Raw genomic sequence first — 288,358 nt, 5'->3', positions numbered from 1 at the left:
ATTCTCGCCAGCTGGGGAAAACCTTGTAAGAAATGAATACATTTGATAATTTATATTTCACAATGCCTATCAAATTTGATCCAGATGAACGGGAGAAGCCCAAGGTTCATTGGATTTAGGGAAGTGGAACTCAGCGTTTAAAGAAATCACCAGACTGTGGCCAATTTTATTGCCAGAACACATTCCCATTACTCCTCTCTGGCAGATTTTGAATAGAAAGAGAGTGTTTCTTGTGATTAATTTGTCAGATAGGTCTCTGTCTGGTAAAAAGTTGCTTATTCACTCTGAAAGGGCTGAGATGGTGAATACAGAAGGGCTGCGGTGCACATTTATGACATAAAAATACCAGTTTCTCCTACCAGCTGAAACACTGTGTCCCAAAACATGCAAATAGAGAATGAATGGAGTGAGGGATATTCAAATATGGTTCACTCAGACACATAACAACTCTAAAATGGTTCTTGATAACGGAGCTGTGTGTTATGCATCGCTTGTCTGCGACTAAGCAATTTTGCCCTCATTTTTGCTCAGTCAACTCCTTTCATGTTTTATATGCTGAATTATGAAAATGTACAGGTATTGGCTGCCAAAACATTTGCTTTCATGAGAGTGTTTTCTTTTTACACTTCACCTGTCACTCATGATGTACATTTAGGGAGCAGGAAATCAGCATCAAGCTGCAGGGCATTTTGAGAGAAAACATGACTGTGGATGGACAGAGACTTTCTGGTCCCGATATCAAACCAATAACCTTTGGCTGCTAGATGACGTCTGCCACAGACACACTGGTCTTTGTGCAACCCTGAGAACAGGGAAAAAGTGATCCTCGAATTTTATCTCAACCTGAAACCACTTTGTAAGATTCAATTTACTCATTATACTTTGCAGACTGCACAACCAAATGTGCTGTAGCAAAGAAATAAATACACATTTGAGATGTAAAGATATGCATCATTTCTCATCACATACATTATTCTGTATGTGATGAGTGATCTAGATAAGCATAATGATAAAAATGCATTTCAAAAAAAAGAAAAAGAAAACAAAGAGAAACATGTTAATTTGTGCAGACTGAATATGTTTTTTTTTTGTTTTTTTTTTTAAACAACCAAGGACAGAGGTAATGAAAGTGAGGATGACATTCAAAGGCACAATTGAATATGATAGGAGAATCTACAAGGTGTCAAATACACACAAAGTAACAGTTGCTTTATTAATGTCTGGCTGCAAGTGGGAGTTAAAATATTGCTGTATAATCCACTCAGGGAGAAGCAATCAATTTTTTATTTCACTGTCTTGGTCTTCAGGGTTTTGGATGTACTTCCTCACTTCTAGGAGCCCATACTGACAGACTGTACTTGAGACATTTTACACAGTAAAATTTGCCATCTGTTGAGTCAATCCATTGCTGCCTGCTGCTGTACAGGGTCAGCTGCAAAACTGCAGCTCGGTAACTTTGTCCTGAATTGGAAGTGTCATTTGATAATCATTCTATATCCTTGAATTGGGCCCAAGAAATTGAATAAAAATAAATAAATGAATAAAAATAAATAAATAAATAAAAATCTGCAATCTGACCTGAGCCATAAGCAAAAGCAAACAGGGGGAAGCAGGAGGTTTTTGCAGGTGCAAGTTTATCCTTCAATATATCACTCAAAGCAAGTGTACAGCATGCATTGTTTTGATTTACCTCAATTATTTTTATTTTTATTTTGACAGCTCTTACCAGTAATCCTTTTTGTGTTTGTGGTTGAACTTCCAGGTATTGGTGTTGCTAGGAATGAAAACATACATCACTCGCATTACTTTTACATAACAAGCTAATACTGTAGCTTATGGCTCGTCGGCCATTACTGAAATCTCTTGACAGGCCTCATTAAGTGGGCTTGAGCATTATAAAGTGGTAGCAGCTAGTGGTGTTGTTTGCTTTGATGGTGCTGGAGCTGGGTTATTACACAGCGAGCAGTTTTGGTAATAGCTTAAATTAGTGAGAGAGAGAGAAGCCCCACACTGGACAGGGATGGCAACCCCTGCTATTTCTGGCCTTTGCTCCCAGTTGCCTTTCAATCAGTGTGCTTCGAAGTCAGACTCACCAAAAGCTTGTCAACATCAAGGTCACATGCAGCGATTTCAAATTCCACAGGCTGAAAGCTACAATTGCAGGCACTTCACACATCTGTGACTTTACCTCACCAGCAAATTCTTGTCATTTTGTTCTGCTCTACACTCAGCAGTTTTTTCAGATTGTGTTAAAACCTTGCTCATAATGGTGACCATCACTATTACTGCATTGCTCTAGAAAATCACTGCTCTATACCAAATCTGCTGTAATGGAACAATTCATTGGCTTGCAATGTATTTATATTAATTTTCATGTCATTTTTGCTGTCATACAGGCCTGTTGATGTTTTGCTATACAATGAGAGTGTCAATCCTGTATTGTCCCTCTGCTTTGTAATGTCACCAGCAATTAACTGTGGCAAATTACAGCTGCACCCGCTTTGTTGGAAGTGTAAAAGTGTTTCTCATTGTTTAGATACCTCTGTGGGAAAATGCATTAACAAGACTGAGGACAAGACTTTCTGGAAATTGATGCTGCGCGAACATTTGCTGTATTCATTGTCTGATTTACTAAGACAAAGCTCATTGCTCAATTAGCTCCTGACCGGAGGGCTTATGGACACAGTTCAGTAGTGGCATATCTATCAGTTCAATAAGCTCAGAAAAGATACAACATATTAGCAGTGTTGGGTGTAATGCATTACAACCCTAACCCTAACCCTAACCCTAACCCTAACTGTTACACAAGCCTTAGAAAAGACCTTGCAGACCATGCATGTAACTCTTTGAGGATGTACTGAGGCACAGGAGCGCTTTGTGTTAACTAACATTTGCAAATTAGCACTGAAAACAAAGTACAACTGAGGATGATGGGAGTGTCATTGGTTTTACAGATGATTACAGAACATTCTGGTGATCATCCTCTGAAGGCAATAAATCATCCAAACAACCAAACAATCCATCCAAATAGCTGAGATATTTTAGTCTGGACCAAAGTGGTGGACAACTGACAAACATTTCCATCCCTAGAGCTATGCCAGGCTAAACAAAATTGAAATGGTTAAAAAGAGGAAGCCTTAGCCCCATTTTAATCCAGAAAGTCTGTTTGAGGGGAGCTTGTAAACCCTGCTGAAGTCTGACCTCCCCTCTCTGTACCAACACTTACTGACTGTGGACAAGCGGCTACTGATCCAATTCAAATCATTTTGCTGAACGGACATACCAACAGTGCAGTGTCAGCTCTAACATCACAGACAATAACTTGCCATGTTAGATCTCAGCTGCACCTCTGACCTAAGACACTATTCTTTCATTCACTCCAAACATGACTCAGCAGAAAAGTAAAACTAACAATATCTTGAAGCACATGTCACCAACTTTGGTAGTAAATTAGCAAAATCCGTAAAATGAAGGGGGGAAAGGGGTACTTAAACCTTTTATAGAAAATTGATTGAATCCAGAAATACTGAATCAAATTTCAAGGTCAAACTCAAACCAAAAAGAAGTACTGTGGACCAAATTAAAATCTTCAAGGTGTGCCGGCTTACTTGAAGAAAACCAGCTACTTTTTTAAAAGACAATTATTATTCCCCAGTTATTCTACAGGCTATAAAAGAGGAACTCAGTTGACATTAAAAACTCAAAGCCAACTATGATTGCTTTAGGTTTGATTAATGGACATTAATATTCTCAGTGGAAAGAGCAGTGGATGAATCGGCCTGATTATACCTTTGTGAATAGGTCCCATATATTAATGTAAATCACAGGGTTTGTGCACATTATTGAACTTTCTAACTCATCTTTGCTCTTTAATTGTGATGACAGAAATGTAGCATTTTTCCAGTGCTACATCAGTCACTGATACAATCACCATTGTGGTGTGAAACGATTTGCAGTATGCTCTCTGATCTTAATACAGATTGGCCTACAATTTTCAGATTCTGCAGATTACTGACTTTATCTGATTTTCTGCTATTAACCATTTCATGCAGTGATAAACACATCAAAGTAATTATACAGCAGAAACAACACAACCAGGACAAGAGTCCATCAATAAAGAGAGACCCTGATCTCAATCTTGTCGATGTAAGGATTAAAAACTTCTATGATACCTGATGATAACTAGGAGCTTGAATCAGACGGATCTACAAAGATTATCAAAAGCAATATACAAAACAATACACTACTAAAAGCATGAAATTGCTTTTATCAGTTAAAAACAAATTATACAAATTTGACCTGTGGCTCACACTTCACTTAAATCACTGCAGGGACACAGTGCGGTTTAAAAAATCAAGTTCTAACAGAGAAACGTATTCCATTGCCACTAATTGAGAGCTCGGCCATTTGTGTAATTTACCCAAAGTCTGCAGGAGAGATATTGAATATGAGTCTTTTTGGTACACAAATAAGTGCTGAAGCCTCCAGGCTAAATACCAACTGCCTCTTAAACAGCAGTGAGTAACTGCTTACAGGTGTTAGATTTTTTGACCCTCACATGTCTCTACTATCCTTTAATATATAACATTTAACAGATTAGTGAGTAAGTAAGGAAACTATAGTGATGTCAGTTTGCATTTATACATTGTGTATTGTATATTGATGTACTGTTTTGAAGACTGGCATAATAAATATCTTTTTGCAGTTCCATAGCATTTATTGATAGTGATAATATTATGTCATTTACCAGTAAACCCCTCTCAGTGATACTTGGAATTTTTGACATAAAGTGATATTATTAGCTAACTCATATTTATGGATATTTGATAGATTCTAGATATTAGCTGAAGCTACCAGCCCCATAATCTGATATCAGCCTGCTTGTGGCTTGCCAGACTAAACTGAGTAGCTGTATTACAATGTGATCATTTTATATTGTGTTAACATCCACAGCAGAGAAAGACACATTTTATATATTTTTGAAGTTTGATTCTAGTCAAAGAACTTTGACAGGCTGGTGTCTAATCACATATCATACTTACCCCCAGATAAGATAAATATAACCTAACAGATGATTTACAGTTATTAAAGGTTCCAGCATCAGCTTTGCTCATTATGATGATAGCCTAATGCAATCTTGAAGTAACTAATTGCCTCAACGTTCAGTTGGGATCCTTTCCATATGTGCACACACCTGGCACAAAGTCCATAAACTAGTTATTTTGTGAAAGCGATGAAACACTAGGCTTTTCTCTGTATATTCAGTATTAACTTTGAACAGCAGCTGCATGTTGGATCTCTAGTGAAACACAGAACACATTACGTGGTATGGTAAGGACCTTGTGAGCCCCGGTGCGCACACAAGTTCCAGTATTACCACCCACCACAAGTTGACACAGTTTAGTGACAAATCAACTACACAACTGATTTTCAAAAGACAAGTGACTGAGTGAAAAGGATCATCCCCGAGCCTGTTACATTTCCAAACATACCAACCAGATGTGTTTTTACCAGATGTGTGTTTGTGTAGACATATGAGTCAGATCTGTGCATGGCGTGGGATGTTACAGAATGGACCAGTACAGCTGTTGTGTTTCTATTATGTTCCTGTTTGACATGTACACCAACGTGAAGCAGGAGGTGTTCAGTGAAGGCTTTGTACTCGGTGTGCTTTGTGAGTTTTACACTGAATATCGAAGAGAATAAATTCCCTTTTCTTTTTTTTAAGTTTGCAGGGATCTGATGACATGTCTTGTTATTTGCACATACTGGGGAGGACCAATTTCCATATTTCATATATTGAGGAGGAAGGGGTTGCCTGTCTCCTGCTGCAATTACACATTTGGCTGCTGCTCATTTTTGTCCACACTCTATGGCTCTAGGGTTTCTCAGTCCAGCACTTTGGTCCAGACTGAGATATCTCAACAACTATTGGACAGATAGCCATGACATTTTGTGGACATTCATGGTCCCCAGAGGATGATGCCTAATTACTTTCGTGACTTTTCCTCTAGTACCATCAGCAAGTTCACATTTGTGGTTTTGAGTGAAATGTCTCAGCAGCTATCCAATGGATTACCATGACATTTGGTAGAGACATCCATGCTGCCCTCAAGATGCATTTTAAAACTTAATGGTGATGATGGTACTTGTGCAGTGCTTATAAGTTATCATGCAGATGTTAGTATCTCAAACCACCTCTGTTCCAAAATACAGCCCCAAAGAGCTGCTTATATGGCTTTAGACTGGGGTGGGCTGGCTATCAGGAGTACTGTGAGTTTTAAGAGTGGGCCACTACACTTACAGGGCCCATGCAACAGGATACAAGAAAACACAACAGAGAGAAAGAGTGTGCTGTACTGTGGTGGAGGATTGGGTCAATGTAGTTCTTGGTGGCCTTCATCTCCTTTACATCTGTCTCCCTTTCATCTGTCTCCCTCACCCTCAACTACCTGGCAGGAAGTATGTGGAAGTTTCTTTCAACCATTATAGAGAAAGCAAACGCCAGTATATTGACTGAGGAGTGGTACTTCATATATGAAATTCAATTCAATTTATTTTAGTTCAATGCCGGTATAAAAAAAGATGCTCTTTGGATCCAAGGACATATCAATAAACCAAAAAAAAAAAGAAGAAAGATTTTAGACTTGTACTTTGCTTTGTGATCAATAAATGAAAAACAAAAAAATGCCAGGGCAAACTGCTTTGCAAAAGTGAAAAAGCCTTTGTGAAAAAGGGTTTAGCGCCTACACGTTTCAACTCACAGTCTTCTTCATGGCATATCAGCTTACAGATATACCAAGACTGGTGTCAGCTGGCAGGCAATCAGAGTAGCACTGGAGAATTGACACAGTTGCAGTCAAGAAAGTGGCTGTACATAATTAGGTGAATACTAACAAGGCATCAATATCTTTAGGGTTAGAAAATCCATCAAAAGCAATCAATATCATAAGAAATAAACATATAATACACACACAAGTTAGTTACCTCCAATGTGGAGATAGATAAGCAGCCTGGAACAGCTGATTGTTGAAAAGAAGAAACTATGTTGGAGCAGTGTTCTTCTCAGCAGCAGAGCAAACTATGCTGATGAGTCCTCACTTAAAAGGGCAATACTGCCAGAATTAACAATGTGTGGGAGATGGCCTGGCAAAAAATTGCTGATACATTAAATGCAAAAATGATACAAGCCTATGTTTGTGGGCATAAAGTACCTAAAGGTTACAGAAGTGAGCTTGTGATCCTCAGTGAAATCCCCTGGAATGGCAAGATATGTTTGTGTGAAAGTGAAAAGCAGCACTTGCCCCCACTTACTTTTTTAAATGTTTATTTGTTAATAAATAAGACATTCAGATCATTTCCTGTGGCTATATTATTAGTAGGCTACATAATGTCAGATGTATGTTTACAATCACGATTCAGGAAACTAAGGAGGACCCATTTACCATTATCAACTACATAATCATCTACTCACAGGACGTCTGTTTGATTTACAAGCATCATTGAAAGTTAAAAATTGAGATAAAGAATGTGGAAAAGGATATAAGCACAGTGGAAAGCACTTATAGTGATAACATCTATCTGAAACATAAGTGAATGCTTTTTATAATCAAATATGTTTTTCTTTTTTTCTCATGCAGATTACCGTCTTGTAGACATTTGTATAGTTATTAGCCTACATGAATGTAAAGTAATTAAATCTACAGCGTCACTATTTACTGAACTTTATTGACTTTCAAAATACAGTACAGTTGTTTCGAATGCAGTGTGCATACATCGTTGAAGCAGCGGGGGCTCTGACCTTTGTCAATGACAAGTTCTTCCTTTTCCCCAGTGGCAGAACAGGCGAATGGAGCAGTGATCCTTTAGACCCCCCCCCCCCCCCCCCCCCCCCCCCCTTTTTTTATTGTCATAAGCTTGGAGGAGCCTACATTTATCATTGAGAAAAACTGTCATGATTTCAATGTGCACTCCACACCAGCCTCAGGTAGGCAATAATGTTGCTGCAGCCACTTATCATGGGAGTAAAGTTTGAAAAAATGTAGTTTTAAACCGCTCTTCCATATGTTGTCATAAAAAGATCCAAAACAAACAGTGTAAGGAGACTTTTGGGTTACTAAAGGCAAATTAATTAAGCAGCATATTTTTGTACAGGAATTCTGTCCCAAGATTTTTTTATCCATATAAACAGTATCCACTGTATGAATTTGAACACAGCAGGTCATGTTTTGGACTTTATTCAATTTTCTTTTTGTTTTCACAGCTTGAATAAAATTAGTGAATTATTAAATGAATAAGATGCACTTTTATTTCTTAAATTATAACTTCTTTTAAATAATAGGGTTTATTCCAAACAAAGATGACCATGAATAAAATGGGTATTAACTGAAATAGATATTTTTTAAAGGTCCCTCACAGTTTTTCCATTTTACGTTCTTGAACACGGACGACTGATATGAGCGCATGTAGACCCTTGACAGAACTGTCTTTTGGGAGTCTGCTTCTGCCCGTCGGACATTCTTTGACACACAGCCTAATTAAGCTTGACGGTTAGCCCGCTACGGAGCAGGCTAGTGCTGCGGTATAAGTTGTCATTGTTACTCAGCAGGCAATCATAAAAGCCACAGTAATGAAACCAATTATCTCTCTCTTGTTATCTCTCTCCTCATTGCAGATAACCAACTTCAATGAAGTACTGGAACCTATACCAAGCAATTATCTATACTGTACCATTATATATTTTTTTTAATAATATGGGTTAATTATTTATGATGGATTTGCTAACCTTAATGATATTGATGCTTTGTTAGAATTTACTTAATAATGTACACACCCGCTTTCTTGACTGCACCTGTGCCAAATCTCCAGTTCTACTCTGCCTGCCAGCTGACACCAGCCTTGGTATATCTGTGAGTTGTCACATATTTGTTCATGCCCTGAGGAAGACTGGGAGTTGAAAAAAAAAATGTAGGTGCTAAACCCATTTATAAAAGGCTTTTTAATTATTGCAAATCAGTGTACCTTGGTATTTTTTGGTTATGATCACACTGCAATGTACAAGTCTAACCTCTCTTTCTCTCTCTCTCTCTCTCTCTCTCTCTCTCTCTCTCTCTCTCTCTCTCTCTCTCTCTCTCTCTCTCTCTCTCTCTCTCTCTCTCTCTCTCCCACCTCTCTGTTTGTCGCATATCTTTTATCCTTGTTATACAGTACATTTATCCAGCAGTGAACTGTTGCTGACTGGCTTTACTATACATTATAAACAAACCACACACACACACACACACACACACACACACACACACACACACACACACACACACACACACACAAACACACACACACACACACAGGTAGTAATGTTAATATTACAAAGTTGAGGTTAGTCATTTTAAAACAGAGGTCATAAAACACTAACAGGGTTAAGATAGCTACATGTCAAGGAGGAAAACAGTTAGTTATTTGGGTTCCCAGCCGGTGAAAGTAGGAAAGGTCATTGTAAACAGAAAAAAAGATGTGTGTTCAGCCTGGATTTGACAGTATCAACAGAGCTTGCCTCCCAAATGTGCAGTGGTAGATAATTCCACTGCACTGAAAAAAGCAGCCAAGGTTTAAAAGCTGAAGGTAGCAGCCAAAAGATATAACAGAGATCAAATAATCTGTGTTTAGTTAGTAGGATATTATTTATCTCTGGTTTCATGATTACCAATGTAGTCAAAGTGTTTTCCCTGTGTGATTAGCTCAGACCTTACAGCACTTTCTTAGAGAAGATTACAACAAAGGAAGTAAACAAACTAAAATTGATTATATTGCTGTACTGTACATTTTTAATTATTATCCCGGACTGCTTGAAGTTAGTACAGAGAGAGTGGAACGTGAAAAATAACAACAACATAATTACAATGCAGATGGAACTGCAATAACAACCAGCTCTTTAGTTAATTTAGTGGACTGTGTGTTGTTGGGAATATACAGTACTTTGTGGTTATAGTGTTATAGAGGCCTGTACTGTACGGAAAAGTATATGTTTTCCACCAGCAGCTACAGTTATGAAATCCCTACATGGTCTGACCCAGGGCAATTATAACATTACAGAATATTATAGATATATTATGATTATTATTATACAACATTGTAGTGTGGTTTCTAATTTAATGTATCATGAGTAAAGAGTCCGGGGCCAATTTCCAGACCACCCTCGGTTGTAAATCTGATATTTAACAAGTAATTTCCTTACAAGTCCTAACAGGTCAGCTCCTCTGACTGTTTTCTCCCTGTGTCAAAAAGTATGCGAACCATTCTGTCACGACTATTATGAGGCAGCATAACTGCTGTGTTGTCATAGTATTCACATATGACCAGGATGGTAAATAAAGATGAGTTAAGGATCAAAGTTATAGTTTTTCTACAATAAACAAGAGAGGAATGTTTTCTGTGCAAGAAAGGGGGCGGAGGGTGGGGGAGGGGGTATTGAGGTGGGGGATGTGATTACAAAGTGAGACTTCACAGCAAACCACGGCTCTTTGTGAGAGACTGCAGTTATAAATATATAGCAGTATGATCCCACTATTCTGAGCTTTAGTGCCTTCCTTTTTCTGAATTGCATCATGTGCATCTTGTACGTGAGACTGTTTCATAACAACATATGAAACCTCAGCGGATCAAGTCATGGATTATGGATGCAGGTGTTCCTGGGAAAAGCTGTGCATGTTCTGTTTATTTCTGCCTTTTCCTTTAAAGTATACCAGAGGTGTTTTTCCATAATAAATGTTGAAGTAGTATTTGTGAGCTCATGATATTTCAAAAAATGTTCAATAGTGTGACACTCTCTGTCTGGAGAGCAAAGGTGTCTTGATTTAGTGTTGGTTTTGGGATTTCATTTAGCAAGGAAAAGAGGCGTGCAGTGTTGATTGTGCTAATATTAAAAATGAAAATTAAATGAACAATACTGGCAAGGGTTATTTTTTATCCTTTCACAGTTAGCTGTCACAGATGAGTTATCGGATACTTTGTAATCCAGCAGATATTATAAAAAATCTGCAAACATGTAGACCATAACAATGTGTTCATCTGCACCACTGCTGAAAACTTCCATAGGGTTAAAAATATATTTTTTAAATGTTTGATGTAATCCATATTGGCTCTCTGAGTAATTGTGTCAAAAAATCCAACCATGATTGTTATTTGTTTTTTCTTGTTTCTTTTTTTTTTCCTGTTAATGGCATCATTGCTGAAGTTTGCCTATAGCTGCAGGTCGCTGTCCAAATGCTTGACTTGATGTGTCAAGGTAGTAAATATCCAGTCACACAAACAAGAAGTGCTTCACACTTAACCGCCAGTGCACTCGTATTCCTTTATAAAACTGACATGTCTCATCATTTTTCCTGATGAAATTCTAAAGAAATAATGATGATTGATTTATTGCATTCTGGACAGCAGTGATGCAAATTCTCCATCATTACTGTAGCTGATTTATGCTGTGAAAGCGCAAATTGGATGCACCATTTTCCCCAGCTTATTAAGTGAAAAGGTTAGTCAATTTCTGCCATTACATCTGTGATTACGTTTGAAAACTACTATAAACCTTTGCTGAAATAAAATAAAGTAATGAGTAAAACAGATCTGCCGTTACAACCATAACACCCTCACACATTACAGTACAGTATTTCTATATAAGTCTGCATGCCAGTCCTGATCCTGGATTCTGTCACATGTTCGCATTTGACAATACACCACAAAATTCAGGTGGAAAGAGGCCTGACCTCAACTATAACAGTGTAATTTCAGCCTCAGTGACTGAACATCTGCCAGTATGTTTGTGGTATGAACTCAGGGTTACTTAATTTCCAGTTTTGTAGAAAACTGTAAAAATGAAATAAAGGGGGAAAAAATGGCTTCACACTTTGAAGCAACAAGACGTGCAAAGAAAGGACGCCGAAATAAACACATCAAGGCTTAACATCTGCTGTCAAACTTTCCACTAAGGGTTTGCAATAATCACCAATGTGTGATGTGATACCTGTCTGCTGTGCTTCAAACTAAATGTCCTTGTCTGATCATCAGGCATGTTGTTTCAAATTTATTTAAAAGGACTGGCTATACTTAAAACATATTTTACTGCCTTGTATCAGTTTAATCTGAGTTACAAAAGGTCATTATCCGGGTATTGAGATCATGATTCTCTTAGTCTTATACTTGCAGAGCCTGGTGTAAACATCTTTTAGGCAGGGTAGACCCAAATTAAACACTCTTTGTCATTTACCTGATCAGGATGCTCTTGATGGGGCAGGAGTATACATTTTTCAGTATTTGAGGAGATATCCAGAATTTCATCAAGCATCTGAGGTGAAACAGTGTCTAAGATTCTCACCACTGAGTCAGAGGGTCATGTCCTGTACTTCCATCGAATAGGCCTTTACATTGTCATCAAACTTGATGATGGTGTTGGAGTCAAAAGATGCTACACAGTCGTGTGTGTACAGTGAGTACAGTAGTGGGCTCATAACTCAGCCCTGGGGAGCCCCAGTGTTAAGGATATGGGTAGAAGAGGTGTATCAGCCTACCCTCATCTGGGGTCTGGCTATCAGGAAGTCATTATCCACATGCACAGTGAGGTGTTTAATCCCAGGTCCTCGCAATACAGTCTGTCTGCAGGGTTTCCTCTATGGGGTTGCTTCTGGTGCAGACTCCGCTCTTTAGTCAGCTTCACTGTCAGGACAGGAAATGCTTTGTCATTTGTCATTGATTTATATTTAATTAATTAATTAAATTAATCAACACTTACAATTAATTTCTTAATTGTAGGATACATTTAGATTTTGCTTGTTCTGTCCATGTAGCATGTGGTGGGTATCTACACCAGTGTAGCAACATATATCAATTCAATAATTCCACTAGTAAAGTAACTTAATTAAAGGCACTATTAATTTATTCTGTAGCCCGGCAACATCAATTCAAAGCAAAACATCAAGCTCCTTAATTGAACAATTAGAGCATAAGCGTATTTCCCATTTTTATTTCCCTTTCTTTAAAAAAAAAAAAAGAAAAAAAACGCAAACTCTTCTCAATCATAATTTCAATTTGAATAATAATATACTACAGCAATTTACTGCAGTAATTAATATGAAATATTAATATGAAAAACTGATAACTGTGGGTATCTGCTTTTCACATGCTATCCTGTTTCAGTAGATGGTTTCACCTAACTTCAACACACACTATATTTTGCTGTTTCTTTTCTCACTATCATTTAACTTTTTGACTATACTGCCCTATTGGCTTAAGTTTATGTATAGTGCTTGACTTCTTTTTTTCATTTTAGCTTTCCTTGTCTATTCTTATTTTCTATTCTTATTATTAGCCACCATTCATTTCATATTTGGTTGTAATTGTCTGTGCTATTTCCATCCTTGTGCTGCTGGAACACTTAAATTTGCCTTTGGGGGTAGTGGGGGTCAATTAAAGGCATATCTTAAAATACACTAACTTAGCTCTGTGTTCTTCATGGTATAATTAAAGTGAATTATTAAGTGCTTCATTAAGAAATAAACACACAAACTGACAAAATGATCAAACACTCTGTTGCCCTTTATTCAGCAAACACAACAAAAAAAAATCTGTTAGTTATTCCTTGACCTGACAGTGGGGCAGACTTGTGAACACACAGAGGATACCTGTAGGCAAACTCCTGTTGGTCCTTGAGCTTTGTGACAAGCCTGAAGGGAACAATGGTGTTCAATGATGGACTGCAGTCAATAAACAGCAATCTCACATAGGTTATTTTCTTTTCCAGGTGAGATAGGATGGTGTGAAGGATATGTGCTATGGTGTCTTACGTTGATTGATTTGATCGGTTGGGACGGTAGAAAAACTGTAGTAGGTCTAGTATGCTGGTTAGTGAACAGCAGATGTAATCCTTGACTTCAAGGCACTTCATGACTACAGAGACCAGCCTCACAGGCACCACAGGCTGGCCTTGTTTTCTTGGGCACACGAATGATGGTCGACTCCTTGAAGTTTCACTGCCATGCTGATACCAGGATTTCCACAGTGCTTATTGTTTATTACTGATATTCACATCAACCTTACCAAGCCCAGTTGCATGACTCCTATTTTAACAGAGGCCACACGTAACCAAAGCGTTACTCTTGAGTTGAGAGGCACAAAATATAACAGGAGCTCAATAATATGCCTCCATTCACAGCACGTGCACCACTCAACTAACTCAAAGAATACAAGGGGCTGTCTGATGATGTTGCTTCTCTCGTATCTAGGCAACATAGTTTGTCTTAAAGGCACATTTCACAATTTCAACTTTTACAACAATCTTTAAAGCCCTCCTGACATCATGTTCAGAAAGGGTGATAGACTGCATCATGTCCTGTAGACTGTAGTGCGGCCTCTGATTGGCCTGACTATTTCCTGATCATGTGGTAAGTTTTTAAGTGTTTTAAGAAGTCAGAGGCTCAAACATGAGCAAGATCGTAGAGCGTATGAAACAAGCAGGCAGGTAACAAAAGCAAGTTTGTGATCAAGAAAGTGCTGGTTTGATTTCCTAAAGCAGCTGGGAAAGTTTGGTAAAAGGAATCTGTAATGCCCTCCAAGTATTCACAAGCCAGCAGTGACAGTGGCTGGGCAGCTCCCAGGTGTGAACATATACTCTGCAGCTCACCTGAATAAATGATGAGGAAGGTTGTGTTGTTAAGTGAGCCTGCAAGCTCACGCAACCTTCACAACTTTGTTTCCATACAATTTATGTTTATATACTACTAATTTGCAGAATTAAATATATTTTGCATTCACCGCAGTTGGTTAAGGTTATGTAAAGATTATGGTTATAGTTAAATATTGAAAAAGTCAGTTGCGTGTCTTGAAGCACCAGACACGGCATGTTTGCTTTATTAGCATTTAACCAAAACTACAATCTTTTCTTAACCTTAACCAAACCTTCTTGACCTTACCACATAAGGGATTAGGGATATGAAGCTGGTGCTTCCATTTAAAGTCCATGAAGTTTATAAATGTTGCACTTCCAAGTAACATAATCCAACATCATACACCTTGATAACTCGCAAATGAATAGTGTGAAAACATAAAATCTAGCAGAGATAATAAAGATGTGAAAATGAAATATGTGGCAGGATGCATTTAGATTAATTAACAAATCAGCTGTAAATAAAAAACCTGCAGTAATAAATATAGGCATGTAAATAAGTGGATAAATATGTTAACTACATCACAGTAAAAGTAAAATGGCAGTGTGGTGTTATTTTGAGTGTAATGACGTTTCTTGGCTTAACATGCGGCTCTGCTGTATCTCCTCTAATACCTGCTCTGATACCAGGCTTAAATTGCCACAGGATATCTGATTAGGAGCTGATTAACAGTAATTGAATGGTAATGTGAATTTTTAATGGCTGTGTTAATGGCTCATTATTTGTGTTAAACAGCACAGAGAAGCGTTACCTTATCACGGTCACTTTAAAGACATCAACACTGAGCTAACATTCAGACACTAATGTTTGAGTCTTTAATGTTAAATATTAATAGCCAGCTTTCATTAAAATTTCATGAAAAGCACTTATGTATGTTGAGGAAATAATATTCCACTGCTTAGTGTGCTAAACAGCAGGTGTATGTTATATCAAGACGCAAGAAATTCATTGCACTGGCCAAGCTCTTGAAGAAACAACTCAACTTCTTCAACTTCAACTTTTTCTCTAAGAAACTGTTTTTCCTAATCTTACTGCCACAGTTCTTTGGCCTGGGTGCCCTTCACTTCAACGCTCATGCAGAAATGGCATGGCAAGGCATGCTTCTTTTCTTAACTTACAAACTAGAGTTTAAGAATTGCCCACAAACACTTCTGTCTCTAGCTGTCAAATGACCTTTTGGACACTGGACAGTGTTGTACAGCAAAAGTGTGGTGGATTTGCACTGATTTTAATGCAAAGAAAATAAAGTTTTAATGTGTTGCATTTATCCTTACGTGACTCCAATTAGTGGTCACTGTTTACATGCTGATTATGAAACAAAACATGCCGTTTTACTAGTTAGACACTTCCCTTAAAGCACTTCAAATCAAGGATACTATTTTTACCAATTAAACCAACCCTGACTCTAAGAGCAAACACATTTTGCAATAAACATAATGCCCGAATTAGTAACATAATGAGAAATTTGCTGACTAGTTGTCTCACAAGGCAAAAAAATCTGATACTGAACATATGAGTAAAATATTCAGTGAGACGTGTTGTTATTACAGCATTACTGAGCATTACTGTACACCCTCCATCCACCATCCAAGATGTTTAAACTAACAGTCACGCTCTTTATGAAGTCAAAGAGGGAGCTGAGAGACCCTATGATGTCACCTTGTGAGTCCTGCTCTCTACAATCACATTGCAGCTGCACTGTAATGAATTGCATGTTCATCCCTTTATTTAAAGCGCTGCGTGACAAGCTTGTTGGTTAAAGCACCTCAAGTATTCAGCAGGTGAATTCTTCTGGTTTCTAACCTTGAGATTCACGTGACTCATCTCTTATACAGAATGTGTTTTGCTCCAAGGAAAGACCATGGCTAATCTGGGGGTCTGTAGCATATACAGCTGAATAAAATGTTTTTTTAATAAAGAACCAGAAAAATGCGTATAATTCAACCTCTGAGCGGTGTGATGTAAAGCACAGTGTTGCACTGATATCCATGGTAGTTGCCTGCCATGCAGTTACTGTGCATCAGTCTGCATTTTACTGTAGGCTATTCTTTCTTACATCTTATGCAGCATCTACAAGTTAAAGCTAGCTGTAACCAAAGACTTCTTTTTCTCTCAGTTGATCTCTTTTTTTCCCCCTTGTGCACACAAGCTGTGAGTATGGCTCAATGAAGCAAAATTAAGAAACTCGCAATTTATCTAATCACCATTTGCCAGCTAACCAGCAGTACAACTGAATGGCAGCAAAATACATAGTATCTTCCATCAAACCTAAGGAGGATATTATCATTCAGTCCAAAACCTAGAGATACTGTAGCTAAAGATATTGGGCTTGCTAAGGGCCAAGCCTCCACTCTGAAACACACCATGTCCAAAATTTGAGGTGAATAATGTTAATGTGAAGTGAGCCAGCAAAAGGTTACAGACCTGTTTTTAAAACCACTTTACCAGATCAATCTACTGCTGTATAAAATGAAAAATAACTAGTTCAGAGCACTCTTTCAGCGTGTGCAAATACGCACTGGTTGTTCACCAGGTGAAATGTAGGAATTGTGACTACTTATGGCCTCATGGGCTTTTGGAAGATCAAAGTGTCTGGCTGGAGTAAGGTAGTCAGCTGGAAGCATCACAGGGGCTTTCAATGCATACCTTGAAACCCTTGCCCCAGTCAATACATACTCATTTCCAAAAAAATCCTTTAATCTTTAGTCACCATATATGTACTGTGTGGCCTTTCTGTGAGCAAGTGATGGGAAACAGACACTGATGTGATTTCCTAGGCAAGGAAATCAGGTAAGTGCACGCATTAGTCATATGAGGCTTCCTGCAGGGTCAAAGAGGGCAGAGATTGTGGGTAATTAAATGTGGCAAATGAAACACTAATTGAATGAGCCACCCACTGCCTCTGGTTCTTGTTTAATCATATGGAGAAGCAGATAACAAAAAATGGGATTCATTTTCTTTCATGAGGAGGAGATGTAATTATGGTGGCGCATCAATTGATCACTTAACAATAAACATTAAATAACAATCAAGGTAGATGTGTTTGTATTGTCTCAATTAAGCAGAAAACTCTGGGATTGAATGATTAACAGTTTGAAGGTAAATTACACTGCATCTAAAGTGATCAAATTCATTTGTAATTAACACCTTTTAATGATTTGTCTAAAATAATGAATCATTAATGACATGTTTTATTTCAATAGCGAATATGGTGAATAATACGCACACTGCTTGTTTTCAATAATTACTAATTGCAGATTTGTGTAAAACACATGCTGTGTCTTTGTATTATTTAAAGCCCAACCTGTAATTCCTGTATGTCAGTCAGTCTTTGTTCAAATCCACAGCTTTGCTCCCTATAGGGATTTATTGGCTTGATGTATTGGTTTGACTCAGTAATTTGTCAAAATGTTCCAGTACTACAAACTTTGACATAAGGACCAAGATTATCTGACAGCTAAATCGGAACGTGTTTTAAGAGGCTTCAAATATGTTTCTCAGTTGATTCGTCTGCTGGAGGACAAAGCCAGCACCTGGTCTGCATTCCTATCACTGCGACATCACACTTAAGTGTACATGATCTACAACTGAAACCTTGTACACAAAACTACACTTTGAATGTGGACTTAAATCTCCTCTATATGTGGCATATAGTTATACAGTACACACACACACACACACACACACACACACACACACACACACACACACACACACACACACACACACGTTATATAAAAACAACAAATTCAGGATTTTCAGAAAAGCTCAGCCCTTACATAAAACTACATTTTGAAATGAAATAAATATGTTCAAGACAATTGAACTAAAATCTGAATATTCACCATAAAACATACCAATTATCACCATTGTTGTAGATTATTACATTTAAAAAGAGCAGTGTAAAGTACATACTGATTAGTTGATTGTTTCTAAATGGTATTTTTCTTGAACACTGTGCCCAGTGGTTGATGAAAGGAATTAATGCATTTCATTAAATCTTTTGTTGCATATACTAATGCGGGGGCAGAACCATATGGTTTATCTACTTTTTATAAACACTTTTGAGTTTTTAAGCTTGAATTTAAGCTTTAACCTCACTCTAACTCAACACTTAAGATGAAATTGAGTTGGACCACAATCTGAAAAATATTTATTATATTAAAAAAGTACCCCACACTTATTTCCTATTTAAGCTGAAGATACTTAGTGTTATTTCGACTAACTGGCATTTATTCTCTAATTGGTGTTTTTGCCTGATTGCTCTATGAGGGAACGATCAAACCATCTGGGCCCACCTACAGTACAAATTAAGACCAAGCTACTGCATCCAAAAAGACCTGAATGTGTTGCCAAGTCTTTACTGACAAGCTTAGACAAAATAAATTACTGTAATTAACTTGGGCAGTAACACTCTGGCCTAATTGATCAACACCCTGGCACCTGGACATGTGTGGGTCCAGAAGAGTCAACGTTTTAAGAACCCCGCAGTGGAGCGAGAGGCTGGCAGCATATATGTGTCCTTGGTACTGGGTCTTTCCGAGCACCATGCTGTCTTTGAACTTAAAGAGCACCTGGCCTGGCAACAACATTGTCACCTTGTCAGCCTGAGAGAAAAGGCCGTTCTGCACCCCTCAGTGTCTTTAGTCCAATCTACATCCTTCACAGTTTTACAGAGACACACTGATGAAACGGTTTCTTTTTTTTTTTTTTTTTTGGGGGGGGGGGGGGTTTAGCACAAAGATAAATGAGCGTTGTCACTGCTCAGCACACAGTACAGTGGCAATAAGGGCTGTGGCTCTGTTTGAAATCGCTTACTAACATACTGCTACTACATAGTCCATCAGTATGTACTGCATACTGCCTACTAAATGAAGAATTAAGTATGCAATTACCAGCAGATTATACACACTGAAGTATACTCAAGCAAGACAGTCATGTGACTGCTACACATGACTGTATAGATTACAAAATTACCTGTCCAAGCTACAGTTGAATTATCTCTTTGCTACAAAGACATTGGAGCCAGCTGTAAACTAATAAAGAGCTGCACAGATCAGTTCACCAGATCATGTCTCCCCTGGATGACAACATGTTGACCGCCCAATCATCTCAGTAGTCTGGCTTCTATAGCAGCCAAGATGGCAGCAGCTTCTCACATCTCCAAAAACATTGCAACAAATTTCCAAACAGACATTTTTTGGATAAACTGACAATATTTTACTAATGTAAATAGTTACTTTCTTGCATGACAAAAATCAAACTAATACAATACAAGTGATGTTTTAGCAATCCTGAGCAAAAATTACAACAGTCTGAAGAGACACAATTCATTCTGAGAGTGGTTGAGTATGTCGGGTAAGCTCACACCACATACCCACTCAGCATTTCTCACGTACACAAAATCTACATACTGTGCAGTTGGAAGATACTACTCAATTTGACATTATAGTGAGTATGAATAGATTAAAAAACATTCTGCTTTCATTCCCCAATTAATCACCCTGTACCTAAACTAAACTGAAAGTTCAGGTAGCAGAAAAAAAGGCACCTATTGAGTTTAAACTCTAATTCAGACTTAGCACACAACACTTTTCACACGCACTCCACAATCATGATTTCTAGCCTGCATGTTTCACAGCTCTAACATATTTTGTTTCACTAAACAGAAAATACTGCAGCAACAACTATACAGTGTGTCAGTATAGAAACTTAGACAAAACCCGGATTTACCGGCAAAGATAGCAATGCATGCTTATTGTCTAGTCAGGCATGGCTAAAATTAGAACTCTACTCTCGCTATTGTGATTTCAATCTTTGCCCAAGGGTCTTTAAAAAGATGTCTTAACTTTGATGACAGCTGTACAAAACCACATCCGATTCAAAGTAAATATCATTTAAAGTAGTTGAAGCTTTATAGAACCTCAATGCATAACTGATTGCTGTATTTTATCTATAATTCCAGAACAATAAGAGTGTTGATGTTTCTTTCTGCCTTTGTTGTTTGCAACATTACAGACAGCAGTAAGATAGAAGATACATACTGTAGGAAGACAGGGTCACTCTGCTGATTGCATTTACAATGACAAACATGCCTCTCATTTGATTTCCACTGGGCTGTTTGCCATCAGTAGCCTGATAGACGTGCATCTATGTATGTGCTTTTGTTATTGTCTCTCTCTCTCTCTCTCTCTCTCTCTCTCTCTCTCTCTCTCTCTCTCTCTATCTCTCTCTCTCTCTCTCTCTCTCTCTCTCTCTCTGTCTCTCTCTCTCACACACACACATAGACACACACACACACACACAGACACACACTTCCTCACTCTCTCCGTCTCATCTGTCCCTCTCTTTTCCTTCTGCCTCTCATGTAACAAGATGAACGTTTTCACTTTCTCTCCCTGCTCTGAATCCTCCCGCTGCAGCCATCCTCCCTCTAATCCTTTCAAGGAAGTGACTCACATTACAGCTTTCTTCAGTTTAATGCACTTTAATAGCATTAATATCTGCGTTTGCCTCTTCAGCTGCAATAAACACCCCTTACATCTTAAGAAAGCCGCTTAAGACCAATTGACATGGCTAGTGTACCAAAACAGAAACATACCTCTGGTAAAAAAAAAACAAACAGAATAAGTCATTGTAAAAGAGTAATCTGCTTCTTTTTTATACACTAGCACCCACCCGGCACAGCATGGCACATAGTGTACTGTAAACAGACACTGGGGGAACTTTGACAAGGAGCAGCCAGCTCCCTGTACTCCTTCCTACTCACTCTGGCTGTGTGGAGGAGGCCTGCAGATACGGGAAGAACACAAGTCTCTGCCACCTTCTGTGCCACCCATGTTGCCGCTGCAGTGACAGCCAAGGTCAGTGGAGGAGTGACAGAGGGCTTCTGTATGGAGATAAGACTCTTGCAAACATCTGAACCACTGCACTGCTTTTCAAAGGAAAGAGAATCCTGCCCCTGAATTATTCAATGGGTCTCCCCCACCCTAAATAACAGCCGGCAAGCATTGTTTGACATCCTGAATGAATAATTAAGGACTGACCTTTTGTTCCCATTAGAGGTGATAGGTTGATAGCGCCATACTTTCTGAATGAGGCTATGAGACGGTGTGAAGGTGCTCTGAGGGGGAACTAGGAATTTGCTGGATTAAAATCAAGCCAAACTCTTTGGCACAAGCAGTGATGCTAAGAAAAGTAACACGCCCTATTCCTGTGGGATGCATTTATATATAAAGACGTATAGCTGCAGTCTCTGTTGATTGTTCCTAAAGCACAGCCTGAAGTCATTCATTGTCACTACCTCCATGTTCTCATAAGAATTGTACTGTAGTTTGTTTCTGACACATCAGAGGCATTTTCAGTATGCCAGTCGAGAGCTTGTAGTCAGCTCTGTGAATCAGACATGATGTATTAACAAAGTCAATCCCAGTACAGCTGGCTAGGTCTGGTTTGGCGGTGCTCCAATGAATTATGGTCTACCTCCCAGTTTTCTATTTTAATCAGGCAATGAATCATAGAACACCAACTTTATAAAATATATATCCAAAATGTTCAACTTTACAACAGAAATAATAAATCGTGCTTTTATAGGCATGTGTTTTATGTTGAGTCATGGCCAATAATGCTCATGTAAGACCTGTGAATTTTTCCTTATTGCCAAAAAATACCACAAATAGACCAAAACCGATGAACTCATCCTATTAACAAGGCCTGTCCATGTTTAATTTTCCCCAACTGTAACTTGTGTGGTGGTTCTTTTTTTGTTTCATTTAAACTGATATTTTACATTTTGTTGTGTTCATGATCAATACATTTGAGATAATTAAAAGTGTACTTGTTTTTCACTCTCACTTTATGCCACTAACAGCTATTCCCTGATTTCACCTTAGAGTCACTGCCTCACCTGCCTTTGTGTGTTTAAACTGTAAGCTGCTGCTACCAAGATTGATAACCCTTTAATTTACAGACCATTAATTATGTAGTAATGTAAAGAAACTGCTAGGAAATAGAGTAAAATCAAGTACAATCAATACAGTGACAAGCTGTAGAAGTAGAATTACAGATAATTATTGTAAAGTATTGGGTAATTACAGATTAACATTGATAGGTAATTATAAAAGAATGAACTATAGTGTTATGGCCCACATACAGGATAAGACAGGTAGGGTTTTCTTGACACTAACTGTAGTAGTTATGTGAACTACATAATTAAGCATCTGTAAATTAAAGAGTTAGCCTTGTATGCCCAGAATATTGAGAATCTTGCTCTCTTCACTCTCCACTTCTTACAAGAAACACACAAATCTGGCAAAGACTTTACCAGTTTCCTCTAAATGGAGCTGAAATGACAAGATTGTTTGAGATTCGCTTGACAAATTTTTGCCAAACATTTCAGTGTCCACATGTTTTAACCTTTTACTAAATATTTGTGTTTTGTTTGTCAGTATAGAAATTGATATACTTGAGGCTGAGTGCCACAGACAGAGATGGTAACAGTTTTGGTCAATTTGTGGGTTTTCTTGTACAAAAGGAAAACTAAAGAAAAACAGCCTCATCCAAACACAAAGCCCTTTTGTGGTTTCTTATATGCAGTTCTTTGCACAAAATAGTGCTATTACCGTATTGAATTGAGTCTATAAATCTGCCTGGTGAGACACAGTCTTCTACAATAAATGTTTCTACTGAGGTGGGGCTTCTGGTTCATTCACAGTGTGAGGAAGAATACCAGAGCTGCAATACGCCCGCTGTGACAGTCTCAGGAGAGAAGCACTCTGAGGCGAGCACAGATTCCCAGTTTAAGGAGAGAGAGGGAGAGAGAGAGAGAGAGAGAGAGAGAGAGAGAGAGAGAGAGAGAGAGAGAGAGAGAGAGAGAGAGAGAGAGAGAGAGAGAGAGAGAGAGAGAGAAAGAGATTGGGTGCTGAAGACAGACCATATTTATAACCAGGGATAGGAATAATTCATTGTGATCAAAGTGCAGATCATGCTCCATTCCATCACAGAGCAGATGTGGCAGAATGAAAAGAGCATGCTTTCTCTCCATCTGTTCTCTAGCGGATTCCCAAATGGAAAGAATGAGGCAAAGTTATCTCTCTGAAGCTGATGTGTGTTTGTTGTCATGTGCTCTGCGCTCCTTCTCAGGTGGCTTCACTTTGAAAGGAGTGAGACATCTCGAAGATGTAACATGCAGTAAAATTAAAATAAAACAAAAACAGGGGGGGTCCCACATGTAATGCGTCTTGTCAATCAGACCGAGGAGTGAATATCAGATTCTGAGCTCACAGCTGGAGGTCACGTGCCCGAAGCTACGCGCCATAATGCACATACACGATGACCGCTGTGCGTCACACGGTTCCTGTACAAGCATGAGAGTGAAGTGGATCACACAGTCAGAGGTCAGATCTGAAGGAAATGCTTAAGGTCATATTTCCTTTTACCTGTCTTCTCTGTGCAGCTTTTGATTGTCAGTATTAATGTGTGTAACTCCCCACCCATCCATCCACCCACACACACACACACACACACACACACCATTACACCTGTCCCCAAAACAGCTTGATCTTGTGTTTTTTCTCTCACCCCTCTTAAGACTGACTTTCCCTGGGACACACACATTCCCTTTTTTCCCCCCTTGTTTCTTGTTTTCGGTCCCTCCTGCCTTTTCTCTCCCCCAGTAATGCGTTCTCCACAATCACACACAAACACGCAGACACACACATGCCTGCTTCTTCCAGTTTCATTTTCTCTCCCTCCCACACACTGACACAGACATGTGCCTGTTTCTTTCTCTCTTTCATTTTCTGCATCTCCAACCCTTTCTGCTTCCCTGTCACTCCTTAAATACACACACACACACACACAAACACACACACACACACACACACACACACACACACACACACACACACAAACACACACACGCCCAAGCTCCTTCATCTTCTCTTTTATTTCTTCTCCCTCCCACACTTTTCCTATCACTACTTCCATGCATGCACACACACAGAGGCGCCTTTTTCATTTGCTCTCATTTTCTCTCCCTCTTTCGCTCTCTCTCACCCACCCTTTCTCTCCCAATCACTCTTTCGAAACGCACACACCCTCATACAAACCTCTTTCTCTCTTGTGTTTTACCGTTTCTCTCATCCCGTCTCCCTCCCACAGTCACACACAGTCCAGCTTCCCTTACTCCCAGCTGGGCTTGGACAGCTCTCTTCCTCTGGCCTCTCTGGGCCATCTGGAGTGCAATGTCCCTGCTCTGCTGGTCCCCTGCCAGTTGCTGAGCCTCCCAGGATGAACACAGCATCTTCAAGCACAATTTGTACGCGACAAAGCTCTGCTGTGTGTCCAGTGACCCAGCTGAGTGAAGTCATTGAGTCTCGCATTTCCCACCTCAAAGGAGCCTCATTCTGCTTTGATGACACCTGCGCTCCCCATCTCTCTTCATGGAGGATGGCGCAGTAATTGATTAAAGCCGCCGAGCAAACTTACTAGCAATTACAGCTCTGTTTATGATCTTGTGGAGGGTTTGTCTTTGCATGAGGAATGAATATCAAAATCTGTCTTCCGCATGGCACACTGGTCAAGTACATCAAACAACCTTTTCAAGTCAAAATACACCTGCCTTCTGCCTTAATTACAACATTGAGCTACATTAAGGAAAAATCTTCTCTAGTAGACATGCAAAACTTAAGTTTAAGTCTCTGTCCATGTGAGGTGTTGAACTTATAAGAACAATACAAAACTAGCTTCTAAACAGAAGTGGGACTTAAGAAAGCTGTATGCAGTAATGTTAGATCTCCTGACTACAGTAGTTTGATGATATTTTAATATAAAGTGTTAAAAACGGATTGGTTTGAGCAATACAAGACTGAGGAAAAGGTGGCTTTGAAATCAAGTGTTAATTGTAATTTAAGTCATTCAGCCACAACTTTCCCAACTCAAAGGAGCCTTGTTCTCCTTTGATGACACCCACGCTCCCTCTCAGCTCGACAGGGTAATTGATTAAAGCAAGTAAGTCCCAGTAATTGCAATTACAACACTGTTTAAGATCATTTAGAGTTTAATCTCTCAAAACAATCTTTTTTAATTGACCACTCGCTCAGTAAAAAACGACAAATCAGAGGAAAGCAAGAAGGAAATGTGTTAATGGCAAATAATGTCGGAATAATCCAAGCCTTCTAATTGGATAATCAGTAAATTGTACGTGATCGATTTTTTTTCCCCTGGCAGATTTTATTTGGATATCTTTAGACAATTGGAAGTAGAGTTTTAAAGTCATTACAAAGCTTAAGGTTGTGTTCAAGATGCTGGAGCAAAATCATTTGCGCTATAAAAGAGGCTTAACCCGAAATACGCCTGAGGCCAGTTGGCGCGTAGTCACTATTTTTAGTGACTAGTGAACACACCAACTCTATGTGACACTCCAGCAACAGCACACACAAACAGTGTCCTAATTATTTATATTAGTAACTCCAGCCACAGGTTTGACATGACAGAATAAATGAAAAATCATTAACAACTGTGTGAATGGATCACTGAGCCTCATCATCAATTACAAAGCTTTTCTTTAAGGGTACAACATGTGAATTGATTTTGGAAGCCAAGGAAACTGCAAGCGAAGCCAAGATAATAAAACAACAACAACAAAGAGCTGCTAGAAGTTATTTTGTGAGAGAGCAACACAAACTACTGGTCCCAACCTCCATCCACTTCTCCAATACAAATACTCTTTACTGCACATTAATATCTCTACACATCACAAGAATATCATACAATGCAGTAAGCTGTCTTAGATCACGCTATATGCAGTGTATGTCTATCTTATTTGGATCACTGATCCTCATCATCAATTACAAAGTTTTTACTTTAACACAAGACACATACATTGATTTTGAAAGCCAAAAAAAAAAATCCCAAGCGGAGCAAAAGAATAACAGTGATGGTGAGTGCAAAGATAGAATTCAACAGGCAATCTGAGACATCTGTAGGTCAATCCTACTCAACAACAATCAACAGTGATGGATAGTGAAACTTTTTCGCTATACCCAATCTGTGAGATCAAACTTTAAAATAAACGCATGCAGACACTCGGGACAACAAATTAAGTCAATTTAAAGCCTGGAGTGGACGCTGGGGCTTTAGAGGCTGAAATGCAGTAAGACATGACTGAAAACAGCTTATCTCCATTTTATTGGACTTACCTTGTCGGGACTCCTAAATACCATAAAGCTCCGCGGCAGGCGGCGAAGTGAGAGTGTCTTCCCTTCCTCACTAGTTGATCAGCCAAGTCTCTGTTTCAGCACATTGGAGAGCGCGTCCGCCTCTTTAGGCAAATGATGCAAGTTTAAGGTTGACGCCGTGAACGCATCGCTTGTGCAGAACAAAAAAACGCCTCCTTCAATTTTGATGCCACCTCGTTGATGCTCTGGCTGGAGCAAACATGACTAGCTGTGCCTGATGCTTTTAGAGAGAGTGCGGCCAATCACAATGCCCCTCGCTCTTTACTCTCACATCTTTGCGCATACCCGGAGAGTCTCCAAGGACCGGTGCCTGTCTGCCTCCAGGCGGGCACGGCTGCAGTAATAGTGACTCTAAGAGCGGCTTCTACTGCTATTGGAGCACGTCTTCATTTGCAGTGCTCTCTTTGTCTTCAAGGCGATGCTGATACTGATAAAGACGGGACTGTGTATTTCCTCCCGTGCCTGGATACGGGAGCGGAGCAGTGAGAGCCGGGAGCGGGGAGCAGGAGGAGTGTCTTTTACGGTCAGAGTTCATTAAAGACTCTTCTAATATGGATGAGCTCTGTATCTCATCGTTATTATAAATAGTCTTTTCTTACCTGTGTCTTACCCGCGCTGCAGGTGTGTAGCATACTGTGTGATGTGCTTCTATAATAAATGCAACTGAGCTGCAGTGGAGGCGGCATAGAGTTTAAACTAGATACATCTCCTTTTATCAGAGATGTGATGTTTCTATAAAATAGTGTCACTGTATGTGTGTGTGTGTGTGTGTGTGTGTGTGTGTGTGTGTGTGTGTGTGTGTGTGTGTGTGTGTGTGTGTGTGTGTGTGTGTGTAGAAGAGGAGGAGGAGGAGGGGGGGGGGGGTATCTGAGAAAGACTTGCAGACTTTTAACAAGTGGACTGGACACAACATCTAAGCTGAAGACTGACTGCTGTGTCCACCTTGTCTCCACTCCAGCTTTATTCAGCATTTAGTGTAAGTAACATCATTTTTCCTTTATTAGGTGGATAGGGTAAGACTGAGAGACAGGAGCCTCCAAAAAAATTAAAATAAGTCAATGCCATGCCTTCCAAAAGTGGCATTGTCCCCAAAGGCATGTTTTTTGATTGAATTGAATTCAAGCTATGTATAGGAATATTCAGTTTCTCATGTCAGGTTGTACTTGCCAGTTTTTTCCCAGTTAAGCTGTTCCAGTGCAAGCTGTCGAGGTTGGAGGCAGAATCAGACAGGTAATATGTGCACAGATGTGGAAGTCTACTTGCTACAAGTTTTATGCCTCCGACAGCTGTTTCACACATTCAGAAACCCTCATTACAGGATCATCAGTTTCAGTGTGTGATTGTGACATTCTTGATTTGCGGTCATTTCAAAATCTTGCTGAGATCAAAGTGCCACTCCAACACTTTGGCCTCACCAAATTAAGCGAAAATGTGAAAAGCACCACGGCAACCGGCCAGTGAACAGCCATCCGCTTCAGAAAAAGCACACACAATAAGCTATTTAATCTTGCACTGATTTGAACTAAAAGATTTTGCCCAGTCATTTTCTCTATAAAAAAAGGGATGCATAGTTGGAAAAAATAGAGCTTTAATGAAAAGAGAAAAAAGCCCTGTGGGATGGATATCAAAAGCCAGTGGATGTGCATAATTCATCTTAGACTATTTCATAAAGCCCTACAGAAGAGCTTCCTTTAACCTGTTTTCTTCATTTTAAGAAACTCTAAATATTAGCGTTCTGCACTGCGCAGAAGGGAGACTGTTCACTGGGATCTTCTGAGGTAGTATGTTTTTTAGTTTTGTTTCCTAAGTGACAGCTAGTACAAGTACAAACCTCAATTTAGAACCCTTGGGAAAATCTATCACAATACAGGCAAGGACTAATTTAAATCTCAAACTGCTAAGTGTGCTCATCTCTATTATCTGGAGTAAACTATTGTTGTCTGTCAGAGTTAATGTGACATTTAATTATCAATATTTTAACCTGTTATGTTCACTAGTAGGAGTACTGTTTCTATTTCCAGAAACAGCCTGTAGGAAGAGGAGTAAGTGGCAATAGCAGCGTCTAGGAAATGACACTTAAAAACATCTTGAAACAACAGATACTATGTTACTGTTCATCATATCAGCTCACTGTATTTAAAAGGAACAGATGGATATGTGAGATGTTCAATGTGTTCCAAGCTGTAAACAATATTTATGTTCAAATAAATATCATATGTCATCGAATGTCACAGTGATTTTCTCAGTAAGGGGTTCTTATTTCAGGGTGTGGCTGGTAAGAAGCATCTGAGACTCCAGCCGGCTCAAAGCTGATACACTCACTTGTTCATCTTGACTTGAGCACACCCCCCTCTGCTGGTGTTAGGCAGCAAAGAAAATTCTTCTCTAGGCTGTGTTTGGCTGCAGGGACTCTGGGTACAAGTCCAAGAACACTAATTCAGACCCACAGGAAGGCTTTGCTATCCACTGCAGCACAAGCAGGGTTTATTGTGGAGCCTTTTTAATGCACAAAGCTGCTGCATGTAAGTGGGGCAAAACATTGCCCAAGTCCTGAAGATCTAAGAGGCACAAGCACAGCAGCTGAAGCATGTCTCTGTTGGGACTGTGAGACGTTCACTGTGTGTGGTATCAGCAGACCTGACAAGAAAATATGCTGAAAACTATCTATGAAAATCAGTGTTGCCTACTTTTGCATCAGGAAATCTGTGTATGCGCTTTTGAATGTGACTTTATCAGGCATCATTTACCAAGGAATACTGACTGATTTCCTCACATATAAGCCAGACTGTGATTTCCTCAGAAAGCATCCTTGTACTCTCAAATATGATGTGCCATTTGTATGTTATTTGTGTATTGACAAATGATCATTAAAGAAATACATGTTCATAATGTTTAATTTTTTTACATATGGGATTTTAAAAAGTGATTTAAGAGATTCTTCGTATGTCTGTTACCATGCTCAAGAAACAAGAGTCTAAAGTTGACGGGGACATACAACAGAATCTTGGAATGGAAGTGTCCACATATCTAATGTGCTTTAATGAACATGTAGTCAGTTGGACAGCTAGCTTCTGATGGATTTTGAGGGTTGTGAGTCTTGACACAATTCCCTGGCCAAAAGACAAACAACCCCCTCATGGCACACTCATCACTTCCATCCTCTCACTGCTCATCGCTCATCCAACTCTGGCATCTGGTGTTACTCATAATCAATAGTGTTGGGATCCAAAGTCTGCCCCGAGCAAGCAGTTGCCAATTATATAGTACCCACAGAATACTGTTACTGTCATGAAAAAACTTATATTATTTTTCTTAGTTGAAGTTAAAGTTTCATATTGTCAATCACGGTATGTGGATGTTGTAGTTTTAAAGAAAGAAAATGGTGCAGCTGAAATGTTCAGTAGTGTGAAACCATTATTCTTGTATGCACTACTTAAAAAAATAAACCATAAACATCCATATGTTCTAAACATCTGGCCTACTTGATCTCTCTTGCTTTAAATTTACTTTTATATTCACACTTAATTCAGATACATCTTTTACCATCAATTCTCTGCATTAACCTGTAGATAGATGTGTAAGCTATGGATCTCAAGTAATGAATGATTCATTACATTCTGACACAAACTGTACCCCATGGTCCAATATTGCTTTACATAATCTTCCTCAAACTTATTACAGACTCAGCAATGGCATAACTCTGCGGTGCTCTAAATTGCTCTTTTGGCCCATCTGCCCCTTGATTGATTATGATAAATGGGCATGCGCAACAGTTTAATGAATTACACTGGCTAGAATAAATCCAAGATTCTCCATCTGAAGAGGTTGTAGTATTGACTGGTACACAGCATACAAACATATTCAATTTCATAAGAGGTCAAAGCCTCAAAGGTTCACTGTTTCCACCGTGGCCCATAAGAATTCTGGCAGAGTGGTGATTTATCAAAGAGATGCAGCAGAAAATAACATGGCAAAAAATTGAGGGCAGATCGTTTTACACAGTTATAATATATTCAAAATGAAAAGTGCACTCACCCGCAAGAGTTCGCAAATGATGGTACTGGAAAAGCTAAGTCTACATGGTTGGCACTGCCCAGAAGCACCCCCATAATTAGATATGAGTGAGAGAAGAAAGCTTCCAATAAAGCTTTTTAATGGACACAGAGCAGACATGTAATAGTGATAGCACTTGAAGCACTACAAATACAGTAAAGGAAACAAAAAAAAAAAAAAGGTTTCAGTGCTTTCTTTGTAACTATTACGGCTGCACAAAAACTCCTAGATACTTTATCCCTTGCTCCTCTGATGAAGATGAATGCATTTGCGCTTCGCCTCATTTGAGGTTTCCACTGAGGGTGCACTAAGCTGGAGTCAGGCCCTGATCAATTGACAGGCAAGGCACTGCGTGGGCAGCCAATCCCCTGGCTGACTACTCCAGTATTAGGGTGTGGACAAAAAGCATCAAGCCAAGCGTGAAGATGTGTAGGATGGGTAAACCATAGGCTATACATTTTACTCTCTGTATGCCAATTATCTTCAAATGCTCAGACAGACAGCTCAGGGTAATGTTTAAAAATGCAGACTGTGTTAATGCAATATCAACTGACTTCACTGTTGGTTATGAATCGTGTTGTTTGTCTGTGAAGTGCGATGTTTTTATGCTGTTTTATCTCTTCTTTTTTGTTGTCGCACAACCTTGTTTCCTGTTAACTTCAGATATTTTCCTGTGGCTTCTTTTGTTGGGGAGGAAAATAAACGGCCTCAGTGGATTTAAGTAGTGGTATCTGTTTCACCTGCCTGCAGACTGGGTGATGTGCTTCGGGATGGCTTTATTTGGGTTAGGAGGATTCATGTTTGTGTCAGGACCACAGGATGACCTGTCTCTTCCAGAGAAGTGTAAAGTGATGAGTTGTGACTTCACTTGTCCGGCAGTCATATATCTGACTCCGGTATCTGCCGGGTTCTGCTTGGCACCCAGCTACCAATTTGCAATAGTTCAGGAGGAGACAGGGTGAAAATGAAAATTAAATATTGATTTCAGGTTGTATCACAGGCTAGGGCAAGCACTTTTTTCGTGACTCCATTTGCTGTTAATTTCTGTTGTTACAGATGTTTATATCATAAAAAATCTAATTATCACTGTGTGTGTTCAAATTATGCTTGAACACAAGCATATAAACACACACACACACACATACAAACAATGCAATCAATTCTGTGCAGAAGTAAGGAATATGCTCCTGTATGCTAAAACTTTGACCTATCTAGCCTTCAGTCTGTGCAACTTAGCAATAATTCAAAAGGGGCATTTAATTTGAAACCTTGGTTTGGCATTCTCTCCTCTGTGTTCGTTTTTTCTGCTTTGTAATGGTAAATTGAGCAGTTAGTTTGCTAAAGGAGTTCCTCTTTTGTATTTTAAATAATCCAGAAAGAGAATGTGGATGAGTTGTGTGTGATTCCTGCATTGAATTATGGGAGTGGTGCACTTCACTGCTTCCATCTCCATTAATGATTGATAATGTGGCTCCAAATTCACAATTTCCTTTGTGGGTTATAAAGATCATGTGTCGGTGTGGGTTAGTGTGTGTATGCTGTGTTTCATTTTTACACACTCAAGTGGTTTATCTGGTAGTACACCATTGTTTCATTGCCCAAAAGTAAACTTTAGAGATTATGACTGAGCTCCTCTCAAATACTCTTCACAGAACATCAAACATCAATTTGTGATGTGCAAAGTTCATATTCTGCACTGCTGGGATATTGTCTCTTAAAATAAAATAAGTCCTATACTGATTTCCTAAAGTGGCTTCACCTAACCAGTGCATAGTGGACCTGACTTATTTATCTATATAATTGACAATATCCTAAGCTATTTACAAAATATCAGACATTGTCAGTCCCAGATGTATCACTGTCCCCAGTGTTTTCACTGCCTATCCCTGCCACTATCCCTCATTAAGAATAAAACAGGAATTCCATGTCTGGGGTAACAAGTATGGAAAACTAAGGTCAATGTTGTGTCTTTTTTAAATTAGAATATCTCACTTAGGATTTAAAAGAGCTATATTTTTTTTCATTCTCATTTCCTTGAGGCTAAGAACTTTTCTCATATTGAACACAAATAATGAACTCTCTGTGGGTGTAGGTTAGTTTCACATATTCTCCACAAAACCTTTTATAGACTTGGTCTTTTTAAAACTTCAAGAATAGCTTCATATTTCAGCCGGATATTGAACAGAGTATAAATATCTAAGGCAGCAAGGTTCTGGCATAAATGCCAGCGGACCTTTTCTATCTCTGGTGAATTCTAAGTTGGAAGCAGCTAAGGAGCAACACGTGCTCACTGCCAAAGGGAGCACTTTCATACCGCACTGCAGCAGCCGTCTGCCAGACGAGGATGGTGCCTCTGCATATCATCACCTTAAATCATACTCTCTCTGATCACTGGAAGATACAGTGTGGGATTTTTGAAAAAAATGGCAGAGCTTTGTTTGAAAGTAGAATCTCTGCTATAATCAAAACTCTGTACGATAACTTACACCAGAAATATAACTTTGCAAAGATGAGCAAGTAGACAAGGTACCTTCGTACCTTCTATTACAGAAGTTCTTTTTTTAAAGTTGAATCATTTTTTGCTACTTGTTCTTACGCTGTTGCATGGAAAATAAAACCTGGCCTAACTGAAAATAAAATATTATGAACTTCTTCAAACCCACATTAACTTACTCTCTAGTTTTTTTTTTTACTATTGGCTTCCAGATAAAGTGCTCTTCAGGGTTTCCTACTGGCCTTACCTGTGGCAATTTCTTTTCTTTTTGTTTGTCAGCCAAGGGCATTTTCCACATGTCACAGCAGGTTGTAGAAAGGCTTCTGACACAAACCCCAAACTCTCTAATGAACCCGAGGGATCCACAGGGCATGTTAAAAGCACTACAGGGCAGCCATGGCACTCAAGTCAGCTTCTTTCCCTGTCTAAGAGCGTTATTTCAGCTTTAAGCTGAGCTTCTAATGTACTCTGGGGCTCAAACTGCACGACTGACCTGACCCAAATGAAGCCATTCTATCCTCTCAACTCTCCCCATGGAACCACAACAGCAAATGGTGCCCAGGAAGTCGTGGCTCTGAGTCTTCCAAGCCTTTTGAGATCACTGACGCTGCAGAAAGTGCAGGTATTTATACTCTCTACTGCAATATTGGTTTTGTTTCTTTGCCATTGGTATATGGTCAATTGCTTTGCTACCACGTTAAACAACTGATGACGCAGTTTCAACTAAAACATAACCAGCTGCTCTGTGTGATAAGTTTATAGCTCCTGCAAGAAAAAATGAATATTGCTTCCGTTGCATCCTACCACACCCAGTGAAGTGCCTGCTGTTATGATCTCGACTGTGAAACCTCAAGGGAGTGTAGATGCATGGCAGATTAAACAAAGAGCTCACTGCAGTATGTATGAGTTTTACAAAGTAACTCACCTATGCGCTAAATGGATTCAGTGCTAATTAGAACTAAGTGTATGGTGACAGTATGAAGGACACAATTAGCAGTTTTCTCACCTACAGTACATGTGCTTTTAACCAGGACATGGTCTCTTTGTGCAGTCATCAGATCATTAAATGGGATTGTTGAATCTTATAGGAAGAAAAGTGGAGAGATTGGCAATACCAGCTACCAGAGCTCATCATTCCTGTACAAACAGTCTAACTTAGATGCATGTTATCATTCATTCTTGTCACACAACTTCTTCTGCCAAGGTTTTCCCCATATGTCAGCTGCAGACCATCATTGGGTGCTACAGAGGAGTGTAAGGTTATGTGATGGTGCAACACGTATGTTCTCCAACACACCACTGTCAGCATTTTCCTCAGTCAACACCTGGAGCCACCCTTGATACGGATCCTATTCTGTGCCGGCTGAGTCCCCAGTACAAGTGGTTGCCCGGGTGATGTTTCTTAACCAAACAGGCTGCTGAATGAGTACAATTTCTTCAGCGATCAGGTGTTAACCATCTATGGTCAGACATACTGTATTTTTTATGACACAATAAACACACAGAAATGTGCTACATTAAGCTCAGCCCTTGTGTTCCACCAGTCAAGTGAAGTGTGACGGCATCTGAGATCAACTCTCTGCTGCAGCCAAATTAAACTGACCATATTAAATGCCAGTTACAAACAGTTACAAAAAACACCACTGTGCTTTTAAAGTTCTCTCTTTCTGACAAAAGCCAATTTTGGGTTTATGATCCTGCCCCCAGCCAAATTGATCCCACTTTAGATTGGTCTATATGGGGAGCTACTGTATGTCTTTGATCCAGATGGGTAACTTCCTGTTAATTTTGAGACTGTGGCTCTCTCAAACCCACTAGTTGACCCCAAAATCTTGCACAATAACATGTGACACCATAGTGCTCAAACCTCATCCACCAACCATAACCAACAATAATGTTCTCAGACTCAGACCTTTTGTTCATGGATCTTTTACTTATGTTTTGATTAAAGTTATTATCCTTAGGGTTGCTTGTTCTGCTAATTACCTTTTTTTAAAGGTAATTAAGCATCATTTACTTTACTAAGAGAGTAAATGAGAAGTAGTTTTATAAGAAATGTTCTACTATAATATTGATGCTGCACTCTTTAGTCGCACAAGTCGGAAATGGAGGAGAAAAGGGTTTAGACAGAGACTTCTGCAACTGCTGTTGTGTTGTGTGTATTGAGGAAAACATTACATTAGGTTACATAAAAGCTTATCATTGAGCTCAGTTGGTATAATTCTGCACAGGTGCCGAACACAAAAGGAATTAACTATGTTGCTGTCATTTCATAACAATTACTGAGCTACCAACATTGCATTGTAATTTGGTTGGTAAACTCGCTGTTTAAACTATTAACTTTAGTATGTGAGGAAGTGGAGCATCCTACTCAGAGGCTGCAGCAAAGTGAGCACATGAGGATGTTTGCTCTTGATTCAAAGAGTGTTTCACAGCATATTTAATTCAGAGCAGGTGATGCTCATTAAATATGCATGATTTGTCTATTATCTTGGAAATCACACGCCTACTGAAAAGAAGAGGCTGTTACAAGAGTGTGTTTCAGTTTTTTTTCCCCTCATTACAGTATGTGATACAGCTGGATATTTTTATGTGACCGTAGGAGAGGGGTAAATATGCTGCATCGTTATGAAGCATGACCACTAAGGTATCATTATCACCTCCCTCATCATCTACTCTGTCTGAAATATTCACAGACAAAGTGGAAGCTTTAAGAAACTATTGGGTGTGACAGTTTCTTTTGCCTACTGATCAGAAATAAAAATCTTCTTTGTACTCGAGGGCGTTCTGTTCAGTTCTGTACTCGCTGCACCGGCCCACTTGCCCCCGTTCTATTAGTTACCCTCCTGAGAGGCAGAGCAGCAGCTGTCCTCAGCCAATCATCCATCACTGTGTCCTCTGGGTGTGGGCGCAGGAAAAGAGCAATGAGCAGCAATCCTATCTATCAGCCTCCAGAAGCAGTGAGGCAGAGTTCAAGTTGGTAATGAATTTAGTCTACGAACAACAGGTTTCTTATAATGGCCTCGCTTTAAATTTTAATGTATTACCTTTGTACTCGTTTTCATTCACCACTTCTTAAAATGTTCTGCACAGTTTTCAAATACCCGATTTCTGTGGAGTAATTTGCAACTCTGGTGTTGTCAGTTTGTCATTACCTTCTTGGATAGCCACTTTGTTGCAGCATTACCGTTGCTGTCAGTTATTAATCAGCTACTGTTTAACATAAACATAAATCATACATGCCGAGTTCTCAGTCACTTGAAAGGCATCAATTAAAAGGCTCCCTCTGGTTTATTAAGTTTGTCTTTTAACTTGATTTTATTCAGAAAAAGGGAAATCTGATTTACTTTGATGCATGACCCTGCATGTTCACTGGTTGCACATGCATCACCCTCCAGGCTGCCTGCCCTCACCAGACATAATCCTGGGAACAATTACAGTCCCCTCAAAATGTAACTTGCAAAGCAAATCAGTAAACATACAGTAACCTCTAAGACTCAGGGTTGCTATTTCTTGAATATTAGCAGGGTCAGAGAAAAAAAACATTTAGATATATGTACTGTACCTAAAGACAAAATCAATAACTAATAAAATGCATCATTACATTTTAAATGTATGTGAAGTGACAATAAATATTCTGATTTATAGTATACATTTAAAAGGGAATTTCATGCTTGAGAGATGTGGGTTGGTCCAGCAACAAAAGACCTGTGTAAAAACAGTGGAGTAAAGAAAAGAGTTGCATAATGGCTAGAATAGCAGGGGATCATCTTCAGTAGCTGCAACAGAGTCAATACTCTGTAACACAAATTTGGGTTTAAATTACTCCAGGCTTGAAAATGCTGCATGGGTTCATTAAAAGAGTTACATTCACAGAAGAATGGATTAGCTTTTGAAGTACATACTTCTGAAGTAAACACATCTGAAGCCGCTAGCGCTACCCAGAGGCTATATATAAAATATAGCCACCACTTACAACAACACTCTATATTCTATGAATTCACTTATAAAATATGTAAAATATATACAGTATGTTATATTTATGTTAACCATGCTCCACCACCTACAGACAATGTCACATGTGTGCCTTATATTGTGGTTCTGTCAATGGAGTGATTCTGTCTTTAAAAACATGTGGAATGTAGCAACTAGTATAGTGATATAGTATACATCAACATTTTTAGATGTAATCCTTTATCAGGCATTTGCTAAAATTTCCTCATTTAAGTTATGTATCAAAGGGACATGGCAGAAAATTTGGGTCAAAGTTTATGTCTGTATCCAGTCTGTTCCTGCCCAAATGTTGTCTATGGTATACACAGTCTACACTGACCAATAAATCTGTTTTCATGTGCAACACAAACTGCTGCCTCCGTACTGAATATTGAATATAGAAGTCAATGGTGTATAGTGTGTTTATATTGTCAGCATATACACAAGAGTTCCTGACATTGGACAATGGCTTTGGTGTGCAGTTGGGGCTGAAGATAAAAGGCATCTGCATACTCTGTGGACTGAGAAAGCAGGTACGCAGGTGATGACTCCTGTGCTTTTATCAGGGTCTTCTGCTGGGCTTTTAGAGTGATGGAGGCAGTGATGGAACAGCCTCTTCTCCTCCAGGCAGCCTGTGAGTAAATCATTCAAGGCGCCTTAGCATCATCACATCAGAAAGGAGCGGCCTCATTTTTAAATGAAAACATTTCCAGTATGGATATGGAATCTTTTTTCTTTTTTTTTTATGCATGTATGCAGCATTCATCCTCTTTGGTGTGTGGAGAAATGGCAGTGTTTTGAAACTGATTCCATAGACTTCAGTCACTTTTATCTTTTCACAGGAGCTCAGCTGTCAGGAGGGCTGCCTGATATGACTTTAATCAGCAAATTGAATAGGTGTATCCACCTTATCAGAAAAAGGCTCTCACACACTGTAGAGCTCCAGTAGAAGAGTGCTTCAGCTTAGGGCTGATCACAATGAAAAGAATATTACCATACTTTTTCTCTATTGTAGATTTATATGTATTTATTCAGCTCCTGGCTCTGATGCAGCCCTTAAAAGTTCCTCAGTTGGACTAATTAGAGCTGTGCAAGCTTATCCCACTGACTATTGTGGTGGTTATGGAAGCTTGCCTACTGGGACACACTATTTCTCACACAGTAAGCATCTTATTTTCCCTAGATATCACTGCTGATATAGCTGTAATGGGAGCAACAGTAAAGTATTAGCTGTTATATTCTTAATTGCCTGCAAACAGCTTGTGAGGCATCTTGCCCAATGACATGCTGAGAGAGAGGCTTGGAAAATAAAAACAAAGTGTGTTACGGCCGCAGCCATTTCTTTTTTTTAATTCCCATTATCTGTGCATCAATGTTGACCCAAAAAATGGAGAGCAAAATCTTTGTCCATGCTTTAAACCTGACCTCACAGTGTTGTACCTGTCTTCTCTTTGACACGGTTCACTGAGTGTCCTCATTATTTAGTCACTTTTTAAAAAATCTGAATGTAGTGTATACAGTCCATTTGTTTTGTGTGCCTTTGGAGCGTGGGAGGGAACTTAAACATCTGAGCGAAGACCATGCCAACAGTGCGAGACTATACAAACTCAACAAAATAGCTAAATGAAACCTGCGTCCTTCTCGCTGTGCCACGGCAGCTCATACAGCTAACCCACAACGGCTCAGTAGCATTATGTCACCACAGTCAAGCTGCATCATGCTGTGACGGATGGAGGACAGTTGCACTCCCTCCCCCTGCTGTGTGCCATCCCCCCCCTGACTCATTTGCTTGACCTTGACAACAAAGTCACTGTGACTCTGAAAGTGTAGATGCAAGCACCCTCGGGAGACAGCCTAACCACCACATTCACTAATCCACTCTGTAAGACTCCTCTACCACAGCTCCCCTACGGCCTGCTCAGGTTCTGCAGCACGTGAGCATAGTTAACAAAAACAAAACACTGTCAGGTGTTGTATAAATGAGCAAAGGCTTTTTTAAAATCTGTGTATTGTCACAGTTATTGTATTCATGTCTGTGCTGCCATTGATCAGAAAAGACAACTTAATTATCAGCATATTATTTGTTATTATTAAGTGCACATTAGGAGTTATTTTTTCATGACAAATAAATTAAATGTCTTCTGTTTGTTCATCTTGATATTATAATACAATGGCAGGTGGACAATTATAAATCTATCACAGAAGAAGAGTCCTCCTAAGCTTCTTTGCTGCATTCATTCCTCCACTATGAGAGAACAAAGCCCTCAGGATGATATGTCCATGGAAACAGTTTCTATCCCTGCAGACCTGCATGGTAATTAGCTTGATGTTAGCTGTCTTTCTCCAGCATATGGCACATTAAGATTAAATATGCATGCCTTGTTTTGACACTAACCCAATGTCTTTTAAGATGAAACACCTGCTCGTTTAGAGAAAATGAGTAAAGAAAGGAAACTGGACAAAGTGACAAAGTGATGACTGACAAGGAGATTTTAAAAAAGGATAAGAAAGTAAATTCTTGAATTATTTTATTGTTATTTTGTGATCTTGGAATAACAGGCGTTTTCTTGGGATCATAATAATGATCTTGTCTTTTTTTTTTTTTTTTTTTTTTTTTTAAGCATCTAAACACAACCCATCATTCTTTCATTTTTTTCCTCTGAATGTTAAACGCCAAGTATAATGTTACCTCTCAATGCAGAAAGGTGTCCGTTTCCCCTTGGGTATTACCTTTAATCAGTGACTGACACATGTATTAATTAGGTCGTGTGACATGAGAGACTGCTGGCTTGCTGACTGAACTCCTCTACATTAAGCTGTTTTGCTGCTTGTCCCGACTGTTTAGATGTTCAGTTCTCTCTGGCTCACTGTCGCTAAGCAACAATGAGTATGTGTATTTATTTGTGTGTGATATCCCAATGTTGTTAGCATTATTTATGTGACTTTTAATTTGAATTTGCATATAAAAGGGACATCACTATCAGGGGGCAAGGGGTGCACAAGGAAAATAATTTGGCAAGCAATGTGAAGCAAAAAGGTGTTTATTAAAGACTCGGATTAGGTCACAAAAGTAGTCAAATTGTTTGATTAGATACTGGAAGATACAAAGTTGGTCCAGTTTACTGTGTGCTGTGTCTAATCAGGAGCATACTTAATAAGGAGGATGTGACTCTGACTCATTAAAGGACCATTGTGTAAGATTTAGTGGCATCTATGATACATCTCCATTACCTTAAACTTCCAAGCGTTGTGAAACTTGAAAATATACACATATCGGTCAATCTGAAAATAGCAAGAATTTACATCATGTTTCCTGTGACTTTTTAGTTTGTAGTTTTGTAGTTCTTTTCAACTTCACCCACCCAAGTCTGAATAATCGGATTGGTTTGTCAATAATTCTGCAGCATTGTGACTCACTGCATGAGGCTGCTGGAAACAATTTAAAGCAGTTTGCTTTATCTTCCAGGGCTGCATGTTGGTAAGGGACTTGTTTGGTTTGTTAAGAGGAGAACACAACCATTAAAGTGTTCAGTTGCAGCATGACACAAATACTCTTGAGGCACAACTAAAGAAGTAGGGCCCATTGGTTGCTTATGAGTATTGTTCAACATCCTGAGCTCCAAGGGGGAGCCCTGTGCTGGTGATGAAAGTGGAGGTGTTGTCTGCTCTGCCCCGAGGGTGAACACTCCTCTCACCACACAGATCCAGGCACGGTTTGATATCTCCCTTCCACAGCTTTTGATCCTGCCATGTAAGCAGTGCTATATGAGGGAAAAAAGCCCTGCTGTGAATATAAAAACACAGCGCTGGTGTTTATTAAACAACTGCAGAATGTGAAGAATTTCCAGTTTGATAATTACCCCATGATTATTCTCATTTGGTGGGGAGAGGGTTGCTGCTTTTGTGCAGTGCATCCTTACAGCAATGCAGACAGTTATATAGTTTTCTTTTTATTTAAATGACACCTGCTTATGCAAAGGTTTTAGTGCAAATCAAGGTCATTTTGAAATGTCTGCAATAGCTCTCCAAAACAGTCTCTAAGTAAAACATTGAATGGTTTGTATTCATAGCAAGAGAATATGATTGTTAGTTGGTGCTGAAAGACAGAAAGATTCTGTTTCTCTTGGGTATAAAATAGTGATTTGATCGCAACTCATAAATGCTACCCGTACACAGGCAAACAGTTGCTAAAGCACTAAGCCTGTTGATCAAGTTCTTTTGTTTGTTTGCTTTGGGTTTTATTGGATCACAAGTTTGTCTAACAGCATAAATATATTAAATAAAAGACACAGAAAACACCACAACATGACTGATTGCATAATAAATATAAGCTGAGAACATGGAAGCAAATAATGGCGATGAAGGTTTGAATATTACTGGCTGTTATGAATGCAGTAAGTTATGTTGTTATAATAATAATGAAGTCATGAGGGACTACTTAGTAAATGCTCAGTATGATGGATAAATTGAGGGTGGACAAAAGGAGTAACTAATGTTTAACCAATGAGTCATTGTTTTGTGTCGCTTGCTGTCTGGTTCAGTGTTAATCAGGAATGCCTCATAAAAAAAATAGATGAGTTTGTCGATTTACAGATGATTAACTACTAATTAACTAATCATTGCCAAATTATCCAATAATATAGTATCTCACGGTCTCTTTTCTAGTAACTAATCATTATCTATTATGTTATCCTCCATTGGGAGTTATTGGAGAAGCATGATTCATCAATTATCAGGTCATTACTGTTTGTTCCTCACTCATTCCTACAACTCATAATTTTGTGTACTGCATTGTAAAGTGTTACCAAAATAATGACAATAAAAATGGATAACTGCCATATTATCACAGCTAATTGTAAGAAAACTACTTCAAATAAGAGCAAAATTAGACACTTCATAGTACTTTTCAACATTGGCAAATCAGCCCAGATGCTTCTTTGACCTAGATGTGATATCCTCTGAAAAAGAATACAGGGGGTGACAGGTGCAACAGATCTGCTAGCTAACAATAGATTGCTGGATGGTTGGGACAGTTGAATGTCATAAAACTAGGCCCTTCGGCTACATATTGGGCAGAAAATCCTTCAAAGATATAGTGGTTAGGATCACCTGCCTCCACTCCAGCATCACGCAGCACATGCGTGTCATCTAACCCATTGTTCAAGCAAAAATCTACAGAGAAAATTTGCAAGAAAACCATGATGCCAGTTTAAATATAACTGAGACAGACCTCAAAACACTGGCATTTAATCTGATCTTGTATTATTCTGTAATGAACACTGACCTTTTTCCAGTGAGTTGGAGTCAACTCTGAAAGCTTGTAACAGAAACACTTTTGGGTTGTAATCCTAGTCCTCTCTGCTTTTTGGGAGCAACTTGTCAAGCTAGTGTCAGAGAGTACGTCTGCAGCACACCTGTCAGTTTGATGAAAAAGAATCACGAGGTAAAATAAAATTTTCCAGTGTGTGTTAAAACCCTCAAGCAAACAGGGCTATGAGTTTTGGGATTATGTTTTTAAAGCAATAAAACAGTTTCAAATCAGTTTGATGCCTGTCTGCCAAATCAACCAGTGGGCCAGTATGTGCTGTGAAATGCGGCAGTAGTATGTTATGTAGTATTAATAGTGTTAGGGATGACATAAATATCTGACATAGCATATTTGTGAAAAATATAAATAAATTAGCAAAATTAATGAATAACACTGTTTAACAGCAGACATTAACACAAACCATATCTGGTGCTTTTGTAAGATGTGTATGCTACATAAGAGGAAACTAAAAGGGAACTGGGCCCTTGACAGTTGTAGCATTAAACCTTGTTTGAATCATCCTCTTCTATTGCATGTAATCTCTGCAGAAAAGCCCCTGTGCCCACTGCTATAATTACAGCTGCTTAACTTATCTACAATATGCAAACAAGCCCATCTTGATTACTTGTAATAATCATCATTTTCCACTTAACTGGTAATCGGCTTTTCAGATGTTTTTCATCCTGTGAAAAAAAACCTGTAGCTTTTGGGTCTCTCCAGACTTCACATCTGCACCAAACAGAAAGTAAACACAGCATGTGAGGAGATGTTGTGATGAAGATCATAGGTCAGATCTGAAGTTGTGGAAATTATTATTTGGTATGAACCCTGTTAAACCATAATAATATAAGACTAATCAAGCAATGCAAACAAATCCACATGGGTGTAACAATACCGAATGGATTCATAATTATGTTCCAGCCCAAAACAGTAAAACAAAGAGAAATTCAGCCTCACTCACAGTAGTGCACTTTCAGACTGATGATGAGAGTGGCCATAACAACATGATGGCCTGCACTTGGATCCCTCTGGATCATTTAAGCAGAATTAAATGACCATCACTGCCCCCGTGCATCAGCTTAATAGCAGGGATTTTCTCATGCACTTAGTCCTCTTGTGAGTTTTAAGTATGTTGATAAATAGGAGTCTATTACAATACCTCTGACGTGAAGGTGATTTGTAGTAAATTACAACATAGCATGCATGTTGATGTGTGTAAGTCTGCTGAGACATACTGGAGCAGGCTCTGCTCCACTATGAAATAAGTATATGTTTAACAGATCTTTTGCAGACTTTCTGAGCCTTTTATGGACACTTTTCATAAGTCTGACTCATAAAGACTTTGTTTGATGGGATTATCAGTGAGAGAGCTACCAAAAGTTTTTACGTGCAGTATACACTGATCAGCCAAGAATTAAATTAAAACCACCAGCCCAATATTGTATAGGTCCCCCCCTCGTGCCATCTGACCTGTTGATGCAAAGACTCCAGAAGACCTCTGAAGTTGTCGTCTGTTATCAAAGACATTAGCAGCAGATCCTTTAAGTCTTGTAAATTGCAGGATGGGGCCTCCATGGATTGGACTTGTTTTTCCAGCACATCCTACAGATGCTCAGTTGAACTGACATCTGGGGAATTCGGAGGCTTAGGCAACACCATGAACTCTTTTTTGGAGTTTAGCAAGGTGCATTATCCTGTTGACAGAGGCCAGTGCCATCAGAGAATACCATTGCCATGAAGGGGTGTACTTGGTCTGCAACAATGTTTAGGTAGGTGATAGCCCTGGGCCCCACTGAGCCTGTTGTAGGTTTATTGGTTGTCCTTCCTTGGACAACTTCTGGTAGGTACTGACCACTGCATACCTGGAATACCCCAGAAGACCTGCCGTTGTGGAGATGCTCTGACCCAGTCGTCTAGCCATCACAATTTGGCCCTTGTCAAAGTCGCTCTTATCCTTGCACTTTTTACTCTTTGTCCTGCTTTCAACACATCAACTGCAAGAACTGCCTGTTCACTTGCTGCCTGATAGATTCCACCCCATGACAGGTGCCATTTAAACCTGATAATCAATGTAATTCACTTCAACTGTCAGTGTTTTTTATGTTTTGACTGATTGGTGTATATGCACACAAACACAAACGATACAAATATGAGATAAGCATTTCACTTGCTACAAAAATGCCTCATCCAAGGTGACATGTAATATCACAAGTTCTGTCTCAACTCTGTCTTCTGTCTCAAAACATTTGAAACCCTTGTATAAAGCTTTTCACTGACACATCTTGTTGAGCACACATATGTATTGGTAATTAAAGTGTGTGAGGGTCCATTGCTTGAGGCTGAGAGTAATATTCCCTAAATAAATAAAGGTTTAAATAAACAAACTGACCCCAAGTTCATAAATTAGTTTAAGAATATGTTGCCCCTTGCGTGCTAAAGCAGGACTAGTCTCAGCTGAAACTCAATTTGCTTGACAAATCACGTTTGAGTCTGAAAGGCGCTGTCCTTGCTGATGCAGGTAAATATGCCCCATATGAAAATACCACAATGAATTATAGGAAAATTATCACTTAAAGCAGACATTTTTGACCTTCAAACCATGGACTGAAGTTAGATTGTTGGCAGTGACCATCATTACCTGCATAATAACACTGGACTGACAACTCAGGTTAGCAAAAGGGAAAACACGGACTTCTGCTTCCTGTTAAGAAACAAAAACTATATTTGCACAAACACTCCTGGAGCTGTGGCTGCTTTGGTTTCTTTATTGCCTGGAGGCAACTTGGACATTCCCTAATCACTCTAACAGCAGCACTGAAATGGATGATTGACAGCAGGACACCCATGGTACATGTACTGTAACACACCTGTCATAACTGTCTATTTTCATCTCCAACATCATTTGTCAAACTCACTTTCATACTTGTATTGTTTATCTTTCCCCAACCAGTTCCAACTGACTTGACCTGGATAGTGTAGCTGGGGGGTGGGTGATTAAGATTATTCTCCAAAGACAAAGTCATAAATATTATCATCTTTCACTCATTTTTTTTCATTGTGAGTTGTAATCTAATAACACTGTAAGTTCATACTTGGCAAGTTCGATTCAGGGGTACAAATGTCCGAGGACGAGAGGACGTATTTTGCAACTGGAACAGCAAACAGTGAACTTGCTGACACCAGCAGCTCAGCTTCAACAAACCTACCTGACTGTATTGTATGACCAAATAATCTCAACTCAACACCTTTTTTGCAACAAAAAATGACCTCTATGACACATTGAGATGCAGTAAATGATGTTATTCAGTCTATAATGTAGCTGTAATAAAAATCCAAATGTATATAGCTCAATAAAATAAAGCTAAATTCAATATAGACTGATCTGTTCTCTTTAATTCATTTATATATATTGAAATGTGGTGATATCTGTACACCCCAGAGGCATTGATTAGATAAACTGACCACACATTGGGAGTCTAAATGGTTACTTTCTTGCCTGAAAAAATACTAAAACTTAAAAGTGGCATATTAGCAGTTCATACAGCAAAAGTTACAACAGCTTGATCTCTGCTGATTGGTACAAAATGCATTCTGGGATATTTAGCTTTGTTGGCCTTCTGCTGACCAATGGTGTAACTTAATCACTCAGCTACTCAGTCAGTCAGTCAGGTACAAACATTCACGTTCATAGGGCTGGTCCCACAGTTACAGTTCAGCCAAAAATACTGCAGTGCAATGCATAATATTGGGCTTTGAGAAATACCAACAGATATAATTTCAGACCTATTATCACAATTCAGGCGCTGTATGTATGAGCATTAAGCCTTGTATTATATGCAGGTTTCACTGTAGGAAAGTGCAGCATTGTTTTAGTCTTTAGTTTGAGTAAGAGCTTTGAATTGTTTGGTTATGTACCACCCATGTGCACTTCTCAGGGCTAATTGCCCTCATCTTTCAGGATGCCTGCCAACATTACCAACCTAAGGATGTGCTGCTTGACACTTAAGCTGTTTGCAGATGGGTAATAAAGTGTGCTAAGCTCATTTGAGCCGTGCCTTTTAAATGTTCCGCTCTGTGCCAGGGGAGCTATAAAAGCGCATCACTGCTCATGTGAGACACGTTCTTGTGTGAAGCCAGAAATCACTGCTTAGTCTTTCCATCAGATTAGTTTGTCCCTGTACGCCTTTAAGATATATTAGAGAGCGGATGGATGGATGGATAGATGGATGGATGGATGGATGGATGCTACGGAGTTTTTACAGCAAAATGTGACAAAACCTTCGGAAAATACCCCCTATGCCCCTTTGTTGCTCTAATAACACACTAAATCAGACTACCAAAATTATTACAAGAGGTAGTATCTGTCATCTAAAAAGAGGAGAAGCAGGGGAGAGATACCACTTCAAAACGGTGCACAAAATCAGCATATAAGGTATAATTTCAGAAGAGAGTGATCCAGACAACAGAGATTTTAATATTAAGATTTTAATATATAACACAGGCACACAGGGCAGCATTAAAGCAGCCTTATATGTCACTGATTGCATGATTAAGAAGAATAATCGTCTTTCTGTTCTATGCTTTACATAAAAAGCTTACAATTAAGTAATCTAACTTGTATTGTTGGTCACTTTTAATGAGGTGCATTCAAGCCTATATCCCTCAGTGCCAGCGTAGAGACTATGTGAACTCGTTACCAGTGTCGGACACAATCTGTAAACCTTACACTGTGTTATAATAGTTGTTTCTAGCCTCACGCTGTGTTTGGCTCCTTATCAATACATCAGACTGCACAGTACAGAATCATGTCACTCTTTCCTTTGATACCTGTAACCTGCACCTGTCACCCACTCACCACTTCTACAGACTAATGATCAGTGTAATGGCAAAAAAAAAGACTTCTAATGATTTTATATTTGAATGATCCTCCAATGAATTATATATTGTGTTTAAATGGAGACATCAAATTTACATCATTTGTTTATTGCAGTGCCAGTCATAGTCAGCAGCTGTTTTTTGCATATGAAGGAAGCTGGCACATCATTCGTGGACACCAACTGCAGATTACAGTCAGCTATTCAGAGTCTTAATGCCACACAGAGATCATTAGTGTAAGTGGACAGTGATCAGAATTCTTTCTCAGGCGGGATAGTTCTATATGACTATATGAACAGCTGGCTGGGACTGTTATGTGTTAATCACTTAATGGATTTTATTAATGGATTCACAATTTTTTGTTGCATTCAAATAAACTTTAATACAAACATTTACTGTTGTCCTTCAGCTACTTATTCAGTTGCATTTCCACAATTTGTTATGACATTTTGGGTGTGTCATCAGAAGTTAGTGATCAATACACAGCTAAAAGTTGCTGTGTATTGACAGGTATATCAGGCAAAGTATTTTTACCAGTAAAAACAAACAGCTACAGCATTGAATGAATGGCACATGTAACAATTCTTCTATAGTTTAGCCACTTCACATCATCACTTAATGTACATTTATAGTCTATATTGCCATTTTGATCTGTGACTAAAACAAAAAGTTGTCACAGCATTAGTCAGTTTCATATATTTCCAACAACAATACCTAAGCAACGAATTAGGTTGTGTGTAAGTGTCTTCCAAAACAACACATTTGGTAATTCCAAAAACAAACCCTCTCCGGTTACAACAAACCCTCTTTGGTTAAGGTTTGTTTAAATGTAATTAAAAGTTCTTGGTTAAGGTTGGGAAATCATGGACATCATCATTAAACATCTGCTGTTGGTGAAAGATGACATGAACAACAGTCTAAAGTTGGAATTATGCTCTTGCAAAGATACGTATAATCACATCTAAAAACTTATGCAGAGAAGGGTGCTATGGGTTAACTGTATGTTGCAGAGCTAGCAGAGGAGTTGACATGCACACCTTCCAATACTGCATAAGGTACTGTATGAACCGGTTGTTCCAACTCTAGTGAGGAGGCAGATTTGAAACCAAGAATAATAAATGTTATTGTTATTCATGTTGTATGTGCAAGTATTAAAGAAACAGCAAAGCAAATGTCACAGAACGACTCCCGTCCAGAGAAGCACATTTCGGCCTGAGGATGCTTTGGTACAGACTACAACGTCAAAGTCAGTTAGCTTCCACCTTTGCTACTTGCAGACAGCAGTAATTACTCTTGAGACGTTTGTCAAGCTACTGTGAACATATGTGATTAATCAACAGACCATGAGTGCTGTTGTTTTTCCAGTGAATATTGTCACATATCCAAACCTGTCTGTTGTTTATTATCTAAGCACTAACAATATTTATAAAGAGCAATATTTCAAATTTTAATCAGAGATCTAAAGCTGTTCAGAAAATATGATTTCTTTATTCCAGCTTTACACTGCTCAGAAAATCCAGAATGCAGGATGTTTTCTAGGACTATTTTAAATTTAAAATTCAATACACACATTATGCTCTTAAAATATTAGTGGCCATTTCATGGACATACCACATTGTGATGCACCTCTTTGTGCACTTCACCATCTTTGACCCTAAACTAAATATAACCATCTCCATCAAAAATCTCCCTCTAACATCTTGTTCACTGCAACCCAAAAAGAAATCTGAACCATGAAACATCAGCTAATGACGTTGGCACAGTAATAGAAAAATAAATGATACTTGGAGGCAAGCCTAATTGTATGCCAGCTTTGATGTTATAACTCTTTTTGAGAGAATTTCATGATCTCAAGCCACTAATTTCATTACACTGAATTACACACACTCTCTGAGCATGCCATTATCTTGAAGTTGTTTAAGAGGGGAAGGTGTTATGTTATAGCAGCTGATTCCCTAGTGCTTCCTTGTGTTTCCCCTTCCCTGTGTTCTCAGTGCTTTCCTGTATGCCTCTCTGTGTGTTTATATTTTGTTTGTGTGTGGGTTGGCGTGGTTTCTCTTCCTCTTTCTCTTGACTCCTGGCTCTGCTCATCCTGCACACCTGTCTGCAAATGGATTATCACCTCCACCTGTCTCCTCGCCTGCCTCTTATCAGTTTTTCACCTTGCAGTATATCTACACCTTGTCTTTACCCACTCTTTGTCAGATTGTTGTTTCAACCACAATGGTAGCTACAATTCAAGGCAAACTTATTTTATATCCCTAGTGATTCAGTTTCTTCATGTTTTGCATGCTAACATGTTTCTCTTGTGTTCCAGGAACATTACCTGCCTCTCGTCCAGATCCTACCCTACAATAAAAACTCTTGTCTTACCACACATCCCTTTCCGTGTCCTGCAATTGGGCCCCTCTTGTGTTCATAACAGGACAATCTGGCTAACATGGATCCAGCAGACATGGAAGCTACCCTGGTGGGCCAACATGATCACGTCCTCTGTAAGGTTGTGGAAATCCTCAGGACCCTTCAGGATTTTCTGAAATTTAAAAAAACAAAACATTTTTGATCACCCTGTTTGGGTGGCTAGTGACAACTCTCACACAACCATTACACTTAATATCGTCATTTAAACCCTAATGCAGGCCAACTTCACTAGAACAAAACTGAACTAAAAAAACTGTTTGACACAATCATTTTGCTAAGGTGTGAAGCAATCAATCTGATTGTTGTAAACATTTAAAACTCTCATGCGTCATGCTGCATCATGGATGTACTGGTACTGCTAAAAGACTACACAAATGGAAGGATTAATAGGGAACAAATTCAGGGACCATGAAGATTTCCTGGCCCGTGATGTTGACTGGCTAATAAGGCGGTTTAGATTCCCTAGAGGCATGTTCTTGGATCTATGTGCTAAACTGAGTCCAGTTTTAGACAAACCAACCTGACAGAACTGCACTATCCAGGTAAGAATACAGGTACTAACCACTCTGAGGTTCCCCTTTTTGGAATAATATAATTCTGTTGAGTTTTATTCTATGATTTTGGATATCGAGGCTCTCCCTGAGTGCAATACTGCCTGCCGTCTTAGATGACATTATTAATGAGTAGTCGATACACCAGGTTTCCTTACACTGAAAGAACAGGCCAACATTAAAATGCAATTTGCAGTATTGTCTAGTTACCCAGTTGTAATCAATGCAACTGACTGCACTCATATTGCTATAAGAGCTCCATATGAAAATGTATTTGTTTATGTTAATCAAAACTATGTGCAGGCGCTGTGCATGATGACTGGTTTCTGGGTAAGCTAATAAACAATGTATTTGTGAGGGGTCAGTTATTTCAAGACTGTTTGTTTATTATTGTTGGTATTTCATATTGTGAATTTAGAGACCCCCCGATTTATTTTTGTGTGTAATTCTGTTCATTTAATGGTTTAATTTGCAATGCATTTGGTTCATTTATGAGTTGAGCGCTATTTGAGTTCCGCCACTAGGTGATGCTGTTGAGGCAACAAGAGACAATTTGTTTAATGCGCTAAGAGAAGAAGAAAACACAGTTCAGAGTTGTTGTTGTTGTAACCATAGACATAATAAAGAGTAGACGCCGCATCAACCGCTACTGCCTATTGGCGCTGACGAGCCGTGGGGCCGCCATCTTGGAACGGTCACCCGCTCCACTCAGTGTAATCTGTTTGGCAGGTGCAATGAAGTGTCAGCACATTTAATCAATCATAACTCACTGAATACTTAACTGATTTTCACGCGGGTTTTTTTGCTGCAAATGTCATACATGTAGCTATGATACAGGACACATGGTTTGGCGTATATTAATATACATAGTGGGCTTAACAGTAATAGAATATTCTGATACGTGCTATATGTGATGTATGATAGGTATTTTGCAAAACACACACACGCATATATATATGTATATATATACATATATATGTGTATATACATATGTATATATATGTATATACATATGTATATGTATATACATATATATATATATATACATATGTATATATATATACACATATACTACACTAATATAGATAGAGATGCAGAAGTAGATAGAGGCAGTAAAAGTACTACTCAGCTTTTTAAAAGTTGAAAAATTAAGAAACAATATATGAATACATTATTTATTGTTATATATATATAGACATAGACAGATAGAGATATATAGATAGATCGATATATATAGATAAAGATAGACATATATATATATATATATATATATATATATATATATATATATATATATATATATAGATTGATATAGATAGATAGATAGATATGAGGCAGTAGAAGTACTACTCAGGTTTTTTAATAAGTTGAAAAATTAAGAAACAATATATGAATACGCCGCACAGTGCTCAGGCATCTCACTTCTTTGGTGGTTGTCTATTGATAGGATGACCGGTTCAAGATGGCGGCCGCATTTCTCGTATCCCAGCAGCCAATGCGGCGTCTACTCTTTATTATGTCTATGGTTGTAACCAGGTGGGGAGTTCCGGTTCTCTGAGCGGAGGCCAACGTGGAAGTAACTTAAAACTGCATTCTATCAAAAGGCCATCAGAGGGCGACCGTTTTGGTGTCAAAAGTACTTCTGTCTCTATACAAGTCAATGGAGAATTCACCAACTTCTCACTCGATTTCCTCAGTAAACGTTTTCAAAATGTGTTTATGGTTTCAATCGCTAGTTTAAAGCCTTCTTCAATACAGTATGATGTTCATTTGTGAAATTTTGCCCTCACTGATTTTATATTTGACGATAAAGCAGGGTATGCATTAGGGCGTGGCTACATCGTGATTGACAGGTTGATTGATTCACAGGTTCAGGAGTGCGGACAGATAGGCAATAGACATAGACTGTATGGAAATAGATAGCCGTGAACTTGTCTCACAATGACAGTTTTCTGAGTTCAGAGTTTTGTGTAACATTGTCTTAACATTTCAGTCGCTGTTGGATGTACTAACAGATACACTAACGATTCGGATATTCAGATGTTTCGGTAAGTAACCCATTCAAAATGACTTGCATCTTATTTTAGCCAAAATTAGAATCTCAATTAATATCATAGTTAACATTAACGTGCATTACTGACAAAGAGCAAAGTTTAAGTTACGAGTCACTGTGTGCTAACAAAGCTAGCGTTAACTTCACCGGTAACGTAACGTAACCCCTGCTCTGCTTCATGCCCCTCCTGATGCCCATATAAGTAGAATCCGTGTTTTTATTTTTCCCGGCATGCACCTGAAATTTTCAAGATGGCACTGCTCAGATCCGAAACTATTGGCCTCCGAGCAGCAGTCCACAAACCAATGGGTGACATCACGGATGTTACGTCCATTTCTTATGTACAGTCTATGGTTGTAACCAGCATGAGGGCTTAAATGCTAGTTGCTTTAGCAGCTAAGGACACACAGGTGGACTGTTAAGTTATTGTTTCCTACTTTATATTGTGGAAAATAAATAAAAGACACTGTGAGAGACAGTCCGGCTTGTGAATTCAACCTGAGCTGCAACATATTGTAGAACCATTCAAGCCTGATGTATAATTACTCCCCACTATTACCTGCAGGTGACAATGGCGGGCTCCTCACCCCATTTCCAAACCTGCAGACCACAGAGGAAATGTGCTATAATGCTTCTCACAATCGTGCAGGCTCAGTTGTGAAGCGTGTCATTGGCCTCCTAAAATTCTGATGGTGATCTTAAATGCTTAGGTGGCAGACTTTTGTATCATCTGACAAAAGTTTGCAAAATCATCAGAGCATGTGGCATTCTGCACATCATAGCAGTCCCTCCTGAGAACTGGCTCATGCTCTTCACTCAGGCGCGGGAAGAAATTTTCGGCAGGGGGTGCTGTGGTGGGGTGGTGGTGTTACACAGGCACGGTATTCTGCAGACGCTGTATTCTCTATCGCTCTGTCTCCGTTTAAAAAATCACTCGTCCCTCCCCTGCATGAAGAACAGCTGAGCTGACAGTGCGCATAAATAAGATAGCCTATCTCAATATCTGTATGAATGCGTGTATACAAACTAAAATGTTATTTACATAGTGCAACCAATGTAAATTGTATGTTATTAGCAATATATCCATAATCAAAATGTCTGTGAAGAGCTCGATGCGCCAGGATCGGTTTTCTAGATGACAATGTCTGTTTATTTTAAAACAACCACAAGTAACCACTATGCCTAACAATAAGCAAAACCAGGTTAAATCACACAACAGAATGACCTGAATGAACTAACGTTGAAAATCCATTTTTGTTTGTTTAAAAACAACTAGGCTATCAAATTAAATGTTTTTACAGACAAAGCATTTTTGACTAGCACATCAAATGCCTGCACGGCGACAGGAGTCACATAAACAATCATAACTTTCGATATAGCCTATTTAAGTCACAAACCATATTAAATAGGCTACCTGCACGGCGGCAATGGGTAACATAAAACATAATGTAAGCAATCATCATACAGCATCATACAGCAATTAGTGCATAAAACGAACATACAGAAATTTAATGGCCTAATCACTTTCGACATCAATCACAAACACATCAAATAAAACTAACTATAGAAAAACGTAATGCAATCATACTTTCGATACATAAAAATCACACTCTGATAAAGTGTTAATAAACCACATGACGGTCAAAATAGGATTTAGTGCCACAAAGTAACAGACTATATGCAAAATCTTTAAAAGTTGCAGATTGTTCGTTTGTTTATAATAATAGGCATACATAAATTACAATCATAATATAAATATAGGCTACCATCTGGGCCTGCACGGTGGCAGGAAAAAGAAGCGGAGATGTAAGACACTGTGTCTACTTACGATGATTTCGGTACACCAAATGTAGATTTGCACTCTGGAGTTCGGCTGATAAACTCTGCCATGAGTCCCTGAATATCCAAATCATCCAAAATGTCTTTGTGGACGTGAAGCAGTGCCATGTGTTTAAGTCTACACTAAGTGACAGTGCTACGGAGCCAGGTTTTCAGGCGGCGAAGAGCTGAGAAAGACCTTTCGGAGCAAGGAGTAGACACTGGTAAACAGAGGCACAAGTGGATCAGCTTTTCCACCTCTGTGAAGAGCCCTCTTGTTTGTGGATGGAGAGCTGACATAAATCGAGCAAGTTCTTTGACTGAGTGGAATGCTTGTTGTTTGGTGACGCCACCCAGCATCCTCAGTTGCAGGCCTAGGGATGCAATGTCCATCTGCGGAAGCTGAAGGTTACTCAAGTCAGCATCTGACACAAGGCCCTCTGCAGAATCCAGCAGCACTTTCTCCCTCTTTGCAGCTTTTGACATGCCAGCTTGATCGAATCTGTGCTCTATTTCCGAATTCATTAAATCCACTGCTTCAAAAAATTCACGTCACCACTTTGATTCGCCACTGTTTGCTAAATCCTCCAACACAGTGGTGTCCTGAAAACGGCATAGTGTTCTGCTGACCCTGGAATCTTTCGGCCACTTCAGGTTGAGAGCTGATGCAGACACTTTTGCTTTCAACAAAATAGTGTCCACAACTCCTCCTCCCCTCAGTGCACCTATAATTATAATAATAATAAATGTTATTCTTTACATTTAAACAATTAAACAATAATGTAAAAAGTACTGATTATTTATCCTGTTTTATTTGGGTTATTTTAAGGGTAATTATATAGCAACTTAAAAAAAAAAAAAAAGCAACTACAGATAACAAAAACAAAGAATAAAGCTTACCTATGCGCTCTTTGAGAACTTTAATGCACTCAATTGCACCAGAAACACTCGCATCAGCCCTCTGCAAACTTCTTGCCACAGCCTTACAAGGCCCAAACATCGACTCACAGCACAACAGCCCAAAGACAGTTCTGCCCTTCATGGCTTGCTTGAGAAGTCCCGATATTTTCTGCCGGGTCTCCCCACGAACACTTCAGTCATTTTGGAGAGCTCGTAGGGTCTCCAACAGCGACCCATATCCTTGCAGAAGTCTGGATATCGCCCTGGTCCTTACGCACCATCTTGTCGGACACAAAGCTGCGACATTGGACACGGGTTCTCTGTCGGGGAAAAGCGACTGATACAAACTCTTGCGTTTTGCTGACTCTCGGATGAGGTTGGAGGCGCTCGGTACAAAGTTGAATACGTCTGCGACGAGAGTCACATCCCGGGCCACCTCTTGTAAAGCTAGATCCAACGAGTGTTTGCAACAATGGACGAACAAGGAGCCAGGGTAGACTTCTGCAAGACGCGCACGTACTCCGGTGAAAAGTCCGGACATATTACTTTCCCCGTCAAAACAGTAGCCTTGAAGGATCTCAACTGGCAAGTGCAAGCGTAAAAATATGTCAGTGATGCACCTGAAGAGACTGTCTGCTTTCGAATCTGGTGCGCTGTAAAATCCCAAAAACACACTCTGTTTATCTAAATCAGCATCCACATAATGTACATGGCAGGAAAACTGCTCGGACGAGCTAATGTCTGTAGTGTCATCAGCCGTCAGTCCAAAGTAATACGAAAGCATTGCCCCAGAAACCAACTTTCGCTGCACAGCATGTGCAAGCAGTTCTACCACCTCGTTCTGGACATTATCCGACAGCCAGTTATCCCTTCGGAGCATCCACTGGTGAGCTGCGGAAAGTGACTCGGTGCGGTCAATCATCATCCACCAGAAATGACCATCACGGTGATCGTGACCTCGGAGAGGTAAGCCCTGTCGGACCAAATAGCTTACTGATTTGAAGGCCTCTTGGAGAACCACTCTGGCAGTATTCTGCTCCTTCGCAAACGCGTCCGAGAGCAGGGCACTGATCAGTGTATTATTCAGTGCAGCGATTTTGTTCACAGCTTCTAGGTGGAAGGATGACTTCTCGTGATCTCTACATTTTTCTGTAGCTTTACGCCAATTCGAAAAGCCCCCTCTGATGAATACGGTGTCAGCTCTCGTTTGCTCCTCGTGTACCAACTTGTTTTGGTCTGACCAGTACCCCCACTGTGTTCCAAGGCCTGGTCATTGATCAATCTTCTATGATTACCACAAATGGTTGAGAGTTGAAAAGTGGGCAAGTGAGGAGAGACCTGAAAGAGATCAAGGTGGTGGCAAACCCACATCAGTTAAGCGCTCCAGCAGTTGCTCAGCTTTGCCAATTTTTACGACTGCTTTATCAGGGACTATGGTCGAGTGGCCACGCTCCTAACCCAACTCATCTCCACTGGATCCCCCATTCTCTTGTCCTGTCTTGATGCATTTTATGTTTTATTTAAAGCACTTTGAATTGCCTTGTTGTGTAAATGTGTTATATGAATAAACTTGCCTTGCTTTCTCCTGGACTGCTGAGGCAGACTTAAAAGATGCTGCACATCCATGCCCAGTCCCCTTAGTCTAAGCCCACTGTTGCTACTCTGCTGACTGCAACTGACACATTGATGATTGTCACTGCTCACCAGCCCTCAACTACCAATCAGGTTAGAAAGTTTGGCTTTCCTCAAGAGATATCCCAATGCAAACTACTTCCAAACTCACAAGGTGTTAGTTTCTTTTAAGTTAAGTAGGTCAATATGAGATTGATTTAATCATTAATCCCACTGTTGTCAGGCTCAAGCTTCCTCCTTACATGAAGATTCATCCCACATTTCATGCCTCACAGTTGAAACCTGTCTCAACTAGCCCACTGCCTCTTTCAGCGGTGGGCCTTCCACCCCCCGCGCATTATCAGCATTCATCCAGCCTATACCGTCCGGCCGTTGCTTGATCTATGTCATCCTAGACACGTCCCTGGTCAGGGACTTCCACAAGTACTATAATAAATAGTAAGATAATGATTATATGTGTGTGTGATGGTAACAGGTTTACAATTACTACAGTGGTTTGGGAAGAATACTGCATAAGTGGTGTTGTAATAAACACAAAAAAATCAACCTCTGCTATTCTGTTCAGCAATTGTCTATCTACCCAGTGCTTTTATATTTCTCCTGTCACAGTAGTTATGCTTAAAGCTGCTGGCAATGGTAGACTGGGATAGCTTTACACCTCTCTGTGTGACTTTCCTTTATGTGGGATTTGCTAGGCAGACATGATTGTATCTTTTACCTTGAGCCACATGGGAGAAGTTTGTGACATTGCTCTACTTAAATCTTCAGGACTGTGAAGTTATGTATGTGTATATATAATATAGTTAACATGCAACCAGTTTTGACTCATTTCAAAAATAATGTGAGATACAGTACAGTGCAACTATGTGTGCTGTCAAAGTCCAAACAAATTAAATGCAGAGTTAATGGAACTTCTTAACAAATCACTGTCTGCAATTTTCCTTTTCAAGCCTCAGTGCCATATCAAATGACTTCCTGCATCTCATTTTGTGCAAATTATTTTGCTCTGTGCTGAAAGATCTCTGTATGACTCTTCACTGAATCTCTTCCCTTGAACAACTAAATAAAAAAAGTTCCAGCAATTAGAAGTTGAGTGCTTTTCATGTTTTTTTGATTTGTCAGCTTAGAAAATGCCTGGCCCCAAGAATGTATGTATTTTCACAAAATGCTATCATTAGAAATTAAATTACATACTATAACTGATTTAATATTAGTTACTGAGGAGCAAGTGCAAAGCATGCATTTAGAGTGCATATACATAACATTTATTATATTTAACATTGCTCAGCAACCTGAGAATGAGGTGAGGAGAAGAGCCACTGCTTCCATGCCCTGTCTCTTTGTGGTCTGTCTGCCCTGTTCTGCTTCTTTTTCCTGTGCTGCTGTCCTGAAGAAATGCTCCCGGGATCACACTCACCTCCTGTTCTTTTAGAGAAGGGGTATTCTTTAAAAAATGAAATTTCTAACGTGTCTTCACCTTTGGCACCAGAAGGAAATATTGGCTGCAACCTCGCACGATAATTGTGTCTGCAGTCAAAAGCAGGTGGAGGCGGAGGCTTTCTCTGAGCTGTTTTTGGCCTCCCAGACAGAGCTGTAAGCCAGCCCGCTCAGCTGTAATGGTCTTCGTGCTTGCCTGGCTGCCCTTGGCATTAGACACAGACCTTTATTACCCTGCAGGAAGCTGGTTCATTACTGCCGTGCTTCTCTCCTCTGCAAACTTTCTATTTCTTTTCTCCCCTTGCTTATTACAAAGATTACCAAAGAGAGTTCAAGGGCTGAACCATTTTGATGATGTAACATTTCTCAAATGAGCCGGGACGCCAGTCAGGCACATCTCCCACAGGAGAAAAAATATTGACTTATATTTCCAGGGTTGGGTGGCAGCAAATGAATTGAAATTGTTTTTTTTTCTTGTTTTATAAATGAAAATGACTTTAGAGACAATAGATCCTGACACAGTGTGTTGTTGCCTTGGATTTATTGGACGTTCGAAATGCAGTCGGGAAGAGATAAATGACACAAGGTGACGTCATCTCTGTAACCATGGGTTACTGCTGCTTTTATTTCTGTGTAACTATTTTTGTAAAAAGCATTAATAATCTCTGGTGTCTGTTGCTCAGTGAGTCATCGGAGGCGGTGTCACTGTTGAAGAATCACCTAGCAGGGATCATAAGAGAATGACTAAAGATAGACCATTAGGAACATCTCGCTAACAAGATAACAACTGATTTGCCTGACATTTTGAAGGAATCAAAGGCTGTCTGGCAGCAAAAAGTAAGACTGCAGTGCAATGCAGATGACAAGTTGATAGCACAACTTCAACACCAGCACACTAGACATATATTCAACGCAAAAACGTTCTCACTGTGAAATTTCACATTGCAGGGAAATACAAATTTTTTTTTTACTCTTACTGTATAACTTTTACTTAGGTGTACATAATGCTGTAATTGGTTTCTTGTAATATTTGTTGATGAGAAATAAAAGGTTAATGTCAAGGAACTATAAGCACCAGTGAAGTATAAAAAAAGTAAACTTAAACGTAATCTAACTGAAATTCAGCTAGAGTGTCCCTCAGCTGTATTCATGCATGGTGAAACAGATATTTGATAAGTAGCTGATGTAATGATCAGAGAGAGGATCTCACACTTGCTCATTGCTGTCTGTTCTAACAGCCTCTGATTAAGACAGATAAGGAGCTTGAGGTCCTGTGCTGCATTAACAGCATTTCCAGTCAAGCCCACTAGATTGTAAGACCTTGTGAGGCTGGGCAGACCTGCCACAGGGGAGAAAAACTCTTCATTCAAACTCATCACATTTTTAAAAAACTCATGATCTGAGCATTTTGGAGATAGATCGGCATCCTCTGCGGCACTGTGTTTAGGCTGTTAGAATTGGTGCTGCAAATGCATAAAATAGATTGGACGTCAAGCCCGCAGGCATACCAACAGAGTTGACAACTATTTAAACGTTTTATTTGAACTGTGTAGTATGGTTAACATGTGTGTTTATGCATGTTTATGAACACTTATCCAAATGTTAGTAAGCTTACAGCCACTAGTCACTTTATTAGGAACACCTGTGCAATCTAATGCAATCCAATACAACAGTTTAGCTGGAGGGCTAAACCGGATGTTGGTAGTATTGGACGGTCTCTAGTAACGATCCTCCATGGGCACATGTGGCCCAAAGAGCATGCACACAATCTTTTCATCCAGGTATTTATTTACAGGTGGAAGTGGCTTTTTTTGGCAATTTCTACTTAAAGTTTGAATGTCTAATTTCTATCCGTTATATTTACATCTCATAAATATAATGTTTTTTTTGCTCTGTATGAAACTAATAATAATGATATTCCAACTGTCCAATTAAATCAAATCTGTTATTTAGCATTCAATGTCATGCCTTCTTCTAATGATATGACACAGAATAATAATCAATATTAATATTCAGGGAAGACAGTTTGTCACAATTATGCAGGCAGGGGAATAAAAATGCAGCAGCAACAGGTAGGCAACAAGAACTGAAGAAATAATAACTATTTGTTTCCAAATTAAGGTTGTAGGCAGACAAAGGCAACATAACTGTCTGGCTTGAAACACAAGAAGCATAGCATAAGTAACAAAAGCAACAAAAGCAACCATCAAAATATATGGACCACAAACTGACAAAGAACTCAAAACCGACAGGTATAAATGAACAAGGAACTAATCATAGAACAAGACACAGCTGAGTGGAGCGTTACTCAAATATAGAGGGAAATACAAGGATTGGTTAAAACTGAAGACAACAAGGATATGGCAGACAATGAACACAGCAAAGCGAACAAGACTAAACACAGCCGGTGTGCAGGGGAAAAAAGTCTGAGCACTACAGCAACTCATGAGGAACACAAGCGGTTACAAACTGACAAGAGTAAAACCAAAGCAAGGCAGAGATAAAACTAAAGAAAATCTTGGATTCAGAGGAAGAAAAATAATACCAAGCTAAAGCACTACTCAAAGAAATGTTTTTTTAAATCACAAACAACTTGTATAAACAGCACATACAAAACACACACAGAAAACCCCAAAACACAAAAAGTCCAGAAACACAGAATCCATAACACAATTAACCTACATTTTAAATGATGGAGGGTGGTAAGGGACCTGGATAACAGATTTTGAGGTGCTAGCCCAAAAAAAGTTTGAGAACCATTGATTAATTTTAATTAGTGTGCTACTTTGTGATATGATGATATTTAATTTTATTATATTTTTCCAAGCAACGTAATCAGCAGCCAAATATATCAGCCAAGCATGTTGCAACTGTATCTGAAATATTTTGAGATAGAATTTAGACATTTTGCTCATGTGACTAAAATGAAACTCCATTGCAGTTAACTGTGCCATTGCATTAATTATAAATGGGAGGTGAACTTTGAAACCTTTGGCTGTTGTATTAAATCTATTTTAAACTTTCTTGTTGAAAAGTTACTCTTCAACTCTGCAACTTCACAACAGTCATGCAGAAGAGGTCAGGTGAAATGTGCATTTAGAAACGAGCATAGGCTAATTGGACAGTCCAGATTGATGGCAAGCACTTTAACCATGAGAAATAATTGCTTGTCGTTTCTAAATTGATTAATGAAAGGCCTCAGAGAATATATGAATGTTTTTTTTCTTTCTTTCTTTACTCATTATGAAGAGAAGACATTATTTAATTGGGCTGTGGCAAGAGAAGAAAAAGTAAATGTCTGAACGCTTTTTACAGCAGATTATGATTGTGCACAATGTCAAGTAATAACCAATTACTGAGTTTGACAATTAATCAATTTTAGACATGATTGTACACAATCAGAGGGAGATCTCTTGATGAGACATTCTGCTAGAGGCATAATGTTTTCTTAAACCTTGAAACATGCAATATGTTAAAGGCTGAGAAAGCTGTAAAGGGAGTGTGTTCCTTTTGTAAATTGTTACTTTTTGAAACAGAATAAAACATTTCTACTTCCCAACGGTTGCCAAGGTGGCCTTGAAAGACAAGGCTGATTTCTCTTCTTGCCTCCTGGTTAGCCCAGCCTTGAGCAGCCTGAGGCGCTGGCTTGTGCTTTCTGCTCCCATTGTCAGCGATAAAGCTGGTGATGTATATTAAATGACATAGGTCTTCATAAGTGTCATTGTCTCACTGGTCTGATGAAGACTAATATCTGCACTCCTCTCACCAGTGGCTTTCTCTTTTATCACTGCAGGGATACTCTGAGAGAAGCAGGGCTGTGGGAGTAGAAATGGAGTTAAAGCCGATGGATTCAATGTGTGTAAGAAAATATATTATATCTGCTGCATTTGAAAGTGTATGGGGCCAAAGTGTATATGGAAAGGTCTGTTATCTGTTAAGATGAGCTGATGAATTAAAAAACATGCACTGGAGGTCCGAGTGGACCTCAGTAGCAGATAGTACACTTTATTAAACACAGCAAGCCGCTGTTATTAATTCATACAGTCATATGATGCTTCTGACATATTACGCTATCTGTGTCTTTCCTTCTCACTTGCTTGGATAAACATGCTGTTATAGCTACATTTCCACATGAACACTTGGGTGCCTTAAGTGGCCTGTTTGTGAAATTGAACATGCAGGGTTTTTCTTTTCTTTTTTGCTGAGAACAGCCTTCTCTGAATTGCGGAGCCTTAAAAATATGTATACTGTATGAAGCTTTTGGAAATTAAATCTTCAATCTATGTTATACAGCTGCTAATGGACACTGCAATACTTAGGCTACAATCCTCTTTACTTAATGTGGTGTTGGGAAATCAAAACAGTTGTTTTTGTTTCACGTTTTTCCCCTGAATATAAAGCATCTCTCCTGTATGTTGAGGTACTCAGTTTATTTTTCTTGATGGCATTAAATCAGGGTCCTTGTATGCTTCCCTCATCTCAACAATAGGATTTGTGGGATTGTGCAACTAATAAATTAAATAGATGCCAAAGGGAAACCCTCTCTTAAATAGTAATTTCTTGCCCCATCTAGTGATTTCTATGAAATGATATTCACACATTTATGGGATACGATTTCTTAAGTATTTTTATATTGCTGACACTGGTGAGCACTATATTAGAAGGAAATACTGTATAATAAAGGCAATAGTCCAGTGAAAATATTTTAAACGCTTTTGTGAAACAGAACTAACACATAGCTTATTTCTTTCATTGTTTGTGTCCTCCAGACACAGGAACAATGCATAAGAGCTTTTTATGTTGTTTTCTAGTTTACTATAGCCAGAAAGATGAAAAGTTTGCATATAAACAAATATATAAATGCACTAAGCATAATTTCCTATATGAAACATGGAGCTCTTTACTGATAGGTGACCCATGTTCTGAGGTAAGTGTCAAGGTAGTGTTTGCTTAAAAACAAAGCTGTTTTTACATCATGTCATGTGACCACATCTGAAGGCAGCTGTGTGAATAGCTGTTCTGAGCAACCACACATGAAAGCAGGGTGAAAAGCCTGCAGTCATGAAGTGGGGCGAGACACGATAATCATTCAACACAGACAACACATTCCGACAATCTTTACAGGAAGACATTAATACTGTGGCACTTGTTTACATACAAACGATAGCTTGAAGGGGAAATCCAACCTCACCTCATCACACCTGATTTTGATAAGTCACAAAAAATTGTCAGGCTCTGAAGCAGGAGTTGGGGGAGGGAGTATCAGATGCTGTTCAACCAATCTCAGAAGCACTTCAGTTGGAGCATACTCTGTTAGATTGTATGACTTGTTTTTGACAAACAGAATTGGCCTGAACAGATGTTAAAACCAACCTTGAACCTTTAACCTTTAACACTGTGCCAGCTGACATCAATACAGCCAAAGCATTGCTTTTGAATATCAGTCAAAGTGTGCTTAATTTCACCTTCACAGCTAATGTTAAACATTCAGGGTGGTGCATATGAAAATACTGCATTGTATATTAGTCACAGTTAAAGGTTACTGCAGTGGGATTGGCTGCACATAATTTCAGGTTGACATAATTTTTTTCTGAGTTTAATTGACACAGTGAAGCAAGGAGCATCCTCAAGGCCAGTAGGGATGATGGAGATTGCGTCTCCCGGGAGAGGCCGTACTCTGTCAGGTGCTTTGTTGAGAAAATGTAAGAATGTGTCTCAAGGCCTCTCATATGTTGTAAATCTGACAAGAGGAGGACTGCACAGCCATTTGACCCTTGGACCTGCTTGGTGAGAGGGTGCTGTGCAGGGTTTGATCTGGGGAATAGAGACACACTCTGATAAAGTTGATGTAGTGCATTGTAAGATAAGCCCAATGTTAAGTTGTCTCAATTGCACTCACACTAAGTCAATATAGATGGAGGCAGGGATGTTCTATGACGTATTGAATGTTGTGTCCTTCACCATTGTTTTCAAGCTGACCACACCATCTGTCACTGTAGAAAAAGCTTGTACAGCTCAATGACAGAAACACTGTTGCATGTCACCAGCATTTCTGCCTATCTTTTACTGAAATCTACTATTTTTGACCCAAAATTTCTGCTCATTTGACACCAAACAACTATGCACATTCATTGCACTTATCCCTAAACTTTGCTAGTTGCAGTAACATTTTAATGAGGTAGATTATTTTTGGTTTGTTTAAATGTCAAAGCATGAAGGAGGACAAGCCCATTTACATGTCACGTGCCCTGGCAAGGTAACTATCCTTGGCTTTGACTTGACAGGGTCAGACTGCTTTGGCTTTGTCTTCTCTTGGGACGTCATTAAATTTCTGTTTCCAGCACCTGAGCCTCTTTTAGTCATCCGATCACGTCCCTCACTATCTCCCTGAGCTATAATGTGATGTCCTCTTTCCATGCCCTGGCTCAAATTTAAAATCTAAAGTTTCTCCCAAGACTGGTCACTTTTTATTCAGATATCTATGGAGATCAGACTGTGTTGGATGGCCAGCTGAGCAGACCTTGTCACATCCTCACAGTGCTTGGCCTAGATTGTGCCACCAAAAGGACAGATGCATTAAAATCCTCATGATGAAGTAGTCTGCTCTACACAGCCAAAAAAACAAAACAAAAAAACCTTAAAAAACAGTGTTTTGTTGGTCAAGGTCAGGACTAGTGTCTGGAATTCATTTGAATGAATCACACCTATTAAATAATGTGTACTTAAAACAGAACAGTAATGGTGCTTTTAAGTAAATGTTGTACTTGCATTATTCGTTTTTCTTTTTTGGGGTTTTTTTTGGTTAATAAAACACAGTGAGGTGTGTTGAACCTCTGTGACTTACATCTTTTTCTAATCTTCTGCTGAGTGTAAACATCTAAATGGTAAATTGCAAAACAATACATCATAAGCAATCAACAGAACCTCTATCCCACAGGTCACAGTTTTAAACAGTGATGTTTTATTGTATTTATGGCACAGTTAAAGTAAAGAGTACACGTACCAATCTGACTGAGTAAACTGATCAGATGTAGATGTGATGAATCAGCACTTCCTGTGTCAATATTACTGGCAGGCATGTTGACCTTGTCCAGAGCAGAGGTGGAAGGCAACAAGATGCATTTTTCATTTGAAGTTTGATCCTACTGATTGGGCTACCCGCAAACCCCAGAGGTGTACTTTTTTCATATCTCACAGGTGTTTTGAGTTTCTGTTTTAATTAGTGTTTTTTTTTTTTTTTTTTTTTTTTTTTTAATACTAATGTATTGGGGCCCTGGAGGACCTCAGTTAAAAACACCCAATTCCACCTATGCAATTTAATAGATGGAACTATTTATTGAATTCATGTTGGCCATAGGTCCTAATTTGAAGTATCACTCACTATCAGAGGGGTAGGGACAAACATGTGAAAAGATTGAAATAAAGACTGCAATTGGTATTAAAGATGTACAGTATATGTTTTACACAATATACAAATTAGCTATACCTTTCTTAAAAATAATAGTAATCTGGGGGGGATTTCAGATGACATTATGTTTAAAGAAAAAAATAAGTCAACATTTTGCTATGATAATTGTTGGTAGTCCTTGTCTGTTAAATATGTTGGTGGGATGAGGGTTAAACATTTAGCTGGAGCAACTTTTTAAAGAACACTAATCCTGAAGACGTGGCTTTTGATGGACGTGGTGTCAAAAGCCTGTAATTTGTGGCAACATCCTGCCTCTGATTTTCAACCGTCAAAATGTAACTCAGGTCTGTAGACTAATAGTCACCTTCACAAGCTTGCAGTGAATTAGAGTACACAACATTGTTTGACTGCTGTAGGTGGGTGTAAAAAGGTGGATATTTAGTTTGATTTAATCACAAGTAAGTTTTACATTCGGCAACATAGCAACATACGTTTTTTTTGGATTGCTTGACAAATTGGAAAGCAAGGAGGACTTCAATTTCACCTGTCAATCTTCATCTGCACTCCCACTGCTACAGGCTCAGAAGGAAGTGAAGTGCATTTTCTTGATGTTTTTCTTTACATTTAGCGAAGACAGCTTTAATAGCCAAAATGTGCACTTGTTAAAAGTTTGTGGTAGAATGGAGAGTTCTCAAGTTCATCTACTAGAGTGAGACTGACTTTTTTTCCCCAAAAAAACAGTTAGAGTATTGTATATGTATTCATCCTTGCCTTTGTTGTTCAGTTCATAGTAGGCTTTACTTTAGCAGAGATACAAGAACATTTGTTATTGTAAGCAAAGGTTTTACCCTTTTTCATTCCGTTTCTTCCATATTGTTGGAGTCACAATGTCTTAATTAATTCTGGCTGATGAGGCCTTTACAAGTCAACTAAACACTAGAAATGTAATAAATGAGCTGTGGATTGTCCCTTTTTTGTCTGAAATGCATGTAGTTGGTTGAAGAGGTGAATACAGCCAGCAACAATAAGTGTTTAGAAAAGAGAGAGGTGAGTGAGTGTTGGGTGACTAGTGCTTGAAAGTAGCTATGGCATAAGCATCTATAACAATCCAGTTAAATGTGTACCACCCTCTCTCTATCGAAAGAACATTATGTTCCTTATCAGTGTCAGCATTTGTTCCAGTGGTTGTATATTTATCCTGACACAGATAAGACAGCCACAGTGCTTCTTTCACAGATTCCCAGAATATCTTTGCTCCTCAAACCCAAGCCAAGATAAGATTTTGTGCTGGATTTTGTCTCCATTGAATGAATGATTCCAAACAAAATGCTACAGGGATGCTTGGGTAATTGTTTTAGCTGATCTGTGCAGTCGTGCTGTATCTAAAGCCATCTGCTGTGCTAAAACTGCAACTAGTGACCATAGATACGGCATAGTGCTGGTATGCCTCATCTCATGATCTAACTGATCTCTTCTGATATCATTGTCACACACTCCAGTATGTGCTTGGCTTGTCCTGTTTGTGTACTGGAGCATGATAAAAGGGGATTGTACCAGCAATCATACCTGTTTCTCTTATTATACTCATGTTCCCGTGTGGGATCAGCATTTGACCTGAGGGCTGATGATTATAAAAGAAAAGGCATGTTGCCAGTAGGGATTTCTTTAGCTCTTATCAGTTCCATTTGGGCAATGAGATATTGTATTGGGCATTTGAGAGATGTAATGACGGAATGCTAATTAGAAAGCAGACAGGATGTGGCAGAGCAGGTACAGTTGAAGGAGAAGTACTGTAGACACGGAGGGACTGCAGGGCTCTGTGAAAAGGTCATGCAAGGATGCTGTGTGCCCACTGTGAAGGATAGTATATGACACATGAGGACAGAGCCAGTGACCCAACACTCTCTGTCCTGACACACCACGCTCCGCTTGGCATACCTTTCATGCGACACACCTGCTTTCTGACCTGCTTTCATCTCAGCACAAAGAGGATGACCACTTCATTTCAAAGCATTCATTGGAGCTGTACACACAGAATTCTCTGACATGATCAGGTCCCTTGATTGCTGTGAGACTTTTTGAAATTTGTTTAACTTCATTACCCAGCATAATGTGATTAAAGTAAACTCCACACAGCATTCTCATGTGGAGGAGTACAGATGAAGAGAGTAGTATGACTCCACAGGCTCTCAGTTGGGGGGGTGGGAGGGTGGGATGCTCCTCTGTTCTGCAGCTCTAATTTGTGATTCCAGTCTGGAGTATTTTTGCATTAAAAATGTGCCGGGTGTAGCTTCAAAGATTAAAGTAATGAAAACTATCCATTGTATGTCGTGAAAAGCGCATTCCATTTCAAAAAGCAACTTACAACTTTGCAATTGCATGAATTTTAAGCACTGATGGGCTCAGTGGTAATCAAACCAATAAATCTGGAAGTGTACCTACTGAGCTATACAAGATGTTGTTTGATTCTATTGTGAGAACGGGGAAAGGACATGGGTGGGATATTTATTATCCATGGGGATTCAATCTGTCAGGATTAGAGAGCGTTTGGTGATTTCTTTAATGAGTTTTGTTGCACTGAGCGATCACAGTCAGAGGGTCTCCGCAGTCAACAATGCTGGAAAATGTAATTACTCTGAAACTAATTATTCATTCAAACTCTGGTTGAGGGCTGACTTTGAAGAGATGGTGGTTGCCTAGTTGATGCCCTTGCCTCAAGTGTTTGACAGTAGTGTTAGCTGATACTAGAAGAGATCACAATCATAGTTTACTACTGTAGAAGTCCATGTTTGTATTGTTGTCATGCATTTATTCTGCATCAGCACAGCAGACACAGCTTCTTTTTTTATTACGTAAGTTTTATAACAGCATATAATTGAAACAACCATTTCCAGACCAGTTTTTATTGCCTCCTGACTGAGAAAGGATGGATTTTAACAGAAATTCCTCTTGGGGCAAGAGCAAAAGTGCAGTCTAGTGTGGTTCAGTAAGCAAACAGTTTGTACTTTAAATGTCTGTTCAGGTTTAGGAGGATCCCTTTCACAACAATAACTGAATGAAGTGTAGAACACTGACACTGTCAATATTGCATGCAAGCAGATTCAAAATGTGAATGAGTAGCAATGACACCATCATATGTCAAAAAGTTTCATCAGCAATGAGTATTTTTATGAAATATTAAGAACAGGAGTCTTTTTGTGATGGTTCAGTTCTTCATTCAAGCAGGGAGTATCTCTGCCTCTAAGTGCATTGAAGCAAGAAAGAAGAAGCGCCCTGTGTGTTTTGACCACACAGCGTCACACAGAGCACTCAGTTGGTGGTTTCTTTCCAGGATGTTAAAGTGACACCAAGTCTCTGCATGTCAGGCCTGCTCAAGGTCCTCAGTTTGTCATCTCTCTCCACCCTGTATCATCCTGCTTGTTGTGCCTTATCAGGGTCGGTGGCAAACATCATCGCATTCAGCACCAAATATCCTCCTCCTCACTCCCTCATCCCAGCCCTTCAATGCCAAACTCTTGCCCTCCATCTTCCCCCGTGTTTTTCCATCGCTGTCTTCATGAAAGGATTACCAGCTGGGTATGTGGAGAAGATGGACTAAAGCCACAGACCAAGCACTGAGGATTCATTTTGGTATTACAGTGCGGATTTGGAATATCTCATCAACTACAGTTGGAATATGAGTCTATGATGGTTGTGTTTCAGTAATATACTGTTGTGTCATGGTGTCATGACTGTATACTCTTAAAATTCCCATTGGCATGATGTTTCTGCCTTCAAATATTAATATTGGTAAGCTATACTGGTTATTTCCCATTGTTTAGATCTCTGGGTTCAAACTGGATGTGATGGATGTATTTATGTTAAGCATTCAGCCTATACCAATAACAAACATTTGTTAATCCTGGAGGAGCTCAGCTGGGTGCTTGTTTTATTTAACTATTTTTGATTAATTTAGTTTATTTATTTTTTTTTTTTTTTACTTTCTAGACTTACTTTTAACTACTAACTATTACTTTGCAGTCCAAATTGATTTAATGTTGTGAAGAATTATAGGTTTCTTGCGGTGGGTCATGTTTTATTGCTGAGATTTGCTTTGAAATACTGAATACCTCAATCAGTGTTTTTCATTCTGTCATCAGTAGCAGTTATAAGGACTGCATGATGTACTTAACACAGGAAAGATGATGTTGATGTACAATAATAATCAAGTGTGCCTTAGGCTATGATAAATATGGAATACCAGAAGATATGAAAGACAAACACATCTATCAGATTTTCAGATCGATTTGTGGATACATCGCCTGTAGAGTCTGCCAAGATTCACTACTAATGCACTTTTATTAAGTTTATTAAAGTGTTGGAGCATTTTAAGACTGCTCCAACTATAAGGGGGTTCACACTACTCAGCCTTCCAGGGAAAGCTTAGGCCAGGGTGCTAGACAGGAGGCTCTGGCTAATTGATCCCCCGATTAAGGAGGAACAATGCAGAACAGTGGACCAGCTCTTCACCCATGCAGGGATACTTAAGGGTCATGGGAGTTTGCACATCCAGTCTATGTGTGCTTCATGGATTTTGAGAAAGCTTGCAACCTTCTCCTTTGGGCGACCTTGTGGAGTATGAGTATGGGTTACTGGGTCCATTTCTGTGAGCCATTTGGTCCTTGCAGATGATATGGTTCTGTTGTTTTCAACACACCATGACCTCCTGCTGCCAAATGTTAAGTAGGGTTAAGGTCAGCTCCTCCAAATCTGAGCCCATGGTGCTCTGCCGGAAAAAAATATGAACTGCTCCCTCTGGGTTGGGTGTGAGTTGCTGCCCACAAGTGGAAGAGTTTGAGTATCTCAGGGTCTTGTTGATAAGTTAGGGAAAGATGGAGTATCAGCAGTAATGCAGGCGTTGTACCGGACCGTTGTGGTTAACAAACAGCTGAGCCAGAAGGCAAGTTCTTAATTTACCGCTTGGTCTATGTTCCAACCCACACCTATAGTAATGAGCTTTGGTTAGTGACTACAAGAATGAGATTGCCAAAATTAGTTTCCTCTAAAGGGTCTCTGGGCTCAGCCTTAGAGATAGGGTGAGGAGCTCGGACATCCAGCGGGAGCTTGGAGTACAGCCACCACTGAAAAAATTAAATTAAAGGGGCAAGCAGCGATGACCGGGCCCTCGCTACCCCGCCCCGCTCCAAAACACCGAAATTCGCCGTAATGCCACGTCCGTCAGGTATAACTCTGATAAGTTTTCATTTCCAGTGTCTTAAGATGACACTGAGTAAATTTGAAGTCGATCAGTGTATATCTTAAAATTGCAGCAAATGGCGCCAAACCTCGAAAAGTAAAATAAATGCAATAATTCAATGCAATAATAATACATCTTCAACAATAATACATCATTAAACAGAGTGCCTTGGTAGTTGAGTGGTTACTGCACATGCCACATAATGGCAGCGTCCCTGGTTCGATTCCAGTAAAGGATCTTTGCTGCACATCATTCCCCTCTCTTTCCCTGTTTCCTATTGGCCTCTATGTCATGTACTTCCACAGGTTCGGTTGGAGGGAGAGTTTGATGGAGTCGAGTTCTAGAGAAAGTCATGAAGTGATTTTGGCCTGCATTGGCGATGCCAAACCCTTTGGCATCAAGCGTCTTTGCTCTCACTTTAGGCTGAAACCTCAAGCTACCATCTGCATGATTTCAGAAACCCAATTTTCAAGAGCTCAGGCTTCCAGAGGGACTACCAAGTGCGCAAAATACATGATAGTGTACCAGGAAAAGAAATTAAAGCTGCAAACATTGATTAATGGGTCCTTGTTCTCCACGCGTGTTGGACTGTGATGCATTCAGAAGGCTCGCACAGCGGGCATGCAGAGGTCACCCACCAATTATATGTTATGTTGTATTGTAAAATGTTGAGAACACACCATGTGAATTACATGTAAATCAGATGATGTTTGTCATACAGTTAGGCTGACTTCCTATGTCCAGTAGGTGGCGCTATGAATATAAACCCTGAACACATTCAAGTGTCAGGGCGGCACCCTCATCATGCGTGAGAAATTTGGGGAAGATTGGACAATGTATGTCGGAGTTCTAAGGACTTCCTGTTTTATGGCGAAACATTGAGATTTGCCGCACTGCCACGCCCACCAAGTATAACAGAAGCGAAAGATTTTGATGACTTTTCATCTTCAGGGTCTGAAAATGATACAGAGTGAATCTGTGGAGTCAAATCTGTAAGAGGAGTTTGTTAAAGTACGAGGTGTGAAATGGGGAAAATGGCGACAAAATTGCAACTTTGAATCAAAATGACCGACTTCCTGTTGGACTGGTTATGATAGATATGCATGCCACATGTCATTTGTCTACATAAATCTTGAAGGCGGGGTTTCAACTTTGAAATTTTGAAGAGGGCGCTGTTGAGTGGTTCTGCCACACCCATGTCAAAGACGTATAGAATTTGAACTGGCTGTCCTCCAGATGTGTGTGTCAAGTTTTATGATTGTAGAAGCATCCTTTGCCTGTCAAAAACAGCATTGTATTTTAATGGCAAAGAAAGTGTTTCCATGGCAATGGCATTTGATTATGGGTGATGAGCTTAAGGAAGTAGCATCATCAAGGTCATAACTTTTAGCTGAGTCAATTTCAGGTGTATTTTCCTGACCTACTAGGAGTAATTAGTAAAAGAATGACGCTTATTACTTCCTGTTGCCAGTAGGTAGTGCTTTTACTGTCACTAAATCTGGGTCTGTACATGTCTTCAGACCGGGACTCTTAACAAGCATATACAATTTGGAAAAGATCAGACAATGTGGAGTGAAGTTATAAGGCTTTGAAATTTCATGGCGAAACATCGGAATTTCCCACACTGCCACGCCCACCATGTATAACACAGGCAAAAGATTTTGACAGCTTTTCATCTCCAAGGTCTTTAGATTGATACAGACCAAGTTTGAAGTCGGTGGGGTCAAATATCTAGGAGGAGTTTATTAAAGTATAAGGGCTGGAAATGGCAAAAAAATAGTACCAAAATCGCAAATTTGAATCAAAATGGCCAACTCTCTTTTGGACGGACAGTGTGCCAACTCTTTTGTGCATCTAGACACATTTTAAGGTGTCCTAGGGGGCGCCATGGAGCCATTTTGCCATGCCCATTTCTGGGACCCATAAGATATCAAATTTTTCAACAGGTCTGATGCATGTCGAAATTTTGATGAGTTTACGTGCATGTTTAGGCCACCAAACATGCATTTGTTTTGGAAGAAAAAAACACAGAGCTTTTCCTACAGATACTGTGAAGTGCTCGGTCCTTAATGATGATAGCATTGGTTCAATGAGGGTATTGCTATGGAAACTGCACTTTCCTTGTTTGTAAAACCCATGACATAAAGGCAGGTATGAAGATATACTGTGAACAGATGTTTGTTGAGGATTTTTCATATGCATTAGTATCCACTTTAACTGACATTTATTTTCTTTATAAAAGTATCCATGGGTTCGACACACTTACCATATGTTACAAAGAGCGATATTTTGGCTGTACAATTGGCACGATGTTTTTGGGTGGCTTTTGTGCAGTATGCATGGCTCACAGGAAATGAATCACGTTTACTGGCTTCTACAACAGTACTGAATTGATTTTCAGCATTCCCACACTAAATAATCCTGTTTGTGTATCCTCCTGTGCTTATTGCTATAGTGATTCTTAGAGCGTCGAGAAGAATGAAACGAAATAAAAAGGAAAAGAAAGATTTTTGAGAGCTGTTCCATTTTAAGCTGATACAATTTAAAGTGGAGATTATTTACCTGGAGGAAACAAACAAAGAGCCTTTAGATAATGGGAGAAAGTAGATGCCTCAATACACTACCACAGCTCAGCTTCTCCAGAAATACATACTGTATGTCCTTGGAAAGCTTAATTAAATGCAAAATTAGTTCTTTTTCAGGTCTCATTAGCCCCACTAAGAACATGTCTGAGTTAATATCACCTATCTTTTTTTACTCTACAAATGTAAACAATGGCGTTACCACCATGCTCTCCCAGAAGATAGTAGCAACACCTTATATGATATGATATGATTGAAGAAGTTGATTGTGTTCACCTGTGTAGAGAACAGATGCTGTAAAATTCCCCTTCTGCTCTGCATGAGACGAAAAGAAAAGAAAAGAAACATACATTTTTCATGTAATGTGTGTTGTTCTTCTTATGGTGCAGATGTTTGTTTTTTTTAAAGAAAAAAAAGAAAATGTTAATATGCTGTGAGTACAATATAGAAGGTTGAGATTTAAATTGTATTCTTAAAATGTCACTTTTATGTCACTTAAAAATGATATAAATAAAGCTAGAAAGTGACTGTGATGGCAGATGTATATGCATACAGTACAACAGTAATGTTGAAATAGTTGTTAGTTTAAGTCCAACTGAATTTTACTTTTACATTTTATAGTAAAAGCAGACATAGAACAAATGCATGAGATTCAATCACTGACAGACACGTTTCTCTTTTGCAGATATTTATCTTTAACTTACTTACTATGATTTACATCAGTTTCTTTGGTATCTGGATGATTTTAGCCAAACGGTTTTTGCTAAACTACAATAACTAAAATCTAAATCAATGTAATCCAATTATACTATCAAGAAAAGTTTAGCATTTTGATATATTTTAATCAGTTAGCATGAAAACCAAGGCTACCTATGTGATGAATTTCCCCTATGGGGATGAATAAAGTCTATCTATCTATCTATCTATCTATCTATCTATCTATCTATCTATCTATCTATCTATCTATCTATCTATCTATCTATCTATCTATCTATCTATCTATCTATCTATCTATCTATCTATCTATCTATCTATCTATCCATTACAGGACATAACATGACTTTTATCTGCTGTCAGGTTTCATCAGAACCATAGTAAAAACTATTTTGTTTTCCACCATGCAACTCCTGTAGTAGGTTTCCTCTAATGACAAGTATACTGGCCCATATTGACCATTTTCATTTAGTATTTCCTAAGTTAAGTAAAAGCTAACCACCTTATTCTAATTCACACAGGTGAGGCTGAGTTTGGACTGCTGCAGAAAGATGTTGAAGTTCTACAGAGCGATTAGTTGAACAGAAAAATGGGATTTTTTTTTTAAATGTTAATGTGAAAGTCATGTCACTAGATTTTACACAATCCAAATTTAAATTCTTATTCCATGCTAAAATATTTTATATTTTGAGAATATTAATGAGATATATGGTTTAATAAAAAATAATATAATTCTATTTTTTTTAGCATAATTTACTGTATGTTCACTGTTAATTGTACGCATGTAATTCTTGAGTGTTATATTTACATTATATAGTGTTAACATAGAGGCAACTCCTGTATAGGTAACAACGATATTGTGAGGGAGTTCATGTCTAAGACCAATCTTAAAGAAAGCAAACACTGGTTAGTGAGGATTGTTAAATTTTGACCACACAGAGTAAATAATTACTCTAATGTAGCATTAAATCCAACACACACAGTTAGATTAACACTCTGTGGTGTGAACCCCTATGGACACTTCTAAAGTGTTGAAATTAACACTGAAAGTTGCGTTTACTGATTTTGCTTGTACAGTACTATTCCCTAATCACAGATCATTTTGCACCATTACCTGTATTTCTTCTTAATAAAAGTTTTTGTTTGCTTGTTTCTTTGTTTGTTGTGATGTTGCTACAATCCATCATCTAAGAGAAAAAAGACAAGAAAAAAATCTGGTTGAATTTAGCTCAGTATTTAAACATTCTGATGTCCTATTAAGTCTGGGATGACAGATTGGCAACTCACTGTTCAACCTTGTACTGGCATTGAAATGGATTGAACGGGTATTTTTGGGTTATTTTTCACATTCACTCTGGCCTCTCTGCAGACCACTCTGTTCCTTAATTTGAGAACTAGAATGTGACTCATCTCATCATAATCTTTTAAGGCGCTCCAAATTACATTACAAACAAGGTCAGAGCACATTCAGAAATAATAAGATTTCGATAATCATTTTTAATCCTTCCCGCTGTTACACCACAAGACAAAATGTGTAGTTTACTTATTTTCCATCAGTGCTGTTGCAAATAAACAGTTTTGGTTTCCACTTTCAGCATGAGGATTAATGTTTCACTCCCCTCCCTGTCCCCCCAACCCCCAAAGCCCATGTTGTTGAGTTGATCTAAGATCTGTGACGAGGACGCCTATGAGGTAACAACGTTAGACAGTGAAGGAGACAATTTCACCCTAACCCCACAATGCACTTGGGTCAGGTTCATTTAGGTGTAACCACGGGATTGGTCCCTCCGGGAGCAATTAGTTCTCACTAAAGGATCTGGAATGGTGGGAGCAGCGAGATGTCAAACAATGGCTTCACCCCTCGTCAGCTAAACGCCTGTTACCCTCGGCTCTTGAGAGGGTGAACTGCCAGAGCTGTGTGCTTCTGCGTGAATACTCCCCAGCTGCATATAGTATGGCTCAGAGAAACTGTTCAGCATAACCTGTTTCACAGTGTCATGTCATAATGGGAGGAGTGTTTATGTGCATGTGTCTGTGTCTATCTACACACTAGTTGACTAGTTGCTTAAATAGAAGCAATCAATCATTGTGTTTAAAACCACAAGGTGCCTATTTGGTAATCAAACTCTCAGAAATGCATCAGACTTGTTTTCTTTTTTTATTCCTATCAAAACCTTGACGAAAAGAGGCATGACAGATCTGAGCCCGAAAACTATCTTCCAGCTCTGCTGTGTCTTAAACTGATGCAAAGTAGATGAAACTTTTCAGAAAACAATGCAGCTGCTCTTCTTCAAAGCCTCAGTCATCTCTGCCAGTCACCCTTCAGCACTTACAATTCACCACGCAGGAAGAAAGAGCTCCAGATTTGTTCCTGGGATTTTACCTGGGCCATGATTTCACTGGGACGCTCTCTCTGTAAGATAATAATGTAAATCCCTGCTAATAGCTACAGTTATCGCCATTAACATATGAGAATCACGTCAGCTTTGAGAACGTTGATGAAAGTTTTGGCGTTCTCGTACTCTGACATTCTTTTTATCTGAAGCACATAGACACCTAGTGACAGGATTTCTATTCGTTTGGCGAAGAGAAAAGACCAGTTGTTATGGTTACAAGTTATAAATAGAGCAGCTAGGAGTGTAGGTGACAAGGGAACTGAGAGTTTCAGGATGAAAGACGCAGATGAAATCCACCCCACAATCCCTTGCTGCAGATCTGCTAACTTACAGGGAGACATCAATGCAGGCAGACTTAGAAACATCAGCCAAAAAAAAAGGAGAAAACTGTGCTGCATCAATTAAAGTATGCATATAAGCTAGACTGAATATCAGATCATTTGTTTTTATCTTTATTTCCCGTTGCTGTTCTGCCAGCCGATATCTCTGTTAAGAACCAGAAGTGTTGTTGACTGTTTTGACACTGCAGTTTCAGTCTTGACATACTGTAGAGCTGCAGTGAGATATGGACAGTTTTTTCTTGTCTGTTGAGGCTTGTCTCCCCAGCCTCCCCTGTGATTTTTGGCATTTGTGTCATGCACATTGTTCTCTGCCCCAGTGCCCAGCACCGAGGGCCTCCTGATACAGCTCGTAATTAGAAGCAGCTCAAGGATTTAATGAAGAGGCGCTCACTTGATGGCAGCAGTGCTTGAGACATTGCCAGTGGCTCCGACTTCAAAGCTGCAGATATGGTTGCACAGTAAAGGCCGGAAAAAGCTGCAACGAGATAACAAGTCATGGTTTCTTTTGATTTGTGGCATGCCAGGGCACTTACTATATAGGTTTGTAGCCAGCAAGGGCATGCAAATGGTTGATCAATGTGGCATTGCACTACTGGGCAATAAGCATAATCAGCAATAGATCCCAGTAATGATGAGAGTGGGAGGCATGATAAGATAAGCTGCATGAATTTCCTCCCCCTGCTGATTCCCAGTCAGTTACTACCAGGATCACTCCCTATCATCTACTTGAGAGTGCGTTGCCTTCCAGAAACAAACTTTAGAGGAGTGTTATGATCACTCCAAAAGCCTTGAAGGAGGAGGGGATGTGTTTCAAAGTCATTTCAAACTCTGTCTGACTGCTGAGAACCCCCCCCCCCCCCCCCCCCCCCCCCCCAAAAAAAAAAAAAACCCACTGCAGTGCCTCAGGAAAAGTTAAATGACATTTGCAATGTATGAATGAATATTAATGGTGGTTGTCAGGCTATACCCTATCACTGTTTGCTTGTAAGGTAGGTACGTTTTGATTAAGTGCAATACTAATCATACAGTCCATGGTGTTGTGTGCTGGTCTGTGAGGCTTAATGAAGCAGATAATGTCCTCTTTTGCTTTGCTGAAGGGTTTCCACTCCCACATTCATTTCATATTAGCTACAGTACATTCTTCTGACCTCTGACATCCCACAGATAAAATACTTTCTTTTTCACTTTGGGATGCCATCAAATTGCATTTAGCTGGTTCATAATTCCCTTATTGAACTGCTACAGAAGATCTTTCCATAGGGTATATACTGTGTACTTTTATGAACAATTATTTCAAAGCATTTGGGGGAAGGATTTATAAGATCAGGTGCCTTTTCTTTTTTTTGTCTCAAAATTATAAATCTCTAGTTTAGGAACAAAAAAGTGAAAAACCATGTATTCAAGATCCTGTACACCAACTTGACTTATCTACTGTTGTCATCTTTGGTTACATTAACAAGAGGGGCAGAATTGCAACTGTGGAACTTCAGTTTATATATCCATAGCAACCAGAAAATAGTGTAGTCTACACACATCAAATACATCAATTAAATGCTGCTTATCATTTTTTATCTTGCATCTTCTTTGTGTGATCCAAAGTTTTGGTTGTTTAAGAACGTCACTTACATAACTAAATTGAGCTGATTCTCCAACACAGACTAAATGAATCCATCCCTGATAATTAGTTCTCACTCTGGAATAACACCTACCACTAGAAATACTGGCATAGAATAAATGAGGCTCTGCAGCTATAAATGCAGCTTCAGTTCTTCTTTTAACACCATGTATTGAAACTACAAGCAATAGCTATTTTTATGTGGACAGAGCAACGTGTCTAACACTCACTGTGTTCTTCATATAAATACATTGTAGTGCGATGTGAGCACTGTAAAGCAAAATGTCCAACTACTCCTCCTTATTAAAAGATAAAATATGTAGCTGGCCCATGCATTCCAAAATGATCTGATGCCCGCAGGTTTTGGAAAAGATCAGGGTTTTGCCCTTAGATAAGTGTTGTGTTACACTTAGGAAAACATCATGCTGGTGGTTAAAATTATTTTAATTAATTAAAATACCTCCTTAGAGGACCTTTGTCATCATAGGTTAAAAAAAATTGATGATTCAAAGTTGGAAATAGAAGGGGGAAAAAAACAGCATCAAACAATATCTGTGCTTGAACACTAAAAGAAAACTTTTGCATGCATTATCTGGCTAAATCACATTAATATTTGAATCTCATATTATCTCTGGCAGGAGAGGCAATTATTTTGTGGTGATGGGGTGTCAGTGGTAAATGAATAACCAGTTGTCACAGCACACTGCTGAGGACAGGGGGTATCACAGTGTGAATATAAAGTCCAATATATCCGCAATTAACTTCTACCCTCCATTTCCCTCCAATGCGTAAATAACATTTATGTCCCACAGTTTCTATCAGTTGAGCTTGTTCTGCAGGGTTAGGCATATTATCAACTCATTACAATGGCACACACACAGGCTCCTTTATTCTCATTAATCTGCCAGTCTCAACACCAACTCTCGCTATCTCCACCTAATGAGTATTTATGACCCAAGACTATCCACCCTGATATAAAAAATAAAAAAATGTTTAAACTGCACACACAATACATTTTACATTTTTGGCATTGTCCTTAATGCTTATGTATAAAATAGTACAGAAATATAAGTATTTGTTTTGGCAAAACAGCACATTCACAGAAAATATTGATAGGTTAATAGACTAATTCTTTATCAGCATATTTCAAAGGTAAAAATAACGCAAAACTTGGCTACCTGCTTACACTCGCAGGATCATTCACTTCTCATTGCCTTGTAACTGTACACACAATGGGTGTCAAAAATGATGATGTATCAGCCTATCACAACTCATTTGTAGCATTTCCCCACCTTGCTATCTCTCACCTTCTTTGTCACTCTGCAAATTACATGCCCTCTGATGAACAAAGCAGCAAGGCGAGTTTCCCTCTTAGCTTTTTCAGTTTCCATTTTAGCTTTGACACTGTGTTCACTATGTGGAGTTAATCGATCTAAATTAGTATAATTTTCTCTGCAGTGTACCACATCAAAATCTCTGATCTTATACAGTCTTACAGCCGCTCAACTTCTCAACAGACAAACTAGGAAGCTAGGAATTAACAATCACCGCTTGTTTCATTTTCATATACTATTTTTTTCCGGACCAAAGACAAAACTGGCCTTCAAATTGCATACAGGCGAAAAAGTGCGGGATAAAGCGCTGGATGGCATCCAATTTCTTATGTTTTAAAATTCAAAACACGAGATAGGGTAAGCAGGAGAGAGAAACAACAGCAAAAGAGAAACATTGCCTTTGTGTGTGTGTGTGTGTGTTTGTGCGTGTGTATTTGTTCAGCTGTTTGCCCATGTTGCTCTCTCAGATGGAACACCTGGCATTTCCAGCCTGATGAAACTCACACAGGAGCAGCAGTTCTCTTTTCAACACTTGTGTTTTTTGAGATCACTTTTTAAGGTCAAATTATACGAGACCATAAGACCAAATAGAGTTCTCTCTATGTATATTTGCCCTACATTTTTACAGTGTTGTGACTTTGGCTCAAGAGGCAACAACAAAGGTGAAACACACCATGTCAAAGTTCTAACAAAAGATTTGTTTATTAAACTAAATAAAACCAAATTAAAGACTTAACTAAATATGGGTGATGTGCATGAGTGGAAGATGTGTGTGTGTGTGTGTATGTGTGAGAGAGAGAATGTTGTGAAGATGCATAAAAGCAAAGTAAATAACAAAAGTAACATAACCAAACCAAAAGAGAGGAGCAATGTTTTAGCAACCACAGCAACAGCTGAATGAAGAGATATAAAAGAACTACACTGCAGCAAGGCTTAAATAACCTGGGAACATCGTGGGCCCTCGGGTGTTTATATAGTTGCGCTAATGACTACCTGTAGAGAGAGGGCAGACAGGCAGGTGAAACACACAGCAAACCCACGATGACAGCAGATGACAGCAGATGACAGCTCCCTCCTCTTATCTCTCTGCATTGCTTGTATGTATTTGTGGCTGGATTGTGTCCAAATATGAGGGAAGTCAGGTTGCAATGTGACCCTCATTAAATCATAAGGAAAATCAAATCAGGGCCCAAATAACAGCACCGAAAGCCCAAACAAAATAACAAAATACTGTAAGTTGTCTGTTCCCATCCAAGTTTAGACACTAAAACAAAACTGATTTGTATACGCATTGGGTAAGATTGTGGTTTGAGTTATAATAACTGCATGGAAATGCCTTCTTGGAGGTGTTTAAAGAAACTGATGTTGACTGTTGTAAGAAACAAGATCTGATACAGGGAACTAGTGCACCAAAAGAAGGTGTTATGGGTATTACAAGATCAATGGGATTCTGACAGAGGCAGGTTGGTGTTGCTACAGTGCTGTGACTGTAAAACAACTGCAGCTTTATGAGGTGCACTGAGGTACTGAATTAACAACCTGGAGCCAGCAGGTTTAATTGAATTAAAATCCAAATTAGATTTGTACATTCTGCTACCTGTGCTTTGTGTTAGGGGATCAGCTTGAAACATTGTGAGTCTACATTCATTCATTCAACTTTTATTTAGATTCTTGAAGGATTCATTGAGGATGACCCTCATGGAACCAGTTAAAAGTGGGCCAGAGTTGCAATGCAACATAGACGTGATGTATGATACTAATTTTCCAACAAGGGTTTTATAGATAAACATTAGGGTTGTCAATCAATTAAATTATTTAAATCACAATTAATCACGACTGTCCATAGGTAATCATAAATGAATCGGACATTTTTTATCTTTTCAGAATTTACCGTAAACGGATATTTTTTAAGTGTTAATACTCTTTTCAACACAGGAGTGTACAAGAAATGCGTATGTTATGCAAATGTAAGCATTTATCACTGGAAATCAATTAATAACACAAAGCAATGACAAAGATTGTCAGAAACCCTCACGGGTACATTTAGGTTTTTAAAATTATGCTCAAATCATAACTTATGGCAAACACAAGCTCAACAGGCAACAGATGGGCATGTTGGCCAGCTAAATGTTCCATTACTTCAGTGCTGATTAAAGATCACTCCCTGGATCCCTCACTTCAAGAGCAAATCACACAATATAATTGCGTTCAACCTCACTTGGGAAAAATAAAAGCTCACAAAAACATTTTGTTGTGGATAAAATTCAGATAATACAAAATAAACCAGACAATTCATAAAGTGAGCAGGAAACAGTGGAAAGGGGGTATAAGAAAGAAAATGTGTTTTGCTCTCTTGGTCATCATACAGCGTATCTTCAATATGGTCCTCACACATTGTCAAGTGTGTCAAGTGGGATGGTTCAGGGCTAATGAGGCTGCCTGCATTAGCATTACTACAGGAGGAGGACTAAAGGTGAGGTAAGTGGTTATCATAACAGAACCTATGTCAAAAATATGAGAGGCACATAAACAAATTTGCACTGACACATTAACCTTGACATCACTAATAAACATACACCAATGGTTATTGCACATCTCAGCCAGAAAAGATTAACCAACCTTATCATAAAGGATACCGAAGTGAGTATTGTAGCTATCACCAGTAATAAATGTCAGGGCAAAGTGGTAAATAGAACCTAAGGGCCTGGAGGCAGCAGCATGTCTGTAAATTGCACCCCAATAATGTTAAACTGATACGAAGGATGAGTCAACAATCCTCTTCCTACAAATCAAAGAGAAGCTGGTTTTATTTCTTTACCAAAAAAAAACAATCTTTTGTCACGTTTTGCATTACTTGTAGGGGAGACCGGGGTTGGTTGTCACAGTGCTTTTTACAGACAAACTAGAGGGCGCTGTGACATGATGTTGATATCAGACAGTTGGCCTAACATCCTGCCCATTTTGCACTGGTCATTTTGTGGAACATGCACAAAACATTGAGGTGGGAAGATATTTTGTCATTTTTAAGGTTCAGAGTAATTTTTCATGTTTCATGTTGGCGTTGTTTTTGTATTAAAAGCTTGTAGGTTATTAGTCATTTAAAAATCAAACACTCATTAAAAAGCCAAAGATAATAGCTTTGATTTGAGTTCATTTTTAGCTAGCAAGCTAAAGCCATGTGGTAGCTAGCTTTAAATCTTTGTCAAGAAGTTGTCTCATTTTTCCATACACTGATATGTTATGAAACAATGGTTTTAATAAAGGCTAGATTTATTCCAGCACTGTAAATTCCTTCATTTAACTTCTCATTACAGAGGCTAATTCAAACAAATAATCACCTCGTTCAAATTCATGGTTTAAACACATGGGGCATTGATGGGTACTATTACAGACTATTACATTATTACATTAATTTCACACACAAAAAAGGTGTTTTTATCTTTAAAAAACTAAAAAATTACACATTTATTAAAATCGCATTATGTTTTACTGAAACCCCATTGATAATTGTAGGGACAACCAATCCCATACCTTATGACAACCAACAGAGTGATGGGGTTGGTTGTCACATGTGTCAGATCTGTCTTTGATGGTTCTTGTAACAATAAGTTGTAAAAGTGAAAGTGATACCCATTTCAAGCCAAGACCTTAAGCTTCCATTTAATGTAGGAATGATTATTGAAAGATGTTTTGATGATCAGTAATTCTCACCAGAGTAAAAAGTGTGACAACCAACCCCGGTCTCCCCTCCTCTGTAACCCGTTTGATATTCAACCCATTGACAGAGGAGATATGCAGATTACTGTAGTCTATAGCTCTGGACCTCAAGAAAATCATGACTTTCCTGTTATTTGCATTAAGTATCAGTTGAAGATGTATAAGAGCATGTTGCAGTGCATAAAAGGAAAGCTGCACTTTCTCAATGGCTAGTTGAAAAGAATCAGCATTACAGTACAAAATAGTATTGTCCACACAAAGATGAACCTAGCAACCTTTCAGGGAGACAATTTCTTTGATATAGATGGTGAACAGGACCTAATGACTTAATTGTAGCTTTTACAAAATTCAACAATGGAGGGCATATCAGAAAACAGTCTCCAGTCCATTAGCTTAAAAGTGATAACAGCAGGAGAGGAAAGAAACTGCCCCTCCTTTCCACCTCACTCTGCATGTACTTACATTGGACATATTACACTGTGCCAAGTGTAGACTGCTTTCTGTAAGGTGCTGTACCTGTTTCAAGCTCACAGTGTCTGCTTTCATTAATGGCAGGGCACCAACTCTGCACCACCTGTGAAGCAGGCAGAGTAAAATTGTACATTGCAAAAGGAAAGGAGCCCAAAAGAAAGAGGGAAATGAGAAAAGAAAACTCCTTTATTTCAATATTCTAATAGATTTTTTTTTTTAAATACAGTTTTCATTTTGAGCTGCCTCATTTTTTGTATTTGGTTTGCAATTTTAGCTTGCATTTTCAAAAAGTCATTTCATGGTGTTTGATTTAATTCTGAATATTTTTTTGGTCTTTGGTTATTGTTTTTTTTTTCTTTTAATATTTGATTATGATTTGATTAACACAAAAAAATCATTTTGGATTAAATGTTCCACCGTGTGATGTTATTGCATGATGAAGGCTGCATTACATAAACCTCATTTCTCTGTGTGTCACTCACAGCTGTGAACAATGAAAGGGTCTTTGCACTGTAAAAAGTCAACAACAGACTCAGGGTCACACAGTGTTTCTATAGTTATCCTGAAAGTCCTTGTATGTTGATTTTGATTGACTGTACTTCCAAGAGAAGCCTTTATGTCAGTTTGAAATGAAAACAGATGCTTTCTATTCTTTCGATTTCTGCACTGTTAAACCTGAAGGACATTTGAGGGTAATAATGACTGATCTGCCAAATGGGACACAGGCACAGCTGACCTAAACGGAAAGAAGTTGCATAATAATTGAAATTATCTAGCAGCTAAACTGAGTGGCTTTAGAGCAATCTGGTTTTAGAATTTGGGGAGGATAAATCCTGATGAAATATGTGTACTGTCCCTAATCCTCTTCAATCATAAACAGCTGTCCTGGGTTATGGATGTGACTGTTGCTTAACCTGCTGAGAGAGCGGCCTTTGATCTGGATTTGGCTCTGCCTTCACTAACCTGATCTCTTTCCCACACCATCTGTCATAGTTTCATTACTCTTGTTTTTTAAAGTAAATTTTGAAAGCTACACAGCATGAGTAAAAGGTTTTATTCCTTTAGGACTCTTTATTTGCTTTTTAACCTTTACCATAGGAACACTTTGCTGAGCATGCACGCATGCAATACTTCCTTATTGAAATCATCACCTGATTACAGAACGGTATAATTTATGCCAATTCCTGCAACCTGCAGGGAAATGGTTTTGGTATTTGAGCTAATTATTTCAGCCTGACACAGTGTTTACATGTGTGAAGGTCAAGGCTGGAATTTACCCTGAAGACCTTCTTGTATGAATTTACATGCAGAAGGTATATGGAATATGAGCATCATCCTGCTTTATTTACACCCTTCTCAAGAAGCAACAAATGTCTCATAATGCATTTGGGAGTCACTTTCCACTATTTTATATTCACCTCAAATAATTCTGCTATTAAACTAAAAGCTTCTCCCTGGAATTATGCAATTTCTCCAACAGACTATCTATTGAGTCCTCATATTGTTTCTTGTGTCATTTCAAGAGGGCACATAAATATAAGTTGCTGTATTCACGTACGGTATGGGTTTCCACTTGCTTTGAGTTATTAACGATAGCTAGCAGATAGAACTGTAAAAGATCAGTAACCAGAGAGTAATAAATATGGTGAGAGATACAGGAGTAATTTCATCATTTTATAAATTCTTGAATAAAATATTGAAGTTACTTACATCAGTTTAATACTTTATACAAGGTTGATACTAAGGTATTTAATGATATAATATAACATTCAGCACTGCAGGAGCCTTGTAGTCAGTGTAGAACTATGACTGGGCGGTGCATTTTATATCCTTTAACCTCCTGCGATTGCTACTTTATCAGTTGCTGTAATACTCTGAAGGCTTTTTCATCAATGAAAAACGACATTTTCTCCCTGAAAAGCTCAATGGAGGTACCTAGTTTTCATGTGATTCACAGTAGCAAGAGTAGACTCTTTGTGGCCATGATAGGAAGACAGGATTGTACAGGTCAGCTAACTGATGTGTAAAAACTAAATATTGTAAAAGAAAAAAACGAATTACAATTTCAATAATATGGTTTGTCAGTCCTGTGTGAAGAGCTTTATATTGTATTTTTTCTAATATGTGTATCCTCCATATATAAATGGTGTGGATGAAATACGCTACACACTACAACCATGAGATGAGTCAACTAATGTAGTAATTTAACTTAAACTGGACATTTTAAGCTAAGGTAGTATTTATTACCACCACTTTACATTGTTAAAGGGAATTGATATTAGTTGTTTTTTTATGATAAACAGCTATTTATCATAATGACTGTCTTGAAAAAGTAAGGTCTCTTTGAACGTATTAAGACAATATCAGAACTTATTAAGACAATATCACATTCTACTTTCTATGAAAAAGAAAAAATTAGACACAATGGTTAAGGACATGACCAATGTTGCATCCACTGTGAGTGTACATGTTCATGAATGAGTGACTGTTAAGAAAGTTTAGGTGAAAGTTAAAAACGCAGCATGAATGTTCCTGCTTTATTTCAGTCTATATTTGTACAGTACATCCTTATTTAGTAATGTATACCTTTTGTGAGTCCAGTTATTCACATAGTAAAAGATCCCAAATGTATCATTTTAAGTAATGTGACTTGCATTAAGATAAACTGAGTTACAACATGATACTAAAATCTAATGAGGACATTAGTCAACATTGCTTTACTTAGGATTCGTCTAATATTATTGAGGCAAATTTTTGACTCTGAAAGCCATCACAGAAAGAGTTTGAGAAAATATTTATTGTATATATTCTTATATATACGACTACTAATATAAGTATATGCAACTACAAAACCACCACACAGGGATCCAAGCTGAGACTGATCAGTCCTATTTGGTCTTAAACAATAGAAGGTTTTTGTGCTGGCTGCCTCAAAGGTATAAAATCAGCCTCCTACTGCAATTCATTTTCCAAAACCTACTGTAGACGTCATAGTTAAATCAGTTTGAATTAAAGATGTATATGCAATATTTGTATTAACATTAACACTCCAACAGCAATGAAACAGCTAGAGAGAGGACCGCTCATACAGTACTGATCTTTTTTTTTATGGATCCTTAAGTTGGCCACCATTTGTAACATGCCTGCCATAAGAATTTGATCGGCTCATATCACACTTCTTGTTGACTTGTAGCATAATGCAGCTCTAATTAGTACCTTCTGTTTAAAAAGAGCACAGGAAAACAACTTGTCCTCTACACTGTACAGGGTTATTTACGCAGCTCTGAAGGTCTCCACTGCCTTCTATAGCCATGTTTATCTTGTTTCCCTCCCTGGAGATCAGCCTATTGTGGGTATCCTAACTATACTGGGCCTCTCAGAGGCATATTAACAAGATGGAAACAAGCAGAGCTGACTTTACTGGACCATTCATCTCTTGCTCTGGCATCTCAGCAGATGGAAAGGAATTGGCACATCATACTTGAGCCACCAGCATTACTCCCATGGGGATGCAAGTGCAGTGACTGTCAAAAATTGAAGGATAAGGTCTTGTAGGGAGGTACAGATGACAGTGAACTGCTTTTGCCAAATTCAAGACTTTTTAAGTATTGATTGCATTTGGGTACATGAACACTATAATACTTCAATGTGTGTGAGTGTGAGTGTTGGTATGTTGGTGTCTTTGTTTATGTGCATGTATTATACCCAAGAGCACCATATAAATAATTATACATTTCTAAATTGATGGTCTTTTATATGATGGAAACATATACATTATGTCCCACAGGCTTATAAAACCTATAAAGCCCAATGTAGTGTAAACAAACAAACAAACAACTTAAGGAAATCAATCAGATGGTGTGTGTGTGTGTGTGTGTGTGTGTGTGTGTGTGTGCGTGTGTGTGTGTGTGTGTGTGTGTGTGTGCATGTGTGCGTGTGTACGTGCGTGCGTGTGTGCGTGCATGCGTGAGTGCGTGCGTGCGTGTGTGTGTGCGTGCGTGTGTGTGTGTGTGTGTGTGTGTGTGTGTGTGTGTGTGTGTCTGAATTGATCACTTCCATCTGCCAAAGCAAGATTGATTCAGGCTGTCACACAAGTATAGTCACAAATAATGTTATCCGTAGACAGGCTGCATCTGTCCGGAGGAAGCAGCCCAAAGTTTTAAATTGAAGTGAAGTGCACAACTCCGAAAGCCTCATTGTTTGGACCTTCAGGACTTTCAAGGCTGACATCAAAGCAAATTAGACTCATCAATAAAAGACCCAATCGGATGTTGGATTTGAATAGAAAAATAGTGGTCCAAGTATTGATCCCAGCAAGATACCACATTAAAAGAGACAGCAAAACTCGATAAGTGCCAGTTCCTTGAGACCAACTAAGTTCTGAAGATAATATTAAAGGACTAGGGTGAAATAAAGAACACAAATAGCAACAGCAAGTTGGTAGATCAGGAATTATGAAAAATGCACTACATCAAATTTACCCCAAAACTACACCCCTCTAATGAAAGGTAAAGTGAGATTTTCCTTGTACTGTTCTCATACTGTATGTCTGAGTTTGTTAAAACAACTTTGGTTTTATTTCTTACTTGAGTGGAGGATGTTCCAACAATTAGACTAATCCTCATCTACTTCAGGAAAAACTAATCAGCATAATTCTACCTCAAGCAGACCCCCTACTGAGGGAGCCTTAGCCAGCCTACAATTTCCATACTTCTGTTAACTCAGCCCTGTGTCCTTGTTCAGATATTACTCAGTGTTTCCATGCAGGTTGAACTATGTATTATATAGCTTATACAACATTCAAATCCACAGTGCTCTTGTTCTTTCTCTGTGGGGCTCTGAAATCAATGAATGATGAAACTGTTAGCTTTGTATCAACAGGCTTATCAGAATACTGAATCTTAATAATTATGTCACCATCTATGGTGCATGTCCTTGTATCTTTAATGTTGTCATCATATGCACAAAGTTTAAAGTGTTTACTTCCTCAGCATAAAAAGAATTATTTATACAATGCAATAATAGAAATAGAAATCATGGCGTCAGATAAAGTTATAGTTTACTCAACAAAAGCAGTATTTAAAAATATGCATTTCACAGAACAATGGTGTAGATTCTATTTTAAATTTCAATTAGATTTGTGTGTATTTTGTTTCTTTTTCACTACTATGTACCTTCATTGACATTCGTATTCCTGATTGCTTTCACACCTGAGCTCTCCAGTAAAGCTTACCCAGTTTGGGAGAAAAAAAGTGCCTTCTGCCTAGCAATTTATATTTCCACTTGGCTGATGGTCATGCACTAACTAAAATTGAGAGATTGGGAGTATGACTAAATTTATGAATGAATAAATGGAACTTGCTCCAGGCAGGTGAGAGCTTAAGTCTTAAGTGAGAAAGATGTATTATTGTAGTATTATTATGAACCATTCTCACCTGTGCTACATTTTAAATTATGTAGCTTAGCTTTAACTTAGTTATGCAGTGCAGTGACTGGTAATCCCACCTCATCTCAGCAAAAAAACATAACCTTTACCTAAAATTTGATTAACTTAATTCATATTATCGTCATTGTATATTGTAATTTTTATAATTCATATATAGAGATTACATAAAGTTTATGATCCTATACAAAATGCGAGATATCATTGGCAAGCCAAGATGAAAAGAAAGTTTGCATTATTTTTTGTAAATTAGATGAAAGAATTAAGCAATGTCAAGAAAAGTGGTTCTGTGTGATCTGTGTTCCTGTGTCTAGACATTGCTGTAAAATTGTATAACAATGATGATGTCAGTGACATAAATTAAGTTGATTTTAAAGGAAATGAATATGGGGCGGCTGTGGCTCAGGAGGTAGAGCGGTTGTCCTCCAATTGGAAGATTGGTGGTTCGATTCCCAGCTCCTCCAGTCTACATGTCGATGTGTCCTTGGGCAGGACACTTAACCCCTAATTGCTCCCGTTGCTGTGCCAACGGTGTATGAATGCAAGTGAATGGTTAGCTCCCTTCTGATGTGCAGGTTGGCACCCTGCGTGGTAGCTGCCTGCCATCAGTGTATGAATGTGTGTGAATGAGTTGTAGTGTAAAGCGCTTTGGGTGGTCGAAAAGACTAGAAAGGTGCTATATAAGTACAGTCCATTTACCATATGTTGTATACTTTGTTTGGTGCCTTTTGGCAGGGTGTGTCTGAGATACACTCCAGAAGGTATTACAGTAAGAACCCACTTAACAGAATATGACTACAGGCAGTTTTTTGTGTTTTAATTAAACCCTCTTCTGGTCATCTGAAGAGAATAAATAATCTGAGTTAATAGTGCTTCTCGCTACAGTTCACTGTCTACCTAATTGCCTGAAGCAGTTTTGTAGGAAGGGGATTGGCTTTCTGAAGGAAACCTAAAGTGATCTGATTTATGTTCTGTGTATGAAACTGTTGCCCCATGTTGGCTTGAAAGGTGGCTGTAAAAAGTCTGTAGTTTGGCAGTGGTCACCTTTGAATTATTCAAGGTAAAATTAAAAACAGATCAGTAATATTAAAATGTCCACAAAAACTCGATTTATAGGAGCAGATCCACAGGGAAGAAGGGAGGCATATTTACAGCATATGTACAGCTTCTTTCCACAATTAGTGCTCAGTCTTGCACTGTTCAGGGTTGCACAGCTTGCTCAAGGAGAGCTAGAACACCTAGCTGCTTTCTGAACCTGCTTGAGTATTCAGAGTAGCAACTTTCTACAACTTTGGTTATTGTTGAAGTCATTTTCTGTAAAACTACTTATTATTCATGTATTTCACCAAAAGTTCAAGTCTAGTGTGTGTCCCCAGCCACAATGCTCTCTCGCTGGCCTACACATGTATTAATTATGGCCCCTTTTGTCCTGAAAGACCAAGTGTCTTTGAAGGCGCCCCTGCTTCTATTGCAAATGCCCAAAGCCCTCAAGGAGTAAAGTTTTGAGTTCAAAGCTGGACGATTCAACTGTATCTGCACAACTTACAGCTGGCAGTAGAGATAAAATTTCGGATGCAGGGGAATTGGCACTCAGTCTACGGTGACAGTGGTGGCTTGATGCCTGGTGCCCCAAAGTCTTCCTTTGTACTACCAGCAGGAAAAGTCCCTCTCTGCCAGGGGGGTACCGAGGGAGAACAACAAATTTATGAGTGTGTAACATGAGGATACGTATATTCTCATGGCGTGTCTGGAAATTGTGTGAATTAAGCCAATGATTGGTCTATGAACTAATCTGACTTTTCCAAGTTTATTGTATTTTGCAAAAAAAGGATGAATATAATTGGATTATACTCTGTGCTTATATGCACATGAATATACATGAGCATAATACAAAACTGCTTCAAGTTTAAATTGGGCACAATTTACTGAGAGCAATGGCCTTGTTTAGTTAAGGCCACACTGGCAGAAAGGGTGGTAGAAAGGTTAGAGTCTGGAAATCTAAATATTAAGTTATAATACCCAGGGCACAGGTTAAAAGTTTAGATATTTAAAATGGCATTTCCAAGTACTTTATACTTTTCTATCTTTCAGTTTAGAAATGTCAACAGTTTGTAGTAAATCCCCCATCCGCCCCCATTAAATAAATGTTTGGATATAACTCATATATCTACCTATCACCGCAGTGAAATCTGAGCATGGATCACCCTCTTGATAGTCTGTCGCCCATGTCTGGATGCTTTCTTTCATCACACATTGTTTAGACTTACCTGCATCATGTATCTACAGTCACTCATAATAATGTATTATTTCCTCCATTGTGTCAAAAGAGAGTTGCATCTCCCCCTACTGTTTTTACTGTAAAAGCACCATTGCAGAATCAAATCAAAAGAAAGGGTATACTCAAATCAAGGAGAAAAGGTAAAATCTCTGTGGGTTCCAGCATATGTAGGAGTGAGGGGGAAATGAGGGGGTGGATGAGATGGCAAATAGGGCTTTAAAGAAAGGAGATATACAAATGCAAATCAGCATCAGTGAAACAGAGGTTAAAAGTTTCAACCAAATGTGGCAAGAAAGGTAGGACTGAGAGGGGAAAGGGAAGCATCTATATCAAATTTAAAAGAGTATGAAGGTTACAAGCAAGAGTAGGAAGTGGACACTGTAGAGAGGAAACAGTGTTGACAAGGTTAAAACTGGTGCACTGTGTATTAAACAAAACACAGAAATTGGTAGGGAAACTCCAGGCTTGTGTGAGGGATGTCAGGAAGAGGAGTCTGTGGAGCATGAATTTTTGAATTGTAGGAGGTATGAGACACTGAGAGAGATGATGAGAAATAATTTCAGGGAATGCAGGGGGGTGCAGGAATTCACACTGAAAGGTGTACTGAACATGGGTGAAAGAGCACAGGTCTAACAGGTAGGCCTACTGTTAGATTTCATGAGGGACACAGGGCTCTGTCATAGGATATGAGGAATAAGCAGAGATAAAAGGTTAAACTGGCTCAGATGCTCGGATAGGGATTTATCAGACTAGTTTGTAAAGCATGGAGAATAAAATGTAGATTAATTTGTGTTTGTGTGTGGATTTTTTCTCTCTTTAGTATAGATTGTTAGTCTATTTTCTGGCTCACACTCCGGAGCAGATGGTGGCGGTAATGCACCAAAAAGCTCCTTCCTCTTTAATGGCGTTTAGCCGTCATAGAAAAAAGAAGAAGAAGAAGAGGAGGACCAGCGCATCTCTATGGCTGTAGCACTACAGTGAGCTGTGTTTTCTTTTTTCTGACAGCATTTTACTGACTAGAATACGTATTTATCCCAGGTCAGATATTCAATAGTCACGTTAGCTTTTTACTGTCGGAGAATCGATATTTATGTATCAGCTCGCAGGCAGGTTTAAAAAGTTGTTGCTAGGCAGATTCACCGTTACTAAGTTACCCTGTCTGTCATCCAACATACCAGTTCACTTTGTAAGGGTGTAACAACTATTGATAATGAATGTCACATGTATTTAAAAATGTAAACTTTCAAAAAGAGAAGCACTTTCTCTCTCACTTTCAGTTTCTAACGAACTAAAAAGAGACACATTTAGTAATTTAGTAAACTCACCTGCTGGTGGCCTGAACTACTAATGAATGACTTCATTAGGTACACCTGGCTGTGCTAAGCTAATTCAATACAACACCTCTGCTATAAATTCTACATTTATGTGTTAGTAAGTTTATACTATATTTATAGTTTGTGTTAACATGGTCAAAAAAAGTTGTTATGCTACTGTATGTTTATTAGAATGTATTATTAGCCTACATATGTTACTGGAATGCATTACATTGGTGTTTATTATTATACATATTTACCCCTCTCATGTATGTTAATGGGGTTGACAAAATATTAGGAGCACCATTCAATATAATGCACCCAAATACACCACCATCATTGACTATGATCTCAATAATAAACATAAAGCAAAATTATCACCATCTTGACAATGTCAACAAAAACTGAAAATGAATCTATAACAAAGCTGGTCTATTGGATTGCATTAGATTGCACAGGTGTACCTAATCAAAAGGCCAGTGAGTGTGTGTTTGTAATATGTAGCTATACATCAGCATAATCATATTTGTGTTTTTTTGTATTTCTTTATTATCATAAAGTGTCTTGGCACTGTGTCTGACAGTGGTAATATTGCCTCACACATCCAGGTAACATGTCATATAACATACAGTAATTGTGTTTCTGACAATATAATAATTTTGTAATCTCAATAAACCAAACTCCATTTTCATCATGACACAATGCAGACTGACTTCTAATGACCATTAGATAAAACCACACAATGAACTACTGATATAATAATCATAAATGTGTCACAAATGTGCAGATTACAGGCTAGAACAAACTAGAGGTACAATGTATGACATGCTGTTAATTCAGAATGCCAGAAACCATGCCCTCAGAAATTAACATTGAATTTTAACACAAATGATGTGTTACTGTCTCCTTCAATAACAACCTCTACCATCTCACTGTGGCTGTATCTTTACAGATACAGATACACCTTTAAACTCAGCCAACAGTGAATAATACAGAAGCCAAATACTGTGAGGGTTGTGGATTAACTTTTTGTAGTCAAGGCCAAATCAGATGTGCTGTGCTTATCTTATCAGCAAAGCCAAGGGCCAGAGAGCAAGATTTATTACCAAGACCCAACACGTTACAAGGTTCTCTATCACTAATTCTGTCTTAATGCTTTCTGAGGACAGCCTGGTAAGGCCAGTTCACACACATCTTCAGACTCAAATCTCATTATGTTTCAGTCATATCTGAAGGATTACTTCAGATATGACTGAAATATCACGGGTCTTAGTTCAAATTAATTGATGATCCTGAACTCACTTACATAATTTCTTATCATAACTTTCAGTGTAGCCTCCATAATTCCAGGTGAAGAGAGATTAAAACGTGTTGATTTGGAAAAACATGCAGTCCTTGACAGAAAGTGATGATACCACATAACAGAAATCCTAATCTAGACACAAAGTCTTCCATTTAATAGCTATTCTTTTCAAACACTAGTCCACCCTGGGACTCCAAATATACGTCTCCTTGTCCTTTCAGACCTGTCTACTGGCTCGGTAAGGAGACCCTGAGGGTGTCTGCTGCCCTCTTTGCTGAGAACCGTGGAAAACTGTGCAACGGGCTGAAAGCCAAAGATGGATTGGTGTCAAAGTCTGTTGTGGTGCTGCAGGGAGGAGAGCAGAAACAGAGGTACTGCACGGACACAGACCTCCTTTTCAGACAGGTTAGTAGTTTTTAGTTCACTCTGGGATTGGTGCAAAACTGAGACTGGGGTGGGGGTAAGGTCTTGCATACATTTATCCATCCATGCAGCCATTATGCTCAGGTGGTCCTCAGCTAACAGTACATTTAGGTTCCCTTCAGAATGCCATGGTTCAGTCTCCTCTCCTTAAAGAAAGGCACCAGGGGCATTCTGTCGAGGTGCCCCAAATCTTCATCTGGTTCCTCTCAAATTTGAGAGGAATTTTTGTTTTTCTGGCACTATTAATCTCCTCACTTCAAATCAAAGGACACATTGAAAGTCTTGTATTTGTCTGTGTGGACTTATGTGGCCTAATCAAAACACAACATGTTATATTATCATGTGATCATCTCTAACTTTGCTTTCTTCAAGCTAACTATTATAATCTCCCTCACTATTGGCCTGACTGACTGTCTGACTTTTGTAGGAGTCTTTCTTCCACTGGGCTTTTGGAGTAACCGAACCCGACTGCTACGGAGCCATTGATGTGGACTCAGGGAAATCCATCCTTTTTGTTCCCAAACTGCCTGAAAGCTATGGCACTTGGATGGGAGAGTGAGTCACAGTAATCTTCAAAGAGTTGTGTATATAGCCAACAATCATCACATGCTGGCCTTTTGCTGTTAGCTGCAACTTGAAGAAAGGGTCATGTGCTACACAGTAATATACACATGTTTACACTGTGTGTAAGAGGGTTTATGATTATTGAATTCATTGTAAATGCAGCCAAGAACCCTTAAAGACTTTATATTTTTGTTGTCACACAAACTTCTGGTGACATTTGACTAAACCGAGACCGTAGTCATCCAGTCCACATGCTACATGTGAGAGAAGAGAACAAATAAGCTCAAATAAGTAGATTGTTTTGAATATCATGTATCCTCCTGCAAAAGGCCTAAAATTCCACTTCAAACTTAATTGGCACTTTTATGCAAGTTCCAGGTACCAGGTTCTCATTAATTATTCTTCCTTCCTCCGATCTTTGTTGAGAGTACTTCAGGTCTGCCCTTTAACTCATCTGATATGTTTTTAGAGACCACATCTTAAAATGCCTGTGTCTGACTGTATGTGTCTTTTTTTTAGTGTCTGGACTGTACTTGACCTTTGTGTGTTTTGCATCTGTTGACAAGATCTATCCTAAAGAGCACTTCAAGAAGAAGTATGCTGTTGATGAGGTGCAATACGCCTGTGATGTAAGTCTACCTTTGTTGTTGCTCATCTATTCAACCTGTGTGAGTGTGTGTGTGTGACCTTTTCACTGTGCAGTATCTGAACTTTGACTATAAGTCACTGAGCCATGAAGTTACAGGAGAAGACAGTAGTGCATCCATAGACTTTTTAAAGGTGAAAGCCATCATTCTTTTATTTGAACCTGTAAAAAACCTGCAAAAAATGATACAGTTGGCATCAGATAGTAGGAGTGATACAAGGTTTATACTGGGACCTTGAGCAGTAGAAGGTGACATTGCATCTTCTCAAATAAACATGTCAAGAAAATTCAATTATGAAGCACTGCCAGCCAAATTTGTCACAATTTGTTATTCAAAGGGATACTAATAGAAATGAAGTGTGGAAATTTCAAAGATACTGTATGAGGCCTGTGTGTTTGCATGTAACTGGATGTTAAGTGCCTGTGTGCACATTTGTGTGAAAGAATGTCAAATGGCTAAATGTGGTCTCTAGTTGGACACACACACATGTATATATAGATATACATATATATATATAGATATATAGATAATTAATCTGATAGAACAAGTCACCACTAAACATCCCTCTGACTGACTTCAGCCATCAATGTTCATCCACTTAAATTCTCTGGGGATCTTATTTTGAATTGTAATTTATATCTGTAACCAGCAGCTTCATTCTCTTCATTTTAACAGGCTTGTCTAAGAACTACGCTTCTGTTCAGGCTGGCTGTGATTACTTATTTTGAGAATTTTGGAAAACAGTCATTTACATCAGTGTTGACAGCAGATTCCCAGGGGAGCGATGTTGGAGGGATGACAGCTCCCAAGCTATTCTGGAGAAGTGCCAGTTGACAAATCAAAATAACATATTCAGACTGTAATAGAACAGCTTTCATGGCCAACAAATCACCAAGTTTTCAGTGAAATGATCACATATAATTTTACTTTAATTTCTATATTTAAACTGTGACCTTTTAATGACGCACCCTGCAGAGGACACATTTTCACATCTCTAGACTCACCTAGAGTTGGTAGATTTCCTTATTAGTTACAGGTTACGATGCAGATCATCACTTTAATCAACACCCAGTTCTTTCGCAAAGCAATAGCAGGTCAATGCTGCAGTATAATATTAGAAAACAACTGGCATAATAACATCCTCCTCCTTGGTGTCACTATAACTGTTATCTAGTCAGACAAAGACATTACTGGCTGGTGTTCACTATTCTTTGGGCAGTGCTGCCTACAGAAGGACTTATAAGAGAACAATCTTTCTTTTTGTTAAGAACCGGGTCATGAATATTTGAGCAGTTGTCTATTTTTCAAACACTCAGACATGACACACACACTTTCTCAGCACGGGCCTGTTTAATATGCAAACAGTTCACCTTCACAGCAGTTTGTCGAGACTTGAAATGTGAAAACTATGTTCTTAATAACTTCAAAGGCTTCAGGTTATCTTCATGTTGTTCTGGTTCAAGTATGTGCAATGACCTACAGTTAGGTTCATATATTTTTGGACATTGACAGAATTTTTGTTATTCTACCTGTTTACCTAAACATATTCAAGTTAGTTATAATGAATATGGGTTTAAACGAGACTATCAGCTTTAATTTGAGGGTGTGTAACCCTCTCTTTTTAAAATAATTGGACAATTGATTCAAAATGTACAATTAGCACGCTCTTTCTACTTTTGCTATCTACTTTGCTGCTATAATGCTGTTAATTTCCCTGTCGTGGGACTTATAAAGGATTATCTTATTTTAAAGCTGTTTCATGGACAGGTGTGGGCAGTTCTTTTGTTATTTCATCATCACTTCAGCAGGTAAAAGGTCTGGAGTTGATTCCATGTGTGGTGTTTGAAATGTGTTCCTTTTAATCTACAACATGTGGACAAAGCTCTCAATACATGCTATCCTAAGTCTGCAAAAACAGGGGGAAAACATCAGAGATCAAAAGAACAGTAGGAGTTGCCAGATAAACAGTTTGGTACATTCTAAGAAAAAAAGAACACACTGGTGAACTTGGTCTGCTGTCCAGAGAAGACAACTGTGGTAGATGACCTCAGGATCCTTGTCATGGTAAAGAAAAACCCTTCACAACATCCAGCCAAGTGAAGAACTCTCTCCAGGAGGTGAGCTGTAAAACAAGGTGGAGGCAGTATGACGGCATGGGTATACATGGCTTCTAATGGCAGTGGGTCAATAGTTTGTATTGAGGATGTTACAGAGGACAGAAAAAGCCACATTAATTCTAGAGGGTATAGAGATGTACTGTCTGCTAAGATTCAGCCAAATTCAGTACATCTGGACCATATGCCATATGGACCTGAAACATACTGAAACAAAGCAGCTCAGAAGTGGAATATTCTGCAATGGCTGAGTCAATCACCTGATCTCAACCCAAATGAAGGATGCATTTCTCTTGCTGACAAGACAAAACTTAAGGCAGGCAGACCCTCAAACAACAACTGATGACAGCTCCAGTAAAGCCCTGGCAAAACATCACAAAGAAGGAAACCCAGTGTTTGGTTATGTCCATGGGTTCCAGACTTCAGGCAGTCATTGCATCCAAAGGATTCTCAAAAAAGGATTAAAAATGAACATTTTATTTATGATTTTAGTTTGTCCAGTCACATTTGAAGCTGAAAGTCTTCACTTCAATTGCATCTTGATTGTTTAATTTCAAATCCATTGTTGTGTTGTACAGAGCCAAAATTGTGAAAACTCACTGTCCAAATATTTATGGACCTAACTGTATGTTGTTAGGCTGTAAATAAGTCAAGTTTTGTATATTTCTATTTGCTCTGCAAACTTTAATCTTCTGCTTGGCTTTACATGACTGACAAGTGTGTTTTACTCCAGTGGGTTACACAAATGTTTTTCATACTGCAAAAATGAACAAATATTATTCAACCATTAAAAACTTGTACCATATGCTGTCAAAAACTTTCAGCTATGTGTGAAAATGAGAAAATGTCAGATTTGTGACTAATTAAGTTAGTTGAGACAAACCTGACAGGTTGAAGTTATTGTTGCAGCTAATCATTGATGTATTGAATCATTATTGCACTTGTCTATTAAGCTTCAACTTGGATTTTTTTGGGTAATAATAGCAATCCTCAAATATCAACAGTATCTGTGAACATTGAGCCAGGGATATTTTACCTGACATTTATGCTGTTAGCAGAGGAGTAATAAAGTTGCTTGAGGTTTGTCATTTAGTGTGCTGCTGAGGACCAGAGAGGCCACAGAGCCACAACGGTGCCTGACAGAGTGACCTTTATTCTGCAGCCTGAAAGCAGATTAATCTGCTGCTCTACTGTGTGTTTCAGTCTTCTAATTACTCCCTGTCTGCTTCCTTACAGATTGCTGATGTCCTCACCAACCTGAGTCCAGCAGTTCTCCTAACACTGGTATGCAGTTTATTTCCACACATTTAAGTTACTACTTATTGAATCCATTTCTAGTTTTCCACATTCAGAGTGTAGTTAGGACAGTGCATCACAGTAAGCTGGATGCCCCACAGTTGGCCCTTCGGAGGCTACGTCTGGATGAGGAAGAATGGGCATCGCCGTAGAACATGGTTATGGTTATTGAAGTCATGTAGCACAAAGCTGTTTGTCACATTGCCACAAATCAAAATCCTCTCAATTTGTTTGAATTTAAGCTGTTAAATATCAGCACAGAATACCTATTGAATAGCTATTGAAAGTCTGAAATATTAAGATTGTCAAAATATGTTATTGTACTGAGTGCTAAAATGTGCAGTTTAAGAATGAATGTAAACTCCTTTCAATAATTCCAGAGTTGCCAAAAACCTTTTGTCTTTCTCTGACAATGGAATAGATAATTAGCCTGGTCACAGACCAATTTATGTACAGCATTAGACCATTTCACGTGTTTTTTTCCCCAATGCAGCGAGGACAGAACACAGATAGTGGGAGCATCTGCCGTGAAGCTTCCTTTGAAGGAATTAGCCGGTATGTTTAATTGGAGTCAATTTGCATTAGCATAATTATACTTTGTTCTGGGAGGTTATTGTTGTGTTTTTCTTTTCTTTTATAACCAAGGATGCACCAGTCTCTCATGCATACCAATTGTTACTGATTAACCTAATTCTGATTATAGTTTAATTAAGTAAACAATCTTGCTTTTGCTCATAGGTTATCATTTAACGTTAATGTTGTTGTCCTGTTGTACTTACTACTGGTCTTTGTTCTTTTTTTAAACATGCATATATAACAGCCTTTTATCTTTACTACACTCTGAACCTGACAACTTTTGAAAAAGAAATCTCATTTATTTCAATGGTTGTATAAGCATTTGCATAAATTTGCATTTATGTTCATAATTTTGCTGTTTTTGTTTTGTTTTGACATTAGCTTCCAAGTGAACAACACTCTTTTACACCCAGTCATTGTGGAGTGGTAAGTACTTAAAATGTTCAGTAATATTATTGAGAAGATTCTGCTGCATGTAACTAGCAAACCTTTGCAATTGCAGCTGCCCAGTCAGGTAATTGTGTGTCTGCCATCAGAAGCAGGGGCTTTTCTGTGGGTTGTTTTTTTCCCCTTAGTGTTAGAAGCCAGCCTACACAGATGTAATGGACTTCGTGCTTGCCTGGTTGTCCTTGGCATTAGAGTTGGCACCCTCCAGACGAATTGACATTTCGTGAAATAAGGAGGAATGCTTTTCAGGCTCACCTCCTGGGGAGAAAGACTTGATTGAACCCCTGTGCCCCTTCAAATGGCTCTTTATTAATGGTCTTTTTGTATTTGTTTTGGGGGTTTTTAACTTTGATTTGTGTTATTAACTGCACTGTGTGCTGTATTTGGTTCTATCATTGAAGGAATCCTGAATACTCTCCAGTATGCATTTAATTTTTTACTATCTAAAGTGAAACATTCACATTCATACTGTAAGTAATTAGAAATGGCCTCAGTTTAGTTCTTATGCTGTCTGAAGCTCAGATTTAAATCAGTGAAATTGGTGGAAACTCTGTAATTGTAGATAATGACAAAGTTTCCCTCTGGAATTTCAAGAAACAACAGGTGTTATGTACAGTATGTACAACCTTCCTGTGAATGATGGAGGACAGTTATTAGCAGTGTAGATACATTTCAAAAATGTCTCCTTTCCACATCACATGATACTGCATTCTTAATATGATGGTGGTATGAATTCTGTGTTGTTTGGTTGTAAATGCTACTAGTGATTTCTGTGCATGTATGAACAGCAGAGCTGGTCCTTCACTTCTTGTTTCTGTGTGATCCTGCAGCCGCCTCACAAAGACAGATATGGAGCTGGAAGTCCTGCGCTACACCAACAGGATTTCCAGTGAAGCCCACAAAATGGTAAGATTGATATATAAGATTGATAATATATATTCATCTGCAAGGATTCTCACATTGATATATTTGAATTTTCCAAACAATTTAAGAAAGGAATCGAAAGAAATGGAAAGTTTAGAGCCTGAAATTAAACACCCAAAGTATCAAAGCACTGAACAGAGTTTAAAACTTGCCCAGAGGATTCGAGAAGTCAGAATCTTCTAAGGCTATAAAGTGTTTAAATGTTATAGATTTTAACTTCATCCAGTAGCTTGGAGGGAAGCAGTTAACTGTGATAGCCTTTGACCAACAATCTGTAACATTAAAGCAATATTTTACTTGTGGAGAGAAATTTCACTTCTCACAATGAATAACCTCTTCAGGGGCTGTGGAGCAGTTAACCTCTTAATGTGATCTGCCCTGGGAATTCACTGTCACATCAGCATTCAACATTTTTCCCCCTGCTGTTTCCCTATTGTTAATAGTGAGATCATTAGACACAGTTTTCTGAGGTGTGGAACCAGGTGTTTTGTGACACCCTTTTTGGAATAAAAATAGAAAATGTTCTTCTCTATCAGCAGTTGCGTGAGGGCACTTATGAACTCTATGTCCACGGGGCCATAATGACACTGATTGACCGGAAATTACTGTATATTGTAGGTACAGTACCAGTCAAACGTTTGGACGCACTCTCATTAATTGAATGGGAAGGTTTGTCCAAAAAAATTAAATATAAGATTAATTAAGAGGCCGATACATTATTAAAGAAAAGGGGCATAATCAAATTGAAGATCAATATAGATTCAGAACGAAGCTTTTGGCCATGTTGTGGATAATATTTTGATTCATGGGCTTGTCACCCTACACAGCGTTGCAATGCTGTCGAGACAGAGTGTTTGATGTGCTCAGCCGTGTGATGATTAAAGAATGAGTGTTGAATGAATTCTTTAAAAGCATGGAGTCAGGAAGAGGGCAGTGAAAGTCCTTCAGCTAATTGGTGTTTTCTCTGATCTCTGCTGTGCTGAAATGTTTTAGTTTCCTTTCTGTTACAGAGATTTGTCTTTGAAGGAGTGCTTTTTTCCTCCCCTTGCAGCCTGTTCCAGCACTACTGCTACACCAAAGGAGGAATGCGTCACACCTCATACACCTGTATCTGTGGAACGTGAGATTTTGTCGATAAATTCCCTACCGGTTTTATTTCTGATGTGCTAAATTACTTACTTACTGGTTTTCTTAATGTCGCATTTACTTAAGGATGCTTTGAAATCAGAGGGTTAGGGTTAAGTTGCCCCTTCAAAGATTCAGATCAGATTCTGTATTCACATGTTAACCTGAACATCAATGAGCAAACAGAAATATCTGAAACACATCATAATATGGTTCAAACCAATACAACAACAACAACAACAAAAATGTCAATCAAGACCCTACTATCAATAAAAGTTAAAAGGGTTAATGTGTAACTGGACAGACATGCTACTTGTGATGACCTCTTCATATAAAATACTATCCCTCAAGTGGCTGTGGCACTCGACCACCCTCAGGGGTTTGAACATAAAGTATCATCAGGATGCGTAGCTGGTTGTAGAGACATTGGCACTCACTAAGTATCCCAGGGGTCTTGTTGGCCAAACCAAACTATGCTCTGGAAAATGGAGCAAAGCATCATTCTCTGTTGCCAGCTAGCAGCATCATTATGGATGAAGAATTTTGAAACGCTATTGCTAATCATGCTCTGACCTTTTGTATTAAAGGCCATGTGTAATGTGCATTTCCTGGGGATTAGTGGTCAGTGATTGCAAGCTGTTTTCCTGTTCAAATGAAGATCTTGAAAAATAAGGACCAGGCCATCACAATTATTCTTCAAAGAGACAACATGTCTAAGCTTTCTTGTCAATGGTAAAGGGAGATTAATGAGAACTGAAAAGGCTGCCATTGATGCTTTGCTGAAATACATTATTTAATTTAAAATTGTTTTAGCAGTAGCTTTATGTGTCATATATAATGCAGTTACCACCATGTAGTGTAGAGCTTATTCATATGTAGTTAGTACTGTCTTTTTAATTAATGTAATCATGTCACTGTTCATCACCAGGGGCAATAATTCCTCTATCATTTACTATGGTCACCCTGGAGCTCCCAATGATGATACAATTGCAGAAGGAGACATGTGGTGAGTAAATCTCAGTAGGTTTTTTTGTTTGTTTGTTTTTTAAACTCTAAGCAATTTGTAATGTGAGGCCTGTGACTTACTCACAAACTCAACAGATTCTTCAAAAGAGGATTGTCATTATCATAGACGCAGGCATTATCATTGGCATAGATTTCATTATGTTGCTGTTCTGTTGAAGTTGTCATCTTAGTTATTCATCCGGCTGTTTGTTGTTGCTGTCAATAACACAAAGCTCTTCTAAACAGTTGAGATGATTTGTCCCCTGCAGTCTCCTCGACATGGGTGTAGAGTACTATTGCTACACCTCAGACATCACATGCTCCTTCCCAGCCAATGGGAAGTTCCCTCCAGACCAGAGAGCCATCTATGAGGCAGTCCTCAAGTCCTCCCGAGCCGTCATGGCTGCCATCAAACCAGGTTATCATCTTTTAATCAGTTTTTAACTATTGAGGCCACAGTACTGACCTATAAAGTAAACTGAGAAAGGGTATTTAAATTTGATCTTTGATTGGAAGTACCACCAGCACAGAGGTGAATCGCACTTCACTTTTGTTGCAATTTATTGGTACCTTTATTGTGTACCTATAATTAAGACCATTGGAGCCGGGCTGCTATGAGGCAATATTAGCTTACTGCAGATATATCAGTATTACCAATAAATAAAAATAAGTTACAGTACAGAAATGCTAAGAGCTCATTCAGACACGGTGTCTCCATTATACAGATTGTCTACCAGAGTTCCAAGTTTAAAGTTAATTTTTCCACTGTAAATGATCCCACTGGGTACATACCTTTGTTACAATTCTTTTAATAAAGACATTTTACGAATCTGTATCAAAAAATTTAGTTTTTGTTATGCCTTTTATGCAAAAAACCCATATGCTTCATAATTATTGGATTTTTTAAAATATTGACATCAGCCTTAAAATCAGGTATGGGTTGGGCTATAATTACCGTAATTACAGGAATGCTTTTCCATGTTTTTCAGTTAAGCTAAACAATGATTTTTAATTACAGTTGCTGGTGTTTTGCCAATTCTGTTCTTTGAAAACTACACCTCCAAGCAAAATTTAAACCTGATCTCATACCTATATTTTGATGGGCTTTGAGGTCACCACTTAAATGATTTATTATAAGATAATTACAATCATTGGGATAAATAAGATTATTGTGATCAAAAGTTCGGGATAAAAAATGGTTTTGTTCTGTTGTGTTTCTGCTGTAGGTGTGAAGTGGACTGACATGCACCGCCTGGCTGACCAGGTTCACCTGGAGGAGCTGGTGAAGATCGGCATCCTGAATGGCAACTTGGAGGACATGATGAAGGTCCACATGGGCTCCGTCTTCATGCCTCACAGCCTGGGACACCTGCTGGGCATCGACATGTACGATGTGGGAGGCTACCCTGTGGTGAGAACAAAATTACATCAAGCTACTGGAAGTTCAGAATAAGGCCAGTGGAGAGGGGAAGGTCAAATATTGCCTGAACTCATAAAACCTACTGGATCTGGCATAATAATAAAGTTTCAAATAAAGTTACACCTCATCAGTTTTTCAGTCACATCTCAGTTCATACTTAAGTGTTATAACCTTCCAGTATATTTAATCCAAAATGATAAAAAAAAATATATAATCTCAATGCTATTATCAGGAAACTTTAAACAAAGTTTTATTTTTTAACTGCAGTTTTAAACGGTCTTGTTGTCCAGGGGGTGGAGCGTTTAGACGAGCCTGGATTGATTAATCTTCTAATGGGCCGCCTGGTGCAGGAGCGGATGGTCCTCACCGTAGAGCCTGGTATATACTTCATCAACCACCTGCTGGCCAACCCTGCACAGAGCTGCTTCATCAACAACCCATCGCTGGCTCGTTTCCGTGGCTTCGGAGGGGTCAGTCTGCCTGCACACTGTTATTTGTTTGTTTCACAGTTTGGTTTCACCAGAGGGGTAGTAAAGATGAGTCGAGTTGTCACAGGATTAGTGCTACAAAGCCCACTAATACTACAATTCACCACAAAAGGTTGCAAGGCAAAATGTCCCAAAATGTCTTACAATCCCTTTAGCAGTCTCTGTCATATCTATCTAGTGTTGTTGTCCTTGTCTCACTGTCTGCACTCTGCTGCTTTAGACATGGATTTGAAGATGTTAAAGTCACAGACTGCAGGGTTTAGGTAGTAATATGGAAATGTTTAAGGTAGATTTAGACACAAAATATCAGGGAACCTGATGAATTGTAACGATAATTCATTAAAAAGACCTGATGAGTAATAGGCATCCAGCCATTATTGAACAGAAACTCATAAAAACCTTTCTGAACTGACATCTTAGCATTATTAACCCTAATTAATCTCTTAAAACCTTATGTAACGAAAACTCAGTAATTAAATCTTTAATTACTCAATTCATTTCTAGGATTTGACATGGTTGAAAACAGTCTGGTTGTAAACAAATCCCCAGTTTAGCGTGGTAGTTTCAATAATCCTGATAAAAATGACTTTTTTACAGGTTGACTCAGTTTAACTCCATTTAACTTCCATGTTATTACAGCTCACATTCAAAATATGAAGGAATTGTCTGTTCACATGATTACATTTGATGATGCGTTGGCCTTTGAATGTCTTGATTCTACCATGTTGAACTGATCATTGTATCTCTATGTGCAGGTTCGCATTAAAGATGACATTGCAGTAACAGCGACTGGTATGGAGCTGCTGACCTGCGTCCCTCGTACTGTGGAGGAGATTGAGGCGTTCATGAGCGACTCTGCAAAAGACTTCAGCCCCGTCGTCAGCAGTGAGAAATGACAACTCTCAGTAGAGTCCAAGCTGTTAGCTGTGATGTCAGCAAATACATAATCAAGACTATTAATCAGCCAAAGTGTAACCGGCGCGAAACCCCCGTTTAAATTCTCACTCTGTCTTACTGAGGAGCACTCTGTCATTCAGCACACCAGGCAAAAAATATTCAAAAAATACAATTTATTCGTTAAAAAAATAATAATAAAAAATCCTTAAAAGATTCCAAACCTGGAGTCCTTAAAAATAGTGCTACCAGCACAACAAGATGGTACAGTCAAGATTTCAGTTAAAGGCAGCTCCTCCTCCTGTACGTGGAGCCAGATGCAGTGTGGCCAGAGGATAGGTGAGAGCCTAAGTATGAAAAAGCAACATTGTTCTAGTAGGCTGACTCCTGTCTCTTATACGTGTGTCCGCTCAGTCTAAAGTCACAGCCAGAATATCCTCCCATATGGATATTACACACACACCACTGCAAATAAGAGAATAAATCATATGTCCATAAGCAAAGCAAACTAAAGAAGCAAAACAAAGTTTTACCATAGCATAGGGGAACTTTAAGTGGCTGTGCAAGTTCCCTTAGGAACAAACTGACACATTTTACAGCTGTGAAGGATTTATGAGAGGTACTAGGCTAGATGGAAAGGTGAAGTGTGCTCCACCCCTCCACGAGTCCGACAGCGCCTCCCCTCTCGTCTCCCTCTCTATCGAGTCACTCTGATGCCAGCCTGCCACTCGGCCTTCGTTGTTGTGGCATGCAAGCCCTTTCCCGTTGTGTTGTGTGTGTTCGGTACTGCCGCGCTCAGTCACTGGCCTGCTTGGCTTCTTGGCACCATCAGCCCCGCACACCTCCTTAAATACTACTTGAAAAGTGTTCATTTCTGTGCCACCTGGTAAAATATATTTTAAAATATTTTTTTATTCTTATATTCCTCTTTGTAGATTGAAATTGAAATAAATTGAAAAAAACATTTTAATTAGTATCAGGTTTTTATTTGCTGATTGAATCAGTATTTTGTATGTAACCTTCTACTTAAGGATATACTGATCAGTCCATTGACAGCTGGTGACAGTTTTAATAGAAGACTGCTCAATGTTTGAGAGGTATGGTGTACAGGTTTTGTATATGACAAAACATGACAACAATTTGCAGTAACTCTTAAGGTTCAGTCAATAAAATGTGTTCTGGCTACATTTACTAGGGAAACAAAGGGAATGCAAGGCTTTTTCCTGGATTGGGAAATGAGGGGTAACAATTTGGGGTTACTTGAAGATTTAAAATGAACTACACTATATACCTCCTTAACAATTATAGGGTATGATAATATTGTGAAAAGCTAAAAGTGGAAAAATAGAACATTCCCCCTTCTCTGTATTGCAACGAATCAATCCTTTGTCTTTGTAAAACGTTGTATTCTGTGATGTATACATTATAGGAAAAAAAATTGAAAAAAAAGTTTTCTGATATGTTAAGTTGTCACAAGACCTGAATGTTAAAATAAACTTGATACAGAAAAATGTTCAGGTGTGGAAAATGGCCATTATCTAGCAGATACACTTGCAAGTATTGGCCACCAGAGGCCACTGTAATTCTTCACTGGAACAGACAGTCATTTAGATTTATCTGCCTTCTTCTAAGAGGCCATCATAATTCTATTATTTACTGTCTTCTTCTTTCTGAAAACTAACAAGCATATAAATTATAAAAAAGTTGAAGGTCGTTGACTTAAGACTTGCCCCTATAAAGATTTTTATTTAATTTAAAGGCCTACAATATTAAGAAACTTCCAAGTCTTGACATGCAGGCAGTCACACTGTTTCTGAAGGTTTCACCAAGTTAAAATTGAGACCACACAGAATGCAATTTAATACTTCCTTCCCGACCATCCTGATGTTTCACTAAACATTAGGTCACTGCAAATATTTTGCAAACTTAGAAAATCCATCTTAGCCCAGGTACCACTAACAGGCTCTTTGTTTGGTACCCGAATATGTACCAACAGCACTCTAGCTTCCACAGCAATCTACAGGGGCCATAGAGAGTCAATCAAATATTATTTATATCATTATTTAATAATTTGCCTTATTTGTTGGCTCTACTTATTATCCCATAGCATCTTCACTTCATTGTGAATATGTGTTTTGTCTGTTCAATGAATACATCTCTGGAAAAAAGGAAAGCTATTCAAATTTTTGACATTGCTTTTGTGTATCTATATTGAGAGTCTTGAATCCTGGCTAACTTCCTGAGAAGAAATATTGGAAAGTATGTTCTTTTAATACAGTATGTATCTGAGAAATTCCCACAGCATGCACCAAGTACATCACTCAGAAAACTTCAGCAAGGTTTACCTCAGAAACTGTTCTTGAAGGTAGTTTTACTAGTGAAGTTGCTTTTCCCTGAAGATATGAAAGCAGCACAATGCCTATCAGCTGAAAGTGGGGCATGACTCCAGTCAGCAACATCTTGTCTGCACTACTTTATACCATGGCTGCTTCACCACTGCAAGTTGAGGTTTCTGTATTCTGACAACACTTTTTCTAACCAGAATATGCTTTTACTGTAAGTCAGTGGAAGTATGTAATGTTTAAAGTTGAGGTTTGAATCAAGCCCTTGTTTTGCTACAGAGACCTTTTACTTAGTTACTTTGTCAACCAATACATTTGAAAGAAGAATCCTCACAAAAAAAAAATTCAATTTCGGTTTCTTAAAATTTACAACCGGAACAAGCACACTGTTCTTGAGACTTCTAGTTTTTGTTTTATTTTTGCAGTAAGCTCATTAATTCTGTAATGCATACACATGCTGGTGAACTATTATTCAAGTTTATGTCACAGAAAATCCAGCCACACAAATAGTATTGGAATCTCAATCAATATGGATCAAGACAATTATTTTTTAAAAGTAAAAAAATACCAACATGAATATCAGAAGCAACAACACCAATGATTATATTAATCACACCAATATAAATAACCAGTGTTATTATACACCAATGGAGAAACAGGCCATTTTCAGTAGAAGATAAGTGCAGGCATACAACAAAAAGCATGCAACGAAAATGTAAGATTTATATTGGGGTCTGGGTAAATAAATGGGTAATGGTAAAAAACAGAAAACAACAACAAAAACTCCCTCCTGATGGCATGTTCTTGATGTTGCCATGGTTGTTGGCTACCATTTCTGTAACTTGGTGCCTAAACCTTACCACCCCTTAACCACAGCAGTGTCACACCACAACACATCATTTTTTGACAGTGATTTGTAAAGATTTCCCAATCTCGACTTGCAGAAAAAACATAGTTCAGGCATGAAAGATATTTACAGTTCGAACACATTCGTTTTAAAGTCATGCTGAGTGTAACTAAACATGGCAAATTTGTGTCCTTGTACACATATCTATAGATAAAATGTGACTATTTCACAAACTACCATGAGACTAAATAAGTGTGTAAAGTCATGTTTGTCACTGCTCTGATGATCCCAGACCCAAATGCTTGTAGTTGCATGGTTGTTGAAACTTGTTCAGATCATTTTCGATCACCCTTATCCCATTTACAGACTTCATTTTTAAAATATGACAACAGTTAATATAATCAATTGTTTACATTTGTAAAAAAGGAAAAATCATAGAAAAGTCAGACATTTAGTGTACAGTTTAAACAAATGTGGTACTGTTTTTAAATACAATGTAATTATCACTTACTGTTATTGCACCATATGTTTTAGCTTTGGTGCCCTACATTTTGGCCAGGTTGCCCTAATTCATTTGTATTTACCAAAGACCAAAGTAGCCTTGCTCACACTAGTTCTCCAGTTGTTAATGCAGTTCAGTGGAGTTTGCATTTTTTTTAGCATGCATCTGTCATTATCTAAGATATTATATGTCTGGTCTGCAAAATGTGCACTATTACAACTTTTCTCCCTGTCTTCAACTCTGCAGGATAGTAAGGATGGAAATAGTGATGATAGTTTCCTCCTGACACTTTTTAAAATTTGATTTATTTTTTTTGTACAAAAACCTCTTGTCCCACAGTGGTCTATGTAGTTGTGCTCTGACAGGCAGTGAAGTGAGTGTGAACATCCGAAAAGAGCAGCACTTACTCAACCCCTCTATAGCTCTGTGCTAATAAGAGTAGAGTGTGAGTGTGTGTGTGTGTGTGTGTGTGTTGCAAAGGGTTGTCGCACTGACTGACACTCCCTTATGCCTGAAATAACTCTTACACACGTCAGGTGGCTGTTGCCCCAAGGTCCCCAGAGCTGAGGTGTCATTTAAGAAACACAGCTTGTTTTTGCTGCAGCTTACATGCTGCTGACTGCCAGCCCTCTGCTCTGCTTATTGCAGAGAAAACAAAACAAGTAATGAATAAGAACAGCAATGTTGTCTAAAATCTGTAGCAAAATTGTGTAATTTCAAACTCTTAATGATTGTAATAAACTAAATGATTTTATTTTGTTTTATGTAGCATAGGTACTTGGTTTTTCTAAGAAGTGTTAACAAACTGCTGACCAACAAATACACACACACACACACACACACACTAGGCACAATAAATATGGCACTACTGTTGCATTGTAAGATCTATATTTATCTATCTGTTATATATATCTAAATATCTATACACACACACAAACATATAATTTATTTTAATGTATGTTGCTGAGATGGGAATGCTAAACCAAGTTTCATTGTATCATATGTGCAATGACAATAAAAGATCTATCTATCTTAAACAAGCTTAATAAAGGCCTGATTCTATTGATTGGTACATAACTGCTGGAAGTTATGTTATGCACAGAAACACTGCAAGAGTTTCTCATGTCCACTCTAACTATATATGTATAATATATGTGGGACCCACATGATGTAGGACACTGGGCACCCCCTTCACTCTCATTAATTATTTTTTATTATTATCATGGTTTATTTAATAGGGACGGATACAATATGAATAGGCAGGCTAAAACAACTCTCCGATGCAAGTATCAGTGTTTATAGTGAATGCTAATCTGCAACACCTGTCCTTAGAAAGGCTTTTGTGAAAGTAATATTTTAGTACGTTAATTCAGGGTTACTATGAGTAAAGCCCACACAGGCATTTTGCAGGTTAGGGGTCCTTTGGGGCAAGATGTGAGGGGGGCCTCTCATTCAGTAAACAGAGACAGCCTGCTGTATGTAGCAGAACAAAACTATGTGCATGTGTTTCTTTATTTCCAGGTGAATATAAGTAATGAAAATATGTATAATAGTAGCAACACAGATGTATAATGAATGTGTTTGAGTAAGGGACTATCTGCTCCAGTCTGCATGTTGAAGTATCCCATGGCAAGATACTGAACCCCAAATTGATCCCGCAGAATATAATTGGAATAGCATTTATGTGTCAATGTGACACTGACAAAGAGAGCTCAATATTTAATGTGTCAGAGTGGAATGGGAGGGGGGATAAAATGCAGATTCCTGGAATAGATTTCACGAGTCGTCTAGCTAAAGAAGTACTGAGTTAATCATACAAACTAGACATCTGGCCTTTTGGCAGAGTTGTTTGTGTCTGAGACTATGAATACAAATTATTTATTTTGGCTAAACTGTGAACAACAAACCAATGCTGGCCAGAGCTGATGGTTGCTGATGATTTTACTTGGACCTAATCCTGTAGGACAGATGCATCCTAGGACAATAGGATGATATGAGAGCAAATCTTCCTGTTATCAACTGATGCAATAAGTGCAACAGTGAGGTTCAGTCAGAAAATGCACCTGTCAAGTAACACTAACCAATATGAAAAAGTGAGATGTTTAACAGAACTTTTTAATTGGTTCCTTACCCCAGCAGACAACTACTGGTTACAACCTCTATGGCAGTGCTGTCTGGCCAGTGAATTTGTATCCCTCCTGTTCTCCTCTCATACTGGCTGCTGCTGCTAATCTTAGAGCAGAGGGACAGCACAGTGTAATGAACAGGATTACCAAGGGAGACTGGCAGGAATAGTATGGTATCAAAGGAAATCCAATCAATGACGGGTATTCAGACAGCACTCTTTTTCTTGTATTCGTTACCTTCATGCCCAGAGTGACTAAGCTCACTCTCCTGTTGGCAAAACTGTCATTGTTCATTACTGTGTTTCTGCTTCACTGGGGCCTGCCCACTAGCTGCTACTGACATTTGTAGTAGGTGCATTTGTGTTTGTGTGTATGTGTGTGTACTTTATGACCAGGTGCATGTGTATGACGTGCGTATATGCGTGCATACGCACAGTAGGTATCTGTCTGTGTGTGTTCACATAACACTCTCTTGTTACATTAATTGCATAAACACTGGTGGAGGTGGAGGAAGTTCTTCTTTTCTTTGTTTTTTCTCTTTGTCCTGCTACTTCGTGTTTTTTCTCTTCTACCTTAGATTTATCTGAAACCAGCTCTTCCCTGATCCTGTCCATAGGATCTCATGACTACCAGAAACTCCCACTCAGGCACAGTTAACCTCATAGCCTGCACATACAACCTATATAAGGATTGCCAATGAGTTAGCTGCAGTTAGCTTAAGCCATTTGGCTGTAGAGGTTATGTCCTCATTCTCACCTAGTAAATGCTGTTAGAAAAATGCCTCAGAGAAGGTGCTAACCTGGTTTCCAGTATATGGCAATGACCACCTCAACTTCAACTTCTGGACATATACTTACATCTCTCTTTCATGTGTAAGAGTCTGGGAGTCTAGTCTCACCTCAGATTGCCTGGCTATCAGCAACTGAGGAAGCTTGTTTCCCTGAGACGATGCTTCATGGGCAGAGGACTGACCTACTTGTTGGCATGCTCTGCACTCCCTGCCAATGTGTCCTACTCCCTTTCATTAGAAATAGATATACCTTCTACCCTCTGCAAACTGAAACTTTGGTTTAGGTTTCCCACCTTTGTATGACTTTTTTTTTTAAAGCGACTCCTTCCCTCACGACATTAACTCCCCAATAGCCGTGCTTTGTTCAGAAACCACTTTAAGAATCTCTTTTAGTGTAGCAGATTACTGCCCCTGTACACTAACTGTACCGTGATCTTCATTACCTACACTGTCACATAATGTTCCTACTCCTCAAAACTTCAGTGTCATTAGCCTCCTGACGCACACCACAAGCTAAGGACTCTAGTCTCTCCCTCACCATTTTGTGAAGCTCCTCTCTTTGTGAAGCTCCTCTCTGAGAGCAGCATCTTTCACTCCTGGCCATTTTTGCATGATACCACTTCTGTCTTTTGCTTAAGGACAGAGCAAAGGATCTGGGACAGTGCATGTGAGTATTCAAAGAAATCAAACAAATACAGGCACATTAGCGTACACCAATTTACAAACTGTATCCATTAACTTTAAATGAGTACCACTAGATATTCTGTACCAACAGCCACATTTCATTTCACTTCAAAAACAGTCCATAATTTCCAGCTAACATAGTGTGGCCATGTCACGGCGAAACAGGATGTCATCTCACTTCCAGCTCCCGTTCTAAGCCATTCTCCAAAACCTTTTGCACTCACAGGGGGTCCTCCCAATCGAGGCAGTGCCATCTGGTGGCATTAATACAGTCACACAACAACTTGTTATCTACCCTGTACAGGGTTATTTACACAGCTCTGAAGGTCTCCAATGCCCTCTATAGCCATGTCGTCTTGTTCCATTCAGTGGACATCTGCCTCTAGTGGGTATCCTGATTACACTGGGCCTCTAAGAGGCATATTAATAAGATGGAAACAAGCTGATCCATTCATCTCTTGCTCTGGCATGTCTGCAGATGGAAAGGAATTGGCACATCATACTTGAGCCACCAGCATTACTCCCATGGGGATGCAAGTGACTGTCAAAGAGTGAAGGATAAGGTCTTGCAGGAAGGTAGTATTGATTACATTTGGGTACATGAATACTATACTACTTCATTGTGTTTGAGTGGTATGCTGGTGTCTTTGTTTATGTCTATGTATTATAGCCAAGGGCATCACATAAATAATTATACACTTCTAAAGTGATGGTCTTATGTATGATAAAAATATATACAGAATGTCCCACATGTTTATTAAAACCCTTCAAGCCCAAAGTGCTATGTTAACAAACAAACATACAACAACATAAGACAATAATTCAGATGACTTCCTTTTGTGTTGTTTAATAATATCTAGACATACGATAGATAAGCCTGTGCAGGTGCATTAAGATGAATATATTCTGTGCTTGGCCCATTGTATACTGCATGTGTGCTTGAATAGATGATCTCCACCTGCCAAAGCAAGATTGATTCAGGCTGTCACACAAGTAGCCACAGAAACAGCCCAAATTGGGCAATTTGGAATCATTAATAAAAGACCCAATCTGAAGTTGGATTTGAATAGAAAAATAGTGGTCCAAGTATTGATCCCAGCAGGATACCACAAGCAGCAAGTTGGTAAGTCAGGAATCATGAGAAATACACTACATCAAATTTATTACTAACCTATAAGCCTACTAATGGAATGAATAGTGAGTTAAGAGGAAAAGTTAAAACAACTTGCCCTCTCACTGTATGGATTTAATGCTATGTGCAAAGAAATATTTTTGATGCTTTATTTAACAGGACATGTTGTCTGGAAGGATTTATGGGTAAAACTGGTCTACAGAAGCAGATGCAAAGTAAAGAAATAAGGCATATTTACAGCGTCCTTCCACAATTAGTGGTCAGTCTTGCACTGTTCAGGGTTGTGTAGCTTGCTCAAAGAGAGGTAGAACACCTAGTTGCTTTCTGAACCTGCTTAAGTATTCACACCAGCAAATTTGTGGAACTTTTGTTATTGTTGAAGTCATTTTCTGTAAAACTACATATTTTCATGTATTTACCAGAAATGATATGCTAGTGTGTATCCCAAGCCACCATGTTCTCTCGCTGGCCTACACATGTATTAATTATGGCCCCTTTTGTCCTGAAAGAACAAGTGTGCAAGAAGTAAAGTTTGGAGTTCAAAGCTGGATAATTCAACTGTATCTATAAAAACTTACAGCTGGCAGTAGAGATACAATTTTGGATGCAGGGGAATTAGCACTCAGACTACAGTGACAGCTGTGGCTTGATGCCTGGTGCCCCAAAGTCTTCCTTTGTACTAACTACCAGCAGGAACACTCCCTCTCTGCTAGGGGGGTACCGAGGGAGAACAACAAATTCATGAGTGTGTAACATGAGGATACGTATATTCTCATGGTGTGTCCGGAAAGAGTGTGAATCAATCCAGGGATTGGTTTATGAACTAGTCTGACTTTTCCAAGTGTATTGTATTTTGCATGAAAAAGGATTAATATACTCTGGCCTTTCAAAAGTGGGAAATATACATATATATACATGAGTATAATACAATACTGTCTCGAGTTTAAATTGGGCACAACTTACTGAGAGCAATGGCCTTGTGTAGTTTAGGTCACAAAGGGTGGTCAAAAGGTAAGTCTTATTAATAAAATCTGGTAATGTAAATAAGTGTTAATTTTTTTTTAGCAAACATTAAGTCACTTTGCTATCTTTCAGTTTAGAAATGTCAACAGTTTACAATAAATCCCCCATCCACCCCCATTAAATTAACTAGTTTATTGATTTCACAGTATGGGTTAGAAACAAAGAGGTTCGAGGCTCAGCTCAGTCTAGACAGATTTCTAGGTGGTTGATCAGTTCTTGGTGGTGACTGGCAGGATACTTGGCCCAGCAGTTGAGACACTCCAAGAAGCTTTTGTTCAGCAAACTGCTGTGAGGGGAGGATGTCATGTTCTCTCTAGTGGTCTGCTGGGGTGGTTTTGTTGTGGGGTGGTGGGTATGTTTTTATAACGCAGCTGATGTCATCCATCAGTTGCGCTATAAAAACTCTGGGTGATTAAATCACCATCATTCCTAACCACTAAAACTTAAATCTGTACAAATCAATAATTATATAAACACAGCTTCATCAACCATTTGAATAAAACCAATACAAGTGATGCAGCTGAAAACCCCCACACTGCAATTGGGAACACTATCCTTTCATACAACCCACTAACTTTTACATCAATTATTGGCGAGATAAGAAAAGACGAAGCAGAACAGGTCATCACATAGTTAAATATTGATTAAAGCAATGGTTCCGCGTAATTTCGACCTAGCGTCATATGCACCATGAGAACTATCTAATCACCACCTCAGCCTTTTTTTTTCATTTGGTCGCAAAATAGTGGCGTTAGAGCCATCAGCCGAATGGCTTAGTACAGGCGCTAACGGTACCACCAGTGTATCTCGTAAATTACTCCACTGATAATGCTTGGATTGTTATCAAACTTCTACAGTAGTACAAATAGGGTCTTCACTCATAAATCGTTGCATTGGAAAGTTTGTAAGTACACCAGGAGTTTATTAAAATAAACACTTACCTGATGGCTTTTACTCTGCTGTTACTGCTAAAGCTGTAAACATTGTCAAAATCTCGTGCGACCACTGAAATAATGTGTGGTCGTGCAAGATCCCACACAGCACATCTAGAGATCTATGCGGCATCTCACACGACCACACGGTATTTCAGTTATCGCGCGAGATGTTTACAGCTTTAGCATAAATATATAAATGAAATATATGCATAGGAATGAAAGGGTTAATCAAAAAGTATGAGTACCTGTAGCCTCAGGTGGTTCCCATGACCTCTGCTGTCTCATTCTCTGGCAATTGTCCTCACAGCGCACTGCTGAAAAGTCAAGACAGTTTTTTAAAATGAGATAATGCATGATAACCAGGCGGGGAGGACCGCCTTTTTGAAGTCATTTTGAGGCAGAAAAACTCTTTCAGAATCAAATTAAGGGCAGGTATCAATTTTTGGCAAGTAAAAAAATGCTATTTATGCCATGCATTGGCCCTTTACAAGATTTCCAGAGGGTACAGAGTACTGGTTAAGGTATAATCAGGTAAATATAACTCTGAAGAGTTACATGAAGACATATCGTGGCAGAAAAACCCTTTCAGTATCAGATCTGGACCGTTATCAATTTTTGGCAAGTAAAAAAATGCATTTTATGCGTAGCATTGGCCCTTTACACCATTTCCAGAGGGTACAGAGTACAGGTTAATCTATAATGAGCTAAATATTGCTCTGTTGAGTAATAGGACGTAATTTTGAGCAAGAAAACACTTTTCAGTATCAAATTAATGGCCGTAATCAATTTTTGGCAGGTGGAAAAGCCCATTTTGTGTTGTAATGGTCCTTTAAAAGAATTCCAAGCTGTCCTGTGAGCTCAGATCTTTATATTATGAAGCTTATGAATGAGATCAAGTCCTATTTAGGCAGAAATAACCATTCAGTAACTGTATGTGGCCTACAATCAATTTTTGGCAGTTGAAAATGCCTTATTTTGTGTTGTAATGGTCCTTTAAAAGAGTTCCAAACTGTCCTGTGAGCTCTAGTGTTTGTATTATGAAGCTTATGAATGAGATCAAGTCATATTTAGGCAGAAATAACCATTCAGTAAATGCATTTGGCCTCCAATCAATTTTTGGCAGGTGAAAACTGTTTGTTATTTTAATAGTAGGCATAAACAATAATATTAGATATACAAAACACATCCAAACATGGGAAGCAAATACTACGTAGGGCCCAGATCAGATAAAAAACAATGCAGAGTCACGAGGATCATTGCAAAAGTGATCATTTCTTTATTGAAAACACACCCATAAATCAAACATACTGTAGAGACATGTCTATCACGTATTTGCCATGCCTTATTTCGCTACAAACTACACTTCTTTTGGCCACAGTTGTGATAATGTGTGATAATTGTTTGTATATGCATATTATGACCGTTTAATCAAAAGAAAATTAGACGTTTTATAGCGCTACCGCTCAACGGGCTGCTGTGCGCGCTCCCGCGGCCACAAATCAGATTCTGGCAGACGATCACTTTTTGGCACGACACCTGTCCTCTGAAATGATGCGAACGCGGAAGTAACTTAAAACTGCATTATATCAAAAGGCCACCAGGGGGTGACCGTTTTGGTGTCAAAAGGACTTCCTTCTCTATACAAGTCAATGGAGAATTCACCAACTTCTCACTTGATTTCTAACCTCAGTAAACGTTTTCAAAATGTGTTTATGGTCTCAATCGCTAGTTTAAAGCCTTCTTCAATGCAGTATGATGTTCATTTGTGAAATGTTGGCCTCCCTGATTTTATATGTGACGATAAAGCAGGGTATGCATTAGGGCGTGGCTACGTCGTGATTGACAGGTTGATTGGTTCACAGGTTCAGGAGGGCCATTTTATATACAGTCTATGATGATAACACACCACTGGTTAACAAAATCAATATATATTGATAATGGGATTTCTGAAAAATGTTTATATAGGCTATGACACACAAACTAAATTGAAATATAGTGGACACAATGCATGAAAAGGTTAGGCTTTATATGCATAATCACAGTATGATCCAGTTGCTAATGAAAACAGTCATGTTAAAAACTCAAATCTAAGTAATAATTTCTATATCTTGGTATGGATGGGTAATGATACAGGAAAATGTGAATACTCATTACCTCAGAAAAATGTAATATTTTATGCAAGTATTGTCTGAAAAAATATATTTCCCTTGTTTTAACCGGTGTTACACCACAATCTGTGACCGTCAGAAATGGTGACCTGTGTTGCTGGCTCTCTGCTGAAGAAGTTGTTTATAAACCTAAACTTCACCTTAACCTCAGTGAAGACCTCACGTCCCACCCTATTGAGTGTGAGTGTGAGTGTGTGTGTGTGTGTGTGTGTGTGTGTGTGTGTGTGTGTGTGTGTGTGTGTGTGTGTGTGTGTGTGTGTGTGTCCACAGCGCGTTTCTGTGTGCTAACCTCCCTGATTTTATATTTGACGATAAAGCAGGGTATGCATTAGGGCGTGGCTACGTCGTGATTGACAGGTTGATTAGTTCACAGGTTTTTATTTTTCCCGGCATCCACCGGAAATTTTCAAGATGGCGCTGCTCAGAACCGATACTATTGGCTTCCGAGCAGCACTCAATACACCAATGGGTGACGTCACGGATGTTACGTCCATTTCTTATATACAGTCTAACTAATGCTAACAACATAATTCATAAATTCACGAATCTAAGTTTTTAGGGCGAGTTATTATTTAACTCTGGAACAAAACGGATCTTAACCCTGAGACAAAGAGGAACATAATGCGTGAATTCATGTTGCGGAAGGATAATTACATGGAAGGCTGTATGGGTGAGTAGTTAACAAACTGTAGCATTAGCATTAGCATTAGCTACTGTGTGGATTGTGTTTTGTGGTTTCTTACCTGACTTCTCTGGAGTTTCGTCACCTTGCGTAATGTCATGCTGCGTTTGGCGGCATCGCAAGTATTTTCCAACAGTGATTTGCTCTTGTTAGGCATGTTGAAAATGTTCGTGACCATGGATAAATCTCGCTTTTCGTCTCTTCTCCTGTCGTTCACGCCCCTGCGTACGGCGGCTCTATGCAAATACGTCACAGGCTGAAAAAATAGTCCCAGGCGGCTGTAGCTCCGGAGTAAATAAAAAGTTTGACTACAGACTATTTATTTACCATTGAAATAGAAATTGAAGTTGACATGAAATGACATTCGAGAAAAAAAATGCCATATGCAATGGCTGGCTCCTTGGAGGGGATGCAGGGGGTTGGAGAAAGGTGGACGGACAGACGGACTCCAATTATAGTAGTAGGATAGGATGTTTGGATATAACTCCCATCAAGTCTAAACCTGGATTGGGAGTTTTAATGAAAAAGCAAGAGGTGTCAGAATGTTGTATATCTACCTATCACCGCAGTGTAATCTGAGCATGGATCACCCTCTTGATAGTCTGTCACCCATGTCTGGATGCTTTCTTTCATCACACATTGTTTAGACTTACCTGCATCATGTATATGCAGTCACTCATAATAATATATTATTTCCAGCATTGTGCCAAAAGAGAGTTGCATCTCCCCCTACTGTTTTTACTGTAAAAGTACCATTGCAGAATCAAAGCAAAAGAGAGGATGTACTCTATATAAAAATGTATGTGTGGTTTTGAAGGTCTCATCATTAATGTTTTAATATGGACAAGATCTACTGTAGAAACTGAGCTTCCTTGCCCCGTTGTTTGGAATCGAAATGTCTAGTAAATACCCCAATGTTCACCAAATGCTATTCTGAACTTGCACCATTGTCTGGAAAAACAGAGATCCATGCTTCGTAGTTGACTTGAATGCTGGCTTGTGGGATTTGGTTAGTTTGCTAACACCAGAGAGAGAGAGAACAAATAACTTTGTATCAAAGTAACAAAGTCCGTGGATAAACTTTTCCCTCATAAAAACTCGTTTAACATCATGCAATCTTCATATAATTGTGGTCATAAATGAAGAGACTACTGGTGTCAGGTGCTAGGTTTATAGTACTGTCAGACACAGCAATACTTGCAATGATGTTACATCTATTATTTGTGGTAGAAGTTAACTGGCCTGACATTTTTGAACCCTTTCTCCTCTTCTTAGCTTTTTGTTTAACATGTTCTTGTTTAATGCTACTGTTTGCTCCAACTGGCCACTGCACTTTAAAAAAAGCTGATAAAGATAGAAAAATACCCTCAGAATAGCGTCTCAACGCAACTTTACCGAGACTCTGGTAATTCCTGAAGTCTTGAACGCAGCTCTGGGCACGTCATGCTAATGAGACGTACAAAACTCACGTGATAGTTTGGACCAGCACATCATCATGGCTGCATCACCAAAGTGAGTTGTGTTTTCTTCTTTCTGACAACACTTTACTGACTAGAATAACGTATTTATGCAAGGATAGATATTCAATAGTCTTGTTAGCTCCGGACCACCGGAACATTTATGTCTCTGCTCGCAGGCAGGTTTATAAAGTTGTTGCCAGGCAGAGCCACCGTTACTACCCTATCTGTCAAACCAGCATACCAGTTCAGTTTGTAAGGGTATATTTATATCAATGTAACATATGTTTAAACATTTAAAACAACGAATTTTCCCCCTCACTTTCAAAAAAGGGAAGCACGTAAACTCACTTTCAGTTTCGATCTAAAGAACGGAGCTCGCACACCATAGCTGCTTTTAGTCAAATATTGTAACTCCTCATAAATGTAATGTTTTGCTTCCAATGTCTTAATTTATAAACCAACCTCGAGACACATTTAGTAATTTAGTAAATTCACCTGCTGGTGGCCTGAACTACTAATGAATGACTGACTTAACACATATATATATATATATATATATATATATATATATATATATATATATATATATATATATATATATATATATATATATATATATATACACAAAAATATGGCCAAAATCGTGTTATTTATATTTGTCTTGCAACTGTCTGAAAGTGGTAATATTGCCTCCCACTGTCCCTTTGTTACTGTAATAATTTTCACTTTTGTATTGGATTCATGTTTTTGTCTTTATGAAGTCTGGTATCCAATTCTGAAAATAAGTATGTACTATCATAGGATGTGGATACAGTAAGAAGATTTGCAGAAATCAAAATTGCATATGGTACTGTACCAGATTACATTTGTATTTGCTAAAACTGTTAAATGAATATTGTAACCTATGAATTTAAACAGTACGGAAAACCAGGGGTGTAATTATGTTCTGTTTTCTCATCCAGGTAACATGCCATGTATCATAAAATAATTATGTTTCAATGATTATATGATTATCCTGTGATCTCAAAAGTACAAACTCCATTATCACCATGTCACAATGCAGACCCACTTCTGATTATCATTAGATAAAACCACACAAGGATCTGCTGAGATAATCACAAATGTGTCATAAACTTGCAAATTGCAGGCTAGAACAAACGATAGGTACACTGTATGACAGGCTGTTAATTCAGAATGCCAGAAACCATGCCCTCAGTAATTAACATTGAATTTGAACACAAATTAAAAAGTTGGATATTATAAAGAATCATGAGGTCTTGGCAAGGTGTTGGATTGCAATATAGTACTTTATTGTGACTCCTCTCCTTCAATAACAACATCTACCATCTCACTGTGGCTGTATCTTTACAGATACAGATACACCTTTAAACTCAGCCAACAGTGAATAATACAGGAGCCATAAAAAATACTGTGAAGGTTGTGGATTAACTTTTTTGTAGTGAAGGCCAATCAGATGTGCTGTGTTTATCTTATCAGCAAAGCCACGGGCCAGAGAGCAAGATTTATTACCAAGACCCAACACGTTACAAGGTTCTCTATCATGAATTCTGTCTTAATGCTTTCTGAGGACAGCCTGGTAAGGCTAGTTCACACACATCTTCATACTCAAATCTCATCATGTTTCAGTCATATCTGAAGTATTACTTCAGATATGACTGAAATATCATGGGTCTTAATTAAAATCAATTGATGATTCTCCTGAATTCACTCACAACATGAAAAAACATGCAGTCCTTGACAGAAAGTGATGATACCACATAACAGAAATCCTAATCTAGACACAAAGTCTTCCAATTAATAGCTATTCGCTTCAAACACTAGTCCACCCTGGGACTCCAAATATACGTCTCCTTGTCCTTTCAGACCTGTCTACTGGCTCGGTAAGGAGACCCTGAGGGTGTCTGCTGCCCTCTTTGCTGAGAACCGTGGAAAACTGTGCAACGGGCTGAAAGCCAAAGATGGATTGGTGTCAAAGTCTGTTGTGGTGCTGCAGGGAGGAGAGCAGAAACAGAGGTACTGCACGGACACAGACCTCCTTTTCAGACAGGTTAGTCGTTTTTAGTTCACTCTGGGATTGGTGCAAAACTGAGACTGGGGTGGGGGTAAGGTCTTGCATACATTTATCCATCCATGCAGCCATTATGCTCAGGTGGTCCTCAGCTAACAGTACATTTAGGTTCCCTTCAGAATGCCATGGTTCAGTCTCTTCTCCTTAAAGAAAGGCACCAGGGGGCATTCTGTCGAGCTGCCCCGAATCTTCATTTGGTTCCTCTCAAATTTGAGGACCAGAGTTTTTCTGGCACTATTAATCTCCTCACTCTGTGTTAATTAACACTGTCCGTTTTCTGACACTAGCCTCTATTCTTGTAACTGTAGTTGTTTTTTTAACAAAAATCAAAGGACACATTGAAAGTCTTGTATTTGTCTGTGTGGACTTATGTGGCCTAATCAAAACACAACATGTTATATTATCATGTGATCATCTCTAACTTTGTTTTCTTCAAGCTAAATATTATAATCTCCCTCACTATTGGCCTGACTGACTGTCTGACTTTTGTAGGAGTCTTTCTTCCACTGGGCTTTTGGAGTAACCGAACCCGACTGCTACGGAGCCATTGATGTGGACTCAGGGAAATCCATCCTTTTTGTTCCCAAACTGCCTGAAAGCTATGGCACTTGGATGGGAGAGTGAGTCACAGTAATCTTCAAAGAGTTGTGTACTGTATATAGCCAACAATCATCACACGCTGGCCTTTTGCTGTTAGCTGTAACTTGAAGAAAGGGTCATGTGCTACACAGTAATATACACATGTTTACACTGTGTGTAAGAGGGTTTATGATTATTGAATTCATTGTAAATGCAGCCAAGAACCCTTAAAGACTTTATATTTTTGTCGTCACACAAACTACTGGTGACATTTGACTAAACTGAGACTGTAGTCATCCAGTCCACATGCTACATGTGAGAAGAGAACAAATAGGCTCAAATAAGTAGATTGTTTTTAATATAATGAATCCTCCTGCAAAAGGCCTAAAAAGGCCCCACTTAAAAAGACATGAACTTGCAGATGAATAGAAATAAATTGGACATTTGGCTAGAGCCGCAACGATTATTTGATTAATCAATTAGTCAATCAACGGATAATTACTGGGAAACTGGGAAGTAACCTGCAGACTTTTGACCAGGAGTTTCACTCAAGAGTTACTTGATTGGTACTTTTATGCAAGTTCCAGGTACCAGGTTCTTCATTAATTATGCTTCAGTACTTCAGTTCTGAACTCATCTGATATGTTTTTAGAGACCGAATCTTAAAATGCTGACTGTATGTGTCTTTTTTTTAGTGTCTGGACTGTACTTGACCTTTGTGTGTTTTGCATCTGTTGACAGGATCTATCCTAAAGAGCACTTCAAGAAGAAGTATGCTGTTGATGAGGTGCAATACGCCTGTGATGTAAGTCTGCCTTTGTTGATGCTCATCTATTCTGTGTGTGTGTGTGTGTGTGTGTGTGTCCTTTTCGCTGTGCAGTATCTGAACTTTGACTATAAGTCACTGAGCCATGAAGTTACAGGAGAGGACAGTAGTGCATCCATAGACTTTTTAAATGTGAAAGCCATCATTCGTTTATTTGAACCTGTTTGCAAAAAATGATACAGTCGGCACCAGATAGTAGTACTGGGACCTTGAGCAGTAGAAGGTGACATTGCATCCATTTTTACTGCAGATAATTAATCTGATAGAACAAGTCACCACTAAACATCCCTCTGACTGACTTCAGCCATCAATGTTCAACCACTTAAATTCTCTGGGGATCTTATTTTGAATTTTAATTTATATCTGTAACCAGCAGCTTCATTTTCTTCATTTTAACAGGCTTGTCTAAGAACTACGCTTCTGTTCAGGCTGGCTGTGATTAGTTATTTTGACAATTTTGGAAAACAGTCATTTACATCAGTGTTGACAGCAGATTCCCAGGGGAGCGATGTTGGAGGGATGACAGCTCCCGAGCTATTCTGAGAAGTGCCAGTTGACAAATCAAAATAACATATTCAGACTGTAATAGAACAGCTTTCATGGCCAACAAATCACCAAGTTTTCAGTGAAATGATCACATATAATATTACTTTAATTTCTATATTTACGCAGAGGACAACAGTTTGTCAAGACTTTAAATGTGAATACTATGTTCTTAATAACTTCAAAGGCTTCAGGTTATCTTTGTTGTTCAGGTTCAAGAATGTGACATGATCTATGTTGTTAGGCTGTAAATTGCACATTTTTGCAAATACCCGTTAGTGTCAACGTGGTTTAGTGTTTACCCTTGTTTTTCCCAAGTTTTGTATATTTCTGTTTGCTCTGCAAATTTCAATCTTCTGATTGGCTTTACTTGACTGACAAGTGTGTTTTACTCCAGTGGGTTACACAAATGGCTTTTAAAATGAACAAATATTATTCAGCCATTAAAAACTTGTACCATATACTTTCAGCCAAAAACTTTCAGCTATGTGTGAAAATGAGAAAATGTCAGATTTATGACTAATTAAGTTAGTTGAGACAAACCTGACAGGTTGAAGTTATTGTTGCAGCTAATCATTGATGTATTGAATCATTATTGCACTTGTCTATTAAGCTTCAACTTGGATTTTGTTGGGTAATAATAGCAATCCTCAAATATCAACAGTGTCTGTGAACATTGAGCCAGGGATATTTTACCTGACATTTATGCTGTTAGCAGAGGAGTAATAAAGTTGCTTGAGGTTTGTCATTTAGTGTGCTGCTGAGGACCAGAGAGGCCACAGAGCCACAACGGTGCCTGCCAGAGTGACCTTTATTCTGCAGCCTGAAAGCAGATTAATCTGCTGCTCTACTGTGTGTTTCAGTCTTCTAATTACTCCCTGTCTGCTTCCTTACAGATTGCTGATGTCCTCACCAACCTGAGTCCAGCAGTTCTCCTAACACTGGTATGCAGTTTATTTCCACACATTTAAGTTACTACTTATTGAATCCATTTCTACTTTTCCACATTCAGAGTGTAGTTAGGACAGTGCATCACAGTAAGCTGGATGCCCCACAGTCGGCCCTTCGGAGGCTACATCTGGATGAGGAAGAATGGGCATCGCCGTAGAACATGGTTATGGTTATTGAAGTCATGTAGCACAAAGCTGTTTGTCGCATTGCCACAAATCAAAATCCTCTGAATCCTTTCAATTTGTTTGAATTTAAGCTGTTAAATATCAGCACAGAATACCTATTGAATAGCTATTGAAAGTCTGAAATATTAAGATTGTCAAATATCTTATTGTACTGAGTGCTAAAATGTGCAGTTTAAGAATGAATGTAAACTCCTTTCAATAATTCCAGAGCTGCCAAAAACATTTTGTCTTTTTCTGACAATGGAATAGATAATTAGCCTGGTCACAGACCAATTTATGTACAGCATTGGACCCATGTGTCATTTCACGTGTTTGTTTTTTTTCTATGCAGCGAGGACAGAACACAGATAGTGGGAGCATCTGCCGTGAAGCTTCCTTTGAAGGAATTAGCCGGTATGTTTAATTGGAGTCAATTTGCATTATCATAATTATACTTTGTTCTGGGAGGTTATTGTTGTGTTTTTCTTTTCTTGTATAACCAAGGATGCACCAGTCTCTCATGCATACCAATTGTTACTGATTAACCTAATTCTGATTATAGTTTAATTAAGTAAACAATCTTGCTTTTGCTCATAGGTTATCATTTAACGTTAATGTTGTTGTCCTGTTGTACTTACTACTGGTCTTTGTTCTTTTTTTAAACATGCATATATAACAGCCTTTTATCTTTACTACACTCTGAACCTGACAACTTTTGAAAAATAAATCTCATTTATTTCAATGGTTGTATAAGCATTTGCATAAATTTGTATTTATGTTCATAATTTTGCTGTTTTTGTTTTGTTTTGACATTAGCTTCCAAGTGAACAACACTCTTTTACACCCAGTCATTGTGGAGTGGTAAGTACTTAAAATGTTCAGTAATATTATTGAGAAGATTCTGCTGCATGTAACTAGCAAACCTTTGCAATTGCAGCTGCCCAGTCAGGTAATTGTGTGTCTGCCATCAGAAGCAGGGGCTTTTCTGTGGGTTGTTTTTTTTCCCCTTAAGAAGCCAGCCTACACAGATGTAATGGACTTCGTGCTTGCCTGGTTGTCCTTGGCATTAGAGTTGGCACCCTCCAGACGAATTGACATTTCGTGAAATAAGGAGGAATGCTTTTCAGGCTCACCTCCTGGGGAGAAAGACTTGATTGAACCCCTGTGCCCCTTCAAATGGCTCTTTATTAATGGTCTTTTTTGATTTGTTTTGGGGGTTTTTAACTTTGATTCGTGTTATTAACATTCACATTCATACTGTAAGTAATTAGAAATGGCCTCAGTTTAGTTCTTATGCTGTCTGAAGCTCAGATTTAAATCAGTGAAATTGGTGGAAACTCTGTAATTGTAGATAATGACAAGTTTAAGATAAAGATAAGTTTCCCTCTGGAATTTCAAGAAATAACAGGTGTTATGTACAGTATGTACAACATTCCTGTGAATGATGGAGGACAGTTATTAGCAGTGTAGATACATTTCAAAAATGTCTCCTTTCCACATCACATGATACTGCATTGATGTGGTGATGTGAATTCTGTGTTGTTTGGTTGTAAATGCTGCTAGTGATTTCTGTGCATGTATGAACAGCAGAGCTGGTCCGTCACTTCTTGTTTCTGTGTGATCCTACAGCCGCCTGACTAAGACAGATATGGAGCTGGAAGTCCTGCGCTACACCAACAGGATTTCCAGTGAAGCCCACAAAATGGTAAGATTGATATATACGATTGATAATATATATTCATCTGCAAGGATTCTCACATTGATATATTTGAATTTTCCAAACAATTTAAGAAAAGAATCGAAAGAAATGGAAAGTTTAGAGCTTGAAATTAAACACCCAAAGTATCAAAGCACTGAACAGAGTTTAAAACTTGCCCAGATGATTCGAGAAGTCAGAATCTTCTAAGGCTATAAAGTGTTTAAATGTTATAGATTTTAACTTCATCCAGTAGCTTGGAGGGAAGCAGTTAACTGTGATAGCCTTTGACCAACAATCTGTAACATTAAAGCAATATTTTACTTGTGGAGAGAAATTTCACTCCTCACAATGAATAACCTCTTCAGGGGCTGTGGAGCAGTTAACCTCTTAATGTGATCTGCCCTGGGAATTCACTGTCACATCAACATTCAACATTTTTCCCCCTGCTGTTTCCCTATTGTTAATAGTGTGATCATTAGACACAGTTTTCTGAGGTGTGGAACCAGGTGTTTTGTGACACCCTTTTTGGAATAAAAATAGAAAATGTTCTTCTCTATCAGCAGTTGCGTGAGGGCACTTTTGAACTCTTTATGTCCACTTTGCTTAAATCCTGTAGACTATCCTTAAGGGAATAATCCACAATTCATAGTATTATGTTAAAAGTGCATCCAATAAACTAAGTGGGGGAAAAAGAAACTTTGAGGAAAAGCTCATAATTGCCATTTTGCATGTAAACTCTGTGTGAACATAAAATAATAAATGACACTACACCAAACATGGCCCACATTTTCTGCCTGTATCTCTGAAGCAGATTACATATAAGCACTTAACTCACCTTTTTTTTGTAGATCATGAAGCATGTGAAACCTGGACAGAAAGAATATGAAATGGAGAGGTAAGTGGTGCATTTTATCAGCTTTTATAGGCCCATGTTTGGAGTCAAGAAATAGAACGCCGTTTATACTTATATGTTGGGACTGAATCAATCAATAAATAAAAATTTCTGTAGTCGATGAGTAAAGTACTTAAATCTTACTCATGAATGTGATGAACCAGCAATTTGAACCAAAAGAAATGTCATGCCTCAGTACATGTTGACAGTTCAGTAACTGTATGATTATTGAGTTATGAAATCAGTACTGTAGAGTTTTTGCTTGTTGTGAGTGCGCTAGATTATGTCACATGCTTCACGGGGCCATAATGACACTGATTGACTTGAAATTACTGTATATTGTAGGTACAGTACCAGTCAAACGTTTGGACACACATTCTAATTAATTGTATTAGGGATGTGCATGGGCCCATTCTTTCAGGGTCGACTAATCGGTGGGTATAACCGACGACTAATCCAATATTCGCTGCATGCCAACATTCACAGGGGCTAAATATATAATGCGTCAAATAGAACTTAATAACAAACAGCAAGCTTTAACTACGCGAACTTGTATTAATTTAAATGATAAATAGCCTTTAATTCTTTACAGAAACACATTGATTAAAAGAAAAAAATCTTAGTCTTACAGATCCCTAAAAATATAACAGCGTGGATTTTTTTTTCCCCGCCATAAACAACACTGAGCATATCCTTTACAGTCATGTTAGTAATGACAGACATAACGTTAGTTTTCTCTGTGACTTTTGTCACACTTTCGAAGAGCCGTCACAAATGTTTACGTACTAGTAACCGTCAGCAGGTTTTTAAGATTAGTGAGTCGTTTTTCCACACTGGACTTTTGTGTGGTTTCGTCTGCATCATGTTCCCTCCAGTCAGCTAGCTAGCAGGCTAACTTATTACCAAGTCAAAGTAGACGAGGGCAGGAGTAAAAATTCACTCTGTGTTAGACACTACTTCAAAATAAGGTAGAGGTGGTTTACAAAAACTTAGACATCCCCCTAGTGGCGGAAAGTGAGAATTGCTCTGCAGTAGTTGTTAATGAACCTTTCATAGTAGACTACACAGCTCAACTCTTGACTGAGGTTTTTCAATAAATACATAAAAAACGACCACAGTACAAAGGTCGACTTTAGACCCCGCAAACGACAATTCGATTATTCGGTCTTAATGACACATCCCTAAATTGAATGGGAAGGTTTGTCCAAAAAAATTAAATAAGAGGCCGATACATTATTAAAGGAACAGGGTCATAATCAAATGGAAGATCAATATAGATTCAGAACCAGGCGGGGAGTTCCAGTCCTCTGAAATGATGCCAACGCGGAAGTAACTTAAAACTGCATTCTATCAAAAGGCCACCAGGGGGCGACCGTTTTGGTGTCAAAAGGACTTCCGTCTCTATACAAGTCAATGGAGAATTCACCAACTTTTCACTTGATTTCTAACCTCAGTAAACGTTTTCAAAATGTGTTTATGGTCTCAATCGCTAGTTTAAAGCCTTCTTCAATGCAGTATGATATTCATTTGTGAAATTTTGGACTCCCTGATTTTATATTTGACAATAAAGCAGGGTATGCATTGGGGCGTGGCTACGTCGTGTTTGACAGGTTGATTGGTTCACAGGTTCAGGAGGGCGCCTCTTGCTCCTCCGATGCCCATATAAGTAGAATCCGTGTTTTTTTTTTTACCCGGCATGCACCTGAAATTTTCAAGATGGCGCTGCCCAGATCCGAAACTATTCGCTTCCAAGCAGCAGTCCACAAACCAATGGGTGACGTCACGGATGTTACGTCCATTTTTATATACAGTCTATGTTCAGAACAAAGCTTTTGGCCATGTTGTGGATAATATTTTGATTCATGGGCTTGTCACCCTACACAGCGTTGCAATGCTGTCGAGACGAGGTGTTTGATGTGCTCAGCCGTGTGATGATTAAAGAATGAGTGCTGAATGAATTCTTTAAAAGCATGGAGTCAGGAAGAGGGCAGTGAAAGTCCTTCAGCTAATTGGTGTTTTCTCTGATCTTTGCTGTGCTGACATTTTTTAGTTTCCGTTCTTGTTGAGTTTCCGTGCTTAGTTTCTTTTTTTCCTCCCCTTGCAGCCTGTTCCAGCACTACTGCTACACCAAAGGAGGAATGCGTCACACCTCGTACACCTGTATCTGTGGAACGTGAGAGTTTTACAATAAATTCCTTGCCTGTTTTATTTCTGATGTGCTAAATTACTTACATACTGGTTTTCTTAATGTCATAATTGAATAATTGCACACCGTCTAGGATAAGAATATTGCCATCAATGTATTTCAGGGATGCTTTGATGTTCGAGAAATTGCCACTTGAAATCTTGAGATCAAATTCTGTATGCATATGTTAACCTGAACATCAATGTACAAACAGAAATGTCTGAAATAATAATATGGTTCAAACCAATACAACAACAACAACAACAACAACAACAACAAAAAATGTTCAATCAAGACCCTACTGTCAATGAAAGTTAAAAGGGTTCATGTGTAACTGGACAGACATGCTTCTTGTGATGACCTCTTCATATAAAATACTATCCCTCAAGTGTCTGTGGCACTCTATGTTCAAACCCCTGAGGGTGGTAAAGTATAATCAGGATGCATAGCTGGTGGAAGAGATATTGGCACTCACTAAGTATCCCAGGGGTCTTGTTGGCCAAACCAAACTATGCTCTGGAAAATGGAGCAAAGCATCATTCTCTGTTGCCAGCTAGCAGCATCATTATGGATGAAGAATTTTGAAACGCTATTGCTAATCATGCTCTGACCTTTTGTATTAAAGGCCATGTGTAATGTGCATTTCCTGGGGATTAGTGGTCAGTGATTGCAAGCCGTTTTCCTGTTCAAATGAAGATCTTGTAAAATAAGGACCAGGCCATCACAATTATTCTTCAAAGAGACAGCATGTCTAAGCTTTCTTGTCAATGGTAAAGGGAGATTGATGAGAACCGAAAAGGCTGCAATGCCATTGATGCTTTGCTGAAATACTTTATTTTAAATTGTTTTAGCAGTAGCTTTATGTGTCATATATAATGCAGTTACCACCATGTAGTGTAGAGCTTATTCATATGTAGTTAGTACTGTCTTTTTAATTAATGTAATCATGTCACTGTTCATCACCAGGGGCAATAATTCCTCTGTTCTCCACTATGGTCATGCTGGAGCTCCCAATGACAAGACAATTGCAGATGGAGACATGTGGTGAGTAAATTTCTTTTAACTCTTAACACAAAGCACTTTGAAATCAAAGTTGATCTAAACAGTTGAGATGATTTGTCCCCTGCAGTCTTTTCGACATGGGTGGAGAGTACTATTGCTACTCCTCAGACATCACCTGCTCCTTCCCAGCCAATGGGAAGTTCACTGCAGACCAGAGAGCCATCTATGAGGCAGTCCTCAAGTCCTCCCTAGCCGTCATGGCTGCCATCAAACCAGGTTATCATCTTTTAATCAGTTTTTAATTTTTGAGGCCACAATACTGACCTATAAAGTAAACTGAGGAAGGGTATTTAAATTTGACCTTTTATCCTCAGTAGCACCACCAGCACAGAGGTGAATCACACTTCATTTTGTTGCAATTTATGGGTACCTTTATTGTTGTATCTAAGTCCAAACCTTACTTAAGATCTAACTACAGATTTATCAGTATCACCAATAAGTGGAAATAAATACCATTCACTATGTGCCTTGGTTCTTCAATAAACAACAGATCTTTTATTAAGAATGTTAGTTTTTGTGATGCCTTTTTGGGTTGAGCTATAATTACTTTAATACTTTCCATGTTTTCAGTTAAGCTAAACAATGATTTTTAACAACAATTCATTTTTGTTCTGTTGTGTTTCTACTGTAGGTGTGAAGTGGACTGAAATGCACCGCCTGGCTGACCGGGTTCACCTGGAGGAGCTGGTGAAGATCGGCATCCTGAATGGCAACTTGGAGGACATGATGAAGGTCCACATGGGCTCCGTCTTCATGCCTCACGGCCTGGGACACCTGCTGGGCATTGACGTGCACGATGTGGGAGGCTACCCTGAGGTGAGAACAATTGACTTAAATTCTGAAGTTTCCTGCAACACCAAACTAACAGTAGTCAGGTTTGTATCAAAGTCTCCAAACCAAAACTTTTATCAGGAAACTTAAAACAAAGTTGTTTTTTTTAACTGCAGTTTTAAACTGTCTTGTTGTACAGGGGGTGGAGCGTATAGACGAGCCTGGACTAAGGAGTCTTCGAATGGGCCGCCTGGTGCAGGAGCGGATGGTCCTCACCGTGGAGCCTGGTATATACTTTATCAACCACCTGCTGGATCAGGCCCTGGCCAACCCTGCACAGAGCTGCTTCATCAACAATCAAGTGCTGGCTCGTTTCCGTGGCTTCGGAGGGGTCAGTCTGCCTGCACACTTTTATTTAGTTTCACCAGAGGGGTAGCAAAGATGAGTCGAGTTGTCTACAGGATTAGTGCTACAAAGCCCACTAATACTGCAATTCACCACACAAGGTTGCAAGGCAAAATGACCCAAAATGTCTTACAATCCCTTTAGCAGTCTCTGTCATATTTATCTAGTGTTGTTGTCCTTGTCTCACTGTCTGCACTCTGCTGCTTTAGACATGGATTTGAAGATGTTAAAGTCACAGACTGCCGGGTTTAGGGAGTAATATGGAAATGTTTAAGGTAGATTTAGACACAAAATATCAGGGAACCTGATGAATTGTAACGATAATTCATTAAAAAGACCTGATGAGTAATAGGCATCCAGCCATTATTGAACAGAAACTCATAAAAACCTTTCTGACAACTTGCATTATTAACCCTAATGAAGGTTAACTAATTAATCTCTTAAAACCTTATGTAACGAAAACTCAGTAATTAAATCTTTAATTACTCAATTCGTTTCTAGAATTTGACATGGCAAATAGCACAAATATCAGGTTGGAAACAAATCCCAAGTTTAGAGGTCCTGATCAAATAATCCTGATCAAATGAGTCATGATTTCAATGTTAACTTTTTCAATTTTAAATACAATATATTTAGAGGTTTTTTGTTATCTAACTACTTGAGTTTTTTACCATGTTGGTTTCACTGTGTATTATCTCAGCTATTATGTACAGTAAGTGAATTAGTCAATTATCATAAATTATAGGAATGATGACCAAGATTATGACATTGTCCAAAAAACATAACTATTCCTATAAATGCTTAAGTAGGTTCACATTTAACTCCATTTAACTTCCATGTTATTACATATCAAATTCAAAATATGAGAAATTGTCTGCTCACATGATTACATTTGATGATGAGTTGGCCTTTGACTGTCTTGATTCTACCATGTTGAACTGATCACTGTATCTCTGTGTGCAGGTTCGCATTGAAGATGACATTGCAGTAACAGCGAATGGTATGGAGCTGCTGACCTGCGTCCCTCGTACTGTGGAGGAGATTGAGGCTTTCATGAGCGACTCTGCAAAAGACTTCAGCCCCGTCGTCAGCAGTGAGAAATGACAACTCTCAGTAGAGTCCAAGCTGTTAGCTGTGATGTCAGCAAATACATAATCAAGACTATTAATCAACCAAAGCAGCAGAATTAACAAAACTGTCATAAGCAAGCGACATAAAATACTCATGCAGTATCTCATCTAAGCTTTCATAATGGCTTTAACATAGTGTTAAATATTAGCAACACAACACTTAAAGGGAAGACTCAACTTTTTATACTTCAAAAGTATTAAGTATTCATTTCTGTGCCTCCTGGTAAATACATTTAAAAATGTTTTTTAAATGATTCTTATTCTTATATTCCTCTTTGTAAACATTGATTCAAATATGCTGTGAAATTGAAATAAATAAACATTTTAATTTACTAATGTTTGTAGCAGGTTTTTATTAGCTAATTCAATTTGTATTTTGTTTGAAACACTCTTCTTAAAGGGTTAGGGTTAGGTTCATTGGGCCATAAGGTTTCTGCAAACCACACAATTCCCAGATTAGTCCTCTTATCGTCATAATGTTATGAAGATTTGGCAGCATTAAACATATATTATCATTTGTCTTTGTACATCATCCACTATTTGATATAAAAACAGAAGCAATTTAAGAATCCCACTAGGAAAGTATACTGTCAAGCGTACCTATTAATAATTCTGTTTATTTCAGAACATTCTTGGAAAAATCATGTCAAGTTGTCATGTTGGCACATTAAGAATAGTTATTTCTGTCTTGGATTGAATCCATTGCATACTTGAGTCAGCCTGAATATAAACATGCATTCAGTATATAAACGTACTTATGGACCCATGAAGCAGGGTTAATGGGGTGGTCTGCTATCTTTGAGCTTCTTTCCAGTATCACGAAGCTGCCTCACTTTTAACAAGGATAAATCACTGTTGTAACCGATTAGCTAACCTGCTGTGGAGAAGTGACATAAGTATGTGACAAGTGTTTGAAGGGACCTGGTGACAGCTATAATAGAAGAGCTCAATGTTTGAGAGGTATGGCGTACATGTTTTGTATGTGACTAATGAAAAGAATGTTGTGGCAGAGAAAGCTGGTTTATAAACGATGTACTGTAACGTTTAAGGTTCAAAAATTAACTACACTATGTACCTATTTAACAATTATAGGGTATGATAATATTGTCAAAAGCTAAAAGTGGAAACTAAGTAAGTAAAGTATTTCACCCTGTGTACACAACCATAAATTGGTTCCTTGGTCTCTGAAGCCATAAGCAAACAGAACCACCCTTTTCCCAACGGATACAGACTCACCACCAGTCTTGATTAACCGAAATAAGCCTCTTTCAGTGTAACTCAGAACGTCTTCCCACGGGTTTAACCTCACCGTGGGTCTTATATGTGTCGGGTGCAACACAGAGCTTCCCTGGGGGGAAAAACACACTCTTAAATGGTGCTGTGGGGCTAAAAAGAACACACACCACAGTCGTGTACTGTCTGTCACAGTCTAATTCTTACAAGTGTTGGCCACTAGGGGCCACTGTAATTCTTCACTGGAACAGACAGCAGCTCACAGCAGAAATACACAACCATTTAGAGTCACCCTTCTTCTTCTAAGAGGCCATCATAATTATATTATTTACTTTCTTCTTCTTTCTGGAAACTAACAAGCATTAAAATTCTGAAAAGTTGAAGGTCACTGACTTTTTATTTAATTTAAAAAGTTTAAATTTTGTTTTTCAAAAACACGCTATTCCAACTAGAAACACATGTTTTGGAAACCTTCAAATGAGACATCAGTTTAAGAAAGGCCAAAGGCTTGACATAACTCGCCTATGCATAAACAACAGGTTGCAGTGCATCCCTCTGTTGGTCCTGGCATGTAATAACATCCTACCCACTACCCTGTAGTTTACTGTGACTCTGGAATTAAGTACTATGTCAGATTTTCTTTCAACTTTGAGAACACTTGTCACATGTAATGAACCGAACAAGATAGCAGGAACACTGTCTTGAAATGCCTTTTTCCCTGCTGAAATTTCTTTTCAATCTTACACTCAGTGAGAAATTAGGTCTCATAGTGGAAGACCTAGATGGTACCTAATCAAATGTGATAGGTAACAGATCAATCTCATGACAGCCAGAGGTCATGCCAGATGCATTTTACCCTCCACAGCAATCTATAGGGACATTAAAAAGTCTATACTCATAAAATATTATTGATATTATTTAATCATTGCCTTATTTATTGGCTCTGCTTATTATTCCACAGCATCTTAACTTCACTCTTATTCTGAATCTGTGTTTTGTCTGCTCAATGAATATATCTCCGGAGAAAAAGAAAGCTATTCAAATATTTTGACATTGCTTTTGTGTATCTATATTGAATGAGTCTTTAATCCTGACTTGCTTCCTGAGAAGAAATATTGGAAAGTATGTTCTTTTAATACAGTCTATATCTGAGAAATTCCCACAGCATGCCCCAAGTACATCACTTGGAAAACTTCAGGAAGGTTTACCTCAGAAACTGTTCTTGAAGGTAGTTTTACTTATGAAGTTGTTATTCCCTGAAGATATGAAAGCAGCACAATGCCTATCAGCTGAAAGTGTGGCATGACTCCAGTCAGCAACATCTTGTTTGCACTACTTTATACCATGGCTGCTTCACCACTGCAAGTTGAGTTTTCCATATTCTGACAGCACTTTCTCTAACCAGAATATGCTTTTACTGTAAGTCAGTGGAACTATGTAATGTTTAAAGTTGAGGTTGGAATCGAGCTATTGTTTCGATAGCTATAGAGATTGGTTACATTTGAAAGAAGAATGCTCACTAAAAGAATTCTCTTAAAATTTACAACTGGAACAAGCAAACTGCTATTGAGACTTAGTATATAAGTATAAGTTATAAGTATATACTTATAATGCATACAGATAATGAGCCCTCTCCCCACCTAAACACATCACAAAGGTAATTTATAAGAGTTTGCCACATTATAACAAACACACATCCTTTTTTTAAAAACTATTATTCATGACGTTTAGGTCACAGAAAATCCAGCCACAAATAATGTGGGAATATCAATCAAAATGGATGAAGTAAAAAAAAATACAAAATTAATGGCAGAAGCAACAACACCAAGTATAATAATACCGATAAAAATTCTAGTCTACATTCGAGAAGCAGACCATTTTTCAATAGAAGATGATATATATATATATATATATATATATATATATATATATATATATATATATAGCACAGGCTAGGGATGTCCCGATCCGATATTTGGATCGGATCGGCCGCCGATATTAGCAGAAAATGCATATCAATATCGGATCGGCCTGCACGGGAAAATCCCGATCCGGACTCCCGATCCAGTTTGTTTTCAAAGTAAATATCTTTAATCTTTAATACATGCTTGGCCGATGCTAAAAGCTACAATATCGGTATCGGATCGGAAGTGCAAAAAGCTGGATCGGGACATCCCTAGCACAGGCAGATGAATACTACAACTATATGTCAGAGTTACATGCAACAAGAATTTAAGATTTATATTTAGTTGAGAATTAGGCAACACTGGACCAAATAAATAAATAATTAATCATTAATCTTGTGTAGTAGAAATAGCAGTAAATCATAGTTGGGTTGGAATCAACTCTTCAGAATTATCATTTTATAACCATTTGGGTGGGCTGGAGATGAGGGAAAACATTCTAGGGAACATCAAATATCTTTAGGGCACTGCCATGCCAGGTTTAAATTAAAAGAACCAGGTGGAACCTGGGAGTGAAGAATCTTTTCTTCAGGCCTTAAAAGTCAGAGGACTTTATCAATGTAGATATCATTTAATGTGGGTATACCTCAAGAACCCCACAGAGGCTATACAAAGACAAGTATAAATAGAATAAATATTTTTTTTTTCAAACAAGAACACCTCACAGTATTACATAATCCAATACAATACCACAGTACTGTATAATACCTCTTAAAACCAATGGATATTATAAATCTCACAAGGCTTTCAAGAAAATCGTCAAGCCATAAAATATTGTTAGTTTGTGGATTAACTTTTTGTTCTGTCCAGTCTGAATCAGATGTGTTGTGATTATCTTATCAGTAAAGCCATGGGCCAGAGAGCAAGATTTATAACCAGGAAAGCTTTGACAGTATCAGAGTACTGTCGTAATTCTTTCTGTGAACAGGCTGCACTGTGGTTAGACTTGTTCACACACATCTTCAGGCTCATATCTACTGACTGAATCCAATGGATTGCCTCCAGATATGGCTGGAATATAATGGGTGTGCTCAGTAGATTAAACAATTTTTACTGCAGCCTTCATAGGGCCTTTGTGAAGAGTAATAGAAAAGTTTTGAAAAAATATAAACATGCTCCCCAAAGAGAGAAAGAGAGAGAAATAAAATAACTATGAATTATTGAGCTGCCAATTTACAGGGAAACAGATAACTTACAGTATGTGTATGGTGTAGGTAATATGCGGTGGAATTATGGACAACTTAAGGACATGTGAATCCGCTATGTACTGCCACAGTGGCACAGTGTGGTTTCTTTTGGCAATGTAATTATCCATCATGAGCTGAAATCACAACAAGTCCAGCTCCACAAGTAAGAAAAAATACAACTTCCTTCCTCCCACTGTGGCTGCTATATATTTTTGTGGGTATCCGCTTTATTTTCATTGTCATTAATCATAATGTTTTTCGCAGTGTGAATACACCAGGATTTTAAGAAAATGGTTGAATGATAGTAGGGAAATTGGGGAGAAAATTATGCCAGGTAGGCTTTTGCACATATGCTACAACAAGCCTAATATAAACCCTCATATAAAGTCCTCCGGTTAATGACCAATCTCTCCAATCACTATTTCACTCTGGTTTACCCTGACACTCTTTTCTGTTTTTACAGATCTGTCTACTGGCTTGGTAATGACACCTTGAGGGTGTCTGCATCCCTGTCTGCAGAGAACTGTTTGAGACTGTGCAAGGGGGTGAAAACCAAAGACAGAGTGATGCTGCAAGGAGGAGAGCAGCAGCAGAGGTACTGCACAGCCACAGACCTCCTATTCAAACAGGTAGGACTTCAGTTGATTTTGGAAGCAAGTGCAGTTGTGAGTCTGCTGTGGGAGAAGCAACACATTTAGCAAGAATATGCTTTTATTCATCCATGTATCTATTAGTAACCCTGAAGTGGTGTCAGGCCAGCAGCGACTTTAAGATCCTTCAGATTAAATAAAAGTAGAGACAGTAAAATAACTATTAAGACAGAACTGCACTAAGGTAAATCAAGAATAAATAAAAACAGATAAAGGCAAATATGTGCACACATGAATACAAATCTATACAAAAACATAAATATACATGTAGAAGCATAAACACACATACAAAACATTGGTACATTGTTACCGATCTCTAAAGGAATTGCATTCCAGCGTTTGAGAGCCCTGACAGCAAAAGCTCAAAGTTGAGGATAATTTTAATGCATCCAATCTTTGATCTCAGTTTTGGTCATCTAGGGTGCTTGATGTATATCTGGGTATCATCTGCATAGCAGTGATAAGACACATTATGTCTTAGCATATAGTGATAAAGGACAGGACCCTGAATGGAACCTTGTGGCACCCCTGAAGTAATATAAGCAGAGGAAGATGAGGAACTACCAAGCAGTACTGCGAATATTCTTTTAGAAAGACCGCATTTAAACCAGTAGTCAAGCAGGACCTGATATACCAACCCAATCAAACTAATGTTTTAAATGAAGTTCATGATCTATTATATCAAAAGCGGTGCTGAATTCAAGAACAACTAAAATTGAGCAGAGCTCTTAATCTCCTCACTCTGTCACAGCTCCTTCCTGCTTCATACTTTCTTCTAGCTAACTATTATAATATCCCTCACTAATGCCCTGGTTGATTATTTCACTTCTGTAGGAGTCTTTTTTCTACCGATTTTTAATTTTTCTGGGGGTTCTTTCTGTTTGCTTCATCAGCTTCCAGATGAACAAAACTCTTTTACAACCAGTCATTTTGGAATGGTAATTGATTAAATAAATGCATAATAAATATAATTGGGAAAGCCCACTTAAGACTAGAATAAAGATTGCAGTGACCTCCGTAGTGGCCTTAACATTTCTTCAGTCAAATTCTCACAAGCCTTGGCATTCACAGCTGCCCAGTCAGGTAATTGTGTGTCTGCAATCAGAAGCAGGGATTTTAATTTGGATTTTTTTCCTCTAAGTGTTGGAAGCCACTGTACACAGATGTAATGGACTTCATGCATGCCAGGTTGTCCTTGGCATTACAATTGGCACCCTCCAGATGAATTGACATTTTGTGAAATAAGGAAGAAATCTTTTCAGGCAGGCACACCTCCTGGGAAGAAAGACTTGGTCTCTAGGCTTCCTTGCATGGCTCTTTATTAATGGTCTGTTTATTTTGTTATAGATTTGGGTCTATTATTATAGAAATCCTGAATACTATCGGCAATTTAGGGTGCAACATCTGCTACTCCAAAAAACATAAGAGTGATGACAAAGATCAATAAGTAAAAGTGAATGTATGGTAGTGTAATGACAGAGCTGGTGTCTCACTTCTTGTTTCTATCTGTTCCTGTAGCTGCCTCCTGGAGACAGATATGGAGTTGGAGGTCCTGCACTACATCTGCCAGGGTAACAATTGAGGAAGGTATTAGAGAAACAAAAAAACAGTTAGAGCATTAAATCAGTCACCCAAAATACCCATCACTGAGTTCATAACTCACATAAATAATTCAACATATTAAGATTAAAGCTGTATGAATGATATCAATTATAACTTAATACAGGATCTTTCTACCAATTAACAAAGATCAACAATCAACAAAATCAACAAAAAGCTGTACCAATAAAGTATTGATTTATATTTTCAAAAAATTTCACATTTTGGTCTTTTTCCACTCATTACGCGTCCTAGAGGTGTACAGTAGAAACAGACAATCAGTCTTTCCAATGTTTTTAACCCTTTGTGCGCCATTGTGATAAGTCCTCCAGTTTTGTAATATAAAAGGGTAAGATAGGGGAGGTTGAGAAGCTTAAAAAACAGCAAGAAAGTTTTCCATCTCCATGGTCCAATAATTTCTCAAACTGCTTTCTAGTTAATTGATACTATACAGACTACTGTACATATAAAATATGGGCCTTACTTTAAATGCCTGTGTCCCATGTGGCATTTGATTTCACAAACTGTTATATGTCTTGTGTCTGACAGGAGCCTCATGTGTAACATGTACAGCGGGTCAAGTATTTCGAGCTGTTGCACCATCCTCAAAAAAAAAAAAGAAAAAAAAAAAGAGTATGATTTTAAATGTTCCAACTTTGGCGCCATCTGGTGGTAATTTAACCACATGAATATCCCATGAAAAGTATCATACTTTGAGTATATAGTGAACATTCTTTCAAATGACTACGTTTGGATGTTGTTTTCTGTTGATAGATCCCATTCTAAACATGTATTGCATAATAAATACTCGATATCCCTTTTCTATGTAGGTCATAAAGCATGTGAAACCTGTACAGAAAGAAGTATAGTCCACGTGCTTTGCCTCCGCTGCGTGAGAGGAACCGGGAAACATGGGCTTGTCACCCCACACAGCACCGTGATGCTATTGAGATCTATAGAAGTGTTTGATAACTGAGTAGAGAATTAATTCTTTAAAAGCATTCAGGAAGAAGGCAGTGAAAGCCCTTCAGCTATTAAGTGTTTTCTCTGATCTCTGCTGAGCTGAAATTGTTTAGTTTCCTTTCTCTTACTAGGGTTTTTCTTTGAAGGAGTGCTTTTCCCCTCCTTGCAGCCTGTTCCAGCACTACTGCAAAACTAATTTCACACTATCTGTGAAACGCAGTAGCGTGTGGTGGTGTTTCAGTTAGGGCCAGCACCAAAATCCAACCCCCCCCCCCCCCCCCCCCCCCAAAAAAAAGAAAGTAGTGTATGCCGATACATCCAACAGAGCAGCCGCACACATTCAGGCCTATGTCCTACAATACATACACATTGCGAAACCAATGTAACCCACTAATATGCAACAGTAATCGACACCAACATGACAGCTGATCAACATCCGCAACGCATCAAGACACCACTGTGCAGCATCGCCATCAGATCATCTTCCCTTAGGTCACTGCCCACTTTACAATGCACATACCATGTGACACAACATCAAAAACAGCACATACTGCCCGACTGCTCTGCACCCTTAGAGGAAACTTCTAATTTTTCAAAAATAAAATCAATTTCTATAACAGACACAAACATGCTCCAAAAACGGTTCTAAATTTACTTCACAAAAAGGGAGAGAGAGAGAGAGAGAGAGAGAGAGAGAGAGAGAGAGAGAGAGAGAGAGAGAGAGAGAGAGAGAGAGAGAGAGAGAGAGAGAGAGAGAGAGATATTAGCCCAACAGCACCGCCAATCTGGTCCAGAGAATTTTTTTTTTTTTTAAATAGCACTCACCGATTACTTGTAGATGAAATCCACCCTGCGATCCTTCATGATGAAAAAGGCACCCGAAGCAGGTCCGCAATCATATCTTTATCTACCGATCTTGCTGTTAAATCAACCACCATCACCTTTCCAGAATAACAGACAGTGCATCATCACGCACCTGCCCATGGGCCAATCAGCCAAGCTCATTTGAATGACGACGCCCAGGCCATCACTAGAAACTTTGCTTGACTTAGGGCGTTCTGTCAATAACACATCAACATTTGATTGGCTTATGATACGGTCACTCAACGTTACGCACCCAATAGCAGCGTCCAGTTCGATCAGAGGCTAGCAATGCAACTACTGCTGGCCCCAGCAGAGGAAAGGAGCTGTGATGCGTTTATAGGATATAGGAGATTTGAGCTCCACAAAATATAACCATTCGTTTTCTGGATAAAGTTGCATACTGAACAAGTAATTGACTCCAGATACATTTCAGAATGACCTTTTAATTATGGAAAAAACTGAAAAAATACATTTTTGACAGGGCTTGGTGAAACGCAAGGGTTTTAGCTGTCAGCCAACAGCATCATTATGGATGAAGATTTTTGAGACATTTTTATCAATCATGCTTGCCTTTTGTGTCGAAGCCAGGTAATGTGTAATGATAGTTATCAGTAGACACTTGTATCTAAAGCTGTCACCAGATGTTGCACCAGATGTTCAGTATTCTCCTCCTTAGGCAGGTGTTAATTAATGTTTGCAATCTGTTTATTTGAAATGAAATTCAGGCACTGTGCATTTAATGACCTATAAGAAGAGCAAGGCAGTACACTGTCTTTGAATGTATCCTGCTGAATTTTTTTAATTTTTTTACATGCAACAAAAACTGCAACAAGTGAGAGCAGTTTGTAGCAACCCAGGGATAGAGACCAGAGCAGAGAATTAACATGCAAAGCAAACACAAATCCAAAACAATATTCTGCCATGTGACATAGACATTGAAACTATAGTGAAAGGTGTAATATTTCAACAGATCATTTCACTGTCTATTTGTACTGAGAACTGTGCCAACATGCAGACAAAATGGGCGAGAACCAGACTCTAGATGATGTGCCACAGCATCCATGCATGAGACATGCGGGCAGGCTGTGTGGCTGCTCTGTTAACGTGGGTGCCGAAATATTCACATAGCCTCCTACTTTGTATAACTGTATATTACACAGTTTATGTGCAAGTACATTAAACTACATATATAGGTCAGTATGACAGTTGTAGATTACTTTTTTTTTTTTTTTTAAATAAATACGTGATGATGGAAATTAGTTCAACCCCACTGTATAACTAAACTGTACTTCAAATTCTTCTGCCCTCATAAATTTATTATCAGCACAGAGGTGTTTTGCATCTTTTAAAAAAAAATTCTTATTGTTATTGCTGATATAAAATCCAAACTGGAATAAAGAGTTTGACCTTTTCAAAAGCCTTAAAACAATCAACATGTATTAAATTCTCAACTTTGGCAGTACCGGTACATGCTTTTTTTTCTTTTCTTTTTTGAATTACTATTGCTTGGATCTTGTATCATGTTTTCTTTGTATGCACCTCTTCAAAAGCTCCCACTTTGTATTGTTTCCTGTCCGTACAAACTAATTGCCAGAAAACATCTGTACATTCTGTTTAAGCTGTACAAAGGTTTAGCCTTTGAACAAAATATGTTAGTTATTTGATTTAATAATACTTTTCATAATCATGGTAGTATTGATTAACTTCTGTTTGTCATGAACAAGTATTTTTCAGTTGAAAGTGTAAAGTGGACTGACATGTACCACCTGACTGACTGGGTTCACCTTGAGGAGCTGGTGATAATCTGCATCCTGAATGACAGTTTGGAGGACATGTCGAAGGTCAACAAGGCTCCTTCATGCCTCACGACCTGGGACACCTGCTGGGCAGAGATGTGCACAATGTGGTAGACTACCTTATGGTGAGAACAATGTACTTAAATTCTGAAGTTTCCTGCAAGAACAAAACAAGTTCCTGTTTCTGTTATCAATGATAAAGAGATATTTGGTGCAGAAGCCAAACAAAAAGAAGCCAAGCTACACAAAGTTCAGGATGAGGACAGTGGAGAGGGGAAGGTGAAATGTTGCCTGAACTCTAACCACAGATGATTTCAGGTTGTGGGGGGGGATGATGAAAAGCACAGTCAACTCACAGTAGCTCCAGCTGAGGTGCTGGCTGCTCGTCAGCAGAAGGTGTCAGTATATGAAGTATGTCACTGAATATGATTAAGATGCTTAGTCACTTCTCTGTGGATATACATGTAAATTTTAAAAATCGTTGTTTCTGGCTGGTGCCACTAACAATAAGATCTACAGGAGATGGCAAAATGTATTTTATCAGTTTAAACATTTCAGTCACATCTTAACATTTCACTTAACCCAGTTAAGAAGTAAGAACAGTTCAAATCTATTACTTTTGGAGGATGGTGAGTTCGCACCATGGAGGAGATCAAAGCATTCATATACGACTCTGTAAAATCATTGAGACCTGTCACCAGCAGTAAGAAAAGCCGAATGACTACCCTCAGACAGACACTTGTAGGCAACCTTGCTATTTCACTTGACTAACTTTACACAAGGTTCATTTACCAGCTTCCTCTGGAGCTTTCAACCACTTATCCAAAAGTGTTAATTTTGACCCTCCGTATCACATGAATTAAAGACATCACTATTTACCCACAATATGATGTGAAACTGCATCAGTTTAGGAATGAGACAAGAAAAATATTCTGTAATGTATACAAATAATTCTCAAAAACAGTCCTCACAAAGATAAATTGTTTAACACTTAAACATCTAAAATACAGATAACAGATGTTTTATTAGTTGCAGCTGTATGTTGAATACTGATGGATTCTAGTATTTTTACTCAATTCTTTATCTTGTTTGGTTTTGTTTTGGACATTCAAGAGTCAAGCCATCATGCTGGAACAATCAAAAATGGATGTAAACTTGAGTCATCTTGAACTTTTCTTCCAGCTGTGCTTCTTGCAATTTCAAATAGAGTCAGTTTTTCCAATATATAGATGTCTTTCTTTCCATTAAGTAGATACCTTTTCCACCAGTTATGAACAATATTTTGACCAGATACCGATCCCTTATTTATACATTTACTTCATCAAAATTACACAAATAGAGTACCATCTAGGTCATAGGGATATCATATCCTAGTATCTTTTGCAAAATGTTTCTAAAACTCCAAAATATACAAGTGGTCTCCATTTAATACTCCACATTCTCTCCAGCATGGTAGATTTATGTTTAAATGTTTGCTCTTGACCTTGGACGTGATACATTTTTTTTAAAAGGATCATACTTTTCCAAGAGAATTCCCTCCATATCCATGAATTGGTGGATGTTGGATGTATTTTCCACATGTTTTACCAATCATCACCTGAAATTTTTTTGTCAAAGGCTGATTCCCATTTGTCTTTTATATAGTTAGTTAAATACTTATTTGTCGTCAATTTCTGATATAGTGTGGATATAATCCTTTTTTTTTCTTTGTAAAAACTGGTTAAAATTTGGATGGCGCTATTCACTTCCACAGAGGTTTATTCTTATTTCCTTCTTAAAATAGTCCCTTAGTTGCAGGTACCTATAGAATTCATGCTTACCCAAATCATATTTATCTTGTGTATTCTGGAAACTCTCCAGCTCTCTGTCCTTCTCTAAAGTGCAACATGCTGTGAATCCCATGGTTACCCATAGTCTGAACCATTTATCATACCCTGTCGGTTTAAAATTACTATCAAATGATACCCATTTAGCAAATTTGTATCTTCATTTATCCTGTAATTTTTTTTATTATTCTGACTCACAATTCCAGAGTAAACCGTGTAATTGAGTCCATATTATTCTTAGTTTTCTTGTATGCTCTTCATCTCCAGTACTATTCTGGATCGGATATTCTCCTCATATAACTCTTTTTCCATTTCCTTCCACTTTGCTGTGTAATCTAGTTTCCACCAACATACAGTATATCTTAAATGGACAGCATAAAAGTATTCTTTCAGTTTTGGGACACTCATACCTCATATCTTTTGTTAGCTGGAGAGGTTCATACCTAACTATACTTTTTGTCTCCCCAGATAAACCTTAGTCTTATCCTGTCCCTTGTCACTAGTTGAGTTTGAGGGACTTCTATAGATAGGGACTGGAATAAATAAAGAAGCATAGGTAGCACATTTATTTCAATGGTCTCAATTCTGGAGTTAAAATCTAGCGGTAGAGTAGACCATCTGTCAGTGTCTTTTTTTATCTCTTGATTTATCTTGTTATAGTTTGTTTTGTATAGTTTAGATAGTGATGGTAACCACCAGACATGGTTGTGTATTTAATTCCTTGTAGAATCCCTGAAAGATTTTCTGTGTATCCTCTGGTAAATATATTAACTCACTTGTGAAAGGGTCTCTGATTTTATGTATATTATTGATTACTTGTTTTTTATGTATACATTTTGCTAGCAGTTTAATGGCCCTTGAGCCTGGTTTATAGTAGGTCTGTTTCTTTTTACACTTCTTCTATTTGTATCATTTGTTTTTGTTTTTGCACCCTGATTTGTCACTATACCTTTGGATCATCTATTCTGATAACCCTGCTTCAGTTCCCTTAATATTTCAGTACATTTTCTGTATGTCTCTAATTTAACACTTTTTACATGTACATTCTCTGCTATGAATTTTCCCCTAATGGTGTCCTTAATTTTGTCAGGTTTACTGCTCCATTGTTATTTTCCTCTATGTAGCCTTTCTTTTTTTATTCCTGCTTATACCTTCACCTTTCTTTATTCATTATTCAGTAGTTCCACAGTGAATCTCAATACTATATGTCATATTCTGATGTTTAGGCATATTTGCTAACAGAGTAGAATTTGGTCCAATATATCTGCCTCTCCAAACGTACATTCTTTCATTCTGTGGCTAACACTTACATTCATTAAAAAAAAAAGTATCCTTGAATGGACTTTACGAGCAGCTGAATAATGTGTGAAATCTTTTCTTTTTCGAAAGGGTGTAGGTTTATCCATATATCTATCATCCCCATCTCATCCAGTGACATATTTATGAATCTTGTTAACTGCATTTTGGTTCTTTTGAGACTCATTGTGACCACAATGTGATTCATAATAATGTTTAGTCCCTCCCAACTCCCCCCACCCACAAAATTAAGGTTCCCTCTGTTTTTACAGCTGTGACATCAAAATATATGTATTGCTTCCTGGGGATGCATATATATTTATCAGCGTTATTGGCTCATTTTCTAATCATCCCTTTACTATACCTTTCTTCTTTATCTTTAAATTCCTTTTCATAATTGAATTGGGTCCTATTTGACATTAAAGTTACAACTCCTCTTCTGCGTCCCTCTTTATGTGAACAGTAATATAAATTCCTCTAGCCATACCTCTTTAGTTTTCCATGTTCTAACTGGGATAAATGGGTCCCTTGGAAGAATATGATTTGTGCTTTTTCCTTTTTCAATTTTGTCATAACCCTTTTTTTCTTTTCATTGGCGTGGTTAAGACCATTCACACTCGGCAACATTATCTTTATTGTTAGTCATTTATAATGAAAAGTTATTAACACAACTCAAACCAGATATATAGAGGACTTCCAAATATGGTGTGATCATTAATCCCTACCCAAATCCCTACTAGTGGGTGCAGGGGAAATCCTCGTCTCTGAAGAAAGTCCCTCCCTAGTTTTACAACTACACCCAACTTGTGGGGTTCCTCAAGGTCTAGACTTAATAGCTTGACCCCTCTCAGTCGGTTCTCAATTTATTATATAAACTAAAGAAATATAATATTCTCAATCCATTTTTCTGCATCATAGTTATTTTAATCCAGTTTGTGGGCAAAGTCCCATTTAATGCTTGGCAAATATTCTTTGTTGAAAGGTCTGCCCACTTAAATCTTTTTATCCTATCTTCTCTACCTAATCATGTTGTCTTGGTCTTTAACCATAACCTCTATATTTCCTGATCCACAGTTTTAATGTTTTCCTTAAGCAAAACGTCTTTCCACTGAAAGTCTTTTAGCTTTTCCCTTGCTCTGTGCACTGTATCCCGTCTTCATTCTTTCTCCCTTACTCGCTGCCATTCCTCGCATCCTCCCTTCTGCCACAGGTATGTCCCTATCTGGAAACCTAACGCGCCAGGTAGTTTGTTACACAGAACCATTTGAGAAGTCGTCTTTGGAAACTGGAAAAAGGCAGGCACTTTCAAAAATATGTATATTTTGTGGGTTTATTTTACTAGACTATGCCTTTACTCAGTCCACCATCTACCTGGAAGTCAGTCAATCTTGAACTTTAACAATGATACATATACAGTACTTATGGACCAAAGGTAATTTTATAGTGCTTGAAGGGAATTGATAACAGCCATCACACAAAAACAGTTGAACATTTGAGAGGTACGGTGTGCAGGATGTGTTTTTAGCTGAAAAAACGAGTCTCCGGAAAATGCTGGTTCATAAACAAAGATTTACTTTTAAAATAAACCTGATGCATACCGTACCAGATCAATAGTTTTAAATACTGTGATGATTTTTCTTTACAATCACATATTGATATTTCATGGATAAGCCAATTATTGATGATTGGTGATTTTATCTGGAGCAGGAATTATACAATTGTGGAATGATCATCTCCCACAGAAAAAAAGAAGAAAATATATATACAGTTTATATATATATATGCAGATTGTTTTCAACTCAACAAAAATATGTTAGGGTTTTTCACCATCTGCTTCTACCATCCAGCAGGCTATGGAATGCCTACATTCAGTTTTGAGACTGTGATTGGTGGAGAGGCAGCAAAGGTTTTATCCCCGCAGCCAAAAAGGGGCCACCGGTGGCCGATAAACCAGTGTCCTCCATGGGGAGCTACACAAATAAATAAAGAGGGCTTTTTTTCTCTTCAGTTGCTGGAGGGACTGTCTGAGAACCTTTTAAAAAAACTCAATCATTCATTCTGTCATACATACATATGTACATACATATCACACAGGTTGCATTTACACCTCATGGCTGTGAAGGCAGGAAAAAGGTGGTTTGCCACTGCTCAGGCCATCAAAAAGATCCTATCTGGGCCACAAAGATATTTTCTTTGCGAGTTCATTCATTGCAATGCTGCATAAAGGATACACCATCTGCAACATGGTGGGTTTGATTCAGGTTTTTTTCTAAGGAAAAAAAAAGTTATCTATCACTGTCTTCAGTATGATGAGGTTACATATCTTTGGTCAACAAAGTGGGTGTTAAATAGTTGATAATAGATGAGACAGTATCAACTTCATATGACAGCATGTAAAAATCTGGAGATTGTAGTGTAAAGAACCATATTAGCACATTAGCACGGTCTATACACTGTCCATGTTTAACAATTACAGGAGCTCTCCTCTTCTTATGTAATCCACAAGAGCCATTATATTGTACAGTAGGTGAAAGATGGCTGCAAACTGCTTCCAATGAAAAAAAAAAGAAGTTTTTAAAATCCATTAATTGTTTTGTAGGCTCCTCGGTTTGCTACTGATGTCTCTCACCCTGCCAGGGCTCTGTTAATCCAATGAGTGGATTCCTCCACTATTCTAAGGTATTTCTTTCTCCCAGCGGGTGACTCCAAATGAACCAACAGAAATGTTTCCTCTTTCTTTCCCACCCCAGGCAAACACAACAATTGTCCATTTTAGGTAAGGTCCAGTCTCTCCACTCCTCTGGTTTGTCCAGGAGCCTACAATGGTTACTGAGTCTGGCCCTGCATGGAGCTGAGCAACCCTAGCAGAGAGTGTTAGCTGCGGGCCCGATGGATCGGCTGTCTGTGGGCCACTCGCGAACATGAAGCGCAGCATGTAGTCTTGTAGTAATCGTACACACAGAGGCGAGCCTGGACCACTACATTGCAGTTGAAGTACTTGTCTCTGCAGTTCTCATCTGAAACAAAAACAATGGTCAATTTCATATTTCTAATTCCCCACAAATACTAGATGATCATTAATTTAACCTGACAGCAAACTAATGATAATAGAACCTGGCTAAAAGCATTGCCAACATTCTTGGCTGTACAATGCTGCATGAATTTCTACTCTTGACCAAACTTTGGGGTTCAGGCATTCAGGAATGAGACACAACACTATCCATTTACTCTTCACAATAACAATCCTTATTTTAACCAGTGATACAGGTCAATAATATATAACTTTAGGTTAACACTTTAGGAGATGACTGACCTATGTGAGGTATGCAAGGTTCTGGGTTGCAGTCTTCCTTCTCTGTTAGTTTCATCTTCTCGTCGCAGTCCTCACTGGAAAGCATGTCATCAGACAGGCAGCGCACCTCCCGTATGCGGAAACCTCCTTCACATGTTTTTGAACACTGGAGGAAGGACAGGAGTAAGTGACAGCTATGAACCACAGGTTAATAAAAACTACACCCTCCACTCTTTACTATTTGTCACCTTTTTCTGTCTCTTATCAAATAATTTAAATCCTGGAATGGTCTGTGTTGTTTGCAAATATCTACATAATAACTATTATCACACAGCCATCCACACTACTGCTTCAGCCTTGTTGTGCACAATGCTTGTGGGATGAGTAAGAAGTAGATGCCTTGCTCACGTGCATCTAAACAGAAAGAGGGGAGGGGTTTACATATCTTACTCACAGCACTCCAGTCAGTGTGGTACCACTTTGCTCCACAGGCCTTAAGGTTGCAGCTCTGCTGATTGAGGGGCCGTTCCAGGGAGGAACACTCATATGGTGGCATGACTGTGAATCCTTCCTCTGATTTCATCAGACACACCACCGACCTCTGCTGGCTGCCTGCGCCGCACTCTGCAGAACACTGGCTCACATACAAAAATAGCATAAACCATATGGATTTAATTACACACTGAAAAATATAAAGAGTGAAAAAACTGTCATGTGACATATCAATTTAAAGTCACTGTCAAACCCCTGGTACTCAGCTGCTCCAGACAACTTCCCCTTAAGCCCACTGTGACCTTCTGTCATCCTCATACCTGGTTCCAGGGGCCTGTGTACCACTCAATGCGATTCTCACAGGGGCCGTTGTTGCAGACCTGAGAGTCTGCAGGCCGCTCGCTGCCACACCCCTCCAGAGGAAGGCTACCGATGTGGTTGGTCAGGCAGAGGATTCCTCGGGTCCGTACACCCATCCCACACTCAGCAGAGCACTATGGAGTAAACACTCATTTAAAAAATACTTAAATACTGGTACCTGATTCAATTAGGATGTATAAAAGAAACTGATTCCACATCCTCTCTGAGTCACTCTCTTATTTATGTTACCTTCTGTATCTAACCATTCTAATATTCTCTATCTTAAACTTCTTATTTGATCTTATTCTAATTTACTCATTTCATTCACTCAGATGATGTTTCTAGATGATCATTCAACAGTACAAATAAGGGCATCAAGATTACTGGCTAGATTATGCATATGCATGCACATACACATATGCATACAGTATGTGTATGCAGGAATTACCAATCTTTGCTGTCTTTCTAGCAGTCAAAATCTCAAAAGATCTATATATTATCTGGTTATCAATTACAGCTGATTGATACATGAGGATATACCTATACAATGATCATCAGTGGAAGTTACTATGTCTCCCATTGACTGTGGCTGTAACACCTACCCTATTGCCCCACTCAGTGTAGAACCAGCTCTTCGCACAGGGTCCCATGTCACAGTTCTCTATGTCGATGGGCCGCAGATTCATGTTGCACTCCTCATCAAGAACAACGTCACCCACATTGCTGACACAGTGAACATCCCGTGACCTTTGACCCAGCCCACATGGCACCGTGCACTACAGGGACACAGACCACATGGTTAAAATTGAACTGTGAATGAAGCTAGAAAGACTGGATTGCTTGTTTATGCTTTATATATGTGTGACTTTATTTAGTGCACCAGTGTATCTCTATAAGAACTGGACTTTCCCTTTGTGTTCTGCTTCCTGCCATGTGCATTGTACTGTACGTCATTTTTATGTTCCCATGTACCTTCCAAAAGGAAATAACATGTGCACTCCCCCACAGTAGTATTCCTGAATGCTCACTCTGTTAACCAATTTCATACTTCAAATATGAATCATGAAAGTAAAATCAAGCCAAAAAATACTCAAGCAACCTCCACCAAATGCTAGAATCACAAATACTGAAATAATAAACATTTTGGGAAATAAGTTTGTTTGCTTTTCTGCCAAGAATTAGATGAGAAGATTAATATGGTGAATATGAAACTACCATAAGCAGCCAGTTAGCTTAGTTTAGCATAAAAACTGAAAACAGCTTCTCAACAACCAGCACCTGTTAAGCTCATTAACAGGTAAGCAAGCAATTTAACACAGATTTACAAGTAATTTGCGGTATTGGGCTGGAATATTTCTTGGCTGGGACCAGTATCTTCCTTGAGTTTCTGCTGGTTGCCTGGCAACTGGTTCCTGCCACAGAGTAGTTTAGCACATAACCCTCTGTGAAAAAAGTTTTGTTTTTACACTTCATTTTTTCTCCGGATTAAACCCATGAGGCATAAAGTGTTAATTAGTGAGACTAAAGGTGCTGGTATGTGGGTTTTGTTACCTCTGGACAGAGCAAGGCTTGTTGTTTCCCCTGATTCCAGTCCTTATACAAAGCTAAGCATCCAGCTGTTGGCTCTGACTACACCATACAGATGTGAGAGTGCGTCTTCTCATCTAACTCTCTGATAAAAAGCAAATAAGCGCTTTTACCCTAAATGTTGAGCTTTAACAAAATGAAAACATTATGGTACTGAAGTCAGGAATTAATACATGTTTTATCTCGTTAAAGGAGATGTTGTACACTAACTGCAGGGACAGATCAGATAAGTGATTAAGTCATATTGTGACTGACAGCTGCCACTCACTGCGGTCCACTCGGAGCGGATCTGCCACTCACTGCAGATCTTCAGCTGGCAGGTACTGGCGGTTTCGGGCCGCTCCAGGTGTTGGCAGCGACTTGTGTGAACATTGAGGGTGCGGTTAGCATAAACCTGGCGACACAGTACCTGCCGGTGCTGCATCCCCAGGCCACAGGTCTTACTGCATTCTGACCACTCTCCAATATCCCAGCTGCGCAGGAGGAAATCACAAGAGCATGTTATTAGGAAGATATAGTATACTAGACACACGCTGTTGTTTATGACCCTTCAACAGCATTGCTGCTGTTTTTGAAACTGAAGCCAGATGCTGTCATTTGACACTGATGTTAAAATGTACATAGCATGAGAATCAACTTCTCAGTGGCATCACATTTGTCATCTCATTATCAAATATGATGCACATTCACAACTTTGTAAAACTGTATAATCATCATAAAATTAGTGTGCCCTCTATTGGTTCAACACTGAACAGAACGTTTTTTTAAATTCAGAAGTGTGCACTAGTGTGAGAACAGAGTGTTGTCTCTCACAATGCCGGGCAGGGCTGCAGGTTGCAGGGCTCTTCCTGTGGAGTTGGTCTGCTGCTGCTGTCACACAAAGTGTCTGAAACCTGGACATGGTTCAGGCGGTGGACGCAATGAAAGATGGAGTGTCTGAAACCTAAAAAGCACACAGAGAAGTAAGGTACTGCAAGCATTTCAAGCTTACTTCCCTTTTATATTAATTGTCTGCAGTTTGAAAAATAAAACATAAATTCATAACATAAACTGCGTTGTCTAACCTTTACCACAGGAGGCGCTGCACTCTGTAGCACCAGCCAGTTTCCAGTTGTACTCTCTCTCACGTCTGGGTGGCTCTACGACAGGTACCTGGTTGTCGGGGAGAGGAGGAGGGTACCTCCCCTCACCTGCTGGGTTGTAGTTTTCCTGGTGAGGATTGCTGTGATGGTCGGACCCACTCTGTCCATTCACAGCATTCCCTAAGATACGGACATGAGAGTTTAAGACAGACTAATAAGCATACTAATAGATTGGTGTCACAGTGATGTCAGATATTTCATGCACATGGACGTTTCGAGGAGAATATATGGATGTATCAAGCGATCAGACAAAGTTATGGAAATGAACTGCGAGGGTAGAAAGTGGGTCTTATGTACCTTCTGGTCTGTGGTTTGGTTGCTGAGGGTTGACTGGTTTCTCAGAAGGCAGAATGTACTCATAGTGAACACCAGGGTTTGGCTGCTGGAAGATCATCTGAGGTAAAGTAGACGAGACTCAGTCAATAAATCCTAAAATAACAATCTTCACATTGAAATATTTGAAGAGTGCTCTTCCAAAATGGAAAACATCTACTTTGAAAATTGAGATACCATGACAAGTCCATTTTTCTCAGGTTGAACTTGTGTTTTTCATTATGAATTAAAGAGGAGTAACTATTGTATTAATCTGGAGGTCTGAGCTGATTGGTTACTTACAAAAACATCCAGGATCTCATTGGTGGGCCCATCAGCATGTAAGGATTCCCCGGCTGTACTACGGATTTCATTGGGCCTGCGGTAGGTGAACATGGTCCCCCCTCCCTCATACTTCCCTGGCCGGTCAATAGCCCAGTTTCCATTAATGATGGATCGCCCCGATCGGCTTCGGAGAGCTGGAAGGGACAGAGAGAATAACCACAAAATCACCACTGACAGCCCTGAATTCTAACAAAAAGGAAAATTCTTCCACAATCTCCTCCACATAATTATTGTTTAATGTAAAAAACATTTAGTTTTAATGAGAATTGTAGTGTAAAACAGAGCTCTGACTAACTTTCTCCACCCAACAACATAGTAATAGCTAACTGAATAAATGCCATCGCGAGCAGTTTTAAAGCAGTTTTTTATAAACGTGACAATCTGTTAGTGCTGGCAAATCTTTCATGCAAATCCTGTAACAAAATCTTGCAAGATGTTTTCCACTGATTTCATGGATTAAGTACAAAAAGGCATTAGAAAAGCATTAGAAGTGTAACATAAGACAGGCTTGTAAAGGAGTGTTTGGACAACTAAAAGCACATTAGAGATGCACAACACAGAACAGAGGCCAACTGAGGGAAATCAAGGACGTGGTGAGGATACAGTTGGCGGATCTAGACACATTCCTGCTCTTGTGTCCTGTTCTTACTTGAATTTCAAAACCTATAAATCCATTTTGGGAAGAAAAAAAAATATTGGCACCTGGAATTTGTCAATGTCAATTCAAAAATTATATTTGATGATGACTCCTGTTTTCAAAAGCAAACAAATGGTCGCTTTACTTCCAGGCTGTGAAGTATATTTATACATTGTTTGAATTACTCTTATTTTGGAACAAACTGTTTATTTTTTTATGTGAAAAAAATGTCTGTTGCTATTAAAGTGTTGTCCAACACTGGTAACATTACAAAACTTGAGAGAGAGTGTTGTGTGTGTGTGTGTGTGTGTGTGTGTGTGTGTGTGTGTGTGTGTGTGTGTGTGTGTGTGTGTGTGTGTGTGTGTGTGTGTGTGTGTGTATGTGTGTGTTTGGATGTGTGAGAGCAAGCAAGGGAATGTTGTTTATTTAAATGTAAATGTGTATGTGAAAGCATGTGTGTGGCTGTACATAACCCTCAGTTCAAATCTAAGAAAGCAGAGCATACCGAGTAGTTGGGATTTGAAAGGTAGCAGCTGAATTCCTAGTTTTTTTATGGAGTGGTGAAATTCCTCACCTTAATTAAAAAGAATGGTGAGGCTTGAGGGGTAAGATCCTCTAATGAAAGCATGTTTATGCACTTCAGGGGAAGCGGCTGCGGGGGCAATCAAGTCGTTCCCCTTCTTTCTCCGAACCTACTGCTGAGTTGGGGCATGGCTCTCATTAAACAATGTCTGACATTCCAACAGTCATTTTGAAAATAGCCCACTTCTATGTCCCATTGCTCAAGCTCTATCAAGACATCATTTATCTATGTAGTGAATTTTACTCAATGGCTCCAGTGAAAGGCTGCGAGCTGGAGAAATCTGAAAAAGTGATGCTGCTGCTACCAGGTTAAATTGCCTTTTAATCATACAATTCTAATTAATCATACAAGCAGCTGCTGCCTACATCTGGGTAGACAGCTGAAACAAGTAGAATCAATGTGTCAAATGTCATCGTATCAAATGACAAATATTTTTTTACATTCCTGTCATGACCTTCCATAAACTTTTTTTCATTGGTATTGTGCATTTAATCTGAAACATGATACTATGTGTGGTGAGATTCCCATTTCTTGTGCGTGTTTTGCTAGCTGGAAAGATGGCAGATCTTAAATGGGGATTAAACAGATTGAAACTGAAGAAACTATAAAACCTGGACGGAAACTGAAACAGCTTCAATAAGAAGCAAGTACTCCAATCAACAAACACTAAAAGGTCTTTTATTTTATGGGCTAACCAAGAAAAGTAACCACAATTTTCCGCCCCAGAGCACCAAATAGAAGGAGGATACTGATCAATACCAGTGCCTTCTGGACTGTATTCTGTTATGCAATAAAAACTCTCACTTTTAAGAGCCTCTGGATCTCCTTCCATTTTCAAGCCCGTCTAACTGCCAAGACTCTTTCGCAACACAGGCTTAAAAATCATATTCTCAAGCAAGCAGACACCAAATTAGTAGTACAACACGTTTTTGATATACTGAAATGCTTATCTACTTTATTAACTGTTAAGAAACCATTTCTAGTCTTTCCCAAAGTGTAGTTCAGTCAGCCAGCTCAAATGAAATGGATTATTATGTGAATGCAGAATATGTACATTAATATTTGGTGTGTAGGTTCTGACCTCATCGCTCCACAGAAGAAAACGCTCAGTACAGCAGGGATTGGGAGTGACAGTAATAACTTTCCATACAGGGAGAATGTGGGATTTTTTTGAACAGCAGAAGGTGAAGCAGCGAGTGACGGCATATCTTTCAGATAAGTGGTGTGGAAGCAGGCATGACCGAGAGAGTACAACACTGAGAGCATAGTACACCTGCATAAGACTTTGTTGGATATACTGTATGTTGCAGTGAGAATGGTATGCCGTGTGAGTGTAGCGGCAGGCTCGAGTCGACTGACTAGCTTTCAGTTTTCAGTCCCAGTCAAATGGTGAACCTGCTTTTGTGTTTTTGTCAAATTCATTCATATGTAAAATAGAAGCTAGAATAAAAACATCAGATCAGTTGTGAGCAAGAAGGATGAAGACTTCTGCTATAATTAACTACGGTTTCTCTGTTGTGAAACTAGAAACATGTCTGCACACTTTGTAAAATGCTGCTGTACAGTATCAGTATCAGTGATTACAATGTTGTATTTTCTTTCCCCACCTAGGTAGTTTCGGCTCTTCACCATCTCTGTGACGTTGATCATGGTGGCTCCCTCTGGGATCTCCACTATCTTGTGGTAGCCGATCATGGACAGACTGTGTTTGAAGACTCCGGAGACCATCCTGCAGGTTGTGTTGTCGCCTCCACACACGCCACACTTGTCCATCACCTTTCCTGATCCAAGATACTCATCGCAGCCTAGACTCTGTGAGACAGTAGACACCACAGAGTTTCAATGAGGAAGCGTGGAGTGACAAGCATTACAAAACGAAACAGCTGTAGCTTAAGTATCAAAGTGTGTAATAAAAGTCTTTAAAATGTGAAATAGTCGTTTAAAGTTTACTGGTGTGGAAGCACATGGACCACGCTTAGACAAAGTAACATATTAGCTATAAAAAAGAGTTTACAAAGCTGGTCCAAGTTGCTCACATTATTAACTACAATAATAGAATAACTAATTAGCGGGGATATTGTTACTTTCCAGAGGGCATCATTTTGGTGTGACTGTCTTTGAACCGAGCCCAGAATTTCCTTCTTAATTCCCCAGGGTGTGAGTTTTCTGTGTCACATTGGTGGTAATAAATTACAGGAAACCTGGGCACGGTAAATATAGAACAGTTAACATCAGCAGTCCATAAATTCACTCAAACCAGCAGTAAAAGCAACTCGCTGTGCAAACAGGTGGCGCAGGAGCCAAAAGTGGTCCCAGTGAGCTGCCGTACACTCCAAAACACCAGGTTGTGGATACTGTAGTGCCAAATGGACCAAATCAACAGAATGGTCATCACTGGGAGGGAAGGACACAACCCACAAATCTTTCTGTGACTGGACAGCAGCCAATCGACAGGCCTTCTAGACAGTTTGTAACTCTCACAAGACTTCTATGTGGATTCCCTGGTTGCAAACATTTTTCCCTTTATTAATGTGTGCACTGGGTCCTCACATTAATAAAAAGCATGTTCAATATGGTAACTCCCTTAACAACACTGGGCTTTACATGTGGTTGTGAGGTGCCAAATCGAAGTCTGAAGACGTATGAAGAAAACAAATTTACAAGAAGTGTCTAATAAGTCATAAAAAGTGTGGTCCTCTCCAGGGGTTTAGCTGAGCTAGAGCAGCAGTAAGTCAGCTGCAAGCCAATGGAGTCAGATGGGGAGAGGAATAAGAGGATAAAGAAGTGTACAAGGTAAAGAGAAAAGGGGGGTAGAGAGATGTATAGCAGGGGAGATGGTGGTCAGGGGTGGACTGAGGCAGTTGGGGTGAAATCAAGAGTCTGGCTCTCTCCCATCCGTAGCAGTTTAATCTGTTCAGGGCCAAAACACCACGTGGGCCAAAACAAACATGAAGTGCCTCCTTCCATACAGGAAATAAGCCATGAGAGGAAAAAGACAGCGAACTGAGAAAAAAAAAAAGTTACTGCCAAACGCTTCTGTGGTCAGTGTGGAATTATGCCACAGTACAGCATGGAGCTGGACGAAGCCGGGATAAAACATAATACGATAACATTCAGGGAAGCACTGCTGCGCTTCATGATCTCACTTTACAGATGAGTGAATATGAAGCAGCTCAGAATGCTACAGAGATAAGAGTTAAGTAATTCATAGTAAAACACATTGAAAGACATTTTGATGGTGGAAAATAACTAAAAATGTAGTCAGGGAGGGCTGTCAGTGACACGACTATCAATGAATATGTCCTCCACATCTCCATTTTCACCATAAATCCTTTTAACCTAAAACAACACAATTATAGCAGCTAGGCAGCATTTGCCTGAAAAAGGGAAAAATGTTCCTCTCATAAAACAGAGGCTGACATGGTGAGAGGTTATCTGTGGCCATTTGGATGGGAAAATGTCTGAACCAAAATATATTAATAGAGCGGAGACTATGAGGCAATGTAATTTATTGATCCAAAATCTAAACTGTCAATGTAATATCATATGACTGTTGACCAAAAAGCACACAGGGTTTTCAGTCTTTTGATATAGGAAGAGCCGAGAGATTTCACGCCTACAAATCAGGAAGCATTAGAGAGTTAAGGGACTGCTTGATATCTAGTGATTTAGACAGCTGCACCATTAAAATCACTAAACTGTCAAGACAAACTTTTCAGCTTTGCAGTAGCATGCTGGAGAAAACACTAACATCCTAATCTGTCCCTGAATAATCCCCCCAAACTGTCACATCTGCCCCCGAGGCTGTCTGTGACAAACATGACCTTAACTGTGAACCCATCAAAATGAAGTGTCGCTGGTGTCAGGACACATGAACACAGCCTCGGCTTAGCGAGAGCACCACGAAATCTTCCCAGCAGAACTCAAACAGAAAGCGGTTGATGAATGAGGAGGCAGCTTTGGAGGCTAAGTCTAGTTTCTTTTTTTTCTCCTTTTTTTTTTTTTTTGGAGCAGTGAAGCGTATCACAGAGCAGATATAGTACTGGACATTTACACAGAAAAGAAGACTTTGTTAATATAAAATAAAACCATAGGCTTGAAAAATGCATTTACATTCTATTATTAATTCAGTTTAACATTGAAAAATTTGTTTTTTAACCCATATCTATTATTTCTTTCCCAATATTCCTACCATAATTCTTCCCAACATGTGCTCATATGATGAAATCTTAATCATTTCATCAATCCATTCCATCACAGTGGGACACCTAGAGATCTTCCAATTTTGCATTTTAAGCCTCGCAGCTGCAATAAAAACACCTTTTAAAATATTGAGTTTGCCAAGGAGACAAAAACCGTGGGTGTAGAGGCAGAGCAGAACCCAACCATGGTCTAGTTTTTTCACTCAGAGACCACGTCAATGCTTTTTTCACCTTCACCCTGTGGGTGGCTTGTGCCATCTGGTGAGGGAAATCACCCTATTTTCAGTGGAACTATAACAGGATTTTTAAAATGTCGCTGGATCCCACCTTCATCTGGAAATGGTTACATGCGTCAGGACGGTGGAGTCAACTCCAAGTCAACCCCACGAACACTGAAAACAACATAATCTTAAAGTAAATCCTGATGGTATTTTCCCACACAATGCAGCTGGGTTAAACTCATCATATTGCAGAATTTTTGTAACAAACTGGACTCACACACAGTTTTGCCAAAGGCACTTGTCACTGGAGATTTGTTCTACTTCCAGAAAACACAACAAGACATTTAGAATTAGACACAGACATCCTGAGAGGTGAGTTTCAGACTCTCACTTACCGAACAGACTCTAAAGAGCAGACAGAGACTTTAAACCTTGGGTTATGAACCCCTAGGTTTAGCCTGCGAAGTGAACTGTGAACTTTGCGTTGCAGGGCTAAATGTTAATCTTAACACATTAAATTAGTGTGTTGGGTCCTAAGATTAATAACAAACCTTTAATCCTGGGGTCATGTGAATTTGGATATAATAAAGGAAAGGGGCTTCATCTTGTATTTCATTTAACCTCTTGAACCCAAAGCTTTCTTTCACTTCCTTTATTTCAAGGCTGCAACGTATCTCAAGAAATGTAGAACAGGTTAGGCCACTCAGAAATGCCATCTGAGTGTTACTATTACTTTTAAACATAAAATAGTATTTTAAAGCAGTAATGGGTCCCTTTGCAGCAATGCAACAAGCTGCAAACACAGTTGTGACATAATACATAATGTTCAAATGGCGAACATGTTAAAAAACAACTGCCTGTGTACGCAGACACAGAGAAACATTAGCATTCATTTGGAGTAATGTTTCTTGACATCCGACGAATGTAAGTAAAATATCCACTCTCTTTTTATCTCCATTCTGGTCTCCGCCAACTTCTGAGAATAACATCTGGCTCTTTAGCAGCAGTGCTCCACTATGTTTTCCAGCTGGTCTCCAACTCTGTCTGCTGTTTGGTGCAGTGCAGGTAAGGTGCAGTGGGTTTATCAGAACTTGTTACTGCTGGAAGTGAGGTTGATGAGAGTGAACCAAAGTGAAGTGAAGTGAACCAAAACAGTAAAGTAAGGGGCTGGAAAACCAAAACAATGAGCTGAAAGATGCTATAAAAAAAAGCTCAGTAAAGCAGAGGAGAACTACAGAGTTGCTAATGTGTACATAAAACCTTCAATGAAACATTCAAACATTACATACTACACTGAAAACACATTGCAACTAACATCTCTAACAACTAGTGTAAGTATACACCACATGATACACGTTCGAGTACAGAAATACGTAATGGTTTGCACAGGCCCCTTGATCTGTCTGTTAAAGTGTAATTGTAAAAATGATTCCCAGTTTGCTGTTTCACTTGCATGTGTGCAGAGAAGACTCTTCTCTGAAATAAAGATTTAGAGACAGTGGATAACCAACATAAGTCAGAACCAATATCAAAGAACTGGAGGGGGGAAGAAAAAGCAAATATCAGACATTTGTAACATTCCTTAATACTAAACATGCACAATGTCAAGATATATCATTGCACAGGCACTAAATCTCTGCCTGACTGCTCTGGTGTAATGTTACAATTTCCTTGAAATAATAGTGCTTTTATCTGAGTGGGGGGGCCTGTTTTGTGGTTCAACATGAGGAATGCAAATATGAATAAAAAGTTGAAGCCTAGAATGATATCATGCTTAAATTAACAGCAGCGGTGGATGAAAAATGCAGGCTTTTTTAACCGGTTCAGCTGTAGTAAATTAAGGTTGAGATGTGGTGGAAAACAGGCTCTACACGGGGCTGGAAGAGAGTGTGAATGTGTATACAGGTATGTTCCTTAAATTAACTCCATTAGTTACACAGCAGCTCAGTTAATTCTATCTGCATCTCATCTGTGTCTTTACACGGTGAACCAAATGTTCGGGCGCCACAGTTGTGTCATACATGTATATTAACTTATACTGCCTTACTTACATTATTTTGTCAGCTTAAATGACATTTGTGCTCCACAGTTACTTAGACAGGCTGAGTGGCAGTGGTTGGGTGTCTGTAAACCATCTATAAACTACAAAGCTTTTGAGTTAGTTTGGAAAGTGAAGGCACCAGTTTCTGTGGCTAGCATGTGTGCGTCGTCTGCCAATGTTTGGGGTACTGAGACAGAATAATCTTACACCGACAGACACGTGAAGCCCAAGGCCAACGTTAAACTAACTAAAAGCAACAGACGTTTCAGTCTGGACCGCAGAGCTACATGCATCAGCTGCATCCAGATGTGGGCAGCTGTTTAAAGACACTATATGCACAAGGTACAACATTTATATCTCTGCCTCCTACTTTGTTGAGCTCTGTAATTTATCTTACTGTATAATTGATGTATTTTATGACACAGCATATGACATTAGTATCTTATAGCCTGTTGTGTAAAAGAGCTTTATAACAGACAAAGCTCAACCCGAATACAAAGCTTCCATGATAAGTTAGCACAGTAACCCAATCATGGAAACAGTACAAAGGCTACACAATAAAAGATGTTGACATCAACAACATGTAAGGAGCCAATGTCATGCAGTCTGTATCACAGCAGCTTTTGATAGCAGTTTCTATTAAAATGAAAATTCTCAGGCCTGACAGTCCTGCCCAGAAATACTTGCATGCTGCTGATCCAAATGCTACATAAAAAACAATAAAGTAGAGGAGGTTACTGCATGAATAAAAGGATGTTTTCTTAGTCTGGGGATGGTGCAGTGGTTAAGCCCCCCCAAGTCTCAATCCACATGAATCCATCCTGGCAGACGCTCAGATCCCACCAGAACCTTCTAACCTGTGTCTTGGCTTTTTCTCTCTCAGCTTTCCTAATGACCGCAAAAAGCTAAACAAAAAGCAATACTGTAAGACATGGAATACGCTTTCTTTCCAAACACGTTGTCACTACTGTATCTCCAAATGTACCACACCAATTATACTGAAACTGGAAAAAAAATGAATAAAAGCTCCATTAGAGCATTACAGAGCAGACTTCCTACCGGACAAAGCTTGTACTCCTCACTGTAAACTTCAGGGAATAAAGGCACGCTATGATCTGTGCTCCTACTGTAAAAATGCATCCCAGGATGGAAGTAGTGCAGTATTTTAAAACATATTTATGAGCGTAGGGTTAAAGAGGGTTGTTTGGTGAACACGTTTGGGATTTCTACAGCTATTCACACATAGGAAGGTTATAATGTTCACTGGCAAACGTCCAGTGAAGTTATCATGACTTGGTCAGCTGTGACACACCGGCACACCGGCACACCGGCTCATCTGGAAATGCAATATAGTCCTAACTTGGCTTCTACATTGAGAATACTGAGGCAACATCATCCCGACGACAAAGAATTTATAGTGGAGGTGACCTCAAGACATGATGCTGCGTCTGGAAACAATATTAGGAAGATTTTACACACATAGACAAAAAATCTGATAAGACTGTGATTAAATAAGATTAGGATTAAGCAAGATTACAGTATGTTACAATGATATACCCCTTCTCAATTACTGAAAGTTTAGTGTGGTTGTGACGGCTACCAGCATCTGTCTCCCACATGCTGGGATGTTGTGGATCTTTAACTGCTTTTAATGAGCTAGGGGCAGGCAACACTGCCTTTACTTGATTCAGCACATGAAACACATCTGTATGTGAGGAAGCAACACTTCCATCGAGTTCACATGTGACATTCTCACTAATAAAGTGATATTAAACTAGCCCTGATTTACTGTTACATCCTGTATGAAATATACACGCTGTAAGTGGAAAATGTTTGAGAAATTCTGTTTTTTCAAGGCTTGCACTGAGGAGGTGAATTTGGGTCACATCCATTTATCTGTGTTGATTACAAAATAATATCGGGGGTTGGAGTATATTATATATAAAGAGTATTATCAGCAAAATGTACTAGAAATATTAAAGTACAAGTACTCGTTTGATGCTTCTGACTGATTAATTATTATAAATTACATCATTAGATTACATTATTAGGTAGTTTGAACTACTTCATATACAGTTAGCTAGTTGAATCCAGTGGTTCCCAAACTTAGGGTCAGGCCCCTCCAAAGGGTCACCAGATAAATCGGACTTGTTGTGAGATGATTAATGGGAGAGGAAAGACGAAAAAAAAAGTTCTCATACAAAAATACATTTTTGGTAAATGTATTGAAATGAACCCATGTGAGAAGTTTGGAGGGAAAATCAATATTTGGTGGATCTGTTAACCCATAGACATCTGAAATGTGACCACGACTACACACTGCTTTTTGTATTTTAAAAGCTTGTTATGTTATTTGCATTGCCATCTGCAATTTTACATTGTGTCAAATCTTCATCTGAAAAGTAACTAAAGCTGTCAAATAAATGTAGCGGAGAAGAAAGTATAAAGTACAGTAGTACAGTACAGTACTCGAGTTACCACCCCTGAAATCAAAATACCGTAATAAATAAATAAAAATCTGACTAAGAAGAAGAAAAAGCTTAAACTGACTGTCATACATTTAAAATAACTTTTTTTAAAACCCAGGCCGCCTCATAAGAAATCAATCTCCAGCTCTGATTCTGGCCCTGTTATCCATGTACTATATGAAAGATGTGACTTCATGAATAGCTCAGAACTAGCAGATTTATTCAATTTGATTCTTCCCCCTCAGCCTTCACTTCTGGCTCTGCTACAATGGGAACGCTAACTAGAAGACTAACTGTGGTTCGTAACCGCAAATAGAAACCAAGTGCTGGTGTTTTGGATAGTAATCACTCAGCTTTTGACTCTCCACAACATAGCATTTCATGAAATCAATAGCAACATGTGTCAAACCAAAATGGGAATACAGACAAAATGAGATTATTTACAGTAATGAGGAAGAGATGAGCTGAGGACAAGACAAGTGGTGGCTGTAGTTCCATCAAATTTACAAGCTGCTTTCACTGAAATGGACAGAAGCAAACAATGACATCAACAAGTATACCCACATAATATTGTAAAATTGTTGGTAAATAGCAAGACCGCAGGACTAAAAGTCAAAAAGTGGACATCCTCATTCTGCAACAGGATATCTTACAAGCTGCAAGCTCATGAGCACTTGTAGCCAAGCAGAGAAGAGAGACGTAGGCCTGAGTGGGGGAGACCTTTGATCCCGACAGTAAAAAGAGGCCTCATCCACACCACAAACTGCCCTCACAGCTCAGGGCGAAGGCCACGGCGTCTACGTAAAAGCCCCTTGCTTGTAAAACACACAGAAATAGCAGTGTGGTGAATCTATAGCCATTAAAACGCATTGGGTTTCTCCTGACATCACTGGTCTGATTTGGATGGACTGTTTTGGGAACAGAATGATTGAAGACTCCGCTGAGGATTAACATTGCGAGGTAATGGGTTTGATTCCCGGTGGGGCCTGCCTAGGCTAGTGCTTAAGTGCTTTTGATTAAAACATCCACCAGAGACGTAGAATGATGGCTTTCAATATGTTATTCGTGTAGTTAACTTTAGTGTCAAAGTATCTAAACGAACAGTTAGATGAGCACTGGTACTTTGACAGGAGCTGCTCTAACTCTGGCTCTGTAAAATAAAATAAAAAACTTAGTAAGATGTAACGGTGTCCCACACTTAACAAAAATACCTGAGAGACATCAGATAAAGATAACCCAAAGATATTTATATACATGACATTCTTATTTAGCAGGTGATGTCAGCTGTCCTGTTGATGGTGATGTTAGAGGACGGAGGCTGTGAAACTCAAATCCCATCTCATGCATTGGCAGATTCCAACATTTATATAAAACTGATCGTAATGTAGTCAAGAGTCATATAAATCTGGCAAAGACATCCACATCAAGACCCCGCCACTTCACAGGCTTTCATTAACGACCTCAGGCATCTCACACACTCGCCTCATTAATCATCAGCATACAGGTGAACTACAACTAGTTGAGCTGAGCTGTAGGCGGCGACGGGCTAATTCAAGCTTGTGGTCCATCCCTAATAGAGTTCCAAGTACATCTTTATAGTCCCAGGACAGGCCTGGCTCACCGAGTCTTCCACTGGGAGGGAAATCTAATCCCACAAGCAGCCCGCGAATGCGCTATGGAAAAATAAACAGCTCAGAGAGCAAGGAGAGCCACAGTGAAAACAGCCATACTGTAAATACTTCCACTCAGTAGATGGACCACAGGATCATGGGGCCACTCTGACAGCCCAAGTTATGGAGTGCCACTTACCAGTGCTACTTACAACCACTAGAAACTGGTTGGACTCGTATCTACATCCGTGGATTTAGACATCTTAATCAGAGCTACAGGATTTCTTTTGATGGCAAGCATATTGGCATACTGACCATTTACTGCGAAGAGAGAGAGCCCAAAACAAACTTACACATAGTGCAATGCAACTTTTACAGGCAGAGCGCCTGGATCAATGGGAATCCCCACTTTCCCCCAGGTTCCTCCAGGGCCCATCAGAAGTGAAGCGGGTCCTACCTGTGACCGCGGCTTCCCCTGCACACGCATGTGGAGGCAGACGAGCAGCAGCAGAGCCAGTCCTGACAGCATTCTCTCATGTGGCCACAGAAATGTTAGACCAGTCACTCAGGCTTCCACACGGGTCCAGTGGCTGCTCCTGTCAGCCTCTTCCTCGCCTCTGTAGCTCTGAGAATGCCAGAGAAACCCCTCTCACTACAGAGCTGATCTCTAAGAGCTCCCCTTGTAAACTGAGCTGGGGGAGGTGGGGGGTGGACCAGGGCTTTTTTAGAGGAGGGAGAGTAAGAGGTAGAAAATGAATAGGAGGGAGAGAGAGGGGCGGGAGAGGGAAAGGAGGCAGAGGGAAGAGTGTGGCAGCCACTGCTGACAGTAAATTGGAAGTCAGAGAGGAAGTTTTGGGGAATATTTTCAATGTGACAGAAAAAATAAGAGAGGAAGGAAATACTTGCGGGGCTGAAATGTATTATAAGCAAAACCACTGCGGTTAAAACTGTGAGGAAATAATTGGCAGGTGGGCATGCCATCTTCCAAGGATGTCAACAAAATGAGTTTTGAAAGAGCATTAACAGAAACGTGGGCGATCACCTTCAAGCTTGTACATAATACTTCCCTTAGCAACAAAACTCAGAAAAGGAGTAAAATAATATGGTTGTGTGGTGTCATGAAAATTCTGAACTTAAAGAGCCAAATATAAAAAATGTTTTTATGTTGTTTCTGCACAGTATCAATATACAGAAAACAATAACTTAAAAACAATAAGATACTTTTGCGCTCTTTCTTCCATGAGCCCCCTAAAGTACTTAATTGCAAGCCACGTTGCAACGCCGGAGGCACGGCTGCTGCAGCCAAAAAGACCCGACCATCATATGGTTTTCCTATTGCACCACCATTGTTTCCACGACATTAAACCCTAATTCACCAGGACACACTGAGGTGGTTTCCTCATAACATTATATCGACAGTCCGAGCGCAGTGGGGACATTGTGGCTAGACCTGTTTCTGCACAAAGAGACTTGTGCAAGCATGAGGCTAGAATATGCATGAGTTAAATGAAAACTTTACTGTTTTGAAGTGGCACACAGAGACCACAACAGGCTGCAGCAAAGCCTACTGCATGTACTGAAAGGCTGCGTCTCAGATGGGCCGAGAACCAGAACACACATGGTGGGGGTATGGGGAGGGGGGAGGCAAATGGACTGACATGATACAATAGGAAAAAAGAAGGAAGCAATAAAACTGCTCAAGGTCCTCTTGCAACCAATCAACATGAGCCTTGACTTTTACAAACTTGGCGTGTGAAAAGTAATTTAAAGCATACATTGTATTTTTTAGTAGATCTCAACTAGATAACACTTCATGTTATAGAGGTGTGTGTAAAAAACACTCTGATACTTCATAAACGTGATTCACTCTTATTAAAATGAGCAAAAATAAAAACATGGCTACTTACTTTTCCTAAAAATGACTGTATTCATCTATTCTATTTAATATGACACATTCAAATTTATACATTGATTTAAAATGAGGTTTGGAAGGTATTCTAACAATTTGTACTGTGTAGCTTGCTCATAAATTCTCAAATTTGAAAAAAAACCCGGTAAGCATGTTGCAATGATCTCTTTTTGACATTGATTCATTATTTTGTGGTTGTGCAAGCACTTATGTATATTTGGCTTTAACTGATGTTAATGGCAGAATGCATTAAATTGTTAAAGGTGGAACGGATTTGATATCAAGACGGGCATAAATGGGATATAATGGGTGATTAACAAATGTTACATATGGCAGTGAATAATAATAACAATAACAAACATTCACCTGTCCCTACAAAACAGGTAAAAAATATACTGAATTATTAGATACAGGTTTCCTATGGCACTAAATCTGCAATGTTTTAAACACCATGCTCACAGTAAAATGAACAGCTACTTTAATAATATCTGTGTGCACTCACACCTGTAACAAATCAGCTAAACAGACTGAAAAATATTTGCCTGGTAGCATGTTGGCACCATACTCAATACATCACACCCTACTCCCATTATATTATATTTTCCAATATGATATAAAGCAGTTTTCAAGGAGCAAGCAACGGCACTGAGTGCTCTAGAGTGGAAAGAAACAAGTATCTGCACACCTGCAACTGGCTCTGGTTTTGCTGGAACAGTGTGAGCTGCGACTCACACACACACACAAATCTTCCTGGCCTAGTTCATCCTGCCAGTAGCATGTGTCTTTCTCCAAAACAAAACAGCATTGCAATGAATTTCATGAATGGCTCTCTGAATCATAGTTAAATCCCTTCCGCATCACGGACACACAGACACCATGAAGCAGCATGTACAGTGTGCACAGTGAGCAGCTAAATGATAACAATCTGCAGCAGTGAACACATCACAGCTGCAGACGTGTAGGAGGGAAACAGCTCTTTTCAGCAGCTCATCCGTCACGTTAAACGTACAGGCATCGTCTCCTGCTACGCTGATCCGCCTCTGATCTGGACAGATCTCATTATGGCGGCACAGCGCCCAGAGGTCGGGTGGGGCCAGACTGACTCTCCAGTACACCCTGGGGTCTTTGTTTCCTTCAACAAGTGGGTCAGCCCTTAAGCAACCTTGGCTCCAGCCGCCTGATTCCTACAGTCTCCAACCCACACACGTCAGAGTCATGCTCTACAGCAGGTGGGCTCGACATGACTGTACACTGTCAGGGTCTGGCAGACATACGCTCATACAATAGCATTATTCAACTCCTGTACTAATTCTCTGTCATGTTTCCAGCCTTTCTTGGCATTTGCTGCTTGGTGGACATTTTAATATGAAGCTCATTAGCAGAACTGCAAACATTTTTAGCAGGTGTGGCCTCAGCGGGAAACAATCTACCTGGCAGCAGGAACGCCTCTGTCATTAAGCGACCTTACATCACGCTCCATACATGCTTTCACTCAAGGCTTAAAAATAAATTGCAGGAGGATTTTTATCTACCTCTTCCAAATGGTCTACACTTTTAACCTGTAGAAAAGGCAGAAAAGAGGAAGAAAGAAAACACATGATTTTTGTGCATCTGGGATACATATTAGTCAGCAAGGCCAAGCATGTAGGTCCCATGATTGTTTCCTTCGAGCAATGTATTTGACTGAGGAGGACAGGAGCGAAAGTGGAGGAGGGCAGGTTGATGTATATAGCAGGTCGAGAGGGGATTTGGTCTGGGAAGGGCAAGGTGTGGCTGAGGAAAGCTGCTGTTTCTATTTGTCTGCTTCATTCAAAAGTGGACTCCATAACTTGGGCTGACAGTGGATGACAGACTCATCCTGCTGAGGAGATATAAAATAGTCACGGTACATGAGAAGTCTCCTACCATGTGCCATCCTGATCCAAGAACACAGCTATTACATGTCAGCAGATTTCCACCGATCATTAATGTCAAACAGTAGTTCCCCATCCCTGCCTGTAGTCTTTGGATAAACATCATGGCTATCCATTGCACATACAGCACTGTGACTTCTCTATCAGCAGTGAGGCCTGAATTGAACAGTTAGCTTAGCAAATAGCAGCCAGCCTGACCATCTGTGAGAAATGAGAGAGGCTCTAATTGGTTAAGAACAAGAAAAACATGTATTTTTATTTTTAATCCTATAGCGAATAACTAGCTTTAATTGAAATTTAAAAGTAAGAGAAGAAAGGGGGAAAAGGCATACAATAAATTAAATTACAATATGTGTCTCCAGCACTTTCCAGTAGAGAGCTGGAAAACTACTGTATGAATAACCATTTGTGAAACGAATGTGTCACTGATTTAGTCTTGCACTTCCGTAAAGCTGTGGCTTTAAACAAAAATGGTCAAAATCAAGACAGCAGAGGCTGAAATATCCTTCACATAATGCAGTTCATGTATTATATTAGACCCTGTCTGTTTATAACGAAGGCTTTGTATTATAAATTTGTATTCTCTAAAATGAAAAATGATGACATCACTTCTGTCAGACATTAAAAAAGGCTCCCTGCTGAGCCACAAAAACAAAATACAACTGTGTTCAGAAGACTGGTGCTCCCCCACTTGAGTAAGCTGATCTTTATGTGTGGAGTGCATCTTTAATTTTGCACATATGTAGTATTACTCACAGAACAATGTCACATCAGTGGGGTAAGAAGAAAGCATGTAAATGTGATTTTCTGTTCATAGCCTGTGACAAACTTGTCCTTTAAAACAATGATCACATTGCGAGTAGAGGAATTTTTAAAGTTATTGGATGTTTGTTAAAGCTGGGGTTTTGATGATTCAAGCCTGAAGTGGGAACGAATCCAAAGCACATAGTTGTATCTTTCACAGTGTCATTTTCTTTCATCTTAAAATATGATTTCAACCTTGGTGGGATAAAGGTCCTGAACAGTGACAACCTCTGTGTTCATTGTGTAGAGGCTACAGGCTGTTCCTTACTTAACAGTCTTGACCTCATCCAGTGGCATTTTAACTGTGACTGACTGACAAGACAAGGGACAAACAGACAAGATAAGTTCTGTTAACTCTTTTATGTCTGTGTTTAGTGTCGTTATACACCTGCTGGAGGTCTTTTGTTAATAAAGCTGTTAGACACCATCAGATAAGAGTCTAATTTAGAGAAGTGAAGTGGTTTGACCCTGAACAGCAGGAATCCTATAGCACAAACACTCTCACTTTGTCACAGATTCACACACGGACAAGCACACACTTACACACATTTATAAAAGAATATTTGATTTTGCTCATAAACCCAGATATGTTCTCACACACGTTCTCAAACATCTATAATTCTAAACACACATGTGACATACGCACACACTCACACTTCCGTTTCTTATCTTATTCTCAAATGACCCTAAATTCCAGGCGCCCAGCAAGCGCTGACCACACATTGAGCCCCCCAGATCTCTGACATTCCAAACAAACCGATGAGGCATAAAATGTGCTCAACTGTCTCTTCAATTGACAGCCACCCAGATAGCAGCCAATCACTGTCAACAGCCGTCTGGCTGAGGAAGACCTGTGTGATCGCAGAGTGCTAAAAATACAGCCTCGTATCCATATATTATACCCCCATAAATCTGTCTCAGAGACTGGACTGGGACCCTCTGCTCTCTGCCCTTGAAACACACGTATGTCAGCTACCTAGCTCGCTAACCATCAGCTGTCCTGAATCGCATCATCCATCTATGTAGAAAATTTCAGACTCCCAGTTTAGTCCACACAAAACAACAAAACTACTGCTGTTCCAATCTCCTGCATGATCACACGTTAGGCCAACCAGATCACTGTGACAACACAGCTCTGTTAATCATGATCATGATATCATGAGTCAACATGCTGTGAGGGGAAATACTTATGATAGTGACATAGTAGGGCTAAAGAGTGCCACACTGGAAAAATGGAAATGCATTAAAAAACACCAGCAGCCTGTCAATTTCTAACAAGATGATGAAACGAAACAAAACTCTAATAACTCCAAATGACTCCACTATAACTACAATCTAACTAAATTAAAGATTAATATTACAAATATTCAGAAATATTAACACACCACAATCAATTTGCAATTTTCCTTTTTTGCTGTGCATTTTTTTAGTGGAGGTATTTTTAAATGTTTAAACCAAGAAGAAGAATAAATAGGAAAGGTGCAAGGATCTGATTGCAGAAATACTTTCCTTATTTCTGCTGACACCAATATTTGAAGCCACTGGCGCAGCTGTTGTTGTGCTGAACTGCCAGAATACAATCAGGAAATGGAAATCCAACACAGAGTTGAACACTTACTCTTCCCGTGGTCTCGTCGTCCCATGTGATACAACGCAAAGATTACTTGGAAAATGTATGAAAAAAGCCAGAGTGTAGTAATGAATACCCCTCATAGAAAAATGTATTTATACGTGTTCACTATTTTTGCATATGGGCAAACAATTTTTACAGTAAAGCAAGGCATGTCTGAGGAAAAAATACAACAAAAAAGAAGTATTATTCAGACCCTGGCAATTAACAGGCCAAATGCGAAATACAGGATATGAACAGAGGAACCACCAGTGTGTTGGAAACCCATCATATGCAGACACTTTGCTTTCTCACAGCTTGAACGAGGCCCCCACTCAGAAGGTTAAACACCCTGCCTTTCCCCTGAAGAAAGCTTTTATGAGCTGTAGCAGAACCCAGCAGAGGTGTGGAGGTGGAGAATGGCCCCCACATCCAGTGTGCTCAAGCCTACCGGAGTTACACAGGTCGTCCGGAGCCAGCAAGGGCCGATGTGGGCCAGTGAAAGCTAGTAGGGGGATAACAGGGACCATCAAGATCCAGGAAGTTGAGTCCAAACTAAGACATCAATCTGTCATCTCCTTCAAATCTTAACATCACAGCTACCATTTGTTTTAACTGTCCTCCAACTGGAAATCTCATATTCGAGTCCTCTTGACAGCGAGTCAAGAGCAAGCAGCCTAACAAGTGTCATTAGGCAGGATACTGTATCTCTGTAACTTCAGGGCTGCTGCTCTACAGCTGAACCTGAACTCTGACCTCCCTGGGGATGGGAGCAAGAGAAAATCTCAGGGATTAACTGAGTATCGCAAAAAAAAAAGTTGATATTTTTGTTCATTTATGCTTTGTTTTCCTAACATTACAGACAAAGCCACTGTAACGCTCCACTTTAAAATAAGCACTAGCTAAACCACTAAATTGCACAATTGTAGTCCAAGAAGAACAGCTTGCACTAAAATGTTTTTTAAAAAAGTGCCTTCAGTAAGTCAGTTTGTATGTTTGCAGACAATCTGTTAAAGTGTAGGTTTGACAATTTAACAAGAGTTTACAGTCATGCTTAGCTAGCAGCTCTGTGAGATTGCACAGTGGTGTTTGGAGCTAAATGCTAACACCAGCATGCTAAAGGCGTCCACTATGGCAAAATGTTTATGTTTAGCAGGTACAATGGTTACTGCGTTCAACATCTCAGTTTAGCATGTGCATGCTCACATCTGCTAATTAGCAATAAATAGGAATTTCACCTGAGGCTAATAGGAGTATCATTCATTTTAGAAATGTACTGGGCAAATAAAATGTTTGAGTTAACCGGGTCAGAGGAACACCGGAGCCACTACAGTTTATCCTGAGGAGAACATGAAATATCTGGTAGTTGTTGAGTCATTTAACTCAAAGCCACAAATGTGAACCTCGTTGCACTACACGAGACCTTAAGGGACAGAAGTCCGTAGCATTCATCATTTGGGAACCATGAATGTCTCTACAACATTTTATGGTAATCCATTCAATAGCTGTTGAGATATTTCAAAGTGGTGGATAAAACTTCATCACATGAGCATGGCTCTAAAAAAGTCATAAGTTTAGAAGAATTACACAATATAAATTATACTCTGCAGACTGATATTACAAGTGCTAATTGTAAACAAGTGTCTTTCCGGCTCTGCTGACATGAATCCATAACCATCTGCAGTGGGTAATGGTGGGGAACACACTGAGCGTGCAGCTGTGGCTTGTCGTGACAGAGATGGGATTGAGGTATCTCAAGTCTGTGCCAGGCAGGCTGTATATCAGAGCACTCATCCCCCTTTTAACAAGTCTGCCTGTCCACCACAGCGGGGAATGCATAAAACAGATGCAGCTGTCAGACAGGAGAGAAGTGAGGAGTGGCCTGGCTGTTGTTTGATGAGTTTAAGCCTGAGCTACACTCTGGGTGCTGGGAAATGTGCCAGTCAGGGAGGAAGACTGTGGCTGTGATCGAGTTGGAGGTAGCCGCATTTTATCTGTCATCTTTATTTGGAGAGAGAAAACCATCACAATGCATGCCGAAATCTATCTGTTCAGCATTGCATTTGTTATCAGCAAGCAATTACTCCCAGTAAAACCTGAATTTAAACATTTTAGAGGCTAACTTCTGCACATTTTTAATCTGAAAAGAACAACAAAACTGCAGCTTCATCTTCTTTCATAACTGTTTTTTATTATTTCATCATTATCTCCTACCTAACTGTGCAGAGCAATAGGAAGTTGTGTCAATAAACTACTGTGTCTACAATAGTCCAGTCTGGATGGATATTTATCCTCAGCTGGGCCCACCACCGCCAGCAGAGAAGTGTGTGGTCAGTGATCGCCCTTTAAAAATACACACACCCTTCTCAAATGCACTTCCTTGGTATAAAGGAGAGAGAAGTTGCAGCTGAATGGAATTCCCACCATAAAGGGATCTTTCTTTCACTGTTCATGTGAAATGAGTGACCACATTCAAGGGTGTTTCAGTCACTCAAAGCTGGCTTTTTCAACATGTTTGTGTACACATGTGATCCATACAAAATGTTGAAGTGTTTACATGTCTAAAAGTTATTTTCTTAGTTCTTAGTTTACATGCAACAAGTGGCATAATGCAGATATTATAATTAGGTAGTGACACTGTAGTTGTTTGAACCTGGATGAGTCCAGTTGGATATAAATATATTTTTGAGGCATATTAAATCTTTGTAGGGTTTGTCTTATCTGTCCAAACTGCTAGCATTTACATCACCAAACCCATCTCAGAGACTTTGGGACAATCACCCAGGTGTTAAAACACAAGACAATCTCTGTTGGTCAACAATCCATGCAGTGGGATGAGGATAAGATCCCACAAGTCCCTCCCATAAGACTAAAGCTAAAGTGCTGCTGAAGAACGAAATTATACGACATGATGAGGACCTCAATTAGTGTTGGTTGTAAAACCTGATAGAGTCGTGTCCCTCTAACCATTTTGAGGTGGTCACTATGCCAGATTCAGAAATATGGAGACCTGCAGTGGCACCAAGGGCCGAAGGTCAAATGGATAGGGCTAGGTTGTTATTCATACAGCATGAAGGTGTCAGGAAGAAGTATCAAGGACCACACAAACTGTAGGCAGTGTCAGTGTTTCCTCTGTAATCAGCATTGGTGTGTCCCCACTGCAGGCACACATCCTGTATGGCTTGAATATGGGAAGTTAAAACAACAGTTTAATTGAGCCACATTTCTCTATAAGGCAAAAGTACAGTCCAAATGTTTTCAGTTCATTTTTCATTATTATTTAAAGTCTCTGAAAATCTGTGCATTGCCACAACTTGCAGCCGAGAAACTGCAATGGGTCTGATATGAGAGCCAAAACTCAAATTACATCCAGACACCACTGCTGAGTCAAATAACTCGCAGAGGAAATACCGAAGAGTTGTGAGCTGGTTTTTGTGTGTGTAACATCGATTCAAACTTCCACGTCTGTCAGTCTTCAAAAGTTGTTAATTAAGAAGTCACGTCATGAAAATAAACAATGGTAATATAGGCCATGGTAAAACTCCAGTAGCATGTTACATGTCAGTGTGCAGTACAGGCTCAATTTGCATAAGGTTATAGCTATGTTTATTCAGACTATATATTAAACACATCACTAAACATTTATTCCCTGTAGAGTGAGTCTACATGACAAAAATAAGTGAGTCTGGTCAAAAACAAACCAAAGCAATGATGTATACTGTACACATTCACAAAATATAGTACATAGTCATCATCAGGGGCATTAGAGTCCCTGGTAGTACATCATTAATACTTCTCAGCACCTTGGGGACAGTGCACCAGTTTGTAAAGTAGGTGCAACTGTATGTGAGATACCAGCTGGTCCAGTTAGTGTAACAGTGCTTTATTTCATAAGACTATAATTAACAAGTGTTAGGTTTATTGCACTTCAGAGTAATTTGGTCTAGAAAATATCCCATAAAAATAGCAAATACACACATAAAACACACACAGTCTTTAGACAAAAAAAGTGACTTATGAAAACTCAACGAAGACCAGAGCTGCACAGGAGGGTAATGACCTAAAACACATTATCCATCTTGGTTTGTCATTATTGTTTTTTAAGGCCAGAAAGGGGGTAAATTACAGATGGCCTTACCATCAAGAAACAACTGAAAGCCACAATCATATATAATGAATGTGTGAAACATGTTGTAAAACACAATCTGGAGTACTCTTGTAAAGTGACCCAGTTGAAAAATTCACTCATGCAGCTTGACTTTCCCAAAGAATTCAGCCAATTCACTCTGCATGGCCAAGCTAAGCTGTCAAAATACTAATGATATGAATAAAAATTCCAGCACTTGAAACCATGAAACTGTTCAAGTGGACTGTGCTTCACTCCTTCCTCATCCACTGTCCTCAACAGCTGGTTAGATGCTGGCCAGAGCTGGAGGACTACAAGGCCACATCTTAACAGTGCACTTTATTCCACGTGCAGCCTGAGGAATAACAGCCTAAAGCTCAGAGAGGCTAGCGTGTGATCTCAGAATGTGTTTAAAATGCGATTTACACCGATGATCAGCCATAACATTAAAACCACCTGCCTAATATTGTGTAGGCCTCCCTTATTCCACCAAAAGATATACACCCCTTCATGGTGCTATGAAGGGGTGCACTTGGTCTGCAACAATAATTTGGTGGTTCATGTCAAAGTAACACCCACATGAATGCCCAGACCCAAGGTTTGTCACAGGGTCATCAATTGTCCTTCCTTGGACTACACTTGGTAGGTACTGACCACTGCGTACCAGGAAGACCCCACACCACCTGCTGTGTTGGAGATGCTCTGACACAGTCATCCTGCCATCACAATTTGGCTCTTGTCAAAGTCCCAAATTTACTCAGGTCTTTTCACTCTCCCTTTAACATTTCTCCTGCTTTCAACTCATCAATTTTAAGAACCGACTATTCACGGGCTGCCTTTTATATCCCACCTCTTGACAGGTGCCATTGTAACGAGATAATTAATGTTATTCACTTCGCCCGTCAGTAGTTTTAATGTTCTGGCTGATAGGTGTATGTTCATATCCAATATGCCCAAACAATTCACATGAAATTACACATTTCTATGAAGTAACTACTTTATTATATTCATAGTCTATATTATGTCATCTTTTAAAAGTGTTTCAATGTAAAAAAAATAAAAAAAGAAAAAGAAAAAAGAAAAAGAAAAGAAAAAATCTGAAAACTGATTAAATTTACACCACTTGTTAAAATTGGATCCATTCCTTAGTATAGTATTTTGACAACTTATGAAGTATCATGTTAAGTCAAGCAAACTGCACCAAACCAGCTGACCATCAGCTGATCCAAAACAGGCACCAATGATGACTGACACTTCAAACAATTAGTTTGAGCTTCCAACTCCTCGTTCTTCCCCGTGTTTCCTTCCTGCTCCGTGCTGTACCTCTACCACACCAGCCTCCTTCTGTCACTGTCTTTTTATTAATACACAATACATTCAAAACGTATTCAGATCCCTTCTCTTTTTTCAGATTTTGTTATACTGCAGCCTTATGCTAAAATCATTTCAATCCATTTTCCCTCATCAATCTTCACTCAGTACCCCATAATAACAAAGGGAAAACTGGATGTTAGACATTTTTGAGAATTAATAAAGGAAAAACTGAAATATCTCACTGACAGTGTTTAGCTGAAGCACCTTGGCAGCAATTACAGTTTAAAGCTTCTTGGGTGTGACACAACAAGCTTTGCACCCATGGATTTGGGGATTTTCTGCCATTATTCTCTGCAGATCCTCTCAAAAATGATAGGATGGTATTGGGCAGGTGATGAGTGATGCCTGGTTTCTTCCAGACATGACACTTGAGGCCAAACAGTTTAATCTTGGTTCCCTCAGACCAGAGAAAGCTCCTTCTGGAAGTTTCTACCATCTCCACACAGGATCTCTGAAGCTCAGCCAGAGTGACTATTGGGTTCTTGGTCACCTGTCATACCAAGGCCCTTCTCCCCCGATTGCTCAGTTTGGCCGGGAAGAGTCCTGGTTGTTCCAAATGTATTCCATATAAGAATTATGGGGGCCACTGTGCTCTAGGGAACCTTCAACGCAACAGAAATGTTTTTGTAGCCTTTCCCAGATCTGTCCCTCGACACAGTCCTGTCTCTGAGCTCTGCAGGCAGTTCCTTCGATCTCATGACTTGGTTTCTGTTCTGATTTGCATGGTCAGCTTTGAGACTTTATAGACAGGTGTGTAACTTTCCAAATCATGTCCAATTAATTGAATTTACCACAGGTGGCCTCCAATCAAGGTGTAGAAACATCTCAAAGATGAACAAGATAAATGGAGGGAACCTGAGCCAAATTTCAAGTGTCATAGCAATGGCTCCGAATACAATATGATGTTTAATTTTTACCTCTTAAATACATTTGCAAAAATGTCTAAAATTATGTTTTCGCTTTGTCATTATGAGGCATTGAGTGGAGATTGATGAGGGAAAAATTAATTTAAATGATTTCAGCATAAGGCTGCAACATAAAGAAATGTGAAAAAATGAAGGGGTCTGAATACCTTCTGAATGCACTGTACTTGCAAAAACATCTCTTGCTTTGATCATTATGTATATTCCATATGTTATGGTATGTATCTGCCGCGTCTTCTTACCTCTGGAGGGCAGAGAAGTACCTGTGGTGCTGACTTCAAGAGTTTATCAATTCCCACAATATTATTTCATTTCAGTGATGAGAGCAGCCCTGATTTGTACAAAATTATCCAGATGTTTTTACATTATCTCTTGGCTTGTAGCTTGGGGGGATCTCCAGTTTGAATGGCTGGACCAGCTGAGAAAATCTCAGTGGGGAGAGTGATGAGAGAAAAATCTCTCTTCCCTGAAAAACTGCTAATGTGTTTGAATCCTAAAAGGATCAGTTGAAAAAGTCTGGCACAGGAAAATAAATTCTTAACACTTGCAGATCAATATTTTCTCACTATTTCTAAATGTATGCAACTGCATGATTTCCACTCATAGATCACAGTTCAGTTCCCAACATTAATTATCATGATTCAACACGTGATAGATCACCACGTCATGTGTGTTAACAGTGGAAATGTGATCAAGGCCAAAATGAGAGATCACAGGGCTTTCTATCTTGATTAAATCTTAATGTTGCAAAGATTGTCGCTGGATTACAGTGCATGGGAAATACACAGTGAGGTCAGCATGGCCGACTGGAACAAGCTCCTACTTCAACATATTTCTCAGAGTTAAACCCTGATCAAAAGAGCGCTAAAGTGAATCCAGCACGTTGAATACATAGCCAGCCGTTCGTTACAGGCCCACACAGCGTCTTATGCCTCTCCAACTCTGCACTCACAGGTGTGTTTTCATGGTGTGTATTAAATATGGGGTCAGAAGTACAAATATGTCCTGCATTGAGATCCCAGATCTCTTGCTTTGGCCCAAGGGGATAAAAACTTCCTCCTGACCTCCACTTCACTCCTCCACATCACATAGGAAAAGCTTACTGTGATGCTGTGCTGCCCTCTCCTGGTCACAGCTGTGAACACGTCAGGTGTGCCGTCTGAGGTGTACAATATATGGTCATACTAGAAATGTATTGCCCAAATTCTTTTACACCACTTTGTACTTTAAAATAGTTCACAGTGATCCACACAATCAGTTCAGGTTCAGGTTGGATCAGAGTTTGGTCAGAGTTTACTTACTGTGTACAGATATACCGAAAACAGAAGTTACACTTTGTCATAGAATATCTATATATAATGTATATTTACAGCAAAACATGTGGCTGTATTATTTTCAGGTGTACATTCATTGTCACAAATCCCATACTTTTGGTATGGACAGCAATAGCCTAAAGGAAGCAAAGAGGTTACCTTATAAATGAAAGGCTAGTGACTCAAATCCCAAAATGAATAGAGCTTGTACATTAACAAGTGCTCAGCAGCTAACAGCTTTAGTAAAGCTCTGTAAAGAAAGCTAGTGGTAGAAAACTAGAACTAGAACTATGGTGGAAAAGCACTTACAATAAACACACAGAATGGCATTAATATGAAGCATGATGAAAGAAAACCATTTCCTGGATATTTTATTTTTCTGAAAATTAAAAAAATTAAGCCTACCGTACACTTTCCCGCCACACAGAGAGAGGTATCGTTCTGTCCGCAGGGCGTCCCATCGATCACCTTTTCTGACTGTCGCACGTAGAACCTGAAGCCTATGGCCCGGCAGTTGAGTTCACAGTGCTGATCTTCACTAACTATAAGGAGATTGAGAAGACTGTGAGAAGTATCCAGAAACTTAACATATTATTGACACATATAACATTGTAGTTTTACACAGAGGCAAAACATAGTACTAAAACAGCACAATGAAAGACTTATATTATATTTCTCAATAAATGTAACTTCACATAAACATGCAATATTTAGTAATGTGAACGATGGGGAATAGCTAAATGTGTAGAGCATAGGCAAAGGAGAACTGTATATGCGGAAAGGCCTGTTTTGTAGCAGAAGAATACCGAGGCATTGGCACTAAAATATGTCATTTATGGAGTATAATGATTTCAAACATTGTGGCAGTAATAAAAGGTCAGAGGCCAGTGCAAAAACTACATCATGCAGGGCACAGGGCAACATTATGACTAATTATAACCAACATAATCAATACACAAAGCAGGTAGTATCTTAGCCCAACAAAGCGCTAAAAACATTTGAGTGGTTGAAAAATTGCATTTTTCACTCCATTGTGACAAGACTACTGCTTTAAAACTGGCATCTTGACAATAACTTTGAAATAATGTAAGTATGTTTAACTACCCAAAAGTTACATAAAGCTACAGTTTCAGCAATGAAAAATGTATTAAATACTAGCACAAAATTTGGATAAAACAATATAAAGTATCTCATGCTAAAATCAATTTGAAACCAGCTCTTTCATTTTGACATGTTTAATTTTGTGCCACAAAGTCGACAGTAAGCGATCAAAAAATATCTTGATCCCTGTTCTTTCCATTTTGTTCAAGTGCTTTATTAATTTGATATACTGTGAGCCCAAAAGCCAGACATTTCTTAAACAGATGTACAAGTGCACGATTAAGCCCTGTTCAAGACGAGTGTCGAGTAATCCACTTTCAACCTTGTACATTTACCAGAGGTTATTTAATCTTTAAGTCTGCATAACCCGCCAGTCATGGGTGCAGAGCAAAGACGACATCTCAGATACACATCTGTTTGACAGGATATTAATTTGGAGCCTGTTGTTTCCATTAGTGTTCTCAGAGAGAACACCTCCTGAAATGGCATTTCGGGAGGTGTTTTGACTGTTGCCAGGATACTTAAGGTGTGGGAGGTCGGTGGGTTTTGTATGAATGAACATTAATCAGGGAGCCTACAGACAAGGGACATACTGCAGAACTGACATCACACCATTACTTAGATTATATAGGTCATAGGTCAAACGTGACAGTGAAATTGTGATTAATTGTGAAATGTTCATGACCTTAAGACCTTAAGGTTAAGATCCTGACAGACAGTATTTTCACTCGTATATTATAATCTGTTACTGTTTTCATTCATTCTTTGAGTCTCTTTAATTCATGTTCGATTTTTATTATTTTATAATGGATATACAGATATAATCACTTTGTTAGAATTTAGATGTTTTTTTTTAATGAACTGTGTATGTCTTACCCTCATTGAAAGGCTCCCACTCGTACAGTCTGCCCATGAAAGGCTGGTTGTTGTATGAAGAACATTGAACAGCCCTGATGTGTCTGCTGAATGGAGGACAGGCCTGAGGATGGATCACACACACACACACACACACACACACACACACACACACACACACACACACACACACACACACACACACACACACACACACACACACACACACACACACACACACACACACACACACACACACACACACACACACACACACACACACACACACACACATTTATTTTCCATGAAGGCACAGAGTAGAACAGGTAAGTCTTTTTGTGACTGCAGCGAGCTCACATTTTTCATTGTCATGCTCTGTAGCGGTTGATTGACTGCTGGAGTCAGCCTCTTCTGTTTTAACTGTTTTAACCTCATGCTTATAGCTCATGCACTTTCACCAGAAGTAGTTAGATTCCAGCATTTCTGAAAGCTCCACAGTGAAACTCAACCTCCCTGACATCTCTCTGTACCTCCTTTGTCTAAACAAGCCCCTGCTCTGCTTTACTTTGCTTGAACGCCTGCGTCATTGCACACCAGAGACAATATACAGAAGAAGACAGTTTGAATTTATTTTAATGCACAGGATAGATTCCATAGCCTTGGCACAGATAAGCAAAGCCCATCCTCACCCTCGCACATTATAGCTGGAGTTTAACTCCTGAGGTTTTTAAAGCCAATAGCTTTACTGATATTTTTGTGCTGAAGCTACCAGCGGACAATATTTAATATCAATATTCAACAGCTGTAACTTCTGAGAAATATTAAATCTAAAATAATTCAAAAGGGTTTGCTGTTTCCACCAGATTTTTATTCTTATGAGGGTTGAAAAGCCTCAACTTGAAGACTGTAATGGAGGGCAATAATCCTCCGCCAAAAGAGTCAGCTTTCTTTCTAAGCTTTACAAATTGCCACACATGAAGTTGAGTCCATCACACTATAATAAACAACACACACTGTTTATGTTCAGTTCTATACTGTCCTCCAAAACTAATATTTTAACATCACAAAGTTAAGGGTTCCTATTTAACTCATATCTAATTCTTAGTCTTGATGACTTAAGGTTATCCAGAGTCCACTATAGAGTATCTCAGTATCTCACGCACTGGTTAGACAACTATATGTGTAAATCAGGAACCACCTCTATTTTGTCCAAGCTTAATTGTTGTACAACTCTGCCTGCATTTTATTAATAATAACTGAACACTCCATGTGGGACTTAGTGGCTCCTAGCCTGGCAAACTGTGTGAGACAGAAGTCACCTCATGAAGCTGTAAAACATATGACAATTATCACCCTCAGATATCAACATGAAAACTTGCTATACCTGTGCTGAGCATATATAATATTTGTTAATACATATTCAAACGTTTTGAAGAGGAAGGGACTTGTCTGAAATGGTTTCATCAGCCTACAATTCATTCAGGAGTAATCTTTTCCAGATTTAAATCTTGTAGAAAAACTAATTTTGCAACATGTTGGTTGACCAACTGATCAAAAAAGATGATAAAGAAATCGATAAGAAATCAGAGCAATAAGCAAAATCACAGACGTATGTGGACATCATAAAATGCTTTAACAGCTGATCTCCAGCCAGCATGCTGAGATTAACAAGAAGTGCGTACATTACTGTTGCAGAGTTGGTAGTGAGCCTGCTCTCCTGTACAGTGGGAAGTAGGCAGGGGGTTGTACGGTCTCTCTTGGTGCTGCTGAGTTCCAGAGGTCTGGCCACCTGATGGTACCTCCTGCTGCACCTCAGTCTGGTGGGCTGAGCCAGGCTGGTAGAGGGGGGCCCAGATTTGGTTATTTATGGGCTGCATGTAGGGTCTGCTGTAGTGGCGGAGGTTGTTGGAGGGGTCCAGGTTGTTTGACCTGTGGCCGCCGTGGCCTCCAGCAGTGAGGTGATGGGCATCTGCCGCAGCAGAGCGCCTCTGTCTGTGGGGGCGAGTCATCCCAGAGCTCTGGTCCGCCTCCGTCTGCAACGGAGCAACATAAGGTGCTCTCCCATAGCCGTACCTCCCCGGACTGATGTGGCTGACCCTCCTGAAGAAAAAAACAAGAAGAGATCAACATTTGAAGTAAAGATGGTGTACTAGATCACCTCCATCTCTGGACCCACACATACAGTACCAGTCAAAAGTTTGGACACATTTTCCTATTTATTTGGATGAGAAAGTGTGTCCAAAACTTTGACTGGTACTGTATGTCTACTGGCTTGAACTGAGTCCAGCTACAGCATGCCTCAGCTGCTCATTTCTACAACCTACGCTTCAAAAACCACAATTTAACAACAAAGGTCATCCGGAACATTTGGATTAATTTCTTCTTTTATTGTGTATGTTTTAGCTAAATGTTGCCTTTCATTAAGGAACCATTAAGGCACTCCAACTGAAACTAGGACTTCTGAGAAGCAATAGTAGCAGACTTCTGGGAGCTTTTGTCGTTATTTGGCTCCTCTAGATTCCAACTCAAACAACCCCCCATTACTCAGCTGTCAGCACTATTTGTTTAAAGGCAAGCACAACAGGAAGAAGGTCACAAAGCTGCCAAGCACAAGCCGAGCCTTTGACTTCATCCATAAAAGACTGTCTTTTCTCTGGTGGGCAGTCGGATGGCCCACGGTGATGGCTCCAAAGAGTAACTCAGCATGCAGCACAGACATACAGGCTCTTTAAAGATTTACAGATCTCAACAAAGACAAGAGCTACGATACGGAAAAAATACAAAATTTTTCTTCACTGAACATAATTGCAGTTAATTATTTCCAATAGACCTAGACATCTTTTTTTGACAGTATTTCTTTAGTTCTTAAAAATGTAGCACTCAGGTTAAATAAGTAATTATGAATTATGATAAAAGTTGATTTTTTTAACGTTTTTCTTTTGCACACTTTTTGTAGTAAGCAACATATTGGAGCGGCAACTATTTTGATGATCAATTGATTTTTTGAGTCATTTTTTTAGGGAAAAATTCCCTGCTACCAGCTTTTCAAATGGAAATATTTTGTCTTTGAGAGTATTCTGAAAAAAGAAGACATTTGAGGATGTCACCCTGGGCTTTAGGAAACAGTGATCGAGGGATTCATCAATAATGAAAACAAACGTTAGTTAGAGTCCTACTACAGATGGGTGACAAATGAAAGGAAAACATATAAAGTCTCTTAATTATGTATTCAACAAGCAGAGCAGCTGCTCCAACTCTCCTAAAGGGATGAACACCATTCTTCCAAAGATTTTCACTCATTTGGTGTTTTGATGATGGTGGTAAAGGTCAGTCCAACATCTCCTGCATATGGAAGGCCACAGCATACGATTCATGTCATTTTAATATTCATCAAACCAGTCAGAGAGATATTATGCCCTATATTCAAGCATCTGCATTCTTTTTCCTCACTCATTTACTGAAGTTTTTCCTGGTTTTTTTTTACATACAGTATATACAGTATCTTAATACTATCTAAACATACAGCCTTGTAATGTTTGGAAATTCCAAATTTTAAACATTTAAACATTTCAGTTGTCGTACCTGCGTCCACCAGGCCTGGTCCTCCCCAGCTCTCCACGGCTGCTGCTGTTGGAGGACCTGACTGTGTCACGGTGCAGAGGAACTGTGGGCCGCAGGGCTGAAATGACATGGCCTGGCTGGTGGTGGTGAATGTCTGCTCTTACAGAAGGGTATTGGGATGGAGTGTAAACAGGTAGGCAGGGCCTGCTCTGCTCTTGTACTCCTCCTCCACAGGTCCGAGAACAGGTTGACCAGGGACCCCAGGAGCCCCAGGAGCCCTGAATTTCTCCATGCTCTGCCCTGAACTCCTGTTGGGGCTCTGCCCTCTGAGGAACCTGTATGGAGACACAACAACCTCAATTAGAGACACCACAGAGTGCAAAGACGCAGGGTTGTGCCACAAAAAGTGATTGCCAAGGATTGGTGGAAAACCTCCATCAGCAAGACATTAATCTCCCCAGATCATGGCCTTGTACAAAAGCTCAAGTCGGTGACCTCATCCCATCAACATGACTATCCTGCCCCACCGCCTCCCTCCACTGTTCATGAAATAGACCTTCTGTTCACATTTAAAAGCCTTGATTTGGCTGATTAGTGGGTGTCTGTTAGTGGCCTATCCCCTATTGGCTACCTGCGTTTCTCACTGTTGACTCTATCCCTGTGTGCAACTTTGCCAGGGACGTATTAGCAACGATCACTGCACTCTCTGTTTGAGGAACCTGCCAGGAGGAGCCCTGTGCCAAGCCGGCTTTATCCGTGGAGCCGCGTGGAAATCCTGCTCTTTAAGGAGCACTTTGTCTCCATTCACAGCAACTTCTTTGGGCAAACACATGGCTGTAGTAAAAGCTCAGCTGCCTTTGACTTTTAGCGGATGGAAAGAGAATACAGAAGCAGTAGGGAGAGTTGGCAGGCAACTCTTTCCTTGTCAATCAGCCTGTGCAGCTATTCAGAGAGAACTCAGACCTCCCCCCACCCCCTTCACCCTGCTTCAGCCTTTGTAACTGAACGCCACTGTCATGTCTCGGGTCAGCCATAGGTCACACAGCAGGACTCCCGGTGGAAACACATGGAGCCGACTCGCACCGACTCCCTCCAAACCAACTGGAGAGTTGATCTGTCAGTCAGCGTCATCCACTAGGTGCATCCGCTACTTTCTTCCACTCGGCTCCTGCGGCTCCAGAGTTCAAAAGGTGGTTTGCTGACAGCTGACACTGGCCGTCTCTGTTTCACTGCAATCAACAGAACTTTTCACTCTCGCTCTCATTACAAGTTAACAGATTAGCACCTGGGTCAGGTTCCCTTTGGGAGTATTGCCATTGGCAGAAGGAGCAGGAATAAAAGTCAGTATAATTTATCGTGGCCTTCGACTATGCTAACAAGATACCATCATGCATGCCATCTTTGAAAACAAACACTCCCCTAACCTATGCCAACCATGTGATTAAACTGATAGATAAAACAAAGACAAAGAAAGAAATTCCTGGAAATATTCAAGAGAAGTCTGCCATCATGAGAGCGGCGATGTCAGACAGATGTTGGAAGGTTTGTTCTTTTCCAGTCACACCACCTGCTACACAACTGCTGCTCACCTACCTTCCTGTGGTCTGTTGTGTGTTGGAAGTCTAGGGGGTCCGGCCAAAGCAACAGCAGCAGCACAGAAACTCTACAGACAACAGATTGATTACTGGTTATACTGGCAGTTTTAATCAAATTACATGATTAGTTCATGACAAAGAATGTATGTAATTATATTAAAATACTGCTATTGTTAAATTAGTAAATCCATCATTGAAACAACCCATCTGAAATTACCTGATAGTCCAGACACAGTCTTGCTGCATAGCTCCTGGACTCTTCGGGTTGGACACTGAAGTGAAAATAGAGAAGTTCACATTAGCATACACCTGAGGGCTCGTGACATTTTCAACACAACGGCCGTCTGTGTGGCCAAACTCCCAAGGCAGCGGAGAGTAAAACCCACATAAACTCCCATCTACAGAATAAAGTCTCACCTTTGTAGTCTGGCACAAATTCTCTACACAACAAATAGTGTTAGAATATAAACTATACCACTGGAGGCTATCTCTTGAATGTCAAAAATCCTGAGATTTTTTACTTTACCACTACATTCAACTGCCTGACAATCCCTGAAGACAGCGACTCAGGGAAAAAAACAAACGACTTCTTGCCACTTGACCATGTGTGTTGACCTCTGACCTCTACTCTCCTAATGAGGGAGCCCCCCTGCTGAAATATTGCACCCCCCCTAGACAGTAGCCCTAAGGTCCATTTGGAGGAGATACTTTCACCCCTCACCTCATACCATATAACTCTGCCCTACTTTGCACCTTGCTCACTGAACCAAACAAGATCAAAAAGTCAAAAAGTCCTGCACACTTTAGGTATAATGTCCAAATCAAGACAAAAACAAGCTTGAGCTGCACAGTAAACACAAATTGATTATTAACAAAACTCTCCATTAATTTCAAATCAGGCTTTTTAGTGTAAATTACAGTGATTAATAATAAGAATAAGAATAATACGTGTTAATATTTATCAACGTAAACAGCCCACATATCATCATACCTGTAGATCACTGATGCGGGTATGGTGAAGTAGAGGGTACTTCACTGTAGTTTCTAACCAATGTATCCTACTCTGCAAAATTCCTTTCCAAGCGCAGGTATCCTCATGCTCGAAATTTTAATCCAGGTGGAAATGCAGGGTTTCCCTCCAGAGACTTGGTGCTCAGCCATGAAAATCGGTAATATCGCACCCAGAGCTGTGAATCAAATCCTGGCGCAGTAGAAACTCCGGACCCTCATCATGGTGATTCCGGCGGTTCTGTTTTTACGCACAAAGACACAATGACAGAAAGCTGGAAAACGACACCCTCTGGTGCGCCCCCTGCCGCAACTACTGCTCTCTCTCTCTCTCTCTCTCTCTCTCTCTCTCTCTCTCTCTCTCTCTATGTGTGTGTGTGGCATGTAAATATGTAGGTGCGACTCTCCTCGTTTTCCCAACCCTTGTGTGGCGCGCTTGGCTGTGTGTGCGGAAGAGAGAGAGAGAAAGTTTTATTTTCCCCAATACTCAGTCCCACTGACTCTGAAGTTCATCTGTCTCATATTGAATGTCCAAATTGGAGCCACAGGCAGCTATTGTGATCTCATTTATCAGCTGCAGTTCAAGCTCAAAGCTGCACCTGGCAGCTCAACTTTTGTTGGATTTCAGAAAGTTAAAAAAAAATCCTCTGTAAGGATCGGTTATCTGCCTTTATTTACAGTCTACCACACGACAGCAAAGGGGCCAATAATCGTATTTGTCTGCTGTATAACATTAGAAGATATTAAGGTTTGCATTGTAACTTTTGTTTCATTATGCAAAATTCAGCAGGATTAAAGTGTCAGTTTACTAAAATAAAATTCCCACTTACCTCGATGGTGCCTTGCTAAGATTCTGCACAAGTGCAGGCAGAACACCTCACACTTTTCAATAGGACACTGGCATTGAGACCAGATTGAAGGAAAACATTTCCAAGAAGTGTTGAATCTAGGTTAATACATCTGTATATTTGTGTGCCCCTAAAAGGATGATGATCTCAGAAGTAAAATAAAAAACGACTGAAGGGGAACGAGGAACTTCCATATTGGTCTATAATTTACTGCAGGCTACCACCATACGTTTGGTAAATTGCCTGAGGTTAGAAACCTTTCCTGAGCCTCTCAGTGCTGGCCTGATGTATCTGGTACCACAGCAGGGAGAAAAGGCCATTATCCAGGTGTTGGGATTCTTAATGATTCTGTTAGCCTTATTCTTTCTGCGCCTGGTGTAAATATCTTTTAGGCAGGGTGTTCAGCCAATTGAACCATTCTTTGCAGGGCCTTGAAGTCCTGCTTGGTGCTGTTTCAGTACCATGCAGTAATGTTCCCCGTCAAGAGCCTCTCATTGGTGCAGGAGTAGAAATTCCTCAGTATTTGAGGGGAATTTGAATTTGGATTTTTATTGTATTTGATAGGGATGCAATTTGACATAGTTCCAATACCAAGCATAGAACTGATGTGCTGCACAGAAAGTTTTTGGCTATTGCTAATTTTCAACTATTGGTCAGGTCTACTTCCTTCAGGTAGACCTTTCATTGTTATCTGTGATCAGGCCCATCATAGCTGTGTCGTCAAACTTGATGATAGTGTTGGAGTCAAAAGTGGCTACACAATCGTGTGTGTACAGGGAGTATAGCAGGGGGCCTGTCAGGAAGCCAAGGATCCACATGCACAGTGAGGTGTTTATTTCCAGGTCCTTGAGCTTTGTGACAAGCCAAGAGGGAACTACAGTGTTGAAATGTAGTCAATGAACAATAATCTGTAAAGAATATGTACTTTGGCATCTTGCGTTGATCAGTTAGGACAGTAAGCAAACTGTAGTGGGTCCAGTGTGCATGGTAGTTAGTAACAGATTTAATCCTTAACCAGCAATTCAAAGCACTTCATTACTACAGATTTGAGTGATGCTTGACAGCAGCCATACAGGCTGGTCTTGTTTTCTTGGGCACCGGAATGATGGTTGACTTCTTAGTGGAAGCATGACAGCAAGGGATATGTTCAATATCATTGTGAACACTGACACTAGTTGGTCAGCACCTGGTTGAGGACCCGCCCACTGATACTGTCTTTCTACTGCCTTCTGTCTTTGGCCTCCAATTAAAGCATTATTAATCCACTACTGTTACATATGACCCATTGGAGGCCTCTCCAGACATTATTTGGAGAGGGGAGTCACTGTTGTCTGTCACTGGACAAAAATGTGCACTGATGTGCCATTAGACATACACTACACTGGTAAAAATGCAAAGTTGCCTGTGTGTCCCTGCATTTATAACTTAAACTTGTTTGCAATTGCTATTTAATTGTTTTAAATAATACTTTAACAAACCATATAGATTACTGTACTGATAACTATGATTATGTTATCTGATTCACAGTAAATTTGTCTAATTCAGTGGCTAACAAAAATTAAAACTTGATTTTAAGCCTCCAACCAAAATTAAAGCAGTTATTCTTTTGCAGTGCATGGCTCACAATAAACAATGCACTTGGTTTGTTCCAAGAAAAACTAATAGTTGGTCCTGTGAGGTGGAACAAATTGGCAGCCCTGTCTCCAGACTACACAAAAGTCTATCAGATGGTCCAGCACATCAACAGTGCAGCCTCAAAACCAGTGCTTTGGTTTGGTTTATTGCTTGTTATTCACCCAAACACGAAATTGTATGCATAATATTGCATGGATTAAGTTTCTTACTAAGTCCATCTTAGTACAATAAGTAATGTGCACTCACTCCAATCAATCACTCCACTGTTCTTACCCTATGAAGGTATACGTATGTGTACAAAATGATGAGGCCAACCTAATGCTACTGTAAATCTCATGGAACAAGTTTAGACATGTATCTGGCGGTTATTGCTAAGTGTTCTGTTAAATGTGTATAACTAATTTAAAGGTAGTAAAAGCAGACTGAGGGAAAGTGGGTGAACTGAAAATGTAATTATGTTAGATAATGAACTAAGCACTACAGATGTTGAGTGTAAAGGCACTTTGGGGTGAAGCTGCACTACCTCAGTGGGACTGCTCTGTGTTGAAGTGTACGTTCAAGCAGATCATCACTGAAAAAGTGAGTATGTATGGAAAAAAAGGGACAATTTTCACACAAACACAATTACACTGTTTTGCTTTTCAATACCTGAGCCCCTCTTACTGTAGCTCATCTCCACAGTGTGTTGGCAATGCCGAAGCCGAAAATGACATAAAATGACATAAATAACTTCCAAAATATGTCAGCATCAATACTAAATTGACTTGAAAGTAGTGTCAATCAACACGTAATAAGCAATGCAAGAAATGGAGAAACTAACAGCTAAAGATAAACAGTGGTGCTTTGGGCAACAGATCGTAAAAAGACTAGAAAACAAAAAAAGCTGTAAACAACTTTAGGATGTGGTGCACACACAATAGTGTTAGTATTAGAACACATTACTAGGATAAAGTATATCACTATATATCAGCATCAAGTGCAAAAGCTGACACTTTGGCTTTAGGGCTAGCACTAAAAGGAAGTTCATAGTGTCTGAAATAGAAATCATGAATGTATGTGAGGTATATGTAATGGCAATCTAACTATTATGGTTTGAGATTTTTACAGCTGGAAATGTTGGCCTGATGGTTGTTGTGTGGCCTGGAGAAAGGCAAATGTGAAAATTAAAAAGCAAGTTCAATAGAAATCTAGCCTTTTTTCCCCAGAATCCTGTCAGGGATAAAAGGCAAGACGACCTAAAATAATATTAATGTTTCTCTGATGACCAACATACCATGATTCATACCTAATTTCAAAGGAAACTGGCTATAACTTGTCAGTATCTTATCTTGCTGCTAATATGATAAGAATGAGGCTGTTGCTCATGTGGTGTCTTTTCTCTGCCAAAAAAATGAAAAAAAGATGTTTATTCATGATGTCAGTGTCAGGCTCTATAAAGAACAAACACTATTTTCAATTCAAGCAACAGATTGATTTTGGGTAATTACTCACCAACACATGTGGACTTCATGTGTTCAGCCTTCTTGACTATGTGGGCTTCAGGAAGCACTGCATTGTCTGGGCTCTCACTGTCACTCTGTCTCTACATCTCCCAGGCATGCTGTCACTAGTTGTGGAGTTCTATCAGTCATTTGGGACTAGACTCCTTTCACAATGGTGACAGCCATCCCGTTGTTACAAAAAATGTCAGGGAGTGTCGGCACAAAGCAATGTTTTCATGAGTGCTGCTCAAAATAAACTCGCTGCAGCTTTTTGATAGTAAACATATGCATCTTGTGGACCAAAGGATGGATGAGTAAGATTAAAGCAGTAGTTTCTCTGCTCAAGAATACTCTTACTCTATATTAAAACAATATATCATTAACTATTGGTCTTAATGCCATTGAAAACCTGGAGAAAAACAACCCGGCTCTGAGAAGGGACAAACTAATTTAATGTTCAACTTTACATTGAGTGCTCAAAACCATTGAACAATGCACTAATCTCCAGTGGATGACATTGGACAGCAGTACCTACCAGCTTCTGCATGTGTGTGTGGAGCTTTTGGACACTCCATCCCTGCAGTTACTCCTCCAGGTTGCTGCTCTGTTCTTAACTGACATGCCAGATTAAATAAGGGTTAAAAACATATTTTGCAGGATGGTTTGAGCGAGCAGAGCAAGAACAGGTGATGAGGACTCGCCGAAGCATCTACGCCTTCAGGGACATTCCTGAGTTCACGCTACCCAGAGAAACCTCTATGAGTTCTGGACCTCCTCATACCTAGCAGGGAATTGTACACACACATACACACAGATAGCCTCGTGCCTTGTGGGAGATCAGTGGTCTGTGAGGTGTTGATAATTCTGCCCATCAATGTGACTGTCAAGTGTAAAGTGCACCTAGAACAAAACAACTGATTTGACTGCACAGTTTCATTTTTGAAAGCTGTATTTGAAGGTCCAGTCAATCACACAGTGGCCTGATTAAATAAAACATCTGTCTTCTTCACTCCTGCTGTAGACACATTTCTATTGAACACAACCATGTAAACCATGTACACCAACTGAGTGTTAATACAGAATCTTTTAATACTAAGTACAATACAGAAAAATCAGTGGTAAACAAAGAAAAGTCCATGTCCTTGTGTGCCCTTCTTTTTATGTCAGGCAGGAGAAAGAACGATGCATGAAACAAGATTTAAGACACAGATAAATCATCAGTCTCCAGAAAAGAGACACTGGTCATTTCCAGCTGATGATGGTGAAGAGGGGTCATTCAGAAGGCTTTTAAAGTGCAGAGGATGCTCAGTAGGGACCACAATGCACTGCAAGTCCCTTTAACTTTCTTCAAGTACAATACAGCTCCAAGCATTGACGAATCAGACAGCGTGTTTTCAGTGAAAATCTACATTCAATCAAGACGCCTTTGTCATCAGAATTTCTTTAAAATAAGTCTACATCCATCTTTAGAGAGAACTTCCCAGTCAGGAATATACCCTTCTGTTCCAAAGATGTTAATAACTAATAAAGTTACTAAGTGATGATGTGTTACAGATGAAGTTTAAGATGGAGCACTAGGGGCGCCCCGGGGAAAGTCATGTCCATCTGTGTGTGCATGAGTGTGTTTAAGAGTGAACCTTGGTCTCGGAGAGCTTTGCAAGGCTGGCTTGGCGGAAGGCCGCTCGGTCCCTCATCTCAAACACACAGTCCCTCACCATCTCTGCAAACATGGAGGGCCAGAGCTTGTGAAGAGCCTCGCCCTTCAGATTGGTGTCTGAGGCCCTTTGGACCAAGTCCTGGAGGTACTGCTGTATCATGGCAGCACGCTCCGATGACTCCACAGTGCCCTCCTGTGAGGAAAAGAAGAGAATATAATTTATGTTGATTTGGTTTAACTGACTGTAATAATTACTTTAAGATGATGTGCAATGGTAGGAAAATCACAGAAGGACACAGTAAAGTATGCTCACTACATTTTTAGCAACATTTTGAACCAATATAGAGCTAGATAATTGGATTTGGGAATTATGGAGGTAGGGTATTAGAGAGTGCACTCAGCAGATGTATCATAATGTGAAATGAATGTTTATGTGTGGTTTTTGATCCAGGATATTTAGACTGTTAAATCACAGGTGCACTAGTGCTGTCAACAGAAAATATATTATTTTGGAACCAAACCATTTGATTCGATACAGGTATAAAAGTAAGAAAGGAAAAAAAGCCAACCTATTTCTTTGATCACATTTAAAATGGTACCATGATGCACATTTATATCTGAACAAGATGAAGTGCAAGAATTATGAGTGCAATTCTATGGAAGCCTGCCATATTAAAATTGTATCTGCATTCGTGCAGCTGCAGGCTTTCCACCACTAACATGACAGATGCCATATGGTGCCTAAAATAATGTAATGCACTGCTTTAAATTATTGGTATTGTTTGTTGACAGAATTAAGCTTCACAACTGCTGAATGGGCTGTACCCTACCATGTACCATTAATTTAGTGTTGAGAATACTGAGAGTGAGTTCTGACTTAACTAAGTAATGTTTGGGACAAGGAGTAAGTGTGGGTCACGTTAGCTGTATTTGGTTTTGAGATCCCAGAACTAGTATTGAGCCAGTTGTAAGGGATGTAGGGTTAATATGCCATGTCAGCCTAGGCAATGAATGTTGTCGAAGAAGAGTTTTTTTTAACATAAATTCAAACGTTTCAGTTACTTCAAACACGTTCTGAAACCACTAGGCTGTAAATTTAGCAAGCTGTCTTGAAAAAAACTACAGAGAACTGACTTCGGGGCTCTCTGCACTGCAGTCTCGGCTTGGGTAGTTGAACAACGCTCTGCTCAGGCCTTCTCCCAGGAGCTTCCCGTTGTCTCGCAGCTCCTCCGGACTCAGCCCTGCCCGCCGGCCACGCCCATCCAATAGGAATTGCAGCTGACGCTTCCTTCAGGGTGAAGAGAGAGAACAGTTAGTCACAGACCAACACAGGAGGTGGGGAGGGGGGCACAATGGGGGCAAGTGAATGACATCAGGGTAATAAACGTGTGTTCCTGTGTCCATCAAATAACACTTTTCCTTTTCACCATTAAGAAATCCATCTAAACGGAAAGCAGATACAGCACAGGCAGCTCAGAGGACTGGCTGCCATGAAATTCTTTAACTATAATTCATGATATGACAGCTACCAAACTGGCAATTTCAATAAATTTCACTAAAGGTCAATGTTTTAATTTCACTTCAAAATTCAAGTTTAAAAAAACTTTAACGTCCCTAAAGGGCAAGTTGCCCAAACACAAACACGTACATCATACACAACAAGATCCATTTCTCCTACACTGTCTCCATGAACCATGAGAAGAAGAAAGAAAGATACTTTTTTTAAGTTCACCCATATCGCTCAGCAGCAGGATGTTTACACTTATAAAACAGATAAATGGAACTACATCAAATGTTGCTACTGATCAGTATGAAATCTGATTTGATACCCTACTGCACCAACATGTTCCGCAGGCCAGTGCCAGGACGCTGACACAGTCTCTGCAGAGGAGGCTGGAGGCAAACATTCCATATAGGATAAGCCTGCTTTTGTGTGTGTGTGTGTGTGTGTGTGTGTGTGTGTGTGTGTGTGTGTGTGTGTGTGTGTGTGTGTGTGTGTGTGTGTGTGTGTGTGTGTGTGTGTGTGTGTGTGTGTGTGTGTGTGTGTGCGTGCGTCTGTGTGTGTTTGTCTGTGCCGAAAGGCATTGCCTTGTGTAAGTCACACATTGTGCTGACTATCAAGGAACTGTAAAAACACGTTTAAGTAAAATAAAAGTGTATGTGTGTGTGTTTTGCAGAAAACAGTATTTGTGTGCATGTTGAGTTAGTGAGAATCTTGTGGGGGATCAGAAAAAGTATCCTTTTGTTGGATCTTATGTATCCATCAAAGAATTTACTTTTTTTTTTTTAAAAAGGACCAGTGTGTAAGATTTAGAGGCATCTATTAGCAAAAATGGAATATAATATTCAAGTAGGCTATGTTTTGATTCGTGTATAATCACTTGAAAACAAGAATTGTGTTTTCGTTAACTTAGAATGAGACCTTTATAACAACAAGCTTGGTGGGGGAGGTGAAGTGGAGGGGTATTCGGTTGGTTGCAACCTGCAACCTCACCACTAGATGCCACTTAATAAAGTAATTATTGCAACAGAAGTTATGATTATAATGTGGTTTGATTGTCGCAAAATCTACAATTGACAGTCTTCTATAATAAATTCAATTAAGCGTAATGAAATCATGAAGGCCAGGGCTTTCTTCTACACACTGACCTAAGAAAATACAATTTATAGGATATAAAGTCTACAGGAGGAAGGTTTTGAGAAATTAGAGGTCAAATCTGACAGCATTTTGTGTAACAAATGGATACAATTGACAATGATTCTGTTGTGTATTATCTATCCGTAACAGGATATGTATGAATCAGGATGAGATGCAGCCAAGAGCCAGTTAACCAGTTCATTTTCAACATGATTCTGAAGGAGCAACTGAGGACACTGAAGCAGGTCAACTTTATTACTAGACTCATATGATGTTAAACTGCTGCTACCCTACTACTAGCAATTCAGTTCTATAATTTTCTCCATCATAACAGCGGTTGTTATGGGAGCTAAAGTGCACTTACAGTAATACAGCTCTCTTAGCCAGTCATCTGATTCAGCCTCTGCCAGTTTTCCAATCTTTCGAGAAGCTTTACTTTTCACAATTTACAGTCTAGCCAGTGCCCATAACCAACCACAGCATTATAACCATTCTAGAAAAAAAAGCTTCTTATGCATGACAAATTCAGCAGATTTTTGATTTGGAAGGATGTTTTTCATTGACCCAGAGTGACAGATCTGAGGAGATTTGGCTGGGGAGAGTGAGGAATGTTGGTGTCCAAGTGCCAAGTACCCACCCTTACCCTGAGAGACACAGTCTAATTCCACTGGCTCCTTGGTGCCAGGCTCTGTCTCGCTGTCTCACACAAACATGCACTGCCACATACAAATGTACACACACAATGTTCCAGACAGGCATGCATGTACATGTAGCCTACACACTCATCATGAGCTATAACTCAAACATATACACATTTGGTAATCCATACATTAAAACATACACAACCCAGGACACACTCAAGAAGTGGAAGTTCCTGATAAATTTCAGTAGATTGTGTCTGAGATCAAGTTCTCACCTGGACTCCTCTAGCAGCAGAAGGAGCCGGCAACGTGGAGTTTCAGTGGCTGCTATATGACCCAATGTCCCAAACACACGCTCTGCAGCAATCACATCATTCATGGTTACCTAGCGTGAATATAGAAACACACACGTCACATATACATATAGATAGTAATCAATGTGTATCTCACGTCCAGTCACAAATGAGTTCTAATTAATGGACGTATCCTCAGGTAGGTCAATACAGGAGTTATGGTCTTACAGAGGCAGCAGGAGATGCCCCCTTTATAAAGCAGGAGGAACCCATGAAGAAACTGATCTGGTTCTTCTCACCTCCTGGCCATTGATCCTCTGCAGGTTGAGGTGGTGGAGGCGGTAGATGACGAAGGAGCGCCACAGAGCCAAGCTGACCACTAGGTTACCTTCGGGGTGGATGGTCAGCTGATCCAGACGCCTCACCTGAGCCAGGGCCGCAAGCTGGGGCAGACGGCTGATGTTGGTTTCCAAGAAGATTAGGTGCTGTAAAAGAAGCCAAAAGTTGGTTTCGGAGAGGTACAACTAGCTAAAAAAGTCTATCAATAAAAACATGTATTCCTCCAAGCAACTGTGATTTGCTTTAAAATATCCACCTAATTATATATTACATGTGCAAAGTTATTCATTTATAATGTTAAATAAAAAGAATATTACTTGTTGAACGTATGTATTAATTCATTTATTCATACACAATTAAAGGCTGACCAGTAATATTTTCATTACAATCACAAAATTTGAAGCTCAATTTATAGCCAATTCGAACTCTTTCTGTTCCATGGCTCATTAGGGCATGTGGCTGTTGCCCTCACCGATAGATTGGGGAACTTGACCCTTATTCGTGGCAGCGTTGGTACAATGGCGTCAAAGTTGATGTAGCGGAAGGTTATTACAGTGACAGCACCAGCAGTCTGAACTCCCCAGCCCCTCTCCAGGGCCTCCAGGGCTCCCAGGCCAAATAAACGCAGGGTGTCTCCATCTAGCTCTGCCAGGTGATTGTCAGAGAGCGACAAACTCTGAACACTGCCGCTCCCTGCCTCCACAAGCCTGCAAAGAGCACACATACACACAAACACCCTTTGTAAGTCCTTATATATTGTCTTTAATGATTGCCCTGATTGTGTGGCCTTGTGATACTTCAGACCTAACTAAAATACAAATGTGGATGTAATAGTTTCTTGGGTCTTTACATGTGTAGACACACTTACATTGACAGGGTAGAATTAGAGATACAATGATGCTAACCCCCTCTCTGGAGGACAGCACTGCCACTTAGTTATCAAGAATATCTTTCATCTAAAAATGTTTTGGTTACATTTGTTCTAAAAAAGCTGACATTGTGTAGAGAGAAGAAAAAAGCATCATCGCTACAGAGCCCTCAGTGGTCTAGTCAATGTCCTACTTGTAGTACCTAATTGCTTTCTGTTCTCCTGTACAACAGCTGAAGTGCCTTTCCCTGATAAGAGAGTCGTGAGAGTGGAAAATCTGGGCAAGTCTCAAGGAGACCTAATCTCCCTGCCCATGTGCTCAGCCTTTTGGGTCTGCTGACACTCAGGGGACTTTTCAGCATAGCAGGGCATCAGATGGCTACTGGCTGCACGCTACTCAACACTGATCATTTGGGTTCAGCCCGCCAACAAACTAATTACCCCTATTCATATTTCACACCCTCCCAATCTCACAGCAAGAGTAAGCCACAGTGGTTAGAGGACTAATCCTTTGATTACAGAACTCTAATCCAAGATTCTTGTTGAGACTGATTTTTTAGAAAGTGTGTCTTAGTAGTGATGTGAGATAAAGAGAGAAAGAGCATCAGGGACAGAGAGAGGAAAAGAAAAGGACAGCAGACATACTGTAGACAAAGAGGTACATACATAGGGAAACAGTGAAGCTGTAGAGTACTGTAACTCAAGCTTCTATGAAAAGGCTACCTTCGCTGCAAGTACAGTAAGCCTGATCCCCAGAGAAGACTCCTCTCTGTACCTGAGAAAAGGAGCAGTCTCCTCCCCTACCTAAGCAGCAACAAGGGGATCAAAGACGAATAATTAAACTTGAGAATTAAAGGCTATCTTCCAAACCAGAGGTATAATAGGTTGACCTGACCGGATAAATGAGGAGGTTTAGGTCAATTTTTTTTAAACTGCATGATGAGATCCATTTTTCAGTGTTTACTGTATGTAAACAGTTGTCCTATAGATAGACACATAGTTGTTTCTTTCACAAATCCTTTCCCAGTGTGATTCAGTATGAGAAGAGAGAGTCAAGTACTCTGGATTCAAGTGATAGCTGTAAGCATGGCCAATATGTATAATTGCTAACCAGTACCAGGGAGCCCACATCCTTCACTTCTGTAATATTTAAGCTGCTGGAGGAGGAATGTGACATGATGTTGACATCAGGTTCTCAGTGGGTGATACTTTGGCCTCAAGTTACTTTCACTGATTCTTTCCTTTGTAAAAGACAGGTGAATGATGCCTCAGGACATAGCAACGCACAGGAGCAGGTCAGACTATGACTGTGAGGCCTTTGGGAAACTTTTTGTGTCTGTGTGGTCTGCCTGTGTGAGTCTATTAACGCTGCATGTATACAGTGTGTATACACACACACAGAAACACATGCACAGAGTTCATTTTTGCTTTGAGGCAGTAGTCTGCCTCGTAGTTCAGTTTTAATTAGTTCAGTTACTTTTAAATAAGCTCTGAGAAAGCTACAACCTGACAGAAAAACGCACAAATTATATTTGCCAGTAAGCCTGATACCCAGATAAATCATTTAATACAGTCTGAGCCTCTTCCAACAGACCAGTGAGTGGCAGGGAATGTCCCACTCAATGATCGCATTTGTATCCAGACATATTACTCTTACATGTTGCAGAGGATAATCCATTATGCACTGAGTATGACAGCCATTCGGATGGCCATGGTAGAGAGTAGATGGGATCCCATGAATATATTAAGAGAAGTGGAAACTCTGCTGCCAATAATTCCCAGTGACCAGTCACCAAACTGCAACTAAAAAAATCCCCTGAAATCATAGAAAGCCTCAAGCAGGTGTGACTATAATATCAATTTATAAGTGTACCATGCCAGAAAATAAGGCATATATTCAATTGGAAACCACGTTGACTGACAGCAGGTGTGATATGAAAATATCAAAACCTGTAGCCATCACACAGAAGGACACAAACATGGGACTTGGCCAGCAATAGACGGGAGGCGCCAGACACTGAAAGGCAGTTTAATCATCAGTACATGCCACGCCTCCAAGATTTAAGATTGCCAAAGGCAGCAAATCAGGAGGAGCTGGAGAGTGGTTCAAGAGATGGAGCGAAACACGTAGATAAGTCACATAAAGAACAAGAGTAACCTCTGTGAGCCTGGAAGTGTGCCATCAACACACTCTGCACTGTGTCATATATTGTTCTCCCATAATCACAGCTGAAAGGCTGCCAGGTGGCCCTAAATCTTTTCCAAACATGAACTCAACGCTGAGACAAGAGGTGAAAAAGGCAGAGAAGATACACTAAAGAATATATCACAATTACATAGATCCTGCTCTGGCCTATTAGTCTCAGAACTTAATTTGATTAAGGCTATCTGACTTAATCCTACAGGAGTTATAAAAAGGACATCCATCATCTTTCAACAACTTAATCCCCACAGAGACATGGCTGGTAGCATGCACATGTCTCCAATTGCCTAAGCACTGTGTGGTAGTGTCAAATATGAAACATTATTATCTGAGCTGTCATTACAAAACAGTGTTTCATCATTTCTCTCTGTTACAAAGTGAAAACAAATGGTTCTGTGTTACAGATGTTGGTCTTATTGGGTGCTGAGTCTTGCAGTGTGTTGTGTGTGATTGTTGTGCTGCGCGATTCTAGTGATGGTTTGTGATGTATGATGGTTTTAGAATTTCGTTTTTCGTTCGAGAGGCCTGTTAAACTTCTCTATCTCCCTTATGGATGTAGCTGATTTATGTGCCTGACAAACCACCTGTTCAGGATCTCAGCACAACTTTTTATTAAATGAATGTATGAATAGTACAAATGTCTTTCCATCTGGCCATATAGTGACCAACTCCACTATAGGATTTCTGAGTAATAACTCTTCCACTACCATGCTCCCCAACTCCCATCTCTCTGGAGAAATGAGGTCAGAAAAATCTTAAATTTTTAAACTTGGGCCTGCATCAAAGTCATACTGTGGCACAGACACAAACTATAGCATATGGATAATATCAAACTGGATCTGCTGTCAACATTCACTTCACACTCATTCTAATTTGTCACTAAACTTTAGCTGCCAATGCCGACCAGAAATGACATCACGCGTTTTACTTAATATACGGCCAGCCAATATACCGCATCTACCACTCTAGAAATGAATGCTGATTAACAGAAAACCAGAAAGTGTCATTGTGCACATCTCATTCACTTTTATTATACATCAACTGTGAAGGTTTTAAAGTCTTGATGTAAGAAAAGTTAGCCAAGGTTTATCCTGCTCTGACAAGGACTGTGAAATAGTGAGGAACATGAATTCAAATGGCCACATTTCAGAGAGACTGGTGAACTTCCAAGCTTTTTTGGAAATTAACTGATTCAATTAATACACGGATTGGTGCAGATTCATCCTTTTCCTTATCCTTCATTTCATATAGTTATTCTGAGGCAGTGTATTTGGGCTTTAACTGTTTTTAAATCCTTGCGGTCTTGTCTATAACAAAAGATTTAGTTTAACTGTTATGATTGATTTTCTTTTTTTTTGTAATTTAAGTATTACTATTTCTCTTGCAAAGTGTTTAAATACTGGAAGTTTTTAAAGGTGGAATTTTAAGAATACCAACTATGTTCATAAAAGAATTATAGAAACAACATTTCTGTATTTAGACATTTTAAATTAAAGTTATTACTGTGTGTCACATGCAATTGGAAAGGTTATATCAGAATTTGACAAGCTTTCCATCTTTACACAATTCCTTAATTTCATGCTTTGTTAAACCTTCCTACAAACCTTATTTAAAAGTCTAACCTTGTGTTGTATAATGTAGCCTCACAACAACTTTTTCTCCATTTCCAGATTTTTCTGAACTTGAGAATAATCACATTGTTCTGACAACCATAAACTTAATCAACTGCAGTCGTGTTTTACTCTTCCGTCTTCTCTGATTGAACAACAACAACAGGATTATTGTTACAGATGTGGAGGGCAGTCCCCAGTTTGTGTTCTGGGAGAAAACACACACACACACATACACACATACAGATGTTACCCTGCTTCCCTGGCTCCCATACATCAGATCCAGATGTATGGACCGGCCAGGTTTAGCCTGTGACCTGGCTGGGAAACCAAGAATCTGTTGAGATTCTGCAGTAACAGGATTATGGATGACCTATAACAAACCATACACTGTTTCTTCAGGGTGAAAAAGAAGAAACCTCCACCTGCTGTCAGTATTTCCTGGGAATTCACACCCCAAGGACCTGATGTGTGATGCCAAGCAATAGTGAGGCAAGAGTGTTGATTCCCAGGCCTCAAAAAAGAGAGACAAGTTCATCCATCATCCGCCCCCTTACGCTCACCATGGGGGAGGATGGTGTAATTTTCTTCAGCATGTAGCACTTCAGCACCTATGTGAGGTTATCTGGGCTACACTGTGTAGGAATTATAAGCCTTCTATAAACCCACACACTGATGAACGATACACTCTAAAAGAATATATAGTATAGATGAAGGGAAGGTGACAGACAGACACACTCACGCACATACCTAGGTTGTGCCAGTTCAGCTGGAGCAACTGAAGACTTTAAAGTTCTGCTCAAAAACAGCTTTAATTTTCCCACTTGCATATTCCAAGGTATTTTTGAGTATTTTACCCTTTGACCTTTTAATCACAAACCTTGCTTCTCTAACTTTCAAGTTACTGGTGCTGTCTGCACAATCTGAAAATGTTTTTGAGTGAAACATCAAGTGATACATGGGTATCACTGGGTTTTATCAATTTACAAATGAATATATAGAGAAAAGAGAGGAAAAAGGAGAGACTGGTGGGGAAAAAACAGAAAGAACCGGTTCTTGGTGTTCCTGGTGTGCTCTGAGTTCAGTCAGAGGCTGAACTTAACACAAATACATGGGCACACACCCACAGACATGTCCGTTGCTAGGTAGTTTACAGCTAATGAACAGTAATGTATTTGAGCTATTTGGGGTAAGTAAACATGAAGTTAAAATGTGCCTAGCCTTTTATCTGAACACATTTTAAGAGTCTTGGAGATTGAATCGCGTGAGTCCTGTTCATCAGCATTACCTGTTAAGCCACATAGCTGAAGTTATAATAGACCCTGTAAAGGAAAGCCATAGCCATTGAAGGATTGCGCTTCGGGGCCATTTTCATATCCTGATGCAGGAAGGAAAGGCCGTCTTTGAAACATGTAATAATAGTCCTTGACATAGCCTCCCCGCGCTTTCATCTTGCACACCTCCTCATAACTCATCCAGACCTGCTTCACATGCTGTCTAGGAGAATATATCAGAGTCACATTAGACTCTGCACAGACTGCTGATTTAGAGCACTTCCAATGTCATATCATAAACAGTGGAAGAAGAAAGTTGTGTCTTCAAGACATCTTAGACATACTGATTTAGCAGAGAGCTCAGGAGAAGTCAAGACTCACGCCCCTAGAGTAAGTAAGGGGGTCACTCTCTTGTTCAAGGATATTTTAAGATTGGGTTGATGCACTAGTTGCTGCAGGGATCAAATCTGTAACCTCGATGATCTCACGTGTCGTCGTGATCTCGCGTGTTCAATCTAGGCCACTCTGCCAACCAATAAATAAAGAAATAGGGTAGTGCAGCTTAAACGACAAATAGGTCAGGTAGCCAACTGACAGCCTGGATGAATGTTCTTTTCGAGCAGGTGGGGGTGAAACTGTGAGTGCAATGTATGATAAATAGTTAGAGACTGATGACCACAAACCTCAAAAAATGACACTGGAAAATTCAGCAGCAGGCCTGTGCGACAGCAGTGTCAGACATGTGTGAAAGACCTTTCAGATTCCTATCTGATGCAGTGAGAAGCTGCTAACCTCTGATCTAACAGACAGATATGGATGACTTGGGAAGATGAAAGAGTCTATTTTGTGCTCAGTCTTGAATCAAGGTTCAACTGAAACTAATTTTTTCTTGGGAAAGGTGTCAGAATGATAGAGGGCCAGTTTGCATGCCTCGTTTGTCAATGAAAGAAGTTGATTTTTAAACATAATGAACATCATCAATAACTTGTTGAACTTCAAACTATAAGAATTTTAGTGGGTTGCTTTTTCAATGTTACTTCATGCAACATTTAAAGGAGCAAAATTATGATTAAATAATGAAGTGGAGATGGCTCAGCTCAGTCTCTAAATCATCATCAGCAAAGCAATCGCATGTGTCTCATAAAGTTACTATAAGTTCTATATAGACAATGTTACAAATTCATCAAGTTGATGGTGTATGCTGGTCTTACTTGGGATCTCGTGGGCTGTTTGGACGGCTGTTGGTGCGGAGTCTGTTCTCTGTTCCCACTGATGGTCGTTCTGGTCCAGAACCTGGGCTTACCCGTCTGATAAAAAACATAAAACAACAGAGCACTTCAAAACTCTCTCAGATTATGACCAAACAACCCTTCAAAGCTGGCGCCTGAATGCTTTCTAAATACAAACATACTCCTACTCAAGGATTAGAAATAACTCCATCATCAGACACTAAAAACATAAAGATTATCTTACGAGAAAAGTACACACTCATGTCACCCTTATATGCTTCTCTATCTCTCACTCCCACTTCACTGTCTCTCTCTCACAAACACAAAATAGCTCTCTCTCCATTAGTTGGTATGGATTTTCCACCAGATCTTCCTTTTATGCGTACAATTATGGTATACATTCACCAAGCACTTTATCAGAAACAGTACTCCTTTGCTATCCAATGTAATCCAATACAACAGCTCAGGCACAAATTCTACTTTTACAAAGTTTATATATTTTCTATATATATATTTTTTGTTAAAATTGTCAGGGGATGGTTCTTCCTCATGTACAGTACCAGTCAAAAGTCTGAACACACGTTCTCTTTCAAGTGAATGGAAAGGTGTGTCCAAACATTTGACTGTTACTGTATGTTAATGTGGTGGGCAAACACTTTTCAATATAATGCACTGCCGTACACCACCACAACCGACAATGACCTCACTAATAAACATAAAGTAGAATTATCACCTTTCTGACAATGTCAACAAAAATGTGAACATGTAGAAGCTTCGTAAAAGAGGAATATATGGCGGAGCTGTTGTATTGGATTTCATTAGATTGCACAGGTGTTCCCAATAAAGCGTTTGGTGTGTACATTGAAAGACATATTTCCTTCTCTCCATCTCATCTGACTCGTCATGGTTGTCAATCTAAACGTTATATCCCTTGACTTTATAGCCTTGTATTTCATTGGCTACTGTGCATTCATTTGCAAAGCCCTGAAATAATTGTCAATATTTTCGTAAATTTGGAATTATCAGGGTGCCTCAAATTAATCTGTCAACAGCTCTGAAGGGTTACAATTTTATTTACTCTTCTTCAACAGAGTCAGGAGCATACCAAATCAAATCCCCTGTAATCTGAATCCAGTTTAAAATACAGTAATCCCTCATGTTTTCAGATTCGCATCTGAGCTACATCAGACCAAGTGAGACCTATTGATTTACTGTATTCATTCAATGTGTACAGCAGATGTAGACCCACAGGAACATCCCAAATAAGGCAGGTAACATACCAGTTGGTGACATATTTACTAAAATTGTGACTTAACCATCGGCTGATGTGGTGTGTACCTAGGCTCATCTGGAGAAGGCTCCTGTACAAGGCCGTTGGTCTGGGCAGGGGTGTGGGCAGGGCTGTTATCTGGACTAACATTGTCTTTAGCTCCATTTGTTGGTGGCAGTCCCAGGCAGGCCCTGACGCCCTCCCACTGCTGTGCTGCATTACGGATTGCCAGACGCCGTTTCTCCTTGATGATCGCAAGACACACACACACACACACACACACACACACACACACACACACACACACACACACACACACACACACACACACACACACACACACACACACACACACACACACACACACACACACACACACACACACACACACACACACACACACACACACACACACACACAGAGGACAGAGAAGGTTTCAAGTGACAATTCTCCTGAGCAAAACGCAGGGGGCATATAAGCTAATGGGACCTTTCTGTCTATCTTAACCTAATCAGAGGCAAACTGATACCTCCTGCCTTGCTGCGATTTTATGTTGAATAGTATATGAAAACTACTTACTGGCATTAGTACCAGATGCCCCAGCTGACTTAAGCTAGATCTGAAATTGCATATGAATTTGTAGGCCCAATATATTTACATCTGGTACCTCAGATTTAAATCTGGGCTCTTACAGCAGTACACGTGACACTCAAACTCCTTCAAGGGAGCAGAGTTCTGCTGTCTTTCACTTGTCAAGTTGTAGTTTCAATATGCTTGGTTATGGAATGTGCCACTCCTCAATGCAGGAGTGAGTCATTATCGATTCATGGTGAATCCTACGCCCTTGTGAACCCTTGGCTGAGGCATTCAATATAACATTTTCTCAACACCAGCGATTAGCAGGAGTTGGGTTACTGAGAGAGAATGAGTTCTGCACAGAGACAAATCTCTCAGCAAAAGACACCACTGCAGCGCAGAGACCGCAGGAGCACATCCACACAAACACATTTACTGCAAAACAGATGAATTGCTTGTGTGGGAGAGAACATCTTACACCATTTAAAGAAATAAAATATAATTTACAGATATAGAGCTGCTGAGGGTAGTGTATCCCTCACTGATACATTAAAAATGTTTCCAAAAGGCACTTGTGTTGCGCAGCACTGATGTTGACACAGGTAGAAAGCTGAAAAATCAGCCAACATCCCAACAGTCACAACAATCAGTCAGAAGAAAAATAAGAAGTTCTTTCTAATAACATGTTTTAATGAGTAAGCTGTGCAAAAGATAAAGTAAGTATATAAATCATATGTCACAGAGGTTAGTTTCATCATTAATATGTGAAGATTTTACAATGCTACACTGTGAAGTTTTCAAACGTCCAATCCAACATTAAATCTTTACAACTTAAACTTAATTATCTTCCTACCAAGAATAATGATTATACAACAACCAATTTATGAAAAAGAACACCAGTGGCTTCAGAGGACACTTGTTCATCTACTGTCTGCTATATAGGCCGTCATTGTTTGTTAGCTGCATATTTAAAGTCTAAATCCAGGCAGACGAAGACAACAAAAGTAAATCAGATCAGAGTGGTACCTTATGAATGGTCTGCTTGTGACTCTCCCTCTTCTTCTCCTCCTCTTTTCGAGCTTGCACACCAGCCATGCGCCGATCCTCGTCCTGAAAAAGATAGCTAGGGCAATCAGAGTGGCGCTCCATTCATGAGTTCTGAATTATTCAAGAGAGCAGGGAACCACAAAAGACGTCGTCAGTGAGACCGTTCTGTACATCAGAACTGGACCAGTGTTGAGGCTGGGGGAGATTCTCACACCAGCCGGCTGCATCACAGGATTATCTGTCTGATTTTCATACTCGGATCAACTGAGCCCAGCTGTTGGGGACAGCCAAAACTCCCAGAATGCAATGCTGCCAGCACAATCTGAGTGTGCCAGCTGAGAGCTGGGGGATATTCAGCTGTCGGTCAATAGAGGAAAAATACAAACCTCACTACAATACAATCAAGGACTGATGTCAGCTAGTAAGGAGCAATTAAGATACTGTATGTATTGTATCAGTAACACATTTCTAAAAACATGACAGTCTTCTTCAATAAAAAAAAGCTGTTTGCTATATTTTTTTAATATGCTATGCTAATAAAACATAGAGATTATAAACTAACTATTATTATCTCCAGTATATGGGTTGTTTTAACATTTTTCACTTAGCTTTTTAAATAATCTAAACAGTTCTGGCACAAATATCCCCACAGGAGACAGAGAAGCAGCATTTATTTATTTACCTCAAAGCAGAACAGTCATACTATAACTCCTCATTTGCAGTGTTGACTCTCACTTCATTCATAAATAATGGACAATCTTCAGCAGTCAGAGATTTTATCTCAGATAATCTGATCTCACCTCTAGTGACAGCACGGAGCAAGTTAGAGGGGAAAAATCTCACTTCAGTGACTACTAGGAATTTCCCCCACAGCAATATTAGTATAACACAGTTTGATAAGATGGAAACTTCGTTGTCAAATCAGAACTTTGCATTTCCAAAAAGTAAACTTTCAGGAAATTTTATAAAAAGCGCTGTTGTCAGATTGACAGCTACAAGACAGGAGTTTGTTAGAGGGGTTTAATGGGTCATGAGGTCATGAAACTGGGAAAACCTGTTAAAGACTACTGCATATGTGCCTTAACATTCAAGTAAATACATGAAAATAGTTGGAATTGGAGTTACAAGGCTTTTTTTCCCAGTATATGAGCAGTATGTTCTGAGGGCAAGGTGTGTGGTACTTAAAGATACCTTTAAAGTACAAGCTCAGACCTGGGTGCTCCTCGCTTGAAAGCCTCTAAAAGCATGCTGACATTTCACTGTAGCACCTCTCTGGCAAACTGTATAAATACAATGGTCTCATGTTTACATTTGAGAATAATCATTGTTTTGTTAGATTAACTATACATATATTATAATCCCTTACGTTTTTGCTTCCAATACACGACCATGAACATGATGAATGCTGCCAATACTGGTTCCAGCAACAGAGACTAATGGCTATTGAATCACTGAGAGGTACAAGAGCTTGGAGATGCTCCACTGGTAGGTGAATGCAACACTGTCTATGTATATAGGCTCATCTAAGGTTTGTTTTGAAATCAAAATAAAGTGTGCATTAATGATAACACAGAGTCACTCTCATGAATCAACATGTACAGTACCAATATACTGTATTTTAGGACAGTAACAAACTTTTGGGTCATTTGCTGAGCGTGAATAACTGATCAAGGTTTGCCATGGTAACACAGGCTTTTGTAAATACAAAGTGCAGTGCAGACAAGGATTGTAAGGGATTAAATGTGTCCACGAGTGATTTCCTGCATAGAAAAATATCCGAAAGGAAGATAACTAAATTCTGAAAATATGGCTATAATTAGCAGAATTTAGCCAGTGGCCAGTTTTCCTCTTGTAAACACACACAGACACAGTTAAAGAGTTCAGCCTTACTGTGATGCGCTTCATGTCCAGCTGTCTCAGATGAAGCACACAGCGCAGGACGGCCTGCTTGTACCATGTCTCCAGGGCTACAGGATTCCCATCCAGGGTGAGCTCAGAAAGGGAGCACGACTCTCCAAGGCAGGCTAGCTGATTAAAACTAGACACAAAGAAAGAACACTTTGAATGAGATCAAGAGTTAAAGCAACACACACATAATTACAGGTTGACAGAATGGATCCAAGCTAAAACAAGACACAAAAAACATGACAATTTAGCAGGCACACTGGCAGTGTGACATTCCTCGGGGCAATGAAAACTGAGAAATCTGCTACACTCTTGAAATCACCCTGTGGCAAAAGGAGACATGAAAAAGCACAGTCATGCTCTATAAGGTAGTTGAGATTCTATCATTGCTAATTTGAGATAATAATGTGGATGAGTCATTTGCCTGGAACTATTTGGGAACCTACCACAGTGCACTGTTACTTTGGCTGTAAAACAGGGTCAGATAATAACCTCAGATCAACTATTAATGTAAATATACCCATTCGGGAACAAACATTAGCATTGCAGAGCTAATTGAGAGACGCCACACAAGAAAGGCTAATTAGATTGGAAGTCTAACAAAGGCAATGCAACATTACACGAGTCACATCCTCAACTCATACAACTCATCACCAATTTTAAAAATGGATACAAGGGAGAGTATTTACTTCTCTCTCTTATCTCAGAATGACTCACTCTTCTGTACTGGACCTTTCTGTACTGGAATGTTGTCTGCTGTAGGTCTGGCAATCTGAGACTATTATCAGTCTAATACATGCAGGAACCAGTAACCTGGGCCATTTATATATGTTATTAATTCCCATATATGTCTAGTACATTCTGTCATTCCATATAATAACTTATAATAGAGACAAATGTATTATAGTAATAATGGAGAGGGTGTTTTTCACAGTGATTATGAGAGACTACATGAAAGATCCTATGGTGCTTTGACTGCATGTTATACATTTTGCATATTTATTGCATTCATAATTACAGTGACTAGTGTCCTGTTGGGTAGTGGTGAAAAGTCTATATACAAGGTTCCTGGAAGCCAATAAAGGTCCAATAGGAGGTGAATATCAAAAATATGTGTGCTATGTGCAGAATGTGGACTGTGGAGCTTCCAACTTAAATCCCTACACCATTTCTTTACTGATTTCTCATTATTTGTTCTGCCTCCTTCCTGCTGCCTGAATGTATTTCAGGCAGAAAAATAATCTAAAATATAAAACGGAAATCATTTTTGCTGTCATATCCTCTACTGGACAAACTGGCTGCCTCAAGTGGATGAGTGTGTTCTGTCCCTCTACCTAGCAACAGACCACAGCTGTTCTCCTATCAGCATTGTACGGCTACAAAAAGGTACACACACCAGGTTTCACACTGCCATTATGAGCATACATTCAAAGGAGTGGTTTAGAGTGGTTTTAAGAATGCAAACATATTATTTGCCCATTTCTCTGTCATGACTCTTTCTGTGATAAGTGTGTCAGGTACTGAATCATACAGACATTTGAACAGGGGGATTGTCTTGAAACGTCAGGTCTGATTTATCACAGCACAAGGTGACTACAGTACCGTCAAGGAGGCTAATGAAAACTGTCCCACCCTGTATCCCACATGCAGGCCCCTCCTCCAGGCAAAGAAAGAAGGCTATGCTGCTTTAACAAGTTAACTCTTGATTAAATACTTGACAACTTGATTAAGTGCTTGGCTCAGAAAGTGAGAAGCAAAAAAGAAATACAAAAAAAAACAAAAAAAACACAGATAATGGAAACAGTGTGTAAAGTAGGTTGACATTCGTACTAAGCAACGAAACACAACCCTCGCTCATTTTACACACCCTTACAATAATGCTCGTGAATTCACTCAACCTGCAAATCTGTCATTAATTTCCCATGGAAGGGAGCTACCAGCTCTCACCCTGCTTCTCTGTTGTCTGAATAACTTTAGATAATTGGCACACCCATTTTTTTAGGTAAAAGTATTCTAATTACTAACTGTAAAGAACACATCCAGGTTATTTTCTAGGTTACAGAAAGTGCAGGCTACAGTGTGTGTTTGTGTGGATGTGCATGATGTGTGTGCTCTGCCTGCGGCTTGTTGGCCAGGCCCTGCCAAGAGCCAAGGGAGGGGACGTGGCACTGTCCAGCCACTATCTCTGTCCCTGCCCTGCGGGGAGGAGGGAGTTAAGCGGTTTGAGCTCTTACCTGGTGATGTTGTTGCAGCTGAGAAAGAGGCGCTGCAAGCAGGGCAGGCGTTCCACCTCAGTCTAGAAGGAGAAAGAGAAAGAGGGAGAGGAAAGAGAGAGAGATAGAGGGATGTGAAGAAGAGAAGGTGCTCGGGAAGAGGGCACTGCATCGTCACTATCGTCAGAGCTCTTTATGCCTCTCCATTCCCTCAGTCACCTTGCAGCTCTCAGCTCCAGCACACAGCATCCCCATCCATCCTGCGCATGCACACACACACATACAGCACGCTGCCTTGACTGCACATGGAGAGGAGGGGCAGGAGAGAGAGAGAGATTGAGAGAGAGAGCATGAGGAGGAATGGGGGAGGGGTGGGAGAGAGGAGTGTGTGCTGCGCTAATGCAGAGATCCCCTGCTGCAGGAGGCTAGCTCAGATTGCTCACTGGTACACATATACATCCAGGCTAATGCACACACACATCAAGCAGCAAGCTACTGTGCCTCATCATCACGCTAGAACAATGGCTGGAATAAATTCAATAGAAACTGACTGGGATTGGGGGGGGGGGGTTGTGTATTCATCATCAAAATCAATGCAGAATGTAGTGAGGGGGTGGAGAGAAGAGCAGCAGCTGGCCGGTTGGCAAGCTGGAGAGGACAAACAGGGATGTAGGCAATGTCACAACCACAACAGCTTCCGCTAATCAGATGGCAACGCGTGGAGGAGACGAATAGTGTCAACGTCTGTTCGTGTGTATGTGTGTATGCGTGCGGATGGCCGGTGTTGCACATGCTGCAAGCAAAGCAGAGAGGACACTCCCAGCAGCAGTATGAATGAGCTGCGTCAGCGTCCGCCCATATTGCAGCCACTGCCTCACAGCCTCCTCCAGCACTGTTGCCAGTCTCCATTCAAATGGTATTTTAGCCTAGACTGAAGGCTACGCTAGCATGTCTGCAGAGAACAGTACACTACTGCAGCACAGGCTCATCTGTTAGAAAATCCCCACAATCATATAAATATAGTACACAATAAGCCTTGTTTCATCCTTTCCAGTACCCAAAGTGATGACTACAGTAAAGAATGTGACGTCAGGAGCAATGCGTTACCAACCAAAATCAATCAAGTTTTGGTTGGTACTCACCTGGACTTCCTACACTCCAGAAGTCTTGAATTATTACACATGAATGTGAGAAGCTTGGTACCATAACTAGACTCCATTAGAATCTGGGGCCAATAAATCAACCCAGATATTTTAATTCTGACAAAATTAAGAATGATTGTTGCACTTGATTGTTAGAATATATATAGGGTGGACTGAACCATAAAGGGGGGAGATGGTTGTTATTTTTCTGAGAAACTATTTTGCTGTCTATGTGTTGTGCTCAGTGTCAGCTAATCTCTTTAACTACTCGGCCAGACACCAGAAATCCAGAAAAGTTAACCCTGATAGATATAATCTGAACAAACAAACCCGGAAAATTCACAGCCAATGGTGTGTTTGCATTAAATGTAAGTGATTATTGTCCAATTTTCTGCATTAGAGATTCCATACAAAAAAGATTTCATCACATATTATTGTAAAGAGATACTTTTGCTTTTGCTGAGAGGCCTTTTATTTGTGATTTATTTCTCAGTGATATGAAAAGGTTACGCATTATTCCTGATTCAGAATATGCCCTAAGCCATTTCACAGATGTTTTTAACTCCTTTGCAAATAAGCATGCTCCCTTTAAGAATTACAGAGTAAAAATAAATCAAATCCTTGGCTAACACCTGAAATCTCAGAGGTGTTACGGTAAAGGGATACAGCATGGGCAAATTACAAATCTCAAAGTCCTCTATGGATTGGTGGATCTTTAAGCAGATGAGTAGCAAACGTTTCAGGGCAGTTAGAAGTGATAAGTCATGATATTTTATTGATACCCTGTCCGATTATAATGGAAATCCAGCCAAACTTTGGAAAACAATTAAGTCACTAAATAATGGTCATGCTTACTCCCTATCCAAACATCTTTCTCTAGATAATGTCTTTGTCTCAGAGAAAGAGCAAATCTGTGATCATTTTAATAGTCATTTTATTTCTGTTTGAAAATCAACATCTATCTACACTTACCTCAGTTGAAGATGGGCACAATTGTAATAATAATAGCCCCTTTGGGGAAAGATTTTCCCTGGGACAATTCTTTTGTTGAAGAGGTTTTTGATACCCTGGGCTCAATTGACCCAAAAAAGGGCTACTGGAATAGCCCTCTTGAAAACAAGATTCTTACTACCGGCTGCACCTATAAAAGCTTATCCCTTAACACATATTTTGAATCTAAGTCTTAAACCCCCATCAGTCTGGTTTCAGAGCTGGACAGAGCACTTTGACAGCAACCTGCAAGATGGTAAATGATACAATCTGATGGATTAAAAAGGTGTTATATTGCCTTGTCCATTGATTTCTCCATTTTACCTAGTGGATCATATTCTTCTTAATCTGGTTTCCTTGAAATTAGAAAAGGGGAGCCACAGGGCTCAATACTAGGTCCTATTCTGTTCACATTATGACCTAGGATCATTAATTATTGACAACTCTATTCATCTATCTACTAAATGAAGGAATATCTGCTTGTGTGTCTGCAGGAGCAGAGCTTTGCTTCTGGACTCTTTGACTGCGTGTACTGCCATGAGAGAGACCAGCAGATGACATCTCTCTTTGTTCGATAACTTTGTTATGGGTTTCCCATTTCCCAACTAATTTTTAAAAAGAAAAGAGAAAAATATATAGAGAGAGGGCAAGCGAACTGAGTGCACAAGCAAGCAACAGAAAGACAGCACTGGAAAGCTTTCTCTGAGAGAGAGAAAGCCTGTGAATGACAGAAATATAACATATTATATATTTATATATATTCTGATAGTTTCATGGCAGTTACATCCTAAAGCATAAATAAACAACCATCCAACACTCAACAGGTGATTTACTGTGGAGACAGACGCTATTTTGGTGCAATTGGGACATGCGACATGTTTAATATTAATAAGCTTTGAATAAATAAACAAACAGCAAGCCGCTCAGCTCTGAGTGCAGTGGGGGCTGTTTAATATGAAGACCATCACATCAGAGCAGGGTGGGGCTTCTGGGCTCTGACTTGACTTCACACTTGACGGGTGTACTGCTGAGGATCTAATGAAGTGCAGTGTCAAGTGTGAAGTTATTTGGACACACAGAACGTTTAGTACATTTTGAATAAACAAGCAACCAGCGAGCCACTCAGCTCCATGTCTGAGTGTATTGGGGGCTGTTTCATATAAACACTGTCACATCCAGATAAGAATAATGACATCCTCTTCACCAGATCCCAAATGAAAACCCCTTTTATATTTGACTATAAGTACAATGTCTGGGGCTCATCTTAAAATAGTCTTAGTATAAAATAGTATTATAAGTACCTGGGTATCTGGTTAGATGAAAAATAATCTTTTAAAAACTCATGCTGAGGATTTAAATTGGATTTCTTTTCTAGAAATAAGTGGTGCCTCTCTTTAAGCATTAGACTGCAAATTGTAAAGACATTTTTATCAGTGCTTGACTAATATAGTTGTAATGTACATGCATACCTTTGCCAATACCCTCAAACCTTTTGATGCTGTATATAAGTTCTCCTAAAGCAATGCTAATTAAGCTACCTTTTTAATTATCATCACTTTTTAAACTTAAGGAATGCCACATTCACAAGAATGCAATACCCTGGATACCCCATATATGAACACAGAACTGGGAAAAACTGCATTCACTTACTATGTTCCTCATAGGTGGAATACATTTCATGACTCCCTTAAATACATTTTCTTTTATCCCTAGAACATTTTAAGATTCTGTTGAATTATGTTTTATATAATGAATGCTCTTGTTTTTGACTGATTTGTGTAATGTACTCATTTTACTGTCCATTTCTTAGTGTTTTTTTATTTTGTAAGTCATTTGTCTTTTGTTGTGTTTATGTTTTGTATAGGATTGTTGATTTTACACTTTTTGTTATATGGTTATTTTGGTTGTGTATTTGCAGGGCATCAATGGAAATGAGAGCTTTGCTCTCAACCGGTTTCCCCTGCTATTTAAAGACTATCTATTTACTGGATCTGGGCTGCCGCTGACTAGGAATGATTCATCAGGGTAATGTTGTTATGAGTTTCCTTGATTAGTTGTTTATTTTATGAGACAGTCCAGGCACATCTCTGGCATCACACGCAACACTGAATGAGATTTATGCAAACTTTTTTGTGGTGTATAATGTTTTGAGCAACTTTTGCCCCTCTGATATTTTTTTGTAAGCATATAGAATAAAGAAGTCACACACAAAAAAATGTAGGTTAACTTTTTAGTGGTGCAGCTCAGTCATTAGTAAAATGAGCATCTTCAAAGTGAGTCAGTAGACAGGTAGCCAGGCAAATTAGCAGAATTTAGTAAGAAAGTAATTTAAGTAAGAAAGACACAGTTGATATCCTACTAAGCATTTCTTTCTCTATCTTTCTCCTACACTGTTTAAGAGATTAGTTTTGATGAAAGGTGTTTTCAGTACATTTAATCCACTGCTTCTCAGTTCTCTGCAGTATCGGACAAGAAAAAAACGCTGAGTACTACTCTCATGGAGTAACTAATAAATCTGACAGGGATACTTTGCAATATGCTAATGTGTGTCAATAAAATAATTGGCTATTTTCCATCTATTTAATGCCATTAAGCTATATTTTTGACACTAACTACCTATGCAGCACAAAGTGGTGGTAATACAAAGTGGAAGAGGAATAACATTTTTCTCAGGAGTCGTGGAGATCAATCGAACCTGAGATTAATGTCAAGTAAATGGAATATTTTTGAAATGGCTTGAAACACAAATAAAATGTGGTGCTAATGTTTTTCTGTGTCTGCTGAACGTAATATACAACTGTATGTCAATATGTTTGCCATGAGCACTTGATTTGCCAATAACATATCAGGGATCTGCTGTTATGATTTTGGAGTCTTTTTGCTCCTTAGAGGAAAACAAAATGACTTTAGAAGTAATTTCTGATGTCTGGAGAAGCACATTACAATTCTTATGATGGCAACATATTGATATATTGAATAAATAGTTATGTTATGTTATTGTTATTTTGTTCTGTTTCGTTTTATGATCAAAACTGCAAGTCATGCTATCCAGTGCTAGCTAATACTGATCATCCACCACACTACCAGAGCCTCTGTCTCTGCCAGTCCCTGCATGGATGATGGTGAAGCAGCAGCCACTGCACGCTGTCTGAAGCTAAATATAGCCCTGTCTCAGACAGAATGATGTCATCACTGAGCTGATGTGCTGCATAACAACTGCCCACCAATGTGGTCTCTTTTTCAAAAGAAAAAAACAAAAAAAATTGATCAGAGCCAATAGGCTGACAGGATCTGATGTGAGGTTGTCTGCCTGTATGCTTCTGGAGGTGTATTTATTTGTGTCTGTTGGTGCCCGTGCCTCGCCCCTCCCTTCACCTCTTTATCCTGGATCCACCCTCCCCTCCCTGACAGCTTGCGTGTCTTCATTTTTCACACTCTGAGCTCTGGCGGAGGCATTTCTCAACAAACACAGAATTACCTCTCATCACCACTGTTTCTGTTGCATGCACCAACACACGCCACAAAAGAGCTTGACAGCTGCTCGATCAAAACACAGGTACATGTGGATGCTGAGTTTTCAGAGAGTTTAAACTGTTGGATTTTGTGGCTGTTCTTTCAATAGCATGGACATGGAGATGTGAGCTTGGCACACATCTAGCTTGAGAATAAAATCTGGTGTTAAGTGGTCATTGCTGTGTTGTGTTTTCACTGCACTTCATATAAATCACTTGTCAATGAATAGTTTGTATAGTTTTATCAAATGACAAAGTTTCTCTGCTTTCTGGACATAAACCTCACATTGTGGATATTTATTAGATCCACTGAGTCTCAAATTTCAAATATAGAAAAGATAGAACAGACCTACGTAATGTTAGTACATAGAGATATTATGGATTCAGGTGAAATTTAAGACCCTATCACACACATACACATACTACAAAGCTGATTAATCTACAGCAGAGCTACCAAACAGCATTGTATTTTTTTTTAAATTTTCAACTGTAGTGAGGCTTGACTCATTACAGGCCTCACATGAAGACAAATCCATTGGAAAAATTCTTGCTAATCCATAAAGCCAGCCTGCCTCTGGGTGATGCCTTTTTGCTTTGTCTGTTTTATCCTTGCTCATCTCTTCCAAACAAACCACTGTTGCTGCTGCCAAAAATGTAAAATGCATCACTTACAGACTGCCACAGGATTTCTCCAAAGGAAAGACCAACCTGGGAGTAAGTGTAAACTGCAAAGGTTTTCAGAAGTCACTTTAGGATGAATCACCGTTGGGTTGTCAACATTAGAGAGTGACAAAACTGTATTTTTTGTGAAAATGTAATGGATGTGAGAGATGTATGATTACAACTGTGAATTGTGGATGTGGATTACTGAAAATAACACATACACAGGTTTTAAACTTACTTTTAAATTCACTCACAGCCTATTTTTTCTGGTCCAGAATTCCACTTTTCATCTGCCTTGAATCAAAGGGAGACTTGGACACCTGGAAGATGGTTATTTACTTTGTGCCTGTTATAACCACTTGGCAGCAAACACTGCTAATGACAGAGACTGGAGAATCTGCTGAGAGGACACATATTTCCTCTCCTGTGTATCAAATAAAAAATCTCATCTGATAATTAGCACTGGAAGTGGTTCTTGATCAGAGCTTGCAGCCAGAGAACGGAGTGAGTGATGGGAAGGGGTTTCATACAACACAATGTTGGATTCCGTTCGTATTTTCTACCCAAAAAAGCAGGAAAGGGCTTAGGGGATTTGCATACAAATGAAGGGGCCTGTTTTGGCATGCACTGTTCTGTTTATCAGATTAAAACTATAGAAACCAAGGGGAGTGAATTTCCGTGTTTAGAATATCCAGTTTCTCTTTCACTGAGCCAGAAAGACGGTGGGAGGTTGTGGGTAATGAGCTACGTCTCCCTAGGTAACGCCAACAAGATATATTTCACCACAGACTTTCTAACAAAGATTCTATTGATGTAATTTCTGTTTGTTATTTTATGACAGTAAAAATTGCTACATGTGGTTTCATAACAGAGGAAACTGATTCAAAGGGATCATATGATGATGAAAGATAAAGCATGGTACTAGCTTCAAGTGAGGAATAGTTATCAATGTGTGTGCGTGTGTTCATCAGTATGCAGAAAAATATTCATACTGCATATTATCATTGGCAGCTGTAACTTGAGCAGTGCAGGTGACATTAAACACCTGAGCTGAACTCCGTTCTCAACTCTTACAAACCACAAGGCAGCTCAGTGTTTACACTATGTTTGGAGGTTTTGATAATTACAAGCCTGAGGAGATACATCTGCATGATGCAGTAAAATGTCTACAGATGAAACACAGCACAGATGCCTCAATCTGTTAGACCATGGAGTGCGTACACTAGGGGCACAATGCAACGGCAGCCGCATAAACTAAAATTATTACATCCTGCCACTATTATTTCAATCACTTTTCAAGTATAAAAAAATCTTCTAGCATATTTTAACAGTATTTCTTACTCCCACTTGCACATTCAAACTGATGAAAACAGGGGAGCGCTAATTGTGCACAAACTGAAAAGGCTTCAGAAACTTAAGCCTAGGTTGACAAAGAGATATTGTTCAATGTGAACAGTTAGTGCCTTTTTCTTTAGGTGACTGAAGCATGCAGTGAATACAATGTTTAAGTCGTCGCTAATTGAAAAGGGGCCCCTTACCACAATAGAGATGCAATTGTGTCGTAGGTTGAGCTCATTTAAACAGTCCAGGTCCTGTAGGTTTTCCACTCTTGAGATCCTGTTTCCTGCCAGGTTCAACACCCGCAGCTCGCTCAGATGTGACACGTTTTCTATTCTGCAGATCTGGATGAAAGCACAGTAGGACAAAGATGAATTATGTAAAACAGCAGTCTAGATAATCCTATTCTGCATATGGAGAAAATACAGAGGAAGGAGAGGCATTCAATGCCCATTCTGCCATTCAACCCTGTATTTTAAAATCATCAATGCTTCACCTACTCAGAATTCCTTACCCTGCACACAGCTATTTTTTTGGGGGTGCAAGTAAGCAAAAAAAGCAGTGGGTTCAAATTTCTTTGCAATGCCTGACGCTACACATTTTGTTAATAGACTCTAAAACTGAAAAATGGCATTTCCATTAATCTCATGTACCCCAGAGTGTACTATTTCACAGCAACAATCTGTATCACTTGTGAGCATCTTGAATGACAATATGCAGTCGGCCACATGAAGCTGCAACTCCTTTTTGACCTCTGATATCATGATGTCAAACAAGTAGTTGAGGGTCAGTCAATGGTGAAATCTTACCCTTCTTTCTGTGAAAGAGTATTTAGGGGCCCATGTCAAAGTGACACTTTAAATACATCAGGAGAATGATGTGTTTCCCCCTTTAGTACACACTGTACATGTGAATAAAAAGTTAATAGGGCATCAGGGGTTCAAGGATTTCATCAAATACAATACCCATGAAATGCACAAATAGGTCAATTGGAAATAAAGCAGGCGTAAGAGGTAGATATGGAAAAAAGTACATTTTAAGTCTACACTGTGCAGCACTAACCATTCAAATGTTGAGTTAAAATGTAAGCCACATTGAACTACACGTTCAGGTACATTTCCATTATCTATAGAAAATAAGCAGGCTTAGTGGTCTCCCTAAAAAGAAAAGACTTTACATTACAGATGCCAGCTTTAACTAAAGAAGTGTCTGAGGTCACTGTCCAAGTGTACTGACAGTGTGTGGGTGGAGAGGTGGCAGCAAAGTAAAAAGAAAATGACAATAAACACAGTTCATCAGGTCCGCTCGAAACACGTCTGTTGATGGATATGAGAGAGTGAGGTCATCGTGCTGCATTCAAAAGCCTTCACAATAAATGTGTTGTGGTCTCACCAATGGAGTGAATACCCTCAGTCAACAGATAATCATAACACATTTTCACACTGACAATGGTAGCTCAAAGGTTATAGGTGCAGGTTTGTGAGAGGAAGGTTCAAGTATACAAAATGAAGTGAATGAATGTAATGTGGATGGAAAAAGGTTTGAAAAAACAAAAGAAAAAAAAAAACATCCATTGCCCAAATATGAAATACTATTTCCTCACTAGGTTAACATTATCCCAGGCCCAGACTTGGGAATCTGTGACCTAAGCAAGAGAGGCGTCTCTATATCAGACACCTGTCAACACAAAGACACAGTATCTCTACACCATGGATGACTTAATTTGTATGTAACATTTGGGATCTTGTGTTACACACCATAAATGAGGTGTTTTCTGTTGATGCAGGTCAAGCACCCAGAACATGGTATGGTGGTTTTACTATGCTACATTAATAATATTTCATTTTAACACTTGAGATATGTGATAAGTAGGACATTGTTAAGAGGGACATGCCAAGATGAGGAGATAATAACATCAGCTCTTGGTATGTTCCCTGTAAACAATACAGTAATCATATTTTAATAATTCATACAATGGCCTGCATTGTCAAAGAAGAGGACACAAGCACATATAACCTTGCGTTAGCAGTGGCATTAATGACAGTGAAGCCTAGAGCATCCTTGTGGGGAGTCCTCCGTCCCAGCTTAACCCTAACCCCGCTTACCATGTATGACAGATTCAGTCAAATTTGATTAAAAACATCATCTCCAATTATAGACGGGGTACGATTTCCACCATGGATGTGAACTTCACCAACTTCTCTAACTGGGTGATACTTTTCCTTTATTTTATAGACCCTGTAAGGCATTCTCCACCGTCTCCTGTAAATGGTCAAGTCAGACTGCCCAAGTGGAAAGCATCCTCGCCTGACTAACTAACCGCTTATTCAACAGTGTCAGGTCACATTTTAGACATTTTTTACACACTTTGTCACTGAGACCGAGTGTGGGTTGGATGTTACACTCCCAATGAGAATATCTCCTTTTGAATAGTTCCAGCTATCTGGAAATGAAACAACATCCTGCTACAGAAACAAATGGGTAAAAAGATAGGTTGGGAGTGAAGGGGCAGTAAAAAAGAAATGATGACAGTGATTTACTGATCGTGGTTAAAGCATGCACATACAAAAAAGAAAAAGGACAAGCATCTGCTGTTCTGTGATTAGTGGTGAGTAAACAACAACTTGCCAGAGTAAAATAACCATGGCTGTATAGTTTCATGGTTAATTAATTCCCATTAAATCGCTTGCTTCATTCATTAACTTTGTCATCTTATTTTATCATTGGGAAGCAATTTACATTACATCTGGGTGGTCAGGTCTCTGGTGAGTTTGGAAAACGTTGAAGAAAGGTTAACAGTCATTTAAGCTCACAAAACAGAAGGTTTTAAGGTCAGTGATTGAAAAAGAATCTGTCCCGGTAGGAATAATAGATTTATCATCTGCTCTCCAATAGCTGCCTGCCAACAAACAGCTACCGCAAAATGAAATGTACTTTTTACCAACAAGGATAGTACAACATTTTCTTTTTTTCTTTTTTTTTTAAATGAATTCATTTCTTTGTCACATTATTAGAATTGTTTAGAATTAGAGTACATTGAGAGACCTGGTAAGAAAACACAACAAATGGATAGTAGTTTGTACAACAAAGCAACCTCTATCAGAAAAAATGACATAACACTGTAGCTGTAATTGAATAGTAATTTGGACTCCAGCTCATGTAAAGAGCAGCCAACATCAGAGAGGGAGGGAGTCCTTCCAGGGCTCTAGAGTAGCTCTCCGAGGAGCGGTGTGGGCGGCATGCTGGCAAAACACTAATTTGACCAAAGGAAGCTGTTCTATTTTATCTTCTGTTTCTAGGATCTGTGAAAATCCTCATCTTACATCATTGAATTTCTCAGCCAAGCACTGTTGTGGAGGCTGACTAAACAGTCCCCAATAATAGATTTAGACTTAAATTAATCGAAGAACTGCATTTATCTGCTACAGCACAAACCCTTTCCCAAAGCTGAAAACATAGACACTGTTGTGTCTGCTGAACAAATTATGCTAGGGTCACTGAGGAGATGGATGTGGGAGTGGACCCTAGACAAGAGCTTGTGGGTTTTGATGATTTTCAGTCCTTTGTTCTCTAACGGTGGTGGGAACTAAAACAAACTCTGAAGTAAGGTCACTACAAACTGAGGAAAGAAAAATCAGGATCATAACATCCATCAGGATTCTGGGTTAATTTCTTAATATTACCTGTTTGTTCCTGACACTGTTTAGGACAGTCAAGCAACAGCATTAACGAGGATATTAGACAGTAACAACAGTATAATTTGGCCACAATGAGTGCTTTGAGTAGGCATCCATTTTTAGGCCAGTGAATTAAGATAGAATGAGCATGAGTACATGAATGCTCATGCCTGGCCTCCTGCTGTCATGTCTGTTTGACTCAAGCTTTTAGAGTGCAGCATCTCACAGAGAAAACCACTAGTTATCAACAGTGTGGAGGAGGTAGAAGTCACTCCTGCTGCTGAACTACAGCTGAATCATGATCTTCGTTTGGTTTCAGTTTGGGCGGCCAAATTAACACAACTAAACATTTAGACGCTGCAAGTGGGAGGATAGTGAGAGATGGATTATTAGAGAGAAGCGGTACCTGATTGTCATGCAAATCCAGGATATTCAGTTTGGACAGGCCTCCAAGGCAGCATATGTTATGGATTCTATGAAGAAAAAAGAAGAAATAATTAGAAATAAAAAAATATGATAAAAAAAATGTAAATTACGACTGTCACAAACTATGTCAACCCTTAACAACACATTTGCCCATTACTGAAAGTACCAATTGCAACTATACCCAGAAAAATGGGTAATATTGTATATTCATTGTATAACTCGTCTTTTTTACCAAGCAGAGTGATAGCCAAGTGACCAACAAGTATATTCAAGATTATATTCCTCACCTAAGGACAGTGAACATACAGTAGTGTACAGTGACTTACTGTCCAGGACTGTCCATATGGAGTTAGATCAAATTACACTTCAGGATGAAAGGCTGCAGCTTCTTGACAATACTAATGGAAACCTAAATCATTAGTAACCTTTACTCTTTAGAAACCACACATGGTCCTGGAAATGGGTCTAAAAAGACATCAATCATGTTTAACAAAGCATGAAACAAATGCCAGATTTTGCCTATAAAATCTTAATGTCATTCAGTAATTTGTAACTTTAAGCTTCTTCTGGCTGACTCTTTGAAACAAAAACAGCTAACACCAAGATGAATAGCTTTCATATTAAAGTAGAGACCTAGTCGAAGACACACATCTCTGCAACCTGCCATTTAGCAGCAGGCTGGTGTAGAAAATCTATAAAATGCTACATGCAAATAGCAGGATTCTTGAATATACTTTCAATCAATATTTGCTCTACAAATGTGGCCTGAGCCGCTTGTATGTAACACAGCATTCAGAGAAATGTGACAAATTCATGCGTTTGTTTGCTTGTGAATTCGGTGATAACTACTAACCTGTTCTTCCCCAGCATAAGGATCCTGAGAGAGCTTAGAGCTTCAATGCCAGTCATTTCAGAGATGTTATTGTCATACAAGTTCAGGAAAACGAGCTGTTGCAAATGTGACAGATGCTGGATCCTTGTGATCAGATTGTGTTGGAGGTTGAGAAGTTGCAGTTCATCCATAAAGCCAAGCTGGGGGCATTCTTCCAGACTGTGCCTGGATAATTAAAAAAACCTTTTAAAAGATTTGGGCTTAATATGAATTATAAAGTTCTACACTTAAATAATTCATTACATAACAAGTGTATTTAATCTTAAATCCATGCAAATTTTATTGTAAAAGACTGATTTAGTTCTTCAATATAAATATTGATTGCTCTGCCACTGTTAAGTAAGCACTTATCTCTGGAGGAAGGGGTGGGTATTTTAAGGGACTTTACTGCTCCCTGGTGGTAATCTGAAGCACTTACCATTTTAAATGAAAGTTTTATTATGTCTACTGCAAATACTGTGAAGGTCAGGCAGAGTTCGTGAAACCAACAACACTTAATGACATACGGATGACATAAGAATAAGAAAGAAATTGCAAGCAAGCTTACATAGACCTGCCATGACACACCTCATGTCTATCATACAATTTATATTGACATTCAGCTGAACCAACATGCTCTATACTAATACAGATACAGTTCTTAAAATCACAGTCAATGACCTGAATGTATAAGAGGGAAAGGGTACCTGTCCAAGTCTATTCGTTGAAAATTGGATGGAAAACTGTCACATGGCAACCGAGTGAGGAGAGAACCAGGAACTGCATTGTACTTATGTACTCCAGAGCCACCTGACATGGACATAACACACTGAACTCAGTATACATGAAATATCATAGTGTATTGCATAAAAAGCAATGCTTTATATTTGTGAGCAAGAAAACCAACTAAACATCAATCAAGTGATATTTCTATATTTACCTGCTGGCTTATGAAGGTTTAAGGAATTACGGTAGCAAGAGCCCCCTGCACTGTGGGTTGGTCTCCTGGATTTGTCTCTAGCTTCATGCGCAGAAAGACTTGGAGCACCACCTGCCAGTGATGATCAGTAATTAAACACATTCTTTCTGGTCATGCGGTAGAGAAAGAAAAGCATCTTTCATTGTTTTGCTGAGGCTTTTGGGAAGCTGATCCTCTTAAAGCCATCCTTGGCACAACAAGCTTCTTATGTTTGGCCAATAAGTATGAAAATATGGTTGTTTGGTTTTGAGTGGTAATTGCTCAAAAGTTAATCTTGCAAGTGTGGAAAATGAACTCTGTACCCATGTATAATTTGTGGTTGAGAGAGATGGCAAACACATTACACCTGGAGAGACTGAGATTTTATAATGAAGAAAGAGATGAGTTTGCCTTTAAGGGCCCTCATACTGATTTTTTTTTTTCAGGGTGTGGACAAATGTGTTGTGTCCAATGTAAAGCACCTTGCTGTGTATATTCCTTTTTTTAAACTATGTATAATCACTTTTGCACTCTTTAAAAAAAAACTATTTTGTATTTAATTTAAGTGATTTAATTTAACTGTGATTATTATTAAAATCATGCAGGTGCCATGTGTGTTTGTTTGTTCATATTCTCTCTGTGTTCCCCAAAAATAATGAACATCTATATCTATAGTCACATTCTTTGAGGTTTGTGGATCTAGTACAATTTAAGTCTGCACAAATGATGTCTTAAGCATTAAATAATTAACTTCCGAGCAATATACAAAACATTTTCTGTGACAGAAAGAGGGAGGGGGCTATAATTTAAGATAGCCTAAGTCGTTAAATAAATTAAAAAAACATTGTGTTTGTACAACAATGAAAGGTATTTCAATCTGTGAGGTAAATTTGTGAGATGGTCTGGATGAGGAGCTAAAACAAAGTATAAATATATATCAGTTCAAAAATGTATACAAAATATTTTAATAGGTGTATAGATAGAGAGTAGGCATATGTAGGCTATATCATAGTGATTGAGTGAGGGTCAAACTTACCTGGGTGAGAAGGATTTATTGTTTGGGTTGAACACGCATTTTTTTCTTTTACAAAATCATGAGAGTCCGTCTGTAAAACGGTGAACATGATAAACTGTGAATCACGCATTTGAAAACTGTAAGCAATCAGCGTTAACTAGCTTTTCTCCCACTGTGTTCCTGGTCATGACTCACCATCCTCTGGCCTTTCTCTGGTGCTAATGATTTGACAGTTGTAAGGTGCAACTTGCAGCTGTTAACCTGCAAAAATATTTTACTAATTGGTCAACTGTGTTGAAATAAACAAGGCACAAACATCCTGCTCAAACATTAAAACACAGCTAGGCTACAAACTTCAACTAACATTAACGTAAACTTTTCCCCCCACTACATTTTTCAAGTTACTGTAGATACGTTAGCCCATTATACTGAAGCAATGATAAAAGACTATTACAAGTGGTATTTACCATGGGGGTGAGAAACAGCCATTTATGGTTCCCACTGGTGTTGTTGTGTTTATGCATTGTTCTGCCTTCACCCTGCTCCAACTCCATTTAGCTAATGTTAGCAGAACAGCTGAGAGCGACGTCGGACGCTGAAAAGAAACAGCACATGAAAACAGTCTTGAACCTAACTTCAATTCCGCTGTTTAAAAAAAGATGCTAACTGATTCACTACAGTAGTATCGCTAGAGTTCAGCTATATTTATTGTTCCAAACACAGATGCTCATCTTTACTCTAACTTCAAACTTGCTTGGAGACAAGAGCTGTTGCCCTGGCAACGGTGGCGTTGCTTGGTAACATACTCACTTCCCGTGTAACTAAAAAGCACTCCGTTGGGAAACTAGTCCGAAAATGGTTTATTTAGATAAATAGGGTGTTTTTATGGTTTGGTTTATAGACTTTTTATAAAGTCGTGTTATTGTTTTCCAATATAGTGGCGCAGCATGTACAACAGCTCTGTGTCGAGTTTGTTCTTTCTGTGGGCCTGTTAACAACAAAATGTGCAATACATTTCACTCACTACTCTTGTATCTCAACAAGCAGTATCTGCAAATAACCACCTACTATTTACAACTCTTTGCACTATTTGTATCCTGTTTTCAGTGCACAGAAACACTTTCACTTGTGTATAGCCATTCCATAAGAACATCGAGAGCCACTAAACATTTCTTTGCATCTGTAAACATGCACAAAGATGATTCTGACTCCGACAAAATGACAGCAAAAATAATGACAGGCAGCAATGAATGAAACCAGGTGGTGTCCAAGAATAGGAGCTCTGGTTGGTATGTTTCTGCTGTATGGACTGCACTTGACAGGTTCATATATAATGTAGAGAAAGTGGGCAGAACAGTCAGTCAGTAAGGGCCTACAGCTCATGCGCAACACCAGGGCCCCCCTGTCAGGTTAACGCTGGCATGTTTATAAAGCCTTGTTGTCATTTTACATAACACTGGTGATCTTTCTTAGTTAAACAGGGCAAGGGTAAATATCAGCCAATCATGCTCATCCTGACAGAATACACCTACAACGTAAAACGTAAATTCAGTAGAAAAACAAATGGTCTGATAACTTCAGTAAACACTAGGAGCCTGTGCTATGGACATTTACATAGACCTTTGAAATGTGGGTGCACTCAGCCTTTCCAGCATGTCACAACTTGTAGAGAGACCCTAGACAGGTTGTCTAGTATACTGTATGAGTCACATGTAAGTATGCCATTCAAACTATTGGTCAAAATCCTAATCCTAGTGATATCAGTATGGTATATAGTCATAATGTGACAATCGAACAGCAAGTATGACAAATACCAGAAAACATTAACATACACTTTATGATAGATTATTGTCTTTGTTGAGATGCAAATTACACCAAACAGCATGCACCTTTTTTCATCATACTTACAGCAACATAATTAAAACAAAACACTTCAAAAAGCAAGTAATTACTTCTACCTACGCCTGTGAACATTTAATTTGGACATTTTCTCTGCTCCTATTTTGTACTCCAGATAAAATGGATGTTATGCTAAGGAAAGAGATTGCTATGATAATGACCACAGCAACACTGTTAAGAGACATTTCTTGGACATTTTGCACGGATGCAACAAATAGCACTAATGATGGCTCTGTTGGAATCAGTAAGCCATGGCAGTGAGTCACTTGTGTCTCTCAGATATCTTTGATTTTTTTTTTTTTTTTAAATACTGATTAATCTCTGCCACTAGCCTACTGTTCACTACTGTATATCTCAAAATGTAACCTTACTGATCTTGGTGCATTTGCAAAAGAGAGATTTCTCTTGTTCAACATTTGAACTTGTCATAGCAAGAGAGGTACAGGTGTCAGTAATTAGATTAACAACAACTCAAAATGTCCACAGTTAGAAAGTCTGATTTTAAAGTGGTCAAGAGGTTGATGTATATGCGAGGTTGTTATATATTATAACATATTAATTCTTTGTTATATCATACATGGATAAGTATTTATCTACAGGCTCTATTTGTTTGTCAATATAACTCAGATGACTACCAATTCAGTCAAAAACACTGCAGATAACCCAAATGTGATAAAATAGAAACCGTAATGTATTTTCACCCTTTTTACTCTGGCAGTAATAAGCGGTTGCTGAGAGAACACAAGTCCAGATTCATCAAAGGGACATCCCACACACTGCCTGTCACAATCTATTCATGAAGCACAGGCTGACAAATATTATGGGAGGTGATCATCAACAGTTTGTGTGACAGGCCATATTGAAATGAGTACAATGTGAACTCCAGTTGGGTATAGATAGATCTATGCAGCTTTTCTTCATATAGAAGAAACACAGATAAATAAAAGGTGTTTTTCATGTATTTTTCACATTTTATCTGGAACTCGTGTATCCTTGTCCTAGTCTATGATGTGTATTGAATGTAAGTGAATGTAACTCAGCATGGCAATGCCAATGACATCCAGGAAAAGGCTGGGTGACAACCGCAAACCATGTGGTGATGACTGGAGAGACAGCATCCAGGTTAGGGAGGGTAAGCAACCCATGTGCAAGCTGCAGCTCTTGAGAGAAATACCACCTAGGATGCCTGATAAGAGGAGAGGATTAACACCCCAAACAGACAGCTATACCTGTAACAACTCAAGCTAATGAGCAAATGACTACGAGTGCAGATGCAGCAAGGTTGGCAAAAACCCAAGAGGTCTTAAAGATCCATCAGACCGAGATGGGCTGCTTGAGGAAGGACCAAATGGTGCAATGCACAGTGTCCGTATCTGATACAGCACCTGGTGAAACGGAGGAGGAGCTAGGCCCAGAACTTCCAAGAACCAGCAGACTATTAGAACATTAACAGATTTTTTGGTCTGCTGCCTACATAGAGTTGTGTTCAGGTTCCTTCATAGGAGACCAGTCTCTAAACTGGATCCCGGAATTCTTTGGGACGTGAAGGCTGCAAAGAAAAAGGTCATTGGGAACATCTTGGAAGTCACTCAAAAGGCTTTCCTGTTGTTTCTGGTGCATGACGTAATGCACTACCTGGACACAAGTTGTGGTTTGATTATATGAGGGTGTCTGATGTTAAGACCCAAATCATCTGATGACCACAGGTTCTTCATGATGTGTCAATGTGTCTAAATTGCACCACAAGATGTATCAAATAACTTCTCTACCTCTGCTATGACAAAAAACCTTTTTTCTTGTTTATCCATTGTACGTTTTCTACTGGACCAAGGTGTAAGTGTGGCATTTACTGCATGTGTATTTACATATTTGGTGTAAATATGTATGTAGGATCTCTGTTTGCAGTGTGTTGGATACATGATGTAGTGGGAATGATATATGAAATATGCTGCCTGTTAGAACAGGAAATAAACAAGTGTGGCTTTTTTATCATAAGCAATGCAAAAATAAACATGGTGTAATTGTACCATGGAGTGCTGATTTGTTGACAGCAGCACAGCACGACCCCTGCTTTGACTGGCAGATATGCAAATGAAGAAACAGGAAATCATTTGTAAACATATTGTCACTTTAAAAATATGGAGGTGGAATTACAGTAAAGGGTCAAATACATACCACCATACATCTGCCCTGTGTGTGTGTGTGTGTGTGTAGGTGTGTGTGTGTGTGTGTGTGTGTGTGTGTGTGTGTGTGTGTGTGTGTGTGTGTGTGTGTGTGTGTGTGTGTGTGTGTGTGTGTGTGTGTGTGTGTGTGTGTGCGTGCTTGACTGAGAGTGACAGTCAGTCAATCCATTTCTTAAGCATTTATGTTTTTGTTTATCCACAGGAGCTGAAAAGATGCATGTAATGTCACAGTTGAAGGGGAAAGGAGATTACTTGAAAACTCTGAGTTCATGATTTCAAGCTTTCATTCAGTATTTATTCAACAACCTCTATGTAACCTCTGCCTAACCAGGGTGAATGTAGCACTATTACATTCAGTATGACATAACCAAAGCTAAGAATACAAAGCATAACCAGGTTAAGGTAATAGTTTGATTGAAACATTCAATAGGCTCAAAGTAACCCACTTCTCCAGTAACCTTATTTTAAGTGGTTGGTTTAATAACCATGTCAGTGTCTAAAAGGGTGCGTGATAAGAAGAAAACATGTACTGTAATTGGCAGTACAAAATAAAAAAGGAAGAATGAAGGGATTCTGTTTTATTCTTCACTTTAATCAATTGATTTAATGCAAGATATCTCTAAGGTTGAAATTGATTAGTTTACATGCCAAAACAGCTTTCAATTCAATAAAGCTGCAATAGAATTGGGGGGGGGGGGGGGGTGCAAACATTTCCTCGTTGGGTTATTCAACCATCCCCCATTTTTTGCAGAATTGCTCGAACATGGATGGAGAAAACACACATGGAGGGGGGGAAACAGATTGGTTACCATGGCCCCTTCCATCTGCCATGTTCTCGTACCAATAATGTCAAGCTGTGCAAAGACAAAGACAGGAGGGCCTCTGAGAGTAAAAAAAACAACTTTTGTTTTCAGTTCCCTACAGTGTTCAAAAATTCTTTATTAAAATTTTATTTCTAAGGAATTTCAAAAAATACATTTCTCTCTGGGGCCCTCATAATAACGCTATTAGCCTCCAGCTACTGTACCCATTGCTAACAGCAATAAGTACTGCAACTAAGTGGCATAGCAGGTTTTAACACAATGGATCTCCTGCTATCTTACATCGATAATTACTACCTCAAAAAGAACTGAATGTGCCGTTCATCCAAGTGTCTTTATTGGCTCTTAAAGAGTTCACATGAAGTTCTTTTCGCAGTGACAAAACTAAATTAGTAGTACATGAAAGTCAGTTGGACCTTCTGTTTTTATCTTGAAGATCTTTACTCATCCAAGAGGGTTCATCTGTTTTACCGACTGATTACAACAATTATTAAGATTACATTAAGATCACAACATTCATCACATAACTTAAAGGAAATTGAGTTGATTTGTATAATGCCATATCACTATATCTCAATGGGATTTAAAGATTCCAAACTGCAGCCCGAAGCTGTTTCGGAAAAACTCCCCAAGTGTACATAAACTGGATGGAAGAAAAAAATTAATGAAAACTGAAAACAATGTCTAAATACAATTTCCAACATAAATTCAGTAGTCAATCGTCAATACTCAATATTCACCAGAGAAGAAAACTATCGGAAAAACGCCTCCAGAAAAATGGGAATCCCAAAGATGAAAAGTAGACAGTTGGAAAATGATATTAGAGATATTAAATGGGACAATATGCTGCAAATGGATGATGTTAACATGTGTTGCAACTCACTGACTGATGACCTAACCAGGATAGTTGAGAAATACACCATGAAAATTCAGCATTTTTAACCACAGTTAAATAGCAGGATCCTCTCACTAATACAAAAAATGAGATTTTGCTCTTAAAACAGCATTGTCAAGTGGATTGTCCACTGATTTTATTTACAAAGGACTCGCAAATAAAGTGACAATGGTTTTAAGAAAGGCAAAAGTTTTATATTTCTCTCAACTAATAGAGGAGGCCAAAGGTAGATCCATACCCCTTTGGAAACCTTTAAATAAACTGACAAAGAAACTAAGCATTATATCAGTGGAAAACCTACCACAGATAGAACAAGTATAACAACTGAGATCAACATTTTTTTATTCAGTAATTATTCATTTTACAGTATTTTATGTATTTATTATAATCTCTGTATGCAGAACATCACATCTTCAATGTGTTTGTAATGAGTGGAAGTGATACTACATTAACTTGCATTGTCCCTATCAAATAAACAAAAGGGAAAGTAATAAGAAGAACAAGAATAAATTAAAACTGCAAGCAGTGTCGAAGGGCCCTCGCACCCCCCCGTTTTCCCCCCAACTGTAACGCCGTACGTGCACGTCGGTGCGTGCGGCAGTCGCAGGGCTGTCAAAACTGGCATGTAGATGTCTTTGCTCCTGTGCCTTTAATTGAACATTGTGTGCAGCAGTTAATGTCTCCACTAGATGGCAAACTAAGACCAGAAATGAGTCTGGGTGACTTCTCAGCACAAAGGAATGTGGGTGAAGGGCCAAAAAAGCGTCAAGATTGAGCATTTTAGCCTGGATGGCCGACTTCCTGTTGGACTTAGGCTATGGGTCCAAGAGGCTTTTTAGTGTGTCTGGACATGATACATGTGTTCACCGAATTTCGTTTGTCTACGTCAATCTGAGTGGAGGGGCTTGATTTTTTAAATTTTCTAGGGGGCGCTATTAATCAATTTTTGCGTCGGCCATTTCCCCGCTCCTTAAAATATCAAAGTTTTCTCCGGATCGGACATGATTGCAAGTTTTGGTGAGTTTTGGGGCATGTTTAGGCTGTCAAAAAGGCGTACAACTATAATAATAATAAAAATGATCCAGATTGAACATTTTAGCCTGGATGGCCGACTTCCTGTTGGACTTAGGGTATGGGTCCAAGAGGCTTTTTTGTGCATCTGGACATAATACATAGGCCTTGTCGATTTCATTTTTCTATGTCAATGTGGAAGGCGGGGCTTAAACTTTGAAATCTTCCAGGGGGCGCTGTGGAGTCATCTTCTCACTTAAAAATCCCAAACTTTGTCAGTAGTCAATATGTGTGACTGTTGACGTATGTGTACAATTTGGTGAGTGTAGGAGTTTGTGAAAATGTACAAAATGGATAAAGGCATTAGGGGGCGCTATTGAGCTGTTGTGCCACGCCCAGAGGCAGTTATGGTCTCAAATTAAAGTGCGCCTGAGTGTGAACCTATGTGGGCAATTTGGTGATTCTGTGAAGACGGGAAAGTCCTCTAAACGCAGAGGGAAAAACGGAAAATTGACGCAGGAAATGCACAATAACTCACTTCCTGTTAGAGCGAAAAATTTGAAAAAAATAATTTGAGGGTTTACCCATGAGTGCTATGAGACCTGTAAATTTCACGAAGATCAGACAAAGTTTGTGGTCACATGACCTGCTGTTAGGGGGCGCTATGGAGACCCCTTGCCACATCCACCCCCAATGATGTTGAAATTGAAACGGCGTCACCAGGTGTGACATTTTACGCAGTGCATGTATAAACATCCGACAATGTATGGAGGAGTTACAAGGAGTTGTTTGTTTATACAAACAAACGACTGCCACGCCCACCTGGTATAACGTAGGAAAAATCTGTCGTCAAGTTTACATCATCAAGGTCTGATGATGATACAATGCGAATCTTAAGTCTGTGGAGTCAAAACTGCAGGAGGAGTTCGTTAAAGTACGAGGGCTGGAAATGGGGAAAATGGCGGCAAAAATGCACCTGTGATCCAAGATGGCCGACTTCCTGTTGGACTTAGGGTATGTGTCCAAGAGGCTTTTTTGTGCGTCTGGTCATGATATATATGAATCCTAAATTTCGTTCATGTACGTGCATGTAGAAGGCGGGGCTTCAACTTTTAATGCTCTAGGGGGCGCTGTAGAGTCATATTGCCACTTAAAAGGCTGCGGTTATACAAAAAAATAATATTTGTGAGTCCTGATGAGTGTGTCCAATTTGGTGAGTTTTAGAGCTTGTCAGTACATGCTAAGTGGGAAAAGGCATTAGGGGGCGCTACTGAGCTGTTGGGGCAAAATATTGGGCAAATGTGGTATCAGATGAAAGAGCTTATGATTTGAAACCTACGTGGCAGGTTTCATGATTCTGTGAACATCATAAAGTCCTCAAAGCGGTGTTCGAAAAATGAAAATCGGTGAACGCCACGCCGCGTGGGCGACTTCCTGTTAGGTAAAAAAATTCCACAAAATTAATTTTCCAATGATCCAATGAGACCTATGACATATGTAAATTTCATGCAGATCCGAGAAGATTTGTGGTCACATGACCCGACGTGTGGGGGCGCTAGCGAGTCCCCTTACCACGCTTGCGTCCAATCACGTTAAATTAAATAAATTTTCACCAGCTGCGACGTATGTGCAGAATTTCATGAGTTTTCATGCATGTTCAGGCCACCAAAAATGCGATTCATTACACGGCATAAGAACGTGAAAAATAGGAATAATAAGAATCCTGGCAAAAGCAATAGGTCCCTCACTGACTTGTCAGTGCTCGGGCCCTAAAAAGGGGAAAGAAAAAGGAAAAGGAAAAGTATTTCAGTGATAAAATTTAAAGAGAGACTTTGGTTTGTAGGGCTGGGGGTGCAAAGGGAGCCAGAGGTGAGAAAAAGGAAATTATGCAAAATGAAGAAGCCGTGTTAGGGTGTGAATTGAAGGAAAATGCCTTGAGAAGGATTTTTAGAATGGCACCATAAAGCTTGACTGAATCTCCAGTTCATTAGTGCAACTAGATCAACCTTAAACAGTAAACGAACCCTATAATACATCTTATCTAAATGAAACTATTGTCTTATTTAATTTTTATCAAGAATGTTTTAGAGAGGTGGTGATTTATGGACATGTTGAAGGCTACTTTGTAGTACTGTGGTATCAAATTACACCAAAAGGTGTCTCTATTTGTACACTCCCAGTGACGTACGTAAATGTGGACAAAATCCCCTTTTTGTACATTTTTGCTGATTATTCTGTACACGTTTTGGGCACAGAGAATTGAAAGTGGACCTTCGAAGAGCCTCTACATCAAACCGGGGCAACAATCCTTAAAAAGAGGAAGTGGGTAACAACTCCACTTGCCGGTGCTTTCCATCCTCATGTTGCCTCTAATGCAGATTACAGTGTACATTGATTCATACCTTCATTCTACTGGTTCAAGTCATTTTTCTAGAAATTAGTGCATATTAAATTAAACAAGACAGAATATGTCTGAACACAAATGAGATGTGATTCTGAAAAGTCTTCAGACAAGTTTGAAACTGTTGAAATGATCCAAGAAAATAAGATTTTAGTCCCCAATAAGAAACTAAATCCTTTACATTATTCACTTATCCCCCTCTTTCTCACTCACACATTGTCTCTCTCGCTCTCTCTCCCCCACGTTGCATTGTGCACAAACTTGAGCACTGTATGGCATGTGGTGCAGAGAATGAGTCAGTCTGCCCACCAGCTGTGAGCCTCGCTTGCCAAAGCGTGGAGTAAAGACATTTCATGCGGAGCTGGCAACAGCCAACAAAATTGGTATGGGTGATTTACCGAGTTATTAGGATGGAGGCCAACAACAAGTGACTAAAATGAACTTGAGGTGTAGCCTACAGACAAGTATTCAAATGACTGCTTAATGCTCTCCGCTGATTACCTGCTATCAGACACAAATCTCTGATTCTAAATGAACTCCTGATCCACACACCTTCTCTTGGAGGTGCTAGTGGATTTGTCGGACAAGAAAAAAACATCACAGTTTATTATTTACTGCAGGAGGACATGTCATCAGTATTGTTTCTGGGAATCTGCACGTTTTACAGACCTGATGGAGAGTTTACATAATACAATTACATACAAATGAGGTTTTGGGGTTGATTCTAATATTTCTTTCAATGATGTTAAATAGAAAATTGTTTTATGGGTTGTTGTTGTTATTGTGAAGAAAATCCATAAGCCTATTTCTCTACCACCAGAAATATGTTCCAAGCTGTGGAGAAGGCTTTGAAACAGTATTTATGATAAATGCATATATAAAATAAATGAACATAAAGTTTGGAGACAAATTAATAGACTGTTTTGGTGGCGGTTCTGGTGGAAGCTCTGGGTAAGAGGTTTGTACCAAACCACCAAACAAAAATCCTCATAATTTCATCTATAGTCTACAGATTATGTCTAATCTGGGGTTTTGGTAAACTACTAGCCTTGCATTCAATGATATCTACCGACTACCAATTCATGTTTCTTTATTCCTTTAGGCAAATGCACTTCTTACTTCCTGGGTGCAACCAGACGCTAAAAAGCCTATTATCCAATTAGGGACCTTAAAGAAGGGGTAGTCCTTGGCACGGCAATTTCCTAATTAGAGCGGAACCCGCAAATTTGCTTCCCTACTTAGTCACATGTAAACGAGGCATTGGTGTCCTCACAGAAAGAGACAACATTGTGTACAAAAATCTGTGTGTGGAGAAAAAAAAATAGAAAGAGAAATATGCACGCTTTGGTGAACGCCTTCATGCGCTGCCTCTCCTTCCTCTTGCCTCCCTCTTGGCTTTGTGTCAGCTTTTGCTTGCGGATTGGGAATGAATGCGAAGAGACGCTGCCGCGGCCCAATCCCAGAGCTCGTTTCAAAAGCAGAAAGCCTCTTACATATGAGGAAGTAGCAGGGGCAGCAGTAGCAGCAGTAGAAGCACAAGGAGGCTCCAGCCCGTCGGTCTCACCAGGTCCAGGCTGCGTCTCGCTGGCTGCTACAAGCCCCGCTGCTCCTCAGGGCCCTCCGTCGGGTCGGATCTGGATCGGGGGTCTCTGGCGAGCCGTGGAGCGCGTCTTCGGAGCCCCCTGGGTGCTTCTCCGCCATCACTGGTGCCCGTGGAAGCGTCGAGCAGCTTTACGCACCCCGTATCCTGTCTGTGCCTTCGAGTCGAGCGAGATAACAAGCTTCCAGGGAGGCTCTGCTGCTGCCGCTGCTGCTACAACCGACCGAGGGAAGGCAGCGGGTGGAAGCACCTTGACTTATCCGAGCAACATGAGTGGGTCCGCAGGGATCCCCGAACCGAACCCAGCGGAGCGCGCCTCGGATGCGTCAGCTGAGCAGGGCATAGATGAGGTAATCACCGTGGATCAGCACTCGCAGGAGATGGGCACGGTGACGATAACAGTGGCTATTCAAGCGGCAGAGGACGAGGAACCCGAAGAATTGTCATCCAACAATATTGACTTCCTCGGAGGCAGTTGTAGCGAGGACGAAATCGGAAGACACGACAAATCGAGGTTTGAGTCATTTGCCACTTTTAAGTTAATTGGCTTAACATTAAATGATGTGGTAACAAGGGTAAACAAAACTGCTTTCTGGCCCGTGAACGACTTTTACTTTCATGAATGTGTCAAATGTGTTTTAGTTCCATACATTCAGATCAACCGTTGCCCCCAAAACACGAGGGTACTAAGTGGGATCAGTGAGGCTGGAGGGTGAATGACACGTTTTTTCTCTCGCTGTCAAGGTTATTGGAAGCCTACCAGACTATTTCTGCGTCGGATTTTTATTGCTTCAGTATTGGCCGGTTACCTCAATTGGTACAGCCAGCACGCGAGCAGAGCAGCTTTGGTTATTGTTAGATTGTTGCCTTTTTTTTTTCTTTTTTTTTTTTTGTTTCACTGAAAGAATGTCAGTGGTGTAGAAAGAAGCTGCACAAATAAACCCTCATATCAACAGGTGTATCACAAACGGAACAACGTGCGAGGAAGGACAATAGATGAGAGTAAATCCTCACAGTCATACTTGAGGGATATTATTATCTCTTGGGTGGGACGGCGATAACGTTTTTTACCACCTGTAGGCAGCATCAGTGGTGGAAAAGCAGACACCTGAGGATAAAGGATGCCACCTTCACTTTAATCTAATTCCCCTGCGTCATGGCTTTCTATTTTTATCCTCTAGCCTATAAGTTCCCTACTCGGACTGCGTGCGCAAAGAGTGAGTCAGTGATAGAAAGGCCAAAGGGGAAAATAAATCGCTCTCTCCAGACCAAGCGTTTCAGTTTATTTGTAGGTCACACCTTAATGGCCCCTTGCATAAAGAGCTAATGTAAAATCCGTGCACACCTGTTTCTTTGCAACACGTTTCTCTCACAGGATGTATGTTAAACTCACGCAATCACTGATAGGAAGCATGCCCGGAACTTAGAGGGAGAGGAAGTGCAGATTGTCATTTCTTTACATGTGGCTGTTTCACCTCCAGTAACATTCCTTCAGAGAGTGACAGTGTGACTTAAGAGTCGACTTCATCACAGCAAGGCACATTTTCACTATCCCCAGCATTCATGCTGTGTTTTCTTTATTCTATGTGTTTAGATGCTCTCTCAAGTGGCTGACAGTATTCTCTTTTATTGCATGCGGTTGTCTTCATCAGAAGTCCCGGGGAAGCTGTTGGCTCTTGCCAGCTGTGTGGTCAGCATGCTGGAAAGCTGTTGACTGAGGGTGTGCGAGGGAGGAAAGGAGGGAGGATGCTGGAGGAGTTGATGAGTCATCCCACAAAATTTCATTCAGACCCTCACTCCTCACTCTAATCTGCACGGCCAATTTACTGCGCAGCTTCAGTGTCAGCCAGGTGTCTGACTGAGATCAAATTGTGCCATAACTCTCAGCTCTGCAGTGTTTCTCTACCAGTTTTTGTAAATTGTGTTAAGTGGATTTGATAAGCCACCATATTCTGTGTGGGAGGGCGAGCCTGTGACTCTGCTCCCTTCAGATGGAGAGGTCTTGGCAGTTTCAAGATTGATGGGGCGCTGTCGTGTCGAGGTCTGGCACTGAGGTATGGTGACTGTGGCTAGAGATCCAGCTTGTCACTGCTGTAAGGAAAATGTGAAAGGGGGGAAGCAAACAGCAGCAGAGTCAATCTCATTTCACTCAAGCATGTTGCAGAGGGAAATGCCAGGACGAGGATGAATTCATGCCAACATCTTACAAGCCTGGGGCTTATGGTATTAATGAAAGTGAAATGTGTAACAGTTGTAATACTGGCAGTTGAGTATATGAAGCATTCTACTGTTTTCAGTGATTGTACTAGAGAATAATCCGCTGACCATTATGCATGTTGTCTTTCCTACACACAGTGGTGCGGGGACCAGTGGAGGGGAGTTGGAGGAGGAGAGCTGGCAGCCCCCAGATCCAGAGCTCATTCAAAAGTTGGTTGCTCAGATCGAGTACTACCTGTCCGATGAGAACCTGGAGCATGATGCCTTTCTGCTCAAACACGTCAGACGCAACAAGCTTGGGTTTGTCAGTGTCAAGTTGCTCACCTCATTCAAAAAGGTAACTATGTACAAAGCAAGCAAGCGTACTCTGAAAGCACATTAGAAATCAATTTAAGTTCCCTGTCCTGATAAGGCTAGAAACTGCACACAAAGCCTTTGCTATGACAGGTTAAGCATATAGTGTACACTCCATGTGCTTAATAGTCCACTGGTAGATTATATGTTTAGTTTTTTTTTTTTTTGTATTTATATTTTGATATTTCTTAGGTGATAGTCAGCTGGGTATAGTTTCCAGTCAAAATCAGCATAAGGGATACATGACTAAAATCGATAAAAAATGTACAAATTAAATTAAAGGCTTGGCGAAAAGCATGTTTAAAATGGAAACCAAATGGAGACCTTGATACAGCTCCAAGCTTGCCATTTATAATTCTGAATGACGCAGAGGCTCATAAGAATATCAATGACTGGCTGTTTCTACTGTCAACCCGACTATCTGCTGAGGACAGAATGAGATTCTCACATTGATTCACAACAGCTGGTGCTACTTTAGGCTCATGCAGTCAGATTTGTCAGTTGTTTGGTTTTTTTTATCTGTTTATGCCACAAGTGATTCTCTACACACATCTTTGTAATAAACAAGAATTCAAATATGAGGTGACTCATAATATAGTGAATTGAGTGATGAATTGAGTAATGCCATGAAGCCAGGATGTTTGCTTCTTTGGAATTGGTTATGTCATCAGTGCAGTTATTGATTCAGGAAGTATGACTAAAAGGAAGGCAATACACACTACTGACAAATTCTGCTGATGACTTAAATGTATGTTTTATAGCTGACGCTTTAAACTCACAAAGAGAATGTGTCGCAGAGATCAAATTAGTGACCTAGTGTTTATAAGTCGGCCCTCTTAAACCACTCAGCGTCTCACCCATGTAACACACGCATTGTCTCTTTGCAGGTGAAGCACTTGACTCGTGACTGGAGAACAACTGCTTATGCTCTGAGACACTCAAAGATACTTGAGCTGAACGACGAGGGGCGGAAGGTGCGACGCAAGTCCGCAGTGCCAGTCTTTGCCAGCGAGTCATTGCCTAGTCGCATGCTTCTGTTAAGTGATTTGCACAGGTGGCCAGAGCTGGCTGCTCTCGCAGGAGTCACTAAGGATAATGGAAGCAGTGAGGGAGGAGCCACTCAGCAGGAGCAGCTGATGAAGCTGTTGCTTAAAGCGTTCGGAACATACGGCACCATCGCTTCTGTCAGAGTCCTGAAGCCTGGTAAGGACCTGCCGGCTGACCTAAAGAGGCTGAGTGGCCGCTATGCCCAGCTAGGTGCAGAGGAATGTGCCATTGTTGAGTTTGAGGAGGTGGAGGCTGCTGTGAAAGCCAATGAAGCTGTGGGGTGTGAGGACGGAGGGGCCAGTTTGCTGGGTTTGAAGGTGGTCCTGATTGGCACCAAGCCGCCCAAGAAGAAAGTACCTAAAGAACGGCCGCGCGAGGAGGGAGGGATGCGCAAAAGTCGCTCGCTCAACAGCAGAGTACGAGAGCTTCAGTACCACGGGGATGACTCGGCCTGCAGCTCCTCAGATACAGAGAGCACTCCCACATCACCCAGGCTAGCCAGAAAGTCCCAGTCCTGCAACAAGCTCAGCCCCACCACTGCAGGCATCAGCTTCCAGAACAATCACCTGAGTCCTGGGTCCCCACGTAACAGCCCCTGGTCAAGTCCTCGTGCCAGCCCGTGTTCTCAGCGTAAATCTCCTCATTCCCACAAGTCTCCATTAGTCATTGAGGGCAGACTGAGCCCTGAGCCCGGGCGTCGCTGGGCTGATTACTCTTCGGACAGTAGCCTTACCCCTTCAGGGAGCCCGTGGGTTCAGCGCCGCAAGCAGGTGGCGTCTCAGGAGAGCAGTCCAGTAGGCAGTCCGATGCTGGGTAGGAAGATCCAGAACGCAGACGGCCTGCCACCGGGTGTAATGAGGCTGCCAAGGGGTCCTGACGGAACCCGTGGCTTTCACTGTGTCACTGTTGGTGAGAGGGGAAAGACTGCAGCCACTCAGACTTGATCTGCGGAGGATCCTTATGCATTCCTTATCCCCCAGAGATAAAACGATGTTGGACATTTGAGCTGTTCTTGGCCATGTCACTCAGCCCCCACCCCATATTTTGAGACTGTGTAGATATATTTTTGTTGAGTGCATCGGTTTTCAGTATTTGTTATATTTTTATACGACGTTTTGAGTTGACATGGTAACATTAGAGATTTACTAATGGGAAATTTGAGTGAATATGAATTGATATTGGTTTGAGAGGAAACTTCACAGACACCATTGAAATGGAACATTTCACCTCCATCGCTGTCTGAACTTGTTCTACATGGAGCGGGTTGGGGAAAGAATCTCACTTTCTTTTCTTTTGTTTTTTTTCTTTTTAAATTGAAGTGTCCTCTGTCTTGACGTATGCGTGTAAAAGCTCACAACATTGTCTGTGGATGCTGTGTAAATGTGTAAGTGGTGTACCTGGCATAGGCACATGGATTTGATAGAGATATCACCATATGCCTTTTTTCTCTGTATTTGTCTACTGTGAGTTCCATTTTTACATGCTATTTAAACTGAGGCCATAATCGCTCCACTGCCATAAAGGTTGGACAGTTGAAATTTTATTTTATTTTTGCCTTTTTAATTTCAATCTTTTGAGTATGCTTTGGCACTTAGTTGGGAAGAGTCTCTTCTAGCCTTGTAAATGTTTATTTGTTGGGCAGGTAGCTGCTTTATTTATTTTTTTAGCTTTTATTTTTATTTTCCCTTGTCATATCTGTTTTCATCAGTCTAAGCTCACAGTGAGGTTTGAGGGATGTTCAGGTCAGGCAGGTCTTATGTTCTTGCCTTTACATCTGAGCTGGGGTATTTGTACAGTGCGATTCCTATTGTACAAATAAATCACTAAAATTGCATTTGGCCTGCCTTCTTCTTTTGTTTGTGACACATTTCAAGGTGTTCATGATGGTCTGAAACAACAATGACCCACGCTTTTTCTTTTTTTTTTTATTTCAACATGTAAAGTGAGATACTGCTGCTGCTACGCCAAGAGTGTAGGAGTGATTCCAGACTCGGAAAGCAGAATTGGCACACTGGTGTGTTTTAAAATGGACTGCACAGATGGGAGGATGAAAAGAGAATTAATGGGTTATAAGCAAATTCAGCGTTCTGAGGAGCAGAAAACATTCACAAAATGGAAGAACAGACTAGTCACAAAGGTGATTTATTCAAGCTCCCAGTATCTTAGTAGGTGCAGTGTTGATAAATGCTATCACTCCCACTGGACTTTTTCATGTTTTAGTTATACAGTGGTGAATTTAGTGGGTGTAAGTTTTGGATACAGGATGGTGTAATGTCAAACGAAGAAGGGGAAAAAAAAGGCTGCAGTTGACACACATCTAAATACAATATAGGCTTAGTGGTTGCATTAGCATTCACACGGACATGTCCGTATGCAGCAGAGGCACCTTGTCAGGCACTGCCTGAGCCTGTGGATGCATTTATGAGGTTTGTGCACCCGGATTTTCCCCTTTCTTTTTCGCTCAATCTTTGTCAAGTTGTGTAGCGACTGACCGAGCAGCTATTCTTTTATGTCTCACCACAAATTCATGATTGCATTGAGGTTTTTATTCAGAATTGGCCACGAGACAGTTTCATTGTTTGGAATACAGTAAATTCCTGCATTGCGTTGGCTTTATGTTTGGGGTTTGCTGTCCTGCTGGAAAATAAATCATCTCCCACAGTTCTCTGGAACACTGCAGCAGGTTTTCCTGTCAATGTTTTGCTGCATTTATGTTAACCTTTCACAAGCCTCTCCGGGCCTGCTGCACAGGAGCATCCCCGCAGCATGATGCTGCCATCGTCGTCAGGCTACGTGACAGGGATGGTGTGTTTCCACTAATGTGTGGTGTTTGACTCACATCACACATATGATTGTGTTTGACTGCATCACTTTCCTCCATTTTTGTGTTAGTCTTCCAGCCCAGATGTTAGCCAGTGACAGTCATAAAGGTACGAGTGGAGGAGCAGCAGCTGTTTTCACTGTGTCCCCTCTCATTCATGGAACCCTGCAGCTTCTTCACTTATCCTCTCACAAAAACATTGTTATTGGAGATATATTTATATATATGTTCAGTTTTGGAAGTTGCATAAAATTAGTCTGGAATGTTCCTCTCTATTTTTGTCATGAAAATAACTACCCAGCTGTTGGACCTCTCAAATATGTTGAAAGCACATGTCACTCGCTGATTAACAACAGGTGATCTCCATTCAACTAATTACATGTTGTTTTTTTACAAAACAAAAGGCAGCACTGCTGATGCTTTGTGTGTCCTAGCAAAGAGGACATTCAATCATTTATATTGGTTTGAATATTTTTTTTTATTTAAATGCTATTGTTGAGATTTGTGTTTATTTCTCTCAAATTGTCCTCTCTGTTGATTAGTATAAAAAAAAAACTAATTACACCATTGTGATTCAGTGTTGTGTTGCAACATGAAATGAGAAAGTCTAAGGGTGGAGATGAATTTTTATAGGCAGTGTAATTTGTGCCACATCCTCGGGTGATTTCAAATGCTCCTGAGTGTGAGAGAAAAGGAGTAAACAGTGGCTTTCTGAATTAATCTGGTGCCAGCATTCTGTTAATCCACTCTCTGTTATTGATGCTACCTCTCCTGCAGGGGTGAACATAATGTGAGGACATTCTGCTGGGTATAGAGAGGGTCACAACCCATGCTTGAAAATTCAGAGCTGCGATGAGACTAAGTGGGATTGCGTAAGAGACGGATGAATAAACTTTTGTTCTCCTATTTGCATGATTAGCAATTCAAAACTAGGAAGTCGTGATACTGTCTGTCTTTGACAGACAATATTTTGGCTCAACTCCCGATGTTTGTTCATTCTAACCATGTGCATAATTACTGTTTGAAATAAGTAGCACAACATCAAACTATTACTCTCATAACACCAAGTTCTGTATAATTACCATTAAGAATGGTTTCATACGCACAGCAAATGACAATGCCATAAAGAGAAATAATAGCAAAAGTAGCAGGGTACCACTCTGGTCATTATTTGTAATTGGGCAGTATCCATTGATGTATGAATATTGTGTTATTAAGTGCAGTCATTTAGTTTAGTTTAGACTTGATTATTCCCAGACATAATTGGTAAGATGTGGTGATCAGATCACATCTGTGATCTGAAATAGTACCTTCCAGCTTAGTATTTGTGCTCAGTATTGTAGAGTATGTCACTAAACGTTATGTTCAACCATATACTTTTACCTTCATCTTACTCATCATACTCAGTTTTAAATGTATATACTCATTCATACATATACAGACATACAAACATATATTAAGTTTGCACTCTATGTTATACACATTGAGAGCTCACACAAGTTCACAAATGCATGTAAACTGTGTCACTTTGGGGCTTCGGTGGCAGAAATCCTGAGTACTACATTGTGGATGCAGGGTTACAAAGCCTTTCATCAACATTTCATCATAACATAAGATACTAAATGATGTCCCTATAAATATAGGTGAGCATTTCAAATCTCTTTCTCAACTCAGAGTATATGACTAACACTTGCATCAGTCTGTGGGAGGGAGTGGGAGGGAGAATAGGTCGTGTGTGAGCGTGGTGTCAAGTTTGAGGAACTAGAATTAGGGTGGAGTAAATTTACAACAGCATGAGCAAAGCAGCCAATTGGAAAAGTTGACACAAAACCCACAAACCTACTAGCAAGGGATTTTTTTTCCTGTTTTTTTTTTTCCTGCCTCTCATTATGTAACATGAACACAGACATGAATAGTGGAATTAAATAGTGCTGTTGTAAAAACATAACTGATTTACTGGAATGACTGTACTGCCATACTCTACCATCCTCTGCTAAACATGGTTCACCACCAGCTGTAGTTCACTGCCTCGCTCAAATGCTCCCACACAATCATAGTTTAAGCAGGGAGTGTTTTTCAACCACCACATTACACTCCTGACCCTCTATCTCTGACACACACCTGTGGGTTACATAGGCTTCTGGCACCAGTCAGTGTGTTTAATGTGAGAAAAACATCAGACATCTGTGAAAATGACCTCAGCTAATAATAGAGCTCTGTATTCCTATCAGAGGCTACAGGGAGAACAGTATTCACCCAGAAGAAACATGCTCATTGTCCCTTCAATCAAATCATCTGTCCTGCTCAAGTTCAATATCCTGGAATGATGTGGACCTCTGACCTCGCTGGTGAGGAGAAAAGAGAATAACGTGTCTCTTAAAGGAATCAATAGATCAGAAAGAAAATCAAAAGGTTTTTTTTATTCATTGACTGATGTGGAAACAGTAAACTACTGACCCAGACTGCTTGCTTCATGAAAATGAAAAGAAAGGCGTCTTTTCAGTACACTTGTGTTTATGTCTTCAGTAAATACTTGGTCAGCTTTTCGTTTTTCCTTCAAAATTCACTGGTTTTAATGTAAAGCGTGATCATGTTGTGTGCAAGATCAGCGTGATTCACCATAGTAAATGAAAACATTAGTCACAGTTTTCATACACTGACTGACAGTTACTACTAGAAACACAATCAGATAAACAGAATATTTCACAATTTTTATTTACATAACTTAAAAAAACATGTCATTTACAGTGTTACAACAGAACCTGGCATCAACCACAGAATTGACATGAACTGAGAGGTGAACCATTTATGCCACACGGTCTTAAGAAAAGATCCTACAGTGTTAGTACACAGATAGTCATTTGTTGCAATGTGAAGAATGATATGTGTTTGGTGGGGAAAAATGCCATTTGAATGCACTGGATATCTCTAATATATCCAACACAGAAAAACCTTAACTGACTGTGGTCTGCTAGTGCAACATATTTGTGTCAGAACATGTACAAAAACACACACACTTAAAGATTGTTATCTAAAGGTTGCAGTAAATGATGACAGCAATTATAGTTTTTGCACCTGTGCCCGCTTCAGGTTGTTTACCAGTTCCAGTTCGCTATTTAAACCTGTAGTGCGTCTCGTGCATTTACTTATACACCATATGAACTTTAACAATAACCTCAAACTTGTCAACATTTGATATGAGCTTTTGAAAGGCCATGGTATTATTATATCTTGCCTTTGGGGCAATGCTCTTACAGTTGTAGCCTCACAATGTAAGGAAAACATGTACATGCAAAGTAACTGTTGTATTCATCTACAGGTACACTTATCTGCTGCCTGTTAAAACACCTGAACATATATTTTCCTTCTGTATATTCTCACTTTCTATCAGCAAATAAATATCTTACAGCTTGTCTTTTGTGTCTGGTTCTACCATAAAAGCTCTGTAGCCATGGTTACCATTTGACGCCCATCAATGCATTTACATTGCCAAAAGGGAGGTCAACACATGGCTCTTAGGTGACAGGATGTCTGTGAAACACAGCTCCACAGGAAACCAAACATATCTATATATCAGCATGACACAGCCTATCCATCAGTTAAGTCAAACCGAACACATAGACATAATTACTGGCTTTTCATCCCCCTGCACAGCTCCATCTGCAGAATCTCAACAGGAGACGGACACAGAATGATTGGGATTGATCTGATGGTTGTGTGGGTAGAGTCATCCTTGGTGTGATGAGGAAAACACTTCCTGCTTGTTAGCAGATGGGATGGGGATGTGTTGCACAGCAAGCTTGGGCGGGCGAACGTGCTAAGAACACGGCATCTCGGATCTTCAGTCCTCGACAGTGAAGCGGAACAGGGTGCAAACAGTCCAGCCATGTCTCCAGAGCTTTGTTTCAGATGTAAAGCGAACCGTCAGCAGGTCCCACATAACCAACGCCTATCAAAAGCACATCTATCAAAGTCCAAATGCCCAGTCCTCCAAAACTGAACAGCTTGCCCAGACCTTCTCTCCACTGGCCCAGATAAAAGCGATCTGCCCCAAAACCACCGAGCGTAATGCTACAGAAAGAGATGAGAGAAAAAAAGAGAAAGAAAATCAGAGATGCTTTTAGAGCATACACATCCTGATTCAACAAGGATTCTTTTAAGACTTGACAACATCAAAGCCGGTCATAACTCGCAAGCTTACCTGAGTGCTAGTGCTGTTGACCATTTGTATCCTCCAGTCCAGTTGCAAAATAAACGTTTCTGAAAACGTCTTCTACCTGCAGGAGGAAAAAAAGACATTTAGTGGACTCAGTAGAGTGGCCCCGCTTTCACAGCAAAACTAAAGCCTTAAATTTCAGGAAACAAATTAGCATGATTGAAAACACATTTCCAATGTAAAAACATTTCTAATAAAGATAAGTGACGACATATCAACAGAATGTGTTCCATTTAAAAAAAAAACATTGTGTGGTGCTCAGTCTGGCTCTTGACTGTGCAACAGTCTATCTAAGGACATCATGGGGCATGTGCAATAAACATTTTCAAACCAGGTGTTTTCCAAATGGTACAGATGCCTAGGACCACGCTGTTGAGAGCAACTTTCATTTAAAAAGGTGAAAATAACTCTTAATAAGCACAGCTCAGTGTGTGACCGACCTTGTTTGTCATAAATGACCTAATTTACTACATACACAGTGACTGGCTGATAGAGGATTGGTCGGATGCTGGTAAACACATTGTAAAAATAATTCTGAAGCTATAAATACTGCTATCGTATGGACAGTTAAGATGTAAAGTGTGATAAATATAATATAGCTAAACTGATTTTAAATTACTCTTCTTTTTTTTTTATTGGTACAACAGAAAGCTAAAAGTCATCCGAGTCCTGATGTGTGAAACTACAACTACATATGCAGTTACTATAAATGTGTAACAGCAGAAAACTGACTTTCTATTTTCTTTCCCATACATGTTCTGCATTTCCCATTTAAAACCTGGAAATTATCACCAGAAAGACTGTGGAACCGTGCACACTCATCTTTAAAGTAACCACAAATAGCTAACAATTTAAGTTCAGTTTGTAAACAAGAAAATCTGTAAAACCCACACTTCCCTCAGGCACTACACACAAACACACAGACTTACTCCACTGATGATCATCTAAAGAGTCATCTCTTCTACTCTAAAGACACCAAGTAGGTTATAAAGCAGATCATTTTCCATACCTAAACAATGTACATGATCTAAGACGTCACAGGTGGCGTTGTAGCGCTTGCGTGGGCAGGACACTGTCATACAGTTCGTAGAGTTTGAGCAGCGGTACTGCGAAGGATCCAGCTGCCAGCAGAACTGACATATGACAGACAAAGAGAAGTTGGTTTGCTGCTGTCCCGACTCTCCCTGCAAACACACAACAAAACATGATGTCATCACTACAAAGCAATCTCTAAAATTAAAGCACTAGAGCTTTTCATTACAATTTCTACCATTGTGCGCAACAATTTGTCTGGGTGACTTTCATCAAGAAAACACTTAGATGACTTCACACGTCACAGCTGACATAAATGATACAAGCATGATAGGACCATATGTGCCATTTCTCTTTTTTACCAATGAGCTAGTAATGGTACCAATATCACAGCATCAACGGATACTTACTATACAGTGAACTCCTTTTTTGGGTTTACAGGTGAAAGATGCTGGTGTCCCGTATGTGCAGTTGTGTTGGTAATTGCAGTAAATGCAATCAGCTGGCAAGCGGCTGCACAAACCCCCACTTGGACACCTGGAAGTGTAGCTCTCTTCATCTGCAGGAGAGGCTGAAAAACAGCAAACATAAGGACTTCTATTTTTAACTAGAATAATCAATGCGATGTAACCACACATTTTCTGCAAGTTTGATATCTGAGTTAATTTATTGGATCATTAATGTGAACATATTGGGAGACTCGTGACTGAATCCCTTTGAATCTCTTTCCAACTTGGGAAAATAAGGCTGTGGGACTCTGCCCTCATCAAAAAGACCATCAGAGAGTCCTTGTGGAAGGCCATTTACCCCTGATTGCTCTATTCTGAGTAACTACTAGCCAGCAAAAGACATGCATTGTGTCATGTTCTCTTTGATGTAACAAAGGGTGAAAAAGTCAAATACATCCTTTTAGTTCAAAACATAAACATAAAAACATTTTAAAAAGCATCTGACCAATTATTTCAAGAATAGCTGTTGTTTCTCTATTCGTGCCTCTATGCTTTAAGTTTAAGAATACAAATATTACATTACAAATACCCAGTGTACCCGTGTATTATGTATTATGGATATGAACAGATGTGCAGTTAATTCCTGTCTGATGAAACTATTTTTGAGTAGGAGAGTGCTTTGAGTGTCATAAGCCAGTATATGATTTCAGAAAATGCAATCTGTGAAATAATTGCATGTCATCAACCCCAGACTTAGGTTAGTTAATACTTTAAACACTGTGTTATATTTCTCTGTACGTTTTTGTTCTACAAAAAATGTAAGGGTGGGTCTCTAAAATGTATAGGTCATCCTAAAAACACACTGTGGCTGAGTGTTTACCTGAGGCTGCAGCAGGGACCACTGGGCTAGTGATTACAGGGCCATGCTGGGCATCTCTGGCGTAGGGGAGAACCTGACCAGTATGAGGAGAGCTCAGATATCCTAACAGGAAAAAAGACCACGAAGAGAATATACGATGAGTCCAAATCTGCGATGACTGCAGTTACCATCCCTAATATATAAAAAACTATTGTGACATTTGTCTGATTGGGCACCGTTTGCAGTCATTGTAACAAAAAGATGACAAACCAAACGTATAGTTAAATATAGATTAGTCGTATATTGAGGTGTAGTTCAGGTACTTCACGTTAATAACACTGAAAAGCTTATTTTATGAAGTACGTAACATTTCTGCTTCACAATAACTTTAACCTATAGTACAGCGAGGTTTGCTGGCAACAACGCGTTACTCTCTGCTTACACACTCAATCAGAAATCATCCATGTCTGTCTTTAATAAGTCTTTTCACTTATTAAAAGTTATTTAAGTAACGTTACACCAAAAAATATGACGCGATTCGACGTGACGCCCTCTGCACACTAGCTAAAGACATTAACTTACCCGTAACTAACCCATTGTAACTGTTATCCAGGGCTTGTAGAGTATTAACACAGTCAGTAAAATACTATTCAAATATTTAGAGATGCCTGTTGTGGTTGACAGACATCTGTTCAATCAGTGATGCTCACTGCTTCACGTTTTCACTGCTAGCTGTGAGCTAGCTGGCTAGCCAGTTGATGCTAACTGTGAGAGGAAGCTGGCGGACGTTAGTACGGTAACGATCGTTTACCCAAATGTAAACTGGCCATACACACATGTCGAGGTGGTGTAAGTCTGTAACATACCGTGGACACACTGTAAGACCAGATCCATAAACAATACGAGAACAATTGCGTTCGTTTTGATGCACCGTCCTCGGTCCGGTCTCCATATCTGACAGATTGTAGCCATTGTTGCTGCAGAGCGAGGCGAAGCTGCATTCAAGTCCTGTAGGAGAAAACGCGACCCTTTGGTAGTCTGACGCAAGAGGAGTTTTATACATGAATCAGTTTCTCGTATTACTGCTGTAAAGATGCCAGGGTGCTGACATTGTATAGATAATGCGATTCTTACATTCAACTATTCAAATACGCCTCGGATTAGGTCTAAGCACACTAAATATTGCAAAAAACATCAACGTAAAAACCTCCACATTCTTGAGAGTATTGGAATGGCCGTTATTAATTCAAATTTGAATATTTGTTTAGAACTGCATTTGTTGAAAATTAAAGATACCGTTAAAGTGTAATGTCAGTTAGGTTGTAATATGAATTTTATGTACGCATTGCATATTTCCTATGGTGTATATGAATACAGCATTACAAGTAACAACTTCCTGGTCCTCATCTTGCCACGCCCACTGCAAATTAATGTTGTATTTGAACTCAAACTCAAAATGTAATTTTAGTTTCTGAATTTCTGAAGACTTTATGAACCCTCAACGATTAATTTGTTCCTAGTAGCACCGGAGCAGTCATATGGAAAGAGGAACCAAGGGTGAACAATTACTGCCACTGTTGAGAGGCTGAAATCCTTTGGCGGGCAACTATAAACCAAGACATTACACTGAGAACTGCTAGCTGAAAGCATCTGATCATGTCATGATATTACTTCGGAATAAGTTAACAATAAAACAATTCCTGGAAGGCTGCATGTCATTACAAAATAAACCTACTTCTGCTTATCATAACATCTAATTCTTGTAAAAACATAAACCTCTTCAGTTGTCTAAGTGCAAAAAGAACAAGACACTCGCGTTCAACTGTTTTATTTTGTTTCTGGGCATTCACTGTTCCCCACAGAGACAGACCTTTATGAAACAAGTCAGTGCTAAATTCACACAGCCTTCATTGTGACCACCATTGCATTGTTATCCTTAAATTAAATTACTTCAATATTAAGTCACTTCCCCTCAGACAGATTTTAATCACTTTCAAAGGTTTGATACCAATACCACATACAAAAGTTTTGTCCTTTAAAATGACTGAAAGCACCACAGTTATCCTGCACATTTAACCTTCTGGGCATATTGCAGCCCCGTTCATTTACTTACAGATCTACCCATCTGTTCACCAGTTTCTCTTTCTGACTTCTGTCCTGTGTACAACACTTTCCCTGAACCATTCTTATGTGGCATATGTAATTTGTCCCTTTCTTGCTCATCTGACTGTAGTTCTAAGAGAAGACTGAGGTATTCAAATGTCCGGTTCGTTCTTTGTCTTGATCAGAACTCCTCCTCTGCGTTCTTGCAGCGGGACTGTTTGAGCAGGGTCAGGCGAGCCAGCACCTCGGCCACCGACAGTTCTCCGTGGACCTTGTTGTCCCTCGTGCGCACATTGACGCCGTTGGTCATCTTCTCCTTTTCTCCGACAACTGCCAAGATATGAAAAGACACGACAGCTTGACATGGCACACCACACATACGCACAGCTACCCTAACACATTCTCCACTATGTGCCACTGAATTCAACAACTGTGGGTGTTAGCCAGCTTGGAGGTCCATTTGCTTTACATTCAACATTCAACCAAGAGTCTGATGGTGAGTCTGCTGACAACACTGCAGTTAAAAAAGGACTAAAACAGTTCCAACTAATCCTTTTTGAAAAACACAACATTATGTTTTACAAGTTTTAATGCTTTTCTCTATGTACAGATGTAACTGTAGATGGCTCTGAAAGTCTACGCCGCTTCTAATGAAAACCAATGTTTGAATTGGAAAACATGATAAAAAGTATTACGAAAAAAGGAAAAAAAAACCATTATGCAACCATAACTCTCATGGTCATCAAAAATAGAACACTTAGACAAGTGGATTGCTCAATCAGAGATTGTAAGGGAAAAATCAATAATATTCTCTATAAAGTAGACCTTGAATATTGCAGCAGTAACAAATGAAATGTACTTTTGAATAGACTGCAGGCAACCTTGTCAGGAACAAACATGAACAGTGCTTACATACTGCAGGGCAGTACGTGTCCTTACCGAGAATGAAGTTGTATTGGGCCAACTGAGCGTTGCGGATTTTTTTGTTTAGAAGACAGCTAGAGTCCAGGTCAGCATCTGCCATGATACCAGCTTCGGTAAACTGCTTACAAACCTGACGGGCAGAAGTACTTTTCATTAATATATGGTTAAAGAGCATTTGAAGATTCTGAATCCAGCAATTTACCGTCTACATTCATACGATTGTACTTAAATGTGGTTGAGTTAGGAGAGGTTGAAGATTTACCCTCTTGGCATATTCCTCACAGGAGGGATTGACAGGCACTAACATCACCTGACATGGAGAGAGCCACAGAGGCCTGGTGGAAGGACAGACAGGCTAAACTGAAACAACCTTTACAATGATATACTGCTGTAAAGAAAGAAACATTACCGTCTATATATCTACTGTTAAAAAAGGAACTTCAAATCTTTATGGTGTGGGAATATTTAAACTGTTCTAGAGAGACATCACGGTTAAAATACTCCCAACATGACTGTGCTTTTTTTTTGACATTCAAGATTTTATTTAACATCTGTAACAAGCAACATTTTCTAAATGACTCTCAAAAGCAAGAGTGACCAGAGTGACCTCACCATTTTCCTGCGTAGTTCTCTGTGAGAATGGCAATCATCCTCTCAACTGAGCCCAAGATGGCACGATGGATGATTACTGGCCGGGCTTTGTCATCCCCATCCTTCCTGTAAGAGATGATGTGATAAAGAATATTAGGGTTTCCTGTAAGATGTGTCAGTGTGCATGTAAACTGGACTTTTTCTCAGCCTATTGGTCAATTTATCTTTACAACAAAGTTTCACCATTAACATCATGATCACTGCATCCGCCTACTGGCTGTGCAGTCATATGCTGAAATAACCTGCTTCTACACATCCATCCCCTTCCCTTTCCATATGTACTACTGGGCTGATTGAACTAATTCATGCAACTGTGAATACCATTAACTAATATACCTCCTGCTGTCTATAGCATTGTTTCCCCATGCTGGTTTACAGATAGAAGCTCCTGCTGAGATGACAAATCAACCCCTCACCTGCTCATTGAGTTCTAATTTACATACAACTTCTCATTTTATTAAATACACGTCTCTAAGGAACACAATGCACAATCTGAGATGTCTGATTCAGGAGAGGATTAAGATATAATCCTCGGTGCAGAAAAGCACACAGACTCGGCATTGTGCCAATGTTTTGATTAGGTGACTCACCCCACAAAGGTCAGGTTGAAGCGGATCGGCAGCTGGAAGTCCAGCTGAATGGTTGCACACTGGTGGTAACGTCCAATTGCATCTTTGATCTTGATGTCGATCTGTGACGGCACAGAAAGCGTTGGAGTACTTTTTTCAGACTTTAAAGAATTTAATTGATTTTGCGGTTGGCAGGAAATATCAGAAATGTACTGACCTTAGGTCCGTAAAAAGCACCGTCTCCAGGGTTGAGTTTCCATGGCTCCCCAAACTCATTCAGGCTGTTCTCCAATTGCTGTCGGACATGAGGCATGGGTTAAAATATCATTTGAATCTAAAAAACACCAAAAAGCAATTTCTGAGAAGCAGGCTAATCATCAAAAGTGTGATTTTCTGGAGACTTGAAGTACACAATCAAGTATAGGACACACAGTCCAGACTTTTCACTGCCTAAAGCACTTCTACATTTACATTTTAAGTGATTATGCAACTTACAATAGGATCAAATAATAGAGCTCAAGGCAAACCAAACTTTTTCCTGACAGCACACCTACAGCTTCAAGACTTCACAATGACTCACAGCTCTGATACTATAATCACACAGCAGGAAACCAGTGCTTTCATTAACAGTGTCATCATGAGCATGCTGACAAGAAAAGGTGTGGCAAAAACCCTAAATTTCACCACCAAAACAGTGATTCATAAGTGGAAGATAGTCAGCTCAAATGCTGAAAATGTACCTAAATTTCAGTGACAGCTATTTTTCTACCTTATATTGTAACTATGATGCCTGATACAGTTTACCTTCTCCGCCTGGTTCCACACAGCGATGTCACCCAGGTACTTCTCTGGACGAGTGGAGAGGTGGAGCTGGAAGGAGAAGCCGAACACATCGTAAACACAGCGGAGGAAGTCAAGACAGCCCTTCATTTCTGTCTCGATCTGTAGAAGGAAAAAAAAAAAAAAAGGATTCAGAATTGAGGAGATGACTCATAATAAGTATATGGGTCAATGACGTATAAGGATTTATTCAAAAATAATAAATATGGGAATATCTATTACAGTAATTCAAACATTAAGAAAGATTGAGTACACATAAATACATATTAAAATAGTAAATTAGGTGTTTTATGTGTTTTACCATCTCGATGAATTAGAACTGACCTTAAAAAAGTCATGTGGTGCGACCGTGATCTATCTTAAAATAAATGAATTTAAGTGTTTCGAAACAAATTATTTGCATGTCATTTAAGTTTTTGTAAATAATAATCTCATATTTATGTTCTATTATGTCACAGTTGCCTTCTTAAATGTATGTAAGACTCATTTTTCCTGTAAATTGCTTAAAAATGATTGAAAAAATTTAAAAATACAATTCAGTTAAGCATACTGTATCAGTGATTAATATTAAAAGTGATATTTTACTCTGAATTTAATACAGTTATTGGTTTTATTGGTCGCACCACATGATGTTTTGTCACTTTAAATAACAGAAAAATTACTAATAACTTGTGGTTTTTGAAAAGTTAAAGTGATTTCATATAAAGGAAAGGTACTACATATATATGGTATTTTTAAAAATCAATTTAAACCTTTTTCTAACTGAAAAAAATGCAGTTAGACTGAACATGTCATAGGCACGTCATTGACCCATATACAGTTAAACATTTAGAAAATGACTGCTTTGGTCACCTGATCCATCGTGCAGAAAATGTGAGCGTCATCCTGCTGGAAACGGCGCACTCTGGTCAGCCCGGTCAGCGTTCCTGACAGCTCATTCCTGTGGAGGACCCCGAAATCCGCCAACCGCAGGGGAAGCTCCCTCCATGAGCGAGGCCGGTGGCTGAACATCAAACTTAGAGGACAACGAGAGGGTTAGGGTTAGGGCACCTGATAGTGATGTAGCATAAAAAACTGAATACAATTTTGAAATTGGACTGTTTTCCACTCTGAGCGCATTAAATGTACCAGTGTCCGGGGCAGTTCATGGGCTTCAGTGCAAAGATATCATCCTCCACAGGGAAAGAAAACATGTTTTCGCTGTAGTGTTGCCAGTGGCCAGATGTCTCCCACAGTTTGCTGTTATAGATGTTGGGAGAGGCCACTTCCTGAAAACCTCTTCTCCAGTACTCATCCTACAACAACAACAAAACCACATAAATAACCACATATAATAAATATAAACAGTATGTCCAGTAGAGAGTTACAGAAGTCAACAGTAAGAGAGTGGTGGTTAAAACTAGGCTGATGTCAACTGTGAGTATGAAACAGGAAGGCGCTGAAAGAGATCATGCACGCTCAGCTTTTTCCTGACTAAACACAGTTTAGCAGAAGAGGACGACTGCAAAACCTGAATGTCATGTGACTCCATTTACTGCAAATATCACATCCTTTGCAGTTACAAGGAGGCAGTCTGAATTTGAGCATGGGGTTGCTTGCATAGTGGTAAGTGACATGGAAGGAAACACACAACACACCAGTCTGTTACCAAGTGAAACAGACTGAAGTGAAGCGATAATGATCTTGCACCGTTTCTGTGTAATGTATGCAAGGCCTTCTTGGCTTGGTCTGGTGTGTTAGTGGGTGCTGTGAAACTCTTCAAGTTGCTAACATGCAAATACGCCTCAGGGATAAGTTCCTGTAAAGTCATTGAAATTGGCAAAGATGTTCAAGTTACTCTGAAATTTAAAGCTTGCTCAACTCTGGACTGTATTCTGCTCTAGCCATGACTCATCCTAATTATGTAGAGCTTCCCAAACAGAATGAGTTCATCTTTAAATCAATAGGCTGCTTTTAAAATGATCACCCCATGAGGCCATGTGGACAAATGAAACACCAAACAAGCCATTAGGACTTCAATCTGCCAATCTTGACCTTTTTGGGATTGACACTTTTGACTTTTTTTTAAATGTTCAGTTTATAACATTAAGTTATGTCTAAAGTGACTGGAAAAAACCCCTTCAGGCCATAGTTCAGACACGGCTGGTTCACGCTGTTCTGAAGCAGAATTTAAACTGACAGAGCAGAACTAAACTATTCAGGTCACTGTTGCACTCACAGCTTATCTCTGAGCACCTTGGTGATTGCATGTTCCGCAAAAGTCACTGGGTGGTTATTTGCATGTCAATGAGTCAGTAATCACGACAAGTACACTGAAAATGGATCACATGCCCATAGGTTAAAAGCAGTTAAATATTTCTATTCAGGCATCAGTGCAGCTTTTCACTTTTTAAAACCACAAATACAGTATAGACGCAGATGAAAACTTATTTCTGTTCCAAGTAAGATACATTTGTGTTCTCTCTGGCTATGACAAAATGACAATGAAACAGTTACAAAACTTACTGTGATAGCAAAATAATGTATCACTATAAAGGCTTGCTCTTCATCTTTTACAACTGTGTCCTCATAAGAATGTGAAAACAGATGTTATTCATGATTAAAAATAAACAAAGAATGCAAATATTTCAGGTTCAAGTTAGGTTACTCCAAAAACAACTGAAACAGCTCCTACCCTGATGAACTCGGTGAGTGTGTTGTAGATGTAGGCTCCCCGCGGCATGAAGAAACAACTGCCGGGGCTCAGATCGTGGAAGAAGAACAGCTCCTGGTCCTGTGAAGCAGAGCAATAACTTTTTAATGACTTCACATATCCTTATTATCTGCAGGTACAACCAGCACGAAACTCCTCTATACACAGCGGGGAGTTATCCAATTATCACACAGGAGACTTTTTGTCAGTGACTGTCGGAAAAAAGCTCAATGGGCTCGGAATTGGGGTGGGGGAAAGAGAGAGACACAGGTATTTCCGAGTGTTTCCTCATTTTCTCCCATAGACCTAAAATACAAATCAAGTAATCCATGATTTCTGTAGCGGCCTTTAACAGTATAGCTTCCGTACTGGTAAATCAAAGTAAAAGATTTGAGGTTTTCTGGTGTTTTTATATTCTGTATCTACATGTCACTTGACCGCATGTAGAGGTTTTGAAAATGTGCTTTCACGATGCACTGTGCTAATGAGTGGGGTCAGCTTGGGATCACACCACAGAGCACCATATTTACAGCAACACGCCACTTTGTCACCTCGCTGTCTTCGACAGCAATATCTTGACACTTGCGTGTAATATGGAAGTATGTTGTAATCAGCGCGGATGGAGGTGCCGTCGCCTCCGTTTCCCTTGCTGGGAGACCAACTGGGGTTCTCAGATGAATCACAGTTGTCCCAAATGTGACAGTAAGAAGAGGCACAGTGCCCTCAGCTGGTGTAAAGCAACAACTGATTGCAAAACAACTATGGTTTCCAAGTTGAAAAGCTGCAAGAAAAAATACTCAGAGTGAAATTGTAAAATGATCTGCAGCTGGTGAAGGTATCTGAATCTAACATTAAAGTCAAGAAGGATATGAATATGAAGACGGTAAGTTCAATACAGGGTGTTCATAATTTTTTTTTAAATGGATAAAACTTTGTTTCAATTTTGCAGTTGCCTGGAGACTGCTCCTGATCCAGTTTCATTTCAGGGTTCACCACATGTATTACAACAACCACAAACCTAGACGCTCACCAGGAAAAACTCCCACCAGAACCTCAAAGGATGAGTCAGTCATCACATTACACAATTATGAATCAAAATTCACTTTGGACCGAGCTTCTCTTTCCAGGTTTTTTAGCTAGCTGGGTGGGCTCGAACATGAACAGTGACTCACTTTGCCAATTTTGCGATGGTCTCTATTCTTGGCCTCCTCCTGGAAACGTTCCCACTCTTTCAGCATCTTTGAGTCAGGGAAGGAAATCCCGTAGATCCTCTGTAGTGTTTCCATGTCCGAGCGGCCCTCCCAGTAGGTGGAAGAGTTCTGAGTACAGAGGTGGAAGAATATATATAGATTAGTAGTTATAGATAGTATACAGACTATTAAGTCATTTTACACAAACAACAAAAAAATCAAGAGCTGTAAACAGGGAAAACAACTTTGGGATATAACTGGTTAACACGGTAAAAATTCCTTGTTAAAAAATTACAATATGTGAAGAAAAAACACATTATTTGAAGACAGAATAAATTGATTTGGAGCTTGTGGACTTCGGACATTAAAAAAAAGATTAACTTTGTACCCGGCGTCTCTCTTCCACATACCTTATAGATCTTCATGGCTTTGATCTTGCCAGTGTGTCTTACATGGGGACCTCTGCACAGGTCAATCAAGGGCCCGCATCTACCAAGAATCATAAGTTACGCAACAGTTACATTTAAAGGTTTTTTTTAAAAGAACATATGTCATAAAGTAAAAAGAACCAGTTGTTTTTTCTTGTCATTAAACATAATTACATTAATATAACCAACTAACCTGTAGACTGTAGTAGTGGGGGTGGTGACTTTTTCATTCAGAATGCGGCACTTGAATTTGTTGTACTGGAAGGTACAAATAGCTTGGGTTAATATATTTTGTCTTGATTGAAAGATTTCAATGTTTATTTGCCAGGTTACATAATAATAGGGCCAGAAAAATAGGCAAGGCCTGTTTTTCACATTTTGAGTAAAGACAATCTTTGAAACTGTAGTGGGACACTGATGTACGCATTTCCAACATAAAAAAAAAAAATGGACAGCTAATATGCCACGGTTCATTTTTTAAGACAAGCAAATGATCCCAAGCTGACAGCGGAAGGATTCAACTTTCTTTTACCTTGAACATCTTCAGCAGTGTCTCCTTGCTGACCTCCAGCCTCTCAAAGGGCTGTTTTTCTTTCACCACATTCTTACACAAAGTCTCCAGGTCCCCGAACTCAGTGCTGGATACTCCCCTGGAAAACATCAACCATGTTCAATTTATTAAAAATGATCACGGTCAGCGCTGTTCTGACAAGTGTCATTAAGGTATCTGTAATGACTTAATCATGTTCTGTTGGACACGGTCCTGTGTTTCAACATAGTAGGTTTTAAAAGGAGACGACTGTTTTCTTTCTGTTATAAAACACTTTTTGGGCCAATATAGCAAAGCAATTAATAACTGATTCAAAAGACTGAAACTGGAATGTATAAACTTCAGCAAACTTATGAAATCAGCTGACATGTTTAGACTAAAATCCATTTCTGATCATTATAACCCATCCCAGAAAAATCCATTTAGGAGTTGGAAAGCTGAGCTAAACCGAGAAGATGTTGGCAGAGGCAATACTTGCTCACTTTTGTCCATCCAGGAACATGTCGTAGTAGAAGCCATTCTCTATGGGGGGTCCATAACATAAACAGCCTCCATAAAAGCACTCCATTGCTTCCCCTAAGATGTGAGCACTGGAGTGCCAGTACACCTAGAATGATATGACATGAAGATGTGTTATGAAAGAGTAGCTTTATTTAAAAGGCAGTTTGTTGTTGGGGTGCTGTGGCTTTAACATTTGTATTATTTATTCTTTACACACTTATAATTTGGAGCTAATGCCTGAATTGTAATCTGGCACATCCAAATGTAGAATTGAATGATAAAGAAGATGTTAAAATGGGGGGACAATTTTATGAATGAATTTGCCAAAGCAAAAGATAATTTGTAGCCACTACCAACATGAGAATGACAGTAGAAAAGTGGTTTTGACTATTTCATTAGTAAATAACTGACAGTCCTGTTAACTCACAGCCTGGGCGTCCTCATTGTCAAAGCGCAAGATCTCAAGAGAGCAGTCCTGCTCGAGAGGTCTGTCCAAGTCCCACAGCTCCCTATTGACTCGAGAAATCACTGCATTGTCAGCCAGGCCTTGGCTGAAAGATCAAGCACAATATGGATAGTGTGATGTTATTCATTATAATGAAAAGCAAACATTAGGACCAATATTAGGGACTTTCCTAGTTCTCCAAAAACTGTTTATCTACATGACTCACACCATGTCAACACAATTTCCAGTGCAGGTGACTGACCTGATGTTGCAGGCCAGTTGGTAGGGTGTGGTGAACCAAGCCTTGCCTGCCACCTTACTTCCGTCTGGCAGCTCCACAGTAATGGGCTTGCTGTTTGTAGCTCTTTTGGCCAGGAGGGCGTCATTCTCCTTCTTCAGCTCTTCGTAGAGGCTGAGGCGCTCTGGGATGTATCCAGGCAAAGGCTTCAGCTACACATGGGAACGAACATACAGTCAAAGTCAAGAAATCACCATCAAAGCATCACCAGTGTTAATGTCACAACATGAACACTTCTATCCCAAAATGCTGTAAAAGGCAAGGATTATAGAGAATATATTTAAGATGAATTGTGAGAAACTGAAATATAAGAGGTGAAGTTCATTTTGGAAGAATGTGTGAACAGTGGAGCAGGTTAAAAGATTTTAATTATCACCTCTTTCACACCACCAGCTCCTTGTCCCTTCTCCTGCTTCTTATCCTTGTTCTTGTTCTTGTCACCTGGTTTAGTAGCAGGAGCTGTCACCTGTAACAAGCAGAGAGGGTCGTGTCTGTCAGTACACTCACAATAATCCCCTCTTACTCACAATACCAGCCTGTTATTAATGTCAGTGAACATGCTCTGGCTATTTCTGGAAATGAGGCGCGTTAGTTTGTCATCTGGCCGGCTACATAGTTACTCCTCACCCAGGTATCATGTTACAAATGTGTCCATTCACGCTGGTTGTCATGGTCCAGTGTTCACCACTAGCTTTTACCTTTTTATCCACTCGGTTGTTCGTCTGCTGTTGTTTGCTGGTGTTAACCTCCGGAGCTCTGCCACACTTGACTCCATTCTGTCTCCCGCCCTTCGCCTTCTTAGCCTCCTCCTCCAGCTGCAACTCCGCCTGGAGACCACGGCGGAGGTGAAGCAGGCGGTACTTGAGCTTGTCATTCTCCGTCCTCAGGGTCTCCAGCTCCGGGGTGATCACTGCAGCAGCACCGCAGGCGTCCAGACTACCTCGGCTTAGTCCATCTCGAAGAGAGGAGATCTCCCCGGCGAGAAGTCGGATTTGCTCCTCCTGAGCTGCCAAACGTGCAGCCAGGCACTCCGCCATCTTTAAATGACCACCGTAGCCACTTAAACAGCTGACTTCCGGTGAGGCTTTACTACAAATATAAGCCTCATTGATACATTATCTTAAAAAATAGAGTTGAAAAAATAAACATAAAAAATCAAATTAATCTACCAATATGAATTCATATGAATGCAACATAAATATATGTATTTATTTTTTTAAATGTAATATAAATATGTTGTGTTTGTCATTATTTTAAAAATCAGACCAGCATAAATGACCAATCATTTTTTGGACAACTGCAAAAATATCTTACATTTGACAACATTATTGTTTCGTCAAAATAATGAATTATTGTCTCGATAAAACTGAACTGAGGTCGACGTCGTTTCCTGCATGTATATTATGATTTATATAATTAATACATCTTTCAAGTGTTTCAGATTCTGCAGACGACACCCCTGCAGTACTACAGCACGGTCACTAGGTGGCAGTAACATGTTTTCTTATACATTTTTTACATCAGCTGGTCACAGCGGTGTTTGACGCCACTTTATTTTCCTAGTATGGCGAAGTCATGACCCGCCCTACCATGCCTCTGATTGGCTGGTACTCGTTGCCTTCATTGGTTGGGTTGGTCAGGTTCAGGCATGTGGAGTGGGAGTGGTTAGGGATTGGGTAAGAATATCAGGGTAAGCCAATCAGAGACAGAGTAGGACAGGTTATGATTTTGCCATCCTAGGAAAACAATATCTCGTGTGTGGGACCTGAAGGGAAGACTGGGAGCAGAAGAGGAAGGATAGGGGCAATAATCACCAGGAAGACACTCTTTACTTTGCTAAGTGACACAGAGTTAGTGGGTTAAACTGAAGAAAAAAATTACATGATGTTACACAGTCTTGTACAGTAGGTGGCGGTATGGACCTTTAAGTTATTTGCGTTTCTTCAGCAATCTGAGAGTAGAAGAAGAACATGATCACCTGCAGTGAGGCGTATACAAGCAATACCAAAGTAACTCTTAAACAATCACGTCATTCATGTGAAGGGTGGATTTGTTAGCCCTCAGGTAAGTCAGCAGTTTTCACATCTCTATTTATTTAATGAACACAGAACAGTCTAACTACTTTAGCTTTATTCCTGGCTAACACAGACAGTCATGTTTACATTGGAGCTAACTCTCTACTTTAACTTACTACAATTCGAGTGGCTATACCCCCTGAAGCTGTGTTCAACCAAATCCAGGTCCATAAACTGGCAGTTTACAGTTCATGTGCTTATTAAGGAAGACAAACACGCTTCAAAACCTTTTCCGAGCCTGTATGAAATGTGGTGTTTATTCAGGGCACACCAAGCGACACAAACAATAAAACATTTTAGACAGCTTGTTGATTTTATTCACCTTTTATTCGAACTTTTTCTCCTCATCAAAAGCTGTCGTTGTAGTAAAATACACCATTAAGATCCTGAAATTTGACAAGGTGTGTAGCTAAGCTTGTGTGTTGTTTATCAGAATGTATAATACAGTAAAACTGTAAGTTACAGACTGACACTCTGGTGTAATTGAAAATAAATGGAAATAACTGGTGTGTTTGTAAATTGGACTGTGTAATAATAGAGGAATGATCTGACAGAAGACCATCTCTTTTAAAGTGTTCCTATGCACGATCATAAATCTTTACTATACCTGCCAGGACCAAAGTTAACATTATTGTTCTGCAGCTGGACCTGACCTCTAACCTCACTGTGGGAAGCTGAAGATATGGCCATTTACTTTAAATGAATTGCATATTGTTAATACATTGCAGCCCAGACCTGCTTGGGAAACGTTGATGCTGTTGTCAGCATGGCTTCGTCCTCCAGCTTTGCCCCCCCAAAACTGGCTGACTTCATCCTCACAGAGCGGCTGGGCAGTGGCACCTACGCTACAGTTTTCAAAGCCTACAGGAAGGTGAGCTTGTGGAGGTGTCAAAACATCAAGGAAGTCAAAAAATACCTACAACATTCATGTTTCTAGTCAGACCAATGAATGTGAAACTTATTAGCCAACAATAATAGTGCTTTCTGCTCTCACAATTTTGTCTGTTGCTTTGCTAGATTGAATATATTTGCAGTAACCATCGACAGCTCATCATGGTTTTCAGTCAAAAGTGAAAGCAAAAGAGAAAGTCAAGTTCTTCACTGTCACGTTACAGGGAGACAGTCGAGAGGTGGTGGCAGTGAAGGTGGTTAACAAGAAGACTCTAAATAAGGCTTCTACAGAGAACCTGCTCACAGAGATTGAAATCCTCAAGACTGTGCGTCACCCTCATATAGTCCAGCTCAAAGACTTTCTGGTAAGCTCATCTATAGCTTTTAAATCAGATGTAGCTTATAAAAGGGATGTGAAGTCATCTTTTCTCCCTTTGTCATCTCCTTCTTCAGTGGGATGCTGAAAACATTTATCTGATCTTGGAATGGTGTTCTGGAGGAGATCTTTCCCGCTTCATCCGCAGTCGCAGGATCTTACCTGAGAGAGTCGCTCACCGTTTCCTGCAGCAGATAAGTGAGTCATTGCCAGACCTGGTTAAAACATGGTTTCAAATATCTTGCTGACTTTCACGTTGATAAGCAGGCCATACTTTTAAAAACAAAACATGGGTTTGACTAGCAGTGACTACCAGTTTTGGTTACATGTCAACAGCTACTTTGTATACTTTTCCATCTTTATTTAGTATTTATTTTGTGAATTGTGACACTTTTTTCAGCTATGTACACCTGTGAATTATTTGGAAAATTGGTACAAACCCACCGTTTGAGGAAATTACAGTCAAGGTAGCTACGTATGTCTGGGAAAAGTGTAGAACATGTATTAGGTTATTATCATGATTATTTGTAATGGTTTTTTTTCTCATTTTGTATGTGTATACTGGTTTGTGTGTGCACAAACAGCCTGCGCCCTCCAGTTTCTTCATGAGCGAAACATTTCACACCTGGACTTGAAACCGCAGAATATCCTGCTCAGCGGTTCTGTCCTCAAACTGGCAGGTAATCTCATGCCCCCTCACACACTCACACCAGCATGTAAGCACGCATTGATTCAGATATGATTGAGATCTTTTTATAACTATGAGTCAGAAACTAGGAGCACTGAGTCACTGTTACACTATTGTGCTGCTATGTCTGCAGGGCAAGAAAGTGAATGTTTTTGTTGCATAGGCCACATTTGCTCATTCATGTTATTTTAACATTATTTTAAAGGGTTCTTAAACTGTATGGAGACAACACCTGCTTGTGCACTCTTCACTAAAAAGAACAGTTAATAGAGCTGAGCAGGGGTTTAGGTTGTTACAGGAGGAATATATTTTCTGGGACTTTTCTGGGATCTATAGTTTACATTTTTTTTATTTCTGGTCAGATTTTGGCTTTGCCCAGTACATGTCACCATGGGATGAGCAGAGCGTCCTGAGAGGCTCTCCTCTCTACATGGCTCCTGAGATGGTCTGCAGGCGGCAGTACGACTCCAGGGTGGATCTCTGGTCAGTAGGAGTCATTCTCTATGGTGAGTACTTGATGTTAATTTTTCTTTTGAATGTGGTATATCGTCAACATGAATTACAGAGTGCTTCAGGTGATCTGATAGGCTGGATCCAAATGTCTGGACTTCCCCTGACTCATGGACCTAACAGGTGTTTTCTCCTGAAATCCACCTGAGAGCTGTCCAAATCCACAGTTTATCAAGTCTGCAAGAGGGTTCGCTTGTGATGCAGACTTCACTTATAAGCTCCTCTAGTTTATGCCAATATGGATATGATCAGTGTTAAATAAATTAATAATAATAATAATGATACTACCAATTATTACAAGAATGATAAAGTAACAAACAATTCATAAACCACAATAGGTCTATTTATTTGTGAAGACACCTGCTTTTGATTTTTGATATGTTAGTTCCTTGCTGTAGTGAGGTTTATCTTGTACAAATGTCAGTAGTGTGAATTTATGTCGCGTCTAATAGCACATCTTAGACTTAGTTTTCATTATTAAGCACTCTGTTATGACTGCAGATGATCCCTTTGTAATAATCTACTCAACATTGTTTGTATGCATACAGAGGCTCTGTTTGGGCGGGCACCGTTCGCATCGAGGTCATACGCTGAATTAGAGGAGAAGATCCGGAGTAGCCAACGTATCGAGGTAAGTGCCGAGCGACAAATGAGCTCCTCATTAGAGAAGGTGCTGGACTGAGACACACAGCTATGACTGCTTGCACTGGTGCTCTAAAACAGAGCTACATTGTGCTACATACTTTGATTGCACACACAAACCAGTATACACATACAAAATGAGAAAAAAAACCATTACAAATAATCATGATAATAACCTAATACATGTTCTACACTTTTCCCAGACATACGTAGCTACCTTGACTGTAATTTCCTCAAACGGTGGGTTTGTACCAATTTTCCAAATAATTCACAGGTGTACATAGCTGAAAAAAGTGTCACAATTCACAAAATAAATACTAAATAAAGATGGAAAAGTATACAAAGTAGCTGTTGACATGTAACCAAAACTGGTAGTCACTGCTAGTCAAACCCATGTTTTGTTTTTAAAAGTATGGCCTGCTTATCAGACTCTGACTGATAAATCGGTCAGCTGACATTATCAGCAGATATTGGCCTATCATAAATGTATTCTTATTGGCGAATATACTGTCCAATATATGCCGACATTATCTCAGTGAAGTTTACTGTTTACTGTTTCATTACACTGTTTGATAACCACATTTGAGGGATTACTGTGTATTATCAGCTGAAATATCAATATCAGATTTATTTTACTGCCTAATATCAGTATTTGCATTGGCAACAAAAATCCAGTATGGGTCGGGCCCTAATTTTGATGCATGCATGTGTTGTGCAGATGACAAGTATCATTTCTAATATGAATAGTGAAAACCTGTAGAAGATTATAATGACTCACGCATTAATTCTCCCAGAAAGTATCAGTACAGCACTGTTATCAAGGTATGAACTGGAGGCTTTTCACACTGTATTTGTGAATGTTAACTATTGAAACACTAGGTGGCATACTTTCCCAATATACCCAGTATACTGTACTCTTTGTCTACTCAAGGACTGTGAATGGGGCTGAAACAAGGCTTGTTAAATAATGATTTATTTGGAAACACAATATGCAAATGTTTTTATAATTGTATGTTTAAATATGTCAAAGAGTTTTTGTCTTCCTTGTTTTTTAATATGTCAGCTGATACAACTGATGTTAGTAATTAAAATAACTGTCCTGATTTGCCTGCTGAATACACAAACCACATTTTTATTACTGTTGTATCCACTAAAGAGACTAACTGTACTTAAAATGATGAAAGGCTTTCAAAACACTTGCATTCTTGTTTCAAAATTAATGGACTGCATTAGCATATGGTCAATTACCCAGGGATTCACGTACAGAGTTTTAAGGTCATCTTTTGATAAAAAGTAGTGATGTGAGACTAGATGGTCTTTGGCAACAATCTGCTGTCCTTTCAACTGGATTGTCCTGTGGATTGAGTGCAACATAATAAGGCCGTGTTTTGTGCATCAGCTCCCTCCAGGGGCCAGGGTATCCAAGGACTGCAGGGACCTTCTGTTGCGGCTGCTGGAGAGAAATCCAGATGCCCGGATCACCTTTGCAGAGTTTTTCACCCACCCCTTTGTGGATATGGAGCACATGCCAAGTGCAGAGAGCCTAGGGAAAGCGGTAAGAGAATAAGAAGAAAGAGAAATATGTTTTGGCATGTGTGTTTCTACTCTAGATGTCCATGAATAATGTTTGATTGACTGAGCATATGTACACATGTGCTTGTCGGTTTGCGTTCATGCCTGCCTCACATGTGCGTTCACATATGACTCTGCATGCATGCAGAAGCAGTGGAGAGTTGCAGTAGGTCAGCATTCAGTGATGCCAGTTCTTGTTTCTTTTTTTGCAGAAAGCGCTGGTCCTGCAGGCTGTTCAGAAGGACCAGAATGGGGAGAGAACCGCTGCCCTGTCTTTTTACTGCAGCGCCCTTGAGCACTTTGTTCCCGCTATTCACTGTAAGAGCAACAACCTCTCATATAGCGTCTGTGCCTTAAGCCCCTCAACAGCGTACTGCATTTGTTCCACCAGGACAAACCGGCAAAGTAAACTCACTTAATGTAAAACCAAAACATGTGTTCTCTCTGCCCACCCCAGACGAGACAGACCGACAACGTAAAGATGCCCTCAGGCAGAAGGTAGGCCTCAAAACACTCCCTTCATTCACACTTGGATTGCTTTCTATTTTCAATTTTTTTTCTTTTTCACTTGGTATGAATTCTCTATTAATACCATATGGTGTGCATGGAGAGCATATGGTGTGGTTGACATGATTAAGTTGAGTCAATCTAAGAGGACTTCCTGCAGGTCAGCCAGTATGTGTCCAGAGCGGAGGAGCTCAAAGCCCTGGTGGCCTCAGACAACAGACTGAGCTTTGAGGAGGCCCGAACCTCCAGGGATATCCTCCGAGGTAAAAAACACAGCTCAGTGTAGAGGTGGGGCCACTGCATGCAGGCATCAGGAGCTGCATGACAGGATATATTCACATTTTGTCCTCAAAAAATAAAAATTCATGCCATAGAGGGTTAATAAAACCCTTTTTTAAAATTCCTTCTCCAGAGGTAAGGGTCGAAATGGCCATGCAATCTTAAAGAAATCAATATATCTGAGGGTCCACAATGCTTGAAATTTAAGATACTGCTAGGGAGATGCCTATTACACAGTTCTGCGTATTTCCATTATTTATTGTGCATTTAAATTGATATAGTAGCACTTAAAGTAGTCTTTTCCCTTTCCTTCTACTACAGAAATGTCTCGGGACCAACCGCGGCTGCTGACTGCTCTGGATATAGCCTCTACCGCCATTGCTAAGGTTAGATTGGGCTACTGGTGGAAGCGAGACACACAAAGTCTGGTTGAAAAAAAAACCCCAAAAAACTAGCAGGATACAAACCCACTCCTCTCACATAGATTACTTTCCAAACCACATCTGTGAAGATCACTGGTGAACCAAAAACATCTACTTTGCGGTTTCGCTCGTCTGACGTCACGTTAGTCATGCAAACTTTCACATATTTGTGGGTCTCTGCTGTTGACAGTCCCAAAAAAAAAAAAATTAAGAGTGAACAAGAAGGAATTAACAAACATTGCAGTGCTAACAGATTTAGTATAATAAATGAGTATAATTATGCTAGTCCCAAAATGGCCTGAGTGTTGCTGTGGTCAGATGTAAAACAATGTGTTGCCTTTCATTATAGGAGGAGAGCGGAGTGGTTGATCATGAGGCTCTGGATGTGTACCAGCAGTGCTTAGGAGAACTCCTGTTGGTGCTTGCAGGTAGACAAGCTCATTTCTTCCCATAAAAATCACTTTATACAATAATCCTGTTTTGTCCTTTGCTCAAGGGTACCTTGGCAGTATAGTTTGTTATTAAGGAAGAAATTCAAACCATATTGTAGTCTCTCATACTTCAGACGGTAGCTGCTGAGTGTGTGTGCACATTTGTTATTAAAGAAACAGAATAAGAGATACTTTGAGGAAACAGATGGGCATGAAGCCACATAACGTGATGTAGAGAGTGCGTACAATGAACTGACTAGGAGAGAAATTTATTTAGAGTTGAGAGCGGAACCAGACACTGAGACATGTGAAGAGATGGCTGGATAGAGAAAATGAAAAAAACCCCAGGAGAGAGAGAGAGAGACAGTAGAGATACAACTTCACTTTAAGAGACTTGACCAGAAAGAGAGAGACAGACTCTTAATATTCAGAGAGCGCCACGGACGGAGATGGATATCAAAGCGCTCTCCCAAAGTCTCAGTGAGATGGAAAATAACTTTGGAGAAAGTGATCTCGAAAAAGAGCGAAAGTCAAACTGACAGAGAGAGGGGACACTTAATAAGCGTCAGACAAACAGACGGAGGAACTACAGAGGAGACTCCAGTAACTCTGTCTGTGGCCTGGTGTTCCATTAGGCCGGGCTCATGAGCTCATCTGGGAGATTGGCCTAATGGAAGAGGTAGGATAGAGTGATCCAGATGTGGCTTTGAGCCGGGATGAGACCCGGTGCCAGCGCCCTGTGTGTGGTATGAGAACCCTGCCATCTGGTTCTCATTCAGACAGCACACTTCATTTCTTTGTGTTATTACACACTGGAAACAAATAAAAAACTATTATCTCTCTAATAGAAGAGAGCTTGAATCATCCAGCCAGGACTATCTGGGGTTCGAGTTTAAAAAATTCCCCCAATACTTTTAAAATAGAGTGCTTTTAGTTTGTGCTGGTTGGTTTTACTCTTTCTTTTCAAAAAATTACAAATTAGCAGAGTTTTTCTCTTCATCAGAGTGAAACCTAAACTTTTTTTTGTAAAGTTTTAACCTGTCGCTGTAGAGATATTTAACAAAAATACTGCTGAGCAATTGAATGGACGTGCAAGTTTTTTATTAGATGTGTTAAGGAGTGTGTTAGGCCCAACCATCATCCTGTCAGTAGATCAGTATTATGTGATATACTGTTCCAACCAATCTCCTGCCATCCCAACCAACCTCCCTCAACAGCGCCTCAGAGCCTCGTTGTGTGGCACAGCAGATACCACCAGGGGGATTGTGGGGAGAAAACATTGGTTCTTTGTTTGGCTAAGAGCTCTTTGTTGCACGGCTTCCCAACATGCCACGCCACCAGAGAGCCCTCCTCCTCCTCCTCTCTCTGCACTCGCTGTCACTCTTCCCCTCCAGGATGACTGACTGTGAAAACACTGGCCCACATTAAAGCAGTCTACACACTAGAAAAATCCCATCTAGTAGTGGACCCCGTGTTGAACAAACAAGGTGATTAGGTAGTGGACTCTCTCTCTCTCTCTTCCCTTCCTCTATTCATTATTCTCTGTATCTTTTTTTCTCTCTCTCTTTCTCTCTATGTGAGCTAGCTGAGCCCCAGGGCCGCAGGAAAGAGCTGCTCCACAGCGAGGTGAGTTAAGGGGGGTGGGGGTGGGAGGCCTTTTGGTTGAATGCTCATGGTAGAACAACTATATATGTCACCTCCATCGAGCCCTCGACTGATCACCTAGCTCTGAGAGAACAAAAGTCGCTCGATCACATGACCCATGAGCCTTCTTCCTATCGTCACATGTGCATGTTTTCTGTGGCGGAACCCAAATAACGTCATCCATCATCTATATTACTTTTTCATACACATAGATCACTGCCCACTTTATAATTGGATACTTAAAGAGGCTGTAATACATGTTTTATATCAACAATGGATCACATGAACATGACTTGTATGTTAAAGGAGGGTCACACGTAGAGCTTTTATGTCTTTTTTGCTCATTGTTTTGGCTCGTTGACCCCCAACTTAACTGCTCTGGCTCTCATCAGTGTAATTTTCAGACGCAGCAGGCAACTTTTACAGCAAAGAAGCTCTGATAAAGCAACTGCACGCTACCTGCCTAGAACTAAACGGACGACAGAAAAAGTCATCGACTAGCTGGCGAAAAACAAAGCATGTGATGGTAGAACATTTAGCAACCAGATATTTCTCTCAGGAGTTCATTTAGACCTAAAAACGGAGCTAAAAGCAGTGTGAATATTGGTCATGCTGTCATCATGGAGCCAGAAACATGACCCCTGCTCTGTGTCTGTTAGATGTGTAAATAGGCAACTGTTTGCAACTTTAATTACCATTGCTATTAACAGTTGTCTTAATTGAATTATAGTTGATATTGAAGTTAACAGACAAATGTATCCTGGAAGAAAAAACTAGTATGTGATGACCACGACGAAAACATTTTTGGTTTTGACAGGAAAATCTTTTTTATTTCTTCTCAAATAAATCTATAAAATAAATGGTTTTCTTGTTTTATGTGCTAATAAGAAGTTTTCTTCAGGCTACATACATCCTTTTGGGCACCGAACCAAACATACTGGAATAAACCCGAAATTTTGATGGTCCAGTAAATTTGCTGGCTGTAACTTTTGAGAATCAAGATCCTAAATACAAGCATTGATACTGTAGTTTGGCAAACACATGCAAAGGCTTTTTGTGCACGTCTGCCATTAATACTCGGAGCGCATTTGTTTTTGTGCATTGTTTAGCCAGCAACCCAGCCAACAACAGACAACAGTATTTCACAACCCAAAGTGGGGGGTGGAAGGGGGTTTGAGTGGGCCGCATAGACCTCCCTATTTGAAGTTTTATGGGTGCTTGTCTTAAGTAAATTCAGATGCGGCTGTAATAATCTAACGCAGCATTAGGGAGGCAGGGGTGGGGGATTAGATGGAAAGCATGTGTGTATGTGAGAACCCAAAAGAGGCAACACATGCCATGACTGGCCTCCATGTGCGTTCATATCTACTGTAGAGTACACATTAGCCTTTCCAAAGCCGTAATTCAATATCCTGGCTTATCATATGTGATCTGTACCGTGTTTGTCCATGTAGCGTCATGGTTGAACATGCGTAAGTCTTGTAGTCCTGTTGCTTGTATTTCAGGGCATGTAGAGTAAAAGTCACGTCAGCAAGTTATCAATATATCTCTGTGCACTGTCCTCACCCATGTAGATTTCTTCCACATTTATTGTACTCCGTGATTAAAGGGGTTGTGATTAAAGCGCTGTGGCTACGTAAGGTTGGGGTCAGGGCGGGATGCTTAAAACCTGTGGTCACAATGATTATTTACCGCAACAGATTGGTGTTTTTAAGGGACATTATGGAAGCCATCAGTTTAGGTCGGCTCATTATGACCCCACAGATGTTGCTGCTGTAATGCCCTCACTTTATACTGCGATATAGAAAGTAACACAATCAGGTATGAGCCAAGAACCTTGATGATCCTTAGAGGACTGATTACCACATTAAAGAGCACCCTCAAGCATATGATGACAGCAGTTACTACTTGCACATGTCTACCATATGAAATGTTTTCTTAAAAGTCCTTAAAGGGCTCCTCTTAGTATTTCACTTCCATAAAGTTGGAGGACTTTTATACGTGCACGTCTTTCAAACTTGACATCCCCCAGTTTGAAATAGAGGGTTATAAATTTGTACTCTCCAAATCCTAGCTGTCACTTGAATCATTTTCTCAGTCTTGACAAAGCTCCCTCCAGAGCCACAGAATATATTATACAGCTGTTTTTACAGGCTGAACAGCACTAACCACGACTAGAAAACTGATGTTTATGTGTAAAGTTGGCGGAGTGCCCCTTTAAATGAAAACAACTAGTGTATATTTACAGTAAACATACGTAGCCCAGAAAATGCATCTGGTATTTAACAGTTAAGTAAATATAATGATGGTATATCAGAGATTCTGAATGTTTTTAGAAATCAGATTTTTGCATTTTGTATGAATTTTCTTTTTTTAAAGAATATTCACCCTTTCACATGTCTAGTTTTGTGTAACATTAAAGCTTAATATAATCATCTCATTATATTCACAATGCATGGGAGGCCTAATAATCTCAAATCAGTTCAAGAACCTTTAATATCACTTCTGTTGTCAAAGCATGAGGAGAAAACACATTGTTAATACATATGAAAACAGGGGCAAACGCATGAATTGGAAGTGTGAATTGTAATCAGTCCGGTTCATAAGAATTTTGTTTCTATTACCAGATTAAAAGCCTCATGACCAGGGCTGAGTACCTCAAAAAGCACATCAAGGTAAGCATTCTTTTCAAGTATTCAGCTGAAGAATACACCACTGCACGAGTCAATCTGCCACTCAGTACACAGAATATATTGTGTTTCAAAAGCTTATAAATATGTGCTCTTGAGTTTGTCACACCAGAAGAATGTGCACTGAACCACCCAGACAAATTGAAAAGATTATTAAAAAATTGCCAAGTGTTTAAAATATGGTTTCAAAGTCATGCCGAAGTCCCCTTTATAAAAAAACACAATTTAAATAAAATAAGACTTGTGTAGGTGTTGGATAAGCAACATGGATGATTTAAAAAAAAAAAAAAGAAAGAAAAGAAAGTAACATTAGGAGCAACTGTTTAATTTGGCACCTATTTTGTAGGTAAATGTGGACTTACTTCAGTAAAAATGTAACTTAAACAACTAGTTAACATGCTAAATTGTCTCTTTTTTTAATGGAGTTTGGTGTTAACGTTGCTCACTTCTCTGCTGAAGAGTCCTCAGCTTCATTATAGCCATCGCCTTTTGGTGAAATGCTCTCCCTCTGCCTGGAGACTTCCTACCCAAACAGCTGGTGCTGATTCTGAAGTCAGAGACAGTGGTCGGTGCCACTTGAACAACGACCATACCTAACAACAGTTGCTTCAGCTGTGATTGAAATAACTCCTTGAGCGCTTTCATTGAGTGAAAATGGCCCCATTCACCAGTAACAGTGGTTTACTGTGAATCCCAGTTGTCTAGTTCATAAAACTACCCTGGTTAGAAAACTATAGGCTGCAGTTAGAGGGCCCCATGTGTACTCATAGAAGTCATAATGGATTACAAGATCTGGATACCAGACCCAATTCAGTCCAATAAGAATTGCTCGCCTGGTGCATGAGCCAAAAAAGTTTCTAGCTTCCTGCCCGCAAGTTCCCGCTCGGTTGGTCGACTTTTTTTAAGGATTTTTAAATCGCTTTCTTAAGCTTGAGGAAAGTTTTACAAACAAAAATCCTCCATGGATCATAATTTCATAAAAGAAAAAGTCATAACTGACATCGTGCTTTTTGAGGTGTCCTGTCAACAGTCTTGTTATGGTGGTTTTTGGGGAAAATGCTTTGTGGGCTGCAAGCGGCCATGAAGCACAATTGGAAGCGAAGCAGAGCGTCGGCATCATATCCAGTTCTTATTATACATCCATGATAGAACTGGAGTTATATTTAGGTAACTACTATTTTTTAAACATTCTTAGGGGAGGGGTCATGCTAAGTATGGCTCCAGTACTTCATGATTTCAGGCCCTGAACACAAACATTACAACGTTATAGTTCATTACTTTCTAACAGATATAATGATATAATGATAAAGGTAGTTACATCATCTCAAAACCTTTCAGTCCATCTGTATCTATATTTATCTGTATATGTTTTTTGTTGTTGTTTGCTTATTGGTTTTGGATACTTACTGCTGTGTGTTTATTTTTCAGATGCAGGAGACTCAGAGGGATGTATCTCTGGATCGAGAACCTCTTGGAGACTCCGTGAGAAGCTGTGAGTTTCTTTCCTGTGTTGTATAAACTGTTTCTCCGGTCATGACACTGTGCTTTGTAGAAGCTTGCAGCCACGCTGATAAGTGACTATATAGAGGCTTTGTGTGGGGAGGTGGGGACGGTTAGTTGTAATGAAATGTCTTCTCAGTGAAGGTTTTTTTCCACTAGTAAAATATGAGCCATTCTCTTGCTGTGCTGGCCACCCCGCAGGACTGTCTGGCTCTTTGATTTCATTTCAGTGCAGCCCTGGGCCGCTCTGTCCTCTGCCCTCTTGTAAAGCCTTCCTTGTGAAAGAGATGCTTGGTGCTAGCAAAAAGCAACTCTCCTAACACAGAGACATGTCAACTGGCCATTTATATATTCTAAGAGTCAGTTTACATTGACTATATAAATCTAAACAATGTGACATTTACATAAAAAGCAGTATTGTAGTATTATTTAATGTATTGGAACTTTTCTAGCTATAAACTAAACCATATAAAAAGCAGTTTTATTAATATAAACTACATTTTAATATACTTAAACTTCCCTAGTTCCAACCTATATACACATACTGTAATTCCTGGCATTTTCTGGTCTCTACTCCTAGATGGATAGTGGATACCTAAAGCCTAGACAATATCCTGTTCTCAGCAAGAAATTCCTGGGGAATTATGGATTAAAAAATGAGGATGGGGGAAGTGCACCATCGACTCTAGAGGCTGCTTGAGTTTCATGAGGAACGTGGTTTCTTTTTCTGCTGCTGTTATTTTAATATAACCACACCATGGTCAGCCATACCAGCTGGCTCTGATCCAACAGCAGCTGTACAAGAGAGGGTCGCAGCAACGCCCACGTCCGTCTGGTGACTGTACACGACATCTAGACAAGTGACAAAGTTTGTCTAAGAATTATTACACTTTAACCGTGAGACTATTTACATTTTAGGCATTCCGCTGCAGGCAGTGGTTCAGTGTCCGGCTCATAAAATACCCCCCCCCCCAGCACTGACCCATCACAGTCTTAAATTGACACCACCTGCATCATCAGCATGACAGGCCTGAATGTAAGAGGGCGCAAGTGCTCAAATTTCAAGGCAGCAGTATTTCGTGTGACGGTCAAAGTACTGCAAGTTTCAGTTTATGTGCCAAGAAAATTAATTGCCAACTATATTGATAATCAATTAATAATTTTGAGTCATTTTATAAAGAAAAAATGTCAAAATAGTGGACTGTTGCAAGGGACAATAAGATCATTTTTCATCATTTACAGACATTTTATAAACCAAATGACTGATCAGTTAACAGAGAAAATAATCAACAGTTGAAGCCCTAACATAGAAAGGATGAAGGTGTAGTGGTAGTTTACAGTGGTTTTCTTACCCTTATTATTGTAATATCTCATAGTGAACAAAGGGGGGAGTCCATGTATACTGCATGCTGTTGGATAAGACTCAGCAGGATGCCAATAAATAAAGATTTATCATTTTGGAAGGTAGAGAAGGAGACAAGAGAGGAAGTTGTACATCAAAATAAGGAAGATTTACGATTTTATATGAATTCCTCTGATATGTATGCTCATATATTCACATCACTTAAAGATTCAGTCCTCTTTTGGTTTTAAAACGTATCATTGGAAAAGTCACATGAACAAAAAAAAAGTAAATTCCAACACAGTGTAATACTGTGTTTGCTTACTGAACTCAACTTTTAATATTGAATTTATTATATACACCACAGCTAACCCACATCAATCATTTCTGTCTTCTCAGCCTGCTGTTTGCAGTAAGCTCGACGGGTACCATGGCTACCAGCTAGGGCGCCCCACAGAGCATGTCTGTTTGTACACAGAGCCAAACCTCCACCTGACCAGGTTTCTGCCCGGGCCAAATCAAACCTGCATCACACCTCACCCTAACCAACTACACACACTGTCCGGGTGGGAAACTACAGTCGCCTGCCAAATGTAGCCAATGTTTTGGTTGTAGCTGGAAAGTTTTTTTTCTATCAGTTGATTTGGCAGGTAGACAATTTGTGTTTATTAGGATTGAGGGGGAAAAATATTGGAAAATACTGAAAGTTGCTCTTGAAAATTTTGGATTTGCACACCAGCGAATGTGAAAGTGAGTTCCCTGCTCTTTACACTGTGTTGTTGCACTGCTTAGCATCAAATCCCTCCTCCTGACACGCCATTCATATGTAAATGCTGGACAGCTTGTATGACAATACCACACTGTCATGGTAAACGAGTTAAAGCGAGACTTTTACATTTTGTTTTCAGCCCACGACATTCAGCAAGTATTTGCAGCACACCCAAAAACTGTGAAAACATGAAAATAAACTAAAATTGGACCTGTGACGTGAATATGTGTCCCAACAGTTTTCAACTGTAGTATTAAATGTATTATATTGAGGCTTCTGCAAACATGCAGATACTCCCTCAACCCTCCTTCCCCACTGCCTTTACTGTGGGTCAACCACAGGCTCACCATGCTCTCTCCACTGATGGAGCCCTCTCCACCACTATGAGGGGAAAACTGGAGAGGTGCGGCCTCTGCCTTATTTACACTAGACTTGCATTTTCTTAGGTTTGGCACTGGCTGAGTATTTGAGGGATATAGTGAGTTGTAGCACTCAAGCAAAGCCTTCATAACTAGGCCTCTGTGAAACGGTAAAAAGCTTAACAGCCAGTGGCAGGCTGATAATCCTCGCTGTTGTAGGTCTTCACGGACTGTTTTGATTTCAAACAGGTAAAGTGCTTGAATATTCCAAGAGCTTTAACTTTAAGGCAACTGGAGAAAATACCTGCAATAGGAGTCAAGGGAGAAAAGTATAAATATGTCTGCTGGCAAGAGTTCCACACTGCTGTGTTGTTTTATTTTTTTTTGGAATGTTTATACAGCTGTGATTTTATAATGTACTGTATTTATTGAATGAAAAACTCGGTAAAAAATAAAATCTCTGAAGTCACTCTAGTCTGTAACTTCTTCAGACATTTTGTCAACAGCACGAGGCGAGCGCTCGTCTTTGTCCGGAACCGAAGGAAAGATTTATGTGCCGTCGTGGGAGCTACGCTGCTGGTCGCTGGCCATCGTCATCATCTGGAAGGCCGCCCTGCAGAAACAGCTGGCTCATATCCACAAGGGGAGGAGAGAGAGGAAGGCAGGCAGGGAAAGTAAGGACATTTGATAATTATATGATTCATATGGAAGTCTGGGAAACTTAAGAAACTGAATTTGAAAATCTCCAGATCTCAAAATCTATGGGAATGACACAAAGCATATTATCTTATTCCCTTGTGTTGCCCACAGCTCCTCAGCCATGCATGATAGACCCAGCGCCTCTCAAAGTACTGTGGTAGTTGAGCGTCTTCCTACTGCCTTTATTATAATTAGCCAGAACACTCATTGAAGGTTTTTCTGGACAAGAGAAAAGTAACCTGGAGTGGAGCTCTGCATCAGCACCACAATCACTGAAAAAAAAGATTAAATATAATGTCAACCAATTAGATTTAAAGGGGCACTCCACTGATTTTAGACACAAAGAAAGGTTTACTAACAATGATAAGTTGAACTCAGCCTTATGGTTTAACCCTGATGATGTCATAGTGATGTCATCAGGATTATCTACACTGCTTGGAGACAAAACAAAGCAAGTTTAACCGTCCGGGAGGGTCTATTGGGAGATGCTTTCAGTTGTATTATAGGAAATGTTCTTTATACAGACCAGGGATTTAGGTGTCTTCTGCTTTTATTTCTACCATTTTTTTCCTGAATTGCAATGCCAAATCACCGGAAGACCCCTTTTAAAATACTAACTTAAAAAAAGAGGATAAAATTCTGGAAAAATCATCAGTGACTTAGGGAAAAACACGTCACCTTCTCCTAAAAGCAGTGAAACACAAAGTGGGGCTCTAGCTGTTTTAAGTTTAACCAGCGGTTTTTAAAATCTAACCAGGATTCAGTGATGTTTGTTTTCTGCTTTACCATCTGGTTAATCACATTCACCTGGCATGCCAGGTGCAAATGACTCCCAGACGGTTAGAAGAGAGAAGCAGCATGGCTCTTAGTCCTGGAGCAACAGGATGGAGAACCACTGGGTGCTGTGGGGAAGAGAGGGGGCAGGGGAGAAGGGGAGGAGGGGGTTTCTAATTGCCTAACAGTGCCCATGGTGTTGGCTCAGCTTCATCGCTTTAATCATGACATGAACATGTTGCTGCCAGGAAAACTTTGGATACAATTTTTGACCCCCGCGCTTATTCTGTTGCTTGTTTCTGGGAGAAACGCCAATTTATATTGCTCCCAAAAAGTGCATTGAATATCCTGACAGTAATGCAACCCGAAAAAGGGGGGAATCTAAAATGGAAACCTCAACCCACCGCCCCATCCTCCCAGACGCTCCCCAGTCTCCTCTCACTAACCACGACCTACGGCATTGTGGCTTTAATTGGCCTCCATTTCCCTGCAGCTCCAACAACACCACTTATTGCCCTTTCCCCTTTCAGTTTTCCCACCTCTCTCTCTCTCTCTCTGTCTCTGTTGATACTGTTAACGGGACAGCAGTCGAGTCATATTGGCATCATCGTCACATTTAAAGAGAGGTCTCTATGTTCTACACCTGAAGCTAGCGGGTACTCTTGACTCCAGCAACCCCTGCACTGAAAAACAGAGAGCAGGTCAGCCGTTCACTGTGACTCGATGGCTATCATGAATGGAACATTGTACCTATGAGAGACAAGAGCCTCCTAAATCCCAGGGTCACTCCCACTTTGGAGCGCTGAAGAGAGAGTGGGGGTCAGTTGGGGGGGGAGGGGGTCTGTTTCAGAGAAATGTTGAATAAAGATAATTTAGAAAATGGGCTCCAGCACAGTGCTGCCTCTGTAACCCCCTTGTTTCCCCCCCGCACACAGACACTCTACTCCCCCACTTACCCAAAGGCTGCTCTGCTCATGTTTGTTTTGATATTGCTCCCAGAATCGGGGTGGGGTGGTGGTGGTGGTGGTGGTGTTGGGGGGGTATGGTTTGAAGGGGGCGGGGTGGTTGTGTTGGGGGACTTTAAGATACATGGCAATCGTTAAGGCAAAATTGGACCTGAGGCAATGTAACTAAACTAGATGGAGTCATTCTATACTGTAGCCGGAGGCCACTTTGTTTCTGTATCTCTCTGCTTTTTTACGACGCAGCAGATAGTTGGAAGTGCTCGAGAATTCCTGTGGTCGATGAAGAATCAGTAGAAGCTGTGCAGCAGTTCTCTCCAGGCTTGGGGATGTTGTTGAAATGTGCCACCTGTAATGCAAGTAACAAACTTCCTAATTACTCATCATCACATGTAGGTGTTTTCTCACGCAAGGCTGTGACGTCCAGATGTATTTATGTGAAGAAACATGTCTTTTTTAATAAGAGAAAAGTGCAAATGTAAAAAAAAATATGTCTGATCTTATCATTCATTATCCTACTGTTGAATAATTAAGTATCCAAAGAGACAGAAAGGCTTCTCTTCAACACTCTCCACTTTAGTACCTTTTTGAAAGTGACTCAGTTCCATTTGGAAAACTGGTGTACACCTCACGCCTACCACTAACATTAAGTGACTCTTTTACAGTTTGTTAATGACTTGTAAATACCTTAGTAAGTGTGGAACAAGCCCCAAATGGTTGCCGGTGCCTCATCAGACTTTTGGTCATTAGCAAAGATTGTTGAATATACTGAAAAGAAGAAGTAGAGCTCCTTCTGATAGCAGCTTAAATGTCACAGTGGTTTAATTACAACTCGAGTCTAAAATGTAAACAGAATCCTAATTTGTCTGTATACTCTAACGAGGATGTATTGTGCAATGACTAGACACTTAAAATTCCTCACCAGGTTTCACTTACACTGACCTAATCCCTTAAATATTAGACAGTGGAGGAGGGCCACATGCACCACTTACTGTGTGGAGCCACTTTGCCGACTTCAGAAGGATATTTTTAAACAATAAGCTCAAATTTTTGGCATTTAAATACCATGTATAGAAACCTAAGATGTACTGCCATGGAAAAATCTAATCAGAGAAACATGAAAACCTGTCTTTAGAAAGTTAAAAGTTAACCCAAGCAGCACTGAAGCATATACCTCTTTCAATATCATATCAACAAACATATTCACAGGGTTGTGAAAGTTCCCCTGAACCAATAACTATCTGTTTATGTAAGAACATCACAATCTAATTAACAAAAAATGTAGGACTGAATCAGGCTTTGAGGACTAGTCACAGACATTCTTGATCATATTGGTTATTTTCTTGATCTCTGTGGACAAATCAAATCATTACACAACATGAGCTCATGAACATTTTATTAAAAAACTCAGCCTCCCACATGGAAGACGCTGCACTGAAGTGTTTACTGCTATATTCCCACAAGATGAGATGAAACACTGAAAACTGTAAATCATGTCAGGAGGATTCATGGACAGAATCTTGAGCTACGTTTGTGTGTATAACACTGTATTTAATGCATTTCATCAACCGTGTCCAGACGCTGGCTTGTTTTACTGCATATAATTGAAAATATATACACATTCTTCATATTCTAGCTTCATAATTTAACATTTATCAACATTTTTCTCCAAGAATTCATAACAAAACAAAACAAAAAAAGATTAGTTGTGGCACAATTTCAAGTGGCGAAGACATACATTGGCAGCTTCATTGCAAGTGACTGAAAACTAACAAAAACATTGTTTTTTACTTTCCCTTTTAAGTAAACAGCTTAATGTGAGACAGCAAGAAGTGAGACTGAAAGACTGCTGGTTCAGATCTCTGGACTTCTGGTGTGGACCTTCAAAACAGGAAACATTAGCCCTGTTAGCTGCTTCATACAGAGCATCTCATGTAAATGCGTGCACATACAAACATCACAGTACTAATTGTTACATTGTTCAAAGTATGTTTTCTGAGGAAATTAACTGTAATATGAATTTGTGAAGCAATTCAATCTCTTGTTAAAATAGTTTGAGCTTTATCCGTAGTTGTGCATTTTATTCATAAAGCACTTAGTGACAATCCTGTACGTTAAAAGTACTCTACATGTATCCTACTACACCTCTGGTTTAGTTGGCAACGCTCTCACTCTCCTTCAACAAACACTGTGTAAGACAGAGTGATTAACATAAATTCAGCCTGTGTTTGACTCCTCTAATGAGTGAATATCTCGCTGCTGTTACTGATTATTGTGTTGTTGCTGCAGTGTTCCAGTATCTATTTGAGGAGCTCCTGCTTACTTATTGCAACTTCTGTTTGAATCACACAGTTTGTTTAATTGTAGGTAGCTTAAGATATTAGAATCTTGTTACATAACAAAGCAGAGCAGTGTCAGACCAGGTAGACTGATGTCGTAAGCGGCGGTGCGGACAGGTATGATATGTTGACCTGTTCACAACGGCACCAGACAGGTTTTCCTGGCTTGACGCTTCAGTGTGAAAGCAGTAATAAAGACAGGGGTCTTTTAAAGGCGTGAAAGGGGGCCGGCAGCAGAGAGGAAGAGGGGAAAGGGAGGGGTGGTCTCAGGAAAAGTTCAATAAAACAATCTCATGTGGGGGGAGGGGCCCCAGACAGAGTACTGGAGAGGCGCTTCAGTTAATTTAAGTACTTGATCCCACACCCTTGCCTGTCCTCTGACAGTTCCCACAAATATTTGAAGTGTGGTTGCTTTAACAATGCAGAGGCCCCTGAAATGGAGAGCAGAGCAAACAGAGACTGGATGGGTCCAATGTTTGTCCAAGGTCTTAATAAAGCCACACTCCAAGTACCATTGAAACCAAACCAAACAAACAGGAGCTGTTTAAAGGCACACAGAATGTCAGTGCCCTGCAACAAATTTGCCCTGAAAAAGAGTCAGATTTGGTTCACCTCCTCTCATCATTTAGAGGTACTTTTGCTATTATTGGCAACAGGCGTTCCCTAAATTTAGCAGTGCTGTAAGGCCATCTATGTGAAGCTTTAAATCCCAAATCAAGACGTTTTTTCCTGAGTGAGATGTGCATCGAAAAGAATTCCTATGCAAATTGTATGGTTGTGGAAAGCCTACACAAATCACTACTGTGCTGTCACCCTGCAACTAAAATGGGCTCGCAGGGAGGCCCAGCGGTGAAAAAATAACTTTCCTTATCCAGCAGACCTGGGTTCAAGTCCCCTGCCAGCAAGCATCTGCCCTGCTGAAGTGTCCTTGAGCAAGTCACTTAAACGCCTACCGAATCCAAGGTTGATCTTGCAGTCTTGAACAGGGGCGAATTGCCACTAATAAATCCAACAAATGCCATCATCTCAGTACAATATCAATCCCAGAGGAAGCATCAGGAGCACCATGAAGTTGGGAAGCTTGTGGGCAGCAGAGGAATGTTCAGTGTATACCTCCTCTCTGTCGTTTCTAGGGTCATAGTCCTCATCCTCATAGATGTCATCAGTATCTGGCTGGTCTGAAATAACACTGTGGTCTCCTATGGAGCAAAGTTTGCTCATGTTCTCCTTGACCACTTCACAGAAAGGCCTCTCTACCCCATCGCAAACACAGCGGTTGAGCAGCATGCCATTTGGGATGAACAGCATCTGCTGAATGGTGGCTTTACACTTGGAGGAGCATTTCCTACCATTGAACAGCTGTCCGCAGTATGACAAGTAGGCCGTGAGGGAGGTGTGGCAGTTGCTGTCTTCCTCGCAGCGCTGCCTGGCCTCCATGCAGCCTATCCCCCCGGCATCGCTCGGGTGTCTCCTGGGGAGGCACGGCTCTATGGCTCGCTTGGCGCTGAGGCAACCCAAGTCCTGTGCGCAGTCGCAGGTCTCCAAGTCAGGACCGCTGCGGGTGTGATTGAGCCTTATCAGCGCGTTGATACAGTGGCTCGGACATTGCCGCCTCGTTCCTCTGATGTTACCTTCACAAGCTGCTAAATATTGGTTGTATGCAAGATCGCACTCGGGCTCGTCGTGGCACCGAAGGAGCGCCTGCCAGCAGATTAGCTGGGCATCTAAGGCCACCAGCACCCACGGGAGAAGTGCCAGGGCGCTGCACCAACATTTCATGCTTGGATGGAGTTCTAGTCCGAGGACGTGCACTTTCTCCACCAGCACATTAGGATCAGGACAATTTAGCTACACATTGAATCTTACAAACTGAATTTAACATAAATATTCCATACATGAAAACCGTTGTTATCAACGCAGTCGGGGGAAGAAGAAAAAAAAACACTTGATCCTTGATAAATTATCCACAAACTTGCACGTTGGTTGAGTTTGCCTCTTCTTGGTGAGCTGTGCAAAAGTAGAAGTCAGGATCTGACTCAGGGAAATCACCACGCGTGGTTGCAAAAAAGAGAAACAGCGCAGAAATAGTCATTCCGAGTACCATGTCCGTTCAAAAGTGGGAAACCATGCTCCAAACAGCAGCCTGTGCCAGCTCCATGCCACCGGTGCAGATCCGGAGTGGACACTGAAACGCGCCGCGGGGCTCTCCAAAGTGAAGGCACACTCTAAACCACAGTTATTGTCCGCAACTCACTTTGTACACTTGAACTCATCTTTCTTTCCATTGTTTGTTTCGACTTCTCTTCCCAGCTCCACCACTTTTATCATCCTTCCGCGCATTCCGATGTTTTTTTTGTTTGTTTTTTTTCTTTTTTAAGATGAGTTGGAAGAAGTTTCTATCTGTCGCAGTTAGTCCCGCTTTGTGCGTCTTTGTCCCTCTTCTTGCTGTTACGCTTCACGGTCCGCCGAGCATTTCCCCACAACACCCCTCCTTCTGCTGAAAAAAGAAAGAAAAGTTTTCCTTCCCCCCTCTCTCTCTCTCTCCCTCTCTCCCTCTCTCTCTCTCATTTACAATCCTGGCCACCGATTGGTCGTCATTGAGGAGTCAGCCGTGGGACCCATTTCCAGGCCTACAGCAGCACAACTCTGCGCACAAATCCTCTCACTAACATGACGATATAGGCTGGATGAAAATGTTTATAATTTTCCTTGCATGAAACACAGGATCTGTGTGGTCCCCTCTTCACTTACTGCAAAACACAAGTGAAGGGGGAAGGCGTGAGAGGGGGGGTTTGCAAAACGCATTCCTTTGCAAGGAGCTCACATCTGCAACTTCACTGCTCCAACTTTCAGCGCGGAAAAACAAATCTGTTCCTTTTTGGCCACATACAGAGCAGGGGAAACCTCTATGATAACTGCCTTATCGTTGAGGGTTTTCTCTTAAAGGTTCTCGCTAATTGTCGCTCTTTCCTCCCTCTCCCGCTCCTGCCTCCCATTCTACACAGCTTTAAGCCCCGATTGATAGAGGAGAATGGGAGAGAATAGTATTTTCTGGCCCGTTTCACCCCAATTGTGTCAGATTGGCCATGCAGTGGCCCAGTGTCTTTCCAGGCTGAAGATTGTTCACGCACTGCGGCCTATCAATAGAGAGGGGTTTCAGCATCAATATATTTTACAGCTATCCCCTTTCAAACCACACTTGAAAACTACCAATAGCTCAGGCTTTCCTGCCATTGAAATGGTAACTAACTTGATTTTTTTCCCCCTTTTTTTGCAAAGCAGTTTCAGGTCTGCCCCTGGAAGACTGTGCCAGTTTTGCACAAGCTTCACCAAACCAGATGGATGCCCGACTTGATATTTATTCAAGACTATGACAGATAACAGCTTGTAAAAACTGCAATTCACTATCTAAAACATGCACAAATAAAATGCTTATACAGTATATGCAGCCTAAGCCTTGTGTTCTGTACTGTATATACAGCAGATGAACAGAATAACACCAGACTATTTAATACTACATACTACAACTATAATACTGGAATATATAATACAGCTCAATACAACACTACAAAATGACCACACAATTGAATAAGGTCTCACCTTTGACAGCATCAGAAGTGCAGCGTTATCTTTTGGTCCATATTCTGTGTTTCAACTTAATATGAGGGTATATCTTTTAATACTAACTGGCCACAACATCCAATCACTCACCTGTCAATCATAATCAATCAGCCTCTGTGTGCAGCCTCCCTCTTCATGTTTCTGTAGCTGTGAGAGCATTTTTGTCGCCACCTAGTGTTCAAGATGCTGCAGATTAAAAGTGAAAACTGATAAATGAACATATACAGTTTTTTAAACAGCTCTGTGGAAGAATGACACGAAACAGAAACAAAGTACATTATCCTAAAAATCTGTTTATTGCAGTTTAAACTCAAAAAAATCACTGAAATACTTTTCAGAGAGACAGAACAGTAGCGATACACTGTGAAACAAAGAAACAGCCAGAGAACGAGAAGAAAATGTGTGTCATGGCAGCCATTTCCTGAAATGATGACAACACAGAAATTATACTTGTATATTATAATTATTTTCATTATTATTATTATTGTTATTGAGTTATTATTTAAAATCACACACTCGTACAAAGCATATGCTTTATGGCTTCAGTTCCATCCATTAATGTTTCATGATCAAACATGACAGCTCTCTTACAAAAGGACTTATTGCAACTTTTCCTCTGCTTTATATTATAATGACATGAATAT

The 288,358-nt window shown here is 39.6% G+C and overlaps 8 protein-coding genes and 1 pseudogene across 9 annotated transcripts; 4 read left to right on the top strand and 5 right to left on the bottom strand.

The window, feature by feature from the left end:
* Nucleotides 1-56,350: 56,350 nt before the first annotated feature.
* Nucleotides 56,351-106,619, top strand: LOC133979550 (xaa-Pro dipeptidase-like; annotated as a pseudogene).
* Nucleotides 106,620-121,271: 14,652 nt separating this feature from the next.
* LOC133981257 (xaa-Pro dipeptidase-like) lies at nt 121,272-134,878 on the top strand. Its single transcript, XM_062420019.1, has 15 exons — nt 121,272-121,302; nt 123,135-123,318; nt 123,832-123,959; nt 124,660-124,723; nt 126,184-126,231; nt 126,755-126,816; nt 127,219-127,263; nt 128,032-128,107; nt 128,950-128,996; nt 131,098-131,166; nt 132,145-132,222; nt 132,308-132,456; nt 132,872-133,056; nt 133,211-133,402; nt 134,380-134,878. Exons 1-15 carry the CDS (start codon nt 121,286-121,288, stop codon nt 134,518-134,520), a joined length of 1,485 nt encoding a protein of 494 aa, XP_062276003.1. The 5' UTR covers nt 121,272-121,285; the 3' UTR covers nt 134,521-134,878.
* A 15,920-nt stretch (nt 134,879-150,798) lies between these two features.
* LOC133978871 (thrombospondin type-1 domain-containing protein 4-like) lies at nt 150,799-188,545 on the bottom strand. The gene is given in 19 exon segments (XM_062417214.1): nt 150,799-150,941; nt 151,238-151,382; nt 151,671-151,850; nt 152,029-152,202; nt 152,671-152,844; nt 153,924-154,128; nt 154,469-154,598; nt 154,720-154,917; nt 155,095-155,191; nt 155,413-155,588; nt 158,282-158,486; nt 181,593-181,729; nt 183,165-183,267; nt 184,826-185,240; nt 185,302-185,309; nt 186,632-186,652; nt 186,710-187,039; nt 188,298-188,367; nt 188,517-188,545. Coding segments are annotated over 19 exon segments (2,940 nt in total).
* Nucleotides 188,546-194,896: 6,351 nt separating this feature from the next.
* LOC133979542 (leucine-rich repeat-containing protein 49) lies at nt 194,897-228,180 on the bottom strand. Its single transcript, XM_062418082.1, has 17 exons — nt 228,094-228,180; nt 227,800-227,887; nt 226,594-226,716; nt 226,361-226,463; nt 225,636-225,839; nt 224,763-224,829; nt 220,880-221,023; nt 213,056-213,117; nt 210,807-210,954; nt 208,896-208,979; nt 207,362-207,537; nt 206,006-206,101; nt 199,312-199,546; nt 198,800-198,985; nt 198,483-198,592; nt 196,063-196,216; nt 194,897-195,121 (listed from the first exon to the last, which is right to left on the bottom strand). The coding sequence occupies exons 1-17, from the start codon at nt 228,178-228,180 to the stop codon at nt 194,897-194,899; spliced, it is 2,292 nt and encodes a 763-aa protein (XP_062274066.1).
* A 2,386-nt stretch (nt 228,181-230,566) lies between these two features.
* larp6a (La ribonucleoprotein 6, translational regulator a) lies at nt 230,567-243,602 on the top strand. The gene is given in 6 exon segments (XM_062418069.1): nt 230,567-230,647; nt 236,691-236,761; nt 238,112-238,145; nt 238,148-238,950; nt 240,792-240,990; nt 241,895-243,602. Coding segments are annotated over 6 exon segments (2,292 nt in total). The 3' UTR covers nt 242,999-243,602.
* A 3,797-nt stretch (nt 243,603-247,399) lies between these two features.
* On the bottom strand, nt 247,400-252,431 carry tm2d3 (TM2 domain containing 3). Its single transcript, XM_062444465.1, has 6 exons — nt 252,298-252,431; nt 251,453-251,554; nt 250,534-250,694; nt 250,101-250,275; nt 249,077-249,152; nt 247,400-248,946 (listed from the first exon to the last, which is right to left on the bottom strand). The coding sequence occupies exons 1-6, from the start codon at nt 252,401-252,403 to the stop codon at nt 248,781-248,783; spliced, it is 786 nt and encodes a 261-aa protein (XP_062300449.1). The 5' UTR covers nt 252,404-252,431; the 3' UTR covers nt 247,400-248,780.
* Nucleotides 252,432-253,243: 812 nt separating this feature from the next.
* Nucleotides 253,244-263,665, bottom strand: tars3 (threonyl-tRNA synthetase 3). The gene is made up of 19 exons (XM_062441542.1): nt 263,321-263,665; nt 262,999-263,088; nt 262,587-262,774; nt 262,307-262,430; nt 261,861-261,985; nt 261,361-261,478; nt 261,022-261,086; nt 260,811-260,889; nt 260,383-260,529; nt 259,193-259,291; nt 257,647-257,813; nt 257,371-257,533; nt 256,483-256,620; nt 255,896-255,973; nt 255,700-255,800; nt 255,071-255,175; nt 254,721-254,793; nt 254,474-254,588; nt 253,244-253,864 (listed from the first exon to the last, which is right to left on the bottom strand). Exons 1-19 carry the CDS (start codon nt 263,657-263,659, stop codon nt 253,716-253,718), a joined length of 2,463 nt encoding a protein of 820 aa, XP_062297526.1. The 5' UTR covers nt 263,660-263,665; the 3' UTR covers nt 253,244-253,715.
* A 764-nt stretch (nt 263,666-264,429) lies between these two features.
* ulk3 (unc-51 like kinase 3) lies at nt 264,430-279,758 on the top strand. Of its 2 annotated transcripts, none has more exons than XM_062441427.1 (17): nt 264,430-264,686; nt 265,426-265,568; nt 265,813-265,953; nt 266,042-266,162; nt 266,549-266,644; nt 267,015-267,158; nt 267,711-267,793; nt 269,204-269,359; nt 269,589-269,694; nt 269,834-269,874; nt 270,044-270,146; nt 270,484-270,548; nt 270,934-271,012; nt 272,601-272,641; nt 275,287-275,334; nt 276,778-276,841; nt 278,591-279,758. In XM_062441427.1, the coding sequence occupies exons 2-17, from the start codon at nt 265,464-265,466 to the stop codon at nt 278,605-278,607; spliced, it is 1,410 nt and encodes a 469-aa protein (XP_062297411.1). In that variant the 5' UTR covers nt 264,430-264,686; nt 265,426-265,463; the 3' UTR covers nt 278,608-279,758. The 2 variants fall into 2 exon arrangements, with proteins under 2 accessions (XP_062297411.1, XP_062297336.1); XM_062441352.1 differs by having other exon boundaries at nt 265,340-265,568.
* A 5,361-nt stretch (nt 279,759-285,119) lies between these two features.
* On the bottom strand, nt 285,120-286,040 carry si:ch1073-459b3.2 (growth arrest-specific protein 1). The gene has a single exon (XM_062418058.1). It carries the CDS (start codon nt 285,870-285,872, stop codon nt 285,120-285,122), a length of 753 nt encoding a protein of 250 aa, XP_062274042.1. The 5' UTR covers nt 285,873-286,040.
* Between the last annotated feature and the right edge of the window lie 2,318 nt (nt 286,041-288,358).

The sequence above is a fragment of the Scomber scombrus genome, chromosome 1 (assembly GCF_963691925.1).
Source record: "Scomber scombrus chromosome 1, fScoSco1.1, whole genome shotgun sequence".
In the NCBI taxonomy this organism is placed as follows: domain Eukaryota; kingdom Metazoa; phylum Chordata; class Actinopteri; order Scombriformes; family Scombridae; genus Scomber; species Scomber scombrus.
The sequence above is the reverse complement of the archived record's forward strand: the minus strand, read 5'-3'. Positions and strand labels throughout refer to the sequence as shown.

Excerpts from the sequence above, each read along its gene's own strand:
- ulk3 (XM_062441427.1), top strand. The coding sequence starts at position 265,464 with ATGGCTTCGTCCTCCAGCTTTGCCCCCCCAAAACTGGCTGACTTCATC. Across the intron at positions 266,645-267,014 it reads TTCTGTCCTCAAACTGGCAG|ATTTTGGCTTTGCCCAGTAC; the intron begins GTAATCTCATGC and ends ATTTCTGGTCAG. Across the intron at positions 269,875-270,043 it reads AAGATGCCCTCAGGCAGAAG|GTCAGCCAGTATGTGTCCAG; the intron begins GTAGGCCTCAAA and ends GACTTCCTGCAG.
- LOC133979542 (XM_062418082.1), bottom strand. The coding sequence starts at position 228,180 with ATGGAGTTGGAGCAGGGTGAAGGCAGAACAATGCATAAACACAACAAC. Across the intron at positions 226,464-226,593 it reads AAACCTTCATAAGCCAGCAG|GTGGCTCTGGAGTACATAAG; the intron begins GTAAATATAGAA and ends TGTCCATGTCAG. Across the intron at positions 206,102-207,361 it reads CCTTCTCCAGATGAGCCTAG|ACGGGTAAGCCCAGGTTCTG; the intron begins GTACACACCACA and ends GTTTTTTATCAG.
- LOC133981257 (XM_062420019.1), top strand. Across the intron at positions 126,817-127,218 it reads TCCTTTGAAGGAATTAGCCG|CTTCCAAGTGAACAACACTC; the intron begins GTATGTTTAATT and ends TTTTGACATTAG. Across the intron at positions 132,457-132,871 it reads CATGGCTGCCATCAAACCAG|GTGTGAAGTGGACTGAAATG; the intron begins GTTATCATCTTT and ends TTTCTACTGTAG.
- tars3 (XM_062441542.1), bottom strand. The coding sequence starts at position 263,659 with ATGGCGGAGTGCCTGGCTGCACGTTTGGCAGCTCAGGAGGAGCAAATC. Across the intron at positions 261,986-262,306 it reads ACAATGAGGACGCCCAGGCT|GTGTACTGGCACTCCAGTGC; the intron begins GTGAGTTAACAG and ends ATATCATTCTAG. Across the intron at positions 256,621-257,370 it reads TTTTCTGCACGATGGATCAG|ATCGAGACAGAAATGAAGGG; the intron begins GTGACCAAAGCA and ends TTCCTTCTACAG.
- si:ch1073-459b3.2 (XM_062418058.1), bottom strand. The coding sequence starts at position 285,872 with ATGAAATGTTGGTGCAGCGCCCTGGCACTTCTCCCGTGGGTGCTGGTG.
- tm2d3 (XM_062444465.1), bottom strand. The coding sequence starts at position 252,403 with ATGGCTACAATCTGTCAGATATGGAGACCGGACCGAGGACGGTGCATC. Across the intron at positions 251,555-252,297 it reads GGTCTTACAGTGTGTCCACG|GATATCTGAGCTCTCCTCAT; the intron begins GTATGTTACAGA and ends TTTTCCTGTTAG. Across the intron at positions 250,695-251,452 it reads GGTCCCTGCTGCAGCCTCAG|CCTCTCCTGCAGATGAAGAG; the intron begins GTAAACACTCAG and ends GCTGTTTTTCAG.